This window comes from Panthera onca, chromosome E1 (assembly GCF_046562875.1).
Source record: "Panthera onca isolate mPanOnc1 chromosome E1, mPanOnc1 haplotype 2, whole genome shotgun sequence".
Lineage (NCBI taxonomy): Eukaryota > Metazoa > Chordata > Mammalia > Carnivora > Felidae > Panthera > Panthera onca.
Genome location: NC_138352.1, coordinates 51,491,728 through 51,780,085, shown reverse-complemented (window position 1 = coordinate 51,780,085; position 288,358 = coordinate 51,491,728). Strand labels below are relative to the sequence as shown.

Sequence of the window (288,358 nt, the reverse complement as noted above, 5' to 3'; positions counted from 1 at the left end):
TCGATGCTAAGCAACCAGAAACAACAAATGCCATACATCTCTCTTATATCCCCAAATGTGCATTTGCCAAGAGGCAGTTTCAAACCTGCCTCATCTAGGCAGTCTGGTACCTGGAGCACTGTTTTGTTTATGCCACTCGGCATGCTTGCCAAATATGGTTAAATCATGTAAACAGACTGCGTGCTTCTAGATAATTCTCACCCCGGCCTTCTTACCATGGCTAGTCTAATAACTAGCGTTCATTGAACAAGGTCCCGAGCACTGAGCTGAGTGCTTTATGTCAATGATCTCGCTGGGTCTCGCCCTGAAAGTTGCTGCCGTGTTTCCAAGGAGGAAACTGAGGCCGGATGGTTTAGTTGCTTTTCCAAATTCACACAGGTTTCAATGCAAAGAAGAGAGACTTGGATCCAGGCAGCCTCTACTCTGGAGCTTGGCTAGGAGGAGGCTTCCACTCTGTAATCCAGTGGAGACAGACATCAAACCAGGAAGCATAGGGTTATGTACATCATTACAACGAGCACTGGAAAAGGAAAGAGCAGGGTGAAAGGAGGGAGTATACTAGAATAACAATGTGGGTCCCAGGGAAGGTCTTCATGAAGTGCTTTCAAGCTGTGACCCCGTGACAAGATTTGGCCAGGCAAAGAGCAAGGGGACAGATGCCACAGCAAGTGCCAAGGTCCTGAGGCAGGAAAGAATTGAATGTGTCTGCAGAATGAAAAGAGGGCCAGTACAGCTGGAAGGGAGAGAGCTGAGAACCTCTAGGTGGGACCTCGGGCCTGTTCCGGCAGGGTGTCTGGGCTGTCCTCAGCTCAGAACGCCTGCCTCATCCCACAGTCTCACCCCACCTTCGGCCCCTCTGCAAATCCTCTAAGTTCAAAGCTGCCAGCACAGTTGGAATCTGACCTCTTCTCCCCGCCTGCACGGTGGCCACCCTGGTCTCCTTAGTGCAACATCCCCGGCCCCCTGGTTTCCCTGCTCTGTGTCACCTTGTGTCCGCCTTCCGGCAGCACCAAAGCAATCCTGTGACGCGTAAGTCAGACCACACAACTTCAGCTTCTCATTTCACTCTGAGGAATAGTCCGAGTCTTCCGAGAGTCTGCAAAGCCCCCCGTGGTCTGGCCCCTGTGACCTCCCCGCATCTGTCCTGTCCCCTTCCTCACTGGGCCGTAGCCCCGCTGGCCCTCTGCTCTCTCAAACACACCAGGAGAGCCCCTGCGTTGGGCCCTTTGCCCTGGCTGCTCCCTCAGCCCAGATGTCCTACCTCACACATCCCCGGGTCTCTCGTCATCCCGCAGGCTTGGCCGGGTGTGTCCTAGCGAAGCAGAGGGCGTGAGCAGAAGGCAGTGCCCAGCCCTCTGCTGTGTCTTGTCTGCTAGCATCCTACTGGCCGGAGTGCCACACAGCAGAGCCCGAGGCCAAGGGAGTGGGCACTAGGAGCACAGATGGCACGTCGTGAGGAGGCAGCGAGGGACGGCAGTTAGGGGTGGGGACTCTTGCACACTTGACCTGAGCTCCCAACCCCGCCCCTCCCTCCGGTGCACAGGGACTTCCAGGATCTCTCTCCTTCAGTCACTGTCCTGTTCTTAACTAACAGATGTCTGTTGAGCATTTGCCACTGGGGACACAGCAGCACACAAAGTCCCTGCCTTTTGGCAGCTTATACTTTAGAGGTTTATGACACAAAACAAATGGAGAAACAAAGTCCGGGAAGTGCACTGTAAAGTCCGGGACATGCTATGAAGAAACGGGAAGCAGGGATGGGCTCTACTGTAGACGGAGCAGCCAGAGAAGCCCTTGCTGATGAGATGTTTGGGCCGAGACTTTACTGAAGTGAGAGGGCGAGCTGCATGGATATGTGGGGTAGAAGGTTCCAAGCCAGGGCAACAGCAGGTGCAAAGGCACTGGGGCAGCAGGTGCTTGATGCACTTGGTGTGCTTGTCGAACAGCGGGAAGCCCGGGCAGCTGGGACAGCATGAAGCAGAGAGAGGAAGGAAGGAGGAGTATGGAGATAGCTGGGGCGGGCCATGCAGGGCTTTGTGGGTCTGGCGAGCACTTTGGGTTCCACTCCAGGTGTGAAGGGAGCAGTTAGGGGGTGGCCGGCAGGGCGGGTGAGGCCATCTCAATTACACCTCCAGAAGGCCCACCCCATCAGGGAGGTGGGGAGCCCTGTTCGGGGATTGTTGCAGTTGTCATGGGGGTGGTGGCGGTGATGGGCGCCATGTGAGGTGGTCAGAGTCAGAATATACATGGAAGACAGAGTCAGAATATACAGAGTCAGAATATACATGGGTCACATTGGAGGAAAGGGAAGCAAGAGTCAAGAATGGTTGACATTTTGGTCTGAACAGATGGGTAAATGGGGTTGCTATTGCTTGGATGGGAGCCAGGAAGGGGCTCCATTTGGGAAATGAAAATTCCCTGGGAGCAGAGAGTCATTGGAAATGCAGTGACAGAGGCGGGTGTGGAGGCTTGCGGAACCACACGTTCCATGGGGGAAGCAAGAGGCCATCAGAGTGTCACTCCATCCATCCATCCATCCATCCATCCATCCACTCCCTCATTAGCAAAGCTTTGTTGAGCACCAAGGATAAACCAGACACGTTCTTGGATGCTGGGGAAGCAGCAGGACAGAGAGACAACAGCATCACTCTGGTTCGGTACCTTACTTTCTAGTGGGGAGCCAGGTGAGGAATAAGCACACACATGCGCGAGGCAAGATGATTTCAGAGAAGGATGGGTGTTTCAAGGAAACCCTGGAGAGTGGCAGCGAGCGACCAGGGAAGTCACAATTAGATCAGATGATCATCCAGGCAGTCCTGAGGACCAACGCCAGATTCTCCAGGAGGACCCTGGCCCGATTTGGCTTCTTTTTGCCCCCCAAAGTGTCATGAGGAGGGGCCGGGGGAGGAGTGGACCCACAGTGACCCTCGAGGGTCTTTGGGAAGGACTTGGTCCTAGAGGAAGACTCTCTTGGGGAAGACTCTCTCTGTGAACACATCCTGGGTATCAGGCTGTGGGAACTAGGACTCTCTGACAGAACAGGTGGAAACGAGAGGCAAGGGGACAGAACCCGCGAAAGGTACATGACCGCATCCCCGCAGAGCAAACCAGCTCAGACGACGGCAAAATTCTTCTCTGAGCGTGCAACGGGGGCCGCTCCCCTTGCACTGGTTTGAGAGTTTCTGCTATGCAAAGAATTTTCTTTGTGCTTCCTGGAGGTTTATCCTGCCAAGAATGGGGGAGCGGAGCAACGGGTCTTTGAAGGCCCATAAACCAAAGTTCCCGCCTCAGTTCTGCCATTGCACACATGGGTGATCCCAGGTGACTAGCCTCTCTCCTTTGGGGTCGGCACAAAGTTCAAGCAAGGGAGCGGTTTGGGCAGACCAGATGTTGAAGCAGCCGGCCCAGACCATCGTGTGCACACTTCAGGGGTATTTGGGATCCTGGCTGCAAGTTGGGAGGCTAATACCAATGCCACAGCAGGGCACAGAGAAGAGGGGGGCAAATTTGGGAGGTGCAAGCTCCAAGGTACGGGAAGAGTGTGTATCTGGGGCTGAGGGAATGGGAAGGTCATGGGCAATCCCGGGCTTTCCGGTTTGGGCCCTTCGGGGAATGATGAACTGTTAACCGAATTACAAACCACAGAAGGAGAAACAGAGTTGGAGGGGAAAGGGTCAGAGTCTGTTGGAGGAGGTAAAGTGTGAGGAGTCGGGCACGTGGCTAGAAATATGGATCTGGAGTGTAGAAAGCGTGCTGAGTCAGAAGCCCCGGGACCTGGAGGGTGTTTCTGGCGGGGACTGGCCGGATGCTGACTCTCTCTTTCCCCTGCCTTCCAGGGGCCCCCTGAGAACACGCTTACCAGCCTCCCTTACAGTTGAGGCGCCACGTGGCAGAGTTCTGGCCAATGGAACCAGAGTGAAACCTTGATGGCGCTTCCAGGCCTGGCCCGCGTACCCTCAGGTCCCCCCCTGCAGGGATTGGCTGACATTTCTGCAGAGGGCTGGGTAAGTAACTGCTTTAGGCTTTGTGAGCCATACAATCTCGGCTGGGCTGAATCGACTCTGTCCCTGCAGCATGACAGCAGCCATGAGCCATATGTAAATGAATGGGTCTCGCTGTGTTCCAGAATCAGGCTAACCCCTGCTCTGCTCTTGTCTCTTTGTGCCTGGATTCTGATGTCCAGGTCTCCCTTAGAAGCTGTGTACTGAACAGGGTACGGGTTCAATCTGCCTGAAGGGCTGTAAGCAACAGAGGTCCCTAATCCCTCGCCCTCCTCCTTTCTGCTTTTTTTTTTTTTTTTTTTTTGAAGTAGTCTCCACGCCCAGCAAGGAGCCCAGTGCGGTGCTTGAATTCACAACCCTGAGGTCAAGACCTGAGCTGAGACCAAGAGTGGGATGCTTAATCGACAGAGCCACCCAGGTGCCCCCTGCCTTAAAAAAATTTGTTTTAATGTTTGTTCATTTTTGAAAGAGAGAGAGAGAGAGACTGAGTGTGAGCAGGGGAAGGGCAGAGAGAGAGAGGGAGACACAGAATCGGAAGCAAGTTCCAGAATCTGAGCTGTCAGCACAGAGCCCAGCCCGGGGTTCAAACTCACGAGCCGTGAGATCATGACCTGAACTGAAGTCGGATGCTCAACCGACCGAGCCACCCACACGCATCCCCTCCCCACTGCTTTTTATGTATGTATGTATGTATGTATGTATTTATTTATTTAAATTTACATCCAAGTTAGTTAGCATATAGTGCAACAATGATTTACCCATTTAGCCCATCCCTCTTCCCACAACCCCTCCAGCAACCCTCTGTTTGTTCTCCATATTTAAGAGTCTCTTACGTGTTGTCCCCCTCCCTGTTTTTATATTATTTTTGCTTCCCTTCCCTTGTGTTCATCTGTTCTGTGTCTTAAAAGTCCTCATATGAGTGAAGTCATATGATATTTGTCTTTCTCTGATTGACTAATTTCGCTTAGCATAATACCCTCCAGTTCCATCCACATAGTTGCAAATGGCAAGATTTCATGCTGTTTGATTGCCGAGTGATTGTATATAAATATACCACATCTTCTTTATCCATGCATCCATCGATGGACATTTGGGCTCTTTCCATACTTTGGCTATTGTTGATAGTGCCCCACTGCCTTTTATACCAGTAAAAAAAAATACAGTGTGTTTAGCAAATGAAATTTGGGGGGTGTATCTCTTATATAAGTTAGTGTTACTTTAAGACAGAAATTGGTACCAGGAGTCAGGTGCTACCATAATGAAAATCTAAAACGTGTGGCATTGGTTTGGAGTTGGGGTCTGGAAGGGTGGAGGCCCGTCCTGTGCAGTGGCCCAAGGTAATCAGGACCGCTGTCCTCTGAGCCTGTCATTCTCAGGGAAGAGGTTGTAAACCAGATTGTCATAGTGAGCCTTGGATGTCACAGGCAGCGCTTAGCAAGCTATTAGAAGAGAAAAGATGAGCCCAGGCCAGAATCGGCTGATCTGCAAAGCAAAACTAAAACGAAATAGAAAGATTCCAGAAGTTTGGGGCCGTGGTTGGGAAAGCTGACCGCTTCTAGATGCCAAGCCGAAGGAAATCATATTGAACAAAGCTTTGTGCGGCAAAAGCCCGGCAAGCCTTGGCCTTGTGCAAGGGTCAGGGTAAGGGAGCGTCCTCCGTCCCATCCAGGGGCCTGAGAGTCTCGGGATTGCCATTAGTACATTGACAGAGAATAGCCCGAGGCCAGGAAGCAGCAAAAAAAGTCAGGAGAACTGAGTCTCAAAACGAATCTTAAATGTGGTCCCTGGCACCTCACGCCGACAGGAAGCAAAGAGATGAGAAGCCTTTGCAGGTTCTGAGGGAGCGGCATTGTCCAGTGAGCCAGAAACCTGAACTTAAAACAAGTCTTTAACCCTTTGGGCCTTCAGACTACCTTCGGCCTCAAAACGTTTACCACCAGGAGCTGCAAAAGACGAGGGCCTACCGGAGGAGGGCCCATCCCCCACACCCGGCTCACATGTTCACATTTGAGAACATTGAGTGTTCTCAGCCATTAGCATGGACCATCTCTAAGTCTCTTGTGTTTCTTAGAAAAGAGTGTTTTATTGTATTCGATCTCCCACCACCACCTCTTCCTATAAGAGAATTCCTGGGCTAAAAATTAAAGAACAGTGTTAGAAAAAAAAGGAGGGGCACCTGGATGGCTCAGGGGCTTAAGCGTCCGGCTTCCGCTCAGGTCATGACCTCGCAGCTTGTGAGTTTGAGCCCTGCGTAGGGCTCTGTGCTGATGGCTCGGAGCCTGGAGCCCGCTTCGGATGCTGTGTTTCCCTCTCTCTCTGCCCCTCCCCCGCTCACACTCTGTCACTCTCTGTCTCAAAAATAAATACTTTAAAAATTAAAAAAAAAAAAAAAAAAGGCAAGAAAGGTCACTTCCAACGTGACCTCAGAGCAAAATGGCAGAAGCTCTGGAGGGTGGAGCCAGGAGTCAGAGAGAACAGGGCTCCCCCAGAACCTCCGGGGGCAGGAGTGTTCCCGCGTTCAGAGCCTGCATATGTCCTCCGTCCTTCCCCTTCCCATTGGGATACTGTACTGTGGTTAACTCTGTCCGACCCCTATGTCCAACACTGTGTGTGTTTGGGCTGTGGGGGGAGGGAAGGGCACAGATAACTTGTTCTTTCAGTTGGTCGGTTTCCGGATACCAGATGGCCAGGAACTGCAGAGGACCCAGAGGGAGAAAGAACCGTGCCTCTCGCGGAGGTCCCAGAAGACGGCAAGGCCACGGGACTCGGCTGTCCCTTTGGGGAGCGATGCGTGTGCTCCCCGTCGGAGAGGAAGCGGGGGCTGGTTCTTCCAGGACCAGACGGGCAGCTCGTGACGGGGACTAGCTGGCTGCCCGCCCACCGTAACCCGTCTGCTGCCTGTTGCACGTCAGGACCACGTCTCCTACTTTCCTTGTCGTTAGATGTGCCCATTGGCCGTGGGCTGAATGTTTGTGTCCCACCCCCCAAGTTCATATGTTGAGATCCTAGCCCCAATTGTGATGCTATCAGGAGTTAGGGGCTCTGGGAGGTGAGGAGGTCATGAGTGGGGAGCCCTCGTGAATGGGATTAGCGCCCTGAGAGAGGGACCCCAGAGGGCTCCCTGCCCCTCTTGCCGTGCGAGGAGCCGTCCGTGAAGCAGGAAGCAGGTCTCACCAGACACCGAATCTTGATCTTAGACCTGCCAGTTTCCAGAACTGTGAGAGGAAATGTTTGTTGTTTGTAAGCCGCCCGGCCTGTGGTATTTTGTTGTGGCAGCCTGAACGGACCAAGACAGGCGGAGTTCTGGCCAGTGGAAGTGACATTTGTGTCGATCATAAAAGCCCACAAAACCTTCCACGTTGTTCTCCGCGTGCTCTCCAGGCTGCCGGACACAGATGCCCGAGGCCACTTGGAAACCATGTGCTAAATATGGCGGGGGCTGTTCCCTTGATGACTTTGTGGGACACAGTGCCAGTTGGATTCTGCAGAGGAAAAAAGGCATCTCCCTTGTGAACCCTTGGGTTTCTGTGTCAGAGCGGCTGATATCACCCCCACTGGAATCCAGGGAAAACTATGGAAGCTGTGAGGCTCGCTCTGTCTGGAGAGAGGGCAACCAGGCAGGACCTTGGGAACATCAGTGCTCTGAGGCTGGGCAAAGGGAGGTGGCCACAAGGTAGGCTGAGAAATAGGCACGAGGAGACTGAGGGCGCTGGGGGGGAGGGGGTTCCCGGAAGGAACACTGTTAAAATTATTTTGTGGGGCGCCTGGGTGGCTCAGTGCTTTAAGCATCTGACTTCGGCTCAGGTCACGATCTCGCGGGTCACGAGTTCAAGCCCCGTGTCGAGCCCTGTGCGGACAGCTCAAGAGCCTGGAGCCTGCTTCAGACTCTGTGTCTCCCTCTCTGTCCCTCTCCACCTTGTGCTGTCTCTCTCTCTCTCTGAAAAATAAATAAATAAACATTAAAAAAAAAAAAAAAAAAAGACTCTAGTTGGCAAATGAGCCCTGGGTCAGGCATAGCGAACAGGATGTCCCTGTGTGAGTCCCTTTCCTCAAAGGATGTGGGAGACCTAGCCCCACAATGGCACATGCTAAGTGCAACTCACAGCAAGATGCGGGGTCGGCGGGGGGGGGGGGGGAGCCCAGGAAAGGCGCTCAGCACCAAGTGGGCAGTGTGTGCTGGGGGCCTTGGACGCAGGGACTGACGCAGGGGTCTCGACTGCTGGGGTCGTGGACCCCTCTGAGAACCAGAAAAAGGCTAAAGACTCTCTCCTCAGAGCAACGCGCGAGGCAGGCACGTGCTGTTTTATGGCCGGCCTCGGTGCTTCCTTGGAGTTCTGGAGGCCAGCCCAGGAGCCCAGGGAAAAGAACCTCTGCTAACCTTGATTAGCTACCTCCCCTAACCCGCAGGGATCTCAGCTTTACAAGGAGGGAACAGAGATGCGGGGTGGAGCTGGCTCAGGGCCCCACAGCTAGAAATGGCAGAGCCCGGATTCGAAGGCAAGTGCGTGGGATTCTCCTCCTTCTCTTTCCACGACACCGTGGGGCTCTTCAGCTGTCCCCAGGCATTGGCACCGTGGAGACACCAAGGGATGGGGCTGGCCTGCCTGAATCTGAAGTGCATGCAGCGGGGCAGCCCTGGGGGACAGCAGGGCATCGGTGTGAGCTGTGAGCGGCTGGGACAGAGCCGGCGCTGGGCCTGGGGAGGCAGGTGCCGGGTGTGAGACGACGCTGGCCCTGGCCGCCCTCCACCAGCTTCCTCCTCGCCCTAAATGAGGAGGGGTCTGGGGACCGGGGCTCCCCAGACTCTCCGCCTGCCAGTTCCATTACTTGGCCTTTGCTCTTGGTGGCCTCACAAGAAGAATGACTAGGGACAGGAATGGACACGACAGAGGTTCCAAAACTCACTGTAGGCGATCAGAGCCATTTCCTCCAACTCTGCGGCCTCCCCTTTGCCTCGTTTGTTCCCAGGGCTCCTGTCCTAACGCTCCACAAACGTGGTGGCTTAAACCATAGAAATGTATCGTCTCATGTTCTGGAAGCCAGAGTCTCAGGTCAAGGCGTCGGCAGGGCCGAGCTCCCTCTGAATCCTGCCGGGGAACCTCCTGCCTTCTGCCGTCCTCGCTTCTGGACTTGCCCGCACTCCCGTGCTCCTTGGCTCGCGGCAGCAAAACTCCAACCTGCGCCTGTTTTCTCACGGTGTCCCCCTTCGTGTGTCTGTCCCTCTTCTCCTTTTCTCACAGGGACACAGACTGGGTGAAGGGCCCACCATACTCCAGTATGACCTCATCTTACCTGTTACAACTCTATTTCCAAATGAGGTCACGTTCCCAGGACTGGAAGTCAAGACGCCAACATATCTTTTGGGGGACACAATTCAACCCGTACACCCCGCGAGCTAATTTGCCTTTCCTTAACAAGCCCCGGCCCTGAACACCCTCTGGACTTTGGCATCCCCCCCCCCACTGCAGAGCTCCCGGCAACTGCAGACGTGGCAGAGCAGGGAGGTGGGCAACCGCAGACTCCCCTTCCAGAACAGTTGCATGAGCGACAACGTGCTGGTAATGCATAGGGTTTGCAGCCTGCGCTTCCTGACCAACAGTCCTTGGCCAGCCGCCTTGGCCCAACCCCGGGGAGGCCGCAGCGGAGCTGGGTGAGGAAGGCGGTGCAAAGCCGGCTTCTCGCAGGCACTGGGTCTCCTCAGGGCCGCCTCAGGGTCGGGCTCGGCTTGGTCATTAATTTATGCCTTTGTTCTGCACCATACACTCAGCACTTGTCACATAGCAGATGCAGTGCCACCGGGGACACAAAAGCAAAGTGACAACAGGGAGAAATGCTCTGGTCGGGAACACTCCGGGGACGGACGGCTGGGGGAGGGGCCCCAGCTAGGCTTGGAGAGGCGGGGAGCTGTCGTTTGGGAGGGCCACTGAGGGGTGAGTGGGGTTCTCCTGGAAGTGAAAGGAAGGGAGACCCAGGGAATCCAGGTGCCTTTCAAGGATGCAAATCACTCAGAAGGCCGGAAGAACCAAAGTGGGGGGCCGGGCCAGCAATGCGGCAGAGGTCACAGGCAGGGACCAGACAGCAAGGAGTCCTGGACCCTGGAGTCTGGACTGAATCCACTAGGTGATGGGACAACACGCATGGGTTCGAAGCATGAAGACCAGATCCAGTTTGTGAATTAGGTCATCCTGGCCGTGGTGGGCGAGCTGCTGGGCACTGGGAAGGACTTGGGAGTCACCGGCAGTGTCTGTGGTCATCAACCCCGCGGAGGCGTGGGATCATCTGGGCAGGGGCCTGGGTGAACCGTCGCCTCCAAGTTCGAAGCGCATGGCAGCGGCCTGGAGCCCCCGGTTACAACAGCGACCGCGGCTGATGAACTACTGTGCACCAGGCCCCGTGCTCTGTATGCACCGTCTCCTCCAACTCTTGGAATCCCGCACAGAGGTTTCATCACCCTAATTTTGCTGTGGTTTGGCGAGGTAGGGAACTCGCGCAGAGAGACCCAGCTAGTCAGTGGCACAGAGGGCGTCTGAAGTCAGGACTCCTTGTCACCGAAAGTTCCTTGGCTTCATCCCGCTGTTGCCCCAACTCCTGAAGGATGTGGTTGAGAAGTTCTCTTTGGTCATTGGTTGTTGGGTGGTGGGTAATCGAGGGGAGACGATGGTTGTCCAACCTGGGAGGGAACTGTGACTTCAGGGAGCTGAATCATTCATGGAGGGAGAGAGCTTCTGCAAGGTAAGTGGAAGTGGCCGGGGTTGGCGGGGGTCAAGGTGGAGGATGGACGGTGCTCCCAGGGTGGTGAGACAGCCACAGAGGCAGTGGGGTGCGGATGGGAGGCTCATCTAGAAACCCTCAGCCATGGTACCCTAGAGAGGCTCTCAGTTTGGGGTCAAGGTCAAGGGTCCCAAGGCCGAGACCACATGATGGGCAGAGAGTCCAGCATCCAGGAGGACCATGCAGAATTTGCCCTCTGATGAGTGAGCACGGAGGAGCCAGCCTTCCCTGGAGGGTGGGGCTAGGGGGTATAACCTAGCGGAATTTATAGTCTGGTGCTCCCTAGGAGCTCCTCCCGTGGAAGCCGCCAGGGTGGTTCCGGGCTTCAGGAGCGTGGATACCACACACACAGGTGAACCTCATATCCATGGCAGCCATGGTTGGATGGTGTGATGAGATTTTCCGGCTGCTCTCCAAACTGGTGTCCTCGTCGTTCTGGGCACACAGACAGACGGCACCCCACCTCCCTTAGAGTTAGATGTGGTCGTGCGACAGAGTTCTAGCCTGTGAAATATGCCCATTCTTCTTCTAGGCCTGCTACAACTATAGAAGTCTTCCCCACTTGTGTTTGCCCTTTCGTTACTGGCTGTCAATACCAGGGCCATCTTGGAAGCCACGTGGAAGGTGACAGAGCCCAGGGACTTGAAGATCTCCACCTCCAATCAACCATCAGACCTGGGCCCGCCTGGGGCCGTTTATGTGAATGAGAAACCAACTTCACTGGGCTTACGTGCTGTCATTCTTGGGCTTGTGTTTCGAAGCATTGACTTACCCTCATAACACAGGTAGCCACGAAGCTTTCAGGCCACAAGATCTCTTAGCTTCTGTCCCCAGCTATTCTGACACCCGCTCAGCACTTTCGGCTCCCTGGCCTGTAGCAGATGTAGAAATTCTTGGGGAACAGTTCCATCTCACTGGGCACAAGCCGGGTCACTTGTCTCGGATGACTGGGCTATGGAGGTCGGATGCACCGTCTTGGGGTGCCAGGGCCCTGTAAAATGGTTTGCCCGCCCTCTGAAGGTGGCCTAATTACTCCTTCCTGGGACACTGACCTCAGCGAGGACCAGCTGTCTCCAAAGTGATGGTACACCTGTGCTTTTGCCTCCTGTTGGATCTTCTGTCCCCGGCAGCACACAAAAGGCACCACCCTCTGTTAGGCCAGCTCAGAGGAGACCAGGGTGCCCAGATGTGAATGGGTGTCCCAGCTCCCGGGGGCCCATGGCTGCCATTGAAGGCCGGGCCTTTCTCCTTGCTAAGGAGGCTGGCTATTGGGCGATAGGGCTGTGGCAATGGCAGTGGAATTTCTCTCACCTCTGTTGAGCCCCGGAAATGTTGGGGTCTCTTTGACAGTCTACTCAAACTGGTTAAAACAGAAAAAGGGGCCTCTCTTGGTAGGTCACCAAGGAGAGCCCCAGAGTGCCCTCAGCCGGGGCATCCCTGAAGAGCTTGGAAGTCGAGTTGGGGATGTGGTTCCCGGAGCTTCAGCAGCTCCAGGCCGCAGCTTCCTGCCCCATCAGCTGAGGGGCCGGAGCAGAGAAGGGTCTTGATGCGTCTGGCATGGCAATCACTGTAACCAGAGTGGGGTTCAGCCTGAGTCACCGCCCGACCCCGCCTCCTGGGCGGGGTCTGGGTGGGAGAAGTAAGAGCTTTGCCTTCACTGAAACTCAGAAATAGTGAGAGGCACCTTCATTCTAAAACCAGTATCTGCAGGGGCATCTGGGTGGCTCAGTCGGTTAAGCTCGGACTTCGGCTCAGGTCATGATCTCGCAGCTCGCGAGTTCGAGCCCCATGTCGGGCTCTGTGCTGACAGGCTGACAGCAGTGAGCCCGATGTGGAGCTCAAACTGATGAACCGTGAGATCGTGACCTGAGCCGAAGTCAGACGCTCAACCAACTGAGCCAGCCAGGTGCCACCCAGACAGTCTTTTGTCCTAGAAGCCGGAGAAGAGTCTCCTTTAGTTGTACTCGGGACCTTTGCCTGATGAGTCGGATAATCCGGGCTCTGTGGACTCCACAAGTTCATTGATATTCTCCAGCTTTTCTCATTAGCACAAAGTAAGCAAGCTATTTTAATAACCTCAATACTTCTTTTTGGGGGCATGACAAGGAAATTGCTTGGTCCATTGTTCCCTTTTAAAGAAGACCAAACAAAAGAAGTTTCTATAATTGTCATTCTGCACTTCTCATCTTTTTTTTTTTTTTTTTTTTTTTTTTTGTGAGGGAGAGAGAGAGAGAGAGAGATAGTACATGCTTGAGAGGGGCAGAGAGAGGGAGACAGAAGATCCAAAGCAGGCTCTGCACTGACAGCAGAGAGCCCGATGTGGGGCTTGAACCCATGAACTGGGAGATCCTGACCCAAGCCGAAGTCGGACGCTCAACCGACTGAGTCACCCAGGCACCCCTGCGTTTCTCATCTTTAAAGGGAAGACTTATACTTTCTGATTTCACAACTCATTACGAAGGGGAGGTAGGGAGGATTGCTCCTGGGGAGGCCCTGGCTAGACACAGCAGGGCCCAGGAGGTCTACACTGGGGATAACACGGGCCTGAGGACTGGCTGTCTCAGAAGTGACACTGCCCTGGCCTGTGACTCTTCAAGGCCACGTTGGGCAGCTCCCAGGGAGGTTCTCCGGGTCCAAAGTGACCCACTGCAGAATCCCATTTGTTTCCCACTAAATAACACGAGGAGTGTGGGTAGAGCCATCCCACAAGTTGAGGGTTGATTCCCAGCTGCTTAACTGTCCAAGGAATAACTAGAAAACCTTGTGCTCTTGACCTCCAGGGTCCTAACAAGGCTGTGCATGCCCCCCGTCCCCACCTGGATTTGAACTCCACGCAGTTTGTCCTGCACATTCAAAGTTCAGCAAAACGCCTGGGATCCCACAGAGTCATTACATCGAGGTGACAGTAGTCTGGGCAAAGGTGAGGTTCCCCATCTTCTCCACTTCAGAGAGCACCAAGCCTCGTGGTGGCAGAGGTCTGAGGATGTCCCAGGATCCTTCGAGTTAAAAGTGACAGAAATCCAATATGAAGCAGCTTAGGCAGAGAGAGGAATTTACCAGAATCAACCAACCAACGGCAGGAAAGCCTTGCACTCAGGCACAGTGGTTTCTGGGACTGCCCCTCCCGCCCCTCCCAGGACTCTCTTCTCTTAGCCCTGCTTCTCTCTCCCCACATGGTTTGTTCCCTCCCCCTGTGGACTTGGTTCCTCCACTCCCGGGAAACGCCGAGAGCTTCGGACTTCTGTATCAGTCAAGAACGCTGGGATGGCACGGAAGACCCACTAGAACCACAGGGTCAGAAGAAGGATGGTTGTTCCCTGAAGGAGGGATTGGGGAGACCAAAAGGCAGGTGCGCATTTCATTAAGGAGCCCGGCTTATCACGGCCACATTCTTTATGGCCAACATTGTACAATTCCCTTTATAGAAAAGATCCAGATGGGCAAATCCATAGAGACAGAAAGCAGATTAGGGTTGCCAGGACTGGGGGAGGGGGTATAGGAGTGACTGGGTCTAGCTAATGATGATCGTTGCACAACATTGTGAATGTCCTTAATGCCACTGATCTGTCCGTCCTTAAATGGCTAAAATGGTGGCGTTTATGTGAGACGTATTTTGGCACAATAAGAATAATAAGACAGGCCTCCTTCAGACAGATAGGTGGGGGCTTCAGGCATCGAGTTTTGGATGAAGATGTGAGTGGGCTCCAAATGGGCTCCCTGCCTGGGGAATTGGAGGCACCATGGTGCACCGGCCATGGGGCCTATCCTGAGCAGGCATGGAGTGGGGTTGGCGGACTGCCACTGGCTGGGCCCTCATATTTTTCAGAAGGCCTCACATGAAGATTTTAGATGCTCTCTCTAAGCAAGGTTGTCCATGCAGAAGCAGAGAGGCACTGGTGGGACTGGAAGGTTCTCGTACAGACTTGAATTGATGCTCTGTCCCTGGACCACGGCATCTGCATGAACTAATAACGTCTACAAGTCCTGTAATTATCTGTGCCTGGCACCATTGTAGTGTAGGATGTTTTTAAAAGATTGAAGTCTGTAGTTCCCCCGTGTGTGGGGGGCTGAATGAAGGTTCCCAAAGAAATCCATTCTTAATCCTTGGAAGGTACGTTAGCTTCTATGGCCCAAAATGTGATTAAGCTGAGGATTTTGAGATGGGGAGATTATCCTGGATTATCTCGGTGGGCCCTAAATACACCACAAGTATTCCCATCAGATTGAGACATCGGGAGATGTTACTCAAGAAGAGGACTTGGGTAGACAGAGGCAGATTGAGGTGGTGCAGCTGGGGAGCTAGAAGGCAGCAGAAGCCGGAAGAGATTCTCGCCTAGATCCTTGCCCAGTAATGGGTCCTCCCCTAGATCCTTGCGCAGCAATGGGTCCTCCCCTAGATCCTTGCCCAGCGATGGGTCCTCCCCTAGATCCTTGCCCAGCGATGGGTCCTCCCCTAGATCCTTGCCCAGCGATGGGTCCTCCCCTAGATCCTTGCCCAGCGATGGGTCCTCCCCTAGATCCTTGCCCAACGATGGGTCCTCCCCTAGATCCTTGCCCAGCAAAAACTGATTTCAGACTCCTGGCCTCCAGAGCAAGAGGGATAATAAATGCTGTTGAATTAAGCCACCATACTTGTGGTAATTTGTTATAGCACCCACCGAAAACTAATACACGGTGACACAGAGCTATCATGAGGTCACAACTAGTACAATATTCTGTCTTCCTGGAAATGCAACATGGATGTCATTTTTGCTGCAAAAGTTCTGACATTTTGCATCGCTCAAAATAACATCAATTTTTGTTTCCTGGAGCCCAGCGTGGTCAATACAAGTGACCTCCCTGGGAGATCCATTGGATGCTGGTGTACTGACGACTGTCAGCGGGTGCCCTGTGCACCAGATGCAGTAAACTTCTTTCAGTTCACTGGATCCCCTTTCCTCAGGTAGGTGACTGAGGGGTCAAATTCCTGCACGTGGAGGGAGGCAAGTAACCGTTGGGGCCACACACTTCCAGACTTGTGCCTCTTCAGTAGCCCAAGCATTTGGAGCCAGGAGCCAGAGCAACAGTCTGAAAGGGAGGGGACAGGCAAGAACAGAACTTCCAGGGAAATGAGGCTGAGTATCCGGTTCCAGTAGGACAAGGCTGTTGAGGGTTGAACAAATAGGAATTGAGAGACCAGGAAGGGGAGTCAAGGCTGGTGGTTCGAAATGAAGACTGTGAAAATGCCTGGCGGTCCAGAGGCTCCATGCAGTTCTCCTGGTCCTGGGTTATTCACAATGCTTCCTCTCTATTCTTGACTGGTCACATTAAGCACAGAGCAGACCCTTAGCCTTCTGGCACCGATTTAGGTCGTGGTAGTGAGGGTACAGAGTGTGTGGGGGGAGATAGAAGGGAAGGAGCCAAGGGGAATGGACTCTCAGGACAGTGGCTCCAAGGATTTGGGGGAGCAGCTGGAGGGTTTGAAGACCCATGAGCGTCTCTGCCACCCAACCCAGGTGGCAGAGATAAATAAATAAATAAATAAATGTTTTTAATTTATTTTTGAGAGAGAGAGAGAGACAGAGCACGAGTGGAGGAGGGGCAGAGAGAGAGGGAGACACAGAATCCGAGGCAGGCTCCGGGCTCTGAGCCGTCAGCACAGAGCCCGACGCGGGGCTCGAATTCGTGAACCGCGAGATCATGACCTGAGCTGAAGTCGGACGCTCAACCCACTGAGCCACCCAGGCGCCCCTCAAGTTCATTATAGATAGATGAAAGAGAGAGAGAGGTGTGTGGAGGGGGGAGAAAGATAAGGACTGGTTATTAGCCATTTTCCAGCACGTCACTGTCGGTACAGGTGAAAGACACTACTTAAAACTGATGACCTATTTTCTCCATCCTTCTGGGCTCCGAGTATCCCTTCCCAGACAACGCCAAAGTTCTGTCTTGACTAAGAGGAAGTTCCATCCCTCCCTTCACCATTGAGGACACAGGCAGATTCGGGGTTTGCTGGGAACGGAAGTGTGGCGGCGTCCGACCTCCCTCGAGTCACTGCATTAGTGGAACTAAGCCAGGACACGCATCAGGGTTCCATCTCTGCTAAACTGTCGGCCGAACAATGTTGCAAAGAGAAAATCACCAGAGCCCGAGCGGATGGTGTCTGGAATTACTCTCTGGAAGAGGACTGTGTGGTCTGGGCACAGGGCGAACAGGATGGATGTTCCAGCGTGGCCCGGGGCTGGAGGACCAGGCTGGGGTCTTCACAGATCTCCCGTGAGAGATGCTGCAGAAGGAAGCTGGTGGGTGGGGTATTATGGGTCTGCGGCATCCAACAAAGGTATATTTTAGGATGGATTTGTCCTGGAGAGGGAAAGTAGATTTGTGAGTAAATTGCAGTGTTCACAGGAAGTAATGAGACCTGCTGCTTCCTGGCCAAGAGCCGTCCTCACCTTCTTACTGAGAAAACTCTGGTTCTTTCTCATGTGAGCAGTCCTGGGCCCTGTGGGCTCCTTCCTGGTGGGGGGGGGATCATGATGTCTCACTCCTCTGGCCAGTGATTGATTTAGGAATGGAATCTGAAGGGAAGACTGTGGAGATGTCTTTGGGAAGGATTTAATCCTCTTCTAGAAAGAGCTGTTGAGGGAAATGTCCCAGCTCTTTCTGGGTGTGTTGGTGTTTTGTGGGTTTTTTTTTTTTGGCGGGGGGAGGCTGGAACTGCTGCAGCTACTTTGTGACCATGAGGAGTCAAGGCAACATGGTGAGGGCAGGTGACCTCCAGTCACAACCTTCATCTTAGAGCCATCCTTGGGGGACAGGAGGTGGGAAGAGGCCAAGAGGCCTTGGGGTTAGTCGAGGGGAAGGCTATGATTCCCTGCGACAGTGATGTTGAGGGACTTCCGAGGAACCAGAAAAAGCGAGTAGGGGAGCCACTCTTGGACAAGACGATGGTGTCATAAACTAGATTCATAACAAGGAGGACAAGGGAAGTAGACAGGCAATAGGTATCTTGGAGGCAACTCGGGAGTCACTCGACTAGAGAGGATGAAGCAGAGAGGAGTCGCAGATTTCCCTACAGTCGAGAACCAACGCGTCACCGTGGACCACACAGCCCTGTCCTCCATGGCCCCGGCCCGTCCTTCCAGACACATCCTTGCCCGCTCATCTCCTCGGTCTTTAGAATCCCGTCAGTTGTGTGCATCTTTCAGTTCCTGCCCTCTACCCTCGGCCGGTCAGTCCCTCTGCCTGGAACATTCTACTCACCCCTCACCTGCCAGACTCTGACTCCCCTTGCAAGCTGCCTCCTCTGCAGTGCTCCGGGCCACCTTGGTCTGGCTCACCGGCCGCCCTGGGCTTCCTCAGCATCCCCTCCTCTGAGACGACCCTGAGTCCGCTGTGTCCACGCTGCTGCTCCCTCGCTGCTCTGCACGCGCCCTGGGCCTGAGGTCAGCTCCCCACGGCCCAACCCCAGCCTCCCGGGAGGGGAAGGGGCTGCAGATTGAGTTAATCACTAATGGCCATGATTCACTCAATCCTGCCCAAGTAATGAAATCGCTATGACCCCTCATCACAGATGATGGGGTGGCGAGGAGGTTCGGAGAGCTGGTGGGGGTTGGGGGTGGGGGGAAGGGTGCACTTGGCGAGGGCTCAGAAATCCTTCCATGTCTGGCCCTACGCCTCTCTTCCATCTGACCGTGCCTGAGCTGTGCTGTGTTCTTTATAATAAACTGGGAACAGTACGTAAACTGTTTTTCAGGGTTCTGTGCAAATTATCAAACCTGGGGAGGAGGCGGTGGGAACCCCCCGAATTTACAGCTCCTCAGTCAGAAGTCCCGGTGGCCCAAGACGTGCAACTGGCATCTGAAGCCGGGGCAGTGTTGGGGGACGGAGCCCTTAGCCTGTGGGGTCTGAGGCTAACTCCAGGTACTTAGGGTCGGAATTGAATTAAACTGCAGGACGCCCAGTTGGTGTTGGAGAATTGCTTAGTGTGGGCCCCCACCCGGCCCGCATTTGGTGTCAGAAGTGTTCTGTGGGTAGAAACAGACCACGGTCGTGGGTGACTGGGAGGCACAGGGGTCTTATTGTTTCTGGGCGTTCTGGCTGTTGACCTGGTTTGGGGAACCAGACCAGTCCCTGGGCTGAACCCCTAAGCCTTTGAGCTGACCGGTGGGGCCCAGCCCTGGGGGTTCTCACAGAACCACGAGGGGTCCACAGAAAACACTCTGCTTACGAACAACCGTACGTGTTCTTTTTTTTAAAATTGTGGTAAAATACACATAACATAAAAGTTACCATTTAAACCATTAAAAAAGTTTTTTTTAAATTACTGTTGATTTATTTTTGAAAGAGAGAGAGAGACAGAGCATGAGTGGCAAAGGGGCAGAGAGAGAGACACACACACAGAATCGGAAGCAGGCTCCAGGCTCTGAGCTGTCAGCACAGAGCCTGACATGGGGCTTGAACTCACAAACCGGGAGATCACCACCCGAGCCGAAGTCGGATGCTTAACCGACTGAGCCACCCAGGCGCCCCCATTTAAATGATTTTAAAGGGTATGATTCAGTAGCATTTAGTGTATTCACATTATCGGGCAACCATCACCATATCTGGTTCCAGAACCTTTCCATCACCCTCAAAGGACATTCCATACCCATTAGCAGTCACTCGCCATTCCTCACAGCCCCTGGCCACCACTAATCTGCTTTCCGTTTCTCTGCGTTTGTTCTGGACGTTTTATACACATGGAATCGTGTAATACATGGCCTTTCACTTAGCTTCTTTCACTCAGCACTATGCTTTTAAGGCCTAGCCACATTATAGCATGTATCATGTTCTCAGGGTTGACTAATAGTATAATATTCCATTGCGTGGAAAGATACCACATTTCGACATCTATTCTGGAACAGAGAAGGGTCTCCTTGACAGGGCAGGTGTATGCTAGGGGCTGGCGAATACAGCCAGGAGCACACAAGACCCAGGAACTACCTTTTAAACCCTGTCTTGTCTCCCTCATTTGGATGATTTATTCGATCCTCCCTGGGGAGACAGGAGGTCCCCTTGCCCGGTAAGGGAGGCCGCTGGTCAGCCCCTGGATGATGTCTGCGGCGTCCCTTCTGTGCCCACGTGGGGCTTCCCCACCCCAGCAAGGGGCGCTGGGGCAAGTTTGGTGCTGGAAAGTTGTTTTCTACCTGGACTGCTGGTGAATTTCCACCTTGCAGTGCTTTTCCCTTCAGTTTACTCCCTAGATATTTGAGTGATAGAAACTTTGCCCTTGGGGACTGCCAGACGTCCCTCAATTCTGGTCTGCAGCCGGTGGGAGCGTGTGAAGAGACAAACTCCCTACCCCAGTGGGATCAGGACAAGTTTTGCAAGCCCTCCGGGTGATTCTTAAAAAAATTTTTTTTTTTTCAACATTTTTTATTTATTTTTGGGACAGAGAGAGACAGAGCATGAACGGGGGAGGGGCAGAGAGAGAGGGAGACACAGAATCGGAAACAGGCTCCAGGCTCCGAGCCATCAGCCCAGAGCCTGACGCGGGGCTCGAACTCACGGACCGCGAGATCGTGACCTGGCTGAAGTCGGACGCTTAACCGACTGCGCCACCCAGGCGCCCCTCTCCGGGTGATTCTTACGTGTGCCAGGCTCCAGATTCTCTACAGGACCCTCCTTCAAGTTCATGCTCAGACGAGGACCATGTACTTTCTGCAGACAGTATAGGTCTGCCTTCTAAATTACAGCTTCTAGACTAAGAGCTCGTGTCTCCTCTTTATGAATCTACCCAGGGAAACCAGCCAGAGTGGTGGCTTATTCTGTGGGCTATACTTGTAAAATTTTATGCACCTATTCATTCAACAAAACTTTGCACTGGGCACCATGCAAGGTGTGGGAGACGCAGTGGTGACTAAGGCATGGTCCCTGCCTCGCCTCCAAAGATCTTGAGGTCTGGCTGGGGAAACATGTAGTCACCAGGACGAACAGGACAGCTTCCCAGGTCAGGGAAGCAGGAAGCAGGAAGCACGAAGCAGTGACTTTTTTTTTTTTTTTTTTTTTTGAGAGAGAGAGAGACAAATTGAGAAGAGAAATGCACCAGAGTATCATAACGCCATCAAAGGCATTTTAGCATTCTCGATGGTTTTCATTCATGATTCAAGATATAAAAATAATAAATTTGGGGAAAAAATAAATTTGGGGGTGCCTGGCTGGCACATGCCATGGAACATGTGATCTTGGGGTCATGAGTTCAAGCCCCACATTGGGCATAGAGCTTACTGAAAAAAAATAATACACTTTGTTCTGGATGTGCTATTAAAGTCTTAGGCCAGAGAGAGAGAAAATATCTTCCCATTTTGGAAGATTACCCGTAGATAAGAGGAAGAACCATATGACCTCAGTGTTAGAATAAGCTGTTGGACTTTGGAGTGGTTTGTAAACTGAATGGACTCCATGTATGAGAAGACATCTGACCAGATGCCTCTTGGGAACCAAGAATGCTTCCGGATGTCGCAGGATGTGCAGATGGGACTCTGAAGTCTCCTGGCGCTTACATGATCAAGGTCATCTGGGGAATCGGCTCAAAACCCTGGTTGCACCTTCAGAATCATCTGGGAGCTTGAAAGCTCTCACACCGGGGCCCCATGCTTGTGCCTTTGACTTAATTAGGGTAGCGTTCAGGTGCTGGTACTTTTTTTTTTTTAATTTTTTAATGTTTATTTTTGAGAGAGAGAGAGAGAGACATAGAGTGTAAGCGGGGGAGGAGCAGAGAGAGAGGGAGACACAGAATCCGAAGCCGGCTCCGGGCTCCGAGCTGTCAGCCCAGAGCCCGATGCGGGGCTGGAACTCACTAGCCAGGAGATCATGACCTGAGCCGAAGTCGGACACTTAACGGACTGAGCCACCCAGGCGTCCCTAGGTGCTGGTACTCTTTAAAAGCTCCCAGATGATTCTGAAGGTGCAGCCAGCGTTGAACCACTTGCTGTGGCGGGAGGAGAAGCGTGATGTGAGAGGAGGGGTTACTGAGGACGCAGCGGGGACAAATCTCTCTGCACAACAATGTGGGGTAGAAAGGAGTTGGAGAAGGAGCTACCAGGGCAGTAGGTGGAAACCTGGGTGGGGGGGGTTCGTATCCCTAGAGCAAAGGGTCTAAAGGTCACGGGCTCCAGAGAGATGGAGAAAACCGGGACTGGGTATATCATTTAGGGTCAAGGCCGCCGCTGGTGGCTTTAGCAGCAGGTGCATTGGCAAAGTGCATGCGGGAAGCTGGATGGGAGCACGTGGATTCGGGAGGCAAGAAAATGGACACAGAAAATGCAGACCGAGGCTCCAGGCGGGGGGAGAGGCAGGGCTGTAGATGGAAGGGGAATGTGGGATCAAGGGAATGATTTCGTTGTGCAGGATGGGTGAGACTTGAGTGTGTCCGAATGCTAATGGAAATAAATGGTGCAGGAGAGAGGAGGCAGTGAGCGTTTGGGAGAGAGGAGACATAAATGATGATATCAAGTTGCTAAGAATGTGGAAGAGGAGGGAAGGGGAGGGGAGGGGAGGGGAGGGGAGGGAAGGGGAGGCATCCAGCACATTAAAACCTTCAATCGAGGGGCGCCTGGGTGGCTCAGTCGGTTAAGCGTCCGACTTCGGCTCAGGTCATGATCTCACGGCTGGTGAGTTCGAGCCCCACGTCGGGCTCTGTGCTGACAGCTCAGAGCCTGAGCCACCTTCAGATTCTGTGTCTCCTTCTCTCTCTGCCCCTTCCCAGCTTGTGCTCTGTCTCTCAAAAAATAAATAAATGTAAAAAATACAAAAAAAAAAGGGGCACCTGGGTGGCTCAGCCGGTTAAGCGCCCGACTTCAGCTCAGGTCATGATCTCGCGGTCTGTGAGTTCGAGCCCTGCGTCGGGCTCTGTGCTGACAGCTCAGAGCCTGGAGCCTGTTTCAGATCCTGTGTCTCCCTCTCTCTCTGTCCCTCCCCTGTTCATGCTCTGTCTCTCTCTGTCTCAAAAATAAATAAACGTTTAAAAAAAAAAAATACAAAAAAAAAAAATAAGAAAAACCCCTTCAATCGAGGGACGCGTCATCTGTTGTGACAGGATGGAAGATGGAGAGGGTGGACAAAGGAGGAAGGCTCCTCTTACCAGGCGGGTTCCGAGAACACTCATTCACCCACCGTTTACTCGTGGATGGGGTTATTTTCAAGGGCATGTGTGTGGCCTTGACACATGCCCTTGGGTCCACTTCCGCTCTTCCAGGAAAACAGTCTGGTCCTTTCTCTTTCCTCTCTTCTCCCCCGTGGCAGCCAGACCTGGAGCCGCTGTCCCAGGACGGGTTCGCTGGTGGGGGCCCCAGCTGTGCCCTCTTCCGGGCCATCTTTGCCACCTGGGGCCGGGTGTCCGGCCAGTCAGCCCGCCCTGACCCCACGGCTCACACCCTGGGGAGGAAGCTGGGAGGTCGGAGCCGTCCTGAGGGTCCTGGCCCCAGCTGCCCCCTCGGTCTGGGTCTCCTTTACTAGGGAGTCTTGCAGAGAGAAAGGGGCTCAGGCACAGCCCCTAGATGCTAAGAATGATGAATGTGATACTGTGCTAGGTCCTAGCACCAGGTCCCCTGGTCGGGGATCCCCAAGGGGAGGACTAGCCGTCGGGTTCAGACATGGAACCCTCATCCCGACCCCCTCATGCCCATTGCCCTCAGTGGAGGGCTCTTTGCCTCCTCGGATCCTTGGGTTCCTGAGGCCACACTGGGCAGACGGACAGATTCCAGGTCACTGCTCCTGGGTTGGAACCTGAAGGGAGGGAGGGACCGACTCCCCAGAACAGGCGTCTCGTGCCCCCTCTTTCCCTTCGCGCTCACCCGCACTTCCCTGCTGCTGACTGGGGAGTAGCACCTCACAAATCTTCGGGGCGGCCCTCCCTGTCCTCTGCCATGATGCCTGCCTGCCGGGCTCGGCGTTAGAGAGGCCCGTTCGTCCAGGGCCCTCCCTGGCAGGACATCCTCCTGGTGGCTCCTGACGAAGGGGCCTGGCCCGTTCTCTGCCCCTGTTCTGTGTCCCACTGACCCCGGCCTATTTCGCGCTCACGGGAGATTCCCAAATACCGACACAGTGAGTGGTTCTTATGTTTTCAGCTGGCAGCTGGCGAGAGTAGTGCTTAACCGACCGGTCTCCTGTGGTCCAGCCTTCACTGAGCTGCACATCGGGTTTGTTACATGTGTTTGTTTGTTTTCCCAAATCCCCACTCCCACACCTGCCCAAAACAGAATCCAAAGTGCAAAGGAAACATTTTTTAGATATATATAAATAACTATTTATATATATTTGCATAAATATATATATATTCTTTTTAATGTTTATTTATTTTTGAGAGAGAAAGGGAGTCAGAGTGTAAGGGAGGGGCAGGGAGGGAGCGAGACACAGAATCCCAAGCAGGCTCCAGGCTCCGAGCCGTCAGCACAGAGCCCGACGTGGGGCTTGAACTCACGGACCACGAGATCATGACCTGAGCCGAAGTCGGACGCCTAACCCACCGAGCCACCCAGGTGCCCCATTAAATATATATTTTTAAGTTTATTTATTTATTCTGAGAAAGAGAGAGGAAGAGAGAGAGAGAGAATCCCAAGTAGGCTCCATGCTGTCAGCGCAGAGCCTAACGCAGGACTCGAACCCACATATCATGATGAGATCATGACCTGAGCCGAAAACAAGACTTGGATGCTTAACCTACCGAACCACCCAGGCGCCACAGGAAACAGGTTTTTTTTTATTATTTTTTTAACGTTTATTTATTTTTGAGACAGAGAGAGACAGAGCATGAACGGGGGAGGGTCAGAGAGAGAGGGAGACACAGAATCGGAAACAGGCTCCAGGCTCTGAGCTGTCAGCACAGAGCCCGACGCGGGGCTCGAACCCATGAACTGCGAGATCATGACCTGAGCCGAAGTCAGATGCTCAACCGACTGAGCCAGCCAGGCGCCCCAGGAAACAGTTTTTTAAACGGAAGGTAAAATCAGGGCTTCCTTCCTGGTGGTGGTGTAGGCATGGGTTAGAGACTCTCCCCTCTGAGCCGAGACCACAGGGACTCGTGTGGGCTCACTCTTCTCCGGCCTCCATGGCTGTCTTCCAGTTCCTTGAATGGCCCATGTAACCAGGCACCTCACAGCCTGTGCATGTGCTGTTCCCCCCTTGCCTGGCTGCCTACAGTTCATCGTTCAGGGGCCCAACGTCCACATCACTTCCCCTGGAAGCCCTTCCCTGACCCCAGCTCTAAATTGGAAACAGGGCTCCTAAACCCTGACCCTCCCTCCTGGAATCTGAGCCAGCCAGGTGTTCAGAGTCCACTCCAGCTGACTTCCCACCCTTCGCAGGTGGACAAACAGACCAGGCAGAGGAGGCCAGCCCATATATTTCCTTTAATCACCCCTGAAATGTGCCATTTACCTTTTGTGTGAGCGTTTGTCTAGTATCTGTCTCCTCCACCAACATTCCAAATCCACGACCCAGGAGGCCCTTTAATTCACTCCATCCGTCTCCCCAGTTCTAAGTACAGCACAGGACACACTCTGACTCCTGAGAAGTGCTTGTTGTGTAAATAAGTGAAGAATCAATCAATCAGCCAAAGGGTGGTTGAGGCTTAGGGTCTGTTGATGGTTAAAAAAAAAAAAAGTTGTACAACCCTTGTTCTAGTTATGCACATGCATACGTGTCCTGAATCACAACGAAGAACAAACATTTGAGAGCCTCAGCCGTCGAGCACTTCCCTTCCCCAGGGTCCCAGACGGCAGGTAGGGCTCAGTTCAGCCTCTCCCTCAGCACCTGCCTCCTGTGATCCTTCCAATGCCAGCAACCCTCTCGCCCTATGGGGCAGGTCAAGGCTTCCAGCTGCTGGGCCATGTTCTCGACTGCTCTGGCCTCCCAGGTTCTGCTGGGTGCCTTTACTTTGAGACCATCTTGACCCTCAGCTGATAAAGAGTAAAACGGAGAAGAGAACACACTCCAGGGAAGCAATTAGCTGGGCAGTGTAGGAGGCACACAAAGGGGCAGGTCGCAGTGGTCGTGCTAATGAAGCCTTGACCCTGGCCTTCTGGATTAGGTAGCATGAGTCCACAGGTTTGTGCAGGGTTGATTGAAGCAAGCCCCTGTGCTCACTGGGCAGGAAAGTCTTCCGTGAGGTCTGGCAACGGGCTGGCATCTAAGCCACTCCGAACTCGGGGGCCTTTATCAGCCTCAGCTGGGTGGAGGAAGTTGGGAGGAAATCCAATTGTGAGCTCAATCCCATCGTCATCTCTCCCTGGCGAGTGCTGTCCTACATGGAAGGAGTCTCTTCTTCGCTTTCAAGGGGCTAGTCATGTCATTCTCTTTCCCCTTCTCCCTTTCCCTGAAAGAAACTGGAAGAAAGAAAAGGCTGTCCCCAGCCCATCAACCAAAGCTTCCACTGGGCCATTTCTCTGCCAGCCCGCAGTCACTGATGACACGTGGCCCACCCTTCTCCACTGCCTCTCCAGCCTCAGCCTGGAGCAGAGAGCCGGCCTCCCTCCCTCCCTCGTGATACTAACCCAGGGCCTACCCGAGTGCTGTGCTCCGGGTGATGGGGCCTCCCTAAGTCTCCCCACCCTCCCCCATCACCTCTTTGCCGCATCTGACCCTCGCCACCTCTCAGAGTCTCAGTGACATAGTCCAACCTTAAAATTATGTCCGAACCCCTCACCACGATCTATAAGCCCAGCAGGGTGTAGCCCCTGCCCACCTTGGCAGCCTCAGCCACTGGCTACTTCTCTCTCTCTCTTTTTTTTTTTTTTTTTTAATTTTTTTTAATGTTTATTTATTTTTGAGAGAGACAGAGACAGAATGTGAGTGGGTTAGGGGCAGAGAGAGAGACACACACAGAATCCAAAGCAGGCTTGAGGCTCCAAGCCATCAGGACAGAGCCCGACGCGGGGCTCGAACCCACCAGCCGTGAGATCGTGACCCGAGCCAAAGTCGGACGCTCAACCGACCGAGCCACCCAGGCGCCCCGACTTCTCTCTCCTTCTGGGCTCCGGCCTCACCAGCCTTGCGTCTGAGCTGGTTAAGACTCTCCTCACCTCAGTTGAACCCTGCTTGACCCACTCTTCCCCTCCTGGTAGGCTCCCTGCCCCCCTCCCCCGCCCCGGGCCCCTTGCCAACATGCACTGGTTGTAGTTGGATTCCTGAGCACGTGACTTCCACACCTTTCTCTCCACCTGGACCGTCCACTTCCTGAGCACCAAGGCTAAGCCTGGTTTCTGTCCCCAGGGCCTCGTATACTACCCGGCACGCAGCAGGTATAAAATCAGTCTTTCCCCAGTGAATGATTATTGAATGACAACCCATTTCCCTGCGGCTGTCCCGGTACCCCTATGATCATCCCAATGTTTGGTACGTTGTGAATTGTATAGCGACTCCCCCACCCACCTGACCCCCTCCTGACCCCCTTCCCACCCCCCTGCCTCAGTTTCTGGGGCTCCATCTTGACGCAGACTTGGGACTGTAGACTTGAACACACCCCCAAAGCTCTGGTCTCCCCTGACACTGGCCTCCCTTCCTCCCTCAGGGCCGGGTTCAGTCTGTGAGGTATTTATTCACTGTCAAGGTAGGCGAGCTAAAAGGCCCCTTCCCAGATACCAGCTTGGCTCCGGTTCTCTTGGGGTTACAGTCACGAGCCAGCTCTGCTTACCAGAGCCCGTCAAACCCTCTGTGTACCGAGCACCTTACCAACCTCTGCATCCAGGGCCTCTGGGGCTGGCTCAACCCGGCTTTATTGTAGCCCACTGGTATCCCACAGACCCACGGGGATCGCTGAGAATCCGCATCCATCTTTATCCGACACCGCATCATCCTGCATAGCAATTGACTTTCCAATTCTAAAACCAGAAGCTAGTTTACAGGGCAGACAAGATGAGACACCCCTCCAGCTATTGGGGAAGGAAGGAAGGAAGGAAGAAGGGCAGGAAGGCGGGAAGGCGGGCAGGCTGTTGTGACAGCTGTGGATGGCCCGCCCAAAGCCAATCAGAACCTCTTTCTCCCCTTGCTGCAAAGCAAGAACCATCTCCGGACTCCCTTGCAGCTACAGTCATGTGACACGGTGCTGGCCAGCGTGTGGGTGTGGTCGTGCCACACTCTCGGGAGCTGTCCCCTCCCTGAATAGATGGACGAGTTCCAGGGGCTTCGGCCCTCCCCCCTAATCTGGGTCTGGAATGAGGAAGTATCCAGGGGAGCAGCCACCATTGGGTGTTAAGGACAAAAGCCACATGCTGAGGGTGACAGAAAAGTCAGGAGTCAGGGCCTTGAGGAATCAGCCAGGTTGCCTGGGACTTCCTGTTCTGTGAGAAAAGTAAACTCCTAGTTCTTTAAGCCGCAGCGGCTCAGCATCTGTTACACGCAGCCGAAGGCACTCCAACTTGACGGTTCTTCTGACCGTTGATCTTTAATGCTCAAGGTCACTGGCTTCCTTCTGCCAAAATGCCTGTGACCGTGCCTCCCCCACCCACACCCAGCAGCCATGGAGGTGACCCCCACCCACAGTCACCCTTCTGTCTCCGTTCACCTGCACCAGCGCCAGCTGTAACACCGCCCAGGAGGACAGAGCGACAGTCCAGCTGCCACCCCATCCTGAGCCCTTGTTGCCCTTCCCGGCGGCTGGGGCCTGACCTCTGCTGCCAGCTGACTCTGGGTCCCCGGCGAGACCCAGGGGTCTCATGGTTCATTGTGTGGTCCAGCTGTGACTCCCTGAGGCCTACCCCAGGGCTCTGGACTGCCCCACCAGCCCCTTTCCTGGTGTTACCCTTCAGTAGAGCTTCTTGGACATTCTGGGCAGAGAGAATGGCCTGAACAAAGGTATAGACCGTATGGTACACATAGGGGGCCGACTGTTCTGGTGTGCCCGGGTCTAAGGAGTCTCCTGGGAGAGAGGAATTTCAGGGCTAAAACTAGGCTAGTCGCAGGCCAACCAGGAGGGCTGGTCATCCAAGTGGGACATTTGGAGAACACCAGTCGTTCTGTCCGGCTGGACCATCAGGGTGAGCAGTGAGGCTGGAAAGGTGGTAGGGGCAGATCTCAGAGGGCCCTGGAGGCCGTTAAATTCTGACCGGGAAGGGTCTTGAAAAGCTTTCAGCAGGTGTATTCGTTTCCTGTGGCTGCCATAACAAATCACCACAAACACAGTGGTTTAGACCAACAGAAATGTATTGTCTCACAGTTCTGGAGGCCAGAAAGCCGAAATCAAGGTGTCAGCAGACCTCGTTCTCTCTGGAGGATCTAGGGGAGAATCCCTTTCTTGCCTTTTCCAGCTTCTGGTGGCTCAAAGGCTCCTGGGCTTGTGGCTACATCACTCCCATCTGCCTCCTTCTGTAAGTGCCCTCCCACCCCGCCCCAACCTCGGCATCTCAGATCTCCCTCTGCCTTTCTCTTGCGAAGACAACCGTCACTGGATTTGGGGCCCTCCTGGATAATCCGTGATGAGCACATTTCAAGATCCTTAATTCCCTCTGCAAAGACCCCTTTCCCAAGTAAGACCACATTCACAGGTTCTGGGGGTTAAGACATGGACATAACTTTTGGGAAGCCGCCATTCAACCCTTTACAGCAAGGAAGCATGTGTTCGAGTTCGGAATTTGGAAAGAAGACTCTGGAAGCAGAGAAGAGCGTGGTTGAAGAGGGGCTCATGGAAGCCTGGGGAGGAACCAAGGGCCGCGGCATGGTGGGAGTGGTGGACCCCACTGGGGCACCTTCCTTCGCCTCCAGGGATGCCCCCTGCAGACTCTAGGTTCCTTCTTGCCCAGAATGGCTGGCGGGCCCAGGGATGGGCATACTCTCCCTTGCCTGCCTAAAGCTGGTCTTTGGAGTTCTGGTTTCCTGTCCTAGGACCACTGGTCTCTCTCCGGTGTGACTGACTCCAGGAATATTCACTCCTGCCCTGCAAGGGCCCGGTCTGCTTGGTGGGATCGTCCGTTCATTCAGCATACACGGGTAGAGTGCCTGCTCTCTGCCTGCCAGGGGTCCGCAGCCCAGTCTGGGTGATAGATGAGAAATAAACGGTTTCGGCCCCGCATAAACGGTGCTCAGGTGTATCATGGGCAATCCCAGGAAGGTGACGGGCCAGGCCATCCTCACAAAGGGCCTCAAGTGTGGATTTTTGACATTATCCCTGAACCAATTTACACTCAAACGAACAGCAACCTGTCCTGACAGCGTGGAATGATTAAACCTTGCCACGGGTTTTATACCCCAGTTTTGGCCTTTTGTTTTGTTTTGCTTTTTCATTGTAAAACCAATACCAGGAACTCCGCAAACGAGAGGTGGCGTGGGCCTTCCTCAGCCCCTGAGATCAGGAATGCCTCTTGAAAGACTCGGGGCTGCCAGGATGGGCTGGGAAGGAGTTGGCCCGGAGAAGGAAGAGTGTCCATGGCAGAGGACAATGTCGGGGGGGGGGGGGGGCGGTGCTGGGGGGGGGCGGGGGGAAGACTGCGTGGAGCTTTTTAAGGATCTGAATGAGGCAGCTTCCAGAGTTTGAGAAATGATAAGACTGGAGAAGGATACTGAGGCAGAAGTTCATTCATGGTGATCTGGGTTAAATGCTTTGGCCTTCATCTTGAAGAGGTGGGAAAGCCATCTTTAAATTTTTTTTTTTAACGTTTATTAATTTTTGAGAGAGACAGAGCATGAGCAGGGGAGGGGCAGAGAGAGAGAGAGAGAGAGAGAGAGAGACAGAATCTGAAGCAGGCTCCAGGCTCTGACCTGTTCAGCGCAGAGCCCGACGCAGGGTTCGAACCCATGAACCGTGAGATCATGACCTGAACTGAAGTCGGACACTTAATCGACTGAGCCACTCAGGCGCCCCGGGGAAGCCATATTTAAGCCGGAAGTCTTCAAGTAATGGTTCAGTCGGGAAGAGGCCTGTTTTTCACGCCCCACCCCCACCATGTGGTACCCTACAGTGGGGGTCAGGAATGCATCTGGTTTTAGGAACATGTGTCCCTTTGTGCAGCAGTGTGTAGGTGAGCAGGGAGACCCAAGGGTCTGAGACCTTCTCATTTCTCTCTCGTCTGGAGGGGAAAAAACAGTAAGGCAGAGAAGGAGGGAGTGTGTGGGTGGGGTAGCCAGAAGAAGCTTCTAGGATAGGGACGGGCTGAGCAGGAGGGAGGCTGTGCCCCTATTCGTAGCATTCCCATGAGCCCCAAGGCCTGGGAAAAGTGGAAACAGGGGCTGTGGCTCTCCCCCAGCAGAGGAGAGCAGTGGAATGGACAGTCACTCTGCAGCCCTGTGGTCTTTTGGCTTCTACGTGTCCGTGTTTGTCTTGGCTGAGAGCTGTTTGGGGCTTTTTGAAGCTGATTCCATGAAGGCAAAGCTGGAGGAATCAGGACATGGGATCGCAGAGGAGGGAGCTGGAAGGGGCCTCAGATGGGGAAGCAGGGGTGGTCGCATAGTGAACTGATGGCAGACCAGGCTGCGAACCCAGGACTCCTGACTCCTCGCACAGTCGGGAGTGCTCAGCCTGAGCAACATGGAGCTTCCCATGTGGGCGAGGGGTCCGACACGGGGCCGAAATCCACTGAGCACCTGATGCCCACCTTCTCCAAGGAGGCGTCTGGGGGCTCAAAAGTGCCCAGAAGTTGTGTCTCCTGTCCTTGCTTCCTGACACACAGATCTGTTCAAACACTGACCAGCTTCCAGGGACTCAGCCCCCTGTCCCGGGTCTTAGGGGCAGGGGTCTAAGGAGGCCAGGCCGGCCAAGGGGGCTGGGCTATGCCCCACCACAGCCAACCCCATAATTCTCAGATCTCGATTCAGTGTTGCCTCCCCCGAGGCCCAGTGGGGACCCTCCCATGTCCTGCTCCGCACAGATGCCTGGAGTCACGTGTCCCACAGCTGAAGGCTTCCCCTGTTCGCCTCCACCATCTGCTGAGGCCCCATAATTATTCCGAAACCCAGTGCAGTCTCACTCGGAGGGGAGAGTTCACACAGCCCTGTAATGTAACCCAGGCCCGCGGCCGCTCTGGCAGGGGGTCCCCAGCTGGGTAATGAGCTGCCCGCTTTATTGAATTCCCTGGTTTTGGTCTGACGAATCACAGCCTGTAGCCAATGCCTCCCGGGCCTTCTGAGAAGGCCTCTGAGCACCCTTGCTGGGGACTGCTTTCTCCCCAGCACCCTGCTTCTTGGCTTCTTACATTCTTCCTCCTCCCACAGAGGTTTAAAGCAAGGATCAGGGCAGGGAGGCTCCCAGGGGGTTGGCCTCCCCCAGCCATTGGGGAGAGAGCGTGGCTGCCTCGGGTCCAGGGGCCCAAGCAGGGTGGATCAGCGCGGGCTGCTGCTTTGCCTTTCCTGGGGCCGCCCCACGCAGAAGCAAGACCTGCCGCTCCCACCCCCACCCCGTCTCCCAAACCTACTGACTTTCCCCTCACCTCCCCTTTCTGGAGGCCTGGGCCCTGCAGAGGGAGGGCCTTGGCCGAGGAGTCGGTGCTACGGGCCAGGCCTTTCCGAGGGGGAGTAGTGCCGGAAAGCACCTTCTGTGCTCCGTCTTGCCTGCTGCTCAGGCTCTGGGACCCACCGCGCCTCACATCTGCACAACAGCAGCCCTGGGCCTCTCTCCCCCTCCCTCGCCCCCCCAGCACTTGTAGGGACCCCCCCCCACACACACACTAAGATGGCCCTCACTATCCTCATCATGCGTTTGCATGCTGTGCTCTCTCTGTGGACAAGGACGGTCATCTCTGTGTACCTAGGAGTAAGCACATAGTAGGTGCTTTAAAAACCATCAAGGAAGGAAAGGGGGAGGAGATGCTTCGAGAGGTAAGAGGTTTGATCTGGGCGTCCCCACATGTGTGGCCGGTCCCCAGAGGGGAGAGGCCTGGGCAACCTGGGAAGTGGTGTTCCTGTGTTGTCCCGTCAAGGCCCCCGGGGCTTGGGAGTTGTTATGTGAAGGGTGAGCCTGAGGTCAAGGGTCACCCAGAGCCCACTGTCCGGGGTGGCTTCTTGCAGCTACACCTAGAGTTGGCCTTGAACCCACCCTGGAGAGGGTGAAGGGGCTGTGGCCGCCCCGCCCCCGACCTCCGCAGCGGTGGGAGCCGGAGAGAGCTCTTCCTGAGTTCAAGTCCAAGCGTGCCCGCCGTCCCCCCGGGGAGGGGGGGAAGGCAGGTGACACTCCGGAGGTCAGGGCCCTGCTCAGGTGACTCAGCCCAGGCTCCGCTCCAGGGAGGCTCACACTGGCTGGTGGGAAGGAGGCCTGGGGGATGGTACCAGGGGTGTGGTGAGGGTGGGGTCCCTGCCGCCCTCCAGAGAAGACAGACACGAAGCAGTCAGATCTGAGGAAGTGTGGGAGGAGCCCAGGAGGACACTTCAAAGTGCTCCCAGAACAGCTTATAAACAAGCTGGGCTGGCGGGGTGGCCAGCGGGGGACCTTTCTGGAGGGGCTGGAAGCAAGCATGGCTTGTGTGAAAAGCATAGGACAGGGGTGCAGCAGGGAGGGTGGGAGCCTCGGGACCCTGGGCAGGCCCAGCTAGCCGCTCGGTGACTCGGTTTCCTCTCTTGTACAATGGAGGAGCTCACAGCGACATCTCCAGGGCTCCCTCCTGGGGCTGGCGTGAGGGTCGGCGGGATGATGTAGGTGAAGACACCGTGTGGGCTCCGAGCCCTGATCAGATGTTATTTATTATTCTGAGCTGTGTTTTGGTGGGAGACTTGGAAGGGCTGAGAGGGAGAGCTGGGGCGTTGTAGGCCCCTTCTTCCCCGATGCTGTTTTGAAAGTTCTCAGAGTGGAATGGCCAGAAATGGGGCCCTGGGAGGGAGAGAGGACCGTGGCCCTTGACAGGGCTGAGCTGGGAGGACACAGGCCTTTCTCAGTCAACCCCAAGGAGTGGGGGGTGGGAGGGAGCCTCCCCGTCTCTGCCACCTCTGCTCTGTCCCCACTCCCCTGTCCCCCCCATTACCTCTAGTGGTCTCAGGTGACTCCCCAGAAACCAGTCTCTTCTCCCTGGATACTTGTCCCCAAGTAACAGGGCCGTGACAATTCCTCTAAGCCCTGCTTAGAAATGTGTCACCGTCCATTTCCCTCTGTGATTTCAAAGGAGGCTGCACAAACTGCATTTGTCAAGTGCGGGGCTGAGGCCCCGCTCCGAGCAGCTGGAACACGGGTTTATGAAATTACAGGCAATTCAGAGCAGCCGGCGTCGCCACTGTCTGGCTTCATTATGGGGACCGGCCTTGGAGGGGGAAGTTTATTCCAATGATTTAGGGAATTAGGACCTGACACCCTGTATTAGCTTTTTGACATAAGCAGAAAAGACAGATCTTGCAGAACGACCCACACTGTGGGGAAGGATGGGTACAGGCAGGGAAAAGGCCATACACCACGCCTGGAGGAAGAAGAAAAGTCTGCAGGGTGGAGAAAAGGGTTGTGCTTTTTCTACAGTCAAATTAGATGGCCAACGCTAGCCCTGAAGGGGAGAGTGGACCTGGGAAAGGAGGGGCCTGGGCTCCGGACTCAGTTTCTCCGTCTGTGAAATGAGAGCACTGCTGGGGGCCTTCCAGGTCCCTTCTGGCTCCGACTAGTGCTGGGACCACGCCATCTAGTCTCCCTGGGACACAGCATCTCGGTCGCCGCTCCTCAACTCCTGTGTGGTTTGGCCTTTAAAAGGTACCTCTCTTTTCTGGGGATCCGTCTCCCCGCCACCTCTCGCCCTCTGGGGGTCAAGTGACCAACGCAAAAACATTTTGGCCAGCTCACTTTTCGGGGGCGTTTGACATACCTGCCCTTTCCTGTCAAACAGGAGAGACATGGTCCCTAACCTCCCGGCAGCTTCTGACTCTCTCCCTGCCCCCCTCCACCAAGACAGCGTCTGATGTTTCACCAACTGCCCCTCCGGCCTGTAAAAACCAGAGCTGAAGCTGCACCTTAACAGCAGTCCTGACAGCCAGGTGGGGGAAGGGAGGTTCCCAAAGGCTGCTGCCCGCACCCCGCAAACTGGCCGCCCCGTCTTCCCGGTCGACGGTGGCATCCCATAGCGCTGTGCGACGGGGGGTGAGTTGCTTAGCCTCTCTGGGTGTCTCTTCCTCAAATCTGCCACGAGGGTAGTTGGTTGTGAAGATGAAGGGACGTGATGTGTGCGGAGAGCCTGGCACATCCTGAGAGCCCGGTAAACACTAGCAATGAGTATCACTCTCACTGCCCACGGTGGCTGACCTTGGGCGAGGTTCTCCAGCCCGGAACCTTCTCCTTTGTAAAGTGGGGGGAAGTGACAGGACGGCCGAAGTACCCTGCACCGCTGGAGGGCTCAGGGAACCTGTGTGGTGGTTCGCGAGGGCGGCCCCGCCGCCCAGCGCTGTCCTGAGACACTCACCGCGGAGGTTTTCTCGGAGCGGACGAGTGTGTCAATCGAGGAGCGAGGAATGTGATAGGTCCCGGCAGCTGGGGGAGCCGGAGCATATCTGGTATGTGTCTCTGGAATGATTTGGGGGCAATTCACCGAAGTTGGAACTTGAGCCGTGAACTGCCCGGGACAGAGAGATAGGGAGCTGTCCGAGCGCACACCCCCCGCAGGGGGACCTGGTGCGGGGGCGGGAGGCGGCTTACACGGCACAGCGCTGCTGCTCAGGCCCGCCCTGGAATGGCCGTGAACTTGTTGTTTTTCCACGTCATTTGCTCTCAAATGTGCTATCGGGCCAGGCGATGCTAACCCTGTGGCTGCAGGTCCCTCCTCGTAACAAGCGATTGTGTGTTCTTCAGAGGTGGCCACGGGGAGGAGGGGGCCCGGCCCGCGGAGGTGGGGGAAAGGGAAACAAACCGCTCCTTTACAGTGAGCTTGCGTGTCCCGGAGCCAGCTCCCCCCCAAAGCACATGCCATTTCTGGCCCTTGAAGGGGTTAAAAGGCCTCCTGGAGTCAAAAACAAGCAGGTGTCCCACCGTGCCAGATACGCCGCCTAAACCGCTTCCAGCTTTTTTTTTTCCCCTTCTGCAACAAGTCTGTGATCAGCCACGGGACAGAGGAGCCAGCAGCCCGCCTGTGACAGGCATCAGGTTAGCTCGCTCCCACTTGGGTGGCGCGCCCAGGATATAAATCCAGGCTCGGGCCCCCGCCGCGGCTCCTCTCCCTGCACGCTCAGGAGAGGGAGTTTCCTTGCGAAGACCTTTCCTTTATCTGAAGCCGCACGGCCCAGCGGGCTGCACTGACTTGTTGGAGGCAGCCGGAGGCAGCCCCACCGAGGAAGCCTGCTGGGGTGGCGGGGAGGGCAGGTGTCTGTAGCCCAGAGAAGGACAAGGCCCTGAGGGGCTCCAGCCCCTGGTCTCGTCCCAGGGGAGGTCTCTAGCCACCATAGACCGCATCATGTGGGCCCCGGGGTGCTGCCGGCTCTGGTCCCGCTGGGCGCAGGTGACAGTGTTGCTTCTGCTGCTGGGGGTGCCCCTGAGAGGCCTGGCAGTGCCACCCATCCGCTACTCTCACGCTGGCATCTGCCCCAACGACATGAACCCCAACCTCTGGGTGGACGCCCAGAGCACCTGTAAGCGGGAGTGTGAGACGGACCAGGTGAGTGGGAATCCAGACGCCGGACGCGGACCACGTGAGTGTGTTAGTGGGGGCCGTGGGCTGGGGAGGCTCAGGAGCACCTGGCAGGGCCCAGGAACACAAAGGAAGTTGGGCCCCAGGCCGCATGGAGATACGTAGGGCGTGATGTCTGTCCGGGTCCGAGGCCCCGATGAAGAGGTGGGTGTGATGTCCAAGCCCATCAGGGATGGGGAATCCTGGGATTCCCAGTCTCGTGTTTGCCGAAGGCTGCTCGGAGCCAGAACTAGGCCAGGCGTGTCGTGTGGTCTGGTCCAGCCCTTCAGCCCCCCATCAGCAGGTGAGAGCAGACACTCAGGGCAGTGCAGCGAGCGGCACAAGGTCCCGTAGCCAGGGATGGGAGGGTGGGCGTAGAAGCTGCGTGTCTCTGACAACAGAATGAGGCCTCCAGGCCACCTGCCCAGGGGTTTGCACCCTGACCCGGAGATCAGACCAGGCTGATGGGGAGAGTAGGCAGGAACAGCTCTGAATAGACTCTCTGGTTGGCCCTGGGAGGGAAGTGGAGTGAGCTCCAACCTGCCAGCTTCCTCGGTCCTCCCTTCTGCTCTCATCAGAGCAGCCTGGGCCAAGCAGGGCAGGGCTGGGGTTAGAGCAATTCTCTCCCGGCTCCCGAGTCCAAGGGCCCTTCCTGCCACTCCCCACAGGGGATGGAGAGCGTGCTGGTACCTAGCAGCTGCCTGGACAGAGGCGCTTCCTGCCGGCCTGGCCAGTTCCTAGGGCTCGGGGCTGGGCTGGGCTGGGCTGGGCATCACCGGGGCACGGGAGAGACCCTGGTGTGGCCTTTTCCAAATGCATGGAATCTCCAGAAAAGCCCAAGATAGCCCTGCAGAGAGTGGCCTCTGCCCCATGGTGTCCAGGGGACAATTGTCAGACCACTCGGGCCAGACGCTGGCAGTGAGCGATGGTGGTGATGGAGGAAGGGGAGATAAGGAGTGTGGAGGCAGAGCACTCCCATTCAGCTGAGGTCACGCGGTTCACTGGCTACATTTGCAGGGAAGTCTGTTTCAGTGGCTCAGGCTGGCCTGATAAATCAGGTGGCACGTGGGACAGGGAGACTCTGGCTGATTTGGCGTGTCTTGGGGGAAAGGCACCTGTGTGGGGCTCGGGATTCATGAGCCCCTGGGCCCTTAAGCAAAAACTGTTCTAAGAATTCCTCCTAGGTTCCCTGTGCCCAGAGACACCTGCCCCTGGTCTCTGAGGACCCAACCTTTCAGAACCATCGGGGTCCTAAAGGAGCTTCCTGGGCCAGTTCTTAAGGAATTTTATGACCCTCGGGCCAAGGAGCCGGGTCTCCTGTCTGTTCCCAGTCCCTCCTGCCCTCCAGCCCCCACTGGGTCTCTCGCCCTCAGACCCCAGCTCCGAGATTCGCCCATCCCCGGACCAAAGCCTCGCCTGGTGTGGCCCAGAAGTCTATGCCAAGCAAGGGCTGCACAACAAAGTCCCCATTCTGAGCCGAGAGGGGAAAACAGTAAACAGGTCAAGCGGGCAGGCTCCACACAGCTCCGGTGGGGGATTTTTTTCCCCCCTCTTAGCTGATGTGGAATGTCAAAGAGGCTGAAATAAAAGTCAGAACCACAAGAGGCCAGCCCTAGTGGGGAGTAATTCACAGAGCCACTACCAGGGCGAAGGATTAGGACTGTTGCCCGCCTGCCCAGCGAGTACGATGTGTTATTGTCGAAAACACCACGTGAAGTCCTTGTTTGTGTCGGCCCCAGAGCATGTTGCTAATTTCGAGGAATTAAACTAATGCCTTATGTGGCTCCACAGAGATTCAGGGGGGATTACAGCCTAGTAAGTCCTCGCTGACGACTTTGCTGACCTTTGCCACCCAAGGGGACTGTTTTCCTTGTTGATTTCCCCATGAAACGTCCCACACGTCGGAACTGAGCACCTGGGTCTGGCACAGCCCTCCGTGGTGAGACCTGGCATCCTGGGCCTGTCCGGCCTGTCCCTCCCCTTGGCTTTGAGCGAATGTGGTCCCTTCACAGAGCTGTCGTTCCTGACGTGTGTGTGTGTGTGTGTGTGTGTGTGTGTGTGTGTGGCCGGCCTCGAACTTCTGCCCCGGAGGTGTCCGATTTTTCTTTCTTAGGGTTTGGTGTGACCTCTTCAATTCGGCCAGGGCGTCCTCACCCCAGTGGAAAAAAGACAGAAAGGCAGGCTCATTTGTTCCAAACTAGACCTCAGAACCCCATCCACCTGGAGCTTGAAGCCCTTTTCTGCCACTTGCCGGCTCTATGGACTCGGGCGTCACTTCTCTGAGTCTCTGCCTTTTCATCTGTGAAATGGTAGTAAGAAAACTTCCCCTCCCATAGGTACGTGGCCCGCCTCTTCTCACACTACTGGCTGTGTGACCTTGGGCAAGTTACCTAATCTCTCTGTGCCTCAGCTATCACTACCTGTCAGGGGAGGATGATGATTGGGCCCACCTCCCGGGCTCGTGATGAGCCTAAGTCGGCAGGCAGAAACGTTCTTCGTGCCGCCCTGGCAGATAGCAGGAGCTATGGATACGCCAGCCACTCTTACTGTCAGCACGTTTGGCTCACGGTAGGCAGTGAACAGATACCAGCTCCCTTCCACGGGAACCGTGGGATAGGGGTGGGGGAAGCCTGTCCGCTCTTCCGGCTGGTCCTCACTCAGGCCTCTCGATCTGGCTCCCTCTGCAGGAGTGTGAGACCCCCGAGAAATGCTGCCCGAACGTGTGCGGGACCAAGAGCTGCGTGGCCGCCCGGTATATGGACGTGAGAGGCAAGAAGGGCCCGGTGGGCATGCCCAAGGAGGCCACATGCGACCACTTCATGTGTCTGCAGCAGGGCTCCGAGTGTGACATCTGGGACGGCCAGCCCGTGTGCAAGTGCAAAGATCGTTGTGAGAAGGAGCCCAGTTTCACGTGTGCCTCCGACGGCCTCACCTACTATAACCGTTGCTACATGGATGCTGAGGCCTGTTCTAAGGGCATCACGCTGGCCGTCGTCACCTGCCGCCACCACTTCACCTGGCCCAACACCAGTCCCCTGCCGCCCGAGACCACTGTGCGCCCCACCACGGCCTCCCCGGAGACCCCCGGGCCGGATATGGTGGCCCCTGCTCTGCTCAACCACCCCGTGCACCAGTCGGTCACCGTGGGCGAGACGGTGAGCTTCCTCTGCGATGTGGTGGGCCGGCCCCGGCCCGAGATCACCTGGGAGAAGCAGCTGGAGGACCGGGAGAACGTGGTCATGCGGCCTAACCACGTGCGCGGCAACGTGGTGGTCACCAACATCGCCCAGCTGGTCATCTATAACGCCCAGCCCCAGGACGCTGGCATCTACACCTGCACGGCCCGGAATGCCGCCGGGGTCCTGCGGGCCGACTTCCCACTGTCAGTGGTCAGGGGGGGTCAGGCTGTGGCCACCTCGGAGAGCAGCCCCAATGGCACGGCCTTCCCCACGGCTGAGTGCCTGAAGCCCCCCGACAGCGAGGACTGTGGCGAGGAGCAGACCCGCTGGCACTTCGACGCGCAGGCCAACAACTGCGTCACCTTCACCTTTGGCCACTGCCACCGCAACCGCAACCACTTTGAGACCTACGAGGCCTGCATGCTGGCCTGCATGAGTGGGCCGCTGGCCGCGTGCAGCCTGCCCGCCCTGCAGGGGCCCTGCAAGGCCTACGCGCCTCGCTGGGCCTACAACAGCCAGACGGGCCAGTGCCAGTCCTTCGTGTACGGCGGCTGCGAGGGCAACAGCAACAACTTCGAGAGCCGCGAGGCCTGCGAGGAGTCCTGCCCCTTCCCGCGGGGGGACCAGCGCTGCCGGGCCTGCAAGCCCAGGCAGAAGCTCGTTACCAGCTTCTGTCGGAGCGACTTCGTCATCTTGGGCCGGGTGTCCGAGCTGACCGAGGAGCCCGACTCGGGTCGCGCCCTGGTGACCGTGGACGAGGTTCTAAAGGATGAGAAGATGGGCCTCAAGTTTCTGGGCCGGGAGCCGCTGGAAGTCACCCTGCTCCACGTGGACTGGACCTGCCCCTGCCCCAACGTGACGGTGGGCGAGACGCCGCTCATCATCATGGGCGAGGTGGACGGCGGCATGGCCATGCTGCGGCCTGACAGTTTCGTGGGAGCGTCCAGCAGCCGGCGGGTCAGGAAGCTTCGCGAGGTCATGCACAAGAAGACCTGCGACGTCCTCAAGGAGCTTCTGGGCTTGCACTGAAGCCCCGGCCCCTCCCCGGCCCCCTCCCTGGCCCTCGTCCACCCACCCGCCCCCGACGCCCCTTGGTCCAAAAGCTGGGCAAGGTGAGGTTAGACGGTCTTAGGCCAGCAGGGAAACAGCAATCGGTGAAAAATGGTGGAAAAAATGGCACCAGAGGTTCTTAGATCAACTAGTCTTTGGGTTCAGTAAGGGGCCCGTATTTTCTTTAGCTGAGGGGGACAAAAGGAGAAGCCTGTAGACGCACATTATTCCTGGTGACCAGTCTGCTTGTGTGGATGACCCTCTCTCTGCTGGCCAGCCCCCTCCGCTGGCTCCCCGTCCCCAGCTGGCTCCCAGCCAGGGGTCCAAAGAGGGCATCTGCACGGTGGTCACCGGAATCACGGAATGGATTGGTCTGCAAAAGGGGTAGGTGGGGAGAAAAGGAGGGCCCAGGGACTCGGACAGATTCCCCACAGCCGCTATGGGCAGAGACTGCTTCACGTGAGGGCTTGTGGGAAGTGGGAAGGGCAAGGCATGGTCTGACCCAGCACACAGCTGGCCCTGAGGTGGCGGTCAGCCCGTGCCTCGGCCAAATTGGCTCTGTGGTCCCTGAGGCCACCATGGCACCAGCAGAATACACATGTTCTGTGTTTCTCCTTGGTTTTATTGATTGGTTTATTGACGGTCGATTTATGAATTCAGCTCTGTTCAGTCCAACTCAGTGGGCGCTTTGTGAACACTTGCTGGGTGCCAGGTGCTAGGGCACAGAGAGGTATTAGTCACCGCCCAGCTCCTAGTTGGCTGAACGTGAATGTCCAGATCCCAGGGCTCCCACCCCCACCCCCACCCGGCCCGAAGCAGACCCATGGCTGGCCCTCCCCATTTGCATCTGCCACTGGCTCCCTCGGACAGAAAGCAGATAGAAGCCCCAGGATCTGTCCTGGTGGGAAGGGAAATATAGGAAGAGGAAAAGTCGGGGTTGGGGGGAGTGGGTAAGTGAAAGACGAAGAAGGGAAGGAGGAGGGGAGACCGTCCTGGGAAAGAAAAGGAATGTTGCTCGATGCTTCCATCTGGTGGTGGCCTTGGGAGCTGCAGGGACCTGAGGAAAGCTCTAGGTGCAGCCCGGCAGGGCAGGTTTGGGGATGGGACAGCTTGTTGGTGACTTCTTGTTTCTGGACTTCCTGAACAGGACCAGCCACCCCCTCCCCCCCACCACCACACACACACTAAAGGACTTGAGAAAGCCACCGTCAGCTCTACATCTGCCCCCCATCCCTCCTCAGCCCTTCATTCTGTCCTGGCCCCTCCAAAGCTAAAGAAGGTCATTGTGGAGCCTTCCTCAAATGTAGGGAGGAAGATTCCAATTAAAAGCTCATAGTATCAAAAGCCCTTCTTGTGTGATTTGTTTGGCTTAATGTGTGTGGGTGGGTGGGGGGGGGGGGTAGTGTCATTTGCTCCGGTGACCTTGCAGGAGGGAAGTCTGGCCAACGGGACCATATATGGGTGACAGAGGGACACTAACATTCGCCCCACTTTGGAGCTCTGAGGCTCCTTAAATGTGGTGCTCACCGCAGCTCAGGAAAGCTGAGGCCAGAGAGGCCAGGTGACTTACCCAGGAAGATAGGGGGCTTAGGCCCGGATGTTCGGACTTAGGTCCCAGGCTCCCTGCCCGTCACGACAGCATGGCGGGCCAGGGGCAGACTCCACTGATGGTGTCGTGTTTGGAAGCACGATGTTGGAGGAGATGTGAGTGGGGCAGGAAGAGGCAGGTTGCCCAGCTGTGGCTCCTTAGGGGGCCTCTGGGTGAGTCCGGGTCCTGAAGCCCTACATGTGCTCAGAGCACAACGCTCTGTTCCCAAAATGGGGACAGCAGCACCTTTGGTGTCGGGCGCCTGTGGCTATTCCCTGTCCTGGGAGTTGTGGCCGTGGCATGCCCCACATCTCGTCTGTCCCTGAGGCTGTGAGCCGGCCGAGCACCAGGGACCCCTGCCCCCTTTCCACTTCCCCGGGGGGGTCTTCCGGGAGGAATCCACACCCAGCCCCATCCAGCCTGGCCAGGTCTGGCCCATCTCTCCTTAGAGATAATTCCTGCAGGAAGGAGGAGGCCGGGATCGGGAGACAAGCTGTTCCCCGACAGAGAAGAGAGGCCAGAGGAGTGGGGGCTTCTCAGGTCACCTTGGGGAAGATGCTAGGCACAACACTTAGCCACCAAGGAGGTGTGAGCACTAACCCCAGGCCCCCTTCCTGCTTGGGTCAGGGAACCAGGGAGGTAGGGGAGGACTCAGCTCCTCACCTGCCCTCAGCAGTTTGGGGACGTTCTGCTGCACCTGCTTCTAGGCGGGGGTGCCCCAATAAATGACACACTGCCTTAGAGCCTGAGGGGTCAAGTGTCCACATGCTAGCACCTGTCACCTCCCTTCTCCCCGCCCCCTCCCTTGCACGGATATGGGGCCTGAGCCCTAGTGGCTGCCTGGTGGAGGTGTGACATTCAGGGGACACCAATTTCAAATCCACCTAGGTCTGAATGTGGGCTCTGACACTTTCCCGGTGCCTCTCGGAACCTCAGTTTCCTCATCTATAAAACAGAGGGTGATAAATGCACTTCCTGGAGACTTGGGGAGCTTGACCCTGTTAACCTTGCCAAACCGGGAGAAGGAGTCTGGCACAGATGGCTGTCCCCAGGCCTCCTCCTTGCCCTCAGCAGCCCCCTGGCCGAGAGCAGGCCCCCGGGACCTAAAGCCCTCGCCGCATCCTGTGGGGCCTGGGGTTTCACGGATGCAGTGAACATACAGCTTCAAATATTTTATTCTGTTGCTCACAGAGCACATTCAAACTGATCATCCCTCACGGGCTGATGTGGGGTTCGGAAAATACAGGCACTTAGGGAACGGGCATCTATTATAATTTTGGGCCTACGACATGGCATTCAGTTTTTCGTCCTCGAAACCAAGCCTGAGTCTCTGATCTCCGTTGCTCAAGTGTTACCCAGTAACTGACCTCTGATAGGTGCTCAGTAGAGCTCGAGCTAAATTCCCGGGGCCTGGTTGCCAGGTAAACTGGGGAGGCTCCCCAGCTGGGGCCCAGGACACAGTGAAGAGGGTGTGTGTGTGGGGGGGGTGGTGTCGGGGGATTGAGCTCTCCTCCAGCTCCGAGGCCAGACTCACCTGCCCCCCTGTCTACACGGGACACTCGCTCCTTCCCTCCTTGCATCCGTTGGCTCCCCTCCCCACCCTCCCTGCTCCAGTCCATCCCTCTGTTCGCCTCTTCAGAGGCCTGGTCTGGCGCCGGCTGTCTCCGGACCAGCCTGAGGCCTCTGGGGCAGGACAGCTTGGCTTTTTCCACCCTCCGCCTCCCCCAGCACCTCCAGCCTCCTAGGACACTCTGCTCCATTGTCTGGCCAGCTGCTCCATAGTCTGATGTCACCCCCTGGACAGTGGGGCCAGAGAGCAGGGACCAGGGGCGGAACCTGACGAAGAAAAGGGAGAACAAACACACAGCCACATGGTGATTTCCTTGGTGGGGGGGGGGGGGAACGCGGGGGGGAGAACGCGTGGTCGCCAACGGTCCTGTTGTAACAACAGCAGCACCGAGCGGGGGCTCAGACACCGTTTCTTGTTGCCTCCGCCACAACCATACAGGACAGAACCCTGCTCTGCGGGCGGCAAAACTGAGGCTGGAGGGGGCCCGAGACTTGCCCACAGTCGCCCAGCCGCTACGTGGCAGAGTCAGGACTCGAATGTAGGCCATCTGCTTCTCGCAGTGTAGGACACGCATCCAGCGCGTCGGCCACACGCACACGCGCACAGACGGCCCGCTCTTACGACGTGCCACGTGCCACGGTACTTCTATCACACACCTAAGCAGTCGTGGCCGGCATTCCTGAGCGAGACATCGGCCTTGCGCCTATTCGTCCTCAGAGACTCAGCTCCACTGTCCCCCTTTGCGCTTGCGCCATCCAGGCCAGAAGCACCGCTTGGGGGCCCCCCCCCGAGGCTCGCGCGGGGTGGGGGGCCAGCACCCAGGGCTCGCCAGGGATTTGCTGGATGAACAAAGGGTCCCAGGGCCAAGGGCCACGAGGTGCACCAGAAGGCTCCAGGGCTGGGAAGGGGCTTCTCTGGGGTCTTCCCTGCTTTTTCCCAACTCCACTTCCTGATACCACTGCCTCCTTTCCCTCCTTTTCCTCCCTCTCCTCTCCCTCTTCTTCCTTCTCTTCCTCTTTCCCCTCCCTCCCCTCCTCCTCCCCCTCCCCTTCCTCCTCCTCCTTCCACTGCCTCAAGGAGGCTGAAGTCTCTCTCCTGCTCTGGGAATGTGTGATTAATATAGGCAGGATGGGTGGTAGGGTTCCTGGGTCCTATTCTTGGCTGTGGCCTCATTCTGGAATGTGCCCTGAGGTCAAGTGACACTCATCTCTTGGGCTGAGGAAGGAAGAATAACCCTCCAGCTGGCATTCTCCGGAGGGAGAGGGAAGGGCAGGCAGGTGGGCAGGCCCACCACCCCTCTCCTTCCCGCCTCTCTGGCTCCTGAGCTCTTCAGCATTTCTATTTCAGGGTTGAGTAGGAATCTCTGTGTCCACATCCCAGATTACCCCAGGACAGGACTATTGGCATCGCAGTCTCCCGCAACACCCTGGCCACCCTCAACCCCACTCAGGTGAAGGGAAGACAGGACTCAGCTCCAACATCTCCTAGACCGGACCCTCCTGGAGGTGGGACCTCTTTCCAGCACGTCTGTCGGGGGGGGTGGGGGGGGGGTGTGCTTGGTTGTTCCCTGCCCTTCTCAAGTCTTAATGTTACCAGAGACTTGACAGGATGTGAAGATGTACCCATCCTGATCATTCGTTTGCAGTCTTGGTGTGAGGGATGCACCCCGTTCTGTCTGAAGATGGGAACTGTTTTGTCTCCTTTCTGTGTGGGCAGCCAGGAAACAGGGGGGACTGGGGCATTGGCAGGGACCCTCAGCAAGAGAGAAGCACAGCCCCCCAAAAGAGGGAAGGGACACTTAACTGATGACAGCTCGGATCAGGCACTTTATTGGTTTTTTTTTTTTTTTTTTTTAGTTTATTTATTTTGGGGGGGGGCGGTGTGAGTGGGGGAGGGGCAGAGAGAGAGAGAGAGGGAGAGAGAGAGAATCCCAAGCAGGTGTGTAAGTATGGACGCAATCTCTTCTGCTGACGAAGGGTCCAGAGGGCAGCTGGAGAGGAGGGGAGAGAAGAGAGAAAAAAGTAGAGAGAGAGAGAGAGAGAGAGAGAGAGAGAGACACTCTAGGTTGTGCGGTTGGGGACCAGCAAGCAGACACAGAACGTAGTAATGGAGTCGAAGTGGGAACCTCTGGGACATTCACGGAGGCTCTAAGAGTGTTTCTCCAGCCTTCGTTCCTGGCCTCAACACCTCAGAGCAGGGAGCTGAGCTCTTATGGACTTCCTATTTCAAGCACTATTCCACATCTCAATGTACCACAGGGGCCAACAGAATAAAAGGGGATAATAGCCCTGGAGTCTTGATGTGACCAAATAACTCAGATTCAGAGCAGTCCTTAACAATCATCGTAACCAACGGTTTCACCTTGTGACCCTAACAAGAGGAGAGAGCTGGTGTTCATGGTTGAGCGCAACGCAGCTTTCGTGAGACTTGCACAGACGGTGACTCGTCCCCGCCCCAGAAGGTGGGTGCCCTTTAGCAATCAGATGCCCCTTTACCATGACTAATAGCTAACAGCACCTAATATGTGCTCATACAGTATCTCCTTGAATCTTCACAACCCTGTGAGGTGGTTATTACTTACCACGATTTCGGAGACGATGATGTTGGGGGTCAGAGAGATTGAATAGATTGCCCACGGCCCCTTGGCCAGGCAAGGAACCAAGCCTAGGTCGGTCTGGGAGACTCCAGAGCCCGTGCATTCAACCACATGTACAACATCTTCCACCACAGAAGAGTGAAGTATGGTCTGCTCTCGCTTTTGCTTCCTCTCTCCTCCCCGCGAATCCAAAATTAAGTTTCACTGCCTAGGATTCTCATGAAAATGCATGTTTTGAGGCCAGCTGACCTCCCCTAAGAAGGCTAAGCACAAGCCCTCGAGGCTAAGCCACAGGAAGAGAGAGAGTGGGGGCGAGGGAAGGGGGGGGGTCAAGCCCCACCTCACAGAAGAGTGGAGAGAGTTCAGGTTGTTCCCTATGCTTAATGCTCTACAGATCTCACACAATCTTCACAAGAACCATAACAAGTGGGACTTTTCAGAGAGGAAATCTGGGGCTGCGTAGCTTTAAGAGGGTGAGTTCAAGGGTGAGTTTGGGATTCAGTTCAAAGTCCTACTCCAAAGCCCATATTCTTTCTGGTACAGGGTTACTGGGAATAATTTTATTTGGAGGCTTAATGAGGCCCCTAGAACATTCATACTTGCCTCTTATAGCAGTTACCAAGGATCCCGTAGGGAAAACTGTGCGGCCTTAGAGCTCCAACCCTGCTGGGGAAGGTGGGCTGAGGCATGGATGAGACGCTGGGGTTTCCTGTTCTAAATCCAGATGCATGCTTCTTTCAGAGCAGTGATGCTCTCTCAACAGGCGCCGGTCCCATGAAGGGGCTTGGCCAGCTTGTGGCGGTATTTTCAGAGGATGATGGAGTAGCTCAGCTACAAAGGAAACTTAGGGGAGCCTAGGGAAGGGCATTGACTAGGGAGAGTGACCCAGGAGAAAAGTTACTTGGGGCTGTTAATTTCTGGCTTAGATATTCATTAAGCTTTTCCTCCAAAGCCTCATTCTTTGATTTATGCTCAACCTGGAAGATAACTGTAGGCATCCAAAAAGCCAAACTGGAAAATGCAACAGCTGAGCTCTGAAAAGGCTTGTTCCCTTGGTTAGTAGAATATGGGGTTAGAGGACGGCAGGTGGGCGTGCCCTGGGGGTGTGTGTGCAGTGAACATACCCGTTCCACCCACACCGCTTCGGTGTGCTAGCTGGTGCTACATGCTGGGAGCCCTGATATTTACAAAAACAGAGTTTTGTCTCTAAAGGTAAGAAAACAAATGAGATGACCCCTAGAGGGAGCTTCTAGCCTGAGGAGGTTTCCAGGGTAAGCATCTTGTAAAGATATGAATTAGAGTCATCCCCGTGTGCAACCTACTTCCGCTCTTGGACTCCTCACCAGATCTCCCCATCCCACGTCTGGGTTTGATGAATAAAGTTCTAAACCAGCTCTCTTTCACGGTGTCTTTCTGGTCAGAACTTGTTACAATGAGGGGCACCTGGGTGGCTCTGTTGGCTGAGCGCCTCTTGATTCCAGCTCCGGTCATCATCTCACGGTGTGGGGGTTCGAGCCCCGCATCGGGCTCCGTACTGACAGTGCGGAGCCTGTTTGGAATTCTCTCTGTCTCCCTCTATCCCTGCCCCTCCCCTATTTGTGAGCACTCTAAATACATACATACATACAAACTTGGAACAAGGAAAACACTTAAAATATCCAAAGTCAAAGACAGCTTCTCCTGGGAGTGATGGGCTGCCAGCTGAGCTTCCAGTTTGGATGCCCTCTGCCTTTGCGAACCCCAAGGCTTAGCACACATTCTTCCCGCTGTGGACACATCAGATGGAGGAAAAGGACCAGAACCAGGTTTTCCCTCCACCAGGGCTGGGACTTGGAGGGAGCCCATGCTTCCCCGGATGACCCATTCTTTATCACTTCATAACTCCCCTTGCAATCTAGAATCCCTCTGATGGACACGCCTCTCCTTTTTCTGTACATATTTCCACATTCTCCTGTGTATGATTATTTGGGCATGGGTGTTATCTTTTGTTAGAATGTAAGCCTCTTGAAAGGTCCTAAATGTTTATATGTATCATCACCAGTTCCTACGTCAATAGATGCTCAATAAATATATTGAGTGGATGAAACAGGTGTTGTTTGAAATGGCATCTCCCTTTGCCTGAGACAATTTAGGGACCTGAGTGGACTCGGACCCCAGGGAGGCTCCTGAGTCAACCTCACTCTTTTGCTATGTAAGTACTAGAAAAGCCCGGGACTGAAGACTTCAGGGATGTGCAGCACCTCGCGTTACCTCTCAAAGAATCTGAGTACCCAGACAGTAGTAGTGATGTGGATAAATACAACTAGCATGTGACCTTCAACTCTCACAGCCTACTCCACCGTGTTTTTGCTGATTTCCCTTTCCTTGCTGTGCCGGGCAAAGGCTGATATTCAAATGAGGTTAGGGTTGCCGAGGAAACCACCTCTTGCGGGACCATGCTGGGTACTCAGGGGGTCTTGTCACAAAGTGCATTTTAGATCATGTCCCCTAAATAATCAAGTATGGTTCTTTCATAAAGCCCTCCTATTGAGGCCAACCAAAGGAGCAGGATAGTGTAGTGGGGAAGGATCACAGACCTTGCAAACAGAATCCCACAGTTCAAACCCAATCCTGGCTCTACTGGCCGTAACTGTCACAAGCTTCCTGCTTCCGTTTCTTTATCTACAAATGAGGGAAATAGAACAACCTTCAGAGGGTCCTTATGAAAGTTAGGTGAGTTAAAATGTACAAGTGCTTGGGGGCACCCGGGTGACTCAGTCAGTTAAGCATCTGACTCGTGATTTCGGCTCAGGTCGCCATCTCACGGTTGGTGAGTTCGAGCCCCGCGATGGGCTCTGTGCTGTAACTGCGTTGAGCCTGCTTGGGGTTCTCTCTCCCTTTCTCTCTACCCCTCCCTACGCATGCTGCCTCTCTCAAAAGTAGTAAATTCTTTTTTTAAAAAAGTACAAGTGCTTAGGACAATATCTAGCATGTAGTAAATCTGATAAAGTGTTGGCTATTATTACTGAGATTCTGACTTTGGTTATTCCCTCTGGACTCCCTAAGAGTCCAAATAATGCCCAAATCATCATCACCAAATAAGCAGCATGCAAGGTACAGGCACAGCTACCTACCCTCCCTCAAAGTCTGGAAGAACACAATAGCCATCAGGCAAATGTGATGTGCCCGTGCCAGGTGTAGTTGTCTTGGGTCCCCGAAATTCTGCAAAGCCTCCACTAAGGGGAACTGATCTCCAGGACAAGTCCCAAGGCCGTGTGTCCAGAGGCGTCCTCTTTCACTGTTCTCTCACCTTTCCCAGATCCTGCAGGAAGGGCAGACAGAGGAGATACACCCTAGCCACCTTCCTACCGGCTGCAAGACCCTTCCCCTCTGGCAGAGGCTCCTGGGGAGGTAAGGTCTTACCTCCATCTCTGTATTCCTTTTACGCAGAATCTGAAAAGTTCTTTGAACAGTTGTGGCTCAGATAATAAGTCTCCTTCCCAAAAAACATCCTAAAGTACTAAATAAATAAATAGATAGATAAAGTTTCCTTCGTATCTTCCAATCTGTTGTAGGTTTCAGGAAGATGACATTCCCTAGGTGAGCTTCTGAAAACTGGGTGGTTCTTAAAGTCCTTAGTTAAAGGCCCTCAGGTGACACATTAGTTTCTAGAAAGGCCGCCCAGGGACCACAGCTGTCTTAAGCACTGGATTGAAGTGGTTTGGAAATCCCATCATGTTTCCTAGAAATAGAAAGGAGTTAGCAGAAAGTCGGTCCCCAGGACTCTACCGAACTTTACCTTGACAGGTAATTTACAAAACAAAGAGTGTTCTTTTTGGGAAAAGAGCTCTGGGGTCAGTAGGCAGATCTGGATAATCTGAGTGAAAAAAGATGGGGCGCCTGGATGGCTTAGCCGGTTAAGCGTCTAACCTTGGCGCAAATCATGATTTCGCGGTTGGTGAGTTCAAGCCCCGCGTCAGGCTCTGTGCTGACAGCTCAGAGCCTGGAGCCTGCTTTGGATTCTATGTCTCCCTCTCCCTCTGCCCCTCCCCCCTCCTCTCTCTCTCAAAAATAAATAAACATGAAAAAAAAAAAAGAAGAAGAACAGGCACACTCATTACAAAACAGATCGAAATCCAACTTTCATCCTTGCTAGCAGTGAATTGGTGGGCGGTGGAGGGTTGGCGAGGAAAAGCAGTCTGAAAGGGGTGCCTGCAGGTAGAAACAGAGGCATGAGGCTGCATCGCAGGGCATCGGGGCTACAATGGACCATGCGATTCCATTTCGTGACCTATACTGACAGGAGTATCCAGTGTTCCCTTCCATCAGTGTCCAGAAGTCCTCCATGTATACCCATTTGCTACAAACTAAGCTAGACTGAGGCCACGTCCGTGCTTGCCACATCTCTTTCTCTGTGCGCCCAAAGAGGCGATGGCCCCGGATTCTCCCAGCTCTCCCAACAGTGCTCAGGAAGGAAAAGGAGACTCAACAGCTCTAGGAGGGCATGCGGAGGACCCAGGGTTTTAAAATAGCTGCAACCTGATGGCTGGCAAGGAAGTTTATGTTTGACTTGAACATCCAGGACCTAAAAACCACAAAAGCAATGCCTAGCTTCTTCTGTAAATGTGGTCTTTCCACACTTATTCTCGAAAGACTCGAGTGTATAGACAGAAGGGATGCGACCTACACTATTTGCCAAGGTTTGTCTAAAAATATTTTACACCTGTTCTCTGTTCTGCACACTGGTCATATTTTATCAGTGAAGTAAAGTACTCGTAATGCCAGGAGGAATGTGTTTTTCCTTCCAAGTCCTCCATGTTTTTCCCTTCTGGAAAGCAAACCTCCTCTTCGTTTCTACCTGCACTAAAATAAAGCTAGCACCGTTATCCGTAGGACGTATCTGCCGCCAGAACTACATTTAACTACTCCTATTCTCAAGCCAGTGTTGTTTAAATAGGAACCACCATTTCAGGACTTTTCACAACAGCACGGACCGTTTGGCTGCTCCCAAAAGAAACGTCCACTTGTATTCTGGGTTTAAATCAACTTGCTGATTGAATGAAAAACAATGCTGAAACATGGGTTTCCCTACCCGCGCCTCAAAACTAGAGACACACGCTCGGGGGTATTTATCACCAAAACATGAATCGAATCGCTTTTAGGATATTACTGTAGGATTTTTATTGAATTCTCGGTGGATGCAAATTACAGATGGGACAACAAAATGTTGATATAACAAATGATGGTTATGGTTTGCATTTACATTTCTGATTTCAGAGGTCAACAAACTGAGGGTGAAAGTCAGGACTTCGTGCCTTCTAAATACTGTAAACCCCTAAGAACACATGTTCCATTACCTCACTGACAACGTTTCATAGCGAGGGGATTAGCACCTCAGGAACTGCCTGAGGAAGTATATTGATATCATCGCACCCATTCTGCAGATGAAGAAACTGAGTCATCTGAGTCAAATAACTTAATATGCTTAAGGAAGGAATTAGACTCCATAGCCCCCAGGCATGAGCTGCCGCCTGATTAAATGTTTTCTTCTAGGGTTTGCCCGATTGTGAGATGATCTCAAAGCTCCACTTACGGACTATGTATAAAGCAAGTCTTCTAAAATATAAATCTTGAACCTCAAATATTGAGAAATATTTAGTAGAGGTTTACTACTTCACATTCCACTAATAACACGACTTTTAGCCCAAGCTAAACCTCCAAAAGCCCAGCCAGGGGTTCAGCAATCCTTAGTCCATCCAATTCTAACCCTAAATCCTAAAAATTGGCACTCAGCCTAACGAAATTTAGTCCATATAGAAACTACTGAAATTCTTTTCAGCCATTTTAAAAACAGGTTTTTCTGGGGCTCCTGGGTGGCTCAGTCGGTTGAGTGTCCAAATTCAGCTCAGGTCATGATCTCACTGTTCGTGAGTTCGAGCCCCACGTCGGGCTCTGTGCTGGCAACTCAGAGCCTGGAGCCTGCTTTGGATTCTGGGTCTCCCTCTCTCTACCCCTCCCCCACTCATGCTCTGCCTCTCTCTCTCAAAAATAAACATTAAAAAAAATTTTAATGGGTTTTTCTGTTTATTGTGCAGTTTAAACATGTTCCAAACTCATAACAACACTAATGGGAATGCAAGTTCATCCATAACAGCTTATGCTTTTAAAGTGCAACTTTTTACAAATGCTTGTGTCGAGGGCTGACTTTCAATAGATCGCATTGAGGGAGCTGCTCTGCTGTGTCCGAAACCCTAACTCAGAAGCCGGTCATCTGACAATGGTTTAGCACTAGGTTCCCCACGAACTTAGTGCGTTGTGTTAGGAGCCAGGGAGTGGCCCCCATCCCTAAAATGTAATTTTATAAACCTAAGTGTATTTTGATTTCTTTTTCAAGGGAGGCTTTCAGAACCAGTTTGGAATAAGAGGTCATTTGGTTTCCTTAGTGTTTTAAAATTAAGGGCAAAAAGACCATTTACCACAATATCTATACATACAGAAGTCACGGATGTCCAAGTAATTTAGAAGAAAATCACAGGTCCTAGAAACACATTGTTGAAGACAAGAGCAAGGTGAGGAATGTGTGAGAAAAGAGCTGCAGGAGGTCAACAATTATAATTCTACTTAGAAGTAATGGGGCCACTAAGTCTATTGTCTTAGTCTGAGATATCACCCAGTGGCTCTAAAATGAGAGAAGCAGCTTACATTATTGAATTAAGAAGATCAACGAAAGCACTGACTTAATGACTTCTAAAAACATTTCCAGATAGCCTGTAATCATAGTTTATGGCCACCGGAAATATCATGTGTATCTCCCCCAATACATCATCAAGACTTCTGAGCATGGTCAAGAACCTTCCATTAGACTCTTCTCATTAACGCCCTTGTAGGGATTCTACCAGCCACGTGGCTAACACATCAAAAATAGTCTTATTCCCCTAACGTCAGATCTTAAGAACAACTAATCCCAGGGAACGAAGCATCAAGTTGAAGAGCCTAAATTCTGGAACTTCACTGAGTTTGAATTCCAAGCCTGCCACTTATTGGCCCCACAATCGTGGGCAAGTTGAACGGTCTCAGCCCCGCTTCTGTGAACTGCGTCAGAACTGTGCATGGCATGTAGTCAGTGCTCTATGAGCATTTGTTACTCAAATGATTTAAAAGGTTTTTTTACATGGCTTTAACGGAAGTGTTGTACTGATGTTCCAGGTATATGCACAGATACTGATCCAAGGTTCATTAAACATGAAGAAAGTGTCTTCCTAATATAACACACCAAAAAACTGAAGACCTTGGATCTTAAGTGGCCTCCCGGGCCAAATCAATTAAGCATCAACTGATTGGCATAGTGAACACTATCAACAGTTTTATTCAGCAACGGCGATTTTACATACTTGTCTTCTAATAAGGCTGTTTTCCTCTTACCTGATCTTGCCCTAGCGTTATTATCCTTCTGATAACAGCATGCATTGTAGTCAACCAAAGATGCATTTGTACTCTACCATACCCATGCTATTTTCTGTGTAGGGAAAGGGTATGGGAGATCTCCAACCAGCATTTTACCTCATTAGCTTGACTATGTCCAACTAGAGATACTTTTTTCTGTATGTTACAGTGACTTTTTTTTTTTTAAGTTTATTTAGAGAGAGAGCGCACACATGCAGAGAGAGAGGGAGAGAGAGAATCCCAAGCAGGTTCTGTGCTGCCAGCACAGAGCCTAAGGACGCAGGGCTCGAACTCACAAACTGAGAGATCATGACCTGAGCCAAAGCCAAGAGTTGGATGCTTCATCGACTGAGACACCCCTATTTTTTTTAAGTTTATTTCTTTGAGATGGGGGGAGGGGTACAGAGAGAGAGAGAGAATCCCAATCCCAAGCAGGGTCCGTGCTGTCAGGGTGAGCCCAAAGTGGGACTCGATCTCATGAACAGTGAGATCTGACCTGAGCAGAGAGCAAGAGTCGGGCACTCAACTGACTGAGCCACCCAGGCACCCCTACAGTGACTTGTTTTAAAATAACCTACCTCCTAAACATTTGTGCGAATCTCTCAATTAAAATGCCTGTACATAAGACAGCTATATGAGAATGAAATTAACACAAACACACATTGGAACATTTTACACTTAGGACACCTTTAGTTTCACCTTCAAAAGCTAAGAAGTTAACCACAGTAAATAAAGATTGTCATTATCTTTAAGGAGGCGTTTTTGTTGTTGTTGTTTTGTTTTTTTTTAAGGAGGCATTTTGACTGAAGGTCTAATTTGCCATCTAATACAGGCTTAAAGCTATTCAAAGGAGATTTAACAATACACCTGATTTTAGAAAAGACAGGCAATAAGGAATATTCTAAACCCAAAGAGCTACTTTTTGGTATCATCTTATTCAATCATCAATGAGCTATGCAATCTGTAAGACAGTATTTTGGACACCAAGAACAGGCCATTCAGAGGCTGCTATACCGACAGTATCCATAGTTATAGAAGTAAAAACAATGAGAAAGACTTATGAAGATAATTAACTCATCAGAAGTGCCTGGCTGGCTTAGTGGTAGATCCTGAGACTCTTGATCTCAGGGTTTGTAAGTTCAAGTCCCACGCTCTGGGTATAGAGATTAAAAATAAAATCTTAAAAAAAAAAATTAACTCATCAAATCGTCAACTAAAACATTTCCCACAAAGGGTCAAGAGTGTGACAGCAGAATGGGGAGAAAAAGATTTGGGACCAAGATGTTAAGTAAGCTTTTCTAAGGCTTTATAAGGTATGCTAGACAAAAGTACCTTTAAAAAAAAAAAATTTACTTTTGAGAGAGAGAGAGAATGCAAGCAGCGGACGTGGAGAGAGAGAGGTGGACAGAGAATCCGAAGTGGGCTCCATACTGATAGCAGAGAGTGGGGCTTAAACTCACCAACTGTGAGATCATGACCTGAGCCAAAGTCAGACACTCAACCAATTGAGCCACCCAGTGCCCCTGACAAAAGTACCTTTTGAAAAATTTCTATTCCTGAGGATGCCTGTCTGGCTCCGTTAGTGGAGCACGTGACTCCTGATCTCGGGGTTGAATTTGAGCCCCATGTTGGGTGTAGAAATTACCTAACAATAAAATCTTAAAAAGAAAAATATCCATTCCATGGCTAAAATCAAAACCACAAGAAACAAGTGTTGGCAAGGATGTGGAGAAAGAGGAACCCTTCACACACTCTTGGTGGGAATGCAAACTGGTGCAGCCACTCTGGAAAACAGTATGGAGGTGCCTCAAAAAGTTAAAAAGAGAACTACCCTATGACCCAGCAATTGCATTACTAGGTATTTATCCAAAGAATACAAAAACACTAAGTCAAAGGGACAGATACATGCACCCTGATGTTTATAACAGTCAAATTATGGAAACAGCTCAAGTGTTCATTGGTTGATAAATGGATAAAGATGTGGTATATGTCCACACATATATATATACACAAATATTATTCAGCCCTAAAAATGGAATCTTGCCACTTGCAACGACATGGATGGAGACAGAGTATAATGCTAGGGGAAAGAAGTCAGAGAAAGACAAAGATTCTACTCATATGTAGAATTTAATAAGCAAAACAAATAAGGGGGAAAAAAGAGACAAACTAAGAACCAGACTCTTAACTACAGAGAGCAAACTGATGGTTACCAGAGGGGAGGTGGGTGGGAGGATGGGTGAAAACAGGTGATGGGGACTAAGGAGTGCGTTGGTTGTGATGAGCACTAGGTGATGTATGAAGTGTTGAATCACCATATCGTATACCTGAAAGTAGTATTGTACTGTATGTTAACTGGAATTAAAATAAAAATTTAAAACATACTTCCATTCCTAATGAGCAAAAAGGGCATGAAAACAGTGCCTCTGTTCATTCTTTAAAAAAAAAAAAAAAAAGCCTTCAAGGACACCAAGCTCAAATTGAACTGATTTTTCTGAAGCCAATCAAGACCGACATATGGACCAATATGAAATTTCTCTAGGATCTTTTGGCAATACACACACATCCATTAGATGTGGGAGATATTCATATTTACATTAAGCTCAATTACTTAGAATCTGGTTGTACGTATTCCTGTCCCAGATTGTTACAAATTCTATGTATATCTACTGTCCCGCTGCCTTCTGATTGTCAGAAGAAGTATGTTAAAACTGGAGTCTTTATTTGTAAAAAAAAAAAAAAAAAAAAAAAAAGATTTGTAAAGCATTTTTTCTGGTAAGCCTAAAACCTCACCCAAAAGTCTCTAGCAGATACTAGAACTTAAAACCATTAGTGAGTGTTCTTATAGCTATTCAAAGTTGGGGATCACAAAAGCACATAATTGATGGTGCTGGCAGACCGGATCTCCCGGTTCCACTCACTATCCCAGTACCTCTTCATAGCCTCATTCTGTCCACTCAAGGACAAAGGGCTCACCATGGAGCAGACAGCTCGGCTCGGTTATGCCTAGTGCTTGTGTTTTTTAAAACTTTTTATTGCTCTAAACTGCATGGGTAACAGACAAAAGGCTTTTTGTACATTGGTGTCCAAAAAAACTCATTTAAGACCAAATTTATTTCACCAGGAACCCAGACAGTGTTGGTTCCTACTATATGTACAAAGTTTTCCTCCAATTCAAGGCAAATTTCTCACCGATACGATGTCAACACACTATCAATGGACATTTAAACAGTGAAATGACAGGGCGCCTGGGTGGCGCAGTCGGTTGGGCGTCCAACTTCAGCCAGGTCACGATCTCGCGGTCCGTGAGTTCGAGCCCCGCGTCAGGCTCTGGGCTAATGGCTCAGAGCCTGGAGCCTGTTTCCGATTCTGTGTCTCCCTCTCTCTCTGCCCCTTCCCCTGTTCATGCTCTGTCTCTCTCTGTCCCAAAAATAAATAAATGTTGAAAAAAATAAACAGTGAAATGACTTATTTTACTTCAAAAATAGCGTCTCTCTCTTCTGACTCCTCACTTTTTAAGAACCCCCTTACCAAGCCACTACAATTTGATGTATTATAGGTGAGTAATCTTTGAACCTCCCCTCTACTTCCAAAGCAGCAGGTTGGCTATCCAAGTGTATTGAAAAAAAAAAAAAAAAAAAAAAAAAAAAGGTAAACTTTCTGGGAAAATGCACACGGAATACTAACATTGAGCAACCTGTCCAATCTTCAGATTTTGATCATATATTCTCCAGCTAAATATGACTGAACTTTAAGTGTGAGAATTAGTAAACACACCTAATCTTCTTAGTTAGGTCAGCTGTTTTGTCCAAGCAAGGTTTCTGAGTTATTCATCTCCCATGCAGAAACAGAAAACCGATCCAATGGCCTCCCCCTATACATTTCAAATAAATCCTCTCAGGTTACCAGTGAATTTCATTTTATCATGTGACTCTCTTACATGTCAGCAGACACACTTTAAAACTTGCTGTAAAATAGGGTTGACTAGCCGTAGCATAACCATCCCTATCACAGGGAGACAGGTGTGGGCTGAAGAAAGCTGCAAATGAATGAATGAATGAATGAATGAAGAAAATCATTCCAAGCACTGGCCAGGCAACAGCTTCAAAATAAAGACCACAAGAAGTGCTTTTTAATTTTAAAGAATTTTAATACAAACTTAATATAAACTATTTCAGTCCCTCTTAACATGTAAGACACTGACTCAAAATACTTTTATACCGTTTTTTTCAAGTATTGCACAATATAGGTACAAAATTAATATTTACGATTACATTTCTTCCATAATATATAGCAAAAATCTTTAAACCTTTAACAGAAAATACATTTTTTTTGAAAAAGCAAATATTCGTACATTTTAATTCCACCACTAAAGGAATATCCTGTACACAATTTTTAGAATAGTTGATGTCTTTAAGATGGATATTTTACAATTTCAGTAAAAAAAATACAACATGAAGCTGCTGCTGTCACAGATCACTGTAGTAAAAAGATATAAATGCAATACCATGTCGTAGAAACAATATATATATCCTCTGATATTTTACAAACTTTGTACTAAATTAAATTATACAATTAGAAAAGACCAATAAACCCACTTATTAGTGCCAATTTTTTATAAAAAAAAAATCAGCCATGTCCTTGCTATATCTTAAATACTGTAAGAGGCCATATCTGAGAGTATACTTTAAAATATACAGTCAGTATAAAATAACTTTGTGCTTGGTTGGCAAATGAAAAATGATGCATGTTTTATTTTTGTAACCAAGCCTGAATGTATCCTTACTATAAGCTTTAAAAAAAAAAAAAAAAAAAAAAAATCTCAAGGAGGTGAAAAAAAAAAATCCCCCTTGGGCCCGTGCATTTCAACTCGTAAGATACATTTTTTCTTTTTCTAGTTAGCCATGACAGGCTGGAATTGCTGGTTAGAATACTGCATGTTATTTAGGCTAAAATTCAAGCCGTCGACAAAAGACTTCTCGTTGAGGCCTCCGTAGGCCGCAAACACATCAAAGGCATTACTGTACTGGAGAGGACTGAGGTTAAGGGGGCTGTCACCTGGGAACATTCCATTGGTACTACTACCTTGACCCTGCATGTTAGGAAAAATAAATTCCTTGGCATTAGGAGAGAGAGCAGAGGCTTTCTGCTGTTGCTGCTGCTGCGGCGGCGGTGGGGGCGGCGGTGGCTGGGATGGCTGCTGTTGTTGCTGCGGCTGCTGTTGGCTACCCAGGCCAAGCCCGTACAGAGAGTGCATTGAGGAAGAGACGGCTTTCTGCTTCAAGAGGTCGTTCACATTCAAGCCGAGGTTGATAGGAGAAGTACGTGCAACCTTGTTGCTGCGGCCGCTATTCTTCATTTTGGTAGAGCCGAACTTGGTGGCAGCAAAAGTGGCAGTGGTGAAGGTTAAAGGCTGAGTGGACCGGGGCATGAAGGTAGGGCTTACAGCAGCAGAGTGACCAAAGGGAGGTGACGGAGAGCTGGACACTGATGAGGCTGGGTCACTGATGGGCATAAAAACCTGGGCCTCTGGGTTAAAGCTGTTTTTGATCTCCTTATCCAACTCACATCCATTTTCATTATTATCATCCACATAAAGCACCTTCACTGGTCCCTTTTCACCAATTTGGTAGGAAACCTCAAACGGGTCGATCCAAACACTAAGATCCTGTGGCAGATTGCCACGAACATCATCAATGTCCAAACCACTCTCTTTGGATGCTTGTTCAATCACTGGGTCCACTTTCTCCCCTATGTGTATACATCTAAACCCTGATCCTTTGTATGGCTTTTCAGGATACCAGTGCCCTTCGTATTTCTTCTTAAGAAGTCTTTCAAGCTCTTCGCCAAAAATGTTGACACGTCTCCTGGGAAGCTTATTGTACAAATACGAGATAATAAAATTTAGTGCTACTTGGATTTCAAGCTGCATAGCTGCTATGCCACAAAGTGAGCTCTGTGTTTCAACTCCCCCCTACACACACACACACACACACAAGTGTTCAGTTTGTGGCAGAGAAACAAATTCTCATTCAGAGTGCTGGTATTCTGTAGGTTATCCTTCACCTTGAGTGGTCTTGCTCCTTAAAGAAAAACAAAACAAAAACAAAAACAAACATGTCCAAATAAGATAAATCTCAGTCCCACAACCTCTTCTACCCCCAGAGTAACGTTACTTTAGGAAAAGTTTAATAGGCTGGCAAGTCAGAAAAATATAAATAGCACAAAATAAAGGAACGTACAATAGAAAATTGTTTATTGAAGTTCAAAATCTCATGGGAAAACTTAGGATTTACACTTAAAACAAAATTTTCAACCCTATTACTTTTTTTTTCTTTTCCTGAATACAGTTCTAAAAAAACAGTATCTCTCTAGCGCATGTAGCGTATTTCTTCCCTCAATTCTCACAAGATTATTTATTGGAAACTCTACTCCAGACACCCGTCCACCCACCTCCACACACATATATACCAGTTTTAGAAAGTGATCATATTCCTATTCACCAATTTAGAAGTGAACTTTGTATTTCAATTCATTCTGGATTTATGCTGCTTCAATCTGCTGTATCGTTAAACATTTAGACATTTGAGGAGTTAGGGAAATTATTTTGATTTCCAAAGTACATGATGCTAAAATTAAAAATACTAAATACTAAATGAATTGCCGACCTTGTGAACGATAATTATGAAACAAATTATCCCATATAGCTACCCTCTTGAATACTAAGGGCATACACTGTAATAATCGAGGTTCTCTGTGCCTTTTCTTTTCAATGTATATTTTTCTAAGTCTGAAAATTTCTCTTTAGCAGCAAGTGCAACAAAAGCAATAATTAATTTCAACACTCTATTGATTATTCTCTTTAAAGGGGAGGGCTTCTGAGTTTTATTCTGATTTTCAAAACCACCTCCCTCCTTCACGATAAGAGAACAGCCGGGGAGGCTGGTACGATAAGGTCGACCTTTAAACGTTTGCTGGATCAGCACTGGGTGGGGAGAAGAAAAGATCAAGGGCAAACAGAAGATATTTGCAAAAGGAATCTATTCGTACACTGAGGCTGATTTAAAAGGACATTTAAAACTCAAGTTGGTATTAATCCATCTGTTCCATGTTCCATATTCGTGATGACAAAGGGAAAGGATCCCCGGCGGCCCACAAACTACACTCTGCAAGCCCAAAGCCGGAGTGCCGGCGAAGGCAGCTGATTAAGCCAAATTGCTTGAAGGTGCAGCCGAGCGAAATTCAGGCTCCGCAGAAGGTAGTTTTAAAGCAACGCCTTAAGACAGGAGTGTGAAGAATTACATAAACAGCCAGTTGGGTCTCATTAGATTTCAGCTCACAGCCCTCGGAGCCCAAGCGCTGGAGCAGCAGCAAGCAGCAGCAGCAAGAGGAGGAGGAGGAGGAGGAGGAGGAGGAGGAGGAGGAGGAGGAGGAGGAGGAGGAGGAGGAGGAGGAGGAAGAGGAGGAGGAAGAGAAGGAGGAAGAGGAGGAGGAAGAGAAGGAGGAAGAGGAGGAGGAAGAGGAAGAGAGGAGGAGGAGGAGAGTACAAGTCTCCTCCGAAAAGGAGGAGGAGGAAGGCCACGAGAAATGGCAAAGCAACCACTCGGGGCCGGGCACCCGGCAGGTCGGGGCGCCGGCCGCTCCGGGTCAGCCGCTCCCCTCCCCCCGCCGTAACCTGACCCGCCGCTCCCGCCCCCCGCCCCCCGCCCGAGGCTCCTGGGACCCGGCCAGAGCCCGGGAGCACCGGCTCCCCCGCACCATTTTCAGTCCCGGCGGCCACCGGCCCCGCGGACCCCAGCGTCCCCCTCGAGCTCGCCGCTCCTCCGGGCGCCCCAACCCCCGATTCCCGTCAGCTCGGCCCGGGCAGCCCTTCCCTGCTCACCCTCCCGGCCCGAGCCGAGACCGACGCGCCGGCCGGCCCCGCCTCCGGGCCCCGGGCGCGCTGGGGCCCCTCGGAGCCGCTCCCCTCCGCGCCCGGGCCGCGACGCCGCCGTCCCCGAGGGCCCCGGGCTCGACGCCGCTGCAGCCCCTCCGCCTCCGGACCCCGCCCGCCGCCCTTCGATACTTACTGGCTGCTTCCACCACAGACCCGGCCGCTGGGCGGGGGAGAAGGGGCGGCAGGGCGGGGGCTCGGGAGGGTCGGCAGCGGCCAGCTGGCTGAATGCAAGACGGCGCCGCCGGGCGGAGGACGGGGGCCTCGGCGCGGGCCTCAGGAACTCGACCCTTGTGGCTCGGGGTGGCGGCGACGGGTCAGGCGAGCGCGCTCGCTTTTCCACACAGCCCGGTGCCCGGCCCAGCGTCCCCGTAGTGCGCCCACTCCGCGCCGGGCCAGAGCTTCGCTCCTTCTGCCGCGGCGCGCGCCCCGCCTCTCGTTTTATAGTCTCCTCCCTGCCCCCATCCCCTCCCGTAGGGGTGCGCGCGCGCCCGCCTCGCGTCACACAGCTCCGGGCCTCGTAACCATTCCCCGCCCTGCGGCCCCGCACCCCAGACCCTCAGCAGCGGCTCCGCCCCTGCCCTGCCCCCCGATGCCATTGGTCAAGTCTCGCCTGCCCATGTCCTGACGGGCGGCGGAGGGCTGAGTGGACAAGGCCACACCCCTCGGGCTCCACGATGGCCAATGAACCGACGTTCTGAAGCCACTGTGGGTGGGATTAAGAGAAAGCTGGGAACGGGATTGGGGGGCAGACGTGCCAGTGAGGGCGACGGTAGTGGGTGGGGCGGCTGACGCTAAATCTGGGCGGAGAGCACCGGAGAGAAGAGGGGGGAGGGGAGCGAGGCAGGTGGCGGGGCGGCGGGGAAGAACGGGAGGAGAGCCTCGAGAAGGAGGGGACAGTTTACAAAAATGCACTACCCGAGTGGGACTGTGGCCCAGGAAAATCCCACTCGTGAACGAGCTACCAAATCGGCCTCCAGTGCACCCAGGAGAGCCTAGAGAAAGGGCGAACTGTGACAGGGACTCGTGCACCCGATTAATTGAATATTAATCACCTCAGGGGCCTAGGCCAACTGCCACCCAGAGAGTGGCAACAGCAGAACCCAAAGCTGCCGTGCCAGGCTGGGGGTGGGGAAGAGAGACCACCTGGCCACACCTCCCGCCCAGGTGACAGTTTAACTGCCTCTGCATCCCACTTCAGACCTCCCCATGCGATCTGGCAGCAACTCGGACGTGGGGTGGCTTGAGACTGTAAGAAGAATCACATTTTATTCCAAAGGTCCCAACCCAGGCCTCCGTGCCAAACTGCGTACGTATCCAAGTATATATATGCATGCGTGTATTCAAATGTATTTGAACATAAATACACACAATAAACACGGTGCCTTCCTGTAATGCACGTTTAAGATAATCTTCGGTTGAAATGTGAGCGGGTAAACAGGGAGCGGGGAAAGAGAGGGACTCCAGGGAGGCGGGTAAGCGCCCTTTTCACAACCTGCAGCAGAGAAATACACGAAGTTACAGTGGGAGTGGAACCGAGCGTCCCTCTCGGCTAAAAATATTACCCACAGGTAGCAACGACGCCTGATTGGCCGCCCTTCTCCCTTAGCAACTAGGCGATTGGCTGTCTGGTATCCAGGAGACAGACGTCAAGCTCGCACTGGGAAAAGAGGAGAGAAAGTCTAGGCGGAGGGATGGTAGGGAGGGGGAGAAAGAGGAGCAATGAATGAAACGACCGGCGCTTGGCCTTCTCTCCCCGCTTTCCTCTGAGCTCAAGAAGTGCTTCCTGGAAAAACACCAGCTGGGGCTCCGCCTTCCTCTTAAAACTGTGGGGCCTGAACTCTCAACCTGCTATAAGGAACTTAAAGCGCAACTCCCCGAGGAGTGGGGTGTCCGCGGAGCCGGCTGTGTAGACCGGTTGTGCTGTGCCCGCACACATCCGCTTTAGGTGTTAGGCCTAGAGACTTTACGCTTTAGGCCTGTAGCCTTTTTCTCCACTATGACTCCCGTGCCCTCGTGCCTCCATCCCTGGTCCCCTTTAGAAGGAACCGAACTGGTAGAGGATATTTCGGAAATTTCTAAAGTCGCCATTGTGGGGAGTGGGAGTGGGAGGAAGATTGGTTTGTAGGATGGTTTGAGGGAGGGAGTGGTCAGGTGGCCGATTTAATGTTTATTGTACAGATTCCTAAAACTCCTGCAGTCTGTTTTAAGAACATAGAAATTTTACTCAATGCCTGATTTTTTAGTCTTTGGATTTTTTTGTAACAAGGAAAAGTGGGATTTGATTGTGAAAGTATGGAAGCATTTTATTTTATTTTATTTCTTGGAAGCATTAAAAATTTTTTTTAATGTTTATTTTTGAGACAGACAGACAGACAGAGTGCGAGTGGAGGAGGTGCAGAGAGAGAGAGAGAGGGAGACACAGAACTCCAACCAGGCTCCAGGCTCTGAGCTGACTGTCAGCACAAAGCCCGACATGGGGCTTGAACTCACGGAGTGTGAGATCATGACCTGATCACAGAGTGTGAGATCATGACCTGAGCCGAAGTCAGCCGCCCAACCCACTGAGCCACCCCGGAAGCATTTTAAATTAAAACTCCCCTTTCTCTGCATCAAGATATTCTTTCAGTGTTTTCTACTTTTTGCTCAGTTGTAACTTTTTGTTTTCTATAATGAGCATTCCTTCCATTTGTTATAAAAAATGAGTTATTTTTAATTTTATGATTAGCTGAGCACAGAAATTACAGGTAACAAGATGGGAAATTTGGGGAATGGTTTATCAAGTGAAGCACTTCATTTTTCATGTGCTCCAGAGCATAATTTCGCTTACCATTAGGCAAATGATATTACTGTACCAAACATCCAGAATTGCAGGACCATGTGTGAGGTCATGTGTCCTGATTTGTAATTTGGAAAATATATCACTATAATTAGAGGAACATATTAGGCTTGGCTGAGATTAAAATGTCTAACCAAAGATAGATGAATTGTAATTTTGTCTACCTTATCTATACTTTTCAAGAATTCGCAAAAGGAAGGTACACATTCTCTTTTCTGAATGTCCCCAATTTATAATCCCAGGCTTAAAACTCTAGAGCAGTCGTCTGATAGGTTCTGATTAATTATCAATAGCGGTAAATAGAGTTTTTTAATAAAAAATTTAAATGTCAACACTGTATGAGTTATTGCAGCTCAGCCCAAGGGTATGAGGACTTTTCAGAGCAGGTATAAACACACACACACATGTGGAGGCCCCATGATATACTGGGCAAAGTCCTGAAGGGCAGGTATCTGAATTTTACCCATTTCTATCAACCTTCATATCTCTCATCTATAAAAAGTGTTGGATGACATAATCTCTAACATTTCTTTCAATTAAAATATTCCACATTTAAAACTCAATGCCTTTAAAGTAAATAACATAGTTATTTTCAAAACATAGATCGCTGGGGGCGCCTGGGTGGCTCAGTCGGCTGAGTGTCCGACTTCAGCTCAGGTCACGATCTCACGGTCCTGAGTTCGAGCCCCGCGTCGGGCTCTGGGCTGATGGCCCAGAGCCTGGAGCCTGCTTCCGATTCTGTGTCTCCCTCTCTCTCTGCTCCTCCCCCGTTCATGCTCTGTCTCTCTCTGTCTCAAAAATAAATAAATGTTAAAAAAAATTTAAAAAAAAATAAAAAATAAAAATATAGATTGCAAATACAGGGAAACCAGATTCATACTCCTCCAAGTCACGAGGTATAAAATTCCCCTTATGCAAGTTTACACTTTAAAGGACCCCCTTCATATGGCTTATTACTATTTAACATTTACTTTGGAATTGTTCAGGGGAGTGGACTGCTAAATGACTATTTTGATTTATGGAGGGAAAAAAAATAAGCGTTCGATAGGAGGCTTCAGGTGATATCGCAACAATAGGTATTCCTCTCTCAGGGCGAGTAATAGTCACTGAAAATCACAGTCTTTGCCTTTCCCCACCTTGCATTCCACAAGATTCCTAGAGCAGTGCCTTACATTGAAGGTAAACGAGTATGTTCCAATATCATTGCGAAATACAGTTCTTGAAAGTGCACTGAATTATTATCTTCTTCACACACACAAACACACACACACTCCCGCCTTGATTTCTGACAGATGTGTCCTAAACCTTGTAATTCTCATTCTGTTTCTTTGCAAACTGAGGATTACAGGAGAGTCACCATCTCCTGATGTGTACTTATCAAGGCTTATTTTACTTCTAGAGAATCAAACTTTTATCTTTATTTGAAAGTTAGCATACAAGCATGATATCTTTCTCATCATTGTCATTCGTTTCTTGCAGACTGTCATGCACACTTTAATATTATTGAGAAGGACCAATTATTAAATAATCATTGAGTTATTAAAAACCAAGTAAACCAATTCTCTCCTAAACATTTTTCTTTCCTTTTCTTTTCTTATTTACTTTGAGAGAGAAAGAGAGCAAGAGCAGGAAAGAGAGAGAATCTGACACAGGGCTCAAACTCACGAACTGTGAGATCATGACCTGAGCCAAAACCAAGAGTCTGACGCCCAACCGAATGAGCCACCCAGGCGCCCCTTTCCTAAACATTTTTCAAAGGAAGTCACACACTTATGACTGAGGAAACCTCAGTGTGGTTTCCTGTGGCTTCTCATATGGGTTAGTGGAGGAGGGCCATACGTTGTCTAAAAGAGATGGGAACACGGACATTGTAATTGAAAGATAACTAGATAACACTGAACAAACTCATTTATCCTTGGAACAGGCAATCCCACTGAAGCAACTGGGTCCAACAGGAGAAGGTGCCCTTATAACTTGCTTACTCCCTGTTATCTTGGTGAACAACAATCCAGACCAAATCTTTGAATTTCTCTCCATTAGCCAAGGATGAGGATTTTGATCTCAGGCACAGATTACATTTGCAGATTCTGGGAATGATACAGTGTTTATAACATTCTACCTGCAAAGAACACTTATTCAAAGCCTCTGTGAGCTAATAGTGTTAGAATACTTTAAACGTATGAATTCTAGACTTCACCTGTTGTAGCCTGTCTGCTAAGAAAAATGGAAAATGCTCTGTTAAAATGATATGTCAATTTCAAGCATAGATTGCATCCGTTATTACGCAGCTCTCCTTACTCAAACAGAATTACATAACAAAATTCTAGTTTAGAAAAGATACACATGGTCCAACAATATATATTGTATTTGAGAGAGAGAGAACACACACACACACACACACACACACACACACACACACAGCTGTAAGAGCTAACTACATGTTTTCCCAGGCTTCTTTGCAGTGGAATTAGCATTGTGACACTGTTCTGACAAAGCAGTGTAAACAGAAGTCAGTGGGGAGGGTTTCTGAGAAAGCTTTGCTCTTCTTATCAAAGGAACTTATTCCAGTTACTAATGCTACATAACCATCCAGAACTTAGTAGCATAAAACACCCATTTTACTATGTTCTGGGATCCTGTAGGTCAGGCGTTCAGACAGGGTAGAGGGGACCAGATGGCCTTTCTAGGCTCCACAACATCTGGAACTTCAGCTAGGAAGATTTGAACATACAAGAATCATCCGGAGCAGATGTGTCTAATAGAACTTTTCCCCAATGATGGAAACGGCCTATCTCTGTGCTGTCCGATATGACAGCCACTAGCCACAGGTGGCTACTGAGCACTTGAAATGTGGCCAGAGTGACTGAGGAACTAAAGCTTTCATTTAGTTTTAATTAAATGTACATTTAAATTAGCACAGGTGGCCAGCGGCTCCTGAGTAGAACAGTATGAATCTGTCTGGAGGCTTCTTCACTTATCTGTCTAGTACCTGGGCTGGGACGACCCAAAGGCTGGGCTCAGTTGGCACCGTATTGCAGCGTCTACACGTGGCCTCTGAACCTTCCCTGTGGCTTGGACTTCTCCCAGCATGGCAGCTGGTTCTCAGAGGAAGCACCTCAAGAGAGAGTTTCTGAAGAGCGAACATTCTAAGAGAGCCAAAATGGAAGTCGCGTGGCCTTTTACGACCCAGCCTTGGAATTCACAAAGCCCCACTTCTGCCATACTCCATTGGTCGAAGTAATCGGAAGCCTGTCTAGATTCAAGAGGAAAGCCCAGAGCTTCCCCCCACCGCCACTCCCACCACCTCCAAAGGGAGGAATATCAATGAATTTGTAATTCAGTAATTTATTCCTGAAGTATAGCTGACTTACAATGTTAGACTAGTTTCAGGTGTACAGCATAGTGATTTGACAGTTACATACATTACTCAATGTTCATCATAAGTGTAGTCACCATCTGTCTCTACATTTAAGAGTCTGCTTAGTTTGTTTATTCATTTGTTTTTTAGATTCCATATATACGTGAAATCATATGGCACGTGTCTTTCTCTGATTTATTTCACTTAGCATAACACCCTCTAGGTCCATCCATGTTGCCACAAATGGCAAGATTTCAGTCATTTTTATGGCTGAGTTATATCCTCTGTGTGTGTGTGCCTGTATGTGTGTGTGTGTGTGTGTGTGTGTGTGTGTATACCACATCTTCTTTTTCATTCATCTATCAATGCACACATTTTACATATAAATCTTTAACTACATCTCTGATTATTTCTTTGGGATTGTTCCCTAAGTGTATTTATCAGATATCAAAGAGAAGGGATAGTTTTTAAACTTTTTTTTTTTTGAGAGAGAGAGAGAGAGTAAGTAGGGAGAGGGGCAGAGGGGGAGGGAGAGACCATCCTAAGCAGGCTCCATACCCAGTGCAAAGACTGACATGGGGCTCAATCTCAAGACTGTGAGATCATGACCTGAGCCAAAACCAAGAGTCGGACGCTTAACCAAATGAGCACCCCAGAAGGGATATTTTTAAGGCTCTTAATACATAATGACAACCCATTTTCCAGAAAGACTGTACTATTTTACACTCCCAGTGTATAATTATGTCTATCTCACTACATCCTAGCTAGCATTGACCACTAGGATATTTGTTCTATTCTTGGCTATTTGATAAATAAAATGGTATCTGTTTGTTGTTTTGATTCACACTTCTTTGATCATGTGTAAGATGAATATGTTTTCACATATTTGTCAGTTCTTCGCACTACTCTTTCAATGAATTTTCTAGCCACGCTTTTTCTCCACATTTCTATGAGAGGTCTTTGAATTTTTCCTCTTTAATGCATGTGAGCACCTTGCATATTGTGTGACAAATAGTTTGCTGAACATGATTCTGATCTTAAATCTCATTTTAGAACTTCCCCAAATGTTCTAGATGGTTTTTACTCATTTTATTTTTATTTTTTTAAGTTTTTATTTTAATCACTCAGCGCTCATGACACTGAGTATACTCCTTAATTCCCATCACCTATTTCAGTCATTCCCCACCCACCCCAGCTCCTCTATGGTAACCCTAAGTTTGTTCTCTGTAGTTAAGGGTCTATTTCTTGGTTTGCCTCTTCCTCTTTTTTTCCCTTTGCTCATTTATTTTTTTCTTAAATTCCACATATGAGTGAAATCATATCATCTTTGTCTTTCTCTGATTGATTTATTTCCCTTATACTCTCTAGCTCCATCCATGTCATTGTAAATGGCAAGATTTCATTCTTTTTTATGCCTGAAGAATATTCCATTGTCAATATATACCACATCTTCTTTATTCATTCACCAGTCAATGGATACTTGGGCTGCTTCCATATCTTGGCTATTATAAATAATGTTAATATAAAAATCAGGGTGCATGTATCCCTTCAAATTAGTGTTTTTGTATTCCTTGAGTAAATACCCAGTAGTGCAGTTAGTGGATCATAGGGTAGTTCTATTTTTAGTTTTCTGAGGAACCTCCATACTGTGTCTCCAGAGTGGCTGCACCAGTTTGGATTCCCACCAACAGTGCAAGAAAGTTCCTTTTTCTCCACATCCTCACCAACACCTGTTGTTCCTTGTGTTGCTGATTTTAGCGATCTGACAGGTATGAGGTGATACCTCATTGTAGTTTTGATTTGCATTTCCCTGATGATGAGTGATGTTGAGCATCTTTTCATGTGTCTGTTGGCCATCTGGATGTCTTCTTCGGAGAAATGTCTGTTCATGTCTTCTGCCCATTAAAAAAAATTTTTTTTAAATGTTTATTTAGTTTTGAAACAGAGGGAGACAGAGCGCGAGTGGGGAAGGGGCAGAGAGAGAGGGAGACACAGAATTTGAAACAGGCTCCAGGCTCTGAGCTGTCAGCACAGAGCCTGATGCAGGGCTCGAACCCATGAACCATGAGATCATGACCTGAGCCGAAGTTGGATGCTCAACAAACTGAGTCACCAGGCGCCCCTCTTCTGCTCATTTAAAAAAATTTTTAAACATTTATTTATTTTTGAGAGAGAGACAGAGACAGAGTGCAAGTTGGGGAGGGGCAGAGAGAGAGGAAGACACAGAATCCGAAGCCGGCTCCAGGCTCTGAGCTGTCAGCACAGAGCCCAATGCAAGGCTTAAACCCACAAACCAAGAGATCATGACCTGAGCCGAAGTTGGAGACTTAGCTGACTGAGCCATCCAGGTGCCCCTCTTCTGCCCATTTTTTAATTGGTTTATTTGTTTTTTGGGTGTTGAGTTTCAAAAGTTCTTTTATGTATTTTGGATACTAACCCTTTATTAGATATGTCATTTGCATCTGTCTACTCCCATTGCTTAGGTTGCCTTTTAGTTTTGTTGAATGTTTCCTTCGTTGTGCAAAAGCTTTTTATTTTGATGTAGTCCTAATAGTCTATTTTTGTTTCTGTTCCCCTTGCCTCAGAGGACCTATCTAGAAAAAAGTTGCTACAGCCAATGTCAAAGAAATTACTGCCTGTGCTCTCTTTTATGGTTTCAGGTCTCACACTGAGGGCTTTAATCCATTTTGAATTTATTTTTGTATATAGTGTATGAAAATGGTCCAGTTTCATTCTTTTGCAAGTTGCTGCCCAGTTTTCCCAACACCATTTGTTGAAAGGACTTTTTCCTATGAGATATTTTTTCTTCCTTTGTTGAAGATTAATTGACTGTATAGTTGTGGGTTTATTTCTGGGTTTTCTATTCTGTTTCATTGATCTATGTGCCAGTACCATACTGTTTTGATCACTACAGCTTTATAATATAACTTGAAGTCCAGAATTGTGATGCCTCAAGCTTTGCTTTTCTCTTTCAAGATTGCTTTGGCTATTCAGGGCCTTTTGTGGCTCCATACAAATTTTAGGATTGTTTGTTCTACTTCTGTGAAAAATGCTATAGGTATTTTTATAGGGATTGGATTAAGTGTGTAGATTGCTTTGGGTAGTATAGACATGTTTACAATATTTGTTCTACCAATCCACGAACATGGAATATCTTTCCATTTCTTTGGGTCATCTTCAATTTTTTTCATCAGTGTTCTATAATTTTCAGAGTATGGGTCTTTTACCTCTTTATAGAACCTTGATTTCCTTCTTTTTTTTTTTTTAAGTGTATTTCTTTAAGAGAGAGGAGGGGGAGGGACAGAAAGAGAGGGAGAAAGAGGGAATCCCAAGCAAGATCCACACTGTCAGGGTAGAGCCTGATGCGGGGCTTGAACCTGTGAACCCCAATATCATGACCTGAGCAGAAATCAAGAGTCAGATGCTTAACTGACTGAGTCACCCAGGCACCCCTAGAACCTTGATTTCTTATCTATTTTAGACTTTGTAGCATTTGGCCTTATTGAAAGGTTACTAATGCTTTAAAAAAAAAAAAAAGGCAAGGGGCATCTGGGTGGCTCAGTTGGTTAAGCATCCAACTTCAGCTCAGGTCATAATCCCGTGGTTCATGAGTTGGAGCCCCGTATCGGGCTCTGTGCTGATGGCTCAGAGCCTGGAGCCTGCTTCAAACTCTGTCTCCCTCTCTCTCTCTGTCCCTCCCCTGCTTATCCTCTGTCTCCATTTCAAAAACAACAAATAAACATTAAAAAAAAAAAAAAGGCACCTGGGTGGGGCAGTTGGTTGAGGGATGGACTCTTGATTTCAGCTCAGGTCCTGATCCCAGGGTCATGGGATCCAGCCCGTCAATGGGCTCGGTGCTGAGCATGGAGCTTGCTTGAGATCCTCTCTCTCTCTCTCTCTCTCTCTCTCTCTCTCTCTCTTTCTCTTTCTCTCTCCCTCCCTCTTCCCCTTTCCCCTACCCCTCAAATTAAATTAAATTAAAAATTAAAAAGGCAAAACAAACAAATCTAGTGATGTTTACTCAATTTCATTTCTCCTCCATCCTTCTGCCACGTGTCACACTGTTTACTGGTAACTACTTGAAACATTCCCTTTTGACTTTGCATGTTCTTGCTCTGGCATAGGATGTACCCAGCATAGCTCCCACTTCTTCGCTATCTCACCTATAGTTGAGCAGAGTAGAAACATTAGGAACTTGAGAGAATTTGTGTTTACGTCCTGCTCTGCCAGGTGTTAGCTGGGTATGGCTGCACTGGGTCTCAGCCTTCTTGTAATGAATAGAAGCACTAACTCCCTCTGAGCTGTGTGAGATCTAATGAGATCATGCCTGGGACAATGGTTGGTGAGCTGGGACACCTGGGTGTCTCAGTTGGTTAAGCATCCAATTCTTGGTTTCAGCTCAACTCATGATCTCAAGGTCATGAGATGGGAGTTCCTTGCTGGTCATGGAGCCTGCTTAGGATTCTCTCTCTCTTTCTCCCTCTGCCCCTCCCCCTGCTCACATGCTCTCTCTCTCTCAAAATAAAATAAAATATAAAATAAAATAAAGAAGAAGAAAATGCTTGGTGAACTGTAAAACCCTAAGTAGATATTAACATTGTCTTCCTTCCTCCCTCCCTTCCTCCTCATCCTGTTCCCCCTCCCCTCCCGGCCTCCCCCCTCCTCATCTCCTCCTCCTCCCCCTCCTTTGCTTCTTTTGTCCAATGGAAATTTGATTCAGTTCAAGGAAGAAATATGTGAAAGTGCTTGTAAACTATAAACAGGTATTAGTGACACTCTCTTCTCTCATATACAGTGTCACCAACTCTGTCATTTCCATCTTCAAAACATCTCTCAGAACCTTATGCTTTGGTGTTTTAGATTGTTATTTAATTCTTAGGTTATCTTGCTTTCCATGTGTTTATGTCCTGTCTCCTATGTTGGATTGATTCCAAGCTTTTTTATGTCTTTGCACATGAACTCTGTAGGACCCTGCAGTCGATCAATATTAACTGACTGATGGCTTTGCTCTGTAGTTGCCTAATCCAGTGAAAGAACATAGACTATGTGAGAAAGGGGAAAGGTACTGAGACTCTAGAGAAGAGGCTGGATAGGCAGAAGCCAGATACTGAGGGCCCTGAGTTAGGAAATTGGGAATTTTGCCTTTAACAGACAAGAAGACATCAAATGATTTTTCAGTAGGGAAATGACATTGTTGGAATTCTGTTTAGAGCATATTTTATTTAGCTCTGAACCCCAGAGCCTAGTACAGTGCTTGGTACACAGGAATTGCCCTATCGGTCTATGTTTAATTGCTTTTATCATTCAATAGAGTATTCTTCACTTGTTCTATTATTTTGAAGACGAAATACTTTGTCTTTTAGCAAGGAAATAGACCCTGTCTGTAGACCAGTATTTCTACCCACCTTGGTACAAAAGAAAAGGGAACAATTCTCTGGCAGGGTATAAGCCCAAAGCTTTTGGTTTCTGGAAAACCTAAAAATTTTCTGTGGAAAATTCTGCTGGGACCCCAGGAAGATTAGTTCCCTCTATCTCTACTTTTTCTGTCCGTGCTGGGTATTTTAGACACTATCCATTCCTGTTTCCTCCAGCAACAGTCCTGGGTTCTGTTTGAACATCTACCCTTCTGCCACTCTCCATCCATCTCCTTCTGTTGGGTCCTAAGATCTATGCTGAAGACAACTGGAACATGGCATTGTCCTGGCCACTGTGATGGGTTCAGGGATAGTCACTGACCTAGTTAGGCCAAACAGAATCAGTAACTCTCAATTGTGTTTGAGGTATTGGGGATATGGACTCTTTCCCATGAAACGTGAGCCTGGAAGCATCCATTGTTGAGGCTGCTGTGGCCATCTTAGTACCATCAGAAGAGAGCCTACTGGAGAACTCAGCTAACACAGGCAAAACATGAAGGAAAACCAAGTACCCAAAAAAGACTTTGAGCCCCTACATCACCTCCACCTGGACTTTCAGTTACAGGCTGTCTAAGCATGGGTCCCCCCAAAAAGCAGAGCCTGACCAAAGGGCTCTGTGCTACCACTTTAACAGGACGTGAAATACTAGGGAGCAGGAGTGAAGGACAAAGGAAATAAAGCAGCAAAGGAGGGAGAACCAACCCAAGGTTGCATTATTGGGCCAGCCACTGTTGAGTACAACTGTTTGCCCCCCATAGACCAGTCCTCCAAGAAGCTGCATAAACTGCATCCCAGGACAATCCATCTGAGAAAAGAAACAGCCAAGAATTTACTCACTAGTTCCCATTTTCCACTGGTCAAAGGGTGTGTACCATGAGCTGTTAACGCTCCCACATTTCTGGGTTTGGGATATTGGAAAACAAGCAAGGTCCTGCACCTCTACGTCAACTGGGGAGTCCTGAGGCAGGAGGCTAGTGACACAGCATGAGCCGAGGAGCCATCAACTTGTTCCCCTTGTGAAGTTAGAGCTTGTGCAGATCTGGTCACAGCCTCTGGAAGGAGAGAAGGTGAAGCCGAGAGAACCTAAGTGGTGCCTAAGAGGCACCTGATACTCCTGAGTTGATAATAAGTTCCTTTTTCACTAAAGCCAGCTGGGTTAGGTTTCTGCATAAGCAATCTTGTGTTTACAACTCCCATCTCCCCACTCCCTAGGCTGCTGTTAACACTCTCTGCCTGGGCCATCCACTTGACATAAAAGTGTGTGCTGTCTTTGTGGTACTTAACTGCACTGTATTGGTGCATGTCCTATCTCTCCAAGAGATCTGCATGGCCGCAAGGGCGGGGCATAGCTTCTACTGCCCTGTGCCTGTGCCATTCACAGAATGCTTACCGAGTATTTGGCTGAACTGACTGTTTCCTAAAATTCAGCGTTCTGCTATTGGACCTCTCGCATCCCAATGTGCTTTTCCCAATATATGCTGTTATTTTAACCTGTTAAAAGTTGTCGTTTGGGCGGTACTTACACAGTGAATCACCCCAGGATCTCATGTGTCCAGCAGGATTTGGATTCTAAAGTTAAATCACTGTTCTTCTATTCTCACTATGGTTAATAAGAACAAATATTAAGCGACAGGTAGAGTAGCTCTAAGAGCTTTGATATTGACCAATATAGGAATTCTGGAAGTGAAGACCAGAGAAAACAACCAGAACGGAATAATGAAATCATGGGCAGAAACTGATATATTAATGAGATAAAAAGTAAAGATTTGAATAGTAATCTTGATTCAGTAGATATCTGCATCCTTGTATGACTCTCCAAGGACAGAGGTTCTTTTCAGATATCCATGAAATAGTTTAAAATTGCCTGCGTAACACATCATGAAGAAAATTTCCGTATTCCCAAGTAGAAACCTTCTGACCCAACAGTCTACAGAAACTTAACACTAGAAATTAACAATCAACATAGCAAAAAAAAAAAAAAAAAAAAAAATCTATTTGTTTGCAACTTTAAAGCACTTTTTGCAATAGCTCTTGGCATTAAAGAGGAAATCAGAACTGAAATTTCTGAAATTTATAGCTGAATAGGAAATCAAAGCTGAAACACGGATCACTTTAGACTAATGACAACACAGATACTACATACCAAGTTCTATATGATACAGACCCAGTGATAATCAGAGGGAAATTTAATACCTTAAGCACACTTATTAGAAAATGAGAAAAACTAAAACTAAGTTTTAGTTTAAGCACGCAGTTCAGGACGCTAGAAAAAGAAGCAGGGTGCCTGGGTGGCTCAGCCAGTTAAGCATCTGACTCTTGATTTTGGTTCGGGTCATGATCAAACCCCCGAGTCACACTCTATACTGTCAGCACAGAGCCTGCTTGAGATTCTCTCTCTTCTTCTCTCTCTGCCTCTCACTCACTTGCACTCTCTCTTTCCCTCAAAATAAATAAATAAACTTAAAAAAAGAAAGAAAGAAAGAAAGAAAGAAAGAAAAAGAGAAGCAAAAATAAACCTAAATCAAGTAGAAAGTAAAAATTAATAAAGATAAAATTGATAAAATAATAAACATCAAGTATCTAAAATCAAAAGCTGCTGATTGATAAAATAGATAAAATTTTTACAAGTCTGATTAAAGGAAAAGGACTCCAACTGATGATTTTATTTATTTTTAAAAATTAATTATTTATTTTTTAAAAATAGGCTCCTCACCCAACATAGTGTTTGAACTCACAACCCTGAAATCAAGAGTTGCATGGGTGGTTCAATCGGTTGAGTGTCCAACTTCAGCTCAGGTCATGATCTCATGGTTCGTGGGTTTGAGCCCCGCATCAGGCTCTGTGCTGACAGCTTGCTCAGAGTCTGGAGCCTGGAGCCTGTTTTTTCTTCACTCTCTGCCCATCCCCCGCTCATTCTCTCTCTCTCTCTCTCTCTGTCTCTCAAAAATAAATAAATGTTAAAAAAAAAAATAGTTGCATGCTTTATCACCTGAGCCAGCCAGGTGTCCCTCGAACAGCGAGTTCATGACCTGAGCCAAAGTCGGACGCTTAACTGACTAAGCCACCCAGGCTCCCCTCAAACTGATGATTTTAGAAACAAGAGAAGAAAGTGATTATAAAAACAGGTTATTGGGGCACCTGGGTGGCTCAGTCGATTGAGTGTCTGACTCTTGATTTCAGCTCAAGTCATGATCTTATGGTCTGTGGGATTGAGCCCTGCATCAGGCCCTGTGACAGCATGGAGGCTGCTTGGAATTCTCTCTCTCCATCTCCCTCTGCACTTCCCCCACTCATGTGTCCTCTCTCCTTCTCTCAAAATAAAGAAATAAACTTTTAAAAAAAGAAGCAGAGGCTATTAAAGAATTTAGAAAATACTATGTACAACTGGATTAAATCTGGATGAAAATAGGGAAAATTTAAATTATCTTAATTGACTTAAGAAATAGTATCAAACCTGGGGCACCTGGATGGCTCAGTCGGTTAAATGTCTGACTTTGGCTCAGGTAATGATCTCGTGGTTCATGAGTTTGAGCCTCACATCGGGCTCTGTGCTGACAGCTCAGAGCCTGGAACCTGCTTTGGATTCTGGGTCTCCCTCTCTTTCTGCCCCTCCCCAGCTCTCACTTCTGTCTCTCTGTCTCTCAAAAATAAAAACATTAAAAAATTTTTTTAAAAAGAGATAGTATCAAACCTAAATAGACCACCAACAATAGAAAAAAGTGAAGAAAAAAAAAAAACTAACTTAAAATTTATTCACAGTGGAGCGCCTGGCTGGCTTAGTTGGTAGAATATGTGACTCTTGATCTCGGGGTTGTAAGTTCAAGCCCCATGTTGAGTATAAAAAAAAAAAGTAAAATCTACCCACAGAAAAGAAATGAGGCTAGTGTGGTTTTATATGGTAGGATCCTACAAACTCATTCCAGGTGGCTGACATAATGCTGCTACCAAAGCAGACAAACATAGAACAACAAAGAAGGAAATCAAAAGCTAAATTCGCTTATAAACACAGATTTTAAAAACGCTAAATGAAATATTGCAAATTGGATCAGTGTATTTAAATAATGCAAGAATGGTTCAACATTAAGATATTTGTTAATGAAATGTACTACATTAATACACCAAAGAGACAACTTCTGATCATTTCAATTGGTATAAAAAAAATTAATAACATCCAATATCATTTGATGATTGGGAAAAAAACAAAAACAAAAAACCTTCTTATTAATGAAGCAGAAAAGAAAATATCTTTTGGGGGCACCTGGCTGGTTCAGTTGGTAGAGCATACTGTCTGACTTTGTCTCAGGTCATGACCTCACGGTCTGTGACTTCAAGCCCTGCGTCAGGCTCTGTGCTGACAGCTCAGAGCCTGGATCCTACTCCAGATTCTGTGTCTCCCTCTCTCTGACCCTCCTCTGCTCAGTCTCTCTCTCTCTCTCCCAAAAACAAATAAACATTTAAAAATTAAAAAAAAAAAAGAGACTACTTAAGTAAACTAAAAAAAAAAAGAAAAGAAAGAACACATCGTTAACTTGATAAAGTCTCCATCAGGAACCTACAGCTACAGCAAATGCTAAACTGAATGGCAAAGTATTAGAAACATTTTCTTCAAGGTCAGGATTGAGATAAACCGAGCTGATACTATTTGTTATTAGTAAACAAGCTTGGAGTACCTAGTCATTGTAGTAAGATGAAAAAAAAGAGGTACATATCAACATGAAAAGAGACAAAATGGCATTATTTCTAGCTGATGTGATTATTCATTCAGAACCTCCAAGATCAACACCTTAAAAAATGATTGTGGCTTATGAAAGAACCTAACAGGGTGGTAAATCAGGAAGGAAACATATACACCCAGAAAAAGCTAATAGCTTTCCTATTTGTCAGTAATAATAAATTAGGAAGTATGATCAAAAAGGTTATGAATCATATTAATAATAAAAACTATAAGGCACTCAGAACAAATTATCAAAAAATATACAGGACTTACTATGCAAAAGCTATAAAACTTTATTAAAGTATGTATGAATATTGAATATATGGAGAAACAGCTTATCTTCTGAAAATGATTTTTAAAACTCAGTATTAAAGAGATATTAATTCTCCTCCAAATTAGTTCCTATTGACATTCTAGCAGGATTTTTTATGGATATGCTGATTCTGAAATTCATCTGGAAGAGTAAACATACGAGAATAGCCAAGAACATTTTGAAATAGAAGAATAATGCAAGGAGTACCTCCTGTTATATATCAAGACATACAACAAAGATAACAAAGGTTATAAGAACAAAAAATGAGGGGCGCCTGAGTGGCTCAGTTGGTTAAGCGTCAGACTTCAACTCAGGTCATGATCTCGCAGTTCGTGAGTTCGAGTCCTGCGTCTGGCTCTGTGACGACAGCTCGGAGCCTGGAGCCTGCTTCAGAGTCTGTGTATCCCCCTCTCTCGGCCCCTCCCCTGCTCATGCTCTGTCTCTCTGTCTCTCAATAATAAGTAAACATTAAAAATTTTAAAAAAGAAAAAAGAATGTTTACAAGAATAAAAAATGAGGTATTGATGTAGGAATAACCAAAGAGGTGAGGAAACAGAACAGAGAGCCCTGAAGTATATCCTGTATAAATAGGAACTTAGTTTATAATAATGATGGCAGTTACAATTTATGGGGCAAAATGGTATTGAAACAATTGGTTATCAATTTTAGGAGGAAAAAGTTATATCACAACATGCACACAAATTATAGGTGGTTTAAAAATCAAAACATTTCAAAGCCTATAAATCAACAAGAGATACATATAAAAATATTTTTATTTTTCGCATCTTGAGTCAGGGTAGGCCTTTCTAAGGAAGTCCCCAATCCCAAAGGCCGTAAGGAAATGATCAACAGATAGACTACAGATAGATTTATCCGTTGATAAGCAGATTAACAAACATTTAAATCTTTGGTATAACTAAAGAAACCATAAACTACATTAAAAGACAAATGGCCAACTGAGAGAAACTTTGCAACCTAAGCAAAGAGCAAAAGACTGATACCACAATATATAAAGAACTTCTACAAATCAACAACTGAAAGATATAAACTCAATGGAAGTTGCCCAACAGTAAAATGGAGTCAATTCAGTGAGGGAAAAAAAGCCCAACTTATTAATAAGCACATAAAATGACAATCTCATAAATAACATGGGCAACAAAAATGAAAACGATGAGATTTTTTATCTTATCCACTGGTTTGATGACACCCCAAATTGCTAATTGCTAATTAATATTAATATTAATTGTCAATGCTAATAGCATTGACAAAAGAGTGGGGAAAAGGATCTCTAACAGGAATTCAAACTGATTAAGTAGGAGGGTAGGAGTGAGCACCGAAGCCATTTTGTAGTAAGAACCAAAGATCTATCTTTAAAGATACTTTACAGATAATTACAGTTTAGAATTGCAAAGGAAATGGAAACAACTTAAGTGTCCGCCAACAAAGGGTAGTTGAATAATGTTGATCCACCTTGTACTTGAAAGCTCCCGAGGAGGTGGACCCATACTGATGGGGGAAGATCATGTATGTACCGGGCACTGTTCTCCATGTTTTATGTCTATTTAATCCTCCCAGAAGCCCAATGAAGAAGACACCATAATTTGAGCTATTTCACAGACGAGGGAACTGAGGCACGGTGGGGTGAGTCGTTCACCTACACAGGTGGTTGGCAGAGCTAGGATTTAAACCCCAGTGATCTGGCCCCATAGCCTGTGGCTTGACCATGACCCTAAATCCTGCTTCCATATGACTATGATATACTGGGAAGAAAATCAATCCACAAATATTGAACGATCTCATCTTTATTAAAAGTGGAAACTGGGGCACCTGGGTGGCTCAGTCGGTTGTGCATCTGACACCTGATTTCGGCTCAGGTCATGATTCCAGGGTGGTGGAATCAAGCTCCATGTCCATGCTGAGCGTGGGATTCTCTCTCTCTCTCTCTCTCTCTCTCTGTTCTTCTTCCCTGCTCAAGAGCTGTCTCTTTCTCTCTCTAAGATAAAATAAAATAAAATAATTTTTAAGTGGAAACATGTTTTGGTGCATGGGAAAAAATATTTACATTTAGATAGAGAACTTTGGGGGTGTTGGAACGGGCACTTCATTTTAACGCCATTCTTTATATATTGCTGGAATTTTTCACAGCAAGGAGTCATTTTTGCAATTAAAATCATATCATCTTAAATATATTTTAATATATATTATGTAACATATTATAAATAATTTATATATTCTTTTTTTAATGTTTATTTTTGAGAAGGAGAGAGCGCATGCACACACAGCAAGGGAGGGGCAGAAAGAGGGAGGGAGACACAGAATCTGAAGCAGACTCCAGGCTCTGTGCTGTCAGCGCAGAGCCCAAAGCGGGGTTTGAACCCACCGACCGCGAGATCATGACCTGAGCCAAAGTCGGACACTTAACCAACTGAGCCACCCAAGTGCCCCTAATTTATATATTCAAAATACCTTTATATTTGGAGCTTACTTCTTTGTTTATATGGTGAGGTTTTTTTCCCAGAAAAGAACTATTAGTTCAAACTATTATCTTGCAAAAATGAGAACAGAATGCTATGCCCCACCTAGCTGCCTACGTTTCAAAAGCGTTTATTTATCACTTAGGAAGGGATCTGATTTTTGTGTATTTGGGAGTACCTGTTAGTTACAAGAATTCTGTGAATAGTCTGGCTAAAATGGCTAGAACTTAACACCTGACATATTCCCTAATAGATTTTCCCTTTTTGTTCCCTGGTGTCTGGACTTTCCTTGCACAAGCTCTTAGTAAGATTCTATGCTGGGTGCAGAGGCTATAAGACTGAGGAAGTCCCAGGCTAGTGGGGGCATAGACGGTTCCCAAGTCAGAAACCAGGGAGCCATCTTGGATACCCCTTCTTGCTAACCTGCCACTGAGCCCCTCAGTCTGACCTCCTACCTGTTGATTTGGTCCACCCACCACTGTCCAGGACACAAGCACCTCTTTCCTCGACCACGGCAGCAGCCTCCTGGGGCCTCTCCGGCCTTCACTCTTGCCCCATTACCTACCACCCCACAAGCAAATCAGACATGTCCCCATCCCTCCACCCCCACCAGGCTAAACCCATCAGTGTCTCCCATTTCTCACAGGAAGGGGACCAGAAACCTCACTGCGGTCTGCAAGGCTCACAGCCCAGAGTTAACACAACCTTCCTCCGCCTTCTTTTACTTCCTCAAGCTTACCAGCTTCCCTCCCGCCTTGGGGCCCCTCACCCCACCCTGACCTCATTAACCTCTACTTAGCTTTCAGCTGTTATTTCACTTCTTCACGGGAAACTCCCAACCCTCACTGGTCGAGCTCTTTGCCCCCATCAGTCAATAGCTGTCTGTAAGGCTGTCTATTAGGTCCATAATGGTAGGAATGGTGTCTGTTTTGTTCCCTGTGGTATCCTTGGAGCCAAGCACAGAGCCTGGCTCACACAGGTGCTCAGTGAGCACTTGTGGAAGGAAGGAAGGAAGGAAGGAAGAAGGAAGGAAAGAAGGAAGGGAAAAAAGAAGGAAGGGAGGAAAGGAGGGAAAGAGGAAGGAAGGAAGGGAGGGAGGGAGGGAGGGAGGGAGGGAGGAAGGAGAGAAGGGAGGGAGGGAGGAAGGGAGGGAGGAGCGAATGAATGAGTGATGCTGTTGAAACACCAGACAGAATATGCTGAGGCTGTCTTTGCCTGGGCGGTGAGGGAGGCATTGCAGAACAGAAGGAGGCCTTGAAGGGTGGGCATCTCTTCACAGGCGGGGAGGAAACAAGGACATTTCAGACTCAGGAGCTGCAGAAGGCTGATGTAGACCCCTGTGGTTGTCACGTCAGAGCGAGGAGAGGCAGAGACAAAACTGGCCAGCCTGGCTAGAGTTCTGCATACCAAAAAAGGATTTAAACTTTCTTCTGTAGGTAATGGGGGAAACTGGGAAGGTTGGTAGGGAGTCCCTCCCCACTCCCTTGCCTTTCCCACCCCCTCTTCCTTGCTTCCCTTCCTTCTGCAGACAGGGAACCATGTCTCCAAGTGCCGGCTAGCACGCTTTTGGTTGGGAAGGAAGCAGCAGGCGTTTGGAAGGGACGGTGCTCAACGGACCCCTTTTCCTAGCCCTGTCCCCAGATGTACGAAGCAGAGCTAGCATAGTAGAAAGAGAGATGCTCCCCAACGCCACCACCTTCACCCAGAGAGGTGTCTGGGAGCCCCCCAAGCACCCAGGGCCCTGAGCCCTAAGGGCAGAGGCTAGAGGGAGGAGTTAGGTCAGGTTGAGACTCATTAGCGAGAATGACAACTTGAAAGAGCCACTGACGAGTGCCTGGGGAGGGTCCCTGAGGGTCTGGCCCCGTCCAGGGTTTCTTCTGCACTGTTGGCTTTGCCTCACTCAGGGCAGTTGAAGGGTTGATTCCAGGGATCCAGCTCTGGGACACAAACAGGTTCCACCTTCTCCCAAGCCAGGCAAAGTCACCTCTCTCTGAACAAGGTTGCTGAGTAAGGGGGCTCAGGGAGCCACTGAGGTCCGAGGATTTGCAGCCTCACCTTGAAGTTCCCAGTGTTCCAAGTGAGGGCAATGACTCCTGCCCAGGGTGGGGGTCAGGGGAGGCGAGTGCCCGCAAGGCCAGGATGCCACCGTGTCCATGGACATTTCAAACATTTCAAAATTTCAGAACTATGGGAACGACTGGCTTCTGTGCTCCCCAGCCTGTTCTTTGGATCTGAATTTGCACTTCGATTCAACAGCATTTATGGGGTGTCTGCTCTGTGCAAAGCCCCGTGCTAGGCTCTTAGTCACAAAGGCGAGTAACTCATGATCCCTGCTTCCAAGAGGCTTGCAGTCTAGTGAGGGAAACCACATTCAAACAATGTTTTGTCATCTTTGGGATCTTTGTCTATTTTTTTCCTCCAGCACTCTTTTTTGGGGGTTTGGGCCTGTTTGGTGTGGCTACAGAGAAGGTTAGATGTGCTTCGGAGTCGGCATGAGCCCCTGGGAGGAAGAGAGCTTCACTACATCCTGACCACTTATCAACTCTACTGGCCATTCTTTTATAGTGGGTGGCGGGGGGGGGGGGGGGGGGGGATGGGGGGATGGGAGGGCAGCCATCTTTCCAGGCCCTGCTGATGTCTCTAGATTTTGAGATTGTTTCAGTTAGCTATTGCCGTGTAACAAAGCACAGTGATTTGTTTCTCACCATGCTGTGGGTTGGCCGTGTGGGTGGTCCTTTTAGTCTCAGCTGCAGTCACCCGCGTGGCTACGGTCACCTGACTTGGGCTGGGGGGCCCAGTGCGGCCTCATTCACACATCTGGCCGTTGGTGCAGCTTGTCCGGTCTCCAAGTGGCCTCATCCACTTGGAGTGGCCTCCAAGGGGCGCTCTCAAGGTTATGAGAGGGTGATAGTAGAAGCTGGAAGACCCCTTTAGGCCTAAGCTCCGGACTTTTCATGTTATTTCTGCCATATTCTGCTGGTGAAAAATGTCATGAGGCCCATCCACATTCAAGGGGTGGCAAAATTGACTGGACTGCTCACTGTGGGGGAGCAGCAGCACCACACAGCCAAGGGGTGTAGATAGAAGGAGGTGCCATTCATTGGGGCCATTGTTCGAACAATCTAGAACACAGAGGCCTAAAAGATATAACATATCAAGCGTTTGCTTCAGGACAGCCGGAGAGAGAAGGTGTAAGTCCCTCTTCTCTGCCAGCATCTATTTCCATGATCTTGGAAAGGGTTCTGTTATCTTTTGCCAGCACAACGTGGCCTACGGGATCCAGTAGGCTCTGGGTTCCACAGAGCCCACCAGACTACATAGCACCATTTGGCTGACCCCCTCGAGTTGTCCTCACCAGGCCCCAGTGGTGTGTTGGTAAACTAGACTGGGGTAGCCGTAGGGTCCTGATTTGTAGCCAGTTTCTCGGGTGCAAATACCCCTCCCACAGCCAACTGCAAGCTACCAATGTGACATCACCGAATGAGGAGTTTGGAATCAATATGCATAATTGAGTTTTGGCCCTTCACAAGCCAGCTGCACACCTTTTCCTTATCTCCGAATTTTCTAGAAAAAGCGAATGTGGATTTAAAAAGAAAAAAAAAAAAGCAAAACCTTTCTCGGTGCTGAAAGAATAAAATGCATTACGAAGACAGAGTCTTGTTCGGGTAGATGGGGATCCCCATAGCCACGAGGCAGGCCGTGGCAGCCCCTGAAACTAGGCAGGGTCTAAACACACCCAGTGAGGGCGGCTGGGTGGCTCAGTCGGTGAAGCGGCCGACTTCGGCTCAGGTCACGATCTCGCGGTCCGTGAGTTCGAGCCCCGCGTCAGGCTCTGTGCTGACAGCTCAGAGCCTGGAGCCTGTTTCGGATTCTGTGTCTCCCTCTCTCTGACCCTCCCCCGTTCATGCTCTGTCTCTCTCTGTCTCAAAAATAAATAAACATTAAACACACCCAGTGATGTCTGTGTGTGGGCATAGACCATTTCTGAAAGGGTGCTCACCTAACAGATAGTGGTTATTTCTGGAGCTGATGGTGGGTGGGGGTGAGGGACCCTGTCCTGATGTATTGCTGTACCATCTCCACTTTCTTACAGTGAACATGCGTGCAGTTTATAATTACATAATTAAAACCACAGAAGCAGATACAGACCCAGCAAACATTAGAGACTGATGTAGATAAGACAGGGAATTTGCCCTGGTCAGGGACGCAGTGGAGACAAGGACCCAGGTCTCCTGACTTCTGTTTCAGAATGCTTCCCCACAACCTTCAGGCTGCCCCCACTCTGTAAGCCACAAGTTGGGAAGAAAGTGATCATTCTGCCACCAAAAACTCACGGAGGTTGGGAGAACCTTACCCTGGGAAAGTGGACACAGCCGGAAGGCAGCCTGCTGGGCGTAGCTTCAAGGCTTGGTGGGACACTGAAAGGCAGTGCCGAATCCCTTGGGGACGTTCCCTCTAACCTCCAGAGGAGGTCTGAGCCCCCCACTACCGTCAGTCAGCAGTGAAGTTGTTGTTTTTTGGGTTTTTTTTTTTTAGTTTTGTTCTTGTTGTTGTTAAGAGTTTAAGTGTTTCTTTGATTTGTTTTCCCCGTTCTTGTGTCCTTTTGCTGAAACAACCTTCAGGCTTCAATAAAGCAAGTACAAGGCCAACCAAATTCAGCAGGAAAACAAGCGTCAAGAAATTAATGAAAATAACACACCAAGAGCACCCTTATCTTGCAACGGGGAGACATTTGTTTTCAAGGAAAGTTCTTGCTGGTGTTGTTTAGGATGAGTGTGGGAGAGGGGTCAGGGAGAAGGAGCCCCAGCAGAGCAAGACAAAAAAGAAAAGAAAAAGAAAGGAAGAAAGAAAAAGAAAAGAAAAAACCTCTCTGAACACAAAGCAAGGTGGTTGCATGGTTGGGATACCGACTCACCCTTGGCTCAGAGCCGTGTTCAAGGCCGAACGGGACGTGTTTGGAGACCCAGTGGGGAGATTTCTTTTCTGGTCTGGACTGACCCATATGGGCCAAACCACCCAAGCCCTTGGAGGTGAAATCAGTTCAGCCCAGCCTTCAGGCTCGTTTGGAAATAGTCTGTATTTTCGATTTCATTTCCAGTTCCATGGCCGTGTCCTCCCCCTGTGGGGGTGAAGGCTCCTTGAGGGCAGCGTCCTTATCTCCTTTGTCTTGGTGTCTCTCAGAGTGCCTACGGTGGTAGTGCATTCTTGGCAAGCGATCAGTAAATGGGTATTGAATGGAGGAATCAAATTCAAGGCAACAAATAAATACATGTGTCAGATGGACTTTACTAGTTGGTTTTGGGGGCAGGGCGGCCATGGGAAATTGGGAATGGGTAGGAAATAAAAGATTAAAGAACAGGTGGTCAGGATATATCGCCCACCTCAAAGAGCTTACACATCAATCCAAGAGACAAACTCCGACACAGATGTGGGTTAATTACCCACCTAGCTCTTGCCTTGGGAGGGGGGGGGTCTATTGATTTCTATAGGATGTGACTGAACTTGAGACTCAGTCTGGTCTTTCTGTGGCTCACCCCTGTGGGGAGAATACGAGCACATGGATGGAAGAAGTGTGGGGTCTGTATTGCAGTGGCTGTGAGGGTCTGATCGAAGCTCTAACATTCCGTGCAGGTCCTCAGCATTCGAGGACAAGGGCCGAGGTCCAGGGGTGGGGAATGGGGCAGGAGCAGGAGGCGCAGAAGGCAGGTGCCAGCCAGGGCCCTTAAAAAGTGCCAAAGGTCGAACAGGAGAAAGCAAGTTCAGATGTCATGTCCACAGGGCCATGTGGAGGGCTATAGGAGGAAGAGGACCCAAGTGGCCGTGGAATGGAATGGGGTCAGCCTGGTCCAGAAGTGAGTGGCCTGGAAGTGTCTGCACAGGACTGCAGAGGTGCTAGCTGTGAGCACGAAAGCCCAGGGTCAGGACAGACACCTTGTACGTGGCCACCGAGCCTTTCTTGTGTTCCTCCCGACCAAGCCCCACAAGGTAGCCCAGGTCCCAGGAAGGGGAGCCCTGGGCAGGAACGTGTCCTAGACTCTGCTCTGCCCATCAGCCCTGCTCCACGACAAAGTTTCCCTCCGTCTTCTGTGCACTGACAAAAAGACAGCGTCAATGAGCCTTTTGTAAAGTTAATTTCCATTTCCAATTTAAATGTCTATTCTGGGGTGCCTGGGTGGCTCATTTGGGTAAGCGTCCACCTCTTGATTTCGGCTCAGGTCATGATCTCAGGTTTGTGAGATGGAGCTCCAAATTGGGCTTTGCACTGACAGTGTGGAACCTGCTTGGGATTCTCTCTCTTTTTCTCTCTCTCTCTTTCTGCCCCTCCCCTGCTCTCTCTCTCTCTCTCTCTCTCAAAATAAATAAACGTTTTTTTTAATTTTTTTAACGTTTATTTATTTTTGAGACAGAGAGAGACAGAGCATGAATGGGGGAGGGGCAGAGAGAGAGGGAGACACAGAATCGGAAGCAGGCTCCAGGCTCTGAGCCATCAGCCCAGAGCCCGACGCGGGGCTCGAACTCACGGACCGTGTGAGATCGTGACCTGAGCCGAAGTCGGCCGCTTAACCGACTGAGCCACCCAGGTGCCCCTAAATAAACGTTTTTTAAAAATATACTTTTAGGGCACCTGGGTGGCTCAGTCAGTTGAGTGTCCAATTTCAGCTCAGGTCATGATCTCGCGGTTTGTGGGTTCGAGCCCCGCGTCAGGCTCTGTGCTGACAGCTCGGAGCCTGGAGCCTGCTTGGGATTTTGTGTCTCCCTCTCTCTCTACCCTTCCCCCCCACCCACGCTCTGTCTCTTTCTCACAAATAAACATTAAAAAAATAAAAATTAAAAAAAAATCCTTTAAATGTCTATTCTGAGATTATGTCTGTATTACTTTTGGTGATGAGATGGATCTTTTATGAAATCATGGTGATGGTCGGTGATGCATGTTTTCGGTTGTTTAAATAGTCTCACTTGGCTAAATTAAGAAGTTGGCAGCACTGGGTCCCCAGATTGATGGAGGGAAATAATAAGACATCAAATCCCAGTCCGGATATTTCTGCTCTAAGGGACTGAAATCCTGTCAGTCAGAAATCCTCAGCCACAGATCCTGGCTGCCAAAATATCATCGTCGTTGTCACCAACACATGTACAGCACACACTTTGAGCCAAGCACTACCCTAAACTTTTGCATATGCTAATTACCTCCTGCCCATGGTGTGAACTCCCAGCCCCCCTATATCTACCTAATGTCTGGTAGATAGCTAACTGAACTCCGGTGCTGATGGCTTCCCTACTGCAGGTGTCATAATCCTTCCCCTAACCCCCAGTCACCTAGAAAGTAGAGTTTCACCTCAAAATTCCTACCTAGTGGCTGTGTCTCTACTCCTTGCAGCCAAATCTTCACCAGACTCTTCTATTGCCCGCCTTGTTGGGCATCCTCCCCAGACACTGGCAGACCCTCTGAATAATGAGCACAATCCCTGGAAGGAGAGCACCCAGCTGCCTAGCTCCGGGTCCCCAAAATAACCACCAGTCCAACTAGCCCCTTCCTCATTTTACCTACCTTCGACCCTCCGGGGCCCTCATTCTATCATCCCAGCAGTCTGACTTTACTGTTTGCTTCCTGCTAGAATCTTCCCCAAACAGATGCCCCACCACCGTGTGAAGTTTCTGGGTATAGCCCTTATCCTGCCTCCTCTAAGCAAAGCAAACTTTGAGTCAAGCACTGTACTCTTGGGGCACCTGGGGGGCTCAGTCAGTTAAGCATCCGACTTTGGCTCAGGTCATGATCTCACGGTTCGTGAGTTTGAGCCTCGCATCGGGCTCTCTGCTGTCCCCGCTTCGAGCCCGCTTTGGATCCTCTGTCTCCCTCTCTCTGGCCCCCCCCCCCCCAAATAAATAAAATTTTTAAAAAAATACTATGCTCTGCCCCAGGCCTGGAGCTGTTGCTCAAATAGCCATTGAGAGCATGCCATGTGCCACTGTTCTACGAATTGCTCACACTAACTCCTGTGCGGCTCACCAAAACCCTACGAGGTAGGTATTACTGACTCTTCGTTTTACAGATCAGCAAGCCAAAGCCCAAAGAGGTAAAGTCACTTGCTCAAGGTCACACAGTCGAGAAGTGGCAGAAGTGGGCTTTGAACCCAGGTTCTAGAAGGTTCTACCACATCGCTTGGCTTCTCCAAAATGTCTGAGAAGCCCTGTACTGGGAAGTTTGGAAGCAGAGGAACCTCTTTGGCTTCTGAGCCCCATGACTGTGGGAAGTCACCAGCTGTCTGAGTCTCCGTGCTGGTGCCTGCCATGGTTTTGCAAGGGTCGACACTCAGTGGACACAATGGTCTCCCCCACCCCCACCCCTTCCTTCCCTGAGGTGAAACCCTGGTGACCACACCATGCTGTGAGTGGGGCCTAAGGTATTTAATTCAGCACTCTGAGAATGTCCGTCTCAACTGAGAAAAATAAACCTGCCATCTATCCGTGAAGCATTCGGCAGCTGACGGAGGAGGTGAATGTTGGTTCTTGAAGCGTGGAGTCTGAAGTCTGGTTGCCCAGGTTCCAATCCGGACTCTGTGATAGTGTGTGACTTTGGGCAAGTTGTTTCCTTTTCAAGCTTATTTATTTCGAGAGAAAGAGAGAGGAAGAGAGAGAGAATCTCATGCAGGCTCCACACTGTCAGCACAAAGCCCCGTGAAGTGCTCGATCTCATGAACCATGAGATCATGACCTAAGCCAAAACCAAGAGTAGACACTTAACCGAATGAGCCACCCAGGCGCCCAGACTTTGGGCAAGTTTCTTAACTTGCCCATGCCTTTGTTGTCTCATCTGTAGGGGTGATAATAACCGTATTGTAATACCTACCTCATGTAGAGTTGTTGCTTATTATAGAGACTATAGTATAATATAATATAATATAATATAATATAATATAATATAATATACATATAGACCTTAGAGCCTGGCACCCACGATAAGTTCTTCATAAGGGTCCACTGTTAGTCTCTGAGGTTAAGAGAATGTGTACGTTACCACCATTTTAGTCAAGGAAACGAAGCGTGTCTGAGGGGTTGAATGATATGCTTAATACCACAGGGCTTCTGGGTAGGTGGACTCAGAAGGGAAGTCTGGAGCCCCTGGTGAAAGACCTACCCGCTCCTCCATTTCTTCCAGTGGTTCTTTTTTTTTTTTTTTAATGTTTATTTATTATTGAGAGAGACAGAGACAGAGAGAGAGCGTAAGCAGGGGAGGGGCAGAGAGAGGGGGAGACACAGAATCCGAAGCAGGCTCCATCCAGGCTCCGAGCCGTCAGCACAGAGCCCCACGAGGGGCTCGAACTCACGAACTGCGAGATCATGACCCGAGCCAAAGTCGCTCGGTTGGTCGCTCAACCAACTGAGCCACCCAGACGCCCCATCTTCCAGTGGTTCTTATTTCCATTTCTGATGTGACGAGAGTTGGCTGTGATTCCCAGGCGAGCTACCAGTTTCCGACCTCATTTGTCCACGCCTGCAAAAATCAGGCTCCTCCTAACGACACCCGGCTGCTCAGAGCAGACCTGGACCCACTGAGCAGCTGTCCACCTACACCTCGTGGCTAGAGCGCGGCCGGCAGTGGGGAGGACCCTCACCTCCATCAGGTGCCTGATTATGCAAATCTGGAATGTGCGAACTGAACGGGGAGGACTGTGGCCTGCCGAGGGATGATTGACGAGGCTGGCTGGTTTTATCTCCCCCGTTGTGCAGGCCCGAGGCCTCGAGGTGAGAGCCGCTCAGCTGCGGTATCTCCATTGCTTTATTTCGGGCGCTGGGGCAGGGAAAGCTGAACTGGGTTAATACAGTTCTCCGGTGACTCATCCCAGGAGCAGACCCGCGATGGATAATTAAGCTATCTTGGACCTTATTTCAGGCCCACGCCCCCAAGACGAATGCTCTAAATTTGTTTATCAGTCTCCAACAATGGGCCACTATTCTCCCTCCCCACAACCCAGTTACACAATCTTTCCCCGTGTCTTTCAGCCACCTACTGAAAAATCGGTCTGAACGCTGGCTCCCCATTCCTCCGCCAAATGCCCAACGGGTGCATCATCCCGACCTTGATGGATTCACTCTGCTTGACCTTGGCGGAATCTCGACTCTGCTCACCAGGATCCCCCCAAAAGTGAGGCATTTATTCTCCTGCCTGGGTCTCCTGCGGACAGATTTTGGTCTCCCCCTAAATCTTCCCGGCATCATTGGCTCCAAACTGGAACTAGACCTCCTACTTAGCCATCTTCCTGTGCCTAACGAGCGCCCTTGGATCTTCCAATTCTCTTTGATCCAAAGTTCTTGGGTTATTTTTTTTACTTGTTTAATCCCTTTTTTTTTTAATTTTTTTTTAATGTTTATTTATTTTTGAGACAGAGAGAGACAGAGCATGAATGGGGGAGGGGCAGAGAGAGAGGGAGACACAGAATCGGAAGCAGGCTCTAGGCTCTGAGCCATCAGCCCAGAGCCTGACTCGGGGCTTGAACTCATGAACCGTGAGATCGTGACCTGAGCTGAAGTCGGACGCTCAACTGACTGAACCACCCAGGCGCCCCCTAATCCCTTTTTTAAAATGTTTTTTAAATTTATTTTTGAGAGAGAGAGAGCAGGGCAGAGGCACAGAGAGAGGGAGACAGAGGATCCAAAGTGGGCTCTGTGCTGACAGCAGAGAGCCCAAGGCAGGGCTCAAACTCACAAACCGTAAGATCATGACCTGAGCCGAAGTTGGACGCTCCATCGACTGAGGCACCCAGGCGCCCCAGTTGTTTAATTCTTTAGAAAAAATATATAAATAACTCATGTCTGGGGCGCGTGACGGGCTCAATCGGTAGAGCACGCGATGCCTGATCTCAGGGTGGTGAGTTAGAGCCCCACGTTGGGCCTAGAGCTTACTTTAAAAGACTAAATTAAAATAAATTTAAAAAATAAGAAATAAAAATAACTCATGTTTGTTGTAGAAAAAGGAATACAAGTCACCCATAATCCTGTTCTATATTTATATAGAGCTCTATATTTATAAGTAGTCTCTATAAACATTTTGGGGGTACATCCCCTTGGACCTACCTCCCCATATTCCAAAGTTTACCTCCGTCCCCTTCCTTCCTTGCTGGGGCACCACCGATAGGATCCTCCCCACCAGCCTGGTATATTGAAAGTGTGCAGATGTCATTTATTAATGAGGATCTACTATAGGATGGGACATATTTGTTAATTTCTACGTGGATCTAGATTGTGAAGCCAGCTTCTTTATGGCCTCGGTGTAGCTCCAGGTGAAAATGTCTTGCCTGCATTTCTGGAATCACTGCTCCACCCCAGGTCTCCTGTCCTCCAGCCTCCAGAGTGAACCACACAGGACACTAATGCCACCAGTTCATTCTTCTGCTTGCAATCTTCAATGGCCATCCATTACTTTCCGGATAGACTCAAGACTCCTTAGCCTGGTGCCACCGGCTCTTAGTGACATGAGGCTGCCTTGTTTTCCTGTCTCTTCACTTGCCTCTGCACGAAGGGTACACCCCTCTATCCTTGTCAGGCAATTTGCTCTTCCTAGAACGGGGCTGCTCTCTGTGCCCCAGGATCTTTGTATCTACTGTTCCCTCTTCCTGGAATGACTTCCCCCCCCCCCCTCTTGTGACTGGATAACTTCTACTCTTCCTTCAATTAAGCCTTCCTTAACTACCTCATGTCCAACCTTGTCCCATCTCAGCTTAGAGCTTCCTCTCTGTGGGTACACCATGGTACCTGTAGAACTTATGACTAGAAACCTGCTGTCTTGTCCAGACTATGAGCTACAGTAGGACAAGGGCCCTGGTTGTTTTGTTACTGTTTTTGTTTTAACTCTGTTTTTCTAGCCACTAACAAAATGTCTGGCACATAGTACACACTCAGTTCAATTTTTTTTTTTTTCAGTCTAGAATGTAAGAATGAGAAATAGACCTGTAGCTGCCCAATGTTATTGTTGCTGACAAGGTGAGCATTTTTATCAGATCGAGGTAGAGCGTAGGTTGCAAATTTGATTCAGACACTAAGTTTGTACACACCTATGATCACATGCTTTATTTTGTGTAAATTCTCTCATTTAATCTCATTTCACAACAACCACATGAGACGGGAATGATTTCCATGTTCCAGGGCTGCAAGATTCAGGGATGTATCAGCATCTCATAAGCAGTAAATAATGGATCAGAATTTGAACCGAGGTTAAAAAAATCATGACCATTCTCTGAAGAAATGATTGGGATTTGATTGTCTTTAAGGTTTTTTGGATGCAGAAATTTGTTTCCCCGCCTGGTTCTGTGTAATTTAGCCGCGGAGTAATCGTGGGTTCACATCCCTTCTCAAAGGTAACCAGGAAAGGGACACCTGGGTGGCTCAGTCGGTTAGGCGTCTGACTCTTAATTTCGGCTCAGGTCACGATCCCAGGGTGGTGGGACAGAGCGACATGTCAGGCTTTGCACTGGGCATGGAGTCTGCTTAAGATTCTCTCCCTTGGTCTCCCTCTGCCCCGCCCCCACTCGCCCATGCTCTCTCTCTTCCTCTCTCAAAAAAAAAAAAAAAAAAACAACTTACACAAAGGGTAATCAGGGAATTTGTGAATAAATTGTGGATGGAGCGATGGCCCTGGTGCTACTTTCCTGCTGACTTTCCACGACTGTGACCAAGTTGCCAAGGTCCTGTTCTTTCCTGCCCTGTCTCACAAGTATGATAAGCTTGCTCCGGTCATCTTTCCTCAACCAAACATTTTCTGCTCAACTTGAAAAAATGGCAAATTGTTCCTCACAAAGAAGATACTGTCAATCCAGGTGACATAGTTGGTACCTTGACCTGTCTTGAAGATCCTAACAGAAGGATGCTAATACTGAATGTTCTTTGTTGCCAGAAGGTGCCTTGCTAGACTCTGTAGGCTCTCATTCACTCATTCATTCAAAAAACACGTACAGAGGGCCAAATAATCCCAGTTAATAACAGTAGCTAACATTCATTGAGGGCTTAATATGTGAGAAGCACTGGTCAGATGCTTTCCAAGTGGTAATTCGGTTAATCCTCATCGTTGAGGATTCCCTCAGGCGGGAGCCATGAAGACAGTTTTACAAATGAGTAAACTGAGAGACAGAGAGGGTAAGTAACTTGCCCAAGGCCACACAGCCTATCAGATACTGCCTCTTCTCCCAGGCACAAGACTCTGCCAGCTTTGAGTCCACAGAGGTGAGTATGACACAGGTCCTGTCCTCAAGGATCTTATGTGCTCATGTGATAGAAACCTGGAGCAAACACCGCAGTACTCTCGTCTTCCCCTATGCTAGGGTCATGTGCAAGATGAAAAGACACATCAGAAAAGGATGCTTGCTGGCTCACTGATGACATCAGAGGAGTCACGGAGAAGGTAACACTTCAGCTGGGTCTTGAAGGACTGGCACGAGGTCAGTAGATCAGAGAGGGCGGGGTTGGCCGAGGAGCACAGCTCGTACAGAAGGGACTGGCAATTCGGTGTGGAGTGGAGGAAGACTGGCTTGCTCGAAGAACAGTGAAAATTCCGGGGGGTTGGCTCACAGGGTCCCAGGGGAACACAGCAAGAAATGGGCTGAGTAGTCGGTTGGGCCCAATCACAGAGGATCTAAAGGAATTGTACTTTATTTCGTGAGGAAGGAGAGGTATTTTAAACACAGGAATGGCATGATTCGATTTGTGCTATACCTGTGAGCAATGGGGGGAGTGGAGAGAATCAAAAAAGGAAGCCAGGAATCAGTGAGCCAATTCCTGGTTGGAATTAACGAGGCAAGAAATGCACAGGTCCCGGGGCGCCTGGGTGGCTCAGCCGGTTGAGAGCCCGACCTCGGCTCAGGTCATGATCTCGCGGGTTTGTGAGTTCGAGCCCCGCGTCGGGCTCTGGGCTGACCGCTCGGCAGCCTGGAGCCTGCTTGGGATTCTGTGTCTCCCTCTCTCTCTCTCTCTCTCTGCCCCTCCCCCACTGGCACTCTGTCTCTCTCTCTCAAAAATAAATAAACATTAAAAAAAAAAAGTAGATCAACTGGACTTGATGGCGCTAAAGCCTCTCCCTTGGGCCTCATGTAAATCGGCTGGCATCAACCCCAGTGGGAATAGAGGAGGAAGAGATCCTTCAGTGGACTGATTACAATACAAAGGAGTGGGTGGGCCATCCACAGAGTCAGGCCATTGATGTCTGATGGCTGGAGGAAGGTCTTGAGGGCAGGCTCCACTGGCTTGACCCACCCTGGAGCCACACCAGTTTCCTTTCTGCCCCTCTCCTGCTCAAAGACCTTTCCCTGGGTTGTCCTGCCTGGTTTCCCCAGGGCCGAGGCCAGGAGCCTCTGGTGTGGATCTCCGGGGTTGGCAGGGCTGGCGCCTGGGCACAGCTCCTATTACAGCTGTGCAGAAACGGGGCGTCCCACTGTGTGGGCCACATTAACGCCCCTCTGGAAAGCCCAAGAGCCAAAGGCCAGGAGGACTGGGTTGAAACCCCTAGTCCAAAGGGCCAGGGCTGGGGAGGCAGAACCAAGCATTTAGAGTCCAGCAGATGTGAGGCAAGAACAAGCCAGAAGGGCTGGATGATTGGATTTGCTGTTTCCCCTGAAAGGCTGGTCTGCATATTATGCATGGGTTCTGGGAACTGGCAAAAAGGCACAGAGGTAGGGCACCAACCACGTGCCTTTCCTCAATGCTGCAGAGGAGTGGCCCTGTCCCCACATGCCTCCCTCGGCCTCCCAGGTAACGCATCCAATCCATCTGGGTGTGCTGTGGGTCGGAAGGAATGAAGACGGGGCTCTCTCTCCCGGAGAGGTAGAGACAGGAGCCCGGTGCACAGACAACAGGGCCTGTGAGAGGCGGTTGTCCCCCATTCTCCCTCTCCAGTTTCCTCTCTTCACAAAGAGAAAAGGAATGAATGGGGTCAGCAAAAGCCAGAGGCTGTGTTTAAGCTGCCCGAGCCGCTGAGCCAAGCGGACAGTGCCCGCCTGACCGTTCAGGACGCCCACGGAATCCAGGGCCCCCTCTCAGAACATTCAGGGCGGACCGACAAGGTTGGCCACAGGGTGAGGAGGTGGGTGGGGAAAGCGATAAGGGGAAATGAGAGACGGCAATATAGCCAAGGGAGCAGCAAAGAGGAACAAAAGAAATTGGGGAAGGAGCCTAAAAGTGGAGGCCCTGTTTCCTGTCTCTGCTTCCTGCAGCCTCGTTCCAAACAACGCACCGACAGCTGGGCCAGGCAGGGGTGGAGGGGAAGGCCCGAGCGGGGGTGGGGCGGTGGGGACCCACTGGGGCAACGTGAAGCCTGCCGGGCCTGATGGGAGATGACCCCGGGTGCCCCCGGCCGCAGCCAGGGGAAGGAAGGTGACGTGGGAGGAGAGGGGCAAAGAGCCCCACCGTCACTGCACACCCTGCGAGCTGCACCTGCTCGATCGGCTCTTCATTTTGTTAACTTCAATTTGTAACTGGGCTGATCAGCCATTGTTCTTCCCGGAGGGTGTAATTAGGATGATAAAGCCAAGTGGAGGGTTTGGACGACCAGTGGCTGTGTATTCTGTGCCGTGATGAGCCCAGCCCCCCCCCACCCCCCCCCCGCACCCTCCCCGGAGAACCCATTTTCCAACTATAGGTTTGTTGCTTCACTGGCTCCTGTGGAAAGCTGACGTCTCAGAGGATCCTCACACTTCACTGTCCGGAAGGAAGGAATCAAGTTGACAACCTCGGTCTTCTAGGGACCGATTAGCTTAGGGATTTACTGTAGGAGCCTTTTGAATTTAGAGCCCCGAGCCTCAAGTCGATTCCAGAAGTCACGTCTCCTGCATGAAACCTTCCCTGGCCTGGTATAAACCTCTTTCCATCTGCCTCGTCCAGGCTGGACCCGGGAGTCTCTCAGACCCGCCCCTTCTCTCCATGACCACTGTCCAGGCTCAGGTTCAAGGCAGTGTGGTTTTCGTGTCCACCATTCCCTGCTCCCGCTGGCTGCTCTCCATGCTTTCTATCACACTTTGTTTAAAGCAATGTTCCTCAAATGCAAGTCTCTCCACGTCTTGCCCCTGCCTGTGAGCCTTCTAGGAAAATTACATGCCCCGCCCCCGCCCCCCACCAGAATCACACAAAGCCTTCCGTAACCTGGCCCGTCCACTTCCAAGGCAATCCCAAACATGGCCAGTCCCTCACACCTCTGTGCCTTTGCACATAGAATTCCCTCTTCTTTGAATATCCCTCTGCCTTCCTCACCTGGAAAACTTCTATCCACCCTGCAAGGCCCAGTCCCAATACCTCTTCTTCGAATGAGTTTCCTACAGCTGCCCCTCCTTTGAGCTTTCAAGGGACTTTACACTCACCTCTCTATTTAAAAAAAAAAAAAAAAAGTTAACATTTATTTATTTTTGAGAGAGAGAGAGAGAGAGAGAGACAGAGTACAAGTAGGGGAGGTGCAGAGAGAGAGGGAGACACAGAATCCGAAACAGGCTCCAGGCTCCGAGCTGTCAGCACAGAGCCCGACGCGGGACTTGAACTCACGAGCTGCGAGATCATGACCTGAGCCGAAGTCGGATACTCAACCGATGGAGCCACCCAGGCACCCTACACTCACCTCTCTACCGCTGCTATCTCTTGCCCCTGTATGTCTATCTTTGCTCGGTCTAATATTGGTCCTCCACTGTCTACAATCCTGTGTGCCATTGTGTCGTTCTGGAATTGTGGATGCATTTGGGACAGGGATGGTTATCTCTGAGATGTTTTTTCTTTAAGGCCCGGTCCAGATAAGGACCCAGTGTAGAAGATACAAAGAAAAAAAAAAATGTGCTAGATGATAAAGCTGTCACTGCATACCTAGCCAAGTGTTTCAACCAGCACTAGCTGATGGAACTTTCTGTGATGTTGGAAATGTCCTGCGTCTGCATGGCCCAACATGGTGGCCACTAAACTACATGTGAGCATGTATTGAGTGCTTAAAAATGTGACTGGTGTAATCAAGAAACTAAACTTTTAATTTTCTTTAATTTTAACTTAATTAAGTTTGAACAGCCACGTGTGGCTAGTGGTCACCATAGTGGACAGCACAGATTTGGATCAAGCCAATTTAGAATAAAATGTAGCCTGGGGGCACCTGGGTGGCTCAGTCAGTTAAGCGTCCGACTTCGGCTCAGGTCAGGATCTCAACAGTTGGTGCATTTGAGCCCCGCGTCGGGCTCTGTGCTGACAGCTCAGAGCTTGGAGCTTGCTTTGGATTCTGTGCCTCCCTCTCTCTCTGCCCTTCCCCCACTCACGCTCTGTCTCTGTCTCTCAAAAATGAATAAACGTTTAAACGTTTAAAAAAATTTTCTTAGAATAAAATTTAGCCTAAAGACATCTTACCTGTGTCAAATTCAGTCCCTCATAACTATATTGCAATCTTTGAAAAACACAAATGCTAATGATAATAATAATAACGGGTTCAATGTTATTTTGATAGCTCAGACTGGGGTAATATCACAGGGTCATCATCCAGTCTGACTTTTGACCATCCAGGGCCATAGCATCTGTGGGCTCGCTTAAAACATGCTGGGACCAGAGGGATCTTGCCAGTAAGTGCCTTCTAAAAATTTGGACCATGAAGCTAAATGAGCTACTCCTGGGATGGGCAATGGTATTTTCCCAAGCAGGGGACAACGTTTTCCCGGGTATCCTGAGATCTGAGGGAAACTATAGGGAAAGAGTCTTACAAGGAAGAAGATCTTAATTTATCCTGAAGCAGCCACCTGTTGGCCCAGGCCTAAAAACTTCAGATCAGGGACCGGAACAGGCCCAACTCAACAGACGTGCAGGGCCCGGCCCCCTGGTTTCCTTAATTCTTACTCCATCGGAAGAGCCTTTCTTTTGCCTGTACTTGCACCTCTTGGCAACTAACTAGCAAGGAAGCTTCACCCTTTCTCTCCGGCAGCTGCGTCCTTTGCAGCAGCTAGGGGAGCCCGGAGCTCTCTGGTGAGTGGGAGCAGGCTGGAGCGAAGGTGAGGGGACATGAGAGCTGAACGGGGCCACAGGCAGCAAAAAAGCAAAGCCCTCTGGCCATACACATCACCTACCCCAACTAGCAGCCCGTACTTCGGAGAAGGGGGACCCGCGAACAGAAGCATTCAACGACCCTGGGCCTTGAAAAGAAATGGTTTCATCTTGGGGGGTGGTAGGCAGGGGGGATGGGAGTGAGGCTGCCAATGTGGCCGCTGCTCTGTTTAAAAACGCTCTCGGGGGCACCTGAGTGGCTCAGTTGGTTAAGCGTCTGACTCTGGATTTTGGATCAGGTCATGGTGTTAAGGTTTTTGAGTCCTAGCCCCGTGTCAGGCTCTGTGCCTGCTTGGGATTATCTGTCTCTCTCTCTCTCTCTCTCTCTCTCTCTCTCTCAAAAATAAATAAATAAACATTAAGAAAAAAAAACCCCACACATTCTCACATAATGGCGCGAACTAGCAAAAGGAAAATAATTACAGCATTTTAGCCAACAATGCATCTGCTTAAACTCAGGTATAAATAGATCCTCAGTCCTCCTCCGCTCAGCATAACACTTGAATCTCAACGGTGAGCAGCCACGGGGAGGGGGCAGGGGACTGTCTTCTGGGGAAGTGAGGGGGCCTAACCCTAACCCCACCCCTGGGCATTGTCTTCTGGTGAGGTGAGGGGGCCCTCCCCAGGCCGGAAGCACCAAGCCACCATAAAGTACCGCGTGGTCTCTGGGGAAGAGAAAAGGCCAAGACAGGGAAGGGCAGCATCCAAAATCCCTCCCTCCTCATACGTTGTAGAACGGTGTAGCCACTCTGGGAAACAGGTTTGGGCGGGGGGGGGGGGGGGTGGGGGGGTGGTTCTTAAAGAGTTAAACAAGCTTATGATACCACCCAGCCATCCCCCTTCTAGGTACTAATGCAGGGAAATGAAAACCTGCGTCCACATAAAGACTGCTATACAAACGTTCATGGCAGCTTTATTCACAATAGCTGCAAGCTGAAAACAGCCCAAATGTCCAAAAACAAGGGAACCAGTGAACACTCTATGATTTATCCATACAGTGGAATATTACCCAGAAAGAAAGAAGAAAGAGCTACCTACAGACACAAGGATATGGATGAATCTCGAAATTATTACGCAGAGTGAAAAGACACAAGGGTCCAAACTGTCTGGTAATATACATGAAACGGACAAATCTGATCTATAGGAACAGAAAGCTGATCAGCAGACGCCTGGCAAGGGATAAGGGAAGGTGTTAGGGTAATGGACATGTTCTAGACCTTGATTATTGTGCTAGGTACAAAGCACATACATTTATGACTCCTCAAATAGTGCATCTAAAGCGGGTACATTTTGTTATACGTAAATCAGAACTCAATAAAGTTGATTTAAAAAATCATCCCTTCCCAAGGGCCTGGATGAGGGGGCCGGAGCCTCCACGCTGACAGAAGTGGCCACAGGCCAGCCGGCTCCTCCTACGAGGTGCAGACAAACGCCTTTCCAGAAAGCCCAATCAAAGATCAGGGAAGTTTCCCTCGAGGCCTGGTAATACCACCAAGCTGGAAAAACAGCTCCCTGGCAGCCTGGAAAAGGTCCCTCTCTGGCCCTTGATCCTTAAAAGGCTGGAATTTCTGGCTGAACAAGAGGGCCTGGGCTCAGTCCCCGGCAGCTTCTCCTCAGCTCTGGGCAGGATGCCCAGCCACCCTCACACAGGTGCCAGCTTGCTGCCCAAGCACAGGACCTGAGGGCCCCAGCAGGTCCCCACAGCCCTGCTGGGGGCAGAGAGAGGCCTCCCGATGCCCAGCCCATTCTCTGCCTGCAGAGCAAGTTTGCAGGGGAAAGAAGCGACGCCCCAGCCCCCCAACGAAGCTCAGGGAGTCCGGGAGTCACCCGAGACCTTTACTCTGAATGGGGCTGGCTGAACAGCCCCCAAAGGGAGTCAGAGAATTGGTGACAGGACAGGCCCTGGAGCCTCGGACTTTGAACCCTTAGCGCAGTGCCCTTTCCTCCACACTGGACTGGGTTCCCAGGTATTGCCAGGGGAGGGATTTTTAATAGGGCTGGTTCTGAGCAAGAGCTCTCCGGGACAGGGCCTATGAAACAAAGGGTCTGTGTGCCACAATGGCTGGATGGCCCTTGGGAGGAAGTTCTGTGGCTGCTGGTTTGTCAAAGTGGACATCGCTTTTGCCCACTGGCTGAGGCCAGAGTTGGCTGAGGCCAAGGTCCTCCCTTCAGACCTTTCTTTCTTTTTTTTTTTTTTTTTAATGTTTATTTATTTATTTTGAGAGAGAGAGAGAGAGCAGGGGAGGGGCAGAGAAAGAGGGAGACAGAGAATCCCAAGCAGGCTCCACGATGTCAGCACAGAGCCTGATGCCGGGCTCGATCTCACGAACCGAACCGTGGAGATCATGACGAGCCGAAACTCAGATGCCTAACCCACTGAGCCACCCGGGCGTCCCATTCAGACCTTTCTGATTCCGCCTTTCAGGGCCTTTGAGGCCCATTTAACCCTCTGTGGGATCTCGGAGAGGTTCTATTCACCATGAGATCTGCCCTTTTGGACCGCAGGGGATCTTCAAGGGCCCCAAGAGCCTCACCTCCTCTGCTCTGTCTGGTTTCATCCATCTCTGTCTCTATGTTTGTTTCCCCTCCCCCACTCCCTGTTATCACCTGCACCTGTTTTTCCTGCCCTGCTCAATCTCTCCAATCCACAGGCTGTGAATTCCCAGGGGTCCCCTCCCCTTATCTTCCAGGCAGCTGTTGGCCTTGGCCTGAAAGGTGCAAAATTAGCTCTTCCTCTCCTCTTACCCGCTGCACTTCCAGTAACCCAATAGCCACACATCACAAGGGAGAGCCCAGGGTTAGGGGGCTCAAGAAGTCCAGTGTCTGGCTGTCCCTGCCACGTGGCCCCTGCCACACGATGTGACCGTGAGCTGGCCACTCATCCTCTGCTCCTCAGTTTCCCCATCTATAAAATGAGAACACCTTCACTCTGTTATCTCAGCTCTGCACCGCCCCCCAGCACTCTCTCTCTCTCTCTCTCTCTCTCTCTCTCTCTCCATGTTTTAAAAGTTTAGGGCTATCGGGGCGCCTGGGTGGCTCAGTCGGTTGAGTGGCCGACTTCGGCTCAGGTCATGATCTCGCGGTCCATGAGTTCGAGCCCCATGTCGGGCTCTGTGCTCAGAGCCTGGAGCCTGTTTCAGATTCTGTGTCTCCCTGTCTCTCTGACCTTCCCCCATTCATGCTCTGTTTCTCTCTCTGTGTCTCAAAAAATGAATAAACGTTAAAAAAAAATTTTTTTTTAATAAATAAATAAATAATAAAAGTTTAGGGCTATCGGGGCGCCTGGGTGGCTCAGTCGGTTGAGCGGCCGACTTCGGCTCAGGTCATGATCTCGCGGTCCGTGGGTTCGAGCCCCGCGTCGGGCTCTGGACTGACAGCTCAGAGCCTGGAGCCCGTTTCGGATTCTGTGTCTCCCTCTCTCTGACCCTCCCCCATTCACGCTCTGTCTCTCTCTGTCTCAAAAATAAAAAAAACGTTAAAAGTTTAGGGCTATCAAATTACATTTATTCAGTAATTGTTAACCCAGGAGCCAATTTCGTATGAAACAAAACCAATCAGAGCTTCTGAGCTGCATGCCACGGTTTTCTTTCATATAAAACAGGGTCTTGAATTAGTAATTACTGAATAAATGTACATTTATCATGTTCCGCGTTATAATTCCAGCAAAGAAACTTGACATTTTAGTTAAGCCTGTGTAGCCTTCACACAGATAAGCGTTCTATTTCTGCTAGGCTTTTCAAAAGATAAAAAAGTCAGCCCCAGGTCTCTCCCTCCCACTCTTTTCTGGGGGTGGGGGGAATGGGGAGTCAGGGACAGGTGATCTTTAAGACCCCTTGTGTTGCTGGGTTAGCAAGCCCCAGTGTGTCCCATTGGCCAGCACATCAGTTGCTCATTAGGCACAGTATCATTGGTCCCGCCTACCAGTGCCAGGCCTCTCATCAAATACCAAAGAAAATGGCCAGCAGGACCAGGACCTGGGCCCCAGGACCTGTCCCAGCACAAACCTCTCTACTCCTTGCCTGCCTATCCAACCCACAAGAATTCAGGGCAGTAACAGTGGAAGCAGGAAGGGGCCACAGTTGGGGACATCTTAGGAGTTTCCCAAGGGAAAGAGAACAGGTGCCTTGGCCAGAAGACAGCACCGGGGACAGAGGCTGTTCTCTAGACCATCTCACAGGGTTTAAAGCAAAGGTGCAGGAGAGCTGACCTCCTTACAAACCCCGTCAAGACCTTGTTCCAAAGATGGGAGACGGCGAGGCCCAAGGGTGTCACTTTCATGCTGTTCTCTTTTTCTGTCCCCTGTACCTCAGGTTCCCATGGACTAGGTCAAAGGCCCTGAGCTGGACAGGATAACCTGCGTTTCCAATCTTGGCCCCACTTAGCCCCTCCCTACCCTCCCTACTGAACATCCCACCTCAGGGGCTCACAGGCGCTTCCCATTCAACCTGTTCAAACCAGCCCATTACTCTCTCTGGCGGAGGGGAACTGTCCCTCTGGCTGGGTTCCCCAGCTTTGCAGGTAGCCACCTGTCACCCCAGTCCTGCTTCTGACCCAGGAAATCTGGCATCCCTGATTCCTCCTCCTCCTGGCCCCTCCTCCAGATCTCCAGGCCAGGGTTCCAGGCACTAATAGGGTTTCCTCCTTCACCTCTCTGCAGCCCCCCACTCCTGCCCCATCTTGTGTTCCACTCCCTCAGCCCAGGCCTCATCTAGCCCTCCTGGACCGTGGTCGGGTCCCACCTGCCCCCCGCCCTCCCCCCACCCCCCGCACTGGAATCAGATGAGCTTTTGAACTTTGCCTGGGACTGATCATTCACAGCCATGGTCAAAATCTTTAATGACTTCGTCATCCAGAGACTCAGCCTGTGCGAGAGGGAGAATGAAAGACGTAAAGGGAGTAACCCGAGTTCTTGGAGGGAAAGACGAGGAGTCATCCATCAGGTGCAGAGACAGGAAGTGACTGGCTCAGGGTCACCCAGTAAGGCAGAAGCAGATTGGCATGTTCACGGGCCGGTAATGCTCTCCCTCTGACCACTCCCCTGTGCCCCTACTGGACACTGCGCTCCAGCCACACAGAGCTTCCGTGTACCCTAGCATGCTGTTTCACAGCCCAGCTTCCTTCCTCATGCACTCATGCCCTTCCTCTCTTCCCCTACCTCCACAGTCCTAGCCACCTGCCCAAGCCCAGCTGAAATGCTGCCTCCTCCAGGAAGCCCTCCCTGAATGCCTATCCTGCCACACCTCTTTTCACGTCACTCTGTACTCTCAGACTTAGGTTAGAATTAATCCTGCCCATGCCCCCTAGGAGGGGCAGGACTCCTCTTACTCACCTTCAAGGCTCCAAGAGCACCCTGCAGTGTCTGGCCTGCCACAGGTGTCCCACAGGTATTTCCGGAAGGAACTATCATAATATTTATTGTTGTTAGGAATGACTGACGTTGACGGAGCCCTCGTGTGAGTCAGCCACCGGGCTCGACATGCGAGTATGAGTACACGCATCCTCACAACAGCTCCACCGACTAGCCCCATTTCACAGATGGGGACACTGGGACTCAGCAGGAAATAAGTCGCTTGCCCTGGGTCTCACTGCTGGAAGATGGCAGACGAGTCGAAAGTCTAGATGCAGCCCTGTGCCCCTTGATCTCTGTGCTCTGTCTGCAGCCAAGATGGCAGGGAGCTGAGGAGCTCATCAGTGCCCAGGACTCCACTGGCCCCGGGTGACCCTGCCAGTCTCGGTGGCCCCTGCGGCCCCAGGCCCGAGGACAGCAGCCCCTCCGGGGGCCACAATAGGCTTTGTGACACAATAGGCCTTCCACTCAGTCCTGCTATGCCAATAACCCTGGTGGTTTAGACAGTGACCTGGAGTCCCCAGCCTATGGTGACAAGAGTTCCCTGCTGGCCCCTTGCCAGAGGGACACAAAGTCCCTTTGCACATAACCTCTCTTTGTCCCCCCCGTTGGCAATAGCAAATAGGTCAGGCCCAGGGCAAAATGGTAAGGTGGCAGAAGGTTGTCTAAGACAGCTTTTGCGGCCTCTCTGTTCTGTTCCCTTTCCACTCGGGGTTTTCTGCTGGCTGACCCCTCCCTGTGCCTCGGGTGGACGTCGGGGCTTGACCCTTCATACCCCAGAGAGCAGCATGAAAAGGACTACAGGGAGGACTTCAGGCTCTTCAGGGGAGGCGTGGAATAAAAGCAGGGGTTCTCCTTGCTCGTGAAACCTGGACTGACCTGCACCTGGTCCCCATGACAGCCTGTCATTGTCTTGTCTCTTGGGTGCCCCCTGATCACAAAGCTCAAGGGGAAACACGCTCCCTCACTTGTTTCCCTCACTGGATCCGAGGCCCTGGGTCACGGCTCCCAGACAGGGGGCTGGACACCACCACCCCCCCTTTATCATCACAGGCACCCTGAACCCCTCCCCACTTGATGGATGAGGACACCGCCGAGGCTCAGAGGGGTTCACACTCCCAGTGCGTGAGTTGCTGGGATTTGAACTTCGGTCCATGTGGCTGCAAAGTCCTTGCCGCCTTGATCCCCTTTGTTCCCGCTGGAGCCCGGGCGGGCACAGAGCCTGACGCTTCTGCTGCCTTCAACTGCCCAGCCCGGGCTGTCCCCAGGGAGCAGAGGCCAGCCAAGGACATGGGAGAGGGGCTGCCCGTCACTATGGTGTCACCCCAGCGGCAGGGTCAGCGTGCCCCGGTCGGCCCGTTCTTGCTTCTGGGACTGTGGGCAGCTATAGCCAACCTGAACCTCCTTTTTCTCTTTTGTGGACTCCGAGCTAAAAATGCCTATTCTTGGAGATTCGGTGAGGATTAAACGAGATAATCCGAGCCACGTGCTTCGCAGAGCGGTACATGGTAGGTGCTCAAGAAAACCTTGCTGTCTGCCTGTGAGCCGGGTGGGGGTGGGGCAGGGCAGCGACCTTGACGAGATGGCACAGAAAACCCACAGGAAACTTCATCACAGAGGCTGACAGCATAGTTGAGGGAAGTAACAAAACAAGAAGAAAAAAAAAAAAAAAACAAACCTTAAAATTTTGGCTGAGTAAAGGCAGCAGTATAATTACCATCATTTATAAAAACGGCTTCCCATTAATGCCTAATTCCCGTGAAGCGCGACAATGATTATTTCATTAACTGTGTGTCAGATTAACTTTGTTGTAGGTTTTATTTGATTAAAACAGCGAACTCTCAACACGTATGCTCATTCTTCATAGTCTGTGCTTTCTGGAGCACAGTCCTCGGCTGATGACTTTTTCGAAATTAGAAAGCATATTTCCAGGGAAGTGTCCTGTAAAATTCAGTTAGTTTGATTCCCCAAAGCAAAGTGGGGCAAGGTAGGGGGAGAGTTCCAGAGCTTCCCGCCAGCACCCACCTTTGGATTTGCAGCGGCCAGTGATGAAAGGTGAATCACCTGTCAATCTTTTAAAAACTTTGGGGGCTTTTGTATTATTTGAATATTTTACTATGTGTGGATGCATTATTCTGTTGTGGTGGAGGGTGCTGGGTTCCCCCCCCCGCCCCCCCCCAACACATTGAGAACTCCAAAGTTGTTCCATTCTGGATTCTATTTCCCCCGTGGGGAGACAAGGTTGCTATCTGTCATATGCACTTAAGCGCCTGACATTTTTCTCATTTTCTGATAGGCGGTGCAGCCCCCCACCCCCCACTCTTCCCCCCTACCTTCACAGAGGAAAGCTGCTGACTGACAGGTCCCAGCCGCACAGGGAGATAGCTGCGAATTTCCAATAGGGAAGCGTCATGCTTTGCCAACGCTGGGGAAGACAGAGTAATTGGTTGGAATCACAGACGTGGGTGATGGTGCAAGAGGAGACAGTCCTAGAGGAAGTCTCCCTGGGGCTGGGCTTCCACATCTCCCCTGAGGCCGGACTAGAGGCATTGTATCCAGACACTCAGGCCCTTCAGTGGCCCCTTTCACCCCCCAGGAGCCCTGGGCCGGGGTGGGGGGCGGGGTGCCTGCTGCCATGTGGGGGAGTTTCTGCAGGTCACACGACAGCCCGGGGACCCTCTCCCAGAGGTCAAGTGGTATGTGTTGGGGGAGGTTCTGGAGGAAGAGTCCAGTTCTAGCACTCAACTCCCACAGGGCAGGGAAGATAGGGTGGGGGCAGCAAAGATCCCTGTCGTCATTACAGAAAAGAGAGGCCAGAGATCCGTGAGAGGGGACTCACATTGTCTCAATTCCCTAGAGCCTGTGCAGACCGAGGTGGAGGGTGGGAATGTCAAGGCTCTCGAGGACAGAGGCCGGGAAGATCTTGGATCCTGGAGGACCAGGCTGGGAGGAACTCATAGAGGAGCCCCTGCCGGTGCGGGGGCAGGGGAGGCTTGCTTGTTCCCTCCGCTCCTGATCAGAATCCTGCACCCTGATGTGGCCTGTGTCAAGAGAGTCCCCAGCTCAGGGCTCCTGGAGACCGTCCTTCCCCAGCCCCAGCCTCCCTCTCTGTGGTCTGACTGCTTTGCCTTTGGCCACTGGACATAAGGCCTAGGGCAGCACCGTCCCACAGGAATCCAGTGTTAGGACATATATAACTTAAAATTTTCTATAGCCACATTAAATAAAAAAAAAATTTTTAATGTTTACTTATTTTTGAAAGAGAGTGCGAGCGGGCGAGGGGCAGAGAGGGAGACACAGAATCCAAAGCCGGCTCCAAGTCCTGAGCTGGTCAGCCCCGGATTGCAGGGCTCAAACCCAAGAACCGTGAGCCAAAGTCAGACGCTTAACCGACTGAGCCCCCCCCTACCCAGGCACTCCTCTGTAGCCACATTTTATTATTTGTTAATTTTATTTTTTTTTTAATTTTTTTTTTCAACGTTTATTTATTTTTGGGACAGAGAGAGACAGAGCATGAACGGGGGAAGGGGCAGAGACAGAGGGAGACACGGAATCGGAAACAGGCTCCAGGCTCTGAGCCATCAGCCCAGAGCCCGACGCGGGGCTCGAACCCACGGACCGCGAGATCGTGACCTGGCTGAAGTCGGATGCTTAACCGACTGCGCCACCCAGGCGCCCCTTTATTATTTTTTTTTAACATTTATTTTTGAGAGAGAAAGAGACAGACAGAGCGTGAGTGGGGGAGGGGCAAAGAGCGAAAGAATCCGAAGCAGGCTCCAGGCTCTGAGCGGTCAGCACACAGCCGGATGAGTGGCACGAACGAACGCACAGACCATGAGATCCTGACCCGAGTCGAAGTCAGACACCCTACCGAGTGAGCCACCCAGGCGCCCCTAGAGCCACATTTTAAAAAGTGCAAAAGAAACAGGCGAAGTTAATGTGAGGGACACGTGGCGCCTAACCCAACATATCCAGCATATTATCATTTCAACGTGTGATCAACATCAAAATGGACGAGATCTTTTACACCCTTTTACTGCACTGAGTCTTTGAAAGCTGGTGAGTAGCTCACTCGTGCAGCACCCGCTGGTTTGGGTTACATCCATTCTCCCATGCTCCTCAGCCGCAGGTGGCTTGTGGCCACCGTGCCTGGCAGCACAGGCCCTAGGCTTCCCTTACGCCTGCCACTCCCCAAAGGGGCGGTCGTTTGGTCTCCAGACTGTGCTACATTTCCCCAGTGCAGGAGCAAATCAACCTTTGGGGCTGGGCGATCATCTATCTTACCTTTGTTTCACGAGGGAGGCCGGTGGGGAGGCCAAGGGCCCTGAATTGGGCATCAGTGGGCACTGCCACTCAACCTGCTGTGTGACCTTGAACAAGTCACCTGCCCTCTCTGGGCCCCAGTCCCATGCTCTGCCGGGAGAGGGGTTTCTATTAGAAAGTTTCAAGCAGTGAAACTTGTTTTTCCAAGGAAATCTCACACAGAAGCCCATGTGTAAATCAGAGGCCAGAGTTGCTGTCGTTTGAAGAGGGTGCGAGCTTGGGCCCGGCCTCCTGCAGCCCCAGCCCTGGAGGTACCTCGTAGCCCAGGCCCCAGAGGACCTAAGAGGAAAACCCGGCACTGACACTCAGTCCAGAGGTCACATTTCACACATCATTTTGTGAACATGCAGAACAACACGGTAGGCTGCTTGTGGACCCATGTCTATAGTAGAAGTAAGAAAATGCAGACGGAAAATGCATCAATTTCAAGTTCAAGGCCTCCTCTGAGAAGGGAGGAAGGACACAAGCTAGGGATGGCACTTGGGTTCTACTGTCAACATTTAACTTTTTGACCAAAGGAGACCTAAAGAAAATATAGCAAGATGTTAACATTTGTTCAAGCTTAAGGTTGGGCGTGTGGCTATCTGCACTTCTCTGTATGTTTGAAATATTTTATAATTTAAATTTACTTAAAACTTTAAAAAGGGTAAACATATATAATCTGATGTCACTTTAGGCAAAGAATTTTTTTTTAAAAAATAGCAAAGTCAAACGTAAGTTCCCTTCCCACCCTCTCCTTTCCAACCTCCCACCCCTACCCCAATGCTCCCTAAGACCCCTCCCACCTTCCTGCTCTGATAGTCCCGGAATCCAGGTGCTGAATCAACCAAGGGTCGGGGCTTTGGGGAAAAGAAATAGAGCCAAGCAGTTATTCTATAAGCACTGATTGTACCTATGGGTGTCAGACATGTGGGGGTGTCCGGGGTGATTAAGACCTGACTCCTGATTTCAGGAGAAATCCAAGAGGAGAGACCTTCCCTGGATGACCTGGCCCCAATGGGAGGGAGAAGGCAGGATCTGTCCCTCCCCTGGCCCCCATGGCCCCCAATCTGTAGCCTTTCGCACCCCCCCCCCCCCCACCAGCCAGTTCTTGCTGAATCACCCGCTCCCATCCCAGTCTGTCTCTCCAGTACACTCAGATTGCTCTGGGCTTGCCCAGCCAGGTCTGGAAGACACCGCTTCCTTCCCCCTCTGATATCTGTGCACTCCCCACAAGCCCTGTCTCTGGTTCCTCCCAGCAGCCCCTCCTCCCATGTCTGCCGTGGCACATGCTGGATGCTAGGGGAAGGTTAGGAGACTTGCCAAGGTCATCTTGCTGGGCTGGGCACAGCAGGCGGTGGAAGGCTGTAGGAGGACAGCCATGCACCAGGTCCAGTGGGGTTATTTCATCCCAGCAAACAGGTCCTGCTGGTTTGCCATTTGGAGAATTTGGCCCCAATTCCCACAGCCTGGTTAAATGGTAACTTGTCTTTGGTTGTTTGTGGAAAAGGGACAGAGGAGGAACAACCAGCTGTGAAGATGAGTGGGTGCGAGACCCAGCTAGCTCTGGCTTCGGGACCGTGTGTGAAGCTTATTTTCTGTATTTTTTATTCTTTTCTGTACTCTCCCCCTCTCACCCATCTTCCTGGGCAGATGTGTAGGAGCAAGGAGGTGTGGTGATGGTAATAACAGAGTTCCACAGCCATCGGGGGCCTTTCATTGGGAGATTGTTTAACCAAGAGCCGCTGTGCCCATTTTACAGAAGGAACCACAGAGGCCGAGAAGAGTGAGGTCACTATGAGTCACTGGCTTTCCTGGCCTAACTCAGACCTGGCTCCATAGGGCCGAGCCAAAGAGGCAGAGCAGGCTGGGGTGGGGGCAGAGGCTTCGCCTGACAATCTCTGGTTCTTCCAACAGAGTCGACTGTCCTTGTTGGCCTTTGATCCCCTTAGTTGTGTGGTCAGAGGGTGGGGGCTACCCTCCTCCCTTTGTTCAGCGCCTGCCTTATTACAGAGCTGGGCACACAGGATCTCATCTGCCCCCACAACAACCTTCTTCGTAGGCAGGGCTGGTTTTACAGACCAGGAAACTGAGAGTCAGCGAGATTAGGGCCCTTGTTCAAAGTGTCACAGCTGGTCAGCCCGAGGGGGACCAGGCCTCCAGACGCCAGCCTGGGACACGGACATGTCTGCGGTTCCCAGGCTGGTGCCAGGCCTGTCCCTGCTTCTGGCAGAAGGACCCCGGGACACAACATCTCCGGTCTGAGTGTTGGGCTGATGCGTGCTAACGACCCACCAAGATTTGTCTCGGAATGGACAGTCAGTTGGAGAGAAGGATCCAGAACAGTCCTCCATTTTTCCCTTTCAGGCTAGGTTAGCCCGTCTCTGCCCTGGCACAGTCTGTCCGCTCACTGCCAGGGTGCCAGTGCCGGCCGAGTTTACTGTGGTCGGCCTGGCCATTCCTCAAGCATCAGGGTCTCACTGGTCACCATGTGCTCACCTGGTGTCAACGCTCCAGTGAGAAGAAGGAAGGTGGAGGGCCCCCACCCCGAGCCCACAACTCCAGGCAGGCAGGGGGAGTTTTTTCCAGCTTTTGGAGACCTTGGCGAGGCCCACACACCCGCTCTCAGTCCGTGTGAGCCCTGAGGTGCCCAGGGCGGGCGGCGCTCCCTAGTCTGAGATTACATGCAACAGAACACACGCCTGGGTCGTCCGGTCTCCGTGGAGTCCTAGTTGTGACTCCCTTTCCTTCTTGGTACCCTGGAAAAGACGCCACCTTCCTCAGCGGGTCCTGTGCAGGTGCAACGGCCTGAAGCGTGTGAAGGAGCCCTCCCCCCACCCCAGGAGGCCCCCCGGGGTTTCCCCAGGAGGAAGCATGGCATCCTCACCCCCGAGCTGGCTCCTGCTCCAGCGAGGCCACCGGATGCCGAGCTGGGGCCACAGGTTCTTTACCGAGGACTCTGTTAGAGGTCGGTGAGAGGCGGGAGCCAGGGTCACAGGGAGGGCGGGCCGAGGACAGCCGCCCACAGCCCACAGCAGGCCGCAGCTGGGGCTCCCCCCACACTGAAGGCTGACCTCGCTTTCTCCCGCACGGAAGCCATGTTGTGTGAATCATCATTTAGCCTCTGCGGGAGCCTCCCTGAAGCTGGAGCAGGTGGCCCTGGCAGACGTGTTCTGGAAGCAGGGTGCTAGACCTCGGCCCCCGACACTGGGCCCACCTTCCCACGGGGAGGAGGCCGAAGGATGCAGCCCTGGAAACTCCTGTCAGGTGCTTCCAACCTTTGACCCAATTCCTGCCTCCCTGGGGGAAAGCCAGACTGGGAAATGGTGTGGCTCGTGTCCTGGGGGGGGCCAAGTCCAGCCACTGCCCTTTGATGGAGTCAGACAGCTCCCTTCTGCTGAGAAAGAATATGTCTCAAGTGGCCATCATGTTCTTCTTCTGTGTATGTGGTGGGGGGGCGGGGGCGGGGCAGATCCTCGGGCCTCTGTTTCAAAAGGGGCTTTTGGTCTCCCCACGCCTTCCGGTGCTCCTGCTCACAGGTGCCTGCCTCCCTCAGGGCACCCCCTGAGGTGGATCACTCTGCACCCCCAGCATACTGGACTGGGGCGGCCCTTACACAACCAGGGTGAAACCAACAGTGTCACATCACAGTCCATCTAAGCAGGAGGCCACAGCAGGTGACTATAAGTTCAAGGCCGCGAGGGATGGAGGGTCCATAGGGACCCAGGGGCAGACCATGATATGTGTACAGCAAAGCTCCTTCCTGTCCTCCCCTGGGTACACGGCCTGGAAAGCAACCCCACTTCCTTTGGCCCTATCTCACTCAGCTACTGAGCAGCCCACGCCCTCCGTCCACAGCAGCAGGCTGGGGCCCCTCACCCTAGGAGGTAAAGGGGGAGTGGGAAACGGAATGAGGGGCTGTGGCCATCCTACCGTTAGGTCCGAATGGCTGTCTAGAACTCACAGAACCCCCCCGAGAGGTTGATGAGGGACCCCTGGCGTGGTGGGAGGTCTGCCCTCCCTCCAAGGGAGCTGAGGGCCCGCAGGCACAGGTGTCTGTGTGGAAGCTGAACAAAGCCTGGCAGAATGGGGGTCCAGATCCCCGGCCTGAGGCTGAGCTTCTGTGAGTAGGACAGGCCCCAGCAATTTGCCCGAAGATGGAGAGCCTCAGGCAGGGCTGGACCCCAAGGGGGATGGGCCAGGAGGGGAAAAGCTGGTGGTGGCAGGGAGCTGGCTGTGGGGCCTCCTCCGAGAACAGCCCATCCTCTTGTGTGCTGGGATGGAGTGGGTGGGTTGGGGGCACAGCTGGAAAACAGACGGTGCCCCTGGCCAGAGCTTGGGAAAGGAAATGGTTGAGGGAACCTTCTGAGCATGCTGCCCGGCCCCTGCAAAGAGCCTCAGAGGAAGAGGCTGCAAAGAGGAAGCCCCCACGGCCTTTCTCAGGGCCCTCCAGCCTGCACACCACACGGGGGTGAGCTCTCTGAAGCTCACGCCCTCTCCTGCACTGTGCTTCCAACTCCTGACTTCCTGATTTCCCAATTTCTCCATTTCCCGATTTCCCGATTTCCCACAGAACCATCGGTGTTCTCCCCACTGTGCAAAGCACAGAGGTGGTGCCACCCCAGGGCCCACCCACTGGGCCCAGGGGGACCCATATCCCCATCCTGACTCCCTCATAACTCAGGGTATGATTGGGCCAGTCACCCCTACTTTCTGGACCCCTGAATCCTCACCTGTGAACCCAGGACATGAGACCAGAACAGCCCTGAGCCACCATCCGGACCAACAGTGGCCCCATTCCATGACTTTCCTCACCAGATGCCACCCCCTCATCCTCCCCTCTCCCAGGGGGAGCCCATGAGTAATTGTGGCTTCTCCTCCTCTGTTCCCAGGCTCCTTTCCAGGATCCTATATCAAGGGGTGTGGCATTCAGGGGGCTCCCCTGGAAACAACCTAGAGTTCCCACTCACCATTGGAATAGGTTTTTAGAAATTTACCACGCACCCGTATTATTATCTGATTGTTTAATCTTCATGCAAGGTAAATATCATTAGCTCTATTTTACAGATGGGGAGAGTGGGTCTCAGGTCTGTGGCTTGCTCAAAGTCACCTGGCAAGACAGGGGAAGGGCCGAGTTCCCGCGTGGGGCCCGGGACTGGGAAAGGCCCGCCCCAGCATCACGTAGAGCCCCCTGGTCGCCCTCCTCTGTGGGGCTGCTGCGTGAACACCCAGGCGCCTCCATTCAGGGCCTGGCTCTGCAGACAGCGGAGCCTGGTGATGTCAGCGTTGCCATGGAAACCCTTCCCCGGGCGTCGGGCAGGACCAGCCTCCCCGGCACAGTTTCCCTTTGTGTGGACTTTGCAATGTGTTGCCAAGGCAGTGGGGCCTGCTGGGCGGGTTGGCAAGGGGTGGAGAAAGCAGACAAAAACCCACATCGCATCCCAGCAACCAGCAGCTCACGACTGGGCTCACCGAACCCCTGGGAGGGAGGGGCCGAAGGCTAGGCTTTGAGGGTGGGAGGGGAGACCCTGCACCCCTGCACAGGACCCCTGCCTGGAGATAGCCTTTTATCATCTTTAGTGCTCTGTTGGGGTCCTGCCACCTCAGGATCACCTGGGCTGGGGTCTTATGGAAAAGTCAAATTCAGGCCCACCGCAGTCCCCTTGGCAGGGGATGGGGACTAGCTGTGGTTTAACCAAGTCCCCAAGGCAATTCGGGTGTGCAGTCAATTCTGAGAACCACCCTCTAGGAGAGAATGAGGTTTATTGAGCACCTTTTCCCTAATTTATCTTGCATAATCCTCTCCGCAGTCCTGAGAGGGGGAGGTGAACAGAGGAAATAAGTTTGGGGTTTTTTTGGGTGTGTGTGTGTGTGTGTGTTTTAATCCACATTGTACAGGGGAAGACGCTAAAATTCGGAGAGGTAAATCCCTTGCTTGCCCACGGTCTCCAAGCTTGGACGTGGCAGAGTCTAGATTCAAACCCAGGGGTCCAAGGCCCTCCCCCGCAGGCCTCCCCACTGGCAGGGGCTGGCAGCCCGACATCGTTAGCCTCCTCCTCCTGCTGGGTTTCCAGGAAGAATCCTAAGGTACCTTCGTAGAGTGCGCCAGCTCTGTCCGAAGCCTCCCATCAGCTCCCAGATCTGAGAGGAGCGTGAGCCCGCGGAGAAGCGCAGCGCTGGGCCCCTCGGCAACCGCAAGGCCACCCGCAGAGGCTCAGAAAGCCTGCGGGGCCCAGGGAGGATGGCCTGCCCTTCCCCCACCGGGGCCCTCCCGCCACGCCCTCCTCGCTCGCAGCCTGCCGGGGCCTCCTGGCTCTCTGGAAGGGCTCCCGAAGTCCCTGGTCCCTCCCCCATGCCCCGGGGGTAGGTGGCTGCTGACCCAGTGCACACAGATGCCCCAATTCTTGGAAGCCTCCAAAAGAGAAACTCTTCGACCTTTGCTGGCCTTTGCCGAGCCTCGGAGCCGACGGGACAGCTGACTGCCTTCCTGCGTCCCACCCCCACACCTCCTTCTCTCTTTGAAGACCAGCCCCCGTTTTCTGAACGACCTCTCCGGGCGCTCAAAGGGGAGGATCCCTGCACGTTAGTTACTTTCGGGGTTCTATGCTGCCTGTGACTCTGGGAGGAGGTCCACACCCCTGCTGACAACACAAGTCCCTCCCTGCCCCCCACCCTCCTCCGCCAGGTCAGGGCTCCCCCTCTGCACCTGCATCTCCCTTCTTAAAGGTCGACAAACCCCAGCGAGGTCGGGTGAGGGCTGAGCACAAGCCAGGGATGCCAGGAATGGTTGGGCAGTGAATGGCGATGGGGCCTTCTCCGCCCGGTGCTGGGCACGACGGAAGCCAGCCAGTGTTCTGGCCCTAACCGTGACCGGGCTCTGCCTGCCACTCTTCCACTGAAGAAGTATTTCCTGAAGTCTGTGCTACATACTAAGAAGGATTAAAAAAAAAAAAAAAAAAAAAGTCTCCAAACAAGCCAAAAAGGATGGAGGGGATAAAAAAAAAGCCCCGAATACCTAGGATCCCTGCCCCCATAGAGGAATACAATCTAGTTGTATTTCACGGTTAACATCACCTTGCGACAGAAAGGAGAGATACCTCCAAATACCAACCACGGTCATCTCTAGCTGGTGGCATCGAGGGTGACTTTTAAATACCTTTGCCAAACCCTGTAAGCAGAGTTGCCCCCAGTGAACATGAGTGTTTCTCGGGAGCCTCTGAAGAACGTGGTGTTTCCAGCGGGTTTGGAGGGTGGGTCAGAGGTCAGCAGGCTCCGAATAGGGGCACACCCAGGCAAGTCGATAAGGTTCCCCAACCCTACTTCTGCAGGGTGGGTGAGGCTGCCTGGGCTGAGTCCAGGCCAAGGGGCCCCTGGAGACTCTGACCCCAGCCCGAGAGGGCCTCCGCCCTGACCCTGTCCAGCCTGGGGAAGCAGAGCCCAGAAATGGAGGACAGCTTTCCTGAAGGCGAGGGACACCAGTGGAACCTGGCCTCTTGGTCTGTTTCCTCATCTGTAAACGGGAACAAGAGTACCTCTTTCATAAGCTGCTGGGGGAATTAAATGAGATAACTGGCCCCTTGGTCCTTAGAAGGAACCTGGCACATAGTAGGTACTCAGTAAACACCCCTGAATGAGAGGATGAATGCTGAAGCTGGCCATTTTCCCTTACTGGGTTCGAAACCACCCTTGGTATGATTTCAGAGTTGTAAAACATCCTCTTCTTTATAATTTGGGTGAGAAGCTTTCTCCCCTCCTCACATTCTCCAGCACAGGCTGTAGCTCAAGCCCATGGCCCAAGTTCTCTGAAATTTCTCCCGGTGCCCTGGGGCCCAGGTAGCCCCTGTTGGAACTTCATCGTCCAGTCCCACCACACCCCAAACAGTGGCCAGGGGAATGAAAACGATTTGGGCTGTGTTGTGGGAAATTGAGGCATTTAAAAAACCCTGTGAAGGCCCAAAGTTCCACCTGCAGACTGCAATCTATGTTCTAAATTTTAGCATTGATCTTGTTAAAATAACACCTTTACACCTTATCGGGGCCTTTCTGGGGAATGATTTCCTCCAAAGGGGAGACCATAGTAGGGGGGATCTCAGGCCTTCTGGCTGCCCCTGGATGGCACCAGGCATTTGTGTGTCCTGTGCTGACCAACCACATCTCCCTTCAATGAATTTTCAGTCACCAGTGGATTCGAGATTTGGCAACGATCTGAGGCATTGAGTTTTTTGCTAGCAGATGAGATGGGGGCCTCTCTGGAAGCAGAGGTTATGAGTTCTGTCCTGAACTTGCAGAGGGTCCGCTACAGGGCTGTTGGCTTGGGACTTGGGGGAGAAGGGTGTCCCGGAAAGACCTCCTTCCCAAACTAAATCAGATTAGAGTTTCTACCTCCTCTTCCCTTCAATAATCCCAGCATTTGATTCCCTAAGCAACCAGGAAGCAGGCCAGGCAGAGATGATCCCAATCCCTACTGCTAGGGAAGAAATTGAAGCCCAAAGAGTGAGTTGTCAGGGTTCCATAGGAACTAAAGTCGAGCCCTAAGACCCAGGATCACGGTATCGAAGATTTCCCAAACACCGTCTCTGGTCATATCTCCCCCAGGGGACTTTGTGGGATTTCTTTCCCTTTGTAAATTTTATTTTGTAATCATTACACAAAGCCCATGGTAATACCCATGAGAAGGACCCCAAATGACCAAAAGATAGTCTGTGGCCCACAGCATCATTCTGTAGTATTTCCACATGCTTCTTCCCAGCCATTATTCACAGGACAGTCCTATTTCATTGCCTCTGAAAATAAACATTTTTCACACTTCTAAAATACAAATGCGTTTTGTAATTGATGGATACACATAATGTGCCTGTATTTTCTTTTTCCACCACAAAAGAAAAGAAAAGAAAAGAGAAGAGAAGAGAAGAGAAGAAAGCTTTTGGTAAATCTTCTGTGTCATAGAATCAAGGAAAGGTCATTTTGCAAAGCTGTAGTAAAATCATCTGTGTGGTCTGCCTCCCAGCTCTCCGCACTTCCTTGTAGATCCTTCGGCACCAGCAAAGGTTAAGGACAACCAGCCTGGACTGGATGAGACCCAGTGTTTCCTAATCCCAGACAGCTGGCCACCCCCACGCAGGACACTTGGGCAATGTGATTAATTTCAATATAAATCAAAACAGCAGGAAGACCTATGTAAAGGCACTGCTCTTTAAATCCCAAGGGGGGAAGGGAAGGAAGGAAACTGATGTTGAGTGAGCACCTACTGTGTGACAGCCTGGCGGTGGGGAATCTGAGGAATGAGGAGAGGAGGGCCTCTGGCCCCAGATTGGCAAGGAGGGGGATGGTCAGAGCGGGCGAGGAGGTGGGCGAAGGTTTCCAAGTGAATAAGGAAGAAGAGCCCAACTGTAGTGCTTTCTGACCCTTGGGAATGAATAAGCCAGAAGAAGATTTTTCTTTCCAAAAAGCATCTTTAGATTGAATGTGTCTTGGGGCGCCTGGGTGGCTCAGCCAGTCAAGCATCCGACCCTTGATTTCAGCTCAGGTCATGATCTCACGGTTGGTGAATTTGAGCCCTGCATCCGCTCCAGGGTGAGAACGGGGAGCCTGCCTGGGATTCTCTCTCTCCCCTCTCTCTGCCCCTCCTCTGCTTGTGGTGCTCTCTCTGTTTCTCTCTCTCTCTCAAATGGAATGTATCTTGTTAAGCTGCTCGTTTTCAGATGGGTCGAGTTACTGGCAGGCAGCACCTGTGCCTACACCTCATGGGTCTGAAATGATGAGGCTCAGTACCCCCTGGAGGGTTGCTAACCACAGATTGCTGGGCCCCACCCTAGAGGTGCTGATTCAGTTGTTCTAGGTTGGCGTTTGGGAATTTGCATTTCTAACCAGCTACCGGTGATGATGCTGATGCTGCTGGTATGCGTGAGGATTACTTGAGGAGCATTTACGAATGTTGGTGCCTGGACTCTCCCCCAGGACTGTGATTTAATTGGTCTGGGTGCAGCCTGAGCATCAGGTTTGTCAAAGCCTCCAGGTGATTCTAAAGTACTGACCAGATTGAGAACCACCGGCTTTATGGGAAGAGCCACCAGGCATAATTAAGGTGCCTCAGGTCCGGAGGGCTCCTTGGATTTCATGGACCACCTCCTCAGCCTTCCCACATTGGGGCCTGCCACCCAGCAGGTGTCTGAGGGCCAGAGGGGAACAGTCCCATGCAAAGTGGACTTCCATACTTGCATCTTTGAAACCAAGTAAACTGTTTCCTAATGCTGGTAAGCGTATCGCTGATGTTTAAATTAGAGAGGTCAGAAAACCAAGCCTCTGGCTCCTCTGAGCAGGCATCCGGGCATGCGACAATGTCCAGTTCCTCACAGGCACACACTTGCCAGAGTTCATATCACTTCCTGGTCTATCAGCTCTTTTTGGCCTGAGATACTCATTGATTTTTGCTGCATGGAGCCATTGGCGGCCATCCCCCTGTTAGGGGGCAGGTATGAAAAGCACAGGTGATGTGCAAGTAGGAACTCAGATTGATACTTTCCACTGGAGAACGGAGACCTGGGGAAAGAAGTGTGTGTGTGTGTGTGTGTGTGTGTGTGTGTGTGTGTGCGCGCGCGCGCGTCCTGGGTGTTGAGGAGTGAGATTAGGCCCCTACTTTTAGCCTGGAAAATCGGGGCTGGGGGTGGGGTGGAGGGCAGGGCAGGCACTAGACTAAAACTCAGCTCTGCCAGAGACTTGCAGGGTGACCTTAGACGACTAACACCCTCTCCCTGTGCCTCAGTTTCCTCACCTGCCAGGCGACCTCCTGGGACCTTTCCATTATAGGAGCTGGAAAGACTCCACAGCTGGCAGCCGTGGGTTGGGAGGAGGAAGAGGAGGAGGCTTAGGGAAGGGGCCCGGCGGGGCACACTCATGGCTTGTACCTGGTCTCACCCCCAGGCCTCCAGGCTGGGCTCTCTGGGACTCCACCCAGTTCGTATACCAGCTCCAGTGTGAGGCACTGTGGGTGGCCAGATGGGTCCATTCCTGTGGCTTTGCCACCTCCCTGGCTGTGTAGCCGCGGGCAGGTCACCTAACCTCCAGGGAGTCTCAGTGTTCTCACATGTAAAATGGGCTGGTAATGGGTTGCTGTGAATAGCAAACAGCTGAAGTGTGGAAAGCGTTTAGCGCAGAGCCCTGTGGGCAGTAGATACTCCGGGGTCACCACCACCATCATCATCATCATTGAGGAGATACTCAAGTTGTGCCCTGGGCCCTGTTCATCTTCTGAAATCTCCCCCCAGTCCCGAGATGCATCTCCTGACAAACAGGGATCCCACTGCCCTCGTAGGGTCCTACGGAGCCTAAGTGCCCTAAGATGGGGTGCTGGCCAACCCCAAGTTCGCCTTGACGATTCCTCAGCCTTCCTGAAGACCTGGGCCCCTGGAATCAGGCTGCCCTCTGCCCTCAAGCCCCAGCCTTCCTCTTTCCTCTGCCAGCTGCCATGCCTTGGTGCCCAGAACCATCCTGGACATAGAGTCAAACAGCCTACTCTTCACCAGCTGTGTGACTTTGGCCGAGTGACTTAGTCTTTCTGAGCTTTTATCAAATGGAGATTCCTCCTATACACTACGCTCTATGAGCACAAGGACAGTGTTTGTTTTAATCACCAGTATATTTGTTCCCAGTACCTAGTCCAGTGCCCAGCATATAGTAATTGCTCGACAGATATTGTTGAATCAATGAAGGGTTGGCCTAAGGATTAAATTAGATAATATATGTAGAACATAATCCCAGGCACACAGTAGGTGTTGAATGACTGTTTTCTTGGATCCCAACCCACCTGAATCCCTGGACTTCTGTATTTTCCTCCTTGCCCTCTCTCGGCGGCTTAGCTGTTGGGACACATTCTGGGAACTTTGACCATGGATCACCAGGCCCTTGGCTCCCACACTTGGCTCCCACCTACACGTCTCCGGCCAATTTCAGCAGAAGAGCCAGCCCCAGGGCCCATCCCACATCCCTTTGACACCACATTCAACATAATGGGCGTAAGGACCACCTGATGCCTACTCATTCCTGATCTGGGATCCCTGCCACCTGGTCAGTCTCCCCTCCTTTCCTTTCCGTCTGTCTCCTACTTCATAAGGAGCTCCCACCCCCACCCCCACCCCCCACCCCGGGCTGACCCTATTCTACTCTTGCCACTCAGCTGGCTCTGAAAGAGACACCTTTCCTCCCTCACCTCATCTCCTACCTCAACGAGCCTTATTCACCTTTCAAAGCCAGTTCGATGTCACCTCCCCTAGGAAAACCTTCAGACCCCACCCAGCCTAGATTACAGACTCCGGCTCTGCTCCCATATTACCGGTGCATGACTCCATCCTTACGCTTACCGCATTATTTTATAATTATCTGCTTATGTGTCCGGCTTCGCCATTAAATGGTTAGTTTACGGGGGCAGAGACCATGCTTATTCATCATTCTACTCCTCTGTGCGTGGTGCCTGGCATGGAGTAACCCTCGTTTCAGATCTTACTGCTTTGTAACAAATCACCCCACGACTTAGTGGTTTAAAATTGCCTCTTTTATTTTTTGCTCGTGCTCTCGCGAATCCGGAATCTGGGAAGCTGTCAGCCAGGCAGTTCTCCCTCGGGGTCTGCCATGGGCTGCGGTCACCCGAAGGTTCTCCCCGGCTGGACACGCAAGATGGTGCATCCGCGTGGCTGTCGCTAACGCTGGTGGTTGGCTGGTAGCTTAGCTGGGTTTTCTACCAAAGTCCTCCATGTGGCCTCTCCAGGGTGGTGGTTGGCCTTCTTCCGTAGCCTCGCTTCCCCCAAAGCAAGGTCCTAAGACAGCCAGGAGAAAGCTGCGTGGTCTTTTCTGACCCAGCCTCCCACTGCATTCTATGGGTTACAAGTGAGTCACTAAGGTCAGCCCAATTCGGGGGAAGAGACGGCGACCCCACTTTCCAATGGGAAGAGGGTGGAAGAATTTGCAGACGTGCTATAAATCCACCATGGCCCTCAACGTGTTTGTTGGACGGTTGGATGGATGGATGTCAGGTTGCTCTGCACCTCTCCCCTCCCCCGCCATGGATGCCTAGTAGTTCCTTCCTGCCTGCCTCCTTCTCCTGCACCACCCTGACCCCAGCATTTTTGAGAATTGGCAGGGCAGAGCAACCTAGTGGTAGAAAAACCACAGGCTAACAGCTCACGGCTCCTGCCTCCACATGCCGGCTGCCAGCTGGTGTGGGGTGCTGAGCCCAGTCCCTCCCCAGGCCGGGGCTGCAGTTTCCCTGTTCAGATCATAAGATGCTGGAACAGACACTCTCTGAGCCCCTCCCTGCTCCAGCATGAGGCACGCGCACACCTTCCGTCTTGCTTTCTGCAAAGGTGGCTGGAGGCAGAGTTCAACTGCCATTTGCAAGGCTACCCCCAGCCTTCGTGTCTTTGGGGGTCGGTTTCTAATAACACAAGCACACACAGCACATTCTGGGGCGAGTCAAATGTGAATTCCCCATGACCTTCCCTCAGGCCCTGCCTCCCTCCCCCAAAGGGGACTGCCCCCATCGGTGCAGGGACCACCCTTGTGGCTCTTTGAAGGGCATCCACTTTCGTGGACACTGCAGATGCAGAAAGAGTTCCGCATCGGGGCACCTGGGTGGCTCAGTCCGTTTCGGCTCAGGTCATGATCTCACAGTTCGTGAGTTCGAGCCCCGTCTCGGGCTCTGTGCTGACATCTCAGAGCCTGGAGCCTGCTTTGGATTCTGTGCCTCCCTCTCTCTCTGCCCCTCCCCTGCTCACGCTCTGTCTCTGTCTCTCAATAACAAATAAACATTAAAAAAAAAAATTAAAAAAAAAAAAAGAGTTCTGCAGGGATTGGCAGTTTGTTTTTTAATATAAATGGGACTCTACTGCTCGTGTCGCGCTGCAACCTGCTCTTTTCTCCTCGCAGCTGTCTGGGGCAGATGTCCATGTCTGAATGGAGAGATCACCCCCCAGTTTGTTGCACTGCTCTAGAATATGCCATAGTATGCACGCTCTGGAGTTCACCTGCCCATTCTCCTCACTGTCAAACATCTTCTAGGTTTCTAATCTTCTATTATTCCATACAAGGCTGCCATGGGCTTGTGCTCAGCGCTCCCTGGGCTTGCGAGGCTGCGGGACACGCCGTTTCTGCGCAAGGTCGTTGGGAGCCTCTCTCAAGGCCACTCGAGTTCAGATCCCCAGTGCAGTTCCCAGCTGTGTGGCCCGGGACGACTCACTGGCCCTCTCTGAGAACTCCCGGAGGAGCAGGGTAAGGCCAGCGCCCGCCTCCCCGGGCGGCTGAGTGGGGGCGCCTGCAGGCCAGGTAGGGCGGGCAGGTGCAGAGGCCGGGGCCGGCTCGTTGCTGCCGCACATCCGAGCGGGCCCTGACGCCGGTTACGTAAGTGGGCCGCTAATGCTGCTTTCCTGGTCGATGGAACCCAAATTAAAAGAGGAAATTATTCTCCTGATGCTCAGCTCGCCTAATCCCCATCTGTCTCTCCCCTGGTCCCCCGCGCTCGCCTCTAAAGGTCTTGAATGCGCTCCAGATTTCTAATTTAGTTTGCTTATGCAACCAAAAATATTATGGCCGCGTTTCCTGGGGGTGATTAAGTCTATATTCTGGGCTCCAGGCACACTAAAAACAGCAGCGCCAGGGCCCCGCGCCGCTCGCGCGCACACCACGCGCCGGCTTTTTTTGGTTCCTCTGAGGCGCGGGCCGCTCTGCAGCCGCGGGGGCCGAAGGCGGGGAGAGCAGGGCGGACCGCCCCGGAGCGGGGAGGGGTGGGGGGGGGGGTGGGGGAGAGCCTGGGATGGCCCGGAGAGGAAGGAGGGGAGTGCAAGCAGGGCGGCGGGCCTGGGGCGCCCGCCCACGCGGGGGACGTCGCGATCGCAGCTGCTTGGGGTCCACTCGGAACCTCCGCCTGCTCCCGGGTCTTTTCTTCTCAGGCGCTGACTCCTGTGTGCCGGGCGCAGGAATCCATCTTTCCCGCGGATGCTCCCACCCAGAGATCTGTTGAAAGATGTTAGTTACACCATTGTCTATTCTGGAGTAGCGAAAAATTGGAAAAGGACACGTCTATCAGTGGGGAGCGATCCAATAAGTGAGGGGAACGTCAGCACTGATTTAAAATAATAATAATAATACTGAGGTAGATTAACATGTATTGACGTGGACCAGATCGTTAATTTTTTTTTTTTTTTTTTAAAGCAAGTCCCGGAAAAGTACAGCGTGTGTCCCACTTGCGTTGTTTAAAATCCATAAACGTGGAAGTGGAAAGCTACATGGCACTGTGAACGTGGCCACCTCTGGGGTGGGAACCAGGATTGGCGGGGTGAGGAGGGGTTAGAGACTTTTGGATTTTCCTTCTGTATTCTTTGACTCCTAGGAAGAGACTGTGTTCATGTCTTACTTGTATCATTTGCTTTCAGTGTTGGGGGCGGGGCCGAGAGAAGAGCAGGGAGCCAGGACTCTAGTATATTCTCTGGAAGCAGTGGTCAGGTCAGGTCAGGAGTGGGACGGCTGGAAGTCTCTGCTCTCCGCCAGCCCCTGACCACTGTGCTTTCACATCCTGGCTGCTGGAAGTCTTGGGGCTGAGGAAGCGATGGGCACCTGGCCTGGCAGGGCAACGCCGAGGGGCAGAGCACCGAAACTTGGCTTCTAGTCCTGGAAGGTTGGCTCTGCTGGCCAGGTCGCACTTCTCCCTGCTTCTCTGGCATCCTCTGCCCTGACAGCCAGGCCAGGGCCGGGTGGCAAGGTGTGGCTGCCCGGCCACCAGCGTTGAGGCCTGGGGCCAAGAGTGAGGACCCAGACACTCCCGGAGAAGTGCACCCTGACTTGGAGGCTGCCTGTAGACCACGGGGGCATCTCCACAGTGCACGGCAGACACCCCCAAGTGAGCACTGATTCCAGCAAGGTGCTATCGTTTCATGTCAGTTTCCAGATCATTCCAGGAAACCCTGTATGGAGTTAACTTACTCAGGTTTCTTCATGTGAGGACTCCTCTGAGCCTTCAGTATAGTCAGGCACACCGAGACTGTCCATAAGGGTGTACGAAATGGAGCTTTTACCAAAAATATGTGACTCAGGAGCCTAGAGACCCTAGAGGGCCTAGAGAGCCACAAACCAATGAGCTAGTGAAGCAGGAGACCAGATGTGGAGGGTGAAGGGCAGTCTCCGGCACAGATTGAGGATATTTACGACAAGGATGATTAAGTATAAGGATGTGTAGAAAAAAACAGAGGTCACCTCATCTGCGAGAGATTCAAAACCACAGTCCTGTCCATAGGATGTGTGGGCGTGGCATGTGGGCCCGGAGCAGGTGCACAGGGCCCCTTTCATCTATTTTCTCAGGGCTTGACCTCTGAGCACATGCACATACGTTCACCCCCCTAGGCACATGCCGGAGTCCTCCGCACCCATCACAAGCTCACACAGAATATACCCAGGTGCACCTGTAAGAACATACACACAGCTCTTCACGGGGGCACGCCCACTCGCGCACACTCACACACACCAATTCACAAGGCTCACTGCACACGTCCGTGTACATACCCAGGCACACACGCACACAAACCCTCGTGCCCAGGCAAACCCACGGGAGCTCGCCTGCGAGAGGGCAAGCCCACAAAAGACACCGAAGCACAGACAGAAGCACGCATGTTCACAGCACCCACACCCCCACTCGTGGGCACACCCTGGGGGGTCCGTGCGGCAGAATCCGGATGCCAGCGGGCATGTGCCCAGAGGGCACACCTGTGCCTGCACATACTCAGTGGTTCTCTTTTTTTTTTAATGTTTATTTTGAGAGAGAGAGAGACCAAGTGTGAGCAGAGAAGAGGCAGAGAGAGAGGGAGACACAGAATCCAAAGCAGGCTCCAGGCTCCGAGCTGTCAGCACAGAGCCCGACGCGGGGCTCGAACTCACAAACTGTGAGATCATGACCTGAGCTGAAGTTGGACGCTTAACCGACTGAGCCACCCAGGCGCCCCACACATTCAGCGGTTCTTAAGGCCGCCACGGGTCCCTGCTTCTTCCCGTGAGCCGGGCCAGCGGGGGGTGGAGTGAAATGTGGCTCAGAAGGAACAGCGCATTTAGCAAAGCAGTTTGCAGAAGGCATGTGTCCTTCGAGTATTTTTATCTTTAGCACTCATACGTCTAGCAGAGTCTGGCTGGCTCCGTATTGCTACCAGGAAGGAGGGCAGAAGTGGCTGGATTTTAAAGCAGATGGCCCCTGGGTGCAGAGGACCCTTGCCTCCCACCCCCCACCACCAACGGAAGCCTGCCCAGGACCCCCCATCCCCACCAGGAAACTGGCCAGCAGGGCAGACTCCGCGGCCCCCTGGCCCCGGGGAGAGGGGAGAGGGTCTGCCAGCCCCCAGTCCATCCCCCCTGCTCAGGAGCTCAGCTCTCCATCATCCTTGGGTCTGGGCTCAGCCAGTGAGAGGCCTCTCCCCAGTTTCCCCACATGTATGCATGGATGGCGTTTTCCACCGTCCCTGAGCTGGCAGAAGGGCTGGGCATGTGCCCTGTGGCCCGCTGGCTGATCGCAGACAGGCCGGTGGATTTCGAAAGCTGTTTAATCCCTGGGTTCTGACGCACCCAGTTCACCACCAAGCAGGATCTAGTGCCCACGGATCTGATGTCAGAGGGCGGCCCTGGCACCGCTCCATCCTTCCTGCCCACATGGCAGCGTGGCGGAGCCGATGGAGAGCAGTGGAGACCCAGAGCCTTCTCTTGAATCGCAACCATTTTGCTTCCCACCAGGCCTGCAAACCTCAGCACCTTCTAAAAAATGACTAATAGCACAGAAGGAGAATGATCACGCAAAGACTGATAGCAAGGAATGATAACCAGGAGCTAGCGAGTGACGAGAGCCAATAAGCGAAACATTACGACTTTGTGTTTATTTTGAAACAATAATAAATGTATTTAGGCAGAGGGAAGAAACTGGAAAAGCTAACAGTCCCTATCTTTAGAAGTTTATCGTTCAACAAATATGTATTGCGCACCTACTGTTTGTCAGACTGTTGTTTCAGGTGCCGCATTATAATGGGAAAGGACAAAACCCTCAGGAATCTTATATTCTAGAGAGTTAACAGAAAAGAACAAATTCCTTGGCTCAATGAATACTATTTTTAAGGGGTGACAAATGCAACGGGAAAGGGGTGGGGAGAAGGGATGTGGGGTATGGGGGTGGTACTTAAAAAAAATTTTTTTTAATGTTTATATTTTTGAGAGACAGAGTGCGAGCAGGGGAGGGGCAGAGAGAGAGGGAGACACAGAATCCGAAGCAGGATCCAGGCTCTGAGCTGTCAGCACAGAGCCCGACGTGGGGCTCAAACCCCTGAACTGCGAGATCATGACCTGAGCCGAAGTCAGCCGCTTAACTGACTGAGCCACCCAGGCACACCCCCCGCCCCCGGGGGTGGTCATTTTTAATTGATTTTTTTGAGTAGTTGTAGATTTACAGAAAAACTAAGACAGTGCAAACAGTTCTCCCAGACCACTCCTTCTACATAAAGTTTCTCCTCTTACTGACTTACAGGATATCTCACATTATAATGGGGCATTTGTTACGATTAATTACATAATTATTGACTAACATCTATAGTTTATTCCGATTTCCTTAGTTTACCTAATTTCCTTTGTTGTTGTTGTTGTTGTTGTTGTTGTCCTGGGAGTCCATCCAGGAAACTACCTTATACTTAGTTGTGTGTAGGACATAAATTCTTTCACATGGGAAAGTTGCCTCTTCCCCATTTGTTAATGTATCCAATCACTTATTTATAATGGACTCATGGATGTTTATTTTACATTTGTGTTATAATCCAGTGGCATTTCATTTTGTCGCCCAAATTGTTCTAGCTTCGGCTGCTGGGAGCTCTTTCGCGTGGCTCTGGTGCCCTTTGGCATGTCCTCCCTGCATTAGCTTTGTTTGTTTGTTTGTTAGTATTTCCTTACTTTCTGGCACTACGAGATGGTCCAGGCTGGTCTCGCGTGTCTCCACACACAGCCGTAGAATTGGCCATTTCTCAAGAATCCCTGGTTCCTTTTACTGGAGACGATGAGAAATATCTGGGCATGAGGGGTGTTCTTTAACTTTTAATTTGGTAGTTAATGAAAGTTTCTCCAAAGGTAACGTATGAGTGAAAACCTGAAGAAGGTGAGGAGCAAATCATGGAGACACCGGCTGGAGGGAGCAGGGGGTGGGGCCGAGCACTCCAGGGAGAGGAACCACAAGTGCAAAGGCCCTGAGGTAGGCATGTGCATTGTGTATACAAGGAACAAGGAAGCCAGTGTGGCTAGAGCCAGATGAGAGGCGCAGGGGAGGATATGGGAGAGGTGGGGGAGATGCAGATGGGACAATCATAAAGGACTGTGGCTTTTCCCCAGATTAATCAGGGTAGGGGCAGGCACGTGACAAAATATAACTTTTTTTTTTTAATGTTTATTCACCTTTTGAGAGACAGAGTATGAGAAGGGGAGGGGCAAAGAGAGAGGGAGACACAGAATCCGAAGTGAAGCAGGCTCCAGGCTCTGACCCGTCAGCACAGAGCCCGATGCGGGGCTCGAACTTAAGGAACAAGGAGATCATGACCTGAGCTGAAGTCGGACGCTTAACCAACTGAGCCACCCAGGCATCCCTAATCTAACTTATTTTTTAATAAAATCCCTAGTTACTGTGCTGGGAATAGAGTGAAGGGGCCGAGGGCAGATGCCATTGTGATGATGTTGGCTTAGATCAGGTCATGGCGACAGAGGCAGGTGAGGGACTAATTCCAAGGCAGAGAGACAGCATTTTCTCATAGACTGGATGCTGGGTGAGAGCTGGAAGGACTGTGCTAAGGTTTGCCCGATTCTGGAAGAAGGCAGTTGGGGGGGGGGGGGCAGGCTGGAGGAGGGGCAGGTTTGGAGGGATCCTGGGAGCTCACACTTTGGACACATTAGTTGAAACTCCCCTCCTGCACCCAGTCTGGAGTTCAGGACAGAGGGTGGGCAGGAAGTATGAAATGGGACCAAGGCCCGGGTGAGAAGCAGGCCCCCGCCTCCCAGCCCTCTCCCCTGGCACAGGTGGCCTCCAGGCAGTGGGTTTAGGGTCGTGTGGTGTGGACGCCCTCAGCCAGAGCTGAACAGAGGCCCAAGGAGCCGGCTCTCAGTCGTGAGCAGATAAAGGAGGCTTTGAGCAACCTAGCCCCAGATCCCAGCCAGTGCTTGGTCAGCTCCCAAAGAACCCCGGGCTTTGCTTACATCAGGATTTACCCTTACGTCTGGGGCCCTGAGCATGGAAATGCCCTAAGTGAAGAATGGGTTTTCTCTCTAGCAGGATGAGACTTGGGGGCCATATCTACTTTTTCCCAGCCTCTGGGCGCCTGGCCGGTCATCAGCAATGCAGAGTAAATGGAGGACATATTCTTTTTTTTTTTTTTTTTTTTTTTTTTTAACGTTTATTTATTTTTGAGACAGAGAGAGACAGAGCATGAACGGGGGAGGGGCAGAGAGAGGGAGACACAGAATGTGAAACAGGCTCCAGGATCCGACCTGTCAGCACAGAGCCCGACGCGGGGCTTGAACTCACGGACCGTGAGATCATGACCTGAGCCGAAGTCGGCCGCTTAACCGACTGAGCCACCCAGGCGCCCCTGGAGGACATATTCTTGAGGGCAGCCTCCCTGGTCTGTGGGAGGTGATGGCATGAGGTCACTGGACTCCTGAAACAGGAAAAATGGAGGTGGGGCCAGGGAGAAGGGCAGAAAGGAGGAGAGGTGAGGTGATAAGAGGAGAGGGAGTTCTGAGGGAGAGACAGGGGAGATATAGGGAGGCTGGCAGGCCTGGGCCCATCTCGGGGTTCTTAGGCTGGCGAATGGGAACCATCAGTAGGGCCTTCCTGCCTCCCCGCTTTTGCTCACCCCCACGTGGGCCCATCAGCAAACACTGTGGGCCCCGCCCTCATGATGCATGCAGTCAGACCACTTCCCACCACCCTTACTGCCTCCACCCTGGTCAGGGCACCACCTTCTCTGACTCGTACTTCTATAAGAGCCTCCCCCATGCCCCATGCCCTGTTTTCACCCCTACAGTCTGTTCTCAGAGCAGCCAGAGCGATCGTTCTAAGACAAAACAAGATCAGGCCATCCCTCCACAAACCCTCACAGGCTCTCCCCACCAGCCCCAGAGTGGAAAGACCTCCCCTCAGCCCTGTTCAGCCTTCCCTCTACCTTCTGGTCCTCACTCCCGTCCTCATACACTGGCCTCCTCATTGCTCCTCTGACGCACTAAACATTGCTTGCCTCAGGGCCTTTGCACTTGCTGTGGCCTCTACCTGGACCATTTCCCCCAGCTCAGATGTCACCTGCTCAGAGGCCATCTCTGACCACCCTATCTGAAATAGACTCCCTCCCGCCACTGTCACTCACTACTCCCTTTACCCAGTTTGGTTTTTCTTAAGATTCATCCCCACTTTATATATATTTGTATGTCTTCTCTACTAGAATTATTTTGCCCAGCAATGTATCCCCAGCACCTGGAACAACCCCCAGACAGGTAGGTCTTCCCTACACATTTGTCAGATAAATGAATAACCATCTCTCACCTCCTAGGGATGGCTCAGGCCGCCCTCTTCCGGTACAATGCACCTGGCTCTCACAAGTTCTCGGAGCTACACAGAACCTGCTAAACATGGGAAGGAAACCCACCAAAACCTCAACGGAGCCAGCCACACCCTCTGTCCATCTGCGATGCCACCGTGCCTTCCCCATTCCCTTCTGCAGGGCTGAACCTCACACCTTCCTGATGCCTGCACCAGACAGGCCCCAGGTCCTTCCAGGACACTGTCCCCTTGCTCATGAGCTCAAGGCCCCAGAAGGTCTCTGGCCTTGTCTCTTGTGTCACCACGAGCCATAGGGATGCAAAGCGATCTTGCTAACAAGTACGTCTGAACTGCTCCCTCCCCTGCTTAAATCCCTTCTCCAGTCCTCAGGATAAAGACCAAAGTCAGGGCGCCTGGATGGCTTAGTCCGTTAAGCGTCCAACTTCAGCTCAGGTCATGATCTTGCGGTCTGTGAGTTCAAGCCCCACTTCGGGCTCTGTGCTGACAGCTCAGAGCTTGGAGCCTGCTTTGAATTCTGTGTCTCCCTCTCTGTCTGCCCCTCCCCTGCTGGTGCGCGCGCTCTCTCTCTCTCAAAAATAAATAAATATTAAAAAAAAAAAAAAGCCCAAAGTCCCATGTGTCTGCCTCCAGCCCCTCGGCCTCTCCAGGCTAACCCCCCAGTTTTCCTTCCTCTGTGTGCCTGTTGGGATCAGCCCCGACACTTGCCGCCTTCCCCTCGCCCTACCGACAGGCCCTCCTCTCTGCAGCCCTCTTCTTGCAGGATGGCAATTAATCGTGTTATTGCCACTGACTTTCCATTTTGAGTTCTTGGGGAGCAGCCTGGCTGCCGGGCATGGCAAGCCCGCTGCTCTGTTACGTGTTTAACAGGAGCAGCTGTGGTGGGTGAGATGGGGCCGGTGGAAGCCGTGGAAAGACGCAGGTCCCCTGGTCTGTCCCTTGGCACCACCGCTTCCGACCTGGCCTCAAACCCTAAACTCCATGAGGGGGGACCTGGGTCTCTGGCTCAGGGTCTGATACAGCAGAGGCTCTTGGGAAATGTCCGTTGATTGGTTGAATGACTGACTCTAAATAGTAGCTCTGAGTGATTTTTTTCCCTTTTCTGCATTTCTGTATTTTCCTATTTTAACTTTTTTCTTTTTTTAAGAGAGAGAGAGAACGAACATGAGTGGAGGAGAGAGACAGAGGGAGAGAGAGAGAACTCCAAGCAGGCTCCGCGCGGTGAGCACAGAGCCCGAAGCAGGGTTCGACCCCACGAACCATGAGATCATGACCTGAGCCGAAATTGAGAGTCGGACGCTTAACCAGCTGAGCCACCCAGGTGCCCCTATATTTTCCTATTTTAAAAAATCATGTACGCCCCTCACTTTTTGAAATGAAACTCCGGGGCGCCTGAGTAGCTCAGTTGGTTAAGTGTCTGACCCTTGGCTTCAGCTCAGGTCATGATCTCGTGGTTTGTGAGTTCGAGCCCCGAATCGGGCTCTGTGCTGGTGGTGCAAAGCCTGCTTCGGATTCTGTCTCCTTCTCTCTCTCTGCCCCTCCCCTGCTTGCTCTCTCTCTCTCTCTCTCTCAAAATAAATAAACATTAAAAAAAGTTTTTTACTAAAAAACAAAAACTTTACCCTGCAAAATCATTCTTTTATTAAAATGTCGATTAAAAAGGAACTCTTCCTGTATCATCCGAAGCCGAACAGACAGATAGATGCACGCCCCGGACCCCCCTCATAAGTATGTACCCGACAGAAATGTGTCCATAGAGTCACGAAGACAGGAACTAGAATATTCACAGTGACACTATTCATGACAGCCAGGAACTGGAACCTACCCAAATGTCCATCAACAGTAGAACACGGGAAAATGTTAAGTCACATGCAGGCAAGCTACCGGTAATGAGAGCAAATGCCCTATATATATGGGTGAATGTCACCAACATGATCTTGAGGTGGGGTTGGGAGTCGGGAGACAGGTCCCTCTGGGGGTGGCGAGGGCGTCCCGAGGGGACTTCTGCGTACTGCTTCCCCGGGCAATGCTGAGCTTGTACACTTCCGACTCATGCGGTTTTCCGTATGTAATCTTCTATATGTATATTTAACTCCAATAAGAAAAAAATTAAGGAGGAGAAAAAGACACGCACCCTGGAGCAGGTTAACCCCACCTGTTTTTTCTGTGCAAAGGGAGGTGGTGGGCAGATGTCTACCGTGCCTGTGCTGTGCTTGCCCCTCATTGGTGCCACCAGACTTTCTCTCCCCCCGCCCCCATTTCCGAGACTCCCCAAGCTCCAGACTGGGGATTCTGGCTCCGTGAAGCCCCAAGGATGCCGGGAGCTCTGGGGTCAATTCCCAAGGTAAATGGCACCGTTACAGTTTAGGCCCTAGAAGCGGGCCTGGGGCTATCCCTCCCTGGCTGCCTTACCCTGGGCGGCCCTGCCACCAGCTGTCACAAGCCATGAGCTGGGAGGCAGGGCTTGGGGGACAGGCTTGGCGTGGGAGATGAGAGTGCAGGGGTACGGGCTGCCTGGGTCCCCGGGTTACGTCCACGGCCTCTCCGCACCTTGGGCCCCTGGGTGAGGCTGTGTTCGCCTCGGTGCCTCCCGCCCCACCCCCAGCAGAGAACACCTGCGTCTCCTCCACTCGCGGGCAAGGGCAGCCCAGGGGTCCCATGTGACCTTGCGCCTCGCCCCCAAAGATCCCTGCGGGTTGGGGCTTTGGGAGGCTAGGTTGCCACAGTCAGGGACCGAGGAGGGTGACCCGGTGAGGGGCGCAGATGAAGCACTGCCCTCTGGGGCCGGGCCAGGCACGGTTATTTATAACCACGGGTCGCCTTACCTCCTGACCTTCAGCTGGGGCCCGGCGAGCCGCAGCGATTAGCATCTCCTGCCGCCCATTATGAACAAACACCCCTGTGTGCCCGCCCCGGGCCCTGCAGGAAGCAGGATGTTGGCCGGAGCTGGTGCCCCGTGGCTCCCTCAGGTGAACCCGCCACGTGTGAGTTGGGAGAGGTGGGTGCGTTTGGGGGAAAGGTGTGAGAAATACTCAGAACTACTCTCGTCCCGTGACTTCCCAGGTTGAAAATGTTGGTCTGCTCTGGGTGGCAGTTTTGTTTCTAAGAGGGGGCTCCCCAGCCTTGTCTGCTCAGAGGGCTTCCTCCTTTAGTGGGAAGGAGGCAGCCCCGAGACTGGACCCCCTCCCCCCACACGGTCCCTGGAATCACCTAAGATAAACTGCACGCCCCCGCAGCAGTGGCCCCTCGTTCCTCCGTGCAGCGGAGGCTCTGGGGAGCAAGTGACTGGCCCACGGTGACACGGCCACCCATGGCAGATCCCGCACTGCTGGCCAATGGGAAGTAGCTGGGCACCAGGCCCCCTGATTATGACAAAGGAGGCTGGGGTGGGGAGGGCCTCTCCATTCATGTGATACAGTTTTGCCGAGCACCTGCTAGGTGCCAGACACAGTTCCAGGCAGAAATCCTTCCCCCTGTGGAGCTGATGGTCTAGGGCACAAAGGCAGTGCCTGGAGCCACAGTCCAGGCAGCTGTTGCGGGTCTTGAGTCCTGAGGAGGGAAACTGAGGCAGGGAACAAGAGGGCCCGGGAAGGTTTTATCTCAACAGTGGGTCCCCTCCCCCTGTGCAGCTTCGAGTGACCCGCACCCAGGGCAGAGGGCGAACGTCTCGCACAACACCCGGTCTTGGCAGTCATCCTGGAGGAATGGTTCTGCCGTGGGGCTGGTTCTGCCCAGGGAAGGGAAGAACTGAGTCAGGAGGTTTGAGGGGGCTGGCGGTGAGGGAGGGAGGAGCCTGGGTGCTTCCTTCCTTTTCCACCCTGCTCTCAGGCATTTTGAAATACTTGGAAGAACTTCGGCTGTGTGGCTTGACCATCCCCTTGCCCTCTCTGGGCCACAGTTTCCACAAATAAGATTGAGGGGGGTTGGCTGGGATGAGCCGTTTCGGCTCTGGCTGCCTGGGGTCCTGGTCTAGGGACTCAGAGACTCTCCACTCCGAGTCTGGCTCCGTCTGTGAGTGTTCCTCTCGGCTGGAAGGGGCCCAAGGGCACAGGCCGGGGGTGAAAGTCAGGAATGGCCAGCTCTGAGCGGCTTGTGGTGGCCGGGAACCCATGCAGTGTGTCAGGAGATGCCGTGTGGGCACACGCATGTGTGCGTGCAGCCACACGTGGGTTCAGAGTGTGCTTTCGTGGGTAAGTGGCTGAGTAAAAGACTCTATACATGGAGCGGGAGTGGGTATCTCGGTGTGTGTGTGTAGGACGGTTTCCGTGGGAGTAGAAAGGGGAGAGTGTGTATACAAGTGGGGGGGGGGCAAGTCACACGTACCTAGGTCCAGGTATATACATGGAGGTGTGTGTGTGTGTGCGTGTGTGTGCGTGTGTGTGTGTGTGTTGTGTTGGAGGAGTGGAGGAGTGTCTCAGAAGCTGGGGTTAGCTTGAGGCAGGGAGTGAAAGCCTGGAGGGGCCTCTCCCTCGCTCTGTAAACCCCCTCTGCCCACATGGTCAGCCTGTGGCTGACAGGCCCTGACCAGTCCATGAACTCAGGGTCTGGAAGAGTCAGCGGCTTTTCCAACCTCTTTGCCAAATGGGATGTCAGCACGGGGGCGGAGGTGGGGGGGGGGGGTGCTGCAGGCTGGGGAAGGTGGCAATGACTTCATGACAACTGGCTGCCGAGCAGCTGGGGGGAAGGGGCGGGGGGGAGCCGGGGCCTGGCTGGGACGAGGAAACCTCCCGGGGATCCTCTACTGGGTGGAGGAGGCAGCCCAGCCACGGGCCCACGCTTCCTGGGGACACTTTGGTTGTTTTCGGGGGGGAGCTGTGGCTACACCAAGGCCTCGTGGGAGGGTGGGAGGGGGACCTCTTGAGCGAGCCCCCTCCAGGGGCGTTCACACATAATCCCATGGACACTTACAGCAACCCCCGTGAGTTAGGGACTCTTATCCCTATTTTGTGGATGAGGAAACTGAGGCTCAGGCAGGCAAAGGGATGTGTCTGAAGCCACACGCCAGAGGAAGTGGTGGAAATGGCCTGGGAACACGGGTTGGTGTATTTCCTAGTCTCTGCCCCAGAAACAGAGGATGATGGGAGACAGGGAGTCCTTCACGTCGGCTCCTTTGTGGATACCTTGAAGTTCAGGGATGGGACCTTCTCGGAGTCCTCAGACCCAAGGCTCCTTATCCCCCCCAAAGGGCCTCCTTCTTGGGGAGGCTTTCCACACACTTGTCCACAATTGAGGGGGTGACAACACCCATAACCACGCAGGGGGGCCACCACAAGTAAATGGAAGCCTTTGCCAGTGGCAGACCCTTTCTCTGAGCACAGGCCAGAGGTCGGGCCCTATTTCAAGCAGAAGACCTTGGTATAGACCAGGCCGCCTTGACTCACAGAGATCAGACTTGCTTGGCTCCTTTGTGGGGTTGGAGGGGCCCCGAGATCACAGACACGGGGGTGGGTGCGAGCACTGTCTTTGTGCCCAGAAGCTGAGATCAGCTTTTGGGGTGCTCTTTCTTCAGCCATTTACTAGTTTCTCATAATAATAATAACCACCCCTGCCCAAGCTTTATAGTCCACAAAATACTTTCACAAACACTCTCTCACTCAATCCTCACGAGGAGTCAGTATACCCATTTTACAGAACGGACGGACGCTCAGGGAGGGAGCTTTTGAGACTAGTCTCAGATCACAGGCCGGGACGTGGCTGATGTTCCGGGTGCCTGAGGCTCTGTCCAGATGGGGTTCAAAGGGGCACGGGGACAGCCAGGCCGCACCAGTGACCAGCACAGTGACCAGACAGCCTGAGAGCTGTGTCAAGACCAGTCCTCAGCCTCCCTTCCAGTGAACACTGGGGCTGGGGGTGGGGGGAGGACGGAAAGCAGCAAAGTGCTGCATGGGAGCGGGAGAGGGTAGTGGTGGGGGGAGGGGGTCCCCTGCTGACCTTGGTCCTTGGGCCCAGGTGGGGACCGCAAGGGCCCAGTGGTTCCTGGAATGTGAGCCCACGGACAGGGTGCCCACTGCCAGCTGTTGCCATGTTCTCATCTGTTTGTGGCAAAATGAGAAAAATAAGGACAACATAGTGAGGTTTTCACAGAGCCAGACCCACTCGATGTGAAGCAAGGCCCTTTCACTTGTACTATATATTTTCATTTGTGTGCGTGTGTGTGCACGTGTGTATTTAAAAGGACCTTTCCTTTGACATGTCCTTTTAATGTCCCTAACTCAGCAAAATACAAACCTGGTGACCGTGTCAGATCCTAGGTTGTTTTCTGGAAATGTCAGTGCCCTGAGAAATCTGAAGGATGGGAGCCACCGGGCTAGCTCTGGTCCTAGGTGAGACCCGGAGTGGAGGGAGTTGTGTTTTCACTGAGGGACGATGTCTCAATGGCTGGAAAAACCCCGAGAGCGGAGAAGAGGTTGGGGTTCCTGCCCAGACAGCCCTCACAGCCCCGGAGCCCAGGCATCCCCAGGAAACCCTAGCAGAAGGAACATCTGAGTAGCCACACACGGAATTCTGAGAAAGGCCACAGGGCCGGTTCCCCGTGCCACACGCCCTCAGCCTCTTCTCTGACCTGGAGCTGGGAGGAAACATTCCCTTACCGCTCACCCCTGCCTCCCCCAGCCCCCCAAGGCCGGCTCCAAAATAGCCCAGGCCCGGAGGAGACGTCATGGGGCCGGCTGGCTGCCTGCCCCTTGGAGAGGACAAATATAGAGGGACACCGGACACCGACAGGAGACCCGGGACCTGGGCAGCCCCGTGGCTGGGGCGGTGTCTGCCCCCCTCCTAGCCCTGCACCCACTCACAGGCGGCTGGGAGGCCAGCGCCTCCAGGCCTGGCCAACCCACCCTGGGACGTGTCCCAGCAAGCCCGGAGTGGAGCCGGAGGCCGGCCCCGGGGGGCACCGGGCAGAGCTGGGTGTGTCCATGGGGACACGTCCTCTGTCCGGGGGTCTCAAAGCACTTTTATAAGCGTCATTGCCCACAGGCCCCTCCCAGGAGCAGGAGACAAGAGGAACCGGGGTGTGTCCCAGGTAGAACCACCCCTGCCCTGTGTTCTTTCCAGCTTCCGAAGGAGGCCAAGGCTATAAATGGGGGGGGGGGGGGGGTGGAGAGGAGGGCAGGCGGCCGGGCCAAACCCCAATAAACTGCTGGTTGAATCGAATTGCAAATAATTAGTCCTGATCGCCAAAGCTGCCTGCACCCTCCACTCCCGGGAATTAAAGGTCAAAGGGCAGAGCTGCTGACGCAAATGTCAGGGGAGACTCGAGATTGGGAACAGCTGGGCTCCTGCTCCCGGCTCAGCTGCCCGAGGTCGCCGGCCCCCAGCGCCCTGGACATGGTGTCCCCCCACCGGCTGGGCCCGTGGCGCTCCCGGCGCCCTCAGGGAAGGGGGCTCCTCCGCTCCCTCTCCTCTTCGGGCTCTAAGGTCCCCAGAACTTGACGGGAGGTAAATCGGAAATTCCCGTGGTGTTGCCAGATGCCTGGGAACCTGGGGACAAGCAGCAGCTCGGAGTCTTGTGAGCCTCCCCTCCCACGCCTAAAACAAGGCGAAACCTCTGCCCCCTCTGCCCCGCTGCGTTCCCCTAGGTGGACCCTGTGGCACGCCCGCCCGCCGCACCTCCCTCTGTGCGGCAGTGGTGACCCCCAGCGGTCAGTGTGGGACTTGAACTTGGGCTCGGGCAGACCCCGCTGGGCAGCCTCAGCCCGGGGCTGGGGGCCGAGGGCTCTGGGGGTTCGATTTTGGTAAGGGGGCGGGGTTGCTGGTGTTTGGAGGTACTTTTGTACGCGCTGAACTTTCCTAATTGTACTGGATCTCGCCCTGAATGTCCCACTATGAGCACATGAGCATCAGCGTGTCTGAGAATGCACTATCATCTTGCCTTAAACCTGCCCCTCCTCCTGACTCTCCTGTCTATTAATAGCACCACCGCCCTCCTGTCCCTCGGGCTGCAAACCCAGGAGTCATCTTCCACTCCTGCCAGCACTGGGCTGGGTGCCTGGTCCGGCCCCTCCTCGCTCTGTGTTCCCTCTTCCATCCTTGATACTCATGGCCACTACCCAGTCAGCCGGCCTCTTACCTGAGCGACGGCTGCCCTCAGCAATGACGCTGGGCCAGACCTGGGTACGTGCCCAGCCCCCTCCACTGACTGGCTGTGTGGCCTTGGGCGAGTTACTGAACTTCTCTGAGCTCAGCGTCCTCAGCTGTAAGATGAGGATAGTAATCACAGTGCCTGCCTCCTAGAGCGTTGCATGAGTTATATGATAGGATGGACGTAAATACCCTGCCACATAGGACATGCTCAGTGCACGTCAGCTGTCAGAGACCCTCCTCCAGTCCAACGCCCCCATTTCACAGACCAGGGACCCGAGGCCAGAGAGCTGGAAGGAGAACTAGCATCTGGTGTTGCGTTCCAGGTGTCTTTACAGCATGCGACAGAGCAGGGGGAGCGGAAGTTCCTGGAGTCTACAAGCTTCCCCACCACTGCCTCCGTCATCGCATTCCAGAACCCAGAACCAAAGGCCACCTCCTGAGTCCACTGGTCCCATCCACTGGCCTCTAGGGGCAGGTCCACCTGGGTAAGTGTTGAGGTCACTCAGTCATAGCAGGGATCTTCTGGAATGAGACAAGGCCAGGTCGCATCCAGTGGTCATGAGTCAGGGCAACCCATCTGCGAGCCGGTGAGGGAGGTTGCCCAGCCTCAGGGCTGCTGGACATGCAGGGGTGTGGCCACATGGGGGGGGGGCGCCTCCCACTGCCCCGCCCTCACGTCTCTCTCCCAGCTCACACTCACCCCCAAGGGGTCCCCAAGGGGCCTTCACAGCAGGCACCCCCCCCCCCAAAGGGAGGTAGGCCGGCTGACTCAGCCGGCTTTCCATCCAGACCCGCTTTCTCTGGAGGCAGATACTCTTAACAGTCACTCCATGAATGAGCCCCTGGAGCCCATAAACTTGAAACTGAGGGTGGGAGCCCTATTCTGGGGAGAGATTTTCAAGGGGGACTTTTACCCCCAAAGAGGCGGCAGACCATCCAGATTCAAACGTGGGCCTGTCCCAGAATCTCTGGACGCCTGCTGGGTAAGACAGCCGTTCTCCAGCGGGTGCGCGTCTGCTCCTGAGACATCTGGCAATGCCAGGAGACATTTTTGGTTCTCACAACGGCATGTGCTACTGGCATTTGGTGAGTAGAGGTCAGGAGGCCGCTAAATACAGAGAGGTCACACAAGAGAGTCTCCCCCGGCCCCTCGTGTCCGGGGAGAGAGACCCTGGTCTCGGAGTCCTCTGTCCGCTGGGGAAGCCCCTGCCTCACCACTGCCTCGAGGGTTGAGGAAAGCAATGCAAACGTAGGACCCGGGACCAGGCCCACCTCCTGCCCTGTGTTGTTAGCAAAGGACCTTCCTGTCCTAAGGCCTTTTCTTGGCCTGGGACAGCCTAGCTCTGCCTAGGTGGGCAGAGGGGGGATGGGCACACATCCCGACCACCCTCTCACCGTCACAGAATTTTCTGCAATGCTTTTGGTGTTTCTGCTCTACCCTGCCTGGGGCAGAGTTTCTAGAACAGTCCATCCGGTGCTCACTTAAGCCTTTCAACAAAGAAAAAGCAGGCCATGGAAGGAGGAGCTCGCCCTCCTGGCATGTAAATTGTGTTGGAACCTGGGCACTCACCGTTTCTGCTCTCAAGCCTTGGGTCTCCCTCGGTCTCTTTTTAATCCATCCGCCCACCCCCTTCGCTTGCACTTGGGGGGCAGAGAGAGGGGAGACGACCGGAGGAAAAAATCCTCAGACTCAGCAGGGAGACCCCAGGCGGAGAGGAGGATTTGTGTCGGAGGAGCCCTGTGCAGAGGCAGGGGGATGACCAAGAAGACCTTTGAAGGTGGTGTGGAGCTGAGGCCAGGAGCTGGCCAGCTCACTTCAGCTGGCACCTGCCCTTCCTTCAGCCTCAGCGGCCGTGGGGTCAAGTGTCTTCGCTACAAAAACTGTTCCCAAATAAGGCGCTGCCGTCTCCCCTGAGACGGGGCCGGGGTGCCCGGATCAGAACCCTTACCCCCTGGCCAGAGCTCTGCTTTGCTGGTCCACCTGACTCAGGTAGAATAGCCTATGGGATTGCGTTCGAGGAGGGTGGGTCAGGCCAGTTGAAAGAGTGGGACCCTGTGACCCCCTTTCTGGAGGCCTCTTGTTGAGACTGGGGGATCCAGGGGATTCAAACCACAACCACCCCTCCCCTTCCCCCCACCTCTGGGTCTCAGCTTAAGGCACCTGTTCAATGTGGTGCAAGGAGGGAGTGGGTGTCGAGGGCAGACAGGGCACCACCACCTTCCAAACCCCAGCAAAGGTGTCAGGCTGGGATGTCTGTCTGGAAGCCCAGCTGACCAGAGGGACAAGCCCAGACTTGCAGCTGTTCCTGAACAGGAAGCGGCCCGGGGGTGGGGGGGTGGGGGGGGGCAAGCACTGAGGAAGGGCGGAGGCCAGACCCAAGGACTTCAGACAGGCTGAGTACCAGTGAAAGGGCCTCACGAAAGGGTCTGGACCATTCTCCAGGTAGGAGCACTCTCCTGCCACAGGAGTCTCTTCTCTGAGGACACGTTTTTGTCTTAAGTTGGAAATTCCTTGCTGATGGTGGGGCACCCCGACTTTTCCCTTTTCTTCTGTAGTTTTGCTGTGCTGCTGGCACGCCTGGGAAACTGCCCACCTCCTCCCAAGCACCCCATGCTCCTGCCTTCCCAGGGGTGTTGAGGCTGTGGACCATCCCACCTCCGACATCTTCTGTGAGGGCTCCTTGGCTGGCCAGGGGCATCCTGCCCAAGGTGTGATCCCGTCAGGAAAGTTCTGGGCTCTGGCCCCTAAGAAGGGCCGGGCAGCCTGGTCGCTGCTTCGAGAACCCTCATCCCTCTGGCTGTTCGCACTCGCATCCAGCTTTCGCATCCAGCTTTCCCGCCATTCTCCACAGCCACAAGGCTTCTGCCGTCCTCCCGCCACCACCAAGCGTGGCTCCCAGGCCCTTCCTCCGGCTTTGCACTGGGCCCTCTCTGCTGCAGCTTTGTGCAGGAGGCTGGGCAAGGACGGAGGAACTCTGAACGGCATGCGGGTGATTAGGAGTGGTCTTCCAGACCCCAGGGGGGTGAGGGGCAGAAGCCACCTATGGAGTCTGTTGGCTGTGGTTTGGGACATTCATAACCACCTGACAAGGGCCCTGGAGCAACCCTGAACGCTCTCAGGCGTCGAACTCCCCAGGCCCGAGGATGGCAAATGCTGTCGCGAGATACCACTGTCCTCCAGACCCGTGTGTGTGTGTGTGTGTGTGTGTGTGTGTGTGTGTGCGCACGCGCGTGCATGGGGGGCCCTCTGGTGTAGAGCACCTGCAGGCCACGGAGGAGGCCGCAGCAAGGGACCTGGCTCCCAGCCCACCCAGGCTGGCCTCATCTCCTCCTTGGGCCTGCCCCCATTAAGCTTCAAGTCTCAGTCTCCACCTTGGCCACCAAGAGGACCCAACAGCTTCTTGCAACCACCTTTGGTGGTGGTGGTGCGGGTGGGAGCGGCCCTAGGCGGTCCCGATTCCTACCCTTTTGCTCCTGATGTTTAGAACCGTGGGGTGGAAAGGGATCCTAGAACTCATCTTGCCCAACCCTGTCATGTGACAGAAAACTGAGGGCCACCTGAAGCTGGTGGCTCCTCAGAGCAGTCTGAGACGGGGGAGTCCGGGTTCCCCGGCACAAGGTCCCTCATCTGGATGCCCAAGGGCCAACCCCAGCAGTGGTGTGGGCTTGGAGTCGGAGTCCAGCCACACAGCCCTCTTCCTCTAATCCTCACCCCCACCGCTCCCCCTTTTCAGCAGCAGTTATAAAATCCAGGAAACAAATGTGGATTGATGGCCTATAAAGGGCTTAGTTAGTGCTGTGACCTGCTGAGTTATGTAACTCCCATTTATTATTGGCCTTGGCTGAAGTTTCTATTGAAGCAGCTCCCTAAGCTGACTCCGTGACATTTCCTTTAGCCTTATTCATAGGTGGCCACAGCAGAAATTCCTCTGTGACTTCAAAGGCCAACCATCAGTGGCGTGGATGCTTTCAAAACCCCCCTTCTTTAATCCCTTGGGCCAATGTTCCTCTCGCCCGTATGAACCCCCCGCTCACCTCAGCGGTGGGCCCACCTTGCCTTCCCTTCGGGTCCCCAGCCTGTGGGCTGCCTTGGTGGGGAGGCTGAGAAAAGGGGTTTTCCTTGACCCCGGTGAATGAAAGAGCAACTCAGGGCTGTTGAGAATCAAGAGGCAGCCTCGTAGAAAGAGCCCTGAACTAAGGGTCGAGAGTTCTAGTCAGATCTCTGCTATCGGCGTAACAGCCACTCTGGGCCCTAGCATGCTTGTTAGGAACGGGAAGTGTTTACCTTATCTGTACAAGGTGACCCGCCCCCCCAGTAGGCACCTTCCTTGGTCTGGGTTGGCCTGGGATGAGGGGCTGGCAGTCTTTCTCTGGGTGCTGACACACGCGAGGCTAACACCAGCGCGATGCCACCTTGTGTTCGAAAGGGAGCAGAGCCCAGCCTCTCTTTCAAGGCAGCTTTCCAGAACAAGTTCATTTCCCATGCCCCCACCCCTTTTCTGCTCTGGGCGGAGGGGGGGGGGGGCGTACTGGGAAGCCCAGGACCCAATTGTCAACGCCCACTTCTTCTCCCCCAGGTGATGCCAGAGAGGCCCCAGGGAGAGTCTCTCTGAAGGCTCACCTGCCGTCCTAAAGTAGACTCTTCCCAGGTTCAAGAAGGAAAAGGTAGACGCTCCAGAGAAGCACGGCACCCAGAGAACTCAACAATTTCTGTCTTCTTTTTATTTAAAAAAATAATTTTTTAAGTGTTTACTTATGTTTGAGAGAGACACACACACAGGGTGTGTGTGGTGGGGGGGTGGGGGGGTGGGGAGGCAGAGAGACCCAGACAGAATCGGAAGCAGGCTCCAGGCTCCGGGCCGTGAGCACAGAGCCCGACATGGGGCTCGAACCCAGGAGCCACAAGACCCGAGCCAAAGTCAGACGCCCAACCGACTGAGCCCCCCAGGTGTCCCTGTCTTCTTAGTTAAGACAATAGTCCTCCCACTCACAGAAGTAATGCCTTGACGCCTCAGAGACAAACTGGTGCATCGAATGAAGCGGCTGGTTTGTACCTGGTGGTACAGGTTATAGGAATTCCCTCCATCAAGGGTCTGGCGGGGCCTGAAGGCTACTACTCATCCTCATAACTGAAACTGCACGTGGTACAAATGACTTGCCCCTAGAGAGGTGTCACCTTGGAAGAAGCCTTGGAGTTCATCCAAGCCAAGCCACGGCTCTTAAAGGAAAACTGAGGGCCCAAGGCAGGAGATGACTTTTAATGGATCAAAGGGCAGAGAGGGGCTAGAATGAACAATTTTGTATTGCGACTTGGCTTTTGAGATGCTGACTTTGGGCTCGCGTCCTATCACGCCAGAGGGGTCTTTGGAAGAGAGGGCTGTCCCCGGGGCCCCAGAAACAGGGCCTCAATATGGGGCAGAATGGTCTGATAAACCCTCAGTTGGGCAAAGCCCAAGACTCTAGATCAAGTCTCTAGATCAGCCCAGCTGCCCGGAGGCATCTGCCCAGTTTCTGCCAGGCTCCTCTAGGAAGGGCAAATGCTGGAGATGCCACTAAGCAGTGGCGTCTTTTCTGGTTAAAAACAAACCAAACTTCTGGGGTGCCTAGGTGGCTCAGTCAGTTGAGCGTCCCGACTCTTGATTCCGGCTGAGGTCATGATCCCAGAGTCGTGGGATCGAGTCCCGTGTCAGGCTCTGTGCTGACAGCATGGAGCCTGCTGGGGATTTTCTCTCTCCCTCTCCCCCGCTTACTCTCTCTCGCTCTCTCTAAAATAATTTAAAAAGTTAAAAAAAAAATAAAAAAGTCAAACTTGCTCCTGTTTCCCTATTTACAGTCCCAGGTAACCTCCCCAATACAGAAATGTAGACTGCCTACAAAATAAAAAGCCTGTGTCCACAGAAGCAGAACAGGCCAACAACAGGTGGCAAAAGGCACAGATTTGGGGGGATTCTGTGTCTCCCTCTCTCTCTGTTCCTCCCCTGCTCGTTCTCTGTCTCTCAAAAACAAATAAACATTAAAAAAAATAATAATAATGAAATAAAGAAACAGAATGGGTAAGTGACTAGTGAAAGGTCACAAAATTAGGCAACAGTAGACCCAGAATTCACACCCAGGTCTGGCTTGAGATCTGGTTCTTCTCTCAACACGCCTGCAGTGGCCTCGAGGGTGGAGTCGTCTGGTTACAGCCTCAGTGAAGACCCGAAGCCTTTACTTCTGTCAGCTGGACCTGTTTACCAATGGGCAAAGGGCCCCTCCCAGGGCCAGCCAGGCCTCTGGATCACCTCATTTACTATTATGAGTAAACACCTTCAGAAAGTGCTATTAGATGTTATGCAAATGCAGGCTAGTCACGGTAACATCTGAAGGGTCGGGGCTTGTGTGTGTGTGTGTGTGTGTGTGTGTGTGTGTGACAAGATAGCCTGACCGAGTGGGAGACGAAATATCCCCTTTACACTCTTAAGGTAGCAGTAAGTTCAAAGTACCCTAAGCTTCCAGTATCCATGAACCAAAAAGTACAGAGTAATGGGCTGAGCCTGGGGTGATCACGCCTGCTGGTGGGTCACCATGTGCTGCTAAGAACCAGCTAAGAATGAATGAAGCTTTCTGCTCCTGGAAAACAGATGTGTCTGAATCCAGATGGGCTTGAGCTCCTCTCAAGCAGCTGTTCCCAATGGAAGGAGCAGAATCACCCGGTATCTGTTTTTCCAAATACTCCAATAGAATAGGACACTTCTGACGGGAGAGGAAGAAGGAAGCAATTTCTGGAACAAGCTCGCGGGTGAGCCTGGCCGTACCCCCGCCCTCCTCCCCCCCTCCCCCCAGCCTGGCGGGGCGGGGGGTGGGGGGGGTGGGCAGAGCTGTAGCTCCTACAGGAAGTTGCTGGTGCCCTAAGGCAGGGGCTTGGTGCTCTGCCTCTCCTTTGGGCCTCAACTCAGATCAAATCACAAGTACTTTTTGTCTGTGGCTGGGAGCCAGTGTTCTGCTGGGACATAAAGTCGAGGAGTGTCGTTCTGATAAATTGGACATTTTAAGAAATTAAAATATCTGGGCCTCCCGGGGGACTGGGCAAAACCCTGGGTGTGCAGGCAGGCGGGTATGGTTGTTATTTGTACAGACAACAGACCAAGGCCAAAGAGCCAGAGTCACGGAAGCAGAGGGGGCTGGAGCCAGGGCTTTTTCAGATCACCTGGATACACCACCCTCCTTTAACACGTGACAGACCGAAGGTCCGCAGGTGTTATTCCTCAGCAGAAGCCACACATCACACTTTACCTGTGACGCCTCACAGATGCCTGGGTCCAGGCCCAGCAGAGTCCAGTTCAGTATTCAGGGGTGGAGTTTTATGCCTTTATGAGTATTTCTGGGGTGCCACGTTAAATAAAGTGACTTGCCCAGGGTCACCGTAGGGGTAGAGCTTGGACAGGTCTAGAGCCTTCTTTCCCACTGTATACCACCCAAGTCTCTAAAGGGAAGGAGTTTAAAACCGAACTGTATTGGGGTGCCTGGGCGGCACAATCTGTTAAGCGTCCGACTCTCTGTCCCGGCTCAGGTCATGCTCTCACGAGTTCCAGCCCCACACAGGGCTCTGCGGTGACGGTGTGGCACCTGCTTGAGATTCTGTCTCTCCTTCTCTCTGCTCCTCCCCAGCTTGTGCTCTCTCTCTCAAAATATGTAAATAAACTTAAAAATAAAACTGAACTATATTATTATGAGTATTTAAGACATTCCGAGAAGTCCCTCACTGCAAAATCTTTCCTAACAAATTGGCCACTGCAGAAAATTAAGCCCGTGCCCTTTGTGGTCACCAGGGCTCTCCTGCCTACACAGAATGGGAGAAGCCTGGGGGCCTGGTGAGGGCGAGCTCGGGGGCTTAAGCAGTCTCTCTCCACGAGGGCCTGAAAGACAGTTTCCCCACAGGGTGGGACTGCCGGCCACAGTTCCCGTGCTGAGGACAGTGTTCCAGTCCCGTTCCCCCAACAAAAAACTACAATGAACGTGTCCTTTCCTGTGCTGCTCCCCTGGCTTCTCACCTGAAGCCTGGCTGGCTCAGTAAAATGACTGAATGAGGCTGAAAAGAATTCATCAGTTTCCAAAACAATGACTTGGCAGGCCCCGGAGGACTGAGGGGCAGTTGGGGAAGGTCCTGTCAAGCAGGAATGAGCCGGGCTATTAGTTATACTCTAGGGCATCCAGCCTCAACTGGATGGACGGCTGTGCCTTCACCGAGTGAACTGTCCTGTTAATATGCTGATCGGGGCTACTTTTACCGTCACGTCAGAACTCCGCGTTTCTTGTAAACAAAATACACCGGATTGGACTGAATACCACTGCACTGAATGTGGGTTCACATCGTGCTACCACATGATTAGTTTTATAATCATCCTTCCTTCCAGAGTCTCTCCCAAGCAAATGGGTCACAAGTAAGCACACTGTATTATTAACATCTACATTACAGCCTGCCTCTCGTTACTGAGTCAACCTGGCAAATGGTATGCCTTGTATCATGCGTGGGTTGTTACTCAGCACGCCCACATTTCTAGAAAGCCCTATTGTCTATTACTCACATCTCATTTGAACATGTGAGCCGAGCAGACATGTTCTTCCTGCATTCCCCACTGCTCACCTTCAGTCAGTGTCAAAGGGTGACAGTCCTCACCCTCAGAAATGCCCTGTGTGATGGGGGGAGATGATTAGACTGTTGAATAAAAACCAAGTCCAGACCCCTAGGAAAGGCAAAAACAAAACAAAATACACTGGACCTCATACGTGTTTCATATACATATTTATATATATTTCATGTACAAAGTTACATTCCGAACCCCAGGGATTCCATAATAGAAATAAATACCGAAATAACTACATTGCTAAGTGAGCTTTTTGCTCATAGAAATGAAGCCTCAGCCTCTAAGAGACAACAAGTGGGACACTCTAGAACCCATTTCTCAGATTATAGAGGCCAGTAAAAGTCTGGATAAAATGTCTAGGACAAAAAAACAAATTCAGAACATAAAATGGTTAAAATATATTCAAATATATTGAGAAATGTACGACAAAATTAATAATAAAAACTTAATTTTTTAAGAGAAAGAAGAAGACATTTAGTGTTACAAAACAGCGTCACCCTGTTAGAAAAGCACTGATGATTTCCACATTTAATTCTCTCTTCTCTACTCTTCCCATGTTACAAACGGGGGCCAAACGAGTCCCTTTCTCAACATGATCAATTAAGAAGAGCCCTAAATCTGGTGGAGTCCTTTGGTAACGGTCATAATACTCACAAGGAAATAAATATTCAGTTCCACAGCATTTGCAAGAAAGACGCACATTCTTTAGGACAGTTAATATTATGAGACAATTGTTTTGCTTTGTTTTGTTACTAAGGCAGCCTATGTTAAAGGGTCTATTCTCAAATGTAGTAAGACCTTTACAAGAAATGAACAATACAGCAACTGAGAGAATGTATTTTCATCTTTTCTATGCAAACACACTTCATTTGAAAAGTTATGTGCTGCATACTTTGTGCTCAAAATGTTTTACACTCTCAACAAGCTGCATCTATTAAGATATCCCTTCCTGTTTAAAAAATGTAGATCCACACAGGTTGGAGACAAACACTCTCAAAATGGTGTAGTTCTTCAAGAACATTCTCCCTTTGCCTCCCAGGGATTTTAACCTGCATTTCATAGTAAGCATCGGGTTGGGGTATGTGATACTGACATTTGTGTAGATTAGCAATGGTCGAGCGTCGGCAACTTCACATGGTTCAACCTCATACATGACCCGCGCATAACAAAATGAGAAAATTCTCGGGTATCCCTTATTTCTTCCAACAGGGGCAATACATGTATTTTTTACATGGAGAGACCAACCCGAGGTATTCAAGCCTCTTCTCTACCCTCGAGTTGGAAGCTATAGGCAGTGTGCACCAACGCTTCGCTGCTCGCAAGAAGCTTACATTTTGGTTCTTACCAAAGTGAATGTTACCACCTTGACCAAAGTGAACGTTACAAGAATATAAACCTATTGTTGGGGAAAGGGAGGGGAAGGGGAGTAAAGTGATCTGCAGAAGATACTTAAACGATATTACAATTATATAAGGACAAGCCCTTAAAACAAATTGTACAAGCATTTCTGTACTCTCTCTAGTCCCTGATGTTAATTAACAGGGCCACAGATAATCTGACGGCTTTAGATAAAATAGCTACACCCCTATACTAAAGCCAGTAAGAACAATTAGAACCACTGTAACATGTACGCATTTTTCATCTTTTAACTCCTGATTTCCTAAATTACATTTGATCACACAAACGTGTACAAACTGAACAGCAAGTGGGGTCTGACTCTGGGATGTTTATTTCTTGGGATTAAAATTCCCAAACACTTTGGTGTCTCCTTTTTGTGAATTTATACAATTCCTCCCCCAAAATGTTGTAATGACGTGGGGATTTTTTTAGGTAGTGCCCAAAGTGGCTCAGATTTAAAATAAAAATATAGCTGAACGCTATGAAAAGGGGGCCTAAGTTTTGGTGCCTTGAAAAAGTGACTAAGTATCTCGAGCAAAAAAATCAGCCTTTCACTGCAGCTTTTGCCAAAGGGGGTTCCTTTCTCCCGGCCGTCTGAAGTGGCCACCGCTTCATCGTGTACACGATGTGCTCACAGACACATCGTGGCGCAGGGGATCCAAAGGCTGCCTCCGGCTCATTAAATCCCACGTATTTATCAATTAGCTGAATCACGTAGATGCTTGAGGACAGCGGCACGCTTTTTACAAATACCTCTGCGTGGCAGCTCAGAAACAACCAACACCCGGTGCTTCCGACCACTTACACAGTCTGAGACCTGTGTTTGCTTACTTTTCCTTCAAGCACTCCTTCTGGGGATCGGGGGCCCTTACTCAACAGGTTTATATTTTTAAAATAACACTTAAATTTCCATTTAGCTTTGCTTAAAGAAATGGTAAATCACGCATTTTTTCAAGAAGCTCGCGAGGGGGAGAACTGCAGCGTGATGGTCTTTAAAAACTTATTAAACAAGAAAATCCGTGAAACCCGGACTCAGCTTTTGAAATGGGTGTTATGAGTAAAAAGATAAACATGTCAACTCTTACTTTACGGTATCTTGGCCTTGTCTTCTTCCCCTTCATCGCCTTCCTCTTTGCTGGTGGCATTTTCATCTCAAAAGGGCACAAAAGCTTCAAGGTGTCACTTACATACAAAACATCAAGTGCTAGTTGTTCTGTGGTTCTACACAGAACCAGAGAAAATACTGTTTCTAATCAAGTCCCTCTTTCAGTTCACAGGCCACTGTATCACGGCTGCTGCTTTACTCTTGTGAACCGGCAAGAGCAGTCCCAGCACAACTGGTGAACAGGTGAATGTTTTACCTGGAGAAACCTTCCCCAACCACCACCATCCATTGATACAGGAACCCAAAACACAATTTCCTTAAAGACAAATCCTCCCACTGCTGAAGCGATCTTCTGAGCCGTATCAACGATAACCCTTTCCGACATGTCAGTATGAAAACGAGGGAGACTAGTCTCAGAAAGAATCATCATCACAATATCCAGAGAGCAGGCCTCATAAACTGTAGAGCTCTAATAAGTCAGAAACAGGAATCTTTTATTTAAATAGTGTAGTCTTAATTTCTTCAATATAAAACCCCCCCCAAATCTGATGAAAACAAGGTTTTATATACCATATATAAACAAGATTTGTCAGATTTGAAAGTGAAAGTAATTTACAATTAGCTTTTAGCCCCCTGGGACACTTAGAGACCTCCTGATAATCCACCTGATACTAGTTTGTGTCAATTTTATAATACATGGGGAAGACTATAATTGTACCAAATGGTCTAGTTCCACTTATCAAGTGTTCCCATGGATTCCATTATTAGCGACAGCTCAAAAGTGACCCCATCAAACGAAGTGAGTGACATCAGCTGTGGCAGACTGAACCACATCTGGATTGCTTCCTAGAATTCAGTTTGCAGAGAGTAAACATTCTTTGATTTGTTCATAACGTACTGAAATCGCCTGGAACACTGGTGCAGTAAAACAGCTAGTTCCTGTATTGTTACGGGAAGGACAGGTCTTGTGATAGAAAGTTAACAGGAAAAAAAAATGCTCACACATTATGTGGTGAAACTGATTTCACAAAGAGAGCATTAAATTAAGGGGAAAGGGAAAATAAACCATGCAGAAGAGACAGCTTCCCTGTCTCCACCGGTTTCCTATGTGCTCACTCATTGCCGTACAGCACTTGCCACACTATCAGGTGACTCCTTTCTGCTTTGGCGACAGAAGGTTCAAGTGGAAGATCCTCTCCAAGAAGTTCTGATTCTCCACCTTCATCACCTGGGGGGCGATAAGGAGACTCGGGTTACGTGGAGCATGGAACACGCAAGCCCATGTACAGGTCTGTGAACAGTGTGCACAAAACCCAGCTGACTCCGCTTCCAGAGCACACAGTACAACACATACCCTGGGTCAGAACCTTCACTCGCCCAGCTTCTGAAAAGGCGAATTCATTTTTCAGACCACAAGGATAAAAGTGAGTTCACTATACTACATTGGAAACTCACCCCAATACGTCTGCACGCTGACATTAACAGAAATGAGGAGAAGCCAAGAAGTCAAAGCCATCCAACCCTCTGTCGATCCAAAGGGACAGGGTCTACTCTCATTTATTTCAAACTGAGAAGTGAGACTAGATGGGACTATAAATGTGAAAGCGTGGAGATAGCGCCCACGCACCCAAACTAGCTACATCCAAACGACCCCTGCTTGTCGTCGGTGACAGTAAAGCTCTCCCATCAGAGACAACCCATAAGAGCACACAGAAACAGAAACTGCCTGTTTCACATACTCCTAGCAGTAGGAGACAGCAGATTCGCCACTCACTGTACTGAGATACTGAGTTTTTGGGTTTTTTTCTGTTTTTAAGATTTTATTTTTAAGCAATCTCTACACCCAACATGGGGCTCGAGCTCGCAGCCCTGAGATCAAGAGTCGCACGCTCTAACGACTGAGCCAGCGGGGCGCCCTGACACTGAGCTTCTTCAACCCATGACTGTCAAGTTTAGGACAGGTAGTGAGCGGACAGTGTGGTGATGAAGAAATGCGACTGAAGTCACAGACAGGCTATAGGTTCTCCCAGAAATAGCTGAGTGAACTCGAGAAATGAGGTCCTGATCAAAGACACTGCTCTCCAAGGCCCCGTGCAAGCAAACCATACTCCTCTCTCCAAAGGTGCATCATCAGGGGGCGCCTGGGGGGCTCAGTCGGTTAAGCGCCTGACTTCAGCTCAGGTCATGATCTCACGGTTTCTGAGTTCAAGCCCCGAGTCAGGCTCTGAGCTGACAGCTGAGGGCCTGGAGCCCGCTTCCGATTCTGTGTCTCCCTCCTTCTCTGCCCCTCCCTTACTCACGTTCTGTCTCTCTCTCAAAAATAAACAAACATGTTGGGGCGCCTGGGTGGCTCAGTCGGTTGAGCGGCCGACTTCAGCTCAGGTCATGATCTCGCGGCCCGTGAGTTCGAGCCCCGCGTCGGGCTCTGTGCTGACGGCTCAGAGCCTGGAGCCTGTTTCAGATTCTGTGTCTCCCTCTCTCTGACCCTCCCCCATCCATGCTCTGTCTCTCTCTGTCTCAAAAATAAATAAACGTTAAAAAAAAAAAATAAAAATAAACAAACATGTAAAGAAAATAAAAAAAAAACAAAAACAAAAGCAAAGGTGCATCAGCGGTGTTGCTGCAGCAGAGCAGGGCTATTCTAACCAGCTGAACAACTGGTCTCACGGCACAGGCTCTTTGGCGGAACCCTCCCTACTTCTGGCCTCAGGGGCCAAGACACACCGCCCACCTGCTGTAGTTCTGTCACGTGTCTCCCCGGAACGTCAGCAGGGCAAAGAAAACATCGCTACCATCAGCCGGGAACAGGGACGGGAACAGGGACGGCGGAAAAGCACCTCAAGGTTTGCATGTTTCTCTGCAGGCCAGACTCTCCTTTACCCACCTCCTCCCACAGCAAGGTCAAACTGTGTGCTGGGGCATGCTTTAAAAGACTCAAGACACAATCTAAGAACGTAAAAACTCTGGTCTGGTTTTTACATTTAAAAACGTTATGCTAGGGGTGCCTGGGTGGCTCAGCCGGTTAAGTGTTCAATTGTGGACTTTGGCTCAGGCCATGCTCTCGTGGTTGGGGAGTCTGAGCCCCGGGTCGGGCTCCGTGCTGGCAGCACGGGGTTACAGAACACAGTGGAAACCGAGCTCCCAGAACCAACGACTTACCCATTCGGAAGTCAATGTAGCCCTCTCCTCCACTGATGACGAGCATAGACTTCAAGGACGTCTGGCTGCCAGGCTCCTGTGCAGATGGCCCTGCTCTGTCACCTGTTAGATCTGTGCCACCACTGCCACTTTGTGGACTGATGACTTGACCTATTTGTGCCAGAAAAGAAGTGACTATTACTTACCACGGACTGGGGTGGGGGAAGGCTCATTTTCTCTGAATATTTTCAGAAAGTTGAATAAAAAGGTAAATATATTATGATACAACCAAAGTATTGGGAATGCCAGAAGCCTCTACGTGATCAGAAAACACCTATAAGAGTCATAAGAACCCAATTTGAAAATCTAAGTAGAGCCATTTTGCGCCAAAGCAGGAATGGATCCAAATCCATTATGAGACCTGTGTATGGCCAGGCAGGCCTTAGCTGGCTGCTTCAGAGTATTACAATCTACATCGTTTGATCTGAGGGGCTCCAGAAAAGGTACATGTGCATTTGTGTAAGACACTGGAAAAGGTCTTCAACTTAAGTGCTAGGAGTTTGGATATTCATAATTAATATTTAAATGTATTTCAAATCCATGGTTTTCCTCTCATATTTAAGAAAAATACATCTTATTTGTAATTTAGATTAGGCAAATAAATTACTAGTACATGTGCCATTTACTCTAAAGTTTAAGTTGTAAGGTCGAATCTTTGAGCATGAAATGGGACAGAAACCCTAGGGGGAAAACTTCCAGGCATGGGTCCTACTTGCAGGTGGTCAGTCACATCAGTTTAGTATCGTCAGTGGGCAGAACATTTGTCACCGGATATCACCACTACGCCTCTCACCTACATGGTGCTTTATAGTTCTAGAGCACTTTCATTAATTTTCACCACAAGTGAGGTGAGCAGAGCAGAGATCAGTCACATCCACTTAGGAAATGAGGACCAGAGGAGCACCTGGGGGGCTCAGTTGGTTGAAGGTCCGATTTCGGCCCAGGTCATGATCTCCTTGTTTGTGAGTTCGAGCCCCACGTTGGACTCTGTGCTGACAGCTCAGAGCCTGGAGCCTGCTTCAGATTCTGTGTCTCCCTCTTTCTCTGCCCATCCCCTGCTTGTGCTTTGTCTTTCTCTCTCTCTCAGAAAGAAATAAACATTAAAAAAATTCTTAAAAAAGGGGGCGCCTGGGTGGCTCAGTCGGTTAAGCGACGGACTTCGGCCCAGGTCATGATCTCACAGTTCGTGAGTTGGAGCCCCACGTTGGACTCTGTGCTAACAGCTCAGAGCCTGGAGCCTGCTTCAGATTCTGTGTCTCCCCCTCTCTCTTCCCCTCCCCTGCTCACTCTCCATGTCTGTCTCTCAATAATAAATAAACGTTAAAAAAAAAAAAATTAAAAAAAAAAGGAAATGAGGACCAGGCGCAGAGGTTAAGTGACCTGCTCAAGAGAACTACGTGAGCAGCAAGGCAGGGACCCCTAGCCTGCTGCTCTTTGCCACAATAGTGCTACAGGCACCGGAGTGTGTTCTCCATCCCTTCCTGTACACAATTCTGATGACAGGGGCTTCCTTCTAGCCATCTCCTTTATTAGGCCACGACCATTTCTGGTACCCTGCGGTGACAAAATAGTACCACTGCTTTTCAAAAGCAAGCAAGTCTCTTACATAAAAATCAACAAGTTCGTCTTGGGGGAGAGAGGAGAGATTCCAAAGCAATTTCATTCAAATATCCCTATAGTGCTTTATCCATTATAAAAAACCTCCAATTATAGAACTTTTCATATAATATATTGGAATTATCTGTAATACCAGTACTTAGCATTAGGCTAGGTAGTGGACCAAGGGATAGAAATAATTACATGCAACTTCTTGACAGAATAATCTAACCCACCTGGGACTGCCACAAAGAATTTCACTGCGTCCCGGTGCCCGTGGAAGCAAAGCTGGGCATGTGCCATTGAACAATAGGGTATGAATGTCCCCGGAGTCACTTTATCGCTGTTTTCATCACCATATACGCGGATTACACTTCCAGGACGATTTCCTGGTGCTCCTGAGGTTTTATTTGCTGCAACAGAAAAACCAAATACCAAATATTTCCCCCTAGGAAACAGTGATGATGCAGGATGTTACTGGTTAATCCTTATGATATTATCTAAAAGCTACAGCCAGTTGAGATAAAAACAAGGGCAGCAATGCCAACTCAAGACAAAGCTGGGAAAAAAAAGATAATATAGCATGCTAGTTATTTTTAAGTACCTCAGTAAATGGAGTAGGGGATTTTGCCAGTCTAGCAATAACTAAGCTTACTTTTTAAACATATCTATTAATTAAAAAAAAAAAAGGCAACATTTAAAAAAAAACCAGATTTGAATCTTAGGAATGTCTATTTTATGTTGTTGTTGTTTTTTTAATCCCCATTTTAGAAGACTAACCAGTTACACAGTTTAAAGTAAATTTGTACATTTTTCAATAAAAATTTCATAGTCTACCTTCTGATTTTTCTCCCCTGTGGTAAGAATATCTCTCTTGGGAGGTGGGTGGTGGGTGGTAAAAAGCTGTGTTTAAAGGATCCAGCCACGACAATAAGGTGGCTTTTCTTTATACCAGACTGATGGTTTGCTGCATTATTTTAGAACAACCAGACTCACAAAACATCCCCATTCCATGGGCCAGTAAGTGAATGAAAGAAACATGGCTGGTAACAAGAGTAAACAATGGAGATTAATGACAGTTTTAAGAGATGTTTCGTGTTTTTACTGGAAGGAAAACAAAGTCCGAAAGAAAGTTCAGCTGCAACAAAAGATGATAAATACACTAAGCTGCTGAGCAGTAGTTTGGTGGCCGTGTAACAAATATTAAAAAACAAAACGGACAGGACACCTGCTGCGATGCAGTGACTGCGAGTGGATGGCATTTAAGAACATTCAAGAGGGCATCTAGAGCCAGAGGACAGCCTCCCAGTGGCCATCAGAAGCCAGGAAGAAGAGCTGGGTTCAGGATCTGCACTTACCCCTCAGCCCCAGTAAGCGTCCCTGGTGGAGGATTACGGCTACAGTGAGAGAGGAGGAAAGGGACATGGAGAGGCGCACGGCAGGGGACAACACCACCATGAGCCTCCACTCTCGCGGCTTCTCTTCCAGCTGCCAGCTTGGCACTCTAAGCTCCTGACTACACTAACAAAGTCCAGCTTGGTATAATACCAACACGAAAAGTTCTTACCAAAGCCTCTGTAGAATATCTCTGCTCAAAAAGGACAATTTGATTTACTGGGATTTTGCTTTTCTTAATTATAAAGCAATTTCAAAGAAGAAGAACTTAACAGAGAGCACCTTCTAAATGCTATTATTTCCCCTTTTCCTTTAAGAAATCCTGTTCAAGCAGCACCTGGGTGGCTCAGCCGATTGAACGTCCAACTTTGACAGCTCAGGTCACGATCTCATGGTTCGTGGGTTCAAGCCCTGCATTGGGCTTGCTGCTGTCAGCATAGAGCCTGCTTCAGATGCTCTGTTCCCCACCCCCTCTCTGCCCCTCCCCTGCTCACTCTCTCTCTCAAAACTAAAACTAAATACACATTTAAAACAAAGAAGAAGAAATCTTGTTCAAATGGCTTTGCTAAAATGGAACTCTCTTTTACAAAGAACTGAAATGAACTCATGTAGATTTATAAGTAATTACAGAAAAGACTGCTGGGATTAAGAATTTAGATTCTTCAGAGGCACGTGTATGGCCCAGTCGGTTAAGCGGCCGACTCTTCAGCTCAGGTCATGATCTTGCATTCTGTGCGGATGGTGCAGAGCTTGCTTGGGATTCTGTCTCCCTCTCTCTCTGCCCCTCCCCCTCTTGCTCTCTATCTCTCTCTCTCTCAAAATAAGTAAAAAGAAACAAAAAAGAAAAAGAAAACAAAAAAGAATTAAGGTTCTTCAAAAGCTCCAGATAAACCACCTTCCACACCTCCTGTCTGCCCCCTGAAGAAAGGTAGGGAAATTCTGGGATGTTTGTGTATGGACTTAGGGCACTTGTTTTCAAAACATTCCCTGCCCATGAATTCTGTAACACAAAAATGCTCACTGGATGAATAATCAATGTAATGGAACATAATATGAAAAACATACAATGTATACTTTGTTCACAAAAGTAACAATAATGAAACATAATCTAAAAAACATACAATGTACATTTTGTTCACACCATTTACACATACAGGAGAGAAGGCTTGTCTCCAGCATAAGTGCTTGCTTGCTGACCTTAGAAACTTCCCACAACATTTTCTAAACCTCAAATAAACCGAGTAGAAGTAAAGTAACAGCTGGAGAGATGAAACACCAGAATGATTCTAGGCACTGGTTCCGGATATTGATGTATTAACACTGGAAGAAAGCCGGACTCCGGACTCGAACCTTCTTCTAAAGGAGGAAATAGGACTGGGATTCCTGAATTGAGAAAAGGAGCTTCTTGCAATGCAACGTGTTTAGTTACAAATGTTGGTCCTGATGCAGGGACACTGGTACTCGCTACAGTTTATAAGTTTTGTATAAGTAATGAAAGGACAATAGTTAGGTCTTTGTCACTGGCTTGATTTTCTGAATTACCACAGATTTGCCAATGCCAAAACCATTCCTTCTGCCTGAATTCTGGGCACAACTACCTCCTGCAACTCTTCTGTCTGTACTGTGGCATTCAGCTAAAAATATACTTACTTTCTGTCAATGGGATGGAGATAATGACACCATTTCCTGTCCCCACCCACAAACGATTGCAAGACACCATAAGAGCTGTGATCCTCACAAACGAGAAGCCCAGTTTTCCAGTACCTGTAGAGCAGGGGGGAAAATTTTTATTGAGAAACTAGAGCAAATGATGTTTTAGGTTCCAAGCCCCTCACAGAATGGCTGGATTAACACAAGAGACGGGAATGTCGACCAGAGCTGGTTGGATGTTTCCTGAAGGTGCACATCAAAGCACATTTTCAATGGGCTTTACAACACCTGTCTGATAATTCACAGCTAATGAAAAAAGAAAATTCGAAAAGTGGCTGACATCAAATTACCATCCAGAAAGAAAATTCTGTTGATCAGGAGGTAGGACACAAGATTTAATTAGGAAGCTGCAAAATCCAAACTCCAAACGAAACCAAACCCAAAATAAAACAAAACACAGTGGGACACCTGGGTGGCTCAGTCGGTTAAGCAACCAACTCTTGACTTCAGCTCGGGTCACATCTAACAGTTCGTGAGTTTGAGCCCCACATTGGGCTCTGTGCTGACAGTGCAGAGCCTGCTTGGGATTCTGTCTCCCTTTCTCTCTGCCCCTCCCCCTGCTCAATATCTCTTTCTCAGAATAAGTAAAAATAAACTTTAAAAAAAAATTAATAAAACAAAGAACTCAACAAAAACAGAGTTTGCTAGATTGGAAAATCAAATGTCCTTTGTTTTTATAAGCTGTAAGAGTTCTGCTTTGCCTTAAATTTCCTTGCAGAGATAAAAACAATCTTAGTCAAAACGTGTATTCTTTCCTTGTTTACATACTTCGATTCTGCAGCAGTTTAGAAATTTTAGGTACCACAGACACATAATGTAGGGAGATGGGATGTACTTTTTCATTTGAAGGGAATTTCTACGACTGATCTTATTTTCTGAGACTTGAAAGAGTAACTCATAAATAGGTAATAATACATTGAAGACAAATAGCATTTAGTCACTCACAGGATCTACTTATAGGAACCGAGAACATGATCACAGAGCGTTAGAAGTTACAAGGAGCCTTAACGACCATTCAGTCTAAGCTAGAGATCTTTAACCTATAGTCATAGTATACCCTGAAACTGGCTTGTGTTTATGACATTCCTAACCATCACAGAGTGCTAAATTAGGCTACAGCAGGGAACAAGCCAGCGATGGTCCCTGCCTTTCATGGGCTTATGGTCTTTGGGGGAGAGAGACAATGAACAAGAATCAAATAGTAAATAGTATTGGTGCAACCACAATAATGATAATCCCATGAAGAAAAAGTAGGAAGAGGACCTTAAATCAAATTAGAAGATCAGGAAAGGTCTGTCCTGGATGTGACATATATGCTATGACCTGAAAGCCAAGTAAAAAGGGGCCAAAAAGAACTTCTCAGGCACAGTATAATAGCACATGTGGGGGACCTGAAATGGGCAAGAACTTGGTGAGCTTGAGAGTGGTCCAAGCCATGGGACCAGTTCTTCGTGGTGGTGTCACAAAACGTCACCTCACCTAAAGGCAGGAATATTCTAGAAGTGGCTGGCATTACATAAGTATGTCATGGTGGTCTTTGCACATTGGTTACTACGCAGAGAACAGACTGGAGTGGAAACACAGAGACCGGTTAGGAGGTTCATGGATATCCAGGGGGGTAAGGAAGACAGCCTGGCCTACAGGGATGTGATGGTAGAGATAAAGAAGTAACTGATTTAAGGTATTTTTGGAGGCAGACTTGACCAGCTCCCAGTGATGGATTAGGTGTGGGGAACAGAAGGGAGTCAAAAATGATCCCAAGTTTCTGTCAAGGACCACGAAGCACATGGGGCATCTGCCTGGCATGTCCAGTGATAATGGCTCACTAGTCCTGAGGCAACTTATTCATTGGCTCTACCTAGCATCTGAGACCATTTAAAAATAAAACATTTTCTCCAACCGATAAAGATAGAATGCTTTGGAAGCTTACCTAACATTTTGCTTACATAAGGCTCAATGTCCACATCCTGTAGGTGTTGATAAGTATGTGCATGATAGAGACGGAGCGTGGAATCCAAACGAATGGAGACCCACACTCCGTCCCCCACCCACGCAAGCTGCCGCACCTGGCTCTCCTTCCTGGGGTGCGCGTCAAATGATTTCTAGGAAAGATTGTTCAATCACAATGTTACTTTGATTATGTAAGAGTTCGTGTTTAAAAACTGAGCTAAGGGGCGCCTGGGTGGCGCAGTCGGTTAAGCGTCCGACTTCAGCCAGGTCACGATCTCGCGGTCCGTGAGTTCGAGCCCCGCGTCAGGCTCTGGGCTGATGGCTCGGAGCCTGGAGCCTGTTTCCGATTCTGTGTCTCCCTCTCTCTCTGCCCCTCCCCCGTTCATGCTCTGTCTCTCTCTGTCCCAAAAATAAATAAAAAACGTTGAAAAAAAAAAATTAAAAAAAAAAAAAAATAAAAAATAAAATAAAATAAAATAAAATAAAAACTGAGCTAATTTACACAACAATTTGACAGACTGAATATTTTAAAAGAGGAGCCTAAATAGCATTTACTAAATAAATATGATTACTCTTACATACACACTTTTCTTACTCCAGACTACAAAACAAAACAAAGAACAAACAACGGGTGCTAGATTTCAGCACTGTGTAGGGATCAACTTGCGAAAGGAATACTGGCATATCCGGACTCTGTAACAAGTCCAACAAAAAGGCTGAATTTGATCTCAGGATTTTGTATCGTCGTAAAGCAAAGCATGAAGTAAGAGCCTGTTTATAATTAAACAAAAAGGAACCTACAATGCTGCCTGTGCGTGTGTATACCTGCATGGAGGAAACGGATTTGGGGGTAAAGAAACCCACCAAGTGATTAACTTTGGGACTTCCAGGGAACAGAGTCGGATTGGGAACAAAGGAATAAGGACTTTGACCTTAAAATTTTCCTGCTGTTTTCCTTTTTTAAAAATTATTAGAATGAATTTACGTATTGTGGCCAAACTTGTAAGAAAGCAATGCTGAGAGGTTTTTATTTTCACAACAAATTCCCACTGCAATCTTATTTCTCAGTCTAGGACACATAGAGAGGGGTCTGCCTGCATACATGTGGGGCGGCGGAGCCTGGAGAAGCCTCGTCCCAAACAACCCACACAAAATTAAACCTATCAAGAACCCTGTGTCCAAATCATACACATATGTATTCATAGATATTCAGACACACATTTAAACATTCATGTGTGGGGGCGCCTGGGTGGCTCAGTCGGCTGAGCGGCCAACTTCGGCTCAGGTCGTGATCTCATGGTTTGTGGGTTCAAGCCCTGCGTCGGCCTCTGTGATGACAGCTCAGAGCCTGGAGCCCACTTTGGATTCCGTGTCTCCCCCTCTCTCTGTCCCTCCCCTGCTCATGCTCTGTCTCTCTCTCTCTCTCAAAAATAAATAGAAACATTAAAAAAAATTAAAATTAAAAAATAAAAATTAAAAAAATTCATGCGTGCATCCTCCTTCCTAAAAAAACAAAACAAACCACTTCCCACCACAGTCGTAAGTGGCAAGAGAGATGAAGTAACACAGAAAGCTAAGGTGTCGTCCAATATCATCACTCAAGTGTCCTAAAACACACAGACTCAGAAAACAGTTTCTGAAGAATCTAAAAATAATTAGAGTCTTAGCGTCTTCAGAAAATACGAATTCAGTAAGTACTGGAAGCGTGCATGGGTTCACTTACCTCTATTTTCATAGCCTTTGGCTGAACCACATAGATTTTGTTCCTATAGCCACACCAGACTTTGTCATGGACCACAGTCATGCACCGAATAGAATGGTGAGGCCGTCCAAGGTCCAACAGGTGGTAGTTTGACAAATCCCACTGCCCATCTTTAAAACAAGAAATGGATTATTAGTTAATGCACATCACCTTTTCCTCAATTTTAACACAAGAAACATTCTATTTGCGTGAATTGATACATTTATTGATGAAGCACCGCAAAATACCATGTAGTCACTTTATCTTTTCTTTGCAGAGACAGACTCTCATTCTGTCTACTGCAAAGTTGGGAAAGAGATGTCACAGGTCATCTGGTCCTGTGAGCCACCTGGTGCCTGGATCTCCACACTAACAACAGCAGTGATGGGATAAATCAGCAATAAGTTATCTGCTTATAATAATAGTTTCAGAATTAGAATGGAATAATTATTATTCCATATTATTCCACTAAGAATTAGTATAATTCTTTGGATAATATCTCTCTCACTCACTTGCATTTTGATGTTTCTTGGGTAGATGTTAAGGACAACTTGTTGCTAACACTTTAGGAATTATGCACATAGTCATTTTAGTGATGACAGAAATACAAATGGGAATCAACCACTGTAAGCTTGCTTTGTAGACCTTGCTTGAACTATTTCAGTGAAAGAAAACATACTGCCTCACAAAGCAGCTGTTGCATTTTGCAAAAGCTATGAATTGTCGGAAAAAATATTCCCCATGCCTGACTAGCTCAAGTCTGCCTCCTTGTATATAATCACCCATTAGTCTGTAGTTTTGCCCAATGGAAATAGAATAATCCAGTCCCACTTTTTTGTTACTGCCCTATGTTTTCTCCTCTCAAAATTAATCATTCTTGCCATGTGCTCTGTACACATCCCAATTTACAGACCCTTCATCCTAACTCTGCCTTGTCCGTGTTCCTTTAACATGTTGTTTGTCTACCAGAGTGGGGCAGGATTATCACCAGCCCTGTCCTGCACATGGATTTCTACGAGGCTTAATATGTTCAGTAACTCAGGGGCATCCGGGTGGCTCAGTCAGTTAAGTGTCCAACTCTTGGTTTCAACTCAGGTCCTGATCTCACGGTTTTTGAGTTCGAGCCCCACATCGGGCTCTGCATTGGCAGCTTGGAGGCTGCTTGGAATTCTCTCCCTCCCTCCCTCTCTCTGCCCATCCCCCCACTTGTGCTCTCTCTCCCAAAATGAATAAATAAACTTAAAAAATAAAAAGATGTTTAGTAACTCATACTGAGTTTGTGGTCAACCGTTAGGTACTTTTCATTCTTCAGACATGTTGCCCCCCTTTTTACTCTTCTGAACCCCAATGCAGAACTTTATATGTAAACATATTACATGTATTTTGTCTGTTTTCTTACTATAATTTTGGATTCAGCTTGCCAAAACATTTACTACTGCATTTTTTCTAAGCTTTTGTACTTATTAGCTGACTGTGGTGTGAATAAAAGCCTCTGTGCCTCCACTTTCCTCACCTGTGAGGATGACAACAGGACCCTCCTCAGAAGTTGCTGTGAGGATTAAGCTCACACAAAGTCTACAAGGGTCGGAGCAACGTAAAACTGAGCGCCCTCACTCTCTGACGATACGGAGTCATTAACCAGCAATCTCTAGGGACCGGTTACAAAGACACCCAAACATCACCTACCCCACATTTTCCCAAGCCCAGAAGGATAGGAGACTTTGGGAAAAGCCCTGCTAAAATCTGAATTCAGTGTATCTATGTTTATAGAATATTCTCCTGCTCTAGCAATCTAATTTCTACCTAGAAAATGAATGATCATTTTGGCTGATACATGTACCAAGGAGTCAGGAAGTATCGCAGGCTCAATTCCCTATTTTCTTTAACTTAAGGCAGGTTTCTGGACCTCCACCAGCCCCTGTCTGCTGATGACAGATATACTGGTTGTAAAAAGAGGAAGGATATAAATAACATGACATGAAAATGATTACACCATATCCAATTAAAAACTTAAAAACTTTCCAAATCTAAGTGGTCGTAAATTAGTTTTTAAAATATTGAAAAAGAGAAAGCATTTCCTCTCCCTAAACTTCTCCTAATTAAGTATACTAACGAGAAACAGGTACCTCCATATCACATTATGCAAGAGCACCTTGAAACGATAAACTATATGCACGCACATATCTACTAAAGTCATACACTGTTAGCACTCAGTTTAAACCCTTACTCTTTCTCCTATTAAGTATCATTTCTTTAAAACAGAGCTAATCTGCTAGAAAATGCTTTTGCAAAGCAACAGATTAGTGCACACTCTATATTCGTAACAACTCACCAGCTCCTCTGTGAAAGATTGCGAGGGTGCCGTCAGCCAGGGCCACTAACACAATCCCTTTCACATGTCTGCGAACAGGAAACGGGGTTTCAGAGCGCTCCGTGTGGGAATGTGGGAGGTGCCACATGCTACTGAGCTAGTAGTTCAGAGGCTCTCAGAGGGCCAACCCATGATAGACAAGGAGCTTACACCAGAACCCAAATAATACACTCTTTTCTATTTTTAAGTAATTTCTACACCCAACGTGGGGCTCAAACTCACAACCCCGAGACCAACAGATTGAGAAAGTCTTGCTATGAAAATGTCAGCTGAACTAAATAAACAGCCTGTGTGGTGACTCAGTGGTTTTACTTTCTGGCCCAAGCTTTTCTCACTGCAAAAGGTCCACAGACCAGAGACAGACTCCTTGAGTGGACTTTGGAGTTTTTGATAGTCAACATATGGAAACAGGCTAGTGAATCAGTGCCCCAATCAACATATTCACAAAGTACAAAGTATAAAAAGTATCCTAAAACAAACATAAATAGGTTCCAGAGTACTAAAGAGCTCACACTATGGTGAGGAATCAACCTGGCAAGTTTCACTTAAAGCTCTACTTAAGAACTATTTTACTTTCGGGGCACCTGGGTGGCTCAGTTGGTTGAGCATCTGACTTTGGCTCAGGTCATGATCTCGCAGTTTGTGAGTTTGAACCCCACGTCAGGCTCTGTGCTGACAGCTCAGAGCCTGGACCCTGCTTCAGATTCTGTGTCTGCCTCTCTCTCTGCCCCACCCCGATTGTGCTCCGTCTCTCTCTTTCAAAAATGAATAAACATTAAAAAAAAAAAAAAAGGACTATTTTACTTTCTAGTAAGAGTCTGAATCTCATTCGTCTTCTCTGACTCCATGAAGAGGGTTTAAAAAAAAATCTGGATACTGACTTAATCGTGAAGCACATGTCAGCTTTAATAGTCTTAAAAGATAGTTTATATCAAAATACATATTTGTACAAGGAAGAATTTCTAAAATAAAACTTACACAATACTGAGAATTGAATCTTTAAGTTTAATGGAATGGAGGCATCCTCTCCACTGGGCTACAGAAGAGTGCACATACAGACTGCAAGAGCAAAATCAAGACTGGTAAGGCACAGAGAACATCAAGTCGCTGCTTACATCTCACAATGACCACAAAGTCCCTTTAGGAGGAAAGAAGAATTACCACAAAAATCTTAGGAAATAACAAACAGCAAGAGTCTAATGCAGAGAAATCAGCTGCTTGAGCAAACAGAAACACAGAAGAATGAAAAGCCAGAACTAGAATAACACATGATTGGTTAGTTTCAGGTTACAACATACTTCAGGATCCTTGGCTAACCTCCTTTTTAAAAAATTACCTTACTTTTCTACCACACGGAACTATAACTGTCTGATAACAGTCTGGTTTATTACATCAGAGAGTGGCAAGCTATGCCCCGCAGGCCAAATCTAGCCCTTCATCTGCCTCAGTACAGTGTGCAAGATAAAAATGGTCTTTACATTTTAAACAGTTGGGGAAAAAAAAAATCAAAAGAGTATTTTATGACATCTGAGACATGTGAAACTCAACCTTCAGTGTCCGTGAAGTGTAACTGAAACACAGCCACACTCATCTACTTATGCACGGTCACGGCCATGGCTGTTTCTGTGCCACCACAGTGGAGTTGAGAAGTTGCTACAGAGATTATATGGCCACAAAGCCTAACGTATTTCTTATCTGATCCTTCATAGAAAAGTTTGCTGTCCCTCCATCTTGTAGTATTAGACCTCTATGGAAAAGACGCACTAGTGACCTTGCTTGACCTGCAGGCAAGCACAATTTTCTGAATCTCCGCACAGCACTAGAATGTGAATAAGCTATGTAATGTTAGTTATCTCCTAGGCTTTGAGACAGGGATCTGTCCTGGTTTTCGTAGTAACTCTACCAAGTGGTTATGTTTGGAACTGGCCCTTCCCCCAGCCAAAAAGATTCGTTTAATCACTGGTATTTCTTGAATACACTCTAGCTATATAAACCTTCTGTGCATCAATAATTCTGTCTCTGTGCTGTCCAGGATCTTCTATTTCTGGATCACCCAGATTTTAAAGTTTTATTTACCTCTTCCTCCAAGAGAATTATATAAAGAGAACATTCTATGACAAAGAACTACATGATTTACCATTCATACGCAGCGCAAGTCCAGTTTATGAGGTAGCTGGAACATCATCGCAAAATCTGCATGTACTTGAGTTCTCTGCATATTTCGTTGTACGCCGACGTACCACATTTTACTTACTTATCTTCTGATTCCAAAAGCAAGAGTCAAAAACTAAAGATACTTCAATATTAAAAGAGCCAGCACCTACCAGCCGTTCTGAGCTCCAAGCCACATAGTTGGTAAAAGGCTACTCATTTTCTGGGCTTCTTCTCTTACCAGGTCTTGTTCATTTGGCAATACTGACATCTGATCTTTATACGCATCTGAGTCATTACTGGGAAAGGTGGGGAAAGGCAAAAGATTGCAGTAAGCTTAGCTAGTTTCCAGGGACTGAACACTTCTATATTTTAGTTTAACACTTGGAAAAAATAAAATCAAACACTAGACTTCCAGAAAAGCCAAATTTAAGTGCTTATAATAAGTATTTCAATAGTTATACCAGAAGTAACATTAACATACTAGAGAGGACCAAGGTGCACAAAAAGGAGTTAAGACACAGCAATGAAATATAGCAGTTAATATCCAGACTATAATTATGGCTCTCCTTTATGGTTACTTTTTCATTTTATAAGTTTTTTCTTGGGTGGGGGGGAAGGAGAGGAAAGGATGGTTTGTTTAAAAATCATATACACACACAAAGGAGAATGAGTATAAAGAATTTTCTAAAATAAAGTATTAAGTTAAAACATGCCTGCATTCTCTCCCAAGACCTTCTTTCTTTTGGATTGTCAGTAAAAGATAACTGAGCTATCAAATCCAAAACATACCTGCTAATTCTAAAAAGATGAGTTTATTCTTAAATTAACAAATGTTAATAGGCCCTTGACTGTTCTATAAACTAAGAGGAAGACTATTAAATTGTAAAAAGAATCAAATTTAAATGTATCCCCATCAGCTTTCTATAAAGACCTAGAGAAGGCAAAAAATAAAATTAAAGAATTCACTAAATGGGCCGGTATTATCAAACACTTTAAAGGAAGAGCTGTTTGGGGCGCCTGGATGGCTCAGTTGATTAAGCATCCGACTTTGGCTCAGGTCACGATCTTGCGGTTCGTGAGTTCAAGCCCTGAGTCGGGCTCTGTGCTAACAGCTCAAAGCCTGGAGCCTGCTTTGGATTCTGTATCTCCTCCTCTCTCTGCCCCTCTCATGCGTATGCTCTGTCTCTCTGTCTCCCAATAATAAATAAACATTAAAAAAAATAAAAAAATAAAAAGGAAGAGCTGTTTGCCAGAAAACAAACTTTACAAAAGTCATCCAAGCCCACATGGGAAATCTAAACTGCCAATTTTGTAGATAACTAGGGTTGAAGTAAGAGGAGGGCTGGAAGGAAAATGGCACAATCACAGTTTGAATGGAAATGAAAAAAGAAATCGTATGAGAGGAGAAAATGGCCAGGAAGATTTTGACCAGGTAAGACTTTTTTTTTTAAGTTGTTAGAATAGAGACCACATTGAAGTGGGGCAAGGAGGGAGTGGAAATCCAGAGCGAATGCAGTGGAAGGATAAGTGGAGACACAGACACACTGGGAATACATAATGACACCGCAGTCTGCCACAATCCCATTAGCGGGAATCCCGTGGTTGCTTGAGAGGATTCTGGTTCTTTTTACATAAACACTTATCTGGTTTCCTGAGTTGCCGACCCATCCATATACCTTGACTGATACACAGGCGAGAGGTCCTCTGGGATTTGAACCCCCAGAGGGTCCGTGAAGACATGCTCTGTGTAGACGCCGGGCTGGGAGGCGTCCGCGGTGTCTTCAGCTGTCCCTGCATTGCCTTCTGTAGCCTCCGTAGCTTCTTCTGCTGTTGGAACGTTCTCATCAACCTCAGTATTTTCTGCTTCCTTTTCTACAAAATAAATAACACATGCTAGCCATTCGGAATTTGAGCTTTCCTCCCAATAGTTTCCCCGCACAAAACACCCCTGTAGAATTCCACTCCACTGACCCCGTCCTCCTCCACACTGTATCATGAGACACTAGAATCCTTAACAGTCATCACAGTGTCTTCTTTCAAGCTCTTTCATCCTCGTCACTTCAAGATCTACATTAAGTATGAGTCCATAATGAGGCACGTGAGACAGGCTCAGACTCCAGACACTGAAGACATGTAAGGAGGAGAGAGATACCTGGTGGTTTTTCCATCACTGGAGAAGCACCGTTGGTACTAGGGGAAGTGGCGGCTGCTGTCACACCTTCTGTAGAACAACCAACTACGGTGATGCCCCCCAACAGGCTGTCTGTTTCTGCTGAGCTGTTGCTGGTCACACTGCCACACAGAGACGCTTTGTCTACCTGTCCAGATTCTGAAAGCTCCTCTCCTGCAGGGTAGTCTGTTTCTCTGGCTCCTGAAAAATGAGATAAACCTTTTTCTAATAGCTAAGTAAACCCCTGTAAGTAGCATTTTCTCCATTTAGGCAACTATAGGTTTGAAATGAGGTTATGGAGGGGAGACAAACAGCTACTCGAATACACTGCCAGGAGGGTAACTTTAAATTTTATTTAAACTAACCATCACAAAATGAGAAAGTAGCTTAAAAAATTGTTATTTCTATTCCTGCAAGCACAAGTAAACATGAAAATGTCACAAAGTGACACTTCTGTTCTTAAGGAGCTCCTCAGCAGCCACCTAATGAGGTTTAAAACAAGGAAATCTATTATCTGACAAATCAGCAAGAACAATTTTTTAATTATCAAGATTACTATTTAAAATCTGGACTTCTGGGGGTGCCTGGGTGGCCCAGTCGGTTAAGCGTCCGACTCTTGGTGTCGGCTCAGGTCATGATCTCATGGTTTGTGAGTTTGGGCCCCTCATCATACTCGCTGCTGCCAGTGCACACCCTGTTTGGGATTCTCTCTCCCTCTCTCTCTGCTCCTCCCCTGCTTATGTGCGTACTCTCAAAAATAAACATTTAAATAAAAAATAAAATAAAATAAAATAAAATAAAATAAAATAAAATAAAATAAAATAAAATAAAATAAAATAAAATAAAGAAATTGAAATGAAAAAAACGAAACGAAACGAAACAAAACAAAATAAAACAAAACAAAAGAAAGACTTCCATGGTGCCACAGTGGCTCAGTCAGTTAAGCGTCCAACTTCGGCTCAGGTCATGATCTCACATTTTGAGGGTCCAGCCCTGCCTTGGGCTCTCTGTCTCGGTCTCTCTGCCCCTCACCCACTGGTTCTTGTTCTCTCTCTCTCTCTCTCTCTCTCTCTCTCTTTCTCTCTCTCTCTCCCTCCCTCCCTCCCTCCAAATAAATAAACTTTAAAATAAACAAAAATGATAAAATAAAATATGGACTTCCCATACTATTAAAAACTGATCATCCTAGGGTGTCTGGGAGGCTTAGTCAGTTAAGCATCTGGCTTTTGATTTCGGCTAAGGTCATGATCTCACAGTTTGTGAGATTGAGATCCTTGTCAGGACTCTGAGTGCAGAGCCTGCTTGAGATTCTCTCCCTCTTCTCTCTCTGCCCCTAAACCACTCTTACTCCCTCTCTCAAAAATAAGCATTAAAAAAAAAAAAACTGATCACCCTAGGTGTATACAGTGTCTTAGGATATTAGTGATACATTTAATAACTAAGCATTTGCCATATAAAGATAAATCCCTTCAGTGTTATTTAGAAAGCTGTTTTTATATAGACATTAAAATATTTTATTGGAGTAAGATATACATATATAACATAAAACTTGATAATTTAATGTTCTTAAGGGTTCAGTTCAGTGGCATTAATTACATTCACAATGTTATGCAAGCACCACAACTATCTATGTCTAAACCTCTTCCATCACCCACCCAGAAAATCAGTACCCATTACACAGTACCTCCCTATTCCCCGAGCCCCTCCTGGTCCAGCCCTGGTAAGTTCTACTCCATCTCTGTCTTTGTGATCTGCCTAGTCTAGATCCCTTATATAAATGGAATCATACAACATTTGTCCTTTTGTGTCTGGGTTATATTTTGCTTGGCATGTTTCCAAAATTAATCTATGTTGTAGTACATATCAGAATTTCATTCCTTTTTATGACTGAGTAATATTCCATTGTGCAGACATATCACCAACCTGTTTCATGTTTAAACCAATGGTTAAACATCACATAATATTCAATACAGAACTTTAGAAAGCCTTCTCTTATCAATCAATCTAAACAGGCTCTTACTCTCTGCCCACCAATCATCTTCTCATATTACCGTGTTTCACTTTCTTCATAGTATTGAAAATATCTTGTTTAGTCATTGTTTCCAGTTTAGTTTTGGTCTTCCCCAACTAGAACATAAACTCCATGAGAGTGGTGCATGACCATATCTCCAGTAAATAAGTCAGTTCCTGCCAATACAAAGATGCAGATGGTAGGGAGAAAAGGGTGTGGCTTACCCTTACCTGGTACACTGGCTATACAGAGAACATGAGAGTTACACACAGTAAAACTGTCTAGGATGTTGCCTGGTTGAATAGCATCAATAATGATTACTTTTGTAGCTGAATGAGTGCTGGTACAGATCCAGACTAGACTGGATAATTCTTCTTGATTTTTTAACTCCTTCTGTTGTTCCTATGTATACAAAGTAAAAAAAAAAAAAAAAAGAATGTTTAAAATAATACGTATGTATACTTCATAGGTCAGTGCTATTATAGTAAAGGCCAATGCTATTTTGAGTTTGCAGATTATTTGAAAGATTAAAAATATAACCACCTTTCAATATTAATTAGTAGACTAGAAAATAGCAGTGATAAAAATGTTCTAGTTCTTGACTGTGATGGCTTCTAAATGGGTGCATACATTTGTCAAAACTCTTTGAACTGTACCATTTTCAAGTGTATATATAGCTTATTGTATGTAAAATATGCTCTAGAAAAGAGCACAAGGAATAAGCAAAGGCGTAATAATCCCAATTAGAAGCTGGTCCAGAAAACAGTTTTGGACCAAAGAGCAAAAACGAAGAGGTCAGATGTCAGTGCACACGCTTACCTTAAGTTCCTGGTCTAACTTGTCTAAACTACTCTGTGATGCACTTCGCTGTTTACTGCCTTCTGTATCCAAACCAGCAACATCTTTGTAAAAGACACTTGCTCCAACAACAGAACCACCGTCTCTGGTCTTCCCACCTGATAAGTTGACTCCAACAGCACACCACAGCTTTTTGGGTTTAAGAAGAAGAAGAAAAGGTATTACATCTATTTTGTCTCTAAAAATGTTGAGAATATTTCACATGTCTTTAACAATCTAATGATTAGGAATAGAGGTCTTCTTGTTTCTTTCTTTCTTCCTTTCCTTTCCCTTTCCTTTTCCTTTCCTTTCCTCTTTCCCTTCTTTCTTTCCTTCCTTCCTCCCTCCCTCCCTCCCCTTTCTTTTTCTTTCTCTTTCTTTCTTTCTTTCTTTCTTTCTTTCTTTCTTTCTTTTGTTCCTTTTAAGTGGGGTTTACTCCCACTGGGTACTCCCCAACATGGGGCTTGAACTCAATACCCTGAGATTAAGAATCTCATGCTCGGGGCGCCTGGGTGGCGCAGTCGGTTAAGCGTCCGACTTCAGCCAGGTCACGATCTCGCGGTCCGTGAGTTCGAGCCCCGCGTCGGGCTCTGGGCTGATGGCTCGGAGCCTGGAGCCTGTTTCAGATTCTGTGTCTCCCTCTCTCTCTGCCCCTCCCCCGTTCATGCTCTGTCTCTCTCTGTCGCAAAAATAAAAAAAAAAAAAAAAAAAACGTTGAAAAAAAAAAATTAAAAAAAAAAAAAAAAAGAATCTCATGCTCTACTAACTGAATCAGACAGGAGCCCCATGAATACAGGTCTTTAATATTCAAAGTATCCCAGTTTAAAACTACAAAAGAAATAATAACGTCACTCACAGAAGTAGAATTTAAATTTTCTTGGTTTTAGGGGGAAAAAATCCACCCAGAGCTTAAGAAATATTTTCTTTAACTCCAAAATTAATCTACCTTCATGGATGTATCTTTTTCATCTAGGGGTCTGAGATAGACAGGCACAGGTAGATTTTTCATCTTATTTTCCCCTTGGCCATTGGTTACCTAATAATTAGGAAGAGGAGAGAAAAAGACACATTGGTAAGCCTCATCAAAAGTGAATTCACAGAACCACTGAGCCATGAGCAAGCCCTGGTAGTACATATTTATTCTTTGAAATCAAGTTCAAGTTAATTTTGTTATTCTTATTTGAAAAATAAGCAGAAAGTCATCAAGTGGCAATTAGAAACAATAAACAAGATACTATGGGAGCTCATAAGAGATACACTAATTCATGAACATGTTCGTGCGTATGTGCGTTCAGGAGCATGTATGTGTGTGCATGTGTACACATGTGCTGAGTCTTTGAGCGGAGGAAATATGGAAGAAGACAAGTTCCTGTAGAAGTGAACTGAGTTTTACATCAATAGTCTGAAAGGCTCCATGACAATGGTTTCTTAAAACTTCTAAAAAATAGATGTGTTTTTTTAAAAAATGAAATCTTCAAATACTGAAATAGGGCAGGATACTCATTAAACTCAATAGCTCCCCGCCCAAATTGGATTAAAAAATGGGCAGATGATCTGAATAAACATTTTTCCAAAGAAGACATACAGACAGCTAACAGGTACATGAAAAGATGCTCAGCATCATTAATCACCAGGGAAATGCAAATCAAAACCACAGTGAGATATCACTTCACACCACAATTGCTATTATCAAAAAGACAAGAAATAACAAGTGTTGGCAAGGATGTGGAGAAAGGGGAACCCTTGTGCCTTTGTAGGTGGGAATGTAAATTGGTGTAGCCACCATGGAAAATAGGATGGAGGTTCCTCAAAAAATTAACAATAGGGGTGCCTGGCTGGCTCAGCCAGTAGAGTATGTGACTCTTGATCTCGGGGTCGTGAGTTTAAGCCCTGCGTTGGGCACAAAGATTACTTACAAAAAAAATTAAAAATAGAACTACCATACAATGCAGCAATTCCACTTCTGGGTATTTATCTGGAGAAAACAAAAACATTAACTTGAAAAGATATATGGATCTCTATGTTCACTGCAGCATTATTTACAGCAGCCAAGACATGGAAACAACCTAAGTGTCCATCGATGAAAGAACATAGAAAGGAAATACGATATACAAATACAATGGAATATTATCCAGCCATAATGGTATCTTGCCATTCGTGACAACATGGATGGAACTTAAGGGCATTATGGTAAGTGAAATAAATTCAGACAGAGAAAGACAAATACCATATGATCTCACTCATATGTGGAATCTTAAACAAACATACAAAGCTCAAATACAGAGAATAAACCGGTGGCTGCTAGAGGCAGGGTGAGAAGTAGGTGAAGTGGTTCGTAAAGGCGGTCAGAAAGTGCAAACTCCCAGTTATAAAATAAGTCATGGGGATGTAATGTACAGCACGACAACTGTAATTAATAATACTGTATTGCACATTTAAAGTTGCTAAGAGAGGAATCTTTAAAGTTCTCACTGCAAGAAAAAAAATCTGAAACCACGTTCAGTGATGGATGTTAACTATTAACTAGACTTATTGTGGTGGTCATTGCAAAATATACAAAAATATCAAATTATTATGTTGTGTACCTGAAACTAATATAATGCTATATGTCGACCATACTTCACTAAAAACAAAACAAAACAAAAACACAAGAAACAAACCAGCAGGCTACCTCAAGTCCCACACACTTGAGAAACCTCCTGTTGACCCTCTCCCTCCTCACCGACTCAGGCGCTTCTTTTGGGCTCTGGGGCTCCAGAAAACAGCCTGAGAACCACTACCCTGAACCCTTCTCTAAATGCGTGCCAAATCAATGAACTTGAAATGAGCAGGTTTTGAGACCTGTATGTCAATTGCTTCGTGCCCAGGGACACTCCTCTCCCCCTGCATTTCCACTAGAGGCTCTTACCGTGTTCACATGTTACCTGTTTGTACTTTTGAGGCAGACTCCAGCCAAAAGCCTGCACTCTACCATCTTCCTTCTGGACGTGTGCCTTTACCTGGCGATACTGTTCTCTCTTCTGTTCTCTGCGTGAGGCTAAACTAGCTTCAGTTCTAAAAGGAAAAGAGATATCCCTTTTTAATTAAGGGGATATAATAACAACAGCGTCTCTCCCCCTTCCCACTAAGAGAGCAAAAATAACAACCAAAAAATTACATAATTTCAGAAGAGTTTACTTCAGACTTTTGCCTTAAGAAGTATTATCCTAAAGCTGGTCTGTTTAAAGTTTTGCGGAGGGTACAGCGTTCAAGCTTTAACAGATTAGCAAGCAGTCTGTTTTATTATGTTTAAACATCAGCTGTCAGATTTCTATCAGGTTTCAGATTTTGGCCATATGAAAGGGAAAAATTCTTAAATATCTTTAGTTCCTCCCTTTTTTGTTCATTCAACAAACATTTACTGAGAATTTTCTAATGCCTGGGAATGTACTAGAAGTGACTGAAGATCAATAAATCAATATGGTCTTAGGAAGATAATAAAAGGCTCGTTTCTGGGCCCCATCAATTTGTTTCCGAAGACAAAAGTGCAAAGTGACTGGATAAGCTTGTGAACGATGGAGTAAAATATCAAAGAAAACTATCCTGAAAATAATTGGTCTTTCTTTGGGCTATTTAAATTTTTGTGAGGTGATTTGCTGTGTAGGTGGTAGTTAACCAGTCTGTGTGCCAGACACTTTATATATAAAGCACTATATAATTTAACCCTAGTGTCCCTGAGCCAGGTTATCATACTCATTTTACAGGCAGGGACACTGGGGCTCGGAGAGGTTAGCTTGTCCAAGGTCATGGACCTAAGGAGTAGTAGAGTCAGGAGAGAAATTCAGCTACTTGTGACACCAAAGGAAATGTTCAAACATCCAGGATATAGGCTCATATAGGCCTTTAACTCCACTGATATTTGTCAGTGTTGTTATACCAGCACCAAGGAGACATTTTAAAGCAATTCTCTGTTTATGAAAGCCCTGACATGCAATTTTCATAAAAGATATTGACTACAAGTAATTTACTTAAAGGTACGCAGCCACAATACAAAAATGGTTTCTTTATAGACTTATTGTGAACCTTATAGCTGACCTGATAAGCTGCAAGAATATCTTAACTGTTAACTTATTTTTAGAGCATAAGCACAAGTCTGGAAAATACTTACTCTTCGCTAAGGAAATCAAAGGCTTTGGACTTATCCCCAGGGAGCTGAGATAAGGTGCTGCTTCTTTTCTTGACGGAAGGAGTAACATGAGAGGTGGGTGCATTGTACTTCAAATTAACAGGTGGTTCAGGTTTCTTAGCGGTATTACTTGAGGAGCTAAAAAGTCGGCTGAAACTAAAGAAAAAAGTGAGAGTGAGAGAGAGTGAGTGAGTGAGAGACAGTAAGAGCCTTATTATATGCACTGTGAGAAACAGTCCATAACTTTCCACAAGTTAGAATGCTTTTACAAGGCAATGAGTTAGAAACTGGCAGAAAGATTTTTGTAGTCATATACTACTTAGCAATTAACTCACTCACAGCCAAACTCACACATTCAGTAAAGAGAGAGAAACTATTGCTTAAAATGGCAGACCCTTGTTCTTCAATTAGCAATTCACATAATGAAAGGAAGAAAGTCTTAAGTACAGGGAACTTCCTGTAATAAAGAAATAAAGTAAGATGGTTCCTAGCTCCTACTCGGTGAGTAGTGGTTAAATAGCAAGGTTATGGCTGCAAGATTTGAACAGAAGCTTAGTTTGCCAATTCTAAAAATAGTAAGAAAGCACTGGAACACATATTGCCATTTTAACATCTTATACATATTTCTATTAAGCTCAAATCATAGATCTACCTTCACATCCACTGAAAAGAATGAACACTTCCAATAAATAGCAGATTCACCAAAAAATGGATGTTTTAAGCATAGTAAATGCACAGTACTTCTGGCAGGAACATAATTCAAGTCCAAAACACACAAATATACACACTTCTCAAACCTACAGACACTAAATTTCTAAGCTTTACTTTGTCAAGTTCCATACAATCACAGAACCAGCGAATCCACGTTAACTTATTCACTGAGGATCCAGGTAATTATCAACTCTATGAATAATTTCCAATAGTTTTTATTTAATTTAGCAGAAGATTCCACCAAATGCACAACCAACATGATGCAGCTTACGATAGCATATGTTTTGTCCTCAAGAATAGCCTTACCGAGCTGGCATGCTACATATTAAAAAGAAGAAGTACAGTTTAGCCATATACTCCAAATTTTAAAAAGAAAGAAGACATAAAATCACACTTAAAAAAATTCTGACTGTAATCTTCTTGTTTCAAAGTGCCCTCTGATATCTTTATGTGTTTTTAGATACTTACAACTGCCAAATGCTTGACCTTTTTTTTTCCTGCATGGCTGGATTTTCTCTTGATGCACTACATTTGAAAAGAAAAACAAAGAAAGAAAAAATGTTTTATCAGTTAGGTGTTCTAGCCTTCTATCTGAAGAACAGAGGACCCAAGAAGTTCATGAAATACACAAAGGAGAATCAGCAATTAAATTCAGTAAGTAGTTGCTTTGACCTATCAACTGTCAGTCAACCTGTAAAGGCTAATACAACTAAGATAAATAAAACACCATCCCTTCATCAAGAGTTCAGTCTGCTAACAGTGACAAGACTGTTATCTGTGCTAAACAGGCAGCTAACATGCCTGAATGTTAATATTTAAAATTTTTTATTGAAGAGATATCCTCCAATTCTCCCTTATGTCAAAATACTGTCTTATAAATACTAAATCCTTATCTTTACATAAAGGTCTCTATCATCTCATGCTCTAAGTTCTCATAAAATAATCTGTAACTTAACTGTTCTGATGTGTCATTTTTCACAGGACTAAAACTTTCCCATTACTGAAAAGATCACCAGAGATGGGGATAAACTGGTAGTCCAAGAAAATTTCAGAAATTTGGCACTCCATACCAATTTAGTAAGGTGGTAAGGATTCTGCTTTCACTATCAGAGTTCAGTTTTCACGGTTTTTTAAAGGACTGAATTTAAAACATCTTTTAATTCAATGAAAAAGTTAAAAGTGAGCTACCATTTCTTTTGTGGAACACCACATGGCTGTTAGAATTAAAAATAGCAATGATGGGGCGCCTGGGTGGCTCAGTTGGTTAAGTGTCCGACGTCGGCTCAGGTCATGATCTCACAGTTCGTGGGTTCGAGCCCCATGTCGGGCTCTGTGCTGACAGCTCAGAGCCTGGAGCCTGCTTCTGATTCTGTGTGTGTGTGTGTGTGTGTGTGTGTGTATGTGTGTGTGTGTGTGTGTGTGTGTGTCTCTCTCTGCCCCTCCCCATTTGCACTCTGTCTCTCCCTCTCTGTGTCAAAAATAAATAAACATTTAAAAAAATGAAAAAAAAAAAAAAAGGGGGCGCCTGGGTGGCGCAGTCGGTTAAGCATCCGACTTCAGCCAGGTCACGATCTCGCGGTCCGTGAGTTGGAGCCCCGCGTCAGGCTCTGGGCTGATGGCTCGGAGCCTGGAGCCTGTTTCCGCTTCTGTGTCTCCCTCTCTCTCTGCCCCTCCCCCGTTCATGCTCTGTCTCTCTCAGTCCCAAAAAAAAAAAAAAAAAAAAAAAAAAAAGTTGGAAAAAATGAAAAAAAAATAGCCATGAAAAGTAGAACCTGTCTATATACCTCAATTTTTAAAATATTTATCCATTATTTATTTAATATCCATTAAATGTGAGAGTTAAGAACAAGCTTCTTATTAGTACATCAGTTTCTTTGACCAATTAATGAAGATCAAATTCTGATCTCCTTCCTTGTTAGCAGCTATAAGCAATTACAATTTTAGCAAATTGTCAATGTGCTATACAAAGTACTTTCATTCTAGTACGACATTGGTAAAAGATGTATAAACTGTTAAATAATGTAATCACAAACAAGTAAAAGTTGGAGCTTAAAAAATATGCTTATAAACTTTAATATGATGTATTGGTGTATATGTACTGTTATTGGTAAATCTGACATGGGAATATAAACTCAAAAATATGGGCGGAGTGCCTGAGTGGCTCAGTTGGTTAAGTGTCCAACTTCGGCTCAGGTCACGATCTCACAGCTCGTGAGTTTGAGCCCCGCATCAGGTTCTGTGCTGACAGTTTGGAGCCTGACACCTGCTTTGGATTCTGTGTTCTCCTTCTCTCTGCCTCTCTGCTGCTTGCAGTCTGTCGGTTTCTCAAAAAATGAATAAATGTTAAAAAAAAAAAAAAAAATTTAAGTAAGGAACACTGTTACTAAGTATGACCATAAGATGGCAGCACTAGGTGTGATCGAAGATCCAACCAACAAAGATGTCAACAGAAGGTACCTTTTGCATGAATAGTCAGAAAGGAGGGAAAACCAAACAAGAGTATTTTACAGAAAGACACTGAGAAAAATGACTTAGTTTCCTGTTTGGCACAAGAAATGTTTATCTTTTCCTGACATTATTGCAAAAGTAGTGTCAATTTCTATATTCTTTTGAAAAATGACCATCATTCATAAGTAATAACAATTACCTTTTAGAGGTCATAGGAACATTTGCCAAGGGCCCTTTGTTCAAAAGGCACCCACTTTGATCACATTCTGTTCCTAATTCCTAGTGTTACTTTAGAAAGTATCTCCTAGTGGGGTGCCTGGGTGGCACAGTAGGTTAAGCATCTTGGTTTTGGCTCAGGTCATGATCTGACAGTGTGGGACCCTGCTTGGGATCCTCTCTCTCTCTCTCTCTCTCTCCCTCCCACGTTTGAGCACTTGTGGCTGCGCGATCTCTCTCTCTCTCTCTCAAAATAAGTAAACTTCTGTAAAAATCCAAGTTAAAAAAAAAAAAAAGGTATCTCCTAGTAAACAGAGTAAAAGGTTTGGATCCCCAAGGCAAGACTCTAGTTCTGAGTGAAGGAATGTTCAAACCTAGGAAACAATACTAGAAAAACACCAAGAGGCACTTCTCACCGAATCATCTCTGTCCATCGAACAGCTTCCTGAAGCTCCATCAATCTCTCTTTATACTGGTTTCTCTCCATTAGAACACGGGCCATTTCTACTCTAGTAAACCGCTTCCTCTGGGCTGTGGGAATATCACTCTGTAACGAAAAGAACACTGCAGATCACTCTGGGAGCCTATGTCTGTTTTGGTGTTATGTTAAACTTAAAGCTTTGAAACATTTCTTAATTTCTAATCTATTGGATCATTTAAAGAGAAATAATCTTCTAAAAATAAAATCAATAGAGAGATTTAAATAATTACCTATGATAAAGAAAGGTATACAATTTAATTTCTGAAAATAGAGATATTTGAATATACCGTAAGGAAAATACAAAGAACAGTGTAGATTTTGAACTACAACCAAAAAAGATTAACAAAATATATCTATATAGACTTAACAAGCTCGCCTGGAAATGTTCCTCTAATAACATTATTTTCAGTTGATATTCTACAACAAATGCTAATTATTCAGCAATTTTTACAATTTAGTTCTGAAAGGGGTTCGTTTACCTCAGACTACCCATCATATACATATCCAAGGCTAGCACAGACAGTAAGCTTACAGCTTAGTTAGATTACCGAGGTGCCCAATTCTAAGAGTCACTGAAGCACCAACAGAAATACAACAAGTGTATTAACTAGAATTCTTCTTAAAGACAGGAAAGGATGTGACTGTGGTTAAGACCCAAGAAGGCATGCTCAAGTCAACTTCCTTCTACTGTAATTCCTAAATGCTCTTCTGGGGAGGAAAGTTGGTTTAACTGCAGGGTTTCTGTTTTGCTGAGCAGAGTACACACATTGGGGATCAAAACGGAAAGGGTGGAAAAGTTAAGAAAGAGGCTGAGCTTAGCACTCAGGAGTCTCCTACTTTGTCCTCTCCTTTAAACAGAAGTCAAACAGCAGATGATGAAAGGACTTCGAATCTGCAACATGGTAACCACACTACAAGGTTATCTACCCTCGCAGAAGACTTGTACTAGACTGTTCACAACAACATTGTTTGTGGTGTTGTAAAAAGCTGAAAATCACCTAAATATACATTAATAGGAAAGCAGATACTTAAATTGTAATATATTCATACAATGGGATATATATAAAGCAGTGAACATGCAAAACTTACAGCATTATACGGTAACACAAGTGATCTCAAAAACATAATACTGAGCAAAAGAAGTAAATCTTAGGGCACCTGGGTGGCTCATTCGGTTAGCCATCTGACTCTTGGTTTCGGCTCAGGTCATGATTTCACGGTTTGTGAGCTCAAGCCCCATATCAGGCTCCACTCTGACAGCAAGGAACCTGCTTGGGATTCTCTACCGCGCCCCCCCACCCCCCGCCCACCCCACTCTTCCCCTGTGTTCGTGCACACTCTTTCTCTCTCAAAATAAATAACAAGTAAATCTTCAACTATGAAATAAAAAACAATGAAAATTGAACCATATTTTGTAGTGATACATATATGTATGATATGATAAAAAAAATTGTTTTTAAATATATTTTTATGTTAGTTCTACTACGCCCAACATGGGGCTTGAACTCATGACCCTGAGATCAAGAATCACACACTCTACTGACGGAGCCAGGAAGGTGCCCTGATAAAATTCTTTTTTCTTTTTCCAAAGGTAAGAAAATGATAAATATAGGACAGTGGTCTCCTCTGGAAGGGGGTTGCATAGGGTATCTTCACTGTTTGATAATGTTCTAGTTCTTAGGGTAGGTGGTGGGGTCCTTATGTTAATTTATTATGTTTTGTAACTTACATGCGTTATGTATATTTTTGGTATGTATCAAGTATTACATATTAGGGGCACCTGTGTAGTTCAGTTGGTTAAGTGTCCAACTCTTGGTTTTGGCTCAGGTCATGATCTCACGGGGTTGTGAGAAAAGCCCCGCATCGGGCTTTGCACTGGGCATGGGGCCTGCTTAAGATTCTCTCTCCCTTTCCCTCTGCCCCTCTCTGTCTCTCAGAAAAGAAAAAAAAAAAAGAAAAAAAAGTTTTTAAACAAAAAGTGAGACTAAAGGGGCATCAATTAAGCATCTTCTACAGGGCACCCACATACCTCAAGGCTGATGCTTGACCAGCAGACACCTGTTATAGGAATAATAATCTAGAAGCCAGAAGAATTACTAGTATGCTAATTATACTGGCAAGAAACTCATATTCAGTCTTTTGAATTTGCATATGTTGAAAACAATATAAGCTGATTGACTCCTATTAAAGTTCTAGAGCTCATCTTTTTGTTTAATACTATTAAACAACTTTTATTATTAAGCTTTCATATTTCAAATTCAAAATGTGAGACAAAACAAACAATAATAAATCCCAAAATGTTTCGACTGGTCCTTGAGCTTGAACATGCAAATGCAGGTCAAGGCACAGAGCCACAGGAAAAAATAAGCACACCACAGGTCGCCAGAAAGCTCAGCACCTGGATACCATGTGGGAACACGAGCTATCCTATTCAAGACCACAAACAGACCATCTCTTTTCTTTTCTTTTTAAGTTTACTTTTATTTATTTTGAGAGAGAGCATGCACACGCAGGTACAAGCCAGCAGGGGAGGGGCAGAGAGAGAGGGAGAGGGAAGATCCCAAGCAGGCTCCATGCTGTCAGCGCTAAGCCAGATGGGGGGCTCGATCTGACAAACCGTGAGATTATGACCTGAGCTGAACTGAGTCGGGCGCTTAACCAACTGAGCCACCCAGATGCCCCCCGACTTTCTTTTTATAATGCTATATCTAAAGATTAAGAAGATTTTCTTGAAATACCAAAATGTGGGAAGAAAAACAGTCCAAGATTGTAAACCTACATCATCATCGTCTTTTGCTTTTTGTCGTGCATCTTCAGCTTCTGCGCGAGCTCTAGGGGAAAAACGGAACATGTTATTTGAGTTGCATTCATCTTTTCAAGGACTAAAAGAGTAGGTCACAAATGTTAATCAACACTAAGTGATTATCTGTCTCTTTCCGGAGTATTTAGCTGCTTTCACTTAGGGCAACACTGATGTAGCACTGTTCTCAGGGAAAAAACCGGTGTCGAAGAAAGCGGGGTGAAGGAAAATAATGACTATTGCTAATTTCCTTACTAGCAAATTTTAGAATGGTTCTACTAACTTTTTTCACATCATGACAGACCCAGAATGTGATCGTGGTACCACGGGGTGAGAGGAGGGGCAGGCTCACGGCACAGCTGCCTTTTCCTAGGCAGCTGGTACCCGTCTCGGGGTGACGCCTGGGCCCCTCTGTGGTACACCGGCAAAGACAGGTGGGGTCAGAAGATTCCAGAGAAAACTTACTTCCTAAGCTCTTCCTCCAGCTCCTTATTCTTTTCCTCCAGCTTCAGTTTGGCCTGTTTCACAGCCTCCAGCTCCCCTTGTAGCACATCTTTCTCACAGGTCAGCTCATCCACCTTTGCTATCAAATCATTCTTCACTACATTCAGAGCATTTCTAAGAAACACATATTTCCAGCGTATCATTACAAATAAATACTCTTTCTGTCTTTCAGCTTATTCTCTTACAGACTCAAGTAATTATACAACCAAAGCTGAATAATTGAATACTTTAGAGATATTCCATGTGGTGCCATTTGTAAATAAAGATTAAAAAAAAAAAGAGCAACCATCTAAGTTTTTACTCTTCTCACTTATCGAAGAATACACGGATAAAGCAAGGCAGATCACCAACTAATGAAAATGACAGAATTAACTAAGATTAAATTTTTACAAAATGGCATCATCCATACGTGTACTGTTGTTAAGTTCTGAAAAAAAATATTACCTAATCAATAAAGTAAGGTTTATCCTTGAATTTACCTTTAATAATTGATGAGAAAAAAAAGTCTAAAGAAAAAAAAACTGGAAAAAATCTAACATATAGATCTTTTGGGTACAGGTAGGTATAGTGCCTCTAACTGCATTCTATTTTGGATATACCTGGGTGTTCCAAAGATGCTCTGACACAGCAAGTTAACAAAGGGCCACAGTCTGCTTTGCCACATAACTCAGAACCTGCCTGAGCCCAATATGTCTGAGGGCCTAAGACCCCCAAAATTATACCTGAAAACCTCCAATTATGGAGGAGAGCTCTGAAAAGGTGGCTTGGGTATACATCGAAACATGTATGCAGAAATAAAGACACCCCAGAGGAAAAAGGTAAGAAAACAGGCATTCCAGGGGAAGGAGCAAAAAAAGCATAGGACATATGCAGAAGGTTAAGAGAAAGGCATGCACACTTGTAGAATGGAAAGGAGATGAAAAATATTTCTGAAAAAACCAGAGCAAACAAAACATATCCATCAGTGAAAGTAAGTCCCATCACCCATTTCAGAAGGGGAACGAGATAGGATAGCGAGCCTGCAGTTGCATGCTGTGTTCATTTGAACAAGGGTCACTGACTCAGATGAGAAAATTCAGTATCTTGTGCTTCTTGTTAAAATTTTGGATATATACTTACTTGGTTTCCAACAGTTGTGTATTTTCTAATATAAGATTCTCAACTTCACGACCCATTCCTACCAAAACAATAAAATAAGAACTCTCAAAACACATTATCAAAAATTACATAAACTTGTATTATAGTAAACTATAGGCTCAAATTTTAATTTATAAATTTTACCTGTCCTTTAGTAACCTTATTTTGTCTATAATTTCATTTGATATATCTACTTGTGTAGGTTATAAAATTATAATTATCAATCACAAAACAAAGCTAAAGATTTTGTTAGCCAATTCTTTATAACTGTTAGTCTATATTTTGTTTCTCATAGATAGTATTTCAAAATGATTAAGACTTTTCTGCCAAATATTCTAAAAAGTAGCAGTACTTAGAGAAAAAAAAAAGAGTAAGCATTAATACAGATCAAAAATCATTTCCAAATCACTGCTGATATTGTAGGCTTTTGCCTAAAAATTAGGTCTTACTAAGAGAGAACTGGCAGAAACAAGGCCAAAGAAAGACGGAACCCCAATGCAGATGAAACCTTACCAAAGAAATTATGGTCTTAAAGCCCATGCATTCCATGTAAAGCAAAAACAAAGAACAAGAAATGTTTTATGTAAGAAACAGCATGAAAAAAGATTATTAATCTGTAAAGTTTTATGCATGATATGAAATACATCTGGAATCACAGTGTTATGATTTAATGCATAATGATGTGCAAAAGACAGAAATTAAGATGATTTCCTTCATTTATAAGGATGCTCTTTGATATGTTTTACCAATTCTTTTACACAATGAAAACGGATTAGAATGAAAACCCCACATCAATAATATAAAGTTTCCCTCAAAGTGCCACCTCTGCAATGATAATGTTCAGTTATTACTTTACAGAATCCTGTTTAATAATTTAACGAGGACTGTAAGGTCGGCAGAGCATTCAATGCAAGATCCAATGCAATGATCTTTAGGGAGAAGAAAGTTATTTAATTTGCTAATTATAAGAAACTGAAGAAATAAAACAACACACTAGGGAATGTATCTCAAAAAGTTACCAAATCAAAAAAGCAAAATAAAGCAAAACAAAAGACCCATCACTCACTTAACCCAGCTAATGCTGGAAAATACACATTCAGCGGAAGAAGTAATATTCACACAACCCAGCAAAACAGAAGGGAAATATCCTAAAGAAATATTTCTAAAGAAAACTACATAAGGAAAAGGAATTGTTTTTTCTTTAAATATTTTTTTAAAGGTAGTATTTCTAATGATTTAAAGATTATTTAAAACAAAACCAACTTAGGAATGCTAAAAATTCAATGCTTACATATACGGAACTCATATTTTGTCTATTACAATTATCTCAAATACTCTCAAAGATCAGGGTACTTCTACCATGAAGAATTAAATGTCAGAAACAGTAGCTTATTTAATCATCTATATATTCTTCAAAAAGTGAAAATAAAGACAAACTAAAAAAGTTTCCAGATTCCAATTCCAAAATGAATTTTGGCAAGATACTGCTGAAATATGTGCTTTAAACACTAATGTTAACTTCCAATAAAGCATTACAGTCAGAAGAAATAGGGTTTAGATTGGTTGAAAAAAGCTTATGTAATGACTGTGTTTGCTATAAACTCTCAAGCATGTAGGGAGATAAGCATAAAAGCTGAAAATATATGGAAGGCAAAAAAAAAAAAAAAAAATAGTTGAGCAGAAAAAAATGATGAGAAAGCATTACATGAGGATAGCAGCCAAGAACACCTAGCTTAAAAAGCAGTAATATTAAAGTATTTAAAAGCATACACACCAGAATATTCCCCTGGGTAAGCAGCCCAAGAGAAAAATGAATGAGAATCACAATTAGATTGTTTTCAGAAAGCAAGATCTATGCTCATTTGTTTCAAAATGAGAGAAAGGAGACAATAAAATTTAAAAGATGTAGAGAAACCAACCATTAGCTGAACACAATGTAAATATTATAAATAAGAAAAAATCTTGAAATATGTACCATATGGGAATCATATCTGATAATGTAGTTTCTAAAGTTTACACATTCTCAGGAAGAGTTCTCTCAAAATCTAGTGTATAAATTTAATATGTGGTCAATAGGATTGTGCAAAATTTTCACTTTGAAATGTACTGATAAAAACTAACTCCTAACTATAAGAAAAACATAACTTGAAGTGGCCCCACTTCTATTCAAGGCTTCAACCAAACATAAACGTAGATCTAACATATTTGCCAACTTTACCTATTAAAAAACAAGCAAACTGCCTGGCAGTTTTGTAAATCATAGAAGTCTCCCTTGGATGTTAGTACTAATCCTCAAGCTACGTCCATAGCTGGGCCTCCAAATGATCTGTTAATCCCTTGAGAAAGTATGCACAATTTTGTCTACCTATACATGCATTTTCCCAAAAGTACACTGCTTTCTTACAAATTCTCCCATAAAGGAGTTCTAATTCTAAAAGGTGAAAGAATCACAGATTTAGAGGTGAAATAAAACTAATAGAACTACGTAGCAATCCATTCACTAAACTGCTGTGTTGTGTGCTAAAGACTCACTAGTGAGCAAAGGACAGAGTTGTCTTGGCCACACAGAGCTTAGAGCCCCAGGGAAAGGAGTATGTATACAATTATAGTAAAGAACAAAGTGTGGCACATCGAAGAAAGTGAGGTCCATGAGAATACATTTCATGGACAATGGAGCTTTAACTAGGGGATCAAAGCAGAATTCCAACAAGAGGATATGCAAGGGGATATAGAAAGACATAGATACATAGATTTTTTTTTTTTTTTTTTTTAAAGAAAGGGCGTAAACAAGCTTTGGTGATTGGTTCTCAAGGAAGCAGGAGAGTTCCTGAATGGAGAACTGAGTGGACATTGAGTTCATTCATTCACTGAGACAGTACACGCTGGGGTAGGAATAGCCTTGAGGAACAGGACAATGAATGATGAACTGAGCTTTAGGCACATCAAGTGTAAAGCCCTATAAATCATCTTAGAGGTGTCTTGTGGGCTGCCTGGAAGTAGTAGTCTGGGGCTCTAGAAAAAGATCTTAGAAGGAGATAAAAACTGTGGAGCACTTTTCTATGAAAGCCAAGAAACAAGAGCAAATAAGATTTCACAAAGAAGCATGCCTGGGGCACTGATATCTGAAACGTGGGGAGAGAAGAGGATCCTGTAAAGAAGACTGAAAAAGAAAAGAGGCAGGAAAGAATGCAGGAAAGTCTGTTATCACAGAAATTCAGCAAAGATGGTGTTAAAGACAAATGCTACCTGAGAAGTCATATGAAAGAATGTAGATGGAACCAGAAGGAACCGCTGGATATAGCAAACAAGAAGGCTGTTTCAGGCAAGGAGAGTGCAGGGAAGAATGTCCACACAGACTGCAGGAGAAGAGGTGCGAGTGGGAAAAGGGAGATCCTGCCAATTTAAAGTACCTACACATGCAAAAAGTCCGCTTTGTTCACTGATGTATCACAAGCATCTGGGAGATACCTCGCTGATACTGCTGCATAAAGCAGAAATGCAAAGAAAGTGAGCGATTGGGTGGAAAGGTGCTGAAGGTATAGGGTCAGAAGAGGGCAGTACTTTGATTTTTAAATGGAAAAGATCTGAACATGCTTAAATGAGAATAGAAGAAGTAAAGACAGAAAAGTTAAAAATATAGAAGATAACAAGAGAAAGAAAATCCCAAGAGTAGGATGTATGATTTCCAAGTTCTAGAAAGTGGCCATAGAGAATACATGACTAAAGTGAATAGAAAAAGAACTGATGAAAATAAAGTCAAAGGATAAGGACAAACGGGGGTGAGGGGAGGTGCCTCTTTTAAATTAAAATCAGAAAAAAATACTCTAAATGCTGAGTATAGGCATAATGATTGCGAAAATTTATATCCTTGAACAAGAAGAGTTCTACAATAATATAGTAATTAAGAAAATGAATAATGAATCACAGAAATGGACTATGTACTTATTTATCAACCCAAGTCAATTAAAGAACTTTGGGAAACAATTTTGTTAGTTTCACTATCTTCCATTTAGTATTACACTTCAATTGCTATCACAGAACTGTACAGAAGAGAAGCCAGGGAACACATGTATGACTTGGAAATTTCATTTACCATCTTTGACCACAAGGTATTCGTGTAAGCATGAGTCACTACACTTAAGGTAATAGAGTAAAATCTTCTAATCTGGAACATTCTAGAGAAAAATATATCGGTATCTGAAAAAGGGAAAAGACACTAGTTTACAGTCTATTTCTTATTTTCGAAGTAGAAAGGAAACCAGAGTTATCAGGATTTTGCTGTTAACCTATTCATTACGCTTAATTTTCTGACTTAAAGAGTGGAAGCTTTCATCTGATTTAAAAGACCACAATTATCTCTAAATACTATGTGGCTTCTTAACTCTTTACAAAAAGTTAAGTTTGGAACCACCAACCTCAAAAATTATATTATTCAATATTGGATTATGAAGTAATAAAGAGTATACATTAAAAAAGCACTTCATTCATGGGGCACCTGGGTGGCTCAGTCGGTTAAGCATCTGACTCTTGATTTCACCTCAAGTCATGATCTCACTGTTAGTGAGTTGGAGCCCTGCATCAGGCTCTGCGCTGCCTGCATGGAGCCTGCTTGGGTTCCTCTCTCCCTCTCTCTCTGCCCTTCCTCTGCTTCCTCATTTTCTCTCTTTCTCTCTCTCTCAAAATAAATGAATAAACTTTAAAAAAAAAAAAAAAAAGTGCTTCACTCTGGTTAAATACAAAGAGCAGCATGAAAGAATTTTGGGGGGTATATTGATTCTGCTGGTGATTATAAATTGTGCCCATTTGTCAAAACTCAAAAAATTCACCATAAAGAGTGAATCTTACTGTATATAATAAACACTTAAAAATTCTTCTTTCTAACATTTTTTGCATATACCCTTCAATTTTGCCAGGGACTCAGTTTCCTAAACAGAACTTTTTATGCATAATTAAATGTTAACTAAAGTTACAGTGTAAATTTAAATGTTAAAAAATGGAGTGTTCCTTAAGAATTAATCTTTAGCCCTCCTTGAGAAATGCAAACTCATTCAACTGCTTCCAATCTTTTACTCAGACTTTAACAGTGGAAGTCTATGACTAACAGAATAGTTTTATTTATGATAAACTTTCAATCTCCCTTGTGAAATAGACTGTGAGCTCCATTTAGACACAACTTACATTTCCTTCAAAAAATACTTCAAACTTTTGAGGACATAATGGTAATCAATAAATTTAACACAAATTAACGCAAGCAATCCCATTCTATATTCACAAGAACTAACAAAGAGCACCTTTTGAGAACACTATATAGTCTTTATTATAATTACACTAATAGATACAAAAACTTTTTTTAGAGACCAGTATCTATTCCAAAGGCATAGGTTTTTAATACTGTAAGATTTTCAATTTCTGTAAGGTTTTAAATTATAAGAAGGGTACATCAAAGCTAACTGACATTAAGTCAGAATCTCATAATTATCATTAAAAGAAACTTTATGGATCACCTAGAGCAGGAGTCTACACATTCTTTATGTAAAGGGTCAGATGGTGACTCTTTTGTCTTTGTAAGCCATATGATCTCTGTTACCGACTACTGAACTGATGTTGGGTCCAAAGCAACTACACATAATAAGTAAACAAATGATAGTGGCTGTGTTCTAATAAAGTTTGATTCATACACACAGGAGAGGAGCTGGATTTGGGTCAGTGAGCCACAGCTGGCTCAATCTTTGAACAAGAATCCAGTTCCTTCATTTCATAGTTAAGAAACTAAGATTGGGAGAGGATAAGCCATTTGGCAAAGGTCACCAGACAAGTACTGGAAGAGCTAAATGCACTATTCTTTTCAAACCAGGTGTTCTTCAACAACACAAACTCAAAACTGATTACATCCCATAAAGCTAAAACAGAATATTCTGTGAAATCTCAGAAAAAAAACAAGTATTATATATTCTTACTTAATTAAAGTCAACAGAATTTAAAGAAATCTACTTAAGGGGCACCTGAGTGGCTGTCAGCTGAGCACCTGACTTCAGCTCAGGTCATGATCTCGCGGTTTGTGAGTTCAAGCACCACATCAGGCTTGCTGCTGTCAGCACAGAGCCTGATTTGGATCCTCTGGCCCCCTCTCGCTGCCCCTCCCCCACCTGCACTCTCCCCAAAATCAGTAAATATTAAAAAAAAAAAAAAAAAAAAGAAAAAAGAAAAGAAATGTACTTAAGCCAGGAACTATCTATCAGTCTATACACATACACATACACACACACACACACACACACACACACACATACCCACCCCACTGTGCTCCTTATGTGTAATATTGTTCTTGGAATATAGCACAGACTCAATAAAATGTGCTATGTGAATTTCAAAATACAAATTTAAATGCAATTCAATTTGAGAGATATCCACATGCAAAGATGCTTTCATTTAAAATTTTCATAATCTCAAAGAATACTTTCCTATTAATTACCTGAAAGTGCAATCACTGTGTGCTACTGAACTGTTGAGGACATTTTAAAGTAATGTTCAATTAAATCATTTAAAATCTATTTTTAAAACAGTATGATACTTCTTCAGATAAGCTATCATACCTAGTAAATCCGCTCCTTCATCCACATCTCCAATTAAGCCTGAGCCAGCTGAAGACAGTTCTTCAAAGAGAGATTCTGTATTGCGATCAAAAGCTTTGTTCTCTATGCCTTTGGTGGGAGTGCTATGCAACAAAAACAACACAAACAAATCAACAAATGTTACAAAGACGTTGTCAACAGTGTAAAATGAATACAATAGGCAAGTAATTGCCTATTAAATTTATATTTAATACAAAACATAATTTCAAAAGATTTCTGAAAGGTTTCCTAAGCAATTCTCATCAAATTTCACAGATACAATGACTGAAGAGGGGTGCCTGGGTGGCTCAGTCGGCTGAACATCTGACTTTAATTTCAGCTCGGGATCTCACAGTTGTGGGATCAAGCCCCACGCTGGGCTCTGTGCTGATAGCATGGAGTCTGCCTGGGATTCTCCCTCTCCCTCTGTACGCCCCCCCACGCCCTCCCCCCGCAACAGCATTCTCTCTCTCTCAAAATAAATAAATAAACATTTATAACAAAACAAAACAAAAGAACTGTGGAAGAAAATACAGAATGAAAATACAGAATGACAGCCAACAGAGCACTGTTCTGCGTGGCACCTGGCACTGTATAAGCGCCTTACCAAGAATGCCTTACTGAATCCTCGCACCTACTCTATAAAGGAGGTGCTATCATCCCAATTTTATAGAAGAGGAAACTAAAGAGATTTAGGAACTTGCCAAGATTGTCCAGCAAATGAGAGAAAGAGGCAGGATTCAAACCTAGACAGTCAGGTTTCAGAATGCATGATGTTAACTACCGTGTTATATGTTATCTGGGTATAACTTGGCATGGCTGTTTTATTTTTCTTTTAAGGGAAATTACAGAATCTATTAAAATTTATAATATAAATACCCACTGACCCAAAAAGCCAATGTCTAAAAAAAATCATAAAAAAACCCTGTCATAAGAAGGAAATTACAAATGTAAAAGGATGATCAGAGTAGCATTCCTATAGTAGCTAAAATTGAAATGACCTAACTGATCATTAACAGGACAGAGGTAAGTTATGGATATACATAAAAGTTAAAGACTTTTAACTTTATAGTTAAAAACATCAAAGTAGAGCTTTACAAACTAAAGAAGCCCATTATATAGAGGTGCTTTTTGTTTTTGTTTTTTTAAAGCAAGTTACAAAACAGTGTATATATAAGCCCTTTATTGCAGGAATATGGAAGGAAATGGGGAAATGTTTGTGTGTGCACTAACATTATCCTGCACAGGATTTCTAGTTAAACTTGGTGGACTAGACATAGTCATTTGTCACCCAATAGGACATAGAAAATAGATAAAGAAATTGCAGCAGACGAAATGTGAACAAAATTCTGTTAAGACAGAAAACAGGCCAGTAACAGAAACGGATTTGACAGACCAGAAAAATCTGATAAGCCACTGGGGTTTAGGGAGGAATGAACACAGCACTTTGCCAGAACCTCTGAGAAGCCCAGGAATTGAAGGAACCAGCAATCTATAGACAGGTGCATGCAAGGGGGAGCCTAAAACAGAAGGATGGGACAAAAGCACAAGAAACCCTATGACAGTGAGGTCCAATCCTCCGGAACAGTGACACCTCCCCCCCCCACCCCCCCGCCCCCAGAGAACTCTTGCTTTTGGCTCGGCTCCTGATCTCAAGGTCATGAGACTGAGCCCCATGTCAGCACGGAGTCTGCTTAAGATTCTCTCTCCGTCTCTCTGCCCCCACCCTGCTACTAACCTAAGCCTAAGCAAACAAAACAAAATCCCACTAGGGTTTTACTGAGTCCAGAAAAACAAAGTTGTAAAAGAAAGTAAATGTAATCAATATATTCTGTGGCTAAGCTGTGATCAGTATTTATATAGTCATGATGATTTAAATAATGAATGTTAATTTAGCAAACACAGAGACAGAATTATATTGGGAAGATGAAGGATGGTGATTTAAGGAGCTATCCTTGTCATCTTTCACTGCAAAGCCAACAGCTAGTATCAGCGTTTTTAAAATCTGGTTCCTTGGGGCACCTGGGTGGCTCTGTCAGTTAAGCATCCGACTTCAGCTCACGTCATGAACTCACTGTTCATGGGTTCAAGCCCCATTTCGGGCTCTGTGCTGACAGCTTAGAGCCTGGAGCTTCAGATTCTGTGTCTCCCTCTCTCTCTGTTCCTCCCCTGCTCTCACTCTCTGTCTCTGTCTCTCTCTGTCAAAAAAAAAAAATAAAGATTTAAAAAAAATTTTTAATTACAAAAATAAAATAAAATCAGGTTCCTCATTTAATCCACAGAACACAGAAAGTGATTTGAGTGACCGTTGTCTCCATTCTAGATGCACAGGAGTGTAGCTAATTCATTAGCACAAGGGATGCCCTAGGGCATTAGGACTTAATTTTCTCACAGAATCTCAGCTGAGAAACAGAAGGAGCAAGGAAGAGAACCATCAGGATGTGATTCCGATACCTGAAGAAAAATGGCAAAAGAGAACTAAGACGTGGCTGCCGCCACACCACAGTCTCAGCTGTGCCGAAGCACAAGTTCTCCATGGACAACCTGTGAAGGCCGCTCTAGTGAGGTCAATTGGGGCTCAACATGCTGGGGGAGAGTTGAGCTCGACATTGACCTGCCCCACAAGAAGGTTGGTATCAATTCTGAGCACAGCATGGACACTCGCTGGAGACCCTGGGAAAACAGGCAAGGCTGTTTCCCACCTCGGCCCCAAGTAGCAAGGGCCTGGATCCCTGCTCCCAGGACAGACCAAAGGGGGCATGACGCTGATCCCTCTCCTGCCTTCTAGACAGACCTGGGGCCTGGCAGTCCTGCCCAGCAAGGCGAGTTCCTACAGAGAGCCTTCCTCGCCCTGTTCGTTTCCCCAGAAAAGTTGAGCCACTTTTGTGGGGGCGGGGGGTGGGGGCTGGTGGGAGAGAAAAAGATAATGAAGAAGAGAGAGACACTGCCTACTGGGAATGGGAACGAGGGGTGGGCAGGGGCAAGGGACTACTACTGCCCTTCAAATTTTGTATTATTACCACTTGACCTTAATACTGCATACATGTAGGAGTCTAATAAAAATAATATTTTTAACTTTTACAGAGGTTCAGAATGACAAAAGCACACAAGTGCTTATAAGCAGCAGCATCTCCTAGGCTTAGGAGAGGACACATAAAAAGTAAATTTCACTTTTTACACTCTGCATTGTTTACACCTTTAAATAAACAGTAAGGAAAAGATGTTTTTGGGAATGCAAGCTGGTGCAGCCACTCTGGAAAACAGTATGGAGGTGCCTCAAAAAAACTAAAAATAGAACTACCCTACGACTCAGCAATTGCACTACTAGGCATTTATCCAAGGGATACAGGTGTGCTGTTTTGAAGGGACACATGCACCCCCATGTTTGTAGCAGCACTATCAACAATAGCCAAAGTATGGAAGGAGCCCAAATGCCCATAGATGGATGAATGGATAAAGAAGATATGGTATATACATACAATGGAGTATTACTCGGCAATCAAAAAGAATGAAATCTTGCCATTTGCAACTACGTGGATGGAACTGGAGGGTATTATGGTGAGTGAAATTAGTCAGTCAGAGAAAGACAAAAATCGTATGACTTCACTCATATGAGGACTTTAAGAGAAAAAACAGATGAACATAAGGGAAGGGAAACAAAAATAATATAAAAACAGGGAGGGGGACAAAACAGAAGAGACTCATAAATATGGAGAACAAACTGAGGGTTATTGTAGGGGTTGTGGGAGGGGGGATGGGCTAAATGGATAAGGGACACAAGGAATCTACTCCTGAAATCATTGTTGCACTATATGCTAATTTGGATGTAAATTTTAAAAAATAAAAAATTAAATTAAAAAAAAGAAAAGATGTTTTCACAGGACACAGCCTTTGAAATCAGAGAGTCTTAGATTGAATGCCAGCTCCACTTGCTAACTTGGTAATCTTGGGCAAGTTACTATACAATTCTGAGCTTCCTTGACTGTTAAATGGGGATAAAGATATTTACTTCATAAGGTTGCAATTAAAACTATATTAAATGAAAAAAAAAAAAAAACTATATTAAATGAGGAGCACCTGGGTGGCTCAGTTGGTTGAGCGTCCAACTTTGGTTCGAGTCATGATCTCATGGCTTGTGAGTTTGAGCCCCGCATCAGGCATTGTGCTGAACAGAGCAGAGCCTGCTTGGGATTCTTGCTCTCTCTCTCCCTCTCTACCCCTCCCCCACTTGCTCTCAAAATAAATAAACTATATATATATATAATATATATATACATATAATATATACATAAACTATATATATATAAAAATATATATATATAAAAAATATTAAATGAGGATAATGACAATACCAGCTAACATTTTATTAAAGTAGGCCCTTTGCCAATGATTTAACATACATTTACTTCTCACAATCATCTTAAGTATTATCAGAATTCCTTCCTTTTTTTTTTTTTTTTTTTAAATTTTTTAATGTTTATTTACTTTTGAGAGAAAGAGAGAGACAGAGGCGTGAGTTGGCGAGGGGCAGAGAGAGGGAGACATAGAATTTGAAGCAGGCTCCAGGCTCTGAGCTGTCAGCACAGAGCCCAACACAGGGCTCGAGTTCATGGACGACTAGAACTCATGGACTGCTAGATCATGACCTGAGCTGAAGTCAGACGCTTAACCAACTGAGCCACCCAGGCACCCCAGAATTCTCTTTTATGGATGAAAAAATAGATGTCAGATTCAAATCCAAGGCAGTATTTGAACCCACATAGTCTTACTCTAGGTTCATGCTTTTAACCACGACTGCAGTGATCAATCAATGGTAATTTTACAGTCATTATTATTAAAGGATAAATGTTATAGATGAAATTAGGAGAAGGGAAGTAGCTCCTGTGTGACATTCTTGAACATCCACATGCTTTAGATGACATTGACTAAGATTTAGATGACACATAACAATTCTCTTGCCACCACTAAACAGCCTCCCCATGTAAAATGAGACTGATTTCTTCCAATAATGATAGCATTACAGTTTAGGGGGTGGGAGGAGTCGTTTTTGTTTTTGAGTAGGCTCCAACGCCCAGCACGGAGCTTGAACTCACGACCCTGAGATCAAGAGCCATATGCTCCACCAATTGAGCCAGCCAGGCACCCTGAAATCATTTTTTAAGGGGGTACATAATCATTTTCCTGATCTGGGGGAAGGAACAAAGTTTGCTCACATTGTTACTTCCCCTACTCCTGTTTCTGTTTCCTCAAATTCCAGAAAGTATTGGTTACACCTTGGCTGTCTTTTTCCCCTGTCCTTCCATATGTTTCTAACCCCTGATGCTGCAATGACAACATTTCACAAAATATTTAAACCATTTCAAAAGTGGAAACTGGAATATAATACCAACATTTCTTCAGCAAAACATTTGAATGCATTTTTTCTGCCCAGAGACCAGAGAACAATATGCTTCTGGGAGAGGCGAAAAGGAAGGATAAGATGTCTTAATTTAACATTTACGGTACCTCGAGCCTTTATATCCACTGAGATCTTTGTCCATATCCAACTCAGGAGTGGATTCAATGATTGCTTGAACTTCTGACTTCTCTTCATTTTCAGCAGAACCTTAGGAAAAGGACAAGATGACATAAATAATACATATATCCCATACTGCCCCTAATATAAAAATCCTGTTGCTTTAATGGTTGTAAATTCATCATTTCAACATAAAAAAATTTTAAGGAGTGGGTTCTAGGAAACATGGGGTTAGACAACATGTCATATTCAATTAACAGTCAATATCAGAAACCGGTTTGTTTTGGGTTTCTTGGGATACAGTCCATTGTATCCCAGGCCAGAACGCCTTGTTTTTGTTTTTTACTAACTAAGGAGTGAAACACAGAGAAATTAAAGATGAAGACTTATGATCTAAGGCCAGGGGCAGAAAAAGACTGTTCTCCTGCGTTTCAGGCTCCCCAAACTCAGCTGTCCAAAATTTTATTTGATCATCACCTCTTTTCAGCTTATTTACAATTGAAGATAATTTTATAACTCTAAAGCAGTAACACTCCTAAAATGTATCTTTTCATACCCACATGATCTTTGCCAGAAAGTAAAGAACTGAGGTCACTTACCTGTTGATACATTTCTAGTTTCTTGAGCTACCTGTACTTCAATATGCTTGCTTATCTCTGGCTTATTTGGTGTATCTGCAACCTTCACAAATCCTTCATTATCTTCCTTTAAGGGAGTATCTGTAGGAATTACTGCCACATCTGACGCAGCTGTTGATGCTGGAGTGGTAGCTTTAGATCCTCCTTGGCTAACATCAGAAAGTTCATCCTACAAAATAAAAAGAATTATGGTAAAATCTTTAAATGATTCATTTACTTTAAACCGTTTTCTTAAATGGGTTAAGGAAAAGACTTACAGAGAGAAAATTCTATTAAAAAACCAGTAACAGTCACTGACTGAAGGGCACCCAAGTGGCTCAGTTGGTTAAGCAACCAACTTGGGCTCAGGTCATGATCTCACAGTTTGTGAGCTGGAGCCTTGTGTCAGGCTTTGTGCTGACGGCTCAGAGCCCGGAGGCTGCTTTGGATCCTGTGTCTCCCTCTTTCTTTGACCTCCCCTGCTCACCCCGTCTCTCTCTCTCAAAAATAAATAAACATTAAAGAAAAAAAAAAAAAAAAGACTTAGTGAAGTGCTTACACATACTAAGTATTTAAAGTGTTAGCAATTATTACAATTTATAACAATATACTCTGCACAACTCTGAGAGTTCTGAAACACATGGCCTAAGGCAAAAGTATAAATAAACGTAACTTAAAAAATTAAATTATGCTATGGTGGGGGATGATCTTTAGTGACTTTTATTTCTCCCTTTAAAATGCTATCCTTTTTAACTTTTAAAGAACGTTGTTAAAAACTAACAATATACCAATCAAAATTAAAGCATACTCTAAGCTTTGTATTACACCATCTGAGAGATTTAGGTTGGTTTTGGTGCTGAGAAGTCAGAGTGTGTTCAAATTCAAATTTAAAACTCTACCCAAGTATAAGAAAGCATTTTTGTCATACGGTCAACTACTGGTGCTATGGTGGACAGAAATGACAACGAAAGCAATCAAACTTGGAGAACTTTATCACCCAAACTCTTAGCTTTACAACATTAGAACATTTTCACCTTCATTATCATCTCCTAATATTAATTTGCTATCATGAATTTTGATGTAGTGCAAATTTCACTACCAAGAGTGGCTGAACAAATATAAAACCAATTACCAGATGAGAATATAGATTTATGTAAATTGTATTTGCTGTGGCAAATCAAGAGCTCTTTATCCAGAAGATGTGGTGTGTATATACAATGGAATATTATTCAGCCATAAAAAAAGAATTAAATCTTGCCATTTGCGACAACATGGATGGAGCTAGAGAATATTATGCTAAGTGAAATAAGCCAGTCAAAGAAAGACAAATACCATACGATTTCAGTCATATGTGGAATTTAAGAAACAAATGAACAAAGTGGTGTGGGGGAAACAAACTGAAAACCAGACACTTCACTATCCTGAACAAAAGCATGGGTCGCAGAGGGGAGGTGGGTGGAGGGATGGGTGAAATAGATGAAGGGGATCAATGAGTATACTCATCTTGATGAGCACTGAGGAGTATATGGAACTGTTGAACCACTCTCTTATACACCTGAAACTACTATAACACTGTCAGTCTCAAATATAACACTGAGACTAAATATTTATAAATAACTGACATGATATGACTGAATATATATATTCATATATTTGTGTGTGTACATATATATACATATATATATACATATATACATATATGTATATGTATATGTATATATATATATATATATACTGAATAAATAACTGAAATTAAAGTTTAAAAAAAGTTCTTTATCCCTTCCACAGTGTCCTGCCCCCAACTCTTCATCCCTATCCCAAGCTCTGAGGGTTGTTGTTATTTTTTCCCCCTGATTTTTGTTTGTAAATGATGAGAGACGTAAAACATCACAGAATGTGAATGCCACTCCAGCATGAGTTACTCATTTATGAGTCTGAGTATCGTGGCTCTATTGATGGGCTTGAGCTCTAACACGTGGTTAAAACTCAAGTGTTTGCCAATGACCTTCATCCCAGAAAATGCGTGCTATTCTCCACATTTATTTCTTTTTGAAAGACAGAGAGACAGAGCGTGAGTGGGGGAGGGGCGGGGGCGGGGGGTACGACACAGAATCCGAAGCAGGCTCCAGGCTGAGCTGTCAGCACAGTTTGCAGGGCTCAAACCTACAAACCATGAGATCATGACCTGAGTTGAAGTCAGATACTTAACCGACAGAGCCACCCAAGCGCCCCTACATATATATACTTCTAAAGAAAGAGTGTACATATGACATAATTTGTAACAGCAAAAAACTGCAAACAACTTAAATGCTTCAAAACAGATTAAGCAAATTACACCATATCCATATAAGAGACTAATATGCAGCAATTAAAAACTGTGTTGTAGAAGGGTACTTCCTGAAATGGAAAATTTTCAAAATATTTTGCAAATGAGACTGGGAACTGAAAGAATTCAGTGCAGGGGTGCCTGGGGGCTCAGCCTGTTAACCATCTGATTCTCGATTTTGGCTCAGGTCATGATCTCACGGTTATACGATTGAGTCCCTCAGCAAGGAGACTGCTTGAGATCCTCTCTCTCCCTCTGTGTCCCTCCTCCACTCACGTGCACACATGTGCACACGCACACTCTCTCTCTCTTTCAAAAACCAAAACAGAACAAAAGAACAATTCAGTACAGTATGAGCAATTTAAAAAAATATGGCTAGAAAAAGCTCTGTTACAACAATGATGATTTTGATAGTGGTTACGACTGGGTAGTTGGATAATGAGTGATTTTTGCTTTTTCTTTTGCCCTTGTTGGCATATATATATGTATATACACACACATATATATACATACATATATGCATATACATGTAAGTAGAAAAAATTACAAAACTCAGAATATAAATCTATATATGTAGTCTCAAACTTCTAGCTATATAAAGTGGCTACAGATAATAGGTAAAAAAACTTTTTACTGCTTTTAATATTTCTCGGTTTCTAAATTTTTTAACGGTAGGCACGCATTACTATCATAAAAAGGAAAAAAGTAAATTAAGTTTAAAATCAATTTGAATTGGGGCGCCTGGGTGGCTGAGTCGATTGAGCATCCGACTTCGGCTCAGGTCATGATCTCGCGGTCTGTGAGTTTGAGCCCCACGTCGGGCTCTGTGCTGACAGCTCAGAGCCTGGAGCCTGCTTCAGCTTCTGTGTCTCCCTCTCTCTCCGCTCCCCCACCCCCCACCCTCATGCTCTGTCTCTCAAAAATAAAAAAAAAAAACATTAAAAAATTTTTTTAAAAAATAAAATAAATTTGAATTAGTATAACTAGATGAAGTTATCTTTCACTTTGAAAGAAAGTTTTGAGAAAACCATTCATACTACTAATGAATTGGGAGCTATCCATTCATTACTGCCTTGTAAGTTTAAGATAACTGTTTATCTGTCACCTTAAGTGCAACACTAAATAACCATATGCTGATAAAATTAGCTATAATGTGGAGAGCCTGGGTGGCTCAGTCTGTTAAAGGTCCAACTCTTGGTTTTGACTCTGGACATGATGCCACAGTTCATGAGATGGAGCCCTGGGTCAGCAAGAGTCGGACACTTAAACAAGTGAGCCACCCAGGCACCCCACGAAGAAAATGTTTTATATTTGTCATGGGCTATCCAAATAACATGAGGTTTTTTTATCTGTAACTTACTTCCCTTTTATACTTTTACCATATAAAAATATTTTACACTCATTAAAATAGCTCACTGTGTGGGCTGTACTTCTGGATCTCAGGGACACAGCATGAGAGCTGAGGAGGGAAAAGCTGTGAATTTCAGGGGACAGTTTTCAAAAGTGGCATTTCTTGTTGGTCCCCCAAGCAGTGGTGACATAAAGCTCCTGAGATTAGTAAAAGCACTGACAGGAAAAGTATCTGCTACAGTGTTTGCTTGGAGGCACCATGTTCTTTTAAAGAAAAAAAAATTTTTAATGTTTATTTTTGAGACAGAGGAAGACAGAGCACAAGTGGGGGTTGGGGCAGAGAGAGAGGGAGACACAGAATCTGAAACAGGCTCCAGGCTCTAAGCTGTCAGCACAGAGCCCGATGCGGGGCTTGAACCCACGAACCGTGAGATCATGACCTGACCCGAAGTCGGACACTTAACCGACTGAGCCACCCAGGTGCCCCTGGAGGCACAATATTCTTACACTGCACCTACTACAAAAGAAATTATGAAATTCTGTCACTAACAATGCCTCCAACTAAGATACAGTGAAGAAAGACAAGCCTAAATATTAACCTGTTAAAAGATAAAACACATCACTTTTGGTCAACAGTAGGTTCATAAGATAGCATGTGCAAAATGAGAGAAAATTCTTATTAGAACCTAATGGAAACTGGGAGCATTTATATAAATTATTCAATATAAAGTTACAGGGGAGTTGCATGCTATTATTTGACATTCAGTCTGTGACTTGTGGAGACCTCCAATTCCTATTTTATACCAGTCATTCGCCAAGTTGTACTGTTTTAGCTAATGGTCTTTTTTTTTTTTTTAAGTGTTTATTTAAATTTCAGTGAGTTAATATACAGTGTAATATTAGTTTCAGGTGTAGAATATAGTGATTCAACACTTCCATACATCACCGAGTGCTCATCACAACAAGTGTACCCCTTAATCCCCATCACCTATTTAACCTACCCACCTCCCTTCTGGGAACCATCAAATTTGTTCTTTTTTTCCCCCCTTTGCTCATTTGTTTTGTTTTCTAAATTCCACATATGAGTGAAATCATATGGTATTTGTCTTTCTCTGACTGACTTGTTTAGAATTATACTCTCTAGCTCCATCCATGTCTTTGCAAATGGCAAGATTCATTCTTTTTTATGGATGAATACTATTCCATTGTGTGTGTGTGTGTGTGTGTGTGTGTGTGTGTGTGTGTGTATGCATATATATACCACATCTTTATCCATTCATCAGTCAATGGACACTTAGGCTGCTTCTATAGTTTGGCAATTGTAGATAATGCTGCTATAAACACTGGGGTGCATGTTACCCTTTGAATTAGTATTTTTGTATTCTTTGGGTAGATACCTAGTAGTGCAAATTGCTGGATCATCGGGTAGTTCTATTTTTAAATGTTTGAGGAACCCCCATACTGTTTTCCAGAATGCCTGAACCAGTCTGCACTCCCACCAACAATGCAAGAGGGTTCCCCTTTCTCTGCACCCTCGCCAACACCCGTTGTTTAGCTAAGTCTCGATTACAATTGCCTCTTTACGTGAAGACCACTGCCCTATCAATTCCAATTATCCTTAACACATCCTCTTCAAACATGTGGCACTGGGTGCCGTACATGGTTGTCAAATCTCTATCAAATGTACTGATTTTGTAACCCATTTCCCCCCTCCAGTTTTTACGGGATTCTCACATTGTAGGCTGAGCATGTCACTGGAGAATGTCCACAAAAAGAAGGACGCTGATTTGGGATTCCAGTGCTATGCCTATAGGGGAACGGTGCTCCGATGCATATTAAATTGTGTTTTAATAGAATAGGCGTCCTTCAAAGATGTTATGTGAACAGGCAAAAAGCACAAAAAGATGCTCAACATTACTAATCATCAGATAAATACATATCAAAACTACAATATTACCTCACACTCATTAGGATGGCTATCAAAACAAACAAACAGAAAATAACAAGAGTTGGTGAGATGTGGAGAAATTAGAACCCTTGTACACAGTTTGTGGGATTATACAATGGTACACCTGCCCTGGAAACAGTGTGGTATTTCCTCAGAAAATTAAAAACAGAACTGCCACATGATCAATCCAGTAATACCCCTTCCAGATATACATCCAAAAGAATTGAAAGCAGAATCATGAAGAGATACTTGCTCACCCATGTTCATAGCAGCATTATTCAAAATAGCCAAGAGGTTGAAGACCCAAATGTCCATCAAGAGATGAATGGATACATCAAATGCGGTCTATATATACAATGGAGTATTTATTATTCAGCCTTAAAAAGAAAGGAAATCCTGAAACATACTACAATGGAGATGAATCTTGAGGACATTATGCTAAGTGAAATAAGCCAGTCACAAAAGACAAATACCACATGATTCCACATAGATGAGTACCTAAGGTAGTCCAGCTCATAGAAGAGAAAGTAGAATGGTGGTTACTGGAGCTGGGAGGAGGCGGAAAGAGCGACTTGTTTAATAGGTACAGAGTTTCTTATTTGCAAGACGAAAAACCTCTGGAGATGTGTTTCGCAACCATGTGAATATTCTTAACATGGCTGAACTGTGTACTTTAAAAAATGAGTAAGATGGTAAATTGTGTTTTTTTTTTAAATTTTTAGTTTATTTTTGAGAGACAGAGAGATACAGACTATGAGAGAGGGAGACACAGAATCCGAAGCAGGCTCCAGGCTCTGAGCTGTCAGCGCAGAGCCAGACGCGGGACTTGAACTCACAACTGTGAGATCATGACCTGAGCTGAAGTCAGACGCTTAACCCAGGCACCCCGAGTAAGATGGTAAATTGTATACTGTATGTATTTTACTACACACAAAAGAAAACAGGTGTCATTACTTTTAGCTTCACTTGAGATACCATGGCGAAAGCTATCTGGTCTTTGTGCCCTTTCCTTACTGGTTTTAGAGATCAGGCTAAAAGTCTACAAGCCTTTAGAAAATATTTTCAGTTGTTCCATTCATCAAACGCCTCCCTCGTGTGCTCAGTCCTGTACAGAATACATAGGTCATGTGTTAGTCACCAATGCCCCATAAGTATTTATGTTCTGAGACACTGTAAGTTTACAACTACTGAAGATAAATTATTCCACGAAGGACAACTTGGAAATGTCCAGTGTTTTCCTAAGTAGCCTGCTTGACTTCATCTGAAATAAGCCAAATAAAAGTGCAAGCAACTCTGTTATCTAAGTCTGTCTTTTTTTGTTTGTTTGTTTATTTACTTAGAGAGAGAGAGAGAGAGAGAGAGAGAGAGAGAGAGAGAGAGACAGCACTAGCATGTGTGCGCCAGCCAGCAGGGGGGAGGGGCAGAGACAGAGGAGAGAGAGACTCCCAAGCAGGCTCAGTCCCACAAACCTCGAGATCACGACCTGAGCCAAAATCAAGAGTCAGATGCCCAACTGATCGAGCCACCCAGGCGCCCCCTAAGTCTGTCTTTTGGAGTCAAAGATTTTTAAGTCTCATGAAAGTAAAGACAAAATTACAAGAGGTAACCAGCTCCATGAATCCCCACTATAACACTTATCACCTTATATCTTAATTTTTATGTTTACATTTCTTTCTCCACAAGTAAAAGTTAAATGTCTAAAGCAGTGGTTCTTCAGCTCTTTTGATTTACAACTCTCTGTATGGCATAAGAGAAACACAAAATTCTGTGTGTACATTTATTTTCTGGAAAGTTTCATAACTTTGATTCTTAAAGGAGTGTGTGACCCAAAGAAACACTGAGGACCTTAACTCTAGATACAGTTAGATGGACTAACTCTAGATGTTAATTATACTTTGGGTTTAAGAAAATTCTGATTACTAAAGGAGAGGTATGAATGTCCTGGCCCTGAGGATATTTCTGAACAAAGGGGGCGCTGTTTCACTGTCACTGAGAGATGAAGGGCTTCCATGGACCTGGGTGAGTAGTGAGTAGCAGAGAATCTTATTTGTTGTCCTATCCTATCCCCAGTGCCCAGCATATCAAGACTGATGTGAAGAAGGCTCACAACAGTTGTTTAGTCAATAAAGCCGAATGGTGCCCTGATTGAAGCTAAAGAAATCTGCTCAACTAGGGAGGCAGCCCATGGGAAAATGACACGCTGGGGCAGTCTCCAGGATACATACAAGTTATGTTCATTCTGTCCCGCAGAAGGCATCTGCAAATTTGTACAGGGGTATCTGTATGTTTCTTACCTAGGAAATGGATAGATGGAAATAGGCTGAATTTCCATAGGATTTACTTATATTTTCTCTCCTTTATTTTAAAATGCTGGCTTTAGGTCACGATCTCGCGGTCCGTGAGTTCGAGCCCCGCGTCAGGCTCTGGGCTGATGGCTCGGAGCCTGGAGCCTGTTTCCGATTCTGTGTCTCCCTCTCTCTCTGCCCCTCCCCCGTTCATGCTCTGTCTCTCTCTGTCCCAAAAATAAAATAAAAAACGTTGAAAAAAAAAAAAAAAAATTAAAATGCTGGCTTTAGGGGAGGAATCATTTATAGATTACAATAAAGCCCTAGCAACCACTGGGGAGGAAATATAATTTTCTCCTGTATTTCAGTGAAAAACATCAGTAGTCTTGAGAACAGCAGATGAGTAAATAACCAATAGTTAATCACTTTTGTTTACTTTCTGTAAAGTGATCTGAAACACCATTCTCACATCCTGTTCTACAGCCTTCAGAGGTTCAGGAACACTCCTGGGAAGAAGGAAATATTATACAAGAGATAACAAGATCATGTATTTACTGGGTATATCTGGCTTGCTCTACCTCTCAGGATAATAAGATCTCTGTAACCTGTTGTTGTTGTTGTTGTTGTTGTTGTTGTTGTTGTTGTTTGGGGCTTTTTTTTTTTTTTAATGTTTACTTATTTTTGAGAGAGAGAGAGCAAGCGAGCAGGGGAGGGACAAAGAAAGAGGGGGACACAGGATCCACAGTGGATCCACAGCCAGCTCTGTGCTGAGAACCTGATGTGGGACTCGAACTCATGAACCACAAGAGCATGACCTGAGCCAAAGTTGGATGCTTAACCGAACGAGCCACCCAGGTGCTCCATAATCTACTCTGTTAAAATGAGGGTTTGGGGGCTTTGTTTTAATTTGATTTAAAAACACCTCCTTAAGCCTCTAGTTTAAAAGATAATCATGGCTCAGAAATCAGCACTTGGATCATGTCTTACCTAACTCTTTACCAATAAATGGCACACCATTTAATCCTTTCATCTTTTCACACAACTCTGAAACCCTCCTGAAATCTATTCTAATCATCTTGCATATTTAACATGCAAAACATTCCAGTACACTTGGAAATGTTTACTGCACCCTCCTCTCACCCCACTGCCATATCTGGAACTGTTAGATATCACTAATAATCGAAGGGTGACCAAGATTGAAATCCTTTTTCACAAAAACAACTATTTGTTCATTTTCTTTGTTTCTATCTCTACATTTGCCCTCTATGAGACAAGTGTTTCTCTCAAACACAAAGCAACCATAAGCTTTAAGTATTCTTGGTCTGGAAATTCATCAAAGTGTTTTTCAAAGCCTAAAATACGGCTGCTAGCTCTCTGTTAATTCTCTCAAAAAGCCATAGATTATCAAGGCATGATTCACTTTATAAAAAACACACTGCCTTTCAATGTTTGTTATATGATCTTTGACTCTGGGTCATCATCATCTTTAACCCTTCTCAACTGTTCAATTTATCAAAAGCTGGCAGGGGGGTGGGGTGGGTGGGGGGGGGCTTTGGGTGGCTCTCTATCAAAATGGAAAAACTGTGAACACACATTTTTTAATAAAAAACAAACAGCAAACTACAGGAAAATACTTAAGAGTATATAGCCATTTATCTTACAAAGATATTATAAGTATTTATTATCTATGTGCATATATAAAAGAAAAAGGTCTAAGGACAGATATGCCAACGATTCACAATGACTACAGAAAAGTAGGGAATTTAGGCTTGGAGAAATTTTAGTCTAGATTCTTCAATATTATTTAAAATTGGGAAATTGAGTTAATATTAAAAAATTATGAATCCTGTTTTATAAAATATTTGGACACAGAGAGCACCTTAATAATATTTCTAGTATCTGGTATAGTGGGCACTAAATAAATACTTTTTTTTTTAGATTTTAATGTTTATTTATTTTTGAGAGAGAGAGAGAGAGACAGACAGACAGACAGACAGACAGAATCTGAAGCAGGCTCCAGGCTCTGAGCTGCCAGCACAGAGCCTGATGTGGGGCTCAAATCCACAAACCGTGAGATCATGACCTGAGCCGAGTTCGAACACTTAACCAACTGAGCCACCCAGGCACCCAATAAATACTTTTTAACACAAAAAGCAAAGTACTCAGTTTTCAACATGAAATTATTAGTTATTTTTCCTATTCTAAAAGCTTGTCTAAACATTAAATATCAATAAGAATATAATAAATACTTAAGTGCCAATTACTTCAAAAGAAGCCATCTTTGATGCAAGCTTTAAAAAACCATAATTTTCAAATGGTATTATTTATATTTTTACCAATTTTCATTCTCAACATACATTAGCACCTTGGTCAACACACTACCCAGTAAGTATGCCAAAAAGAAAAAAAATCTCACTTCAAACACCCACTAAGAAGGAACTAATTCCATTTTCCCTTCTCAAGCAAGATTTTAGTTATTTATTTTTTTACATCTATTTATTGTTGAGAGACAGAGTGAGATAGAGCACATGCTGGCAAAGGACAGAGAAAAGAAGGAGACACAGAATCTGAAGCAGGCTCCAGGCTCTGAGCTGTCAGCACAGAGCCCGATGCGGGGCTAGAACCCACGAACCGTGAGATGATGACCTAAGCCGAAGTCAGTCACTTAACCAACTGAGCCACCCAGGCGCCCCTCTCCAAGCAAGATTTTAAAGGGGGAGAACGTATATACCTTACAATTTTGTCAGTTGTACCTCAGTAAAGACGAAGGAATGGATGGATGAATAAATAAATTAATTAATTAATAAATAGGGAGAAAGTACTGAAGATTAAAAGCAGTAAATTTTCCATCTTTTATTCTCTTCGAACCCCAACCATCAGCTGTGGCTGGTTCCTGAACTTATCATATGAGGATATATGTGAGGAAAAAAGCTTATATACAATAAATGAAGTTACAGAAGAAATTCCTTATCCTTTGTCACAAGCAAAATCATGAAATATTACAACATATAATCCATTTTTCTTAAAATTGTATTTTATTTTACCCTATTCTAAACGCTACTACAAAAATCCAAAAGGAGGTAATATATAGTGTAAACAAATGGAAAAACACAACATAAGCATCAAAGAAATGCTACAGGCAATCACGTTTCAATCAACAAGCACATTCAATCCCTGAGCAGCAGTGAACTGTAGTGAGGGGACACAGAAAAATAAAAGAGCGGGGGGCATCTGCTGGTGCCAGAAAGGAAGTGAAAGATACATAAGTCAACCTGAAAAAAGCTCCCCAATTCTAAAGCTGTAACAATTTGAGCAACAAAATAAATGATACCACTAGATAACCTACAGAATAAAATAAATATCCGTGAGTTCAAGGAAGGAAGGAAGGAAGGAAGGAAGGAAGGAAGGAAGGAAGGAAGGCAGGCAGGCAGAAGGGAGGAAGGGGCTCACCCTCACAGAAGAATTAAAGTTAATGTAGAATGGATGAAGAAAACAGAAAATAAGCATTGGATCACTACAGTAATGACTGTAAGATCCAGTGACGGATACTAAAATAAGTAGCTGAAAGTTTGAAGAGAAACGGGATATTTGCACAGTCTCCGAGGAGATCCCCCAAGACACTTATGAACTATAAAGGGAAAAACAGCAACGACGGTGGAGAAAGCCAACACATACCAGCTACACCAAGCAATCTAAGTTAGTAGTCACCACTAAGGCACACTGCTTCTGCAGCATTCTTGTCAAAACGTATAACCTCAATCTAATCACGAAAAATCACCAGAGAAGCTCAAACCGTGGGACATTTTACAATATAATTAACCAATACTCTTCACGCCTCAAGGTCAAGACTGACGAACTGTCACATGTTGGAAGAGACTGGGGACACTTAACTCAGTGCAAGGTGGGATGCTGGACTGGATCCTGAACCAGAAGACAGTAGTGGAAAAACTGGCAAAATCCTAATATAAGTCTACAGTTTAGCTAATGATATTGTACCCATTCAACTGTCTGTTTTAATAACTGTATATACTATGGTTAGTTAACACTTGATGATGGGTGATGGGTAACCAGGAATTCTGTACTGCTTTAGCAATTTTTCTGAAAGTCTAAAATATTTCAAAATGAGAAGTTAAAAAAAAAACTGAGCCCTTTAACTGTTTAGATATTTTTAACTACACACATTTTATAGTAGGAATCTTTAATCACAAAAGATTACAGGATAAGGTTCAACTACTATACAAATTCAAGTTTGGAAAAAGTGAAGAAATAGGAACTAAATGGTCAACCACAAATGGAGGAGGATGGAAGATTCTTCTGCACAAGAATGCTGGCTCTGTTACCACTTCCTGTTCTGTATGCTAAGCACATCCCCTGAAGAATGCAGCCACACACTGACCACTGGCTGGCTTCACATACCAAACCCTGCTAACAAGAGCTTTTCACAGCAGTCCAAAAGTATTTCAAGTCATATGGTTTTAAAAGAACTCTTAAACTTTTGACAAGTAGGTCCCCCTCCAATTGCTTTTTATTTGAAATTGTTTTTCTCAATTCTAAACGTCATATTCCACTAACAATCACCAACCTGGGATACTCTTTGAAGAAAAAGATATTTGGTGGGGGGGGGGTGGGGGGGGTGGGGAGTATATGCTAGAAAACAGCATGAAAACATTATGTACAGTACAGGATTCTTTAAATACCTCATTCTCTCTCTTTCCATAGCTGTGCGTAAGGAAGGGATGTCTGAACTCGAAATGTGTCCAACAGTAAAGAACTCGTACAATACATCACCAGTGAGAGGACAAAGGGCTCTTGGCAGGCAGTTTGGCAATGTCTATCAAAATTTTAAATGTATGTTTTGATCCAGCAATCCCACTTACAGGAATCATAAATACAAGCATAAAATTATGTGTAAGGTTATTCACTACAGCATTGTTTATAATAGCAAAGGACTAGGAAAAACTGGGGTGTCCCATCAAAGTAGATTTTAATTATAGCCAGGATATGTGAACCCTTCGCCTCCGCCCTTCCTCCAGGATTCTGATAAATCAATGATCTTCCTTCACTACTTTGTTTTCAATTTCTCTTTCTACTGGACCCTTCTAAGTACACAAGCAACAAGGTCCCTCCCATACTAAGAGTACCTTCCCTCCCACCCCCTCCACTGCTCAGGCAACTCACATTGTCCTTTTCCCTCTTCCCATTACAACTACCTGTTTTGAGTCCCTGACACTTTCTTGTTCCTCTTTTCTTGACTTCAACATTCACTCCTGTTACTGGCCCTGCAACTCAAACTGCTCAAACCTACACCTACAAATTCGATCTTCATCCTACATGACGTCTCCACACCAGCTGAGCCTGCTAACGACTGCTTCCATTCTAAAGCCCTCTCATCCTTTGACTTCCAGGGCCACAATCTTTTGCGGTCTCTCTTTCTTGCCACTTCCAGCCAGTGTCCTTCTCTCCACATACATCTTCTGAGTCTCCAGTCCAGATTTCCCCCATCCCCACTCTATGTGGATGCTGCCTTCCTCACCTGCTCAGGCTCTCACACCCTATGCCTAGGGTGTCTTTCTTGGGGAGGTCTTTGTCACCCTGTTTAAGATCTGACACCCAAAGCCAGACTGCCCCTTTGCATGGATGTCCTTCACGCTGCCAGGGCCCTGGCACCTCTCTCCACTAGGTTATTCCCTCATGATATACTCCCAAGCTTGTGTGGGTTACATACTGCCCAACCCCCACCCCACTTCACCCTATGGTGCTTCATACTGCTCTGCCCTAACTACCAGCTTTAGCACTAAATTGTGCAGAAAGGACACAGGAAGGGCAGATGATGCAATACTACAAAATATAAATAATTACAGCTTTATAGTAAGTCTTGATATCTAGTAGGGCAGGTTAGTGTTTTTATTGTTCTTCTTCAGGACTGTCTTGGGTTATTCTTGGTCTTTTGGTCTCCAAGCCTTCTTTCTCTGCAGCTTGTTGGTGAATATAATTCAGTTGGATGAACAACCCTACCGTAACATTTTTTGCCCATTCCCAGACTTAGCACTTTAACAATACTTTATTTACTTACTTACCTATTTATTTAAGTTCATTTATTTTGAAAGAGAAAGAGAGCATGCACAAGCGTGGGGGGGGGGGGGGGGTTGGTCAGAAAGAGAAGGAGACAGAGGGAATCTCAAGCAGGCTCTGTGCTATCAGCACAGAGTCTGACTCGGGGCTCGAATCCTTGAACTGTGAGATCATGACTTGAGCTGAAACCAACAGCCCAACGCTGAACCAGCTGAGCCAGCCAGGTGCCCCTATAATACATTTTTAGCAGAACAGCTTAGGTGATTCAACACAAGTTGCTTCTGACCTATTTCACTAGAAGCACTTCCAGGAAGAAATGTCTGTTAATGATGCAATATAAACTTCTGCCTTGAACTGATCTCTAAACTAGATCTGAGGGTCATTAACAGGGTGTCAGGTGAGGCTTTGCATAAACTGTGGCATTTTGATTGGCCTTCAAAGAAGGCTATTTCTACTGGGGGTAACCTAAGCAGGTCAGAAATATATATGTGGGAAAATTATAAAAGAAAGCAACTGGATGCAGCAGTTCAGGAAAGGCTTGAGGGCCGGAGATTCAAATCTGTGAACAGACGTGTGGAGGGCATTTACAGACATGGGACTTGAGCTACCCAGATTATGTAGAGAGGAGGGCTGAGCTTTAAGCTCTGGGGAACTCCAACACTTAGAGGTCCAGGAGCCACCAGGGGAGGGGGTGTCCTGGAAGCAAAGGGAAGAAAGCATTTCAAGAAGTTCAAAGTATTTGAGTGTGTCAATGCTGCTACAAGGTAGGGTGGGAATGAGAATTTCCCCTTATATTTGTAAAGATGGATGTTCTGGGTAACCCTTACAAAAGGGTTAAGTCAACACAGAAGTTAAAACAAAAAGTCTCAGAGAAGAGAAGTGAAAACCATTCCTCAAACATGCCAGTTTGTCCCTGCCTCAGAGCCTTTACAGATGCTATTTGGTCATCCTGAAACATGTATTCCTCTAGACTGTTCTGTACACCCGTACATCCCTCCCGTCAGGATGCAAATCACCTCCTCCAAGTAAACACCCTTCCCCACTAATTACTTTTTAGCCCCTTACACCTTGCTTTCTCAAAACAGTATATCACACACACAAGACAGTAAATCACAATACTTGAAATCTGTTACTTCATTTATTTGTTAATCTCTCCTACAAGAATACGATACATGAAGGAATAACATGTACAAACACTTTTTAAGGGCAACTTAAACATTTTTCTGGATGCATCATTCCTGAAAGATCTTCTAGTACCTGAAGATACAACCTTATTGTTTTTAAGTTTATTTATTTACTTTGAGAGACCATGCACATGAGCACAAGCAGGGGAGGGGCAGAGAGAGAGAATCCCAAGCAGGCTCTGCACTGTCAGCACAGAGCTCAACGCAGGGCTCAAACCCATGAACCGTGAGATCATGACCTGAGCCAAAGTGGGCCGCTTAACCAACTGAGCAACGCAAGCGCCTCTGAAGATACAACCTTATTGACTACAATTCTCTGGCGGTACGAACTGTGCAATACAGCAACAAAGAAGGTCCGTAATGTTAGAATCATTGGCAACCCCCCCGTACTGCCATTCTTCTACCACGAAGCTTCCTATAGGAACCTATATGTTCCTTGGTTATAACCCATCATGTGGTTTTCTCACAGAACATTTTTACTTTAACGTTACTTCAGAGAAAACTGTTTAGTAAAATTAATATTAATTATAATTCTCACCTTCAATTTCTTGTTCACAATGGCAGAGCATACCCTAAATCCAGCTAGGTCATCCCCAAAGTTCTCAGAGAAATGAAAGTTGTAGAAAACTTTAAATCAGAGATAGCCTAGCCCACTTCCTGTCATACATGGACACCAAGACCAGTGGTCCATCATTAAAACTCCTAAACCCAGGTGGCTCAGTCGGTTAAGCGTCTGACTCCAGCTCGGGTCATGATCTCACGGTTTGTGAGTTCGAGCCCCGCGTCAGGCTCTGTGCTGGCAGCTCAGAGCCTGGAGCCTGCTTCCGATTCTGTGTCTCCCCCTCTCTCTGCCCCTCCCATGCTCAGGCTCTGTCTCTGTCTCTCAGTAATAAATAAATGTTAAAAAAAATTCTAAACTCCTCAACCCAACTCCTAGCCTTTTGTAAAGTTAGAGAAAGCCGTCTGGCTTATGACAAGGGCCTAGGTAAATAACAAAGTATGTTCTAATTATTAGACAAACTTTAGAAACTAGACTTTTGTTATTTTGTAATGTACCACTTCACTCCTGGAAATTATTAGTTGAGACCTTTATATCATTTAGAGGCTCTGTGTCCAGAGTAGAAAGAGATAGGATTTTATTCTAGAAACTCTATGGGAAATACTTGCCTTAGTATCTCTAGGAAGGATACAAAAAAAACCCTCCCAGGTTTAAGTCCATATTAATAATCTGTTAATCAGTTTATAACTTGTCAGTGAAGTTCTGGCACAGCATGTTGCTGGATTAAATAAATAAGAGAATTACAATCATCATTTCTTTAAGGTTCCTTTTTGGAATATAAGTAAAATATAGTTACCATATGGTATATATTTTTGATGTACTAAAAGTATCCCTCCTACTTAATTTTGTTTTGGGAAAGGGACACAGTAAGTAGGTGTATTGAGGGAGGGGTGTTCTGGAAGATCTATTAAACCTACAGGCATGCTTTAAAAAAGCTAGAGTGGAGTAGCAGTGAAGAATTAGAGAGTCTCCTAGAGGCATCGATGTGGACTGCCACCAAGCATACGCATGGTTAGATTCTAATAAATTGAACGATACGGAAGAGAGAAGGGGAAAAGGTGAAGTCAGTCTTACTGTTAAAAATACTTTTCAGTGGGAGAAAAGCTATCAAATATTTATTGACTGCTTACTGTTTCGAGCACATTTCAAAGATCAATGGAATGATTCTAAATGCCCCTACAAAAACCAAAAAACAAACCACACAAAATACAAAAAACACAAAACCTCCACTTACTGGAGTTGACAGACCATTTATATTATCCAAAAAAAGTCTTCCTAACATCTAAAACAAATAATTCTCTTAACAAACACATTCTGAGTGGGCACTATGTGCTAGGCACTTTTCTAAATGCTAAAGATACAGTAGTAACTAAATCACATGGATTTTAAGTGGAGGGAAATATACTAAATAAGTAAATGGCTTAGTATTTTAAAAGTATCAGAGTTACCTTTAAAGTACTTAGACCATGATAAGTACTTTGGGGGGGGGGGGGGGAGAAAGAACAGGAGATAAGATGTAAGAAATTTATTTGTATTCATTGTAGGTAGCCTATCTGTTTTATTATAGAGTAGATTTTATAATATAACAAGGTTCTTTTAGAATCAATATTCGCAGGGGGCGCCTGGGTGGCTCAATTGGTTAAATGTCCGATTCTTGATTTCAGTTCAGGTCATGATCTCATGAGGTCATGATTTGTGAGTTTGAGCCCCACATCGGGCTCTGCACTGATAGAACAGACTGCTTGGGTTTCTCCTTCTCTTTCTCTCTCTCTCAAAATAAATAAATAAACATAAAAAATATATAACCCAGGGACGCCAGAGTGGCTCAGTCAGTTAAGGGTTTGACTTCGACCCAGGCCATGATCTCAAAGTTTGTGAGTCTGAGCCCCACATCAGGGTCTGTGCTGACAGCTCAGAGCCTGGAGTCTGTTCAAATTCTGTGTCTCCCTCTCTCTCTGCCCCTCCCCTGTTTACTTGGGTGCTCTCTCTCTCTCTCAAAAATAAACATTAAAAAAATTATATATACATATATATATAATATATATGTATATATAATGTATATGTATATGTATATGTATGTATGTACATATATAATATATACATATTTTTATAAAATATATCACTTTGTAAGGTACAAAATATAACTTCATATATTTTTTAACTATTAGTATATCTCCCCTTTTAGAGTTTATTATTAATTATAATTTATTTGATATGTTCTTGGTCAAGAATATAATCTATAATAACTAACCACAAGGCCTTTTAGCTAAACACAATGCACTTTTGAATATTGCTTTATGAAGGATTTTGAGGGGAAAAAAACATGTTTAGAAAAAAAAGTGAAGGCGCGCCTGGGTGGCTCAGTCAGTTAAATGTCTGACTTCGACTCAGGTCATGATCTCGTGGTCCGTGAGTTCCAGCCTTGCATCAGGCTCTGTGCTAACAGCTCAGAGCCTGGAGCTTGCTTCTGATTCTCTGTCTCCCTATCTCTCTGCTCCTCCCCTGTTCATGCTCTTTCTCTCTCTCAAAAATAAATAAACATTAAAAAAAAAAAAAAAAAGTGAAGCCCTACTAAATTGTGAAGCTTCCAACAGTGAACCAAGGATTTCAAGCACCAATGATTTTCATTTCTAAAAAACATTACACTCACTAGTCACCCCATCTAAAATTTATATGATCAAATAAAAATCAAAATAGCCTAAATCAAATAGAAATTTTGGTTATTAATGTCATTAGTATACTAATCAAGATATAACAATGCTTGACTTTGTTTTCCTATATAACCTGAAAGGAACAGTAAAACACTAACTCTTTGGGAAGAACTCATTGCTAATTTAAAACAAAGGCATTAGTTTTACAAGCTAAAATGCATACAAACTTTCATTTTACTATGTTTCAGCTGTCTAGCACTTCTAATTTGGGTTAGAAAGTTTATACAATGTGTTGAGGGAGCATAGGGCAAGCTAAGGGCAAAGTACAGGCTAACAGTTCCCTGCCCCTGCCTGCCCCAGCCTGCCCCTGTCCCCCCTCCCCCCACCAGGTGGAATATGTGTGATATTCCTCGGATGCTCCTGGTTGCCCAAGAACAAAGGAAAGGGGTTTAAGTGCTTGCCATGGTGATGTGGGAAACTAAGGCAAATGAAAAATTAAACTCCCTTACTGCCTACAGGCCACTGACAAGTCCTTGAAATGGGCAGAATAATCTCCCTCTAGGAGGAGCCTGGATGATGATAACACTTTGCTAGGGGCAAAAGAGAATCTTGGCTTAACAATATCCAGACGCCCCTCTCAGGAACCTGTAAGTCTATTTTAACATATAAAAATTCCTTTGGAAACGTCCTTTATCTCAACTCCCCCAAGATATATGCTGGCAAACATACTCCAAGCTTAGGGCCCCCAATATACATCTGAAGGGTCTCATGACTGAGGTTTTACTAAACATTAATACATGGTGTTTCCTTAGCAACATCTAGCCCCTCAAGGTCCTGGAAACCTTGCTTCCAAAATTCCTTCGCGACTTGCTCTATCACTGACCCCCTCCCAACCTGAGGGTATGTAATGGGTTACCCACCACAACCCCAATGCAGCTCTTCCGGCGCACAGGTCCTGCCCCCATGCTATAATAAAATCACCTTTTTGCACCAAAGACGTCTTCAAGAATTTTTTCTTGGCTGTCGGCTCTGGTTCACCCCCCAACCATGACCCCAAAACTTCATCACAATGTAAATTAAGATTTCATCAAAATTAAGCTTACCTTCAGGCTGGCATGAGAACGTGGTTGACTTAAATCCTGAAATTTCCATTGCTCTGATCCAGGGGTCTCTCCACCTTTCTGAGTATCTGGTGTAAGCAATCCGTCTCCAGCAGGTAATGGGAAAATCCCTAATGATATAGGACGTTCTTTTCTATTGAAGAGGGGAGAAAAAATTAAGCATTCATTCATTTTTTATTTTAATTATCATGACTATAAGTAATAAGCCTGGGCTGTCACTGGTTTGGAATAATAACTCTTAAAAAATACTGTCTGCCTATCTAAACAAGTAAGTAGACTTACCAAAGAGAAAGGACAGTCTCAGAAGTTCAAATTAGCCCCAAGAAATTAATTAAGAAAAGTAATAACTAATAGTTTAAGAAACCTTCTAAGTTACTGATGAGTTCCTTCCCCGGGAAGCAGTCAGTGGTCTGGTTTCATAGCAACAAAAGCTACTAAATTTTCATTCCCGCTTACATTAGCCATCGGGAAACTGCCAACCTCCTCCTTTGGAAGGAAGTACAAGCCTTGCTTCTAGACTTCCCAAATCCTCAAACTCATACCTAGATGCTTACCCAAGCTTCTTCAGGGTACATCTTTTCTGCCTAGAGGAAAATCTGTGTATAATCTAAACCAGGACTACCAATTAATTGATAAAAAGAACTCAAGAGAGTTTTAATCCTTAACAGCAGGAAAGCGGTATTTTTCTACAGAACCAGTATATGCATTCCTTTCAATCACAGTACTTATGAGAAAACCATTGTCAGTTTTTCCAAACAAGGAGGCCAAAAAAATTCTATAAAAGACTGTAGGGTTTCCAGTGCTTTGTGGGAAATTTCAATGAACAAGAGTTACAATTTTAATAAGAATAGAATTTCAACTAGAAACACATCCTTTGGTGAGGCATAGCAGATTACAAATCAAAGGACTTTTTATAGGGTGGAAACCAGCCTAGGAAGAGGTCGTCCTGGGTCATTAACTCAAAAGAGTGGAAACTGGCAAGAAAGGAGACACTAAAAGTTTGGGGCCTCCTGGAACTCATACCTCTACTGGTAAGAATGTAAATTAGAATAGAAACACTAAGGCTGTAAATAAAAGCGGGAAAATACTCCGTTTTGCTAAGTAATTCTCTAAACTCATTTTTATACCAAGAAACTTAAGCCACTTGAAATGTGCCCTCACTTAACACAAAGGATATATGCTCTTCCATTCCAAACTACAATCAAAGGATTAGTAAAATTGCTAGAACACCTTCTTAAAGACTGGATGAAGGAAAAGGATTGAGAGACTGCATTTTGTCAAAGGTGTGTGCACCAGAAAGTAAAACAGGACTTTTCTCTATTACTTATTGATCATTTCTTTACATGTGGAATACTCTTCCCATTTGATTTGGGAAAATTCAAATGCAGGTAGGGAGGACAATAAAAGGCTAGATTTTAAAACAAATTTGTTTATAAACAATCTATGAGCTTCCAGAACATCCAAACGACAAAAACGAAATTAACTACTCAGCTATTCTGTTTAGACCAGTTATTCCCTACTGCTGCCTCAGCAGTAAAGTTTTTATAAGTCTGTAGTGAAAAGAGACATTATTTATAATATCCTTATTGGATAACATAGGCCATATTGTACACATATACATTTCCATGTATCATAGAACCTGGTCCTTCCTGAGAATGATGGATTTTTTCTACATCTTTTCTGCTTCCTTGATTTTAAAATCCCTTTTCATCAAACGATGGTGACAACGTTTAGAAAGCAAATTTTGTTTTAATGTCCATACCTGACAAAATAAAAAGTTGTTAACCTGATGTTTATCCCTCAATTTGGGAAGAATATATTTTGGGAACCAAAAATCTGAGGGTCTAAGTGCTACTTAGATAGATGACTTACTTTTTTTTTTTTTTTTTTGGTTAATGTTTATTTATTTTTGAGAGAGAGAGACAGAGAGAGACAGAGCACGAGTGGGGAAGGGACAGAGAGAGAGCGAGACACAGAATCCAAAGCAAGCTCCAGGCTCTGAGCTGTCACCACAGAACCTGATGCAGGGCTCGAACTCAAGAACTATGAGATCGTGAGCTGAGCCAAAGTCGGACGCTTAACGGACTAAGCCACTCAGGCGCCCCACTCACTTATTTTTTAACATATCTTAATAACTTAAGCAAAAAGGTGTGAATTTAATCAGATAGTTCAATGGAAAGTTCTCTAACCCACCCAGGAAGATAATACAGACTTCATGCAAATCCATCACACTGCTAACAGAAATCAAAACACAGGCCAGGCGTTAGTTAGACTTCTCTTCCTATACGAATGACAGCACTTCATTTTCACACATAGCAAGTACTGTAAAAGTAGAAACAACTGGAGGAAGGAGCCTGCTATAGATCCAAGTTTTGCTTTTCCCCTCCTGTTAACTAAGCCTATAATCCAAAATACCAGTAGAATTTGTACCTGTTTATATTGCTTTTCTTAATCATTTAGAAACTGCTCTATAGGGAGGGCATTTTTCTTCAGAGACCTGATCAAGACCTGACGATCTGGGTTATAAGATTCCAACTCTGGAAAAAATATTACTACATCCATGCCTTCTCTCCTTATTTACTGAGAAGTTATATGAGAGTTAAGTGGAGGAAGGACATGCAATTATGCAAGTCAATCAGAATCCTACTTTTAAAAAAACACTGAAAGTTGAATGTTTGTTGCGTGTTTAATACTCTACACGTTAAATGCTCCAGTGAAACTCACAGAAGAAACCAAAGAATGGGATACAATGTGGGAAAATATCAAGTGACAGGTTTAAATGCCTGGTGTTTCCATATGCTATTACGGTCTAGAAACAAAGCCATCTTTGACTATCAGAACCCTTGTTACATTCTTTTAAAAACTGGCTTTGTTCCATATTTCCGCTTCTCAGTTGGTTATTTAAATGTTAGCTGTGTATAAATTCCCAATTAGGTTTTGAAACAGCTTTTTGGCTATACAGACATTTAAAACAAATAACCATAAATAAAATTTTTAAAGGATTGTTCAACACTCATCATGTGGCAAGCCCTAAGAAGGATGGTCTGGCTACATTATCTCATTTAACCCTCATAAGAAAATAGGAATTATTTCCCAGTTGTCAAATTAGGAAAAGTGATGCTCAGAGACATGAGGCACTAGTGATCCACAGAAGCGGGACTCAGAATCAGACCTGTTGCCCTCCAAGGCGCATGTAGCTTCCTTGGAACCTACCTATTTTCTTGACAATTTAATTTTAATGTTGAAGATTTTAATATCTTTATTCAAGCAGATCATCGGCAATTTTTGCATCAAGAAACTGTTTGAATTTAGTCATAAGGTATTTTATCAGTAAAATAGCTAAAGTTCTGGGAAATAGTTCTGCTACAGATGGGGTACGTGTAAGTGACTGCAAATTATTTACTTGTTTGGCTTACTAAATATCTTGCAACTGACTGAAGACAAAACAATAATCTCACAATTTTTAAAACTATCCAAAGGGGGTAAGAAGGGTCCTACAGCACACATGTGGCAGAGCATTTATTGGCAAGGCAGCCCAGCTCCAAAGCCCACTGCGCGGCACTGCCTTCTCAGACAGAACCCAAACCTAAGACGGCCCTTTCAAATTAGTCTTATTTCAATATTCTATATATTCTTGAGTTAAGGTCTTTTTAACTTCCTAAAAGCCTAAATATACATATAAACAAATCTTTTATGTACTCAACATATAAAAGTAGTTAGATCTCTTCTGATTTTTATAAAATGAGGAAAGAAAATAAATGACCAAGTATCTAATTTTAGACCACAGATGAAATTTTAATTTCTGGGCCTTAATATTAAACATGAACTGATCTATGAATATAAAGAACACATTGAGGGAATTTACTAGTTTAATTCATCTTAATTTATCTAAATCCACAATTAGAAGTTGAGAATTTTAAGGAAACATTTAAATAATAAAAGCTACACACCATGAGCCTTCATTTAAAACCGCGCACAAGGCAGAAATCTGAACAAATCAGATGCTTTTGGTGTGATGAATTAGGAAACAAAAGGCAACCAAACCCTTAAATATCTGAAATGTAGAAGATGGTTCTCACAGGGTGCAAAGGAGAGTGAACAGCAGCAAAGCTCTGGAGATTAATGACTACCCCCACAAGCAGGCACGGATATTTGTCACCCAAGTCTACAAAGAAAGGGCACCATCTGACAAAACAATAGTGAATAGGCTTTGTAAAGCTTTCACAACTTTGATGTGTAAATAATGCAGGGAAGCCGCATTCCTGGCCTTAAAAGGTTTAAATCCTTTCACTTTAAAATATATTTTGTTTTAGAAAGAAAATATTTAAATTGTCCGGTCCTGGGAGTTATTACCAAAAACTGCAAAATTGACGCCTGCATGTTCTTCAGTCAAAGGATAACTGAACAGAATAATACCTAGAGCCTGTGTCTAATTGACTACAAGTCTAAGCATAAGAGATATTTGCCCCTAAATGCTCATATGCTAAACGCAGAGGCTGTATAAACTTGGACCCGGTGTTTTACTCTTGCTCTCCCTTTACTCTCTGAACACTGCTTAAAACAAGACCACACTGACCTTGTACTTGTGTATAAGTACAATTATGAAAATCCTTTTCGTAAGTCGGTGGTTTCCAAAGACAAAGCCGCGTCCCTAGGTGATGGCCTATAAATTACTATAAATAAGAACAGAAATCCTAGCTTCAGGCCATTTTCCATTGTTTCAATCTGCAACAGAAATGGTTACAAAGCAGACCTGTGAAGCTAAAAATTTGAGAAAAACCAACTAAACAGGGGCTTCTAAGAGAGACTAGAGTACCTGAGTATCCTTGGTAGGTTCTGCGTCAGAGCTGGCACACCGGTAGAAATAGAAAAGTGCACAAGCAGCAAAACAGAGAGAGATACTAAGATAGCAGAATTAATGACCACCGCCCCGCCAACAAAGCCAAACACAAACAGCAGCATGCATCCAGGACTCATGGCGCTGTGCTGGCATGGTGAAACACCCAAACCAGGAGGCCTACACGGGGGCCAAAGGGATATCTTTGTAGTGAGGATCTGTCATTCAGCTGCTGCCACAAAAACAATGCCATCAGCAGCAGCTTTCCACTCCATCCTGCAGCAGCCCCGAAGCGATGACGTCATCCTGCTCTCCCCTCCCCACCGCACAACCATAGAGCTGCTGCTCCTAGCATTTATGCAGCAATCTAGAGCGACAGCCAGCCTATTAACTATTTTCCTCTCCGCTCAGAGTCCTGGCTTAGCTCATTGGCTACAGTGCTTGGGAGATCTACATAATTTATTCACACTCCTCTATCAAACACCAGTCTAACCCTTTCAAACACGCCTCTGTACACAAAAAGGACTTTAAACCAGTTATACAGGAGAAATGAAAATCTTTCAGCACTCCCATGAATCAGAAAAACTTAAACCTAGTATAATCTCCATTAAGTATTACAAAACAATCAAAATACCTCGGTATGCATATGCTGCTTATATGGTATGGCTCACGATTTACCTTTTCAACAGTGAGGGCTGTTTCTATTTTTCTATGCTATTCTCTCCTATAGCATTCCAACCATAGTAGAGAGCTTTTTGAATCAGCCTAACTATTGTTCCAGGATTAAAGAACAGAGAGAAACAGAAACAAACAGATTATTTCGATTTTTCTCAAGGCAAAATGTTTAACAAAGCTTACCTAATTCTACTATGAGCTGTGGACTCTAGTTGATCACTCCCTGAGAGCTGATGAAGTTTTGTTCTTTCTAAGTGTTCCATATAATTATGGATCATCTATTTTGAAGAAAGAAAAAAAATATGCAAAATTTTAAGGCTAATATCTGGAATGAAAACAACAAGGGAAACATTTTTGTAGAAACTTATTTACCAGACTACCCACAGTTCTATGTAAAAGATTATTAAGTATGAAAAAAATTTTAATGGCAAAGGAATATGCAAATGCTTACATTTAGGGATGCTGCTATCCAAAGAAGTAGCCATCATGTTGCTTAGCATAGCAAAAACCTTTTTTTAATATGTGATGTTACCAAAAGATATAATTTTGACATAAATACCACAAGTTAGGATACAGACATTGTGGAGCCAGTGATAAGAGATCACTGATTAAAAATAATAGAGGGCATCTGAGAAATCCATGCACTAAACCGGGAAACAAAAAAGAAATTAATGTGAAACTTGAGAAGAAACTGTACCCTTCCTTATGTGGTGATCTTTTCCCATTTTACAAAGAACTCAGAGTATTATCACTTTCAATTTAATTTAATTAAGTAATTTAATTTAATTTAACTTAATACCAGGATGTTTATTTCTTGTGTTTACAGACTTCATTGAAAGGATGCTAAAATATTTTCTCTTTTGTTTGATTGTTAATTTATTGGTATCACTGTTTGATGTAATCATCTATAATAATAGCAAGGTAAATGAAAAATCACAGCATTTTGATTTTAAATCTTGGATAAGGAGCCATAAGATAGACAACTGAATATGTTCAAGAGTATCAAGTATATAAACTGCCAAGAAATCCAGTATTTCTATTTAATTGTTGGTCATCTATAGTTTCACTTTTAAGAAACCTAAATCTGGGGTGCCTGAGTGGCTCATTGGTTAAGCAACCAACTCTTGATTTCAGCTCAGGTCATGATCTCACAGTTCCTGAGATCAGGTCCCGTTTTGGGCTCCACACTGCCAGTGTGGAGCCTGCTTGAGATTCTCTCTCCCTCTCTGCCCATGCACAGTCTCCCTCTCTCTCTCTCTCAAAAATAAATACACTTTGAAAAAATTTTTAAAAAGAATCCTAAATCTGGCATTATAACATGTAAAATGCAATTTTAATCATAAACTCAAAAGGCCTTTGCTAGATACTAATGTGCTATAAGAAAAAATGAATTTAAAGGAAAAAAAAAAGATATGTTAGCAATCTAAAGGAATGTAAATTTGAAAAGTAAACAAGAAAAGGTTACTGTCTTTCTGAGGACTATCCCTTGAATTCTTAAAATTTGAATGTTCTTTGAATGCTTGAAAGCATGGAACAGCTTTGTAAGCTTCTAAACTTTAGCTGTTATGATCATGGATTTCATCTCAACTATAACAAAATATGCACTGTAGCACATTAAAAGGATAACTATTGAAAGAAATGAGATTTTGAACAAATTTATAAAATTTCTGTTTAGATTTTTTTTAATGTTTATTTTGGAGAGAAAGAGAAAAAATGGGGGAGGGACAGAGAGAGAGAGAGAGAGAGAGAGAGAGAGAGAGAGAGAGAGAGAGAGACAGAATCTGAGAAGGCTCCAGGCTCTGAGCTGTCAGCACTGAGCCCAACACAGGGCTCAAACTCAAAAACGGCAAGATCATGACCTGAGCAAAGTTGGATGTTCACCCAACTGAGCCACCCAGAGGCCCCAAATCTACAAAATTTTTAAAAAGCACGTTTTATGGGGAAATTTTTACTTGGCATGCATGTACAAAAATTAAGAAATATGTAAATCAGCTTGAAAGTGTTATTTACTTCAAATAAACAAAAGGCCGAACTGATGCATGAATTAAGCAAGTAATCTGTCAAGTCAAACATTATAAAAGAATTAATCAGGGATTAATTGGGTGGCTTAGTCACTAGAGCATCCGACTCTTGATTTTGGCTGAAGTCCTGATCTTGTGGTTCGTGGGATCAAATAAGAAAAAAAACTGAGGAAATTAATCAGCTGCTTCCCAATTAAGACTAGTCTAAACAAGAATTATTTCGGGCAAAGAAAAATTAATGTAGAATTACAGGGATATGGTATATGGAAGCATTTTTTTTTTTAAGTAGACATTAGGTTCCATCCAGAGCCCAAAGCAGGGCTAGAACTCATAACCCTGAGATTAAGACCTGAGCGAGATCAAGAGTAGGACACTAAACTGAGCTACTCAAACGCTCCTGAAAGCAATTTTTGAAGTTTTAAATTTAAACACACTTTCCATTTTTTAACATTTTATTTTTTAGAGAGAGAGCACAAGTCAGGGAGCAGCAGAGGGGGAGAGAGAGAGAATCCCAAGCATGACCTGAGCTGAAATCAGTAGTCAGACATTCAAATGACTGAGCCATCCAGGCACCCCCTCTTCTATTTTAAATGTACAGATTTTTCTCTTTAACCTCATTTAAGGAACATACTTGCAGAAATACAGTTTATGATTCTGTGTCAGCACATCAGAAATAATGAACTGTTTTCTTTCTGTATCACAATGAACTTTAAGGAAAAAAAATGAAACTAATATAACAAAGTGATGACTGGGCCAAATACGTAACAACTTAAATTTTCAAAAGATTTTAGAAAACCTAAGTTGAATTCTTATAAACCAGAGAGTAATCATATGCAACTGATTAACTCAGATGAAAGAATCTGTTTCCCTAAGCATTCAGATGATGAAAATAGACACCTCCCCTAGACTGCCTTTAGAGTAATCTATTTATTCAATATAGAAAAATAAAAATTATAAATGCAAAGACAGAATCCATTCTACCCCCGCCCTCAAACAGTCCATTCTATGGATTGACTCTTATCTTAAATGATTAAATTTAAATAGTTTTTCATTTATACCATGTTGAATTATTTGTTTATACATAATGTTGAATTCTAAACCTTCTTCAAAAGACTGACCCCTTCTTCAAATGATATATCCCAGATATATTAGGTATTCTGTATAAAGTACAGAATAATAACAAAATGGCAGCTAACATTTATTGAGCACAACTCAGTCAGTGCATTTACAGCTACTGTTTCATTTAATCCTCACAACAATATTACAGTTTTATAAACTCCAACTTATGGTTAAAATAACTTGCCCAACCAATTTGACCACCTAGTTAATGATCAACTGTGTTCTAACAGCCATTAGCTAGTTGGCTTTAGGGCCAAAACTCAGGTCCCTCTGACACAGTGGACTTAAGAAGTTAAGCATTACAGGACTGGTTTTGTATTTGCCCTTTTAGTCAATTTCCTAGGCAGGCGGTAAGCTCATTGTTCTTTCTTCCTCACACCCACAAGAAAACCCCACACCCTAAAGCATTTCCTGACATCTGAAATAAAATATGCACTATATTCTGTAAATGCACCAAAAAAGTAGAAAAAATAAACTGCACATAAAAATCTTGATTCTAATTACAGGGCTTCACAATATAGCTCTGTTTAAAAAAAAAAAAAAAAAAAAGTGAGTGGGAGGGTAGGATCAGTGCCGCCAGACAGAAGAGAGAGGTAAGAAAGTAAAAGAAGACATGCTTTAGATAATCTACTATTGGGTCCACTGGCCCTATCCCTCCTGATCTCATTAGCTGTAATTCTCCATTTTCTCAGGTAAGCACAGTAATTCACACATATTCAGAAGTCGATTCAGCAACAAACAATAGGGAGTCATGAAGAAGGATCCCAAGCACACTGTCTGGAAAATCCTAAATCCCCACCACATAGAGACATCACTACCGAGGTTGACTGTCATCTTGATCTTGGCTAAAACTGAAAAGTAAGGCAGTAAGCGAGGTTTTGGAGACAAGTGGCATGTATTCCTCTAATCGTGTTGTCGTGAATCTCTCCATATGCAGCCCAAGAATCATAGATCTATACCTGCAAAGCCACTATTCTTAAAGTTGTTGCAATGCCATAAGGAAGGCAAAGAGGCACAGAAAAATTTCTAGTGTTTTTAACATTTATATGTTCCGTACCTAAAAGTGTTATTGAAAATTCAGGCAGCGGCACCTGGATGTCTAAGTCGGTTAAACTTCTGACTTTGGCTCAGGTCATGATCTCATGGTTTGTGAGTTCGAGCCCCACATCGGGCTCTGTCCTGACAGCTTGGAGCCTAAAGTCAGCTTTGGATTCTGTGTCAGCTTTGGATTCTGTGTCCCCTTCGCTCGCAGCCCCTCCCCTGCTCACGCTCTGTCTCTCTCTCTCAAAAATAGGTAAACGTTAAAAAAAAATTTTTTAATAAAAAAATAAAAGAAAATTCAGTCAACAGGGGCGCCTGGGTGACTATGGTTTCGGCTCAGGTCATGATCTCGCCATTTCTTGGGTTTGAGCCCCACAGTGGGCTCCATGCTGACAGCATGGATTTTCTCTCTCTCTCTCTCTCTCCCTTTCTCTCTGCCCCCCCCCAACTCTGTCTCTCTCAAAATAAATAAATAAACCTAAAAAAAAATAGAAAGAAAGAAAGAAAGAAAGAAAGAAAGAAAGAAAGAAAGAAAGAAAAAAAGATTGATTCAGGCAACAGAATATGAAGACGTAGGTTCAAATCCAGTCACATACTAGCATGGAATTTGGAACAAATCACTTCATATTCCCTTTCTAAACTTCAATCTGTAAAGTGGGGTGGATGATGGGAGTTTGGCCACAGGATGAAATAAGAATGCATTTAAACACTCCCTGATGTAACACCAGAGTTCAAGTTTTGGGTAACTAATATAAGAGTATGTACACATGTGTCCCAAGTGCCTCACAATTACTTAATGTTTTTATTTCCTCCACTGCCCTCTTGAAGGCAATATCTTCTTTTAAGTATATTCAGTAATTGGTACAAAATTTTTGATTTGTTTAGACAGAGCAGTTATTCACGTTATAAAAAGAACCATAGGAGATTTCTCTTAGGCAGAAAACAAGGTATTTGATAAAAGTGCTATTTATTTTTTTTAAAGTTTATTTGAGAGAGAAAGAGAGAGAGAGAAGAGGAGGGGCAGAGAAAGAGAGAGAGAGAATCCCAAGCAGGATTGCGCTGTCAGCACAGAGCCTGACGTGGGGCTCAATCTCACAAACCCTGAGATCATCACCTAAGCCAAAATCAAGAGTCAGACTTTTAATCAACTGAGCCACCCAGGCACCCCAAAAGTGCCTTAAATTTAAACAATTCTTTTATGTGAGCATAAAAAGGTTACCTTAGTTGCAAGTGATAATAAAAAAATAAGGTTAAATCCTTCAAACTTCCTTTCCCCAAAGGTCTCCAGAATTTACCTTCAGGATATCTAGTTCATTAGCATAGATAGCTATTTTTAATTGCTAAATTAATAATGGCATTTCTAGTACAGATGTGCAAACACAGGAAAATGTGGTCTAAGGCAGACAGACCCATATTTCAAAGCAGCTACATCTGTGTTACATAAGCCTTCCTGAGGGCAGAGCAAAATAAGAGGAGCCCATCAGGGCAGAGGAAAAGAAGTTGCTTATGATTGAGGGAGGGGACCCCGTGGGGAAAGCTGTGTACTACATGTGAAACCTGTCTTAGACACTGGACTGGCCCAACTCTAACTTGGTATTTAAGATCTTCCTGAGATCTCTTTTTCTTCCTAGAGTGTCATTCTCTGAAGGAATAGAGAAATAGGAAACTTATTATATCTTTTCATTAGAAGTTAAGATGTCAGACTTTTTTCTGTAGGAACATATCTTCACTTTTATTAAATAAATGAGAAAAATATGAAATTTCACTTCACAGTAATTTTTTTAAATCATATATTCATTTTATACATACTTCAATTTAACAATCCTCAATTATTACACAGGTTAGAACGTCGACGAGAAAACAAAATGATTCTTCATTATTCATCACTATCGATTATCTGTGGCAATAAACATATTCCCCCAAACATATTTCTATTTTTTAAAGTTTATTTATTTTATGAGAGAGAGAGAGGGAGACAGCGCACATGTGTGCTGGAGAGGGGCAGAGAGAGAATCCTAAGCAGGCTCCATGCTGTCAGCACAGAACCCGACATGGGTCCAGTTCCACGAACCCCAAGATCATTACCCGAGATGAAATCAAGAGTCAGCTGCTTCACTGCCTGAGCCAGCCAGGCACCCCAGACATATTTCTAATTACAGCACTGATGAGCACTGGGGGTTGTTCAGGCACTGGTCTGGTGTAAAAAGAACCAACAACAAGATTACCCATCAACTGGTTTTGAGTAGTCTTAGTATCCACCAAATGTCATCTTATTAAATGTGGGTATTTTTCACACACTGAAAAGGCTGCTGCTTAAGCTATTCCTGCCTTCTCAGGGCTCCACGGTTCCAGCCCTCTGGGTCCAGCCCTCTGTGGCCAATCTTTTCCCTCCATCACTGAGTGTCAATTCTTCATGTGTGGCTACAAAAACTAAAATCGTAATAATCAAACCTCATATGTCAGAAATTCCATCCCCTCCTCAAGAAAGTATTAAGCACATTATTCCAAAGCAAATGAAACTGGACGCAGTGGGGTTTTATCTTCCTTAAAAGCAACAATATAGGTTCCCACCACGGGCAGGCTAAGAGATCACAAACTAGTGAAAGAAAAATGGAAGCTGAAAATTGGAACCATCTGCATATCTTGGGAGAGATTTGGATGAGAAAGGGGAAAAAAAGAGGAGTTACTTTTTTCATATAACCAACAATGCTTGAGTCTATGAAAAGTCTATTTTATTGAGTCTTGTGAACCCCAGACTGACCATGAAACACAAAAATCATTTCCATGTTAAGGAGACTGTAACAACAACAACATATGAAAGGCTGACAGAGAATCATAAAAAGGTTAAAAAAAATGCTCGGGTACATTTTCTTATTTGCGTTGGAGAGATTATGTGCTAAAGTTATTAATTTAAAATAATGAAATTTCATGCAGAAAACCTGTTTTAGAGTCATTCTGATTTAATACACCATTTGTGTTCATGTTATTTGTTATGAGCTTAGTGCAAATAAGTCCTTTATACTGGATTATAAATACAGAAACTCTTACCAATAATTTACCAATCCATCATATCCCAACCGGTAACAAATTAATTCTGTCATATTAGCATCATGTAGACTTTTTATTATGCACATATTAGCCAGCCAAAGAAACAACTATTGGAACTGTCAACAATTGCATTATTCTGTGGCACACTAATTCACATGAAAAGTTAATTCCAGATTAAAAAAAAAAAAAACAAAAAACAATAAAAGTCAACATTTGGTAATGAGGTAAATACTACAGGAAATTTAATGTTTTCTGGACATAATCCGCCCAAAATTATACCAGCTCACTTTCAAAGGAAAATCAAGACATAACTTCTAAGGTTAATGGCTTTATTTAATTATTAGCATGATAAGAACCCAGAAACCCACCTCAGTGTGTCTCTGATGTAATGCATTATATTCCTTCTTCAGTTCTGCTTCTCTTTCTTCAAGTCTGCTAACTGAAATTAAGATACATATATTTAATCAGAACAAAATATAAGAAATTTACTTGAAAATCCCATCTCTAAAACCTGGAATAGATTATCCCTAAGTCTTAGCAACTTTAGGACTCATTGCTTCTCAAAATCAAGCTCATTTCACCATCCTTGATAAATAAAACTTTCAGGTACAGGGGATAAACTGGCTTTAAAAAAAAAAAAAAAGCCCCTATGGGGCGCCTGGGGGGCTCAGTCTGTTAAGCATCTAACTTCGGCTCAGGTTATGATCTCATGGGTTCGTGGGTTCAAGCCCCAAGTCAGGCTCTGTGCTCAGACCCTGGAGCCTGCTTCGGATTCCGTGTCACCCTCTCTCTCTTCCCACCCCCCCCCCCCCCCGCTCTCACTCTGTCTCTCTCTCTCTCTCAACAATAAATAAATGTTAAAAAAAAATTTTTTTAATTTAAACATCAAATTGCTTCTCCTAATATACAGATGTTTATAAAGTCATCCCACTTACATAAGTTTTCAACATGATACAGAATCCTCTTTCAAAAGTACTTTACAAATCCCCTCATAGAAGTTTTAACTTCTGTGGTCCCAAGTCATTGATTTCTAACATTATTCAAGCTCTTTTCCACTACTGAGCAGTATGCGAAATCATCATTGTTTACAAGTACTTTTTCTGCTTCAGGTCGTAATTTCAGGGACTCATCTTCTTTTATTTAGCTCCCCCTGCTGGAGTTTGTGCGTGGCACTGATTTGGGGCAGTGCTCACAGAGTACATCTTTACAATACTTTTTTTTTTTTTTTTTTTTTAAAGTTTTAGATCCTGAGATATAGAATATAAGGACAGGATTTCATAGGAAATAATGGTATCAGCCAGGATTGATTCCGAGAGAACGTGGAGTTCAAGCAGGACCACAAAGAAATTAAATTCCAGTATTCAGGACAGATGGTGATGAGAATGTACGGGCACCGTTACCACAGAGAAGGGGACACAAAACCACGATGGTGGCGAGGCAGAGGGGAGACTGGCCAGCCCAGAGCAGCCCGTACTAGCTAAGGGGCAGTGAGGGACAATCTGATGGGGAAAAATAAAGCTGGTGCCACAGGAGCTTGTCAAGATACTCATTGAAGTCTGTTTAAAAGACAGATTAACTGGAAATGTTCTGGTGTGAGGGAGGGTCAGCAAGCTGCAGACACGCAAGGCCGCTCGGAAGCCGCGGCCTGTGACCGAGGCAGATGGCTGTCTGAGTAACCACTACGAAGCAGAACAGTGCACGCACGAAATGTTTTCCTACACCGAATGTTCACACGGCGCACCCCGAACAGTGCCTAACTTGTGCTGCCAGGACCCTCGTCTCTGGTCTGTGCGTTTTTACTTGCCACCTTTGTTTGAATATCTTGAAAATGTCTTTAATTAGAGAAACTGTAGGCCTGTGGCTGAAAGCAATGAGAAGCAAACTTGTAATGCAGAGGTATTGTGATAACACAGTAGATACCGAAACCATAATAATTTTTAGTGCTGCTTCTGTGATTTTCATTTACACACAGGAAATCCAAGCAAATTATAGATATTTAGTTACAATTTCAAAAATGTAAAATGTAAATGTAAATGTAAAAATGTAAAAAATGTAAAAAAATGTAAAAAATGTCAATGTTTTCTACTATTTTTGGTCAATTAAATTGATCTAAAACCTTAAACCTGAGACTACTAGGTGAACCTTAATCTTTTTTTTTTTTTAAGTTTTTATTTATTGTGAGAGAGAAAGTGAGACAGCCCATGTGGGGGAGGGGCAAAGAGAGAGGGAGAGAGAAAATCCCAAGCAGGGTCCTCACTGTCAGTGCAGAGCCCGATGCGGCACTCGAACCCACGAACTGTAAGATCATGACCTGAGCTGAAATCGAGAGTCAGACAACTGACCGACTGAGCCACCCAGGCGACCCAAACCTTATCTATTTTTAAGTGTTCATCTGCGTTTATCAAGATCTTCTTGGTATCGTGCAACACAACTAAAATTGGAGGTTGAGTCTGAAGTAAAATTTCAACTATCATCCATAAACTTCTAGTTTAAATTTGTGCCCAACAGTACAGCCTCATTATTTTCATCAGCTCACTCGACATGAATTCATAAAACAGACTGACATCAGCATCACCACCACTATTAATAGAAGCTAACATTTTATAGTGCTTATTACGGACCATGCACTGTCCTATGTGCTTTCTATACACAAATTTATTTGAGCCTGACATGAACCTTCTGATGAAGTATTAATACTACGTTCATTTTGGAGATGAGAAAACTGAAGCAAACAGAGGTTAAACAACTTGTCCAAAGTCACACACAGTTAGTAAATGGCAAAACTATAAGATTCCTAATGGAGGAGTCTGGGTCCAGAATCTGTTTTTAATTACCATGCTATGTTGCCTCTCAAGAAATACTCCTTTTAATCTGTTCATATATCGGAGACTACTTTAAAATTTCACTTGGGGGAAAATTGTATAGATACTGCTCCTTTGGCTTCAAACAAAAACACCCTCCATTCTTATGGAAAGAACCTAGCCACAGACACTATGGCTGAAAGGTATCAAACCGCCAAGAAAAATACGGCTCTAACTTTATTAATCATCAGGGAAGTGCACATTAAAACCAACATGTAACACAGTTGTTGCATGCCCATCAGAACAGCTAAAATGAGAAACACGATACACCGACTTCTGGTAAGAATAAGGAGCAAGATGGGACTCTCATATACTGCTGTGGGAATAAAAACCGGTAGACCCAATCTGAACACTGTTTGGCAAGATTTGATAGAGTTGTCTATTTGCCAACCCTGTGACAAAACAAGTTCATTGCCAGGAAATGCATAAGGCATTTTTTAAAAAAATTTTTTAATGTTTATTTTTGAGAGAGAGAGAGAATGCAGGTGAGGGGCAGAAAGAGAGGGAGACAGAGGATCCAAAGTGGGTTCTGTGCTGACAGCAGACAGCCTGATGCAGGGCTCGAACCCAAAAACCATGAAATCACGACCTGACCCTAGGTTGGACGCTCAACTGACTGAGCCACCCAGGCACCCCCAACCTAAAGGCATTTAAAACAATGCTCGAAGCAGCATTATTTGTAATAATCCAAACCTGGAAACAACCCGAATGTCCATCAACAGCAGAATGGATAAACATTCCTGTACTGGAATACTATTCAACCCTGAGAATGAAGAACTTATTTGCACACATCATGGACGAATATCACACACAGGAGACTGAGGGAAAGAAGGAGAAGCCAAAGAATACAAAGTTCAAAGAAACACAGCTAATCTGAAATTAATCTGAAGTGTCAGAAGTCAGGGTAGTGGTTACCTTTGGGGAGGAGTTAGTGACCTGATTAATTTACTGTGTGTACAATCCCACCCTACCCTAGTCCAAATACAATGTACACCTACTCACATAGGTATTTTCTTTGACTTCAATACTCATTATTCTTTATGTTATCCAACAACTTCTGTGAGTTCAACATCTAGCAGAGGATTTAAACAGACTATTCAGAACCATTACAAACAAATTGTGCCAATTTTCCATTAAAATGTATAAGGAGAGGTGCCTGGGTTGCTCAGTCAGTTAAGCATCCAATTGCAGCTCAGGTCATGACCTCACCATTTGTGAGTTCAAGCCCCACACTGGGCTCTGTGCTGAGAGCTTGGAGCTTGGAGCCTGCTTTGGATTCCGTGTCTCCCTCTCTCTCTGCCCGTCCCCCACTCATGCTCTGTCTCTGTCTCTGTCTCTCTCTCAAAAATAAACAAACATTAAAAAAAAATTTTTTTAATAAATAAAATGTACAGGGATATAAGGAATGCCTGGGTGGCTCAGTTAGTTAAGCGTCAAACTCTTGGTTTCGCTCAGGTCATGATTTCACAGTTCCTGAGTTTAAGCCCCGCAACAGGCTCTGCGTTGACAGTGCAGATTCTCTCTCTCTCTCTCTCCCTCTCTCTGCTTCTCCCCCACTCTCACTCTCTCTCCCTTTCTCAAAATAAATAAATAAACTAAAAAAAAAAAAAAAAGTATAGGGAGATGAGCAAAATGTTACCAGAATGGAGAATTATAAAAAGAAAGAAAGAAAAAAGATGGGCATCATGGGAAAATATATTGGAATCACCCACTTGAAGGTCATATTGGTGATATCTAATAAAATAAGGGATGTATATATCCTTTGACTCAGCACTACTACTCTTACTTACCCCTACAGAAGCACAGCAAAGCCCAAAGATGTGAAAATGGATGTTCCATGCAATACATTTTATAACAACTCCCAAATTGGAACCAAATTTGTCATTAGCTGGTTGGTGATGTGATTTATAATAATCATACGATGGACATGACGTGGTGGCTTTGCTACTTCCTAGCTATGTTACCTTGAGTATATCAATCTCTCTGGGCCTTAGTGTCCTTACTTATACTCGACAAATAATGATAGTACATTAGAGCTGGTATCAGGAATAGCACCTGGCACACATGTGTTTTTCAAATTCAGCAAAGGTACTGTTAAAAGGAATGCGCCGTATATACATGTGCTGACATGGGGTGGCGCCTAGAACTGAACGGAAGGGTGTTGAATGTACATTGCTATATCTTAAAATAAAAAATAAAGGTGGAATCCTCATCCAATAGGATTGGTATCCTTATAAAAGCTCTTTTTCTCCATACATGCAAAGAGAAAAGACCATATGAAGACACAGAGAGAAGGCAGCTATCTGCAAGCCAAGGAGAGAGACCTCAGAAGAGAGCAAACCTGCCAACACTTTGATCTTGGACTTCCGGCCTCCAGAACAGTGAGTAAATAAATTTCTAGGGTATTTTGTTGCGGCAGCCCTAGCAGAGCAATATAGGAAACGAAGCATCAACGTCACCTTGGAAAGAAGCTTGAAGTTTGTACAAGTGATGTGGACAGAGCTGGGCTTAAAGCTTACAGAAACAGGTCCTCGCTGGTTTGATGGCAATTTGGTTATCAATGTTGGTTTGGCTTTGTTGCAGTGTATTACTACTTAACAAGACCGTGTGAAAGGAGATATAAAACCCCAGTATACCATGATTGGCAGAGATTTCCTACATTTACCTTAATGAACATGACTATTGTTGAAACTGGCTTAGCTTCATCTATAAATATTCCTTAGAAGTCCTATTAATCATTTTGCTCTCCCTTAAACATTTTGGATTATCCCTATCTATACTTCCTTAAGCCTCCGCCCATAGTTTTCTAGCCCATTCGGGTTTCTGCTTAATTGATTTCCATTTGACATCACATTCTTACTTTTGCCTCAAAAATAACATGTGATTATCAACCCATTTTCTAACCACCTCTTTCAAAATATACTTACTAATCTCATAGAAATTGTCCATTTCTATTTTTCTTAGCATACATCATACAAAAAAAGGCATTTAGGGGCATCTGGGTGGCTCAGTCGGTTGGGTGTCCAACTTCGGCTCAGGTCGTGATCTCACAGTTCGTGAGTTCAAGCCCCACGTTGGACTGTGCTGACAGCTCAGATCTGACAGCTCAGAGCCTGGAGCCTGCTTCGGATCCTGTGTCTCCCTCTCTCTGCCTCTCCCCTGCTCGCTCGCTCTCTCTCTCTCTCTAAAAAATAAATGTCAAAAAATTAAAGAAAAAAAAGGCATTTAGCACATGCAAACTACATTTGGTGACACATGACTTGCCCCTTACCCTGTTTGTTATTTTTATTAATCAACTTTCTTTTTTTTTTTCAACTTTATTATTGTTTTTTTAATGTTTACTTATTTATTTTAGAGAGGAGAGGGGCGGAGAGAGAGGGAGAGAATCCCAAGCAGGCTCTGCACTGTCAGCACAGAGCCCAACATAGGGCTTGAACCCACAAACCTCAAGACCATGACCTAAGCTAAAATCAAGACTCAGACACTTAACCAAGTAAGCCACCCAGGTGCCCCTCAACTTTATTTTTTATAGCAGTTTTAAGTTCACAGCAAAATTGAGTGGGAAGTACATAGCGCCCATATACCCACCTCCCCCGCCTGCCACAGCCTCCTCCACTATCCACATCCTGCACAAGAGTGGTATGTTCGTTACAGTCAATGAACCTACACTGACACATCATTATCACCCAAAGTCCATATATAATGTACATTAGGATTTACTCTTTGTGTGGAATATTCTACAGATTTGGACAAATATATATGACATGTAACCACCACTATAGTTTCATAAAAATAGTTTAACTGCCTTAAAATTCCTGTGCTCCACCTATTCATCCCTCTCCTTTAACCTTAGCAGCAACTGATCTTTTTTACTGTCTCCATAGTTTTACCTTTTCCAGAATCTCCACAGAGCTGGAATCACACGGTATGTAGCCTTTTCACATTGGCTTCTTTTATTCTGTAATACGCATTTGGGGTTCCTCGGTATCTTTTCAGGGCTTGATCTCTCATTTCCCTATTTTTTAAATTTATTTTATTATTTCTTAATTTTATATTTATCTTGAGACAGAGAGAGAGAGAGAGCAAGAGCAGGCAGGAGAGGGACAGAGAGGGGCGCCTGGGTGTCTCAGTCGGTTAAGTGTCTGCCTTCAGCTCAGGTCATAATCTCACGTTCATGGGTTCAAGCCCCACATTGGGCTCTCTGCTATCAACACAGAGCCTGCTTCAGATCTTCTGTCCCCCTCTCTCTCAGCCCCTGCCCCACTCACACTCTCTCTTTCTCTCTCTTAAAAATAAATTAATTAATTTAAAAAAGAAAGAAGAAGAAGGAGGAGGAGGAGGAGGAGGGAGAGGAGGAGGAGGAGGAGGAGGAGGAGGAGGAGGAGGAGGACGACGACACAGAAATCCCAAGCAGGCTCTGCACTATCAGCAAGGAGCTCGACATGAGGCTTGAACCCACGAACCGCGAGATCATGACTTGAGCCGAAACCAAGAGTCAGATGCTTAACCAACTGAGCCACCCAGGCGCCCCTCCACCTTGAGTTTTAAAATAAAAACAGGCAAATTATCTCATGGTTAGAATGTCTGCATAAGATAGATTTAAACTTGTAGAAATGATAATCAGCGTCTCTAGCCTAAGTATCATCCACTTTCACCCTCCTCTCTACTCCAGTGTAAGAATAAATTATAGTCTATTCATCTCAGTCTATTTACTTGAGGTTCTTAAGTGATTTGTTTCTGTATCCCATTATGATTAAGCAGAAAACTTAAATTTGTTACTTTATATCATTATATCCAGAATGTATCATTGACAGCTAATTATATATATCAAAACAAAACACCAAAATACATTACCTATTAAGTAGTAGCCACACCATTACAAAGATGGTTCATACGTTAAGTTATCCACTTTCTCATGCATGAACTCAGAACTAAACAAGCCAGGATATCGGAATCCCAAGGGATATCTTCCCAAAGGGGTTGTTCATTATCCTCAACTCTGCAAAACTACATAGGCTTTCAGATGGCCAAGTTAGAGTTTGGTTTTTTTTCTGGTTCTGAGACTAGCGGATACACAGGCAATTAAAAGGCAGGGGGAAAGGGGAGGGGTCCACAAAGGTAGGTCCCCATAATGGAATATCATTCAGCCCTGAGACAGAATGAAGTACTACTGATACACGCTCCAACACGGATGAGCCTTCTGCCAGGGGAAAGAAGCCAGTTACAAAAGACCACATTCTGTATGATTCCGCCTACATGAGATGTCCAGAATAGGCAAATCCATAGAAACAGAAAACAGATTAGTGGCTGCCAGGGGCTGGGGGAGGAAGGGCACGAGGAGCAGGTACCATAGGTATGGGTTTCTATGTGGAATGGCGAAAGTGATGTAGAATTAAGGTGCTTGTGGTGGCTGTACAACCTTGTGAATATACTAAAAACCCCTGATTTGTACACTCTTAAAAAGGTGGATTGAACAGTATGTGAATTATATATATATATATTTTTTTTTTTATTTTAAGCAGGCTCCACACCCAGCATGGGGCTTGAACTCAAGACCCTGAGATTAACAGTTGCAAGCTCCACCAGTTGAGCCAGCCAGGCACCTTGCGAATTATATATTTTTTTAAAGTGACAAGATGTCATTCAAAACCTATTCCTAACACAAGCAGCAGAAAATGACCTAATTGAGTAGTAACCTATTTTTTAAAGGAAAAGACAGGAAGTCAAATGATAAGAGAACAAAAGAAAATCTCAACACTTAGTAAATGTTTGTTGAGTAAATGAAAATGCAGCGAAGAATTTTAAAGTGATAATAAAAATTAAGCCAGAATAACACTGAAGTTATTTAAAACTCAGATTTCAGGGGCTCAGTTGGTTAAGTGTCTGACTTCGGCTCAGGTCGTGATCTCGCAGAGCCCCACGCCAGGCTCTGTGCTGACAGCCCAGAACTTGGAGCCTGCTTCAGATTCTGTGTTTCCCTCTCTCTGTCCCGCCCCTGCTTGTGTCTTGTGTCTTCTCTCTCTCTCTCTCTCTCAGAAACAATAAATTAATAACTTTTTAAAAATCAGATTATATAAGAGCACAAATTATAAATACTATATTTTCATTAAAATTTGCCATCTCTCCTTCCTCAGATAAATCACAAGTAGAAAGAACAGGCAGATTATCGCTAAGCTGTAGGTACATTCACTCTCTTGCCTCAACACTTGAGCAAAGTCATGCGCCACCTACTAAAGCTCTTAAGCTGAGGCAAAGACTGGCCAGATACTAATCAATTTCCTCTTTCTCTTAGACACCCTGCTTGATGGCATGCCCCCGCCTCTACAGTTAGCTCCTGACTGAGTTACAGCCACTGAAGTAGATGCAAATGCTGTTGTGCGCCACTCCTGAGGCCTGGCCCAAAAGAAACCTTCCACACACAACTGTCCATTCCCTTTCCCCTCTCCTCTACCTTACTGCAAGCGAGTATGATGAACTTGGGAGCCAGAAGTTGGAAAGAGCCTGCATCTCTACTGGAAACATCTGTTTAAAACTTCACATGAACAAGAAATAACATAACATTGGAGTCATTACATATGTATTTTGTGGCTTGGTTACTATAGCAACTACAGTTACTTTAACCCATAAATCAGCTTATAAACACTCATTAAATCTAAATTCTCTTAAACGTTCTAAATCATCGAAGGTATGTTACCCCATGGTGATTTTAAACAGTTTATGAATTTGTTATTTTGGATGATTTTCTGGACGTTTTTCTAAAGGTGATGATTTTCTCCAACCTAAAACCTCCAGCAAAGTACCTTGGTAGAAACTATCTACGACTGTATTTCATGTTTTCTTTACCTCTCCTGTAATTCAAAATATTAGTATTATTTTTTTAGGTATATGAGTTAACTACCAAGATCAGGTAATACAAATTCAGAACCTCTCACTCTTTTGAAAATACTTCAAATACTCGGCACAGCATAGTCAATGGACTCCATTTTCTCGAGGCCTAGGCCACATGAGATAGAATGGTGTTTAACAGAGAAGTACTTTTAAAAATGCTGGGAAGAACCACCTCTTCAAAGTCCTGAATGCCACTAAATAATCAGTAAAGGGGAAAGAAAAGGGAAGCGGGATGGACCGGGAAAAGCAGGAGAGAAAGGCCCGGCTGGGCAAGGATGGCGGACACCCCTGAAAGCCTCAGGTACCATGAAGTTCACCTCTGTCCATTATTGCTGCATTATATCTGAGGTGTCGTAAAAGATCTTTTCTTGTTTCATAGTTCCCATGTGTACCCAAATGTGACAATTATCCCAGGAAAAATCCTAAAGCCTTGTCATTTTATTCATCAAACTAGTCACAACCTGAGATTAAGAGGAAATAAACAAGATTCTGCTCATCCTTCCTACCCTAAAGCAACAAATAAACTAATCTGCCATTTTTTAAAAAACTGGTACTATTCTGAAGAACAAATAAATCAAATGAATCAGGACATCTAAAAAGAAAAGGGGGAAGAGGGCAAGAAAATAGAAGAATCAAAAGACTAATCCAAAAATTTCCCCTTTTAATAGCTAACAGAGATAATTCAGCCTTGTTTTGAATGCTCTTTCTTTCTATCCATCTTTCCAAAGAGCAAGACGACATGATTAAGGCAGGAAGAGCCACCTGCTCTGCCTGCTCAAAATCAGAGCTTACCTCCTTAGATTGATGGCCTTTGCCAAGTTTGGAACACCTTCCATCTCTGTTGTCTTCTGCCCCATCAGACTGCTGATAGGCCTATGGGGGGAAGAAAGAGAAACAGACCTGCTAGAATGCCGTATCCAACTCATTATTTGCCTTCTCAAAAGGAATCATCAGTGCTTACTGTTCATGGAAGGCAGATAATCCAATGGTTATTTGGCCTCAAAAGATTGGCAATGGTCTTTCAGAAGCCTTTCCTTGAACAATTGAGCATCGGAAGTCTCAACAGGTAAGCAAGAATCAAATGCTGACTTAAGAGAAAACAAATCTCAGACAACCACACCAAAACAGTAATAAAAGCCTCTCCTCTGCCAACTACGTCCTACACCGTGTCTCTAAAATTCAAAAGACTTTCAGACAGATAGATGTTATTAATCAATGACAACATGAAATGCTAAAGAATTCTCATGAATTGACGATCCTATCCTAAAAACAGAGTAGAGTAACTTCAAAGAATCTCCATGGTAGAGATCTGACCTAGTCTCTGTCTTGAAGATGTTACCTAATCCATCCACGTCCGAAAGGTGGCTACTCTCCTACCTAAAGTCTCTATGTAGGAAGAGTCCATGCTTTCCCCTAGCACACATTCCTATGTATCACCTTACCTTCAAGGTTAAGAAATACTTCCTCATGACCAACCAAAACCAACAAATATATTTTCTCTAATTTAACCTTCCAAAATTACAGAAAAACAACTTGGTATCTTCTTTACCTATAACTTTATATGTTTGAAGTAATCAAATCATTTTTTATTCTGTTCTCTAAGCTAAATCACCATAAATCCCTTCACCGTTAGTCATAAAATTAATTTTCTCTGAAACTTTAGCTCTGGATATTAATTATAAACTATAACCTTAAGCTTCTCAATAGACAACACTAGACTACAGAAATGAGAGAGTCCAAATACAGACAATGAAACACAAAACAGATCTGAAGACCACATAGGATATTACTTAATGAAGCAGAAGTAATAAAATGCTAGTGTTTGCATCAATTATCCTGTGCTTAATTTTCTACTTTCCCTCTCAGATATAGGCTCTTAAAAAAGAAACCCTTGTATAAAATTTATTAAACATATAGAGGTTCTTAATATTGCAAAGAAGTAGACTTAAGCTAAATGAACTTAAAAAGTAGCTATTTAAAATATTTTTTAGTTTTTTATTATTTTTTATTGGGGGGAGGGGGAGAGGGGAAAAAGAGAGAGAGAGACTCTTAAGCAGGCTCCAAGTTCTGCGTGGAGCCTGACGTGGGGCTCAATCCCACAACTCTGGGATCATGACCTGAGTTGAAATCAAGAACTGGAACTTTCAACCAACTGAGCCATTCAAATGCCCCAAAGGTGACTTAAAAAAACAACAACAAACTTTCTGTATAATGTATTCCTTTTTTTTTTTTTTTTTTTTTTTTTGGGTAAAGTTTATTTATTTATTTTTGAGAGAGAGAGAAAATCCCAAGCAGGCTCTGCGCTAGGGACGTGGGGCTCCATCTCATGCACTGTGAGAACATGACCTGAGCTGAAATCAAGAGTCAGACACTTAAGTGACTGAGCCCACCCAGGCACTCCTTATTTTGCCATTTTTTTAAATCAGGAGATATAAAACTCCTAAAGCCGCCTTATTAAAAATGTGCCTTCAACAAAAATACAAATCATCAGTTTTCTATTTTAATAATTGTAAAAATAACACAGAAGAGATTGCCTAATGACAAGAAAAAATTAAAGTGGAAAAAGTGACTTATTACAATATTATTCAAATTCTCAGAATATTAACATTTACTGCCAATCACAAAGCCCAGGAAAGGCACTAATAAAGCCTTTTCTTAACCTGAAGGCATTTTTTCTAAGTGATTTGAAAAACAGTGACAGAAAATATTTAGGCTCTTCTAACTATTAACTGGTATGAATCTATACCTGGTAACTTAAAAATGGTTTCTCTTTCTTCTGTGTTGTGAAAATTCTCAATTGACCATTCACATTATTAACAGACAGACCTGGCTTATGAATAATCCTCGAATTAGAAGTCTGTCCTAATCCTCTTATTCCTTTAAAATAAGAAAATATGTACATTAATAATTTTAATACCTCCCCATGCTTTCCACCTAGTATATGCTAATACTTATAAAGTGTTTTCCTTCCAATAATAATATATGTTTCAAGGTATTTGAAAGTTACTTATTAGACTATGACCTTGATACCAAATTTAAAAAACAAATGGATGTTATTTGGGGGGAGGGGGTGGAAAGAGATAAAGGTCAGAATACAGCTCCACCACAAATGTCATCAATTATCCAAAAATCATTTTTCCGTTTAATTTTTAAAAATAGGTTTGTATTCAAAGGAAGGAAGACCAGATTCAGAGAATACTTCCTAAGTAGCTTAAAATCACTGCCATCATCTCCACAGTTCAAGGGAAAGTCACCTGTTATAAATTCAAGGAGCTTAAGGGAAACAGTTTTCTCAAGAGAGAATCAAACAATAAATGATTCCATATCAGCTCTGTGTGTTAATGTTGCAAATAATGAGTCAAAGTCATAAGTTATGATGAACAAAATGAAATATGCTAGTAAACCTTACTTCTCCAATTCTGTTCATATTAAAAATGACCAAACACTATTATAAATCAAGAACCACTAAAATATTCCTCTTCCTTGCCCTGCTTCCTTAAATATATTCTAAGAAAATTACCAAAAGATAAAGAACCCTATTGGTTTGAAAAAATATTTACTCCAATATGATTCACTACACTGGAAAAAGTGTCCAACTAGCCAACAGAAATTTGTTTTAGTTTACCTGTATTTATTTTTACCATGATTCATTCTTTCATTCCACAAAGGATTTGAGATAGCTTATAAGAACATATCCTAACAATTCATTATAAGTGTGTAAAATACAGATTAAAAAAAAAAAAAAAAAGAAACAATTTAAAAATGCCAACCAGGTAAGGTCCAACAAACTAGTCCTTATGGTTGCACTTCTAAGTTTGTTCTGAGTTTCCAGAAGCCAAGGTAAAAAAACAAAGTGGCCATTAAATGATGCTCACTAGAATAAAGGAGAAAACATAGTTCTCCAGAGAAAACAAGAATTGATAATAGATGGCATAGCTTCCGGATGATGGGTGTAGGCACATATTTAAAAAAGAATAAAGATTATACAAGAGAAACATGACAGAGTTAAGGAAATGATACAAAGTTATACATACACTCTAACTGAAGTGATATAAAAACATAGCACATGTGGGAAAAGACTAGATGGTCACATACAGCCCTTCCCCCCACGATATGGAGTTCTTTGACTGCAATGACCATATTACATTCTTCTGTACCACAAACATACTCTTCTGTACCAAGCTAAATGCCAGGCATACAGTAGTATGATATTTTAAACTATCTATATTTACTTGGCTCATTTAAGGTAATATTTGGCTTACAAGACAGAAGTACTCAATATACAAAAGAACTAACGAATATAAAGTATTTTGTGATGAAGAACCCATTATGCCACATCTTGAATAGCAAGGCTGATTATAGACTCCTTGCATAGTTGTCAAGAACCGACAGGCCTTTCTCAACCCACAATTTCATTTTTCCACTCCATATATGTTTCTGATTCTTCCTTAAGGCTCACAAGACATTAACTACAAAGAAGCATTATTGTTACTCCCAGATAAGAAATCATATAAAGTGGCATTTTAAAAAATGCTTTATTCATGTTGGAAAAACCAAAACATATCCTACATAGTTCAAATTTTGAAAAGAGAGCAACTAGAAATCTCCAAAATTAAACATGACCACAAAACTGTAACAAAATTTTTATAGACTCAACTTCTCAACATTGTGAAATCATACCACAACCTGAGAGATTCCATGCTATCAAAAGCTGTAAAGTATGTCCTTTAATTCAGTTCCTATTTCTTGATGTTTTCTTGCTTCTCAACAGCAAGTGACTACAACCAAAATTTCCCCTTTTAATACAGGAAGTAATCTTCAAAGCAGAACTTGGGACTTTCATTGTGGCTACTTTTTAAAGAGGATATGTGTCCTAAAACATATTAATCACAAGTGACAGAGAGTCTCTAAAATTAAAGACTCTTAACATACAAATATAAACATAGAAATTAGACAAGATACTGCTATCATATTGCACGCAAAAAATGGCACTAAACAAAAAATTGCACCCATCCCTCCTCTATTATAAATATCATTATCAGTAATTTCTGTGGCCTTAAGTTTTTATTACAGATGTTAGAAACACAAAAAATACACTCAAAACTGAAAGTTTAAGACAATACAAATATATATTGCATTATAGTAACTGTAACAATCACGATATATTCTTCTAAAAAACTGATAAGATTAAGTAGTCTGGATATTCTGTTGCCTATCATACAAAAAAGTATTCATATACTCTTTTACGTACACTGGTTTACATTTTTTTCATCTTTTTTTTTTTTTAAGTTTATTTATTTTGACAGAGAGAGATGCACGAGTGAGGTGGGGGCACAGAGAGATGGAGAGAGAGAATCCCAAGCAGGCTCCATGCCATCAGTGCAGGGCCCAACAGAGGGCTCAATCTTGTGAACCATGAGATCATGACCTGAGCCAAAATCAAGGGTCGGACGCTTAACCGACTGAGCCAGCCAGGCACCTGTTTTCATCTTTTAAAAAACATATTTCCCATCCTGGTTTTCCAAAAGGGTAGGGAACTGGTGATACTTAAAGATTATCTCCTATCAGAGATCTAGGCCAAAGCCTACAAACTTTAAGTTATAAGATGAATACATTCTTAGGATCTCACATATCACATGGTGACTACAGTTAATAATATTGCAGTATATATTTGGATTTTTAAGAGACTAAATCTTAAGCATTCTCACCACAAAAATTAAAATTAAAAAAAACATAATTCTCAGGTGACGGATTTGTTAACTTGATTGTGAGAGTCCTTTTGTAACGTATATGTATATCAAGTTGTCACACTGCACCCTTGAAATATATACCATCTTATTTGTCAATTACATCTCAGTAAGTCGGGAAGGGTAAAAATATAAATGAAAAGATTACCTCCTACCACCACCTTTTTTAAAAATAAGGAGCTTTGACTCATTTAGAGATCAGAGGGAGAGAAAAACTAAGAGCGTAAAATGAAAAAACATTCAAATTATTTTCCTCCCCTAATTTTTTTCAGATATTTAAATGTGGTTAAATAAAGTCTTGGAAGAAAATTTTAAAATACACTAAGATTTCATATTATGCCCCGTTAAAGCTTAAAGAAAAAACAGAAGGAAGAGAGAAGAAAGCAACCAGATGCAAAAGAAAAATATTCCAAGATATCAAAGGAAAAGGGAGGAGACAAGCATTAATAAAACACGACTCATTAAAGCTTCAGCTCACAAGCCAAGAAATCTAGTGTTACAAGCTTTGTGCATCTGAACGGTCAATTTTGATTAACCACAGTTACAAGTTCTTTTTAACTGTTATTTAGACACCAAGATTTATTTCAAACTGGGATAAACTCCCAGGGAGAGAATTTCTTGGTGGGATATTACATTATTAACAAAATTAAATAAAAAGTTTCAGATTAAATTTAGCTCAAAGACCACATCTACTTGAAGAATTTCTTCATCAATTGCCTAGAGAATTAGCAATTATTTTTTAAATGATACCTTATTTTTTTAATTACTTTAAATTAAGATGGAAAACACTAGTAATCAGTACTTCTCAGAGAGAAATGAGAAGAAAGATACCACTCAGCATGACAATTCCAAAAAAGTTGTATATGATTCACTGGACTGGATAACAAATCTTAATTAAGAGATTGCTTATTTTGTTTATATTTACTAGAAAGGAACAGGAAGCAGGTTTTTGAAATTTTAGTAATTAAAGGGATAAAGTGTATGTGAAAAAAATTAGTAATTTATGCCAATTAGGTACTTTTGTGAAAAAAGTAGCAGTATTTCCTTTGAACGTAAGAAAAATGCTTCAGGGGAATTCTTCCTATAATATCTCCCTTATCATTCGAACAGATTACTTACTGTATAAAAGGATTCTAGACAAGAAGTTCCTTTCTAGGTCTTAATCCAAAATTTGGAACTCTTCAGGAATCAAGAGGAAAATACAGTAAGTAGAACAATGAGGTTGTCAACTGTGCCTTTAGTGTCTGGTTCTAAAATACAATACAATCTCTGATATAAAACACAATCAAGTTAGGATTAAAATATTATCTCAACAGCTAATTTTTCTTCTTCTTTAAATAGAGAATGCTCAACTCTTGAAATGTACCAAAAGCTTGCGACTGCCACAAGACTGTTTCTCTAGAGGAGTGGTACTCAGCAATGTGACTCCAGTAATATATTTATTAGTGTATGCACTGTGGAGTCCATCATCCAGCTCTCTAAGACCTTAAATTCCTGAAATAATTTATTCCATTCCATTCCATTCCATTCCATTCCATTCCATTCCATTCTATTGCATTCCAATCCATTCCAATCCATTCCAATTCATTCCAATCCATTCTTTTCTATTCTAAGAAGGCTCTACATGCAACCTGGGGCTTGAACTCACAACTGGCTTACAAGAGCCAGTCTTGATCACACTCTGAGCCAGTCAGGCGCCTACCCCCCTTAAATTTCTATAGTGGAATCACAGAAGTCATTCGATACATTCAATGTGAAAAAAAGAAAAGATAGGGCCCTCTAGGTATCTACAAGCCTAAAAGTACAAAGAGAAGACATATGGCTCATTTTGTCTCACTGTATTTGGCTTCTGTAACCAAACATCCACTGGCTCCCTTCTATGACATCTGCTTAATAGCCATGTCAGTTCTCCTTGAATTCTACAATGATTGAACTCCAGATTCCAAGTGATTCAAGATTTAGCTCTATTAGGCCATTCCAGAATGCTAGAAGAAGCAGTCAGTTATCACACTCCAAGCCTGGTAGTCAGTGAGGTTTAGCCACCACGAATTCCTGTCCTTGACAGCAGGTGTCACTATGTAGCCTTAATGGTTGATGTAGGAAGAACTATGGGCCACCTCTCACTCCCAAGAATTCTGAGAGTTTACAGTGCTGGGAGGGAAAACTGGAGAGCTCCTCTGCCTGCCCAAATCAAACATGAAAATAGGCCATGAAGTTTCTCCCCATTTCTTTTTCTAATTTTGACTTAATTAGGTCCACTTTCATTAGCCAAAAAGAGAAATCATCCTCGGAGTTTGAAACAATAGTTATTTTTAAATCAAAAATAAGATAAAATTGTACTTAAAAATGAAATAATTCTGAAAAATGATATTCTGTTCCTTCAAACTCCCTCGGTTTTCCACTAGAAAAAAACGAAATGAAGAAGTCAGTATTTTTTTTTTTAAGTAAACTCTGTGCCCGAAGTGGAGCCTGAACTCACGACCCCGAGATTAAGAGTCACATGCCCTACCAAGTCAGCCAGATGCCCCCAGAAGTCAGTAATTCTATTACACACACTTCAGAGCTAGAGTTTTTGTCACATTTTTAAATTTCAAAGCAATACAGAAAGCAATGGCACTTTGTGTAATTGATCAAAATCAGAAGAAATGATCCACATGCACACACATCAGAATCCTGAATAATGGATATAGTATAATGTTAACCACCAACAAAGGCTCAGAGCTAAATTGAAGAAGAGAGTCTTAAATGTATCTTTGATTTAGTCATTTCTGTAGACATCAGTACCATGTGAAAATGTGAACAAAAAAGGACTAAGCCTAGCTTCCAGGTCTCACTCTTCAGCCTGGGATGACAATTCCAAGCATATACTTGGAACACCAGTCAAATGTCAAGATGAGTCATTGCACTATTAGAGCCCACTCTTTAATGTGCAATTACAGAGGAGAAGTATTTTTACTTACTCTGGTCAGCATAGTTTTTTGCTTTGAGTTCAAGTTGTCTTGTTTGAGATTCTAAAGATTCCACTCGGGTCTGTAAATCCTTTTTTTCCTGTTCTTGAGAGTCTTCAAATTCAATGAATTTCTAACAGAAAAAGAAAAGTATTATTTTCATTCGAGAAATGAAAATTTTTTAACATTATCAATTCCTGTGTTTCTTGGTATCAAGAATCACAATTAGGCATTAACTACCCAGAAAGATCTCAGAATCAGGAACTTAGGTTGATTTTTGGTTTCTCTATAAAAACATCCAAATATAGAAGGAAAAAGATGACACAGTAGTTTATGAAGTGCTTCTACTTCATATCATTGGCATTCCAAAGAAAATACACACATCCTACTCCAAATTTATGAATACTTTAACTAGCATATTTGCATATTCATGAGTTAAAGACAATTTTTTACATATTGCTGTACAGAACATGTGCAACAAATGGAGAACTATAGAATGATGATGTGTCAATAAATATTTGTTCAATTGTTTAATGATTCTAGATTACCTGAACTATGGAGTTTAAATTCCTGAGAAAAAGAGCACTCACTAGAAATAACTTCACCAAAAATTCAATTTACTGAAACTGTTCTTGTCAAGAAGATTATCACTAAATCTCAGTCTCTTCATCTTAATTCTTCTATCAGTATCATTTGACATCTGATCACTCACTCCTTAAAACTTCTTTTTTTTTTTTTTTTTAATTTGGCTTCCAGGACTTTGTTTTCCTTCTACTTTACTGGTGGTTCCTTCTTGGTCTTCTTTGTTGGTTCTTTCTGTTCTCCCCAATTTCTTAACATTCACAAGGTCAGTCCTTGGATAACTTTTTCTCTTCATTGTTTACTCTTATTCTCTGATGATCTCATCCAGTTCCATGGCTAACTATACTAACTATATGCTGACAACCTCCAAATTTCTAGTCCAGTCTCTAGCCTAGACCTCAATTCCAGATTTACATGTCCAACTGCCTACTGAACAACTTCATCTGAATGTCTAATAAGCATCTTAACCTCAACATGTCAAAGCTTGCTCCTCTTGGTGCTAGCTAGCTCATTTAATTACTGTGGTCAATTGTTCAGGCTCAAAACTTGAGTCAGCTTTGAGTCTTCTCTTTCTCTAACACCTCATATCCAATCCATTAGCAAATCTACCTTCAGATCCAACTACTTTTCATCATCACCACCATCAGCGTGGTCTGTGCTACCGTTATCTATTGTCTGGATTAAGGCCACAGTAACTGCCTCCTAGCCAATGTCCTTACTTCCACCATTGCCCCTACAACACATTCTCAACACAGTAGTGAGAGTGAACCTTTAACAAGTAAGTCAGATGGGGCGCCTGGCTGGCTCAGTTGGTAGAGCATTCAACTCTTGATTTCAGGGTCTTGAGTTCAAGCCCCATGTTGGGTGTAGAGATTACTTTACGAAACGAATAAATACTTTAAAAAAAAGGGGGGTAAGTCAGATCACTTTACTCCTCTGCTCAAAATCCTCAGATTACTTACGTTCTACCAAAATCTTTACCATAGCTTCCCATGACCAACACAATCTACATCATCCTCTTCTACTCTTCTTCTCCCCACCCCACCTCCCTCACAGTCTAGTTCAAGCTTCCCTGAAGAACCTTTGCAGTTGCTTGCTACAGTCTGGAATCTCTTCCTCCACATATCCAATTGGCTTGCTTCCTCCTCACCTCCTTAACATCTTTGTTCAAATGTCACCTTCTTACTAAGATTTCCATGTGGTATTTAAAACTGCAGTTACCCAGTCCCTACTTACCTCTCTGCTTTTCTTCTCTCCAGCATTTACTCTCATCTAACATACTATAAATTTCGGTAATTATTTATTATCTGCTTTGTCTCACTAGAATGTAGACTCCATGAGGGTAGGGATTTTTGTTTTGTTTGCTGTTGTATTCCCGGTACAAAGAATGATGACAGCTCAAATATTTGTTAAAGAAATGAATGAATAAACAAATTTTTAAAAAACTTTCAGAGTAAAAAACTGAAGCCCCTATAGAAAAATATAGAGTTCACAAGAAAACTTAGATATCACTAAATACACCCTAGTTTTAATATGAAATTTCTTGTTCATTACTTGCTTTATCTGTCCTGAAACTTTTCAGTCACTATAGTGGACACTGTTTTTTGTCTGCACACATTGCCCTCCTTTGTAACTTCTCTCCAGTTCCACGCTAACTCTATTCAGTCCATATAATTTAATTGGTGAGGACTCCATCTCCCTAGAGGTGGGCATATGACTTGAGCCAGACAGGTCATTCTCCAGGGTACCTGCCAGTTATTAGAAAGAATATTACCTCTTTTCCTCTGGAATCACAAACTCTTAAGAATTTATTAGCAGGCTTAAGCTGCAGAGGGACATCTTTTTTCCAACATATGGAAAGAACGAGCCTGAGAAATGAAGCCAATATAAAGAAAAACAAAGAGCAAGGAGGAATAAAATCCTAATCAAAGGTACTATTTGAGTCCTAGATTCAGTAGTTCTTGGAGCCAGCATTTTCCAGTCGTTTTTATTTTTTCAGTTACATAACCCAATGCATTCCTATTTTACATAAGCTTATTTGAGATGGTTTCTAGCATAAGAAACTGAAAGAACCCTAACATACTCATCTACTTTCCCTCAAGAGCCATTTGATTTCCTTATATTAGAGAACATTTTCCTGATCTTTGGACGTTTGAAACCTATAACCTCGGAAACATTGGTTCTTAATCATCCAGAGGTCCACAGACCCATTTGGTAATTTGATATATCCATGAACCATGTTTCCCCAGAAAAAATGCCTGCATCCAACCCGAGTTCTGCCTATTTTTTCTCAGAGACTCAGGGAGCCCTTAAGTCCTTCCACAAACCACACATTTAGCACCCATGCCCTATACATTTTATTAACATATTCCATATTTGTGAGGCTTCTGGGAAGCCTCAAACCACCATTGTTTACTTTTCCAGAATACTAACCCAAAGATGACCCTAAGTAAAAGGGGTAAAAGTTTCAGTAAATGTAAGACAAGAGGCAACTGGACAAATCATTCATTCATTCATTCAAAAAATGTCTCCTATCTACTCTGTGCAGGGCACATGGAACATGACTGTGATTACCACACTATCCCTGCCTTCAGAAGGTGTTCACTGGCTACAAACTGAATGCAAACAGGAGATATAAAGGTTATGTTGAACAGAAAATCAATAGCTATATAATAGGATGTTGCTGATGAAGTCTGTATAAATTATTTCAACATTTTGCCAGAGGATACAAGCAAAGACTAAGAATTAATAAGAAAAAGTAATTATTTTTTGGCCTGCTTTGAAAATGATGCTCCCATGGCTAACTGAACTGCTATATCTGGGTTAAGCAAGCAGAAATTTTAGGCTTCTTTTGTGCTATGGATAAAAGGCTGTTTTAAAGAACAGACAGTAGACCTGAAATCATTATTGCACTATATGCTAACTAATTTGGATGTAAATTTAAAAAAATAAAATTTAAAAAAAAAACATGCAGTAGATGTTTACCAAGTAACATTTAAAATGATGTGCTACTGGGCACCTGGGTGGCTCAGTCAGTTAAGTGTCTGACTTTGGCTCAGGTCATGATCTTGCAGTTTGTGAGTTTGAGCCCCGCATCAGGCTCTGTGCTGACAGCTCAGAGCCTGGAGCCTGCTTCAGATTCTGTGTCTCCTCCTCCCTCTGCCTCTCCCATGCTCATGCTCTGTCTCTCCCTGTCTCTCAATAATAAATAAATGTTAAGAAAAAATTTTTTAATGACGTGCTACTGAACTTCTAACAAAAATCTTTACAACTAACAGATTGGTAGTTGCCAGGAGCAGGGGGTAGGGGTAGGGGTAGGGGAAAATGGTGAAGGTGGTCAAAGGGCACAAACTTCAGTTACAAGATGAGTAAGTTCTGGGGATGTAATGTACAGAATGGTGATTATAGATAACACCACTGAACTATACATTTGAAAGTCACTAAAAGAAGATTTTGTAAGTTCTCACCACAAAAACAAAAACTAATTATGTGACATGATATTAACTAACCTTACTTGTGGTAATCATTTTGCAATATATACATATCTCAAATCATTATAGGGTTGCCTGGGTGGCTCAGTGGGTTGGGCATCTGGCTCTTCGTTTCAGCTCAGGTCATGACCTCACGGTTGGTGGGATCGAGCTCCGTGTCGGGATCTGAGCTGACAGCTCAGAATCCTGCATAGGATTCTCTCCCCGTCTCCCTGCTGCTCCCAGGCTCACCCTTGCTCTCTCTCTTAAAATAAATAAACATTTTTTTAAAACTCATTACACTGTACACCTTAACCTTCCACAATGTTATACATCAATTATTTCTCAATAAAGCTGGAAAAAAAAAAAAGCCTTACTACTATTCTGCCTATTCAGAACCTCTGATAGAAGAAACATCATCATGAACACACAGCTTCATGTTTGCTTTGTTTCTTAGCGACCCAGTTTGGCTACAGAAGGGCATGAATAATCCATAACCGTTTAGCAGTCACTACACTACTATCTGCTTACTGTACAAGCATTATTTACACCTACCTAGATGATTCATGTTTCAATATTGTTCACATTTTTTTATGACTACTGAGGCTTTATATCTATATCACCTCAAGTAAATACAGCAAAAGAAAAAAAAAGAGATCCCCCCCTCCCCCGCCCCAAAATGACGTGACAGTTCACGGACTGGCAGGGCTATGTATCTCCAAATGTAAATCTCTTGTTTCTGCAGTTTCCCTTCACGGGAAGGGACTGGCAATAATGAAAATATTGCAAAGCAAATACATAATGCCAGTCCTTTCCTTCAAGCAAATTAAAACATAAACTTAGAGAGTACAAAACGAACTACCATCTCTCACAAGGGTGTATATGTTTGTTTTCTTTCTTATTCTAAACAGCAGATCCTAAATTAAGCTTTTTGGAATCATGAACTCCTTGGAGAATCTTATGAAAATAGATCCTTTCCTCAGGAAGACAAATATATGAAAGATAAAACTACGCAGACTTAGTGCATCTTCAAGGTCTACAAGAAATCAAGAATGATTTTCCACCATTTATAAAAATAGTCAATGTTGATTTCTTTTAAAATCATCTTTTAAAATTCTCTCTGTTCATAAAAGTCCCAATTTTAAATGTGTTATTATATCTTGGTTTGGAAATGTACATCTGCCACCCTCATTTAAAATACTAATGATGCGGGCAGGGGAGCGCCTGGGTGGCTCAGTCGGGTAAGCACCCGACTTCAGCTCAGGTCATGATCTCACGGTTTGTGAGTTCAAGCCCACATGGGGCTCTCTGCTGTCCTTGCCGAGCCCACTGTCTCTGTCTCTGTCTCTCTCTCTCTCTCTCTCTCTCTCTCTGCCCCTCCCCCACACTCGCGCACGCTCTCTCTCTCTCTCTCTCTCTCAAAAATAAAGAAACATTATAAACAAACGAACAAACAAACTGATTAAAAATTGAAAAAAAAAAAGAGAAGTATAAAATGGAGGACTAACTTGATACGAGAGACTATGGGAAAACCTTCCTGAGACATTTGAGCTGAGACCTGAAAGATAAATAAAAATTCATCAAGCAAAGAGAGGCTGAAAGAAACCAAGGGCATCCAGAATGGCCAAGCTCAAAGACAAGTTAAAGAGGATGGCTGGAGATGAGGCTGGGCAATTAAGGACCAAATCCTACAGGACCTTGCAGAATACTGGATCATATCAGAGATACTGAACTCCACTCCTCCTTTGGAAAGCTCAGTGTGAGACCATATGGGAAATTCAATGGAGGGAGCTGAGGGAGTTTGAAAGGAGAACCAGGGTGTGTAAAGGGAGAGAGACCAAAGGTCACCACAATAGTCCAAATGAGAGAGGATTATGAACAGTGGCAGGGAGAACGGAGACAAGGATGAATTCAAGATAATTTGTTGGAGGGAAAATATACACAATTGGTGACTGAAAGAACGTAAGGGAGAAGAGAGAAGGAAAAATGAGGAAAGAAGACCGATTTCCGGCTTAACCAATGACGGAGCTGGTGATATTGCTTATCTGAAATAAACAAAGCTACAATAGCCAAATTATGGAAACAGCCTCACTGTCCACCAATCGAAGAATGGATAAAGAAGATGTGGCATATATGTATACACTGGAATATTACTCAGCCATAAAAAAAGAATGAAATCTTGCCATCTGCAACAACATGGATGGAGGTAGAGAATATAATGCTCAGTGAAGTAAGTCAGAGAAAGACAAATACCATATGATTTTACTCATATGTGGAATTTGAGAAACAAAATGAGCAAAGGGAAAAAGAGAGAGAGGCAAACAAAGAAACAGACTTGGTAACACTTGTGATGAACACCGGGTCATGTATGGAAATGTCGAATCATTATATTGTACACCTGAAATTAATATTAAACTGTACATTAACTGGAATTTAAGTAAAAACTAAAACAGCAAAGGAAGTAGGTAAAAGTTAATATAATACAATTGATATATATTTTTTTAATGTTTATTTCTGAGAAACAGACAGAGCATGAGCGGGGGAGGAGTAGAGACAGAGGGAAACAGAATCTGAAGCAGGCTCCAGGCTGTCACCACAGAGCCTGACTTGGGGCCCGAACACATGAACCGTGAGATCATGACCTGAGCTAAAGTCAGATGCTTAACCAACTAAGTCACCAGGTGCCCGTAAAATTGATTTTTTTTTAATTGATTAAGGCAACTGCCCCTTGGGATTTTTATTTGTAAATAAGTTATCTCATTATTTGGAGTGTAACTAGCACAACCCACCTGCAGGTTAGCAATATGGATCACAGGCTTTAAAGAATGTATGAGAGCGGTGTTATTTTTCATATATTCTTTAAGGACTTTGTTATATGTAGTATGATCCTAAATTTATATACTGAAGGAATAAATAAGCAAAAGAAAAGATGTGGAAGCATATATTAAAATGCTCATAGTGGCTATTTAGCAGTGGTGGGATTAAAGGTGATTTTATCTTTTTTAATAGCCCTTATCCTTAAGTAGCCTAAAGTTGCATTGTTTGTTGGGGTTTTTTTCGTACAATAAATATGTATTATTTACATTATTTTAAAAGAATAAAGGAAAGTGGAAAAACGCATACTGAAGGCCTATACCTCCTCAATGGTAGTGAAGCTAAACATGAACCTTCATTTACATTTCAGCTTAGAAAGTTGCCAAATTAAACATTAATATTACCGCTTAACTAACCAAAAATGATTATGGGTGCTTTTCTAAATACAATTAATCAAAACCATACTCTGAAATAGGATACTGAGAGAGGAAAATCAGTGTGAAGGGAGAATTCCACTTTAATTATATACAGTTCATGCTATATGCCATGACCTTACACTAGATCTGTTGAAGTCAAAAGTTACAATACAGGGTGGAGTATGTCAGCACTAAGATATAGAAGTGTGGATCCATCCCAGAAAGACTCTAAAAAGAATGTAGAAAATAGATTCATTTTATAGATATCATTCTTTCCTATAAAGGTACTTACAAGAGAGTTCCAATTACAACTAGATTTCCTTTTATCAACCCAAATCTGCATCTAATGCTGTATTTTTACAGGTCTTGAGGCTTTATCCCAGCGGGAGACATTTTGAAGGAGGGGGCGGGGAAAGTAAGTACATGCTCAAAAACAAAGTAAATGGATACTAAAAAGAAGCCTATTGGCAGGGTGCCTGGGTGGCTCACTTCGATTAAGTGACTTTGACTCTGGTCATGATCTCAAGGTTCATAGGTTCGAGCCCTGTGTCGGGCTCTGTGCTGACAGCTCAGAGCCTGGAGCCTGCTTCAGATTCAGTCTCCCTCTCTCTCTGCCCCCTTCCCTGCTTGCACTCTGTCTCTGTCTCTTTCTCTCTCCCAAACATAAACAGTATATATTATTTTAAAAATAGAAGCCTATGGGCATTCATAATTGATTAAGTGTGACTTTACTTCTTGCCAGTGGAATAACTTCATGAAGCTGGTCTGCCTCCACTACATTTAGCAAATGCTGGGGTTAGGGCAATATCAAAATCAAGGCAGGAGAAGGGCAGTTTTTCAAATTACAAAAGCATCCAACCCTGGAAAACTCTAGCTACTCCCCTCCAGCACGGGAGTCTGTCAGAGCCACTCAGGTATGTTGCTGTGGAGTACACATCCCTCCCTTCACCCCTTTTTGTCTCCCTCTTTATGTCCTCTGTCACCAACACACTTCTTTAAAAAAGTGTGCGGTGGGGAGAGTAAGAGCCCATGCATACATGGCTTTTTTTTTTTTAGCATGTATGATAAATCCCTCTTCACTAGATACCCTTTGCCCCTCTCAATTACTAATCAGCCAACAACACTGACATTAACTTCAGACACAACTCTCCTGAGACCAACTAGACACTGTTAAAAAAACAAAAACAAAAAACAAAACAAAACAAAAACTCCATAGACAATACAGACTTATGTTAGGATCTAAAAAGAATAAGCTTTGTGATGAAGCAAAATGGTTTCAAGTCCAGATGGCCTATAGGGGCTGTTTTTCTCCACTGTTGTGGAGAAAAAAACAAATGAATACTTTGAAAAGCTAAGCTCACAAAGTTTAAAAAAAAAAACAAAAAAAAAAAAACAAAAAAAAAACCCTAGGGACTGTTCCTAATTGGAGTAAAGATTCAAGAGCCAAAAAAAGAAAAGCCCTTTAAAATAGTAACTTTGAGGGGCGCCTGGGTGGCTCAGTTGGTTGAGTGATCGACGTCAGCTCAGGTCATGATCTCACAGGTCGTGAGTTCGAGCCCCACGTCGGGCTCTGTGCTGACAGCTCAGAGCCTGGGGCCTGCTTCAGATTCTGTCTCCCTCTCTCTCTGCCCTTCCCCCACTCATGCTCTGTCTCTCTCTGTCTCAGAAATAAATAAACATTTTAAAAAATATATTTGTTTGGGGTGCCTGGGTGGCTCAGTCAGTTGAACGACTGACTTCAGCTCAGGTCATGATCTCGCAGTTCATGAGTTCGAGCCTCACGCTGGACTCTGGCTGACAGCTCAGAGCCTGGAGACTACAGCCTGCTTCGGATTCTGTCTCCCTCTCTCTCTCTGCTCCTCCCCTGCTTGCACTCTGTCTCTATCTCTCTCTCTCTCTCTCTCAAAAATAAAAATAAATAAAATAAAATAATTTTTAAAAACTATTTTTATGAGACAACTGAGAAATGTGTATACTGATTAAACATTAAATATTATTAAGAAATCATTTATTGGGCACCTGAGTGGCTCAGTTAGTTAAGCGTCCAACTCTTGATTTTGGTTCAGGTCATACATGAGCTCATGGTTTCTGAGACTGAGCCTCTCTCTGTCCTCTCCCCTGCCTCTGAAAATGAATAAATAAACTTTAAAAAAAAGAAATAATTTGGGACGCTTGGGTGGCTCCATCAGTTGAGTGTCCGACTTCGGCTCAGGTCATGATCTCACAGTTCGTGAGTTGGAGCCCCACGTCGGGCTCTGTGCTGAAAGCTCAGAGCCTGGAGCCTGCCCCTGCTCACGCTCTGTGTCTCTTTGTCTCTCAATAATAAATAAATGTTAAAAAATTTAAAAAAAAATTTTTTAATCAAATAAGTATGTACAAAGGCACATGTACAAGAATATTCATTGAAGCACTATTTGTAATAAAAGCTAAAAACTGGAAGGTAATTCAATGTCCATCAACAGATAGTGGATAAATACATTATGACAGAGGCATATGATGAAAACTATGTAATTAGAGAGCTGGGGTGAGGATGGGGCTAAAATGGGGGAAAAGTGGAAGTCTAAAAGAACTAGTAAAAGTTAGTAGTAACATCCCTAATACATCCCCAGTGCCATCCCAGAGCACCCAGGTGGTTCTTCTGTCCACCTACACGGGAAGTGTGTTTTCAGAATAAACTCAGTAAGAGAGATGCTAGACAAGGAAATAGCGGTAACAAATAGGTGCCAAATGGAAAGAAATGAAGTAAGTAAAAATCTACATACCAAGTAGCAATACTGACCGTCCCCTTCCCATTCCTGCCCTCACCCAGATTCTCAAGTGACTCAGCTTCTCTACCACTCACTCCTCCTGAGAATATCTTTCCTTGGCAAAACTCAAATACCTCTGAGATATAAGACCATGGGATACTGAAATCTGGGTTCCCAATAGGCAATAAACTGCTTCCAGATACACAAAGCTTCTGGCCGTCCTTTTTTTAGTGCCTCACGCTTATAACATGAAGAGATAATTAAGGGTTATCAGGCACTTGAAGCTCAAACCTGAAAAAGAGACCAAAACTATCAGAAAAAAAATGGGACTCTGAGGAAACAGACAAAACAGGGAACAAATGAAAACTATAATTAATATACTCAGAGACCAAAGAAAACTCACTGCATCCATGAAACCGGAACAGTATGCTATTTTTAGAAAGAGGTGGGGGCAGGGGAAGAACAAGAACAAGGAAGAGCTCTTAGAGATTATAAAAGTATGAACTGAAGAATAGAGCACTTTAGCCTATCTTCCGTGTACAAACTATACCTTAGGTAATTGAACAGTTGATAAGGGAGAAGTTCTCTTTTATAAGAAAATCAGGTAAAAATGCTGAAGGAATAACTGAGTTAGAATAGCACCATTTCCCAATCCTTAATGAAATAATAGGGAATATCCAGTCACCATTCAGATTTTCCTGGTTATCTCATGAATGTTCACGGCCAGGATCCAAAGTGCCTACGCTGCATTTGGATGATACATCTCTTAGGACTCTTAAAGTACAGATTCCCCACGCTCACTTCAGCAGCACACATAAAACAGAGAGATAGGGGGTGCCTGGGTGGCTCAGCCGGTTGAGCATCTGACTTCTGCTCTGGGATGATCTCACTGTCTTTGAGTTCGAGCCCCGAGTCGGGCTCTGTGCCGACAGCTCAGAGCCTAGAGCCTGCTTCAGATTCTGTGTCACCCTCTCTCTCTGCCCCTTCCCTGCTCATGTGCACGCTCGCTCGCTCTCTCTCTCAAAAATAAAAATAAAATAGAAACATACAGAGAAAATTAGCATGGCTCTGTGCAAGGATGACACACAAATTTCTGAAGCATTCCATATATTTATGTTAACTGTACTGGAATTAAACTTTCTTTTAAATAAAATTGGGGCACCTGGGTGGCTCAGTTGGTTAAGCATCTAACTCTTGGTTTCAGCTCAGGTCATGATCTCACGGTTCATGAGATCAAGCCCCACATCAGGCTCTGCTGGCAGTACGGAGTCTGCTTGGGATCCTCTCCCTCCTTCCCTTTCTAATCTCCCCCTGCTCTCTCTCGCTCTCTCTCTCTCTCTCTCTCTCTCTCAAAATAAGTAAGTAAAACTTTAAAATAAAATTTAAAAATTAAGTACAGGGGCATCTCGGTGGCTCAGTCAGTTGAGCATCCAACTCTTGATTTCAGCTCAGGTCATGATCCCAGGGTCATGAGATCAAGCCCACCTTGGGCTCCACGTTGAGCATGGAGCCTGCTTGGGATTCTCTCACTCCCTCTGTCCCTTTCCCCTGCTCACACACTTTCTCTCTCTCTCTCTCTCTCTGTCTCAAAATAAAAAAATTGGGGCACCTGGGTGGCTCAGTCAGTTAAGCTTCTGACTTCAGCTCAGGTCATGATCTCACGTTTAGTGGGTTGGAGCCCCGTGTCAGGCTCTGTGCTGACAGCTTGGAGCCTGGAGCCTGCTTGGGATTCTGTGTCTCCCTCTCTCTCTGCCCCTCCCTCACTTGTATTCTGTCTCTCTCTCAAAAATAAACATTAAAAAAGAATTTAATAAAAATAAATAAAATTAAGATTAAAAATTAAGTACAGGTTCCCCAGTGACGATCATATAAGGGAATACTATAAAGCCACTGTAAAGTATAATTTTGATCTATCTAGTCATAGGTTGTTGCCAGTTATGAGTAAATGAAACTGAACAGGCAATTCACAGAAAAGGAAGGGAGAATAAATGTAAGAAAATATGCTCAACCACACTAGTGATCTGAGAAAAGCAAATTAAAACAAAAGCTTGTTTCACAAATATTAGATTAGAAACTAAAGCCAAAAAGTCTGAGTGTGTCAAGTGTTGGCAGATACAGGAAAGTAACTCTTACACACTCCTAGTTGGAATATAAATCACTACACCCCATTGACAAGTTCTGTGGCCATACCTAGCTAAGTTTACAAATATTCTAAAATCTGGCAGCTTATTTTAAAGTATGTATCTTTGAGAAGCTCTTACATGTCCACTGAATGTTACTGCAGCAGAGTTTGTAGTACATAATGTGGTAATATATAACATAGGAAATAACTCAGAACTTTCATCAATAGAAGGATGGATAATGGCATATGGCACATTCATATGATGGTATGCACAGCAGTTAAAACAAAAGAACTAGATATATATGTATGTATCATCATAGACAGGTTAAAAAAAAACAATGAATAAACAAACTATAAAATTATATGAAAATGTAATAATATTTAGGGAAAAAATACTTATCCCAAAAAAATCCCAAAGCAATACGGCACATAATTTATAGATGATCTGTAGAAAATGTCTAAAAAAAAAAAAAAAGATAAAATATACACCAAATTCATAGGTCACCTTTATTTTCCTTCCAGTACCACTGCCCTTCCAGAAGGCAACTTTACCTTTGTCTTTAATGTTCTGTATTTTAAAAAAAGTTTTTTTTAATGTTTATTTATTTTTGAGAAGGATTGAGACAGAGCGTGAGCAGGAGAGGGGCAGAGAGAGAAGGAGACACAGAATCCCAAGCAGGCTCCAGACTGTGAGCTGTCAGCAGAGAGCCCGATGCGGGGTTCAAACTCAAGAACCGCAAAATCATGACCTGAGCGGAAGTCAAACACACAACCGACTGAACCAGCCAGGTGCCCCAATGTTCTGTATTTTTATTTATGATAAGTATCTTAAGTAAAAATAAACAGTTATGGGTGCCTGGGTGGCTCAGTCTGTTTAGCTTCCGACTTCAGCTCAGGTCGTGATCTCACAGTTCAGGAGTTGGAGCCCTGCATTGGGCTCTCTGAGCCAAAATCAAGAGTCAGATGCTTGGGGCTCCTGGGTAGCTCAAGTCAGTTAAATGTCCAAATTTGGCTCAGGTCCTGGTCTCACAGTTTGTGGGGTTGAGCCCCACGTCATGCTCCTTGCTGACAGCTTGGAGCCTGCTTCAGGTTCTGTCTCCCTCTCTTTCTGCCCCTCCCCCACTCACAGTGTCTCTCTCTCTCTCTCTCTCTCTCTCTCTCTCTCTCTCTTTCTCAAATGTAAATAACCTATTAGAATAAATAAGCTCGGCAGGATAAAAGATCGATATACAAAAATCAAGTGTGCTTCTAAACACTTTCAATGATCAGAAAATGAAATTAAGCTGCAATTCAGTCAGCAGTGCATCTGACTCTTGATCTTGGGGTCATGAGTTCAAGCCCCACGTTGGGGGTAGAGTTTACCTTTAAAATAAATTTTTTTTTTAATGAAATTAAGGAAACAATTCCATTTACGATTGTATCAAAAAAGAACTAAATGCCTAGACATAAATTTAACAAAAAAAATGTAAAACTTTTATTCTAACAACAACAAAACATTGTTGAAAGAAACAAAATTTAAATAAATGGAAAGCCATCCCATGTTCGTGAATCAGGAGACCTAATATTGGTAAGATGACAATAGTCCTCAAACTGACCTACAAATTCAACAAAGTCCCTATGAAAATCCAAGCTGCTCCTTTGCAGAAATTGACAAACTGACCCTAAAATTCATATGGAAATTAGGGGGACCCAGAATAACCAAAGTAATCTTTATTTTTGTTTTGTTTTGCTTTTACCAAAGTAATCTTTAAAAAAACCACAATTGGAGGACATGCGCCTCAATTTCAAAACTTATTACAAAATGACAGTAACCAGGGCCCCTGGGTGGCTCAGTTGGTTAAGTGGTCAACTTCAGCTCAGGTCCTGATCTTACTGCTCGTGGGTGGGTTCGAGCCCCGTGTCAGGTTCTGTGTCTACAGCTCAGAGCCTGGAGCCTGCTTCAGACTCTGTGTCTCCCTCTCTCTCTGCCCCTCCCCCACTCACACTCTGTCTCTCTCAAAAATAAATAAGCATTAAAAAAAAAAAAAAATGACAGTAACCACAACAGGGTGGTATTGGCTTAAGGACAGATATATAGATCAAAAGGCTAAAATTAAGAGTCCAGAAATAAACCCTCAGATTTATGGTCAATTGTATTTCAACAAGGGTATCAAGAAAATTCAATGGGAAAAGAACAGTCTCATCAACAAATGCCACTGGGGAACTGAATTTCCACATGCAAAGGAATTAATTTGAACTCCACATATAAAAAGTAACTCAATGGGGCACTGGATTTCAGCTCAGGTCATGATCTCATGGTCATGAGATCGAGCTCCCTGTGGGCTCTTGGGATTCTCTCTCTGCCCCTCCCCCATTCATTTTCTCTCTCCTTCCCTCTCTCTCTCTCTCTCTCCCCCCCCCCCCCCTTTCTCTTTCAAAATAAATAACTCAAAGGCCAACTGGCTGGCTCGGAATAGCATCCAGCTCTTGGGTCTCAGGGTCGTGAGTTTGAGCCCCACGTTTCAAACAGAAACTGGAACCCTTTGCCAGGGTTTCTGGAGAGATTGGTCCATATATCCATTCAGATTACTGTTAATTTAGGGGCGCCTGGCTGGCTCAGTCCAAAGGGAGTGCGGCTCTTGATTTCAGGGTCATGAATTCAAGCCCCACATTGGGTGAAGAAATTACTTAAATAAACTTAGAAAAAAATAAAGTAAAAAAAAAAAAAAAAAAAAAAACAAGTAAAAAGACAACCCACAGAATGGGAGAAAATATTAGCAAGTTATATATCTGATAAGAGACTTGTATATACATATAATGGCACATTATTCAGCCTTAAAAAGGAATGAAATTAGGATACATATTACAGAGGGATGAGCCCTAAAAACATGTTAAGTGAAATGAGTCAGACACAAAAGGGCAAATATTTCCATTTACACCAAGTACCTAAAGTAGTCAAATTCGTAAGAACAGAAAACAGAACAATAGTTGCCAGTGGCGAGAAGGGAGAACCAGGAACTACAGTTTCGTTGGTATGGAGTTTCAATTTCAGATGATGAAAAAGTTCTAGAGATGGAAGGAGCTTCCAGTTGCACAATAGGAATGTATTTAATACCACTGAATTATGCACTTAAAAGTGGTTAAAATGATAAATTTTATGTTGTGTATATTTTATCACAATAAAAATTTTTAAGGAAAAAATATGTTGACAACTATATAAAGTGAAATTTTCACAGAAAGAAAAAATCAGGTTAATCTAATTAAATACATGCAGTCTATTGAGGGAACGAAAATTTTCTTTTTTAAAAAATGTTTATGTTTCTTGAGAGAGAGACAGAGCCAGCAGGAAAGAGGCAGAAAGAGAGGGAAACAGAGAATCCCAAGCAGGCTCTGAGCTGTCAGCACAGAGCCCAATGTGGGGCTTGAACCCACAAACTGTGAGATCATGACCTGAGCCAAAATCAAGAATCAGACACTTAACCAAGTGAGCCACCCAGGCGCCCCAGAAATGAAAATTTTCAAAGTCAACAATATTAATACTATCAGTTGATTAGTATCACTAAGAAATGAAGTAGTCTTCATAACCATATTATTAAGAAAAAGCTGAAACACCAAAACATTTCTATCACAACTATCTTACTTTTTTTAAGCATATTCATTTATTTTTTGAGACAAAGAACACATGAGTGGGAGAAAGAGAGGGAGAGATAGAATTCCAAGCAGGCTTTGCACTGTCCATGCAGAGCCTGACTCGGGGCTCGATCCCACAAACCATGAGATCACAACCTGAGCCGAAATCAAGAGTTGGACACTTGGGGCACCTGGGTGGCTCGGTCGGCTGTTTGTCTTGACTCTTGGTTTCAGCTCAGGTCATGATCTCATAGTTTCATGAGTTTGAGCCCCACGTCAGTCTCTGCATGGAGCCTGCTTGGGATTTTGTACCCCCCTTTCTCTGCAAACCGCCCCCCCCCCACAATGGTGCTGTCACTGTCTTCTCAAAATAAATAAATAAACTTAAAAAAAAAAAAAAAAGAGTTGGGACACTTAACTGACTGAGCCACCCAGGGGCCCCCCTATTGATGAGGGAGCATAAGACAAGCTGAGGCCCAAGCACAAGCTAGCATTACCCACCTCCCACCAGGTGGGGTATGTGTGACATTACTCAGGCACTCCAGGCTGCCCAAGGACAAAGGAAACAACAGAAAACAAATGGTTAAACTGATAGAGTCTCAGTATACAAATATCTTAGTAAATGACAAGAAAAAGGCAATCTTACCAATAGCCCCATCTCCAGAAACCTATAGACTCAGTTTCCTGGAGCCTCAGTATCACCCTCCCCTCCATAGTGATGTGGGGAACAAAGGCAAGAAGGAACTGGCAGACAAAATTAAGTTTGCTTATAACTTGCAGCCCACTGACAAATACTTAAGGCAGGCAGAGTGAAACATTTCTCCAGGAACTCCCTACTACCTTAATGTTAATGCTTTGCTAGACATAAAAACAACCTTGGCTTGACAATAGCCAGGCCTCCAGAAATCAGTGCATCTTGAGCATATGAAAATCTCTTTGGAAACTTCCCTTTTGACTTTACCTCCCCGAGCTCCACAGTATTTGGGGAGCCACTCTTCACCACTCCATTGCAGCTCTTTCTGCCCTCGTGTCCTGTTCCATGCTTTAATAAAATCACCTTTTTGCACCAACGACTTCTTCAAGAATTCTTTCTTGGCCATCAGCTCTGAACCCCACCATCATCCCAAAACCTTATCACCTATCACATATTTCAATTAAAAATGTTTCTAGAATTTGTTACAGAAAATAAAATAAAATGTAAGAGGTTTCTCCACCAACAGAAAAAAGTTTCTAGAGTTTCATATATACTTACCTCCTTGAAAGAAGCATATCAAATAAAATGTAACCTTATGTTGATAAGAAGCATCATTATGAATCACCGTGAATCATGATTATAAGCCATACTGTATTATAGTAAGTAATGCCTTCCAGATAAAAACCCAAATTTGACAATACCTGTCCCTTAATTTCTGACTCTTGATTATGTTAAACCTCAATTCTTGCTACCCCTATATGGCATAAGTACTAGTACATTCTTTTAAAGAACATATGGAAAACTAATATTTACTACTTAAATATACCAAAAAAATAAATGTCAGGTTTTGTAGTTTTCTGAATATGTTACACACTTTAAACCTCTCAGAGGTTTTTTTTTGTTCAAAGATTTTATTTTTAAGTAATCTCTACACCGAACATGGGGCTCAAACTCACGACCCTGAGATCAAGAGTCGCATGCTCCACTACCTGAGCCAACCAGGTGCCCCAAGCCTCTCATGCTTTGGATCTGTGACACATAACCCAGTTAAATGCCACCCTGTCTCTGTGAAAGCTATCCCTCAGGTTGTTAGGCTTTTAGCATCTCGTATAAACAGGACTTGTTTAAAATGCTTACGTAAAGCTGCCCTACTTATTTACATTAGCCTTCCCACCAGACTATGAGCTCCTCGATGGCAAGACCCTAGACTATTCATTCTTGTACCTCACGTCTGGGCACAAAGTGTTTAATTAACATCTCTTTTACAAATGAGTAAATGAGAAGGATGGATAGGTAGGTTGGTATCAGACATCCAGGTAACATTTAGTACTTAACCAAATGCCTAGAGCTTTGAAAAGCTCATTTTTCTTGTATAATCCTCACAATATTCCTGTAAGGAAGTTACTATTATTATCCTTATTTACAATTAAGAAATTGAGGTTTGGCATTAAGAAACCTGTCCATCCTTACAGAGTTAGAATGTAACAGAGCCAGGACTTGAACTAAGGCAATCTGACCCCACTGCCCTTGCCCCTGACCAGGGCACCTTTTTTCAAGTGTATTTATTTATTTAAGAGAAAGAGAGCGCACACAAGTTGGGGAGGAGCAGAGAGGAAGACAGAATTCCGAGCAGGTTCCCCACCACCAGTGGAGAGCCCCATACAGGGCTCAAACCCACCAACCACAAGATTATGACCTGAGCCAAAGTTGGACGCTTAACTGACTAAGCCACCTAGGCATCCCTCTAATAGATACTCTGTTAATTTGCTGTTTACAACCTGGTGAGGGCTAAGAAACTATTTTATTTAAAATAAAGATACTATGAAAAAATAATAATAAAATAAAATAAAATAAAATAAAATAAAATAAAATAAGGATACTATGGGGGCACCTGGGTAGTTCAGTAGGTTAAGCATCATCAGACTTCAGATCAGGTTATGATCTCCTGGCTCTGAGTTCGAGCCTGGTGTTGGGTTCTGTGCTGACACCTCAGAGCTCAGAGCCTGGAGCCTGCTTCAGATTGTGTCTCCCTCTCTCTCTGCCCCCTCCTCTGCGCACACTCTGTAGCTCTCTCTCTCAAAAATAAACAAACATTAAAAAAATTTTTTTTGATAAATAACAAAAAAATAAAATAAGGATACTATGAACAAGTACTTTGCCTTTAAATGTTTATTCAGGAGGCCAAGATCATGAACTTTATTACACAGACTTTGAGATAGTCATTTTAGCTATTCAGAAATCTTTGTTCACTTCCTGGCCCTCAGCTAGCTTTGAGGTAGGTGGTTAACAACTGAGTAAATTACTAGATGAATTCCTATCCTAGTATAAAAGTATTCTTTAAAGATTTAAAACTGAACAGAGCCACAAATACGTGGGTAATTTCTGTCAAATGTTTCCCAAATCATATCAAACAAGTTCAAGTAGACTATTTTCATAGTAGAACCATAGACAAACAATAGCCTTTTGAAAAAGTTACCCTTCTGGTTTTACAAAAGCCTGTTTACTTGATTCCACACTTCTATGCAACCTGTTGAATTTTTTAAGAGGTATTTGTTTACAAATAGGTAGCAGTAACAAAAAATGAGGCTAGGGCAACAGGTAACTGAAAGAAAATTCAAATTGAGGATTTGATCACTGAAATTAGAAATTTTACAGGCGCCTGGGCGGCTCAGTAGATGGAGTGTCTAACTTCAGCTCGGGTCATGATTTTGCAATTCATGGGTTTGGCCTACGTCAGGCTTGCTGCTGTCAGCACAGAGCCCACTTCAGATCCTCTGTCCCCCTCTTTCTCTGCCCCTCCCCCACTCATGCTCGCTCTCTCAAAAATAAATTTTAAAAATATTTAAAGTTTCTCCTTCTGACCCTCCCCCTCCCCAGCTTGCACACACGTGCTCTCTCTAAAATTAAAAAAAATTATAAACTTTATTTATACCATAATAGCCTAGCAGATGCTTTTAACCAATATGTTTCAATGCCCAAGAAATAGAATATTCATGGGGCCCTTGGGTGGCTCAGTCAGTTGAGCGTCCGACTTTGACTCAGGTCATGATCGCAAGGTTGGTGGGTTCAAGCCCCACTCTGGGCTTTGTGCTGACAGCTCAGAGCCTGGAGTCTGCTTCAAGATTCTATGTCTCCCTCCCTCTCTGCCCCTCCCCGCTCATGCTATGTCTCTCAAAAATAGGTAAACGTTAAAAAATATTAATAATAAAATAAAAAGAAATAGAATATTCACTATTCTTCAGGACGAACTTTTCTTCAAAAATAAATGTTTTACTATTTTATTTGTTACTGTAAGTACTACTGCTGTATCCTAATTAGAAATGTCTATCAAAAGATTCTAAGCAAACAGTTAAAATTCAGTTTGGGCACTTAACGTTCATTTCTGTGAAAATTTTATTCAGACAAACTTATTTCTCAAGCAGCAATTCAAACAAATCTAAAGTGAATTAAAGTACAAAAGAAAACCACATTAAGTTTAAAATAATCAGAGAATCACGATGCTAACGTGACTTTTAAAATCACCTAGCCCTCCTCCAAAAACAAACAGAAAACAACAAAACAAAGACAAAAACAAAATAAAAAATAAATTTTTAGAAATGATAAATGAAAAGAGAGATCACCTAGCCCAACCTTTGCAAATGCAGAAGTAATGCCTACGATGTTAACATTTCGGTTTTTTAAACGCATAAATAGTTCTGGAATATCTGCTATGTATAGGACAATGTAGGTAAAGTGTCTGCAAGAACTCTCCTCAGAAGTCATGGGGCTTTTTTACATACAAAAGTCAAAGGACTTATTGAAGAATTTTTTGGAAGTTTTAGCATAACTTGGCACCAATGGTAAGGACAAATAACTTGAATGCACAAAAGAGAACTTTAAATACTTAGGCTTAGCCATTTGACCTTCAGCATATTCATCCATCCCTCCAACCAACCAACAAATATCTATTAAATACCTACTGCATCCCAGTAGCTTAGTGGGGGAATTAAAGCCATCAGTTAGTTTGCTATAACACTGGAAGTGCTACGAGAAGAGAAGCAGGGTATGCTGTGGGACAATATAAGAGGGGCACAAACCACACCTAGGTGTTCATAAAAGGCTTTCCAGAATTGAAATCTGAAAGATGAATACTGTTAGGGGTGCCTGAGTGGTTCAGTCAGTTGAGCATCCAACTTCGGCTGAGGTCATGATCTCATGGTTCATGAGTTTACTGAGCCCCAAGTCGGGTCTCTGGGCTGTCAGCAAACAGCCTGTTTCAGATCCTCTGTCCCCTCCCTCTCTCTCTGCCCCTCACCCACTCACTCTTTCTCTCTCTCAAAAAAAATAAATAAACATTAAAAAAAAAAAAAGAAAAAGAAAAGATGAATACTGCTAGCCAGGCAACAGAAGAGAAACAGAGTGCCAAGCAAAGAGGCAGCTTTTAAGAAGGCCTGGAGAGAACACTATTTGCAAACAAACTCCCAAGTGTTCAGTAGGGCTCAAAAACGAAAAGATGAGGCTGGTGAGATAAGGAGTGGCCAGATCACAATGCCTTGTCTCCTAAGAACTTTAGACATTTCAAGAACTTTAGACAGAGCCACTAAAGGCTTTTAAGTACAGAAAGATCTGATTAGATCTCCACTTTGGAAAGACTTGGTACAGTATGATGGGCAATTTATTGGTTTGCAATACTAGAAGCAGATAGATCAGTTAGGGGACAGTTTTAGTTGCCCATTCATTTATTCAGAGATATTCACTGGATGCTTTCTTCGTGCTAGATACTGGTAGACAATGTGAATGACACAAAGTCCCACCTCTTCGGAGTTTGGATTCAGGCCAAGAGACATTGGCAGTCTGTATCTGAGTAGAAGAAATGGATTTGGAAGAAGAGAATCCAGAAATATTTAAAAGTTGGAAAAAATAAAATAACAATAATAAAATAAAAAGAAATATTTAAAAGGAAACAAAAGAAGGTAGCAATGGGGGTGAAGGAGAGAGAAGACTTAAGGATGGTAATGAGCTATCTGGCCAGGCAGACAGCGGTATCCCTCACAAAGAGAACAGAGCAGCAGCAGGCTTGGTAGGGAAGTTCAGGTCTGGACACGTCAGGAGACATTCATATCCAAGAAACACCAGCAATGTGGATCTGAAACTCCAGACAGACAGATCTGGCCCTAAAGTTCTTAACAGGCCGTCAACTTCATGAGAGAAGAATCTTGTCTTTGCTCACCACTGTATCCCCAGTGGACACCAGGCACACAGGCAGCACTCTCTAAATATCTATGAAATGAATGAATGGGATATACATTTTGGAATGGTCAACAAACGGTAACTAAACCCACGGGAATGAACAGTATCACTTAGGCAGGGCACAAAATGAGAACTAGAGGGGAGCTCAGAAAGAACTCCAAGGGATACCAAAGTTAACAACGTAAGAGGAATCCAGAGTGGTCAGAAAAGAGGAAAACTGGAGTGGCTGGCTGGCTCAGTTGGTGGAGCATGCAGCTCTTATTCTCAGGTTTGTGAGTTCAAGCCCCAAGTTGGGTATAGAGAGGAGGAGAGGGAGGAGGAGGAGGAAAAAGAAGAAAAGAGCAGAAAACCAAGAGAGTTGAAAGCCACAGAATCAAAATATGTTTCTTCAGACTCTTAACTATAGAGAACAAATTGATGATTACCAGAGGGGAGGTCGGTGGAGGGGACGGGTGAAACAGGTGATGGGGATTAAGGAGTGTGCTTGTTGTGATGAGCATAGGGTGTTGTACGGAATTGGTGAATCACTATATTGTACACCCAAAACTAATATTACACTGGAATTAACTGGAATTTAAATAAAAATGTATGTATATATACGATATATATGTCGTATATATAGTGTGAGTGTATGATATTTCTTAAGTGACCAAAAGAATCAAACGTTGCTGAGAAGTATGAGGAAAAAAAAAAAAACAAAAAACAAAAAACAGAAGAAATGCACTTATGAGAGCTGCTTACTTTTCTGAATTTTCAAGAAAAATGAAAGGGTAGGAGAAACTGACTATATACATCTAAAGTTTCAGGTCTAAAACCTTACTCTTATGAGATGGATTCTTTCATGCATGGGCAGCTTACCTTTCTATAACCTTATTTGTTCCATCTAAAGTGCCAGCCTCTTTACTCTTTATCACATCACCTTTTTTTACTTCCTGTGTGGCATCTATCACAATCTATAATTACAGTGACTAGCTTGTTTATTCTTTAGTATAATATAAACTCCAAAAAAAGCACAGGCTACCTTCCTTGTCTGTTTTGTTTGTAGCTATATTCCCAGAGCCTACAACACTGCCTGGCTCAATAAATATTTGTTCTTTTTTTAATTTTATTTTTATTTTTTTGTTGTTAAGCGTCTTTTAAAAATTTTTTTAAATGTTTATTTATTCGAGAGAAAGAGAGAAAGAGAGAGAGAGAAGAACAGGGGAGGAGCAGAGAGAGAGGGAGAGAGAACTCCAAGCAGGCTCTGTGTTGTCAGCACAGAGACCAACCAGTGTAAGGGTCAATCCCACGAACCGTGAGATCATGACCTGAGCCAAAATCAAGAGTCAGACACTCAACTGAGCCACCTAAGTGTCCCTCTTCTTTCTGATCATCTGTGTATCTTTTTATCTTTCTATCTACCTATGGAAATGGGATAGGAAAGAACCAGAAGATCATGGGAGTTTCCTCCCAGCTCTTAAAAAATAACTTCAGGAAGGGCCAGTGAAAATACATTTTAAAGAACAATAACAGAATGCAGTATCGCAGAAAATCTCAACCTATCTCAGGGAATCCAATCAGCAGAGTCCCAAATAAAAAATTCTCGGGATCTATAATCCTACTGGAGCAGGTTAGCAGTCAGATGAGATATCCTAGAAAATATATTATAAGTCTAAAAAAAGGTTACTAGAGAAAACATTTACCATAGGGTTAGTTTCTCAATTTCTGTATTCTGGCTTCAAAGGGGAAAAACAATCCCTCATATTTTTATGCTGTAACTTTAAATAAAAATTCTTAACCAACTTCTCAGTCTTATAGGTCTCAGATTTAAATTCCTTATAGAAAAGTATCTAAACTGCAATTATTTCTTCCTTTCCAGATGAGTACATTAGATCATTATAAAAATACTAACTTATTTATCTTTGTAACAGACATAATACTATCCTCTTAAAAATTAATTCAAATAGAATATTAGATAATATCAGAAAATGTTCTCAGTGTAAATAATATTGTGGTTATGTGGTAAGAATGCTCTTTTTCAAATTATATTTAATTTTTTTTAATTATTTTTATTTTTTTTAAATAGTTTCTATGCTCAGTTTGGGGCTAGAACTCACCAGCCACCCTGAGATCAGGAGTCCCATGCTCCACTAACTGAACCAAGGTGAAATGTCAGAACATCTGCAATTTACTTTGACATGTTCAGCAATTTAAAAGTGTGCAAATTTTGAGTGTATGTATCTATAAATGTATATGTATACACATACAACACATACATATATATAGGTAAATACAACAACTGCTGAATCTAAGTGATGTATATACAGATGATCAATGCACTTTTAGTTTTCCTGTATGTTTGAACATCTTCCTAACAAAAAGCCAGGGGGAAGGATTTACTGAAAAAGTTTACTGACTTAAAAAAAAAACAACAACAATATTTCAAAGTTCCTAATAACTCTATATCCTCAACTTGGAAACTTCTCTATTGTGTTAATAGGTAGATTCCCCAGGGCCCCTGGGTGGCTCAGTCCGTTAAGCATCTTGATTTCAGCTCAGGTCGTGATCTCAGTTTGTGGGATGAAGCCAAGTGCCCCCCTTCCCCCAAGGCTGTTAGCATGGACCTGCGTGGGATTCTCTCTCCCCACCTCTCTCTAACCCCTCCCCAACTCACGCTCGTTACCTCTCTCAAAAGAAATGAAATGAAATGAAATGAATTAAAAAATATATATGTAAATTCCCATGGTTGAGTTCCAAAATTTTTGGAGGCACCTATTATGCCAAACTATTAGATACTACAATCCCTAAGTGAATAAAACAGTCTTGCATTCAGATAACTAGGGGTGCCTGGGTGGCCCAGTGGGTTAAGCATCCGACTCTTGATCTCAGCTCAGGTCACAATCTCACAATGCATGAGTTTGAGCCCCTTGACAGGCTCTGCACTGACAGCACTGAGCCTGCTTGGAATTCTCTCTCCCTTTCTTTCTCTGCCTCTACCCCATTCGTCCTCTCTCTCGCTCTCGCTCTGTCTCTGTCTCTCTCTCTCAAAATAAATAAACTTATAAAATTAAAAAAAAAAACAAAACAACCTAATAACTAAATATGGCCTGGCTGGCTCAGTGGGAAGAGCATACAATTCTTGATCTCAGGTTCCTGAGTTCAAGCCCCACACTGGGTGTAGAGATTACTAAAAATAAATAAATAAATACCACTGGCTAAAATCTCAAAACGTATAGTATTATATGCACATACTTTTAAATATCAGCTTTTCTGAATAGACACATTACATATATTATTAAACTGGGTCTATGTTGATATATTTGATCTCCACCCAATAGTAATTTATTTAGGTAAGAGCTGTATTCATTATGAGTGTTGAACACAGCAAAAAACTATTTTTAAAATAACTCAGCCATTAACTTGGCCAACAAAACACATTTTTTGGCTAGATTCTAATACTATCTCCACTGGGAACCAAAGTCTCCATATGATTGAAATATTCAGTGTGTAGTGAACCGTAAGCTAAGGAGTCCGAGAAACAGGAAGCAGACTCAGGCACAGAACGGGATCACCAAGCTATGGCACATACCACAGTAACCTAGTGAACAGTCCTTACTCTACTAATCCATCCTCTCATTAGAGATCTACCTGATCTGGCTAGGTACCTTACCGTTTTTATATTCTCTCTTGTGATTTTAGAGTTTTTGTTGGGGCACCGGGATGGCTCAGTCAATTACGTGTCCGAGTATTGACTTCGGCTCAGGTCATGATCTCGAGGTTCGGAGTTCTCACATCCGGCCATATGCTGCCAGTGTGGAGCCTGCTTAGGATTTTCTCTCTCTCCCTTTCTGTTGCTCCCCCGCTTGTGCACTGTCTCTCTTGCTCTCTCTCTCTCTCAAAATAAAAATTAAAAAAGAAAGAAAGAAAGAAAGAAAGAAAGAAAGAAAGAAAGAAAGAAAGAAAGAAAAAGAAATTTGTTTTAAAAAAGTTTTTGTTGGGGCGCCTGGGTGGCTCAGTCGGTTAAGCGGCCGACTTCAGCTCAGGTCATGATCTCGCGGTCCGTGAGTCCAAGCCCCGCGTCGGTCTCTGTGCTGACAGCTCAGAGCCTGGAGCCTGTTTCAGATTTTATGTCTCCCTCTCTCTGACCCTCCCCCATTCATACTCTGTCTCTCTCTGTCTCAAAAATAAATAAACGTTAAAAAATAAATAAATAAAATTTTAAAAAAATAAAAAAGTTTTTGTTTCTTTTAGTAATCTCTACACCCAAACATGGGGCTCAAACTCACAGCCAGAGATCACACTCTTCTGACAGAGCCAGCCAGATGCCCTCTCTTTTGTGATTTTAACCAAATGAAAATGTGAATGTCCCTAAAGCAAGGACACATAATGGTATCTCACTTATATACCTACATTCAGAAATCTCTGAAGGTAAAAAAAGGATAAGATCTGTCTTAAGAGTTAATAACCATCAATGGTTAAGTGACTGCCATTTCAAAAGACAACAACCCAACACCACCACATTCAAACACGCACCTAGAGAACAAACAGATTGTTCATTTCAGAAAGGGTCTCGAAATAGGGACTGACTAGGAGCAGCATGAAGTTTATTCAAATGGTTCAAGAAAAAAAAATTTGTTTGTTTGTTTTTAAGTAAACTCTAGGCCCAAACTGGGGCTTGAACTCCCAACTCTGAGATCAAGGGTCACATGCTCTACCGACTGAGCTAGCCTGGTGCCCCAACAATAGTATTTTTTAAAATATGAAAATATGGGGGCTCCTGGGTAGCTCAGTCAGTTAAGGTCCAATGCTTGATTTTGGCTCAGGTCATGATCTTGCAGTTCGTGAGTTCAAGCCCCACGTTGCTATGCACTGTCAGATTTTCTCTCTCGCCCTCTCTCTCTCTCAAAATAAATAAACATTTAAAAAATAAATAAATAGAAGGAGTTTGAAAGCTAATAAATAACACGTATATTCAAACATGTAAGATGACAAATGCTGATACTCCCTGGACACCAATTTGCTCTCCTGTACTGACATTTGGCCACCCTCTCCTAATGCTCTACTTTTGTGAAATAAAGCAGCAAAGTTCACTTTTTTTTTTTTTTTTTTTACATTTATTTATTTTTGAGAGACAGAGACAGCGTGAGCAGGGGAGGGGCGGAGAGAGAGGGAGACACAGAAGCAGAGGCAGGCTCCAGGCTCGGAGCTATAAGCACAGAGCCCCATGAGGGGCTCAAACCCACGAACCATGAGATCATGACCTGAGTCGAAGTCGGAGGCCCAACTGACTGAGCCACCCAGGCACTCCAAAGTTCAATTCTTTAAGCCAATAGAGTTGACAGAATTAAGGCTAGAAGTCTGAAGAACCATCACAATTACTGACTTAAATAACAACAGTACTAAAGGCACAAAATAAACTTAATGTTGAGGCAGACGTGTAATTTCAGTTCTTCAACTAAGTCTTCAGCAGCCACTATCAACAAAATTTAAGTCATAAGTATGCAAAATTACTCTTCACTCCTATTCCTTGATAAAAAGTCACATAACTCAGTGAAGAGACATCAAATTTTCCTTTTTAAGTGTTTATTAAAGAGATGAACTTAACTGTCATTGTAAATTACCTTGCAAACAAATCAAAATTAACTTCTTCAAGGTGCCTGGGTGGCTTAGCCTCTTAAGTGTCCAGCTGCTGGTTTCTGCTTAGGTCATGATCTCATGTTTCATGGGATCAAGCCCTGAATCAGGCTCTGTGCTGACAGTGAGAAGCCTGTTTGGGATTCTCTTTCTCTCTCTGCCACTGCCCCACTCTCTCTCCTCTCAAAATAAATAAAAACACATTTTTAAAAAAATTAACTTCTTCAACAGGTTTGATTAAAATATTTTTTATGATAGGCACTTGAGTAGCTCAGTCAGTTAAGCACCCGACTCTTGGTTTCGGCACAAGTCACTATCTCCTGGTTCGTGAGTTTGAGCCCCATGTCAATCTTTGCACTAACCGCACAGAGCCTGCTTGGGATTCTCTCTACCTCTCTCTCTTTTTCTATCTTTCTCTCTCAAAAATAAATAAACATTTTAAAAAATAAAATATTTCTTATGAATGAGAACTGTATCAATAAAAAGAACACTGAATATCCATGCCTGCTTTCCTGCCCCAAAATCTTATCACTCCCATGTTCACACACTTCCAAAGAAAACAATTTGATTAAAGTCTTCATATAAAACATCAATTTTGTTTCTGCTTTAAGTGCTGATTCACTGGGGAAAAGTTAATTTGAAAATTCTTGGTGGTCTCTCTCACCTCAGCATTTTTTATTATTATTTTTTTTAATGTTTATTTATTCTTGAGACAGAGACAGAGAGTGAACAGGGGAGGGGCAGAGAGAGAGGGAGACACAGAATCTGAAACAGGCTCCAGGCTCTGAGCTGTCAGCACAGAGCCCAATGCAGGGCTCGAACTCACGAACCGCGAGATCGTGACCTGAGCTGAAGTCAGACGCTTAACCGACTGAGCCACCCAGGTGCCCCTCACCTCATCATTTAATCACCTCAATTTTTTAAGCAAAAAGCCACAGAAAAGCAGTCATAACATCATGCAAATCTTCCTCCCAGCAAGGATATTCTCTCCTCAGCTCATTTTCTTCAGACGTGCTTCTATAGTGCAGGAAGGAAAGGGAGGATTGAAAAGGGTGCACCTTTATTTTTATGTGCAGTCTCCCTCATTTGATCATGCTAAATAAACTCTCACTTTGAAAATAATGGTGATGAGAAACAAGGCCCACAGAATCCCTTGGAACTAAACTTCTAAGGAAAGGGCTCTTAAACTCATTTGCCTACTTATCAGAAAAGTATTGTCATTTTTTTAGTTACTCAAAGCAATCATGTTTATTTTAAAAGAATCAGAACTTGCACAAACAAAAACATCAAAACACTAACATGTTCTTCCCAAGAATAACATCTCTCTCCAGATCACTCTGTATAAAAACTTTTGTTTTCAAAAATCACGAATAGGGGCATCTGAGTGGCTTAGTCGATCAAGCGTCCAACTCTTGATTTTGGCTCAGTTCGTGATCTTGCAGTTGGTAAGTTGGAGCCTCACATGGGGCTCCACACTGACAGTGCAGAGCCCGCTATGGATTCTCTCTCCCTCTCTCTCTGCCTCTCCCCCACTTGCACTCTCTCTCAAAATAAATAAATAAACTTAAAATATATATTACAAAACAAAAACAAAAACAAAAACACTGATTGGGGGCGCCTGGCTGGCTCAGTTAGTAGAGCATACCACTCTTGACCTCAGGGTCATAAGTTTGAGCCCCACACTGGAGGTAGAGATTACTTAAAAATAAAATCTTAACTCTCTCCCCCTCCACTGCTCGCTCTCGCTCTCTCTCTCTCTCTCTCTCTCTCACTCTCAAAAATAAATAAACATTAAAAAAAAAAGAAAGAAAACCATTCTAGGCCAAGGGAACAGCATCGGCAAAGGCATCACATAGGACTTAGATAAGAAATAGAAAGATGTAAGATGAGCAAAGAGCCCATAGGGGAGAGTAGCAAGTAATAAGATGATAGATATCTTGATTAGCATTCGAAACTGATCATAAATTTGTCTAAAATCAGCCCTTCTTATGTTGTTTTTAATTTTTTCTTTTTGAGAGCGAGAGCATGAGGTGGGGAGGGGGCAGCACGAGGTGGGGAGAGAGAAATAGAGAGATAGAGACAGAGAGAGAAAAGGAGAGAGAGAATCTCAAGCAGGTTCCATGCTCAGCTCGGACTTGATCCCACTACTCTGGGATCATGATCTGAACCAAAATCGAGACTTGGATGTCAACCAACTGAGCCACCCAGACACCCCTCCTTTGGGTTGTTTTTAAAGATTCACAAAAATAGCAGACTAACTACACACAAAAAAATTCAAATAAAAGCAAAGAAAAAGACAGAAAGTATTCAAATTAAGTAATACCACTAGAATAAAGATTAAATTTCCGATCCCTTGCTGAGAATTCCTGCAAGCAAGAGATTAAAGTGCTTTACACCCCCTAAAACATTCTCACCATTTATATACCCTCCTAAATTTCCACAAAGGTGCTCAGAATTTCCTTTACACTTTCTAGTAATGGACAATTTCCAGGCTTTCAAATACTTTTGCTGTAAATACCCGCAGGCACTTTTGCTGTAATAGCAGACTCTTAGGCTCCATATTAAAGGCCACAAACAGAGCACTCACAAAAAATTAAACACAGAATTCACTTCTGCATGTTGGCCTAAGAAAGACTGAATTTCTGGAGACTGGGTAAATCTTGATTTATCATCTTACATGAAAAGGGATAACAAGGTGGTTTTATGTTTTTATGTTCTGGGAATTGGCTCATCTAGCATTTCATCAATGCTCTCTATTCTCAGGTCATGGCTCTTTGCCCAAAGGTTTCATTAGAATTTACAGACATGTTTGAAAAAGTATCAGTTACAAAAAAAGTCATCGGACAACTCATTTTTTAAAAGTCATTTACTGGGGCACCTGGGTGGCTCGACTGAGCGTCTGACTCTTGATTTCTGTTGAGGTAAATCTCAGGGTTCCTGGGTTAGAGCCCTGTGTTGGGCTCCTTGCTGACAGTGTGGAGTCTGTTTGGGATTCTCTCTCGCTCTCTGCCCCTCCCCCGCTTATGCTCTCGATGACACACACACTCTCTCTCCCAAGACCAAATTAAAAAAAAAAAAAAAAAGTCACTTACTTATGAAATTAATATACAGTCCAGTGCCTGGCAGTTAGTTTTATTTTCTGATTCTGCAACCTGTGGCAGATGTTTTTCTTAGCACGTGTGATCCTGGCCTTTTGCCATGTTCACACAGCCCTAAAGGAATTTAAAACTGGAGGGAGCATTGCTTTTATCCAAGGTGATAGGTTCATGCTGGGGTTGCTCCTCACCTGTGTATATATGTCTCTTCCCAGTACCTCCCATTACCCAATACTGGGGAGGGTCTGCATGAGGATGAAGACACAGCAGGCCACTGCAGTGGTAGTATAACACCCCTGTTCTATAAACAGTGCTAATAAACTAGAAATCGCAATCCCATCTTTTTGTTGTTGTTGCTTTTTATTTTGAGAGAGAGGAGAGAGTGAGAGAACACACACAGGAGGGGCAGAGAGCGAGAATCCCAAGTAGGCTCCATGCTGTCAGCACAGAGCCCAATGTGGGGCTTGAACTCATGAACCGTGAGATCATGACCTGAGCCAAAATCAAGAGTGGACACTTAACCAAGTGAGCCACCCAGGCGCTCCACAATCCCATCTTTAGATTTTTTTTCAATCCCTTCCTCCCTATGTACTTGGAAATACTCTTGAAATAAAATCAAGTTTGCTTGGCAAATCCAATGCCATTGCTTTGAGACAAATGGATCACAAAATCAGAACTAAAAATCATTGCTATAGTCCAGCTTTAAAAAAAGAGAAGAGGGATGCCTGGGTGGCTCAGTCAGTTAAGTGTCTGACTTTAGCTCAGGCCATGATCTCACGGTCTGTGAGTACGAGCCCCGCATCACTCTGCACTGACAGCTCAGAGCCTGGAGCCTGCTTCAGATTGTGTCTCCCTCTCTCTCTCTGCCCTTCCCCCACTCAACACTCTCTCCTTCTCTCAAAAATAAATAAACATGAAAAAAAGAGAGAGAGAGAAGAAATGGGGCTCCTGGGTGGCTCAGTCAGTGGGGCATTGGACCTGATTTTGGCTCAGGGTCATGATCTTAGGGTCCTGGGATCCAGCCCTGCATTGGGCTCTGCTCCTAGTGTGGAGCCTACTTAAGATTTCCCCTCTCCCCCCGCCCCCCACCTCTCTCTCTCTCTCTCTCTGCCCCCCCCCCCCACTCTGGTGCTCTCTAAAATAAATTTAAAACAATTTTTTTTAAAGGAGAAGAAAAAGGAACTACTGGACCTAATACAAAGGTATATGTGACAAAATTAAAAGTTTAAATTAGGGCTAGGAAATAAGCTGCGAAAAAATCTCACATCCTAATAACTTTTCAAGCATTTTTGAAAGAGAGCATATTGTTGGTTCAATAATTACTTACTTAGCTTCCTTCTATCACCAGGTATTTAGCTAGGTGTGCTAGATGCTCACAAACAAAGATGAACAGGACACTTCCCCTGCATTAGTTAAGTTCAAGAGAAATAATGCCAGCACAGCCTGAAAGCTTAAATCCTTGACTGTCTCAAGAAGTCCAAGGCCTATCACTTGCTACTCCAGAGCTCCAAAAGGTTCAGACTCGAGGTGAGGGCGCCGAGGTCACTGCAGAGATGCTAGGGTTAACAGCCGGCCAAGGGCACCTGTAAATTGCAGTCTGAACAAGGTTGCCCACAGTCGCCTACACCTCCTCAACCCCGCCCCGCCCCCGGTCCTCTTTATAAATAAACGGGAGGGTTTTTACGGGGAACTGTCCAAGGTGATCACCTGACACGGAGGAACGCTTTGGTGTGAGATACCAACAAAATAAAACTGTACACTCTCTATATTTACAGAGTGTTACTCTACAACATCTAAGTGCTGACAAAGTGTCAACCAAGGCACATAAAACAAAATAAAACCTCTTTTTCAACAGGGCTAAGACGTCAAGAAGAAACTGACCGAAAGAGGGAGATCTCTAACTTCCCAAAGCAGCAACCCCCTGGAAAGGTACTGGAACCAGCGGAAGTTACATATCCAGGACAGAAGTGTTTAAATACACCCCCCCTTCCACACACACACACGCACACACACACACCATGGTAAAAGTTTGAACTGCCATCTGACTATCCTACGGTGGTCGGAAACTTCCCTAAACTACAAGCGAGAGCCAGCCACACTAAAATCGCCCTCAGTCAACCTCAGGTGCCCTCAGGCCAAGCTGCGGCTTCCTCCCCGGGCCTTGCCTCCTCACCTCCCTCCCTTCCCCCGGACACTCACTCGCCTGCCTCGGCTTCCGACGCCGGCCGGGGTCCTGAGGACCTCGCGGCCGCGGGCTCGGCCCGGGGGGCTTCGGCCTCGGGCCCGCCTCCAGGAGGCCCGGCGCGCCCCCTCCCGGGCCGGGCCGGGCCGCGACCCCCGGCCCCCCGGCCTGCCCTCGGGCCCGGCCCCCGCCCTCCCCGCCGGCGGGCCCTCACCTCCTCGGCGTGCTTGCGCAGCGCCTTCTCCCGCTCGTACTGGGTGATGAGCTGCTCGTTGTCGTCCCGCAGCAGCTCCAGCTCCACCTGGTGCTCCTGGTCCTGCGCGAACACCGAGTCCAGGTTCTCCAGCACGGCCACCACCAGTGGCATCAGCTCCTTGACCACCTCCTCGTCGTAGCGCCCGATGAGCCGCTCGAACTCGCGGTAGATGGAGCCGGCCAGGCCGGACACCCGCTCCGACATCACGGCCCCGGAGCCGCCGGGCTCCTCCTGGTACACCACACCGTCCTCCAGCTCCATGGTGGCGGGCGGGCGGCCCGGGGCGTCGCCGGCTGAGGAGGCGGCACGGGCCCGCACGGGACGGGCCCGGCTGGGGCTAGGGCTGGGGCTAGGGCTGGGGCTGGGGCTGCGCCCGGCGGGGTGGGGGGCCCGGGCCCGAGGAGGGGAGGGGTGGGGTGAGCGCACTCAGCCCAACGGCCGCTGCACCAACTGCCGGGGCGGCCGGGCCGCGCGCGCCACACGTCACCTGCGGGGCGGGACCCGCGCCGCGTCGGCCCGATGGGCGGGGCCCCGCGGGAGGCCAGGCGCGGCCGGGGGCGGGGCCATGCGTCATCGTGCGCCGGCGGAGGGGGCGCCGTGGCGTCACCACTGGGCGCCGCGCGGCGGGCGCGTTCGCCAATGGGAAAGGCTGCGGGAGGAGGGTGGCGAGAACTGTCAGCCCCCGGCGGGATTTGCTGGGCGGGTCCCAAAGGAAAGGGAGGGGTTCTGGAAGAGTGACTAGCAGTCCAGAATTAACATAGCTAACATTTCTACTGCCTTTTTAAGCTCACAAAGGGCTTTCTCATTTGTTCCTCACACCAGGCGTGGTGCGGTAGACGTTCGTCTCACAGACAAGGAAAGTAGGCCTGGAAAAGTTGTGGTTCACTCAAGGTCACGCAGCTAGAACGGGAAGGAGGCTGATGTGGGGCTCAAACCGGTGTAGGTTAAGAATCTCAGGCTCAGAGAAAAGTGGGAAACTGAGGGAGAGGAACAGCAACCTTACTAAGGCGAGGTCTCCCTGAGTGATAAGGTGGTCTCGATACAACTATTTGGGGATAACGAGAGTAAGGATAGCCTGAAACAGAGGAAGTGCAAAGCATTCTGGAGAAGGATAAAACTGCAACGCCACATCTCGCACTTTCCCAAACACTGAGTTTCGGGGCTTCTCCCGTCCAACTTGGGAGAGTGGTATTTCCTGGCTCCAGCCAGCCTACTTCCTTCTAGTCTTGAAGAGGGGCAAAGCGGGGAAGGGAGGGGATAGGGAGTCCAGGAGGAAAGGGGTGGAGACTGGGGTGAATAAGTCCCCTGATACGGGAGATCTCCGCCGCCTGGGAGAGCATCACGTGTGGGGAATGACACAACACCCAAGCCTCCGGCGGGCTGAGTCAAAGATCGCCTTCCGGTCTTTTTTGCCCTCCCTAGAGGAGGCGGGAGACACTCCCAAAAATTCCTTTCCTCCGCGGCAGGTGACTCAAGGCGTATTGCGTCCGGTCTCTTCTAAGAATAGGGAAGAAAAGGCAGGACTTGGATAAACGAAGGTTTAGGGGGAGGAATAGGCCACTCCCGTGATCATAAATACCCTTGACTTGTTTACAACTTCAAGTTCTTCCTACCAGGTTTGAACTAGTCCCCCAACGTCTTCCAATCTGGACCCACCTGGAGACCCACAAAAACGATGTGGAAGTTGGACGAAGGCCAACCTGTAAACTCAGAAGGACGAAAAAGAAAATACTAAGCCTTATAGCAGTCTATACTGCCCCCCTTTCTCACCTCACCCCACATCCACCCTTATATTGTTAGTGTATATGACTGTGTCAAGAGTCTTGCTCCCGATATTTTCTTTTTTCCCCTCCTGGGGGCTGTCAACTAGGTATTTGTATACATACATATAAATATACATATCCTTATTTTCCTGGGAGTCAGAGGAGCAGGAAAAGCTAGGGCAAAGCTGTACTTTGTCTTTCCACAATATTATCATACACATCAAAAAATTTAGTGGAGGCGTGCCTGGCTAGCTTAGTTGTTAGAGCGTGCTACTCTTGATCTCCCAGTGGCTCATGAGTTCCAGCCCCACCTTGGGCATGGAGATTACTAAAGAAAGACAAGGAAAAAAGAAAATTTAGGGGGGAAGTGTTGGTTTTTAGATATGAGTTTATAATAAAGTTTTCATAAGTATGGTCCTTTAGGCATAAATTCAACATAGAAAGAACGTTGAAAGAATGTTGAAAGAAGAAAGATATGAGTTATAAAGGCGTCTGGGTGGCTCAGTCAGTTGAGCATCAGGCTCTTGATTTCGACTCAGGTCATGATCCCAGGGTCTGGGGATTGAGCCCCTGTTGGGCTCTGTGCTCAAGATTCTCTCCCTCTGCCCCTCTCCCCCACTCGCGTGCCCACAATCTCTCTAAAATAAGAATTTTAAAAAGGGGACACCGGGGTGGCTCTGACAGTAAAGCCACCGACTCTTGATTTTGACTCGGGTCATGATCTCATGGTTCCTGAGTAGGAGCCCAAATTGGCTATCATAACAGAGCCTGCTTGGGATTCTGTCTCTCCCCTCTCTGCCCCTCCCCTGCTAACATTCTCTCTCTATATCTCTAGATAGATAGATAGATAGATAGATAGATATAAAGAATTCAAAGAAGAAAGATATGAGAGGGGCGCCTAGGTGGCTCAGTGGATTAAGTGTCCAACTCTTGATTCAACTCTTGATTTCAGCTCAAGTCATGATCTCACAGTCCATGGGGTGGAGCCTTGTGTCAGGCTCTCGCAGACAGCACAGAGGAGCCTACTTGGATTCTCTCTCTCCTTTTCCTTGCACCCCTCCCAGCCGCTTGCATGTATGCAACGCACACACTTTCTCTCTCTTAAAATAAATAAATAAACTTTAAAAAGGAAGATATGACATATGTTTATATCTTGATTTTAAGCTTCTGCTAGCTCTCAAAGGCCATATTTGTTTAAAATAAAATCCAGCCAAATATACATCAAATGTTGAATAGATATAAATGGTCTATGTCTATCTTGGAATATTTATCATTCGTCAATAAAAAGAAAGTACATGTTACACAGAGATGGACCTTGAAAATATTTTTCTAAGTAGAAGAAACCAGTTACAAAGGACCGCATATGAAAGATCAGTGGTTGCTTTGGGCTGGGTGGGGAAATGAGGGAAAACGAGTGATGCTAATGAGTATGGGGTTTCTTTTGAGGGTAATGAAAATGCTCTAAAATTGATTGTACATGACTCCGAGTATACTAAAAGCCATTGAATTGTACACTTTATTATTATTATTTTTAGTGTTTATTTATTTTTGAGATAGCACAAGCAAGGGAAGGGCCTAGAGAGAGGGGGCAGAGGATCTGAAGCAGGCTCCATGCTAACAGCAGCGAGCCCCATGAGGGGGTCAAACTCATGAACCATGAGATCATGACCTGAGCCAAAGTCAGACACTCAACTGACTGAGCCACCCAGGTACCCCTGAATTGTAAAAGGTGAATTGTGGGGGGCGCCTGGGTGGCTCAGTCGGTTGAGTGTCCGACTTTGGCTCAGGTCATGATCTCATGGTTCACGAGTTCGAGCCCTGCATCAGGCTCTGTGCTGACAGTCAGAGACTGGAGCCTGCTTGGGATTCTGTGTTTCTGTCTCTCTCTGCTCCCCCCGTCCCCTTCCCCCGCTTATGCACTGTCTCTCTCTCTCTCTCAAAAATAAATAAACATAAAAATTTTTTTAAGTGAATTGTGAGGTGCTTGGGTAGCTCAGTCAGTAAGGCATCCAACTGTGGCTTAGGTTATGATCTCATGGTTCATGAGTTCAAGCCCCTGACAGAGGGGATCCTCTGTCCCCCTCTCTCTCTGCCCCCCGCCCCTGCTTGTGCTCCCTCTGTCAAAAATATATAAACATTAAAAAAATAATAAAAACAAATAAAAAGGTGAATTGTGGGGTATATGAATTATATCTCAGTAAAGCTGTTAAATAAAATTTATGAAGATAATGGCTTTATAGTAAACTCAATAGAAGCACATAACAATATGATAGAGCAGAAAGAAAATGGCTTTTCCATGGAGAAACTTCTAGTTCTAGTATGGACTGGTATGGACTTGAACAACTGAGGCCAAAAACAAAAAAAGCCTGTAGTTACTGAGTACCTACTGGGTGCCATTCGCTGCAGTAAGGACTACCAGCCTCAGCTTCATCTGCATAATGACGAGGTATGTTACAGAATCTGTAAAGATTTCTTGCAATTCTACAATCCTATTCTCATTTGTAGGTGGGAGTGAAAGACAGGAGCAAGGGCCTTGAGATTTAGTCCCATTAGTCAACACCTAATTGCGTAGACAGTAATCCTACCTCCTTTTGTAAACCACCTGGATAAATCTCCAGCACCCACTAGGGCTGATATTATTGTTTAAGACTAAGAGTCATTCAGGAAAACAGGTCACGTTGTGAACTTTAGAGCCAATGTTTACTCTTGATTCCTAAAAGGAAGGAAATCCCATTTTAAGAGATTCTTTGGCCTTACAAAAATAGTGAGGACACTAGTGTGGGCAAGCAGAGGGGAGGAGTTGATGGGGGCAGGAAGGGAGGTGTTTCTTCCTAAGCACAATAACTATAATCACTGGGAGACTGAAATCACTAGTCCTGTTGTTTGTCTAGCCTTCTGGAAATTTTACAGTTATTTCTGTGTGAATCAAGTTCTCCAGTTTCACAAACTACATTTGCTCACAGGTGGAGAGAGGGTCACTGAAAGAAGAAGAGAAACGAGGACTCCCAGTGCCCAAGACCCTCCACCTATGGCTGTGTGAAATGATGAGTGATCACAAACTAGAGCACAAACCTGAATATTCTTGGTGAGACAGTCTAGCTGTGGAATTCTCTTAAAAAGTTTCAGAGGAGTTCAAAAGTCTTTGTGTCAGAATAAGATGCATAAATCTGGGGGTGCCTGGGTGGCTCAGTCGGTTGAGTCTCCAACTTCGGCTCAGGTCACGATCTCGTGGTTTGTGAGTTGGAGCCCCGCGTTGGGCTCTGTGCTGACAGTTTAGAGCCTGGAGCCTGCTTCGGATTCTGTGTATGTGTGTGTGTCTCTCTCTCTGCCCCTCCCCCACTCACACTGTGTCTCTCTCTCCTTCAAAAATAAATAAACATTTTTTTATGGGGCGCCTGGGTGGCGCAGTCGGTTAAGCGTCCGACTTCAGCCAGGTCATGATCTCGCGGTCCGTGAGTTCGAGCCCCGCGTCAGGCTCTGGGCTGATGGCTCGGAGCCTGGAGCCTGTTTCCGATTCTGTGTCTCCCTCTCTCTCTGCCCCTTCCCCCGTTCATGCTCTGTCTCTCTCTGTCCCAAAAATAAAAAATTAAAAAAAAAAAAATAAATAAAAAAAAATAAAATAAATAAACATTTTTTAAAAATGTGTAAATCTGTCCAGCTTCTAGTTGCAAGAAGGCCTCTAGGCAAGAGCTATTCCCCTTAACACTGCCCCCCCTACTCCGCGTGCACTCGCGCGCAGCGCGCGCGCGCGCACACACACACACACACACACACACACACACACACACACTTGGAACTTTAGACTAGCAGAAACTGCTGCTAAAATGAGCAGACTGTGGGGCACCTGTCTGGTTCAGGTGGTGGAGCGCTTGATTCTTGATCTTGAGGTCCTGAGTTCAAGCCCCACAGTGGGCCTAGAGCTTACTTTAACAAAATAAAAATAAAATGAAGAGGCTGAACATATGGTTGAAGCAAGAATCCCAGTATCTAAGGCTCTTTTTAATGGGTCCAAGGTGTATTGGTCATATTTGTGTTCAGGTCAGTTTTTTTCTCCACTTCCTTCTGACTTGGGTTAAATGAAAGAAAAGGCCCATCACCTACCTCTGTATGTTTTTTACACATAGAACTGAAGTTCATTCTGGGAATAAAAGATATATATATATATCTATATATATATCTATATACATATATATCTATATATATATATATAGATATATATATATATATATTTTTTTTTTTTTAAGTTCATTTCTTTATTTTGAAAGTGAAAGTGAGCTAGGGTGGAGGGGCAGGGAGAGAGAGAATTCCAAGCAGGCTTTGCACTCTATGCGTGGAGCCTGATGCACTGCTCAAACTCATGAACCGTGAGATTATAACCTGAGCCAAAATCAGGAGTTAGACGCTTAACAAATTGAGCCACCCAGATGCCCCTAAAAGATAAATTTTTTAAATAGTGGGTTGGATTTCCCCCCAATTACAGACAGATGCATACTCACTATAGAAAATGTGCTCAGTGCAAAAAAGCACAGAGAAGAAAATTAAAATCACCCATACAATCCCATCTTCCAGACATGATATGGTTAACATTTGGCAATCTATAGGGCGATCCAGGACATCTTCAATGTCCTTGGGGAGAGGAGTCCAGTATGTACAAGGGGACTTGTTTTCTCTGGAGTAAGTAAGCATCCAGTGAGACTTGCTGCAAGAAACCTGAATTTTGGTCCCCACTCTACCCCCACTTCCTCACTTGAGTCTCCTAAGTAAATAGATGAGAAAGAAATAGATTAGAATTTTAGGAAACATCAGACAAACCCAAAGCCCATTTCCAAAAGTGTTTAAAAGATTTCATTGGGGATTACACTGCAAATTCATTTTGGTTGAGAAATTAATTTTGACACACTTATTAATAGGCATGCTAAGGAAAGGAATGGAGATGAGAAGAAATTATGTTTTCTAAACGCCAATTCATTTGTGTATATTATTTGGAGGAAGTTCTCAGTGATCCCAAACAACACTCTTGAAATTCACCATCTTTGAGAACTCAGTGCAATTCAGCCAACATTTGTTAGTAAATGCTGGGTCCTGTGCTAGACCCAGGGTGAAGGTTCTAGGCCAAGATTAAGATAAATACCTACACCCAGGAGTGCCTGGGTGGCTCAGTTGTTTGGGTGACTCAGTCCAACTCTTGATTTTGGCTCAGGTCATGATCTCAGGGTCGTGGGATTAAGCCCTGTATCAGGCTCTGTGCTCAGCATGGAGTCTGCCTGAGATTCTCTCTCTCCCTCTATCCCTCTCCCCCACTTGCACTCTCTCTCTTTAAAATAAAAATTTTGGGGGGGCACATGGGTGGCTCAGTTGGTTGGGTGGCCGACTTCAGCTCGGGTAATGATCTCGTGGCTTGTGAGTTCAAGCTCGGCATCCGGCTCTGTGCTGACAGCTCAGAGCCTGGTTCCTGCTTCAGATCTGTGTCTCCCTCTCTCTCTGCCCCTAAACCCACTTGCATTCTGTCTCTGTCTCTCTCAAAAGTAAATAAACATTAAAAAAAAATAATAAAATAAAATAAAAATATTTTTTTTTAAAAGATAAATCAGGCATGGTACTTTCCCTTAAGATGAGCAGCCTAGGGGCGCCTGGGTGGCTCAGTCGGTTAAGCGTCTGACTTCGGCTCAGGTCATGATCTCACGGCTTGTGAGTTCGAGCCCCTCGTCGGGCTCTGTGCTGACAGCTCAGAGCCTGGAGCCTCTTCAGATTCTGTGTCCTTCTCTCTCTCTCTCTCTCTCTGCCCCTCCCCCACTCACACTCTGTCTCTCAAAATAAATAAACATTAAAAAAATTAAAAAAAAAAAAAAGATGTGCAGTCTAGTGAGGGAGGCAGGCCTGGGAAGCATAAACCACATGCTTAGTGCAATCTAAATATGTACAAGGTATGGTGATGGTAAAGAGGGAAGAAAGTTCTCTCTGGAGGTTATTTAGGTGAAGGTATCCTGGAGGATTTTACCAAGGGGAAAGTAATCTGACAGAGATTTGACTAGGAGGTTAACTCACAGATTCAGATAAGCAGAGAAAAAATGATTTGTCTTGTCTGAACCTAAGCTGACCTACTTCCTGAGACCTCACTCACAGAACAGACCTAGGTCAAATGAAAGCTTGGTCTAAAGGGATTATTGAAACAGTCCCTTTAGGACCTAAGCGTGTGTGGTCAACCTTGCACAAGAATACGGAGACTTTTAGCTAACTCCTCCCCTGCCTGGTCGTCCCCTTAGGAGTCCTTAGAGTACGAGGGAGAAGCGTGTCTTTGGCCCACTTGATGGGCCAATTTCTAAATGCCAATTTATTTGTGTATATTATTTGGAGGAAGTTCTCAGGGATTCGGAATCCACACAGGGACCTTTGCTCTCAGTCTTCTGGTCTCTTGCTGGTCTCAAGCAAGTGATATTCCTTGCTTTCCTGGTCTCTAGATACTCAGCTGGCCTTTAAAGTTGAAGTTTTGAACTACTGCAACTCAGGCCTCCCTCCCCACCCCCCCATGTATCACTCCCGGTCTCATCTGGCCTCTTTTGACTCCGATGTTATGTGAGATGTCTCTGAAGTCCGGCTGTGATGGCAGCCTTCCCTGCAGCCCTCACCTCAGAGCCACCTGCTGCCTACCATCCACTTCCGCCACCAAGTTCCCAGGCTAGGCTTGCAAAGCTAAGCCTAGCTTGCAAAGCTAGGCCTCCCAGGACCTAACCACGCAGCACAGGCAACTTGATGCACTTGTTCCCCAGGTTGCTATGGGTGGTCTTCAGGGTAGCATCTTCCTGAGCCCCAGAGGAGAGGAGGGTGGAGTCGTCAGTGGTACGTTCATTTATTCGACACACCTCTTACTCCCTGGGACAAAACGTGGACTTCGAAAAATGTGGATTCTACATCTGATAGTTTTATTTTCTTCACACCTGTTTTCCTTCCCTCCGTCCTACCAATCTTCTAGTCCGAATAGTGAGGACTTTTCCCCTATGTTCTTTTTCTATCTCAACTCCTGGTTAAGTCTTAGCAGTGATTAAAAGTATTTTTTCTCGGAGCGCCTGGGTGGCTCAGCCGTTAAGTGTCCGACTTCGGCTTAGGTCATGATCTCACTGTTTGTGAGTTCGAGCCCCACATAGATAGGGCTCTGTGCTGACAGCTCAGAGCCTGGAGCGTGCTTCACATTCTGTGTCTCCCTCTCTCTCTGCCTGTCCCCTGCTCACACTCTGTCTCTCTCTCAAAAATAAATAAATGTAAAAAAAAAATTAAAATAAATAAATAAAAGTTTTTTTTTTCCATCTTGGGAGCTCTGCAGGTGAAGCTACTGATATGTTGAGGGGGAAGCAGAATACTGTGGGTAGGGGACAAAAATGTTGTCTGGTTTGCCAGCTTAACGTCTTGGTGTATATGCTTCAACTGATCTCAGATATTTCTCTTAGCATTCCATCAGTATCTGTCTAATCTCCCTCCCTGCCTCCCCATCCCCATGTTAAGGTAATGGCAGTGGTTATGGGTGTGCAAAATATGTGAG

The 288,358-nt window shown here is 45.8% G+C and overlaps 3 protein-coding genes, 2 long non-coding RNA genes and 1 pseudogene across 10 annotated transcripts; 3 read left to right on the top strand and 3 right to left on the bottom strand.

The window, feature by feature from the left end:
• The first annotated feature begins 34,983 nt into the window (after nucleotides 1–34,983).
• On the top strand, nucleotides 34,984–41,850 carry WFIKKN2 (WAP, follistatin/kazal, immunoglobulin, kunitz and netrin domain containing 2). Of its 2 annotated transcripts, none has more exons than XM_060646412.3 (2): nucleotides 34,984–35,168; nucleotides 38,962–41,850. In XM_060646412.3, exon 2 carries the CDS (start codon nucleotides 39,031–39,033, stop codon nucleotides 40,480–40,482), a length of 1,452 nt encoding a protein of 483 aa, XP_060502395.1. In that variant the 5' UTR covers nucleotides 34,984–35,168; nucleotides 38,962–39,030; the 3' UTR covers nucleotides 40,483–41,850. The 2 variants fall into 2 exon arrangements, with proteins under 2 accessions (XP_060502395.1, XP_060502394.1); XM_060646411.3 differs by lacking the exon at nucleotides 34,984–35,168 and adding an exon at nucleotides 35,214–36,262.
• A 6,895-nt stretch (nucleotides 41,851–48,745) lies between these two features.
• On the bottom strand, nucleotides 48,746–49,578 carry LOC132675978 (uncharacterized). The gene is made up of 2 exons (XR_009608914.1): nucleotides 49,371–49,578; nucleotides 48,746–48,918 (listed from the first exon to the last, which is right to left on the bottom strand). It is a non-coding gene; the product is annotated as an uncharacterized LOC132675978 (long non-coding RNA).
• Nucleotides 49,579–57,808: 8,230 nt separating this feature from the next.
• Nucleotides 57,809–63,362, bottom strand: TOB1 (transducer of ERBB2, 1). 2 transcript variants are annotated; one of them, XM_060646417.3, is made up of 2 exons: nucleotides 63,182–63,362; nucleotides 57,809–59,762 (listed from the first exon to the last, which is right to left on the bottom strand). In XM_060646417.3, exon 2 carries the CDS (start codon nucleotides 59,609–59,611, stop codon nucleotides 58,574–58,576), a length of 1,038 nt encoding a protein of 345 aa, XP_060502400.1. In that variant the 5' UTR covers nucleotides 59,612–59,762; nucleotides 63,182–63,362; the 3' UTR covers nucleotides 57,809–58,573. The 2 variants fall into 2 exon arrangements, with proteins under 2 accessions (XP_060502400.1, XP_060502399.1); XM_060646416.3 differs by lacking the exon at nucleotides 63,182–63,362 and adding an exon at nucleotides 61,749–62,019.
• A 69,356-nt stretch (nucleotides 63,363–132,718) lies between these two features.
• On the top strand, nucleotides 132,719–144,013 carry LOC132687848 (uncharacterized). Its single transcript, XR_009614288.3, has 3 exons — nucleotides 132,719–132,988; nucleotides 138,410–138,571; nucleotides 143,920–144,013. It is a non-coding gene; the product is annotated as an uncharacterized LOC132687848 (long non-coding RNA).
• A 2,840-nt stretch (nucleotides 144,014–146,853) lies between these two features.
• Nucleotides 146,854–279,519, bottom strand: SPAG9 (sperm associated antigen 9). 4 transcript variants are annotated; one of them, XM_078437317.2, is made up of 30 exons: nucleotides 279,020–279,519; nucleotides 246,245–246,365; nucleotides 228,157–228,227; nucleotides 220,743–220,837; nucleotides 215,030–215,180; nucleotides 195,534–195,741; nucleotides 194,925–195,024; nucleotides 189,402–189,523; nucleotides 182,791–182,848; nucleotides 181,633–181,785; nucleotides 181,147–181,198; nucleotides 178,303–178,433; nucleotides 175,691–175,747; nucleotides 174,494–174,667; nucleotides 173,271–173,400; nucleotides 171,293–171,382; nucleotides 170,329–170,496; nucleotides 169,740–169,911; nucleotides 167,481–167,699; nucleotides 167,005–167,200; nucleotides 165,499–165,624; nucleotides 164,153–164,233; nucleotides 163,136–163,203; nucleotides 160,786–160,934; nucleotides 159,043–159,214; nucleotides 157,053–157,166; nucleotides 155,366–155,404; nucleotides 154,244–154,420; nucleotides 152,373–152,522; nucleotides 146,854–150,441 (listed from the first exon to the last, which is right to left on the bottom strand). In XM_078437317.2, exons 1-30 carry the CDS (start codon nucleotides 279,320–279,322, stop codon nucleotides 150,326–150,328), a joined length of 3,963 nt encoding a protein of 1,320 aa, XP_078293443.1. In that variant the 5' UTR covers nucleotides 279,323–279,519; the 3' UTR covers nucleotides 146,854–150,325. The 4 variants fall into 4 exon arrangements, with proteins under 4 accessions (XP_078293443.1, XP_078293444.1, XP_078293445.1 ...); XM_078437318.2 differs by lacking the exon at nucleotides 155,366–155,404 and having other exon boundaries at nucleotides 279,020–279,518; XM_078437319.2 differs by lacking the exons at nucleotides 220,743–220,837; nucleotides 228,157–228,227; nucleotides 246,245–246,365; nucleotides 279,020–279,519 and adding an exon at nucleotides 219,864–220,234.
• On the top strand, nucleotides 257,274–257,374 carry LOC132688724 (U6 spliceosomal RNA; annotated as a pseudogene).
• Nucleotides 279,520–288,358: the final 8,839 nt, after the last annotated feature.

Coding starts and splice junctions, on each gene's coding strand:
- SPAG9 (XM_078437317.2), bottom strand. CDS start 279,322: ATGGAGCTGGAGGACGGTGTGGTGTACCAGGAGGAGCCCGGCGGCTCC. Junction 175,748..178,302: donor CGATGGACAGAGATGATTCG/GTGAGAAGTGCC, acceptor TTTCAAATGTAG/TGCATCAAGAGAAAATCCAG. Junction 154,421..155,365: donor ACGCTTACTGGGGCTGAGGG/GTAAGTGCAGAT, acceptor TTTCTGTTGCAG/CAAATAAAACCTCAGGAGCA.
- TOB1 (XM_060646417.3), bottom strand. CDS start 59,611: ATGCAGCTTGAAATCCAAGTAGCACTAAATTTTATTATCTCGTATTTG.
- WFIKKN2 (XM_060646411.3), top strand. CDS start 36,062: ATGTGGGCCCCGGGGTGCTGCCGGCTCTGGTCCCGCTGGGCGCAGGTG. Junction 36,263..38,961: donor GGGAGTGTGAGACGGACCAG/GTGAGTGGGAAT, acceptor CTCCCTCTGCAG/GAGTGTGAGACCCCCGAGAA.